The sequence below is a fragment of the Pongo abelii genome, chromosome 1 (genome assembly GCF_028885655.2).
Source record: "Pongo abelii isolate AG06213 chromosome 1, NHGRI_mPonAbe1-v2.0_pri, whole genome shotgun sequence".
Lineage (NCBI taxonomy): Eukaryota > Metazoa > Chordata > Mammalia > Primates > Hominidae > Pongo > Pongo abelii.
This window is the reverse complement of record NC_071985.2, coordinates 172,903,960-173,192,317: the sequence shown is the minus strand read 5'-3', so window position 1 is coordinate 173,192,317 and position 288,358 is coordinate 172,903,960. Positions and strand designations below refer to the sequence as shown.

Sequence of the window (288,358 nt, the reverse complement as noted above, 5' to 3'; positions counted from 1 at the left end):
CTTGATTGTGGTATGCTGAAGAAATGGGAGTTGAAGTGGAGATAGCAACTAAAGGTAATTCCTTCAAAATGTAGCTTCATATATACATATATGCATTTGTATACTTAGTGGCCCCTTTAGTGTATAAATTGTTGCTTGCTTGCTAGAGATACGATCGTAAACCTTGCAATTTTAGTTTAATAAAATATCTTAGCCATTTTTTAAGTATGTATAGATTTCTAGTTTAAAAAATGACTACATATAATATCTAATACAATGAGCATTGGTATTGTGTCTAGCTGTCTAAAGTTATAAACAGTGTTTCAGAGAAGGTGTTTGTAGTCATATTTATTTATTTATTTATTTTGAGACAGGGTCTCACTTTGTCTCCCAGGCTGCAGTACAATAGTGTGATCTCGGCTTACTGCAGCCTCAACTTCCCAGGCTCAAGAGATCCTCCCACCTCAGCTCGCCAAGTAGCTGGGACTACAGGCACGGGCCACCACGGCTGGTTCATTTTTGTATTTTTAGTAGAGCCGGGGTTTCACCATGTTGGACAGGCTGGTCTTGAACTGCTGTACTCAAGTGATCTGCCCACCTTGGCCTCCCAAATTACTGGGATTACAAGCATGAGCCACCGTGCCTGGCCTGAAAATTCTTGAGTATGTCTGTAGGACAAATTCATAAAAGGAGAACTATTGGGCAAAAGGGTATTTTCATTTAAATACCGATAAATATGACTGGATTTCCTTGCCAAGAGTCTCTATTTCCTACGTACAAGAACATCTGTTTCTTCCCTGCTGGCCAATTCAGAGCTTGTGGTTATTTGCCAGTTGGATTAGTAAAAATGACTACATTTAGTTTCAATTTTATTATTATTTTTAATTACATTATTTTAAAGCTCAAAAAACTTTAAATTTCAAAAAATGCATTATTTTAATTGCATTATTTTAAATGCCACTTCAAAAAAAGCCATTTGCATTTTTTTTTTTTTTTTTTTCTGAAATCATGACCTTCATCCGATTTCTTCTACTGGGTAGTTGATCCTTTTCTTGTTGGCTTGTATATACCATAATACACTAAGAGAACTAGATATTTATCTATTATTTATGTTGCTAGTATTTTCTTTACATTTTCTCTGGTCTTTGACCTTGACTATAGTACTTTTACCATGTAGAAATTTTGTTTTTAAAATGTAGCCAGAATTATCAAACTTCTTTGGGGAGTGGGGCTTCACAGCTTTGTGTCATGCTTGGAAATACCATTTTTACTGCAATAATATTATGTCGCCAAATTTTCTTTGAATTCTTTTGTGGTTTAATTTTTTGCTGTAGTATTTTTGACCCATCTGACACTTATTTTGTTATGAGACGAAGACAGAGATCTAACTTCATTTTTTTTTTCTACCATGGCTATTCAATTTGCTAACTAATCTATCTTCTTCCTACTGATTTAAAATGCTATCTTAATCAGAAAGTAAAATTCTCTCTATCTCTTTCTGTCATCTATCTATCTATCTATCTATCTATCTATCTATCTATCAATCAATCATCTATCTATCTATCTATCTACTTATCTATCCAGTTAAAACTACTTGGGGCCTCCATTGGCTCTATTGAGTTTTCTATCTACTTATATGCTAACATGAGCCTTTTTTAAATCATAGAAGCTTAATTATTATCTTCCATAAATTTCAGACTTAGTCCCCATACTTCCCAATTTCCTTTTCTTCAGAATTTACTGGCTATTCTTTAAATTTTGATTTTCATTATAAACTTGAGAATCAGCTGCTCTAGCCAATTACGAGAAAAGTCCTGTTGGCAACTTGAATAGGTTCCTATCAAACCTGCTCCTCTCTCAGTCTTCTACATCTTGGGCGAAGGACATGAACAGACACTTCTCAAAAGAAGACATTTATGCAGCCAAAAAACACATGAAAAAATGCTCACCATCACTGGCCATCAGAGAAATGCAAATCAAAACCACAATGAGATACCATCTCACACCAGTTAGAATGGCAATCATTAAAAAGTCAGGAAACAACAGGTGCTGGAGAGGATGTGGAGAAATAGGAACACTTTTACACCGTTGGTGGGACTGTAAACTAGTTCAACAATTGTGGAAGTCAGTGTGGTGATTCCTTAGGGATCTAGAACTAGAAATACCATTTGACCCAGCCATCCCATTACTGGGTATATACCTAAAGGACTATAAATCATGCTGCTATAAAGACACATGCACACGTATGTTTATTGCGGCACTATTCACAATAGCAAAGACTTGGAACCAAGCCAAATGTCCAACAATGATAGACTGAATTAAGAAAATGTGGCACATACACACCATGGAATACTATGCAGCCATAAAAAATGATGAGTTCACGTCCTTTGTAGGGACATGGATGAAATTGGAAATCATCATTCTTAGTAAACTATCGCAAGAACAAAAAACCAAACACCGCATATTCTCACTCATAGGTGGGAATTGAACAATGAGAACACATGGACACAGGAAGGGGAACATCACACTCTGGGGACTGTTGTGGGGTGGGGGGAGGGGGGAGGGATAGCATTAGGAGATATACCTAATGCTAAATGACGAGTTAATGGGTGCAGCACACCAGCATGGCACATGTATACATATGTAACTAAGCTGCACATTGTGCACAGTACCCTAAAACTTAAAGTATAATAATCAAAATAAAAAAAAGAAATGAAAACTCCATCCTTCTGGCTCCTCAGGCTAAGAATTTTGGAATCATCCTATTTTTTCTCATTCTTATACTTCAAGTGTTAATTGGCAAATCTACTTCAGTCTACCTTGTGTATCTATCCAGAAGTCTATCATTTTTCACTGCCTCCACTGCTAGCATCTTTTCACATATCATTCTTATCTCTCATCTCCATTATTGCAAAAGCTTGCTTTAACAGTCTTCCTGCTTTTATGGCTGCCCTGTGAACATTCATGCACAATCGTGCCAGAGTTTAAAAACAGAATCAGATCATGTCATTCCATTGCTAAAGTACCTGTCTAATGCCTTCCCATCTTACTCAAAGTAAAAGCCACCGTCCTCATGATGTTCTGAAAGGCTCTATATGGCCTGGCTTTTGTGATCTCTCTGACTTGATCTAGGATTCTCACCCTCTTTTAGTCTACTGCTGGCACACTGCCCTTCTTAAATGTGCCAGGTACCCTCCTGACTCAGAGCCTCTGCCCCTGTTCTTTCCTCTGCCTGCAAAGCTGTTTCCCAAGATAGCTGTATGTCCTTTTTCCTAATCTCTTTCTGGTCTTTGCTCAGAAATTATCACCTCAATAAGAATTTTTTCTGACTACTCTATGTAAAACTGCAACTCCTTTCTTTCCTACTTTATTTTTTTCTTACACCATTAATTCTCATTTAGCATATGACATGCACCGATAGTTTATTCTTCCTCTGCTCCCCACACTAGAATGTGAGCTCCATGAGGGGAAAGGTTTTTGTCTGTTTTGTTCACTGCTATGTCGCCAATGATCAGTACACAGTAAATATTCAGCAAACATTTGTTGACTGAGTCAAGAGATACAAAATGAAAGGGAAAAATTCACACTCTAAGAAGTACAGAAAATAAAGCAATCTGAAAGAGACATTAAGGAATGTCAAATGTTTTAAAAGATGATGAAGAGATTAGATTTCGTAAGGTAAAAATGGAAGAGTTTACACATAACAAAATAACTTTTATATTTACAATAGCACCAATACAATTTCTAAATATGAAAATATAATCTTTGAAATTATAATAATACCTAATGCATATAGTTCTTATTAATTCCTGGAAACTTTTGAAGCATTTTAAAAGCATTTTGTAAAAAAAAACTAATTTAATTTGAGGAAGATAAGATGGGAAAATGAAGACATAGGGGTGAAGTGAAGGATAGCCCCAAACTATTCATCCATTAAGTGATGAAGACAGGATTCAGACTCATGCAGTTTCCTGACCACTATGCTGTTCTCTCTAGCTACTTTTATTTCTCCACTGTACAATGCTCCTCCTTGAGACTTATTTATTTATTTATTTTTGTCTACAACATAGAGGTATGAGGTTAGGCTACACGATGTGCTACATTTTGTAAAGCAAAACAGTGCATGGTCTGTCAGTGGCTGCACTGCCAATGTCATCTGTGTAGTTTGAAAACTAAAACACCAAAAGAACAGATTAGAATTTGACCTGGAGAATCCCAAAGACTATTTGGCGAAAATCCATAAAGCATCAATCATTAACTGCAGAAAAAGTGCATTCCCCTGAAGACAGGCAATATAGAACAGCACCCAAGAGTGCAGTTAATTGGAGAGCTTAGGTGAAATCTGAAGTTCTCAGCTGAGCCAGAGAGCTTCTGGGATGCGATGGGTTGAGTCCGCCCCCATGTGGTCTTAAGGTGCAACTACAGAAGTAAGCCAACTCCCAGAGTTGCTGGGAGAGTTTGGCTGTTTTCGTGTTTCTTTCCAACCACTATGTCTCCAGATCTAAGGCCATCGATGAGAGTGATCACGCCAGTAAACTTCTAGAGAATATTCACTGTCTAAACTGACTGTATGATAAGGTGTGAATTCCTGAGAAAGCACAGAATTCCTAGCCGTTCATAATCTGGGCCAGCTTAACTTCCCATCCTTGGCTCCATCTAAGGGCATCTTTATTTCCTCCATATGGGAGGCACACTCATTGCTCTGTGCTTCTGCATGTATAATCCTGTGGGCTGGAATGCCCTATGCATCCCTTTCTACTGGAAGAAGTATCCATAATATTTGAAAACGTAGCTTAAAAATTATCTGTAACCCTTGTGTCTCTGCTACCAAGAGCCTGAGTTATTTTGGGAAGAATGCAATGGTTCTTTTGGCTTTGCATCTCCCAGACCCCTAAGATTAGGTGGATTTGCATTTGCACCAGGGGTTGCACAGGATTCTCTGTCAGGATGAAAATGGAGAATCTTCATTTTTCTAGTGAAAGTTGGTGCCCTTTGCTTTCACATAGTCTTAATTGCATTTTATTTCAAGAGGTTTAAATAATCAAAACCACCTAATCTGGCACCCTTATTTCCCACCTTGACTACTCTTAAGTGGTCTCCTTGCATCCATTCTCTTCTCCCTCAATTATTCTCTAAACAGTTTTGAGAATGGTATGTCCAAAAACTCACAGTAAGAGGCCACTGTTTTATATGAAATCCCCTGATGGCTGTCCATCACTTGCCAGAGTGGCCTTCAGATGTTTTGATTATACACATCTATTAGTAAAATACTTTGCAGCATGCACCCACAACATAAACTTATTTAGGCATTTATAAATCATATAACTGTACTACTATGGTCATAAATTATTTATGTTATAAAACATACAAAAATAAAAATTAAAAATTAAGATAGAAAAATATTAACACTCATATTGTTATTAGATTGGTGCAAAAGGTTTTGCCATAATGGCAAAAACCACAATTACTTTTGCACCAACCTAATATTAACAGTATACACTACCTTATTGCACTAATAATAATATTTTTGATGACAGCAATGCAATTGGATGCATTTGACTATTTTTGAAAACCTCAGTTAAACCCTGTGTTGTTCTACTTCAGTTTATTTGGGTAGTTCATTTAAAGGACTGCTGTAGCAATATTATCAAAAATTTTTTCAGCATCCTGATGGAGAATGCAGTGCAACCCTTGGTGCAAATGCAAACCCACTTTGGAAAATACTGACTTAAAGAAGAAAATCCAAGCTGGGTGAAGTGACTCACACCTGTAGTCCCAGCTACTCAGGAGGCTGAAGCAGGAGGATGGCTTGAGCCTAGCAGTTAGAGGCTGTAGTGTGCCATGATTGTGCCTGTGAATGGTCACTGCACTGCAGCTTGGGCAACATAGTGAGACCACGTCTCTGAAAAAAAAAAAATGAAAGAAAAAGAACAGAATTCAAACTCTCCTGATGGCATTCAGAAGTCTTTACAGGCTGGTCCAACTCCTCCTTCTACCCTGTCTCTGTTGTTGCCTATATTCCTGACATACTTGATCTCAGACCTATTGCGCAACTTATGGGTCTATAGAGCACCGCACAATTTCCTATTTCTATGTTTTTGCGTGTGCATGGAATGTCCTTGATCCTCTTTTTCTGCTATGGATTTCTAGTCATTTTTCAAAAGTATGGATATAAAAGCTATTTGTCTTTGAGTTTTTCCAAATCCCACCCCTGACTCCTAGAATCGACTGCTTCCTCATTTGGTGTTTGGATAACATTCTTATGTTCCCTTTGACTAAATATACACATTTTTTAGTGTATTGTATATTTTTGGCTTATTTGTATCAATTTACTGTTAGATTTGAGGGAAGAAACTGTATATCCTTGACAACTTTCCAAGTTCATGGAGTTCAAAAAATGTTTGTGGAGTAAATAAGTGAACGCCAATATCTTCCATAAAGTCTGCAGGCTAAGTACATCTCTCAGACAATTCCATCATGAGTAAACCCTGGTGACTCCCACTCACTAGAGGGAGCAGGTCCTAATTTATCTAGTGGGATATCTTGATCTGTGTCTGGAAGCTTTTTTTTTTTTTTTTTTTTAGAACAAGTGCAAGGTTTTATTGAGTGGTAGTGGCTCTCAGGAGATATTTATTTTTCCCTTCCTTTACAGAAGTCTTCTTGCCAGGGATTTTTTTTTTTAATGGCTCCAGTCACCTGGAGTATTCTGCTCCACCCTCTCAGTTCCACCCCAGGACTGCTGCTATTGTTTGCCTTACTACTTTCAAGGGAGAAGGAGGGGAATATTCTGTTGGCATTTTTGGATACTCAGTTCTGTTTGCTCCTGTTGTTGTTCTGTATCATCTGACCTGATAAAACTTTTGGGAATGGGGAAGAAGCTAGTCCAATTCAAAGACCTGAACAAGTCAAGACTCTCTAACAATGAATTGCACTTTGAGCTGAATGGTCCGTTGTCAACTCGGTATTATTAGCACTCCAGCTAAAGACTCTAAGAAGCCATGGACTCCATTTCCCAGAATCTCCTTCCCATACAGTTTGGGTTAGAGCTTACCAATGAGTAGCAGAAACAGGAGATTTGGTAGGTAGAAGGGAAGGAGACACTGCTCTTCTCCAGTCAGTTGAAGCCCTAAGTAGGTACAGGTACAGAATTCAGAGAGGTTCTTTTGTGAGCTGTCGAGACCATTTGCTCTGCTGCAACAGGACGGCACAATCAAGAGCTTCCCAGAGCTCTTCATATTTCATTGACTTGATGGCAAGCTCTTTAGAGCCCATTTCAGATCCTCAGGCTGAATCTTCAGTGTTGGCCTCCCTGACATTTGCTTCCCAGCTTTCCAAGTGGATGGGTAAGTTCTTTACACCTGGAATACTTGGAGATTTTTCTGCGTTGCTAACAAAACTCTGCCATCTCTTGTGGTAATGAGGTAGTGAACAAAGGAGATAGTTGGGCTGTTACAATGAAGCGGGTAATTTAAATCACCCCCGACCATAGTGGCTTGACCAAAAGACATTTCTTTGCTCCCAATTCTATGGGCCAGGACTTTGGACAGAGCTCAGCAGGACTGTTCATCTCAGTCCTGTGTGCACTGCCTGCTGTGGCTCAACTAAGATGGGGAGGTCTAAGACGGTCTCATTTGACATCTGAGACATTGATGCTGGCTGTCTGCTGGGCACCTCATTTCTCCTCCACATGTCCCTTCTGTCCACATGGTCTCTGACTGTTCAGTGGTCTAGCTGGAATTTTTTTCCATGTTGGCTGGCTTCCAAGAGGGTGAAAGCAGAAGCTGCCAGGCTTCTTAAGGCCTGAGCCTGGACCAGCACAGCACCACTTCTGCCAGATTCTATTCCTCAAAGCAAATAACCAGCCCAAATGGAAGGGAGGGGAACTAGATTCCCCTCTTGAAGGAAAGAATGGCAACGTACCTTTGTAAGGAGCATGGGAGGAATTGTGGTCACTTTTGAAAACAATTTCCACACTAGCTAAGGAAACTGAGACATAGAAATGGTTAAGTTACTTGTCCAAGGTCACTCAGCAGCTAAGTAGCTGGGCCAAGGTTTGACCTTGATCACTTCAATACCAATGTTCATGTTCTTTATCTCTACATTCTGTTGCTTTACAACTTCCTTTTTATTTATCTCTGATCCTTCTCCTGACTATATGGTTTTATGTCCAATTCCCACATGGCTTTCAAGGCCCAGAAAAATGTCACTTTCCCTATTTTTCTAAGCTTGAAATAAATAGTCCTACAGCTTAAACTTTCACAGCATTTCTTCTAAGGTTCTTCACATTTAAAAAAAATAATAAAGCAAAAAATCAGATAACTGAAGCAGAACCTTCTTTGAGTGTTTTAATATTTTAATCAATATATGTGGTCCTTATCTTCCCCGTAAGCCTGTTAAGAACCCTGTAACTAGGCTTGGGTCTTATTTACCTCTCTATCTCTTGGATCATATAGTGTAAGACTAGTACATAGTAGTAATTAACAAATACTAAATGACTGGTCATGGAATGAGCCTGCCTTATTTCTGAAAACCCCTTCTGACCTCTCAGTGCACCAAGAAATGTATGGTGACTGAAAGTAAGCTCTGAGGGTCTTAATCCCATCCTTATTAGTCACCAAGGACCCTCCTGTCTTCTCTCCCGACCTTGCTCTTTCCACATGCCATGTCCAGCTAGCTTCTGGCCCTTGGTGTAATACCGTATCTTTGGCTCAGCTTTTAACTCTTGGTTTTGACATTATTGTTTTTGACCCTACTGCCCTCTGATCAGCGCTTTTGACCAAATCTCCTACCCCACTTCCCATCTCTGTCATCTAAACTATGGCTTTGACCACTCTACTGTCTTCTTCATAAGATCAGGGGTAGGGTCTGTTTTGTTCATTGTTGACTACCCAATACAAAGTTCACTAAATACTGTAAGGCTAGCACCAAACCTATGCACTTAACCAGGCCCACCCTGGTCCCAAATGAGACTGTTTCAGATAGAGTGAATGACAGAAGCATCTAATGAAGTGCTGGGGGCTGCCTTTGTGATAGGGAGAAGCATGAGGGCAGGCTTCATCAGAAGGGCTTCCCAAGAGCCAGTAAGCTGAGTAATCCTGAGGGATGCATGCCTAACATAGCCACAATGAACCTTGTGTCACAGGGGTCAACCAGTTGCCAATTCCCTATGTGTATGCTCTTCTTTTTTTTTTTTTTTTCTAAACTTCCCTGGAGCATCTTTGCTTATTTAACTTTCCTTAATAACCAGCAGATGGCTTCTGTCTGGGCAATCATCAGCTGGTGCTTAGCAATGGCAGATTCAAGAGGAGGCATGGGACTTGTTAGGGGTGGGGAATCCAGATGCCAGGTGAAGTTATCAGGCATTGTCTAATTGGTGTTGGAGGCAGTGAGGGCAGCTGAAAGGGGTATTAGAAAGAACCCTTCCCAGAAGGGGGAGACTGCTGCTCAGCGAGCCAGGCAGAACCAGAGAAGACAAGGACAACTATAGAATAAAGACTAGTTATTTTCTGAGTCCTCAGTAGCTGCCACAGTATATCAGAAATACAAGTACTCAATCAATGTATAGCAAATATTAACTGGGACTCATCATTTATTCATGTGTTCATCCAACAAATATGTGTTGAGTCCTACTGTGCACCAGGATACATCCAACGCAAAGAGGCACTGGAGGTATAGCAGTCAGCAAGACGTGGTCCCTCCTGTACCTATCTTTTGTTTGCATGAAAATGATTAAGTGCATTCATGCAGTAGAATAAGCAAAATGAATGGTTTGCTTTGCTTTAGGGAAACAGGATCAGGTACACAGTAAGGCATGGAAAGGATATTCAGCAACTGGAAGAGAGTGAAATGCAAACATATGTAGTCAGAGAAATAAGTAAGACTACAGAGTTAGAGAAAACCTAGGAAGGTCAAGGAAAAGCTCTCCTCTGGCCTGCCTAGTAGCTCTTCCAAGTGTGGGGATACACATGATGCAAAAGGTCATAGGCCAGGAAGGTCAAACCAGTTATGACAATGAGTGGCTGCCCTTTGTGTCAGAGTCCAGGGAAGTTCTCTACTTAAATGCTCACTAAGCCCTCAGCACCTGTCTAAATAAGGCTTGTGATGGGGCTTAGTCTAATGATTAGTGTGGGAAGCATTTAATTATGCATTCAACAAATATTTATTGGGCACCCCTTCTGTGCTAGATACTGTTCTAGGTCCTAGGACTATGGTGATAATGTATATAAACACCATGAAAATGGCCTGCCTTTATTCTAGAGAAAAAGAGCAAATGAAAAAAGAAAAAATGAATATATGATAATATATTGGGCAGTGATAATTGGTATGAAGGAAGTTAAGTAGCATAAGTGGATAGAGACACCAGTGTGTGTGTGTGTGTGTGTGTGTGCGTGCGTGCTTATAGAGGGTGATTACACTTTTCCTACATGCTTTTAAGTTAGACATGGCCAAGAAGATGTGAGCAGTAACATATGTCATAAAGGGCCTCTGTGGGGAAGTGGCATTTGAATGGAGATCTAAATGGAGGCAGTAGGCCACGTGAGGGTCTTAGAGAAAGTGATCCAGAGAGGGGAAGCATTGCAAAGTGTTTTCGATGTGGCAAAAATTTGGTAACTCTGAAAAATAGCAAGGAGACTAGTGTGGAGTACAGTCCAAAGGGGAGAGTAGTGGAAGATGAGCCTGTGGTAGTAGTGAGAGTCATATCATGGAGAGATTTTAGGCCATAGTAAGGAGTGTGGATTTTATTTTAGGAGTGACAGAAAGACACTGGAGAACTTGGGACCAGAAATATTGCTGCAGTTGATAGCTCTGTGCACAAATGTTCTCTCTTCCTATGGTCACATGGTAGGATTACACCTTCCAGCCCACTTTTAAGTTAGACATGGCCAATAAAATGTGAGAAGTAACATATGTCATGCTTCAGTAAAATCTTTGAGTCAGTGTCTTATTTATCACTTTCTACTTCCCCCATCCTGATATTCAAGGAAGTGTGTCACATCCACTCCTCCATCAGCCTGGGTCTCTGGGTGACTGCAATTACACAGCTCATCTATGCATTATACGTAGAATGAATGAGAAAAAGGAAGACTATGTTAAGTGCTGAAATTTTGTGATTGCTTTGCTGCACAACTAAGTCTATTGTGACAAATACACATTTAACTTGTTTTACATGTTTAAAAATCACTTTGGTTCAGTTAATATTGTGAGTAATGTACCTATCTGTCTACATCTCCTCCAAACTCCACTAATATGAGAGCAAAGATATAACATTGAACATGAGTGGAAGTGGAGAAAACAGCAGATAATAGATGACAAGACATACAAATGAATGAAGAGTAAACAAAGGAACCTATTTTATTTCAAATGAATTAAATAACCATTTTGAAGGGGAGAAATCATCTAAGGAATACAAGAACATAATACTTAATAATATATCCTCAGTCTTGGTTGGGGTGGGGGATGCAAACCAAGCCTAAACTCTTATTAGTAGTTTAATTTGTTGCAGAGATATGGGCAAAACAATTTTTGAAATATTTTAAATATATTATAGGATCAAGCCCATGAGTAAATGTGTTAATGTTTTGGGGAACCAAGATTCTCATTGTGAAGGAGGAGACAAAAAGCTATGGAATGCAGGAAGGCATGAAGAAATCAAGTGAAGCTGGGTTACATTTAGAGGTATGTTTGGCCTCATAATTTCTTATATATTTAAAATGTAGCCAGGCATGGTGGCTCATGCCTATAATTTCAGCACTTTGGGAGGATGAGGTGGGCGGATCACTTGAGTCCAGGAGTTTAATACCAGCCTAGGCAACATGGCACAACCCCTTCTCTACAAAAAAATACAAAAATTAGTTGGGTGTGGTCACACGCACCTGTAGTCCCAGCTACTTGGGAGGCTGAGATGGGAGGATTGCTTGAGCCCAGGAGGCGGATGTTGCAGTGAGCCAAGATTATGCCACTGCATTTCAGCCTGGCGATAGAGTGAGACCATCCCCAAAATTAAAATAAATAAATAATTAAAAAAATAAAAAATATGTGCATATGCATGTGTGTATGTATGCATATATATATATATATATATATATATGGATAAGGAAGGGTTCCTGCTTACAAGAGAATGCTGAGTGCCAACTGGTAGATAGGAGGGAGGGATGGCCCTGGAAATTAATCATTTAATAATATCATCATAATGAAGACTGGTTCAGGCAAGAATCATCAACGGATGCTTAATCTAAGGGGACATTTTGATGAGGAGCAGGATATTTTCATGATCTTAAAGTTTCTGCCCACTGATTGCTTTTTACTTGCAAAGAAAAAATAGCGACCATACAGTGAAGATACTGGGCAACACTAAGACCAGATATTTAAAATAAACATCACCAATGAGGGACACATCCTATGCCTCTGATTTTGGTACCCAGACAACAATACAACATCATGTATGTAGTATTCTGGGCTAGAACACATAAACTTAATGTATGCATGAGGAAACATTAGATAAAATGAGGAAGATTCTATTTAAAAAGTGAAGAAGGAGGTTGGCTGTATTCTTCAAAAGGTCGATGCTTTGGACTTCAGCGTCTGGCTCTAATTCACAGTGCTCTTTTCTCCTCACTGTATCCAGGTTCCCTCCCAGAGAAGCCACCAGTTCTCATGGGTGGCACTCAGTCTCTCTTCTCTCCAGCTGACTAAACTTTTTTTCTGTACCAATTAATTTTTCCAACTGCTAATAGAATAAAGGCAGTTTTCTAAAAAAAAAAAAAAAAAAAAAAAAAAAAAAGACATCGTGTGTGTGTGTGTGTGTTTATTTTTTCTGACCCATTTGAGGGTAAAGTTGCATGCATCATGACCTCATGCAACTTTATTCTCACTTGGCTTGTAAAGCTATTACGCATTTATATATACAGAGATGTATACATATGCATATGTTATATGCGTATGCCTACCTATGTACACACACATATGGGGAGAAAGTGAATGGGAAAGAGAAAGAGAGGAGGCACTCAAATTATAGAACAAATGGCAAATAGATCAAAATGTTAATAGTAAGTGAAAATGGGTAAAGAGTATCTGGGTGTTCAACATACTATCTTTATTCTTACAACTGTTCTACAACTTTGAAATTATTTTCAAATAAAAGGTAAAGAGAAAAAAAATTTCTGTAGAGCCATTGTGTTGGTCAGTGCTAGAGATGGTCATAAGGAAGTGTGTATTGGATGTTCCATCGGAATGTGAAATTATAGTGTGCTCCTGAGTGCAATAAACTCAGACGTGTTTTTCATCTGATGATACCTTTGAACTTATGAACATGAGTACAGTATTTTAGAAGGAGAAGAGGACTCTTCTCTTTTTTCAATGTTTCAACTTCTGGCTATGTTTTTGTCTTTCTATCCAAACTAATTTTAATAGATGAAGTAATTTGCAAGAAACAACAGGCATTTCCTTGCACTGGTGTGATACAGTGCACAGGTTTTCTAAATGCTAATTAATTCCAACTTACTTCACCTGCTGTTTCAAAGGCTGGCAACTGATATTCATGATCTAAATGGCAGCTGCTTCTAACCTCATATTCTTGAAAAGAAATAAGAAAAAAATAATTTTAAAAGGAATGCATTGGTTTAAAACATGCTGGAAATTATCTGTTTTTCATTGAGTGGTGGAATTTCTATGTCCCTCCCCTTGAATTTGCTAACTGGTGGAACAATAGGAAAGCTGAAGTAGCATTTGGTGACTTCTGATGCTGGGTCATAACACACTTGTAGCTTCTGCTTATCTTAGCCATAAGCCACCATGTAAGAGGCCCTATTACCTTCAGGCCTCTAAAGTGACCCATGTGGAAGGATCACATGGAAAAGCCCTTAGACTGCATGGAGCACGATGCTGGCCTATCCCCATCATGCCTGTTCCAGTACAGTTTGACTAAAACTGCATAACAGAGCCCCCCACTTGGGTGCTTCCAGAATTCTTGGCCCACAGAAACTGTGAGAGGAAAGAAAATAATTGTTTTTGTTTTAAACCATTAAGTTTTAGGATGGTTTGTTCAACACAATGATAGGTAACCAGCTCATAGAGGGAAAGGAGATGGAGGTATTGAAAGACAGGAGACAGCTGAATGGTAGGATCTGCAGAAGGGAAATGGCAGCAAAAACAAATTCTATTAACATAGCAGAATCTTAGAAAGATCTAGAAGTTGGAGGACCAACTACCAAGGAAGGTAGGGGTGGGGCATGAGGCTATTTCTATATTGTAAACAAGTCATCCTATTTCCTTTGAGCCAGGCAGTTACCTCTTCTTTATCCCAGCAAACAATAGGACAGATGCTCTGTGGATAAATTGAACCACAAGAGCTCTGAACTTGACAACACCAGGCATCGCAGACCCTGATGGAGAGCTCCTACACTAAAACCAGGAGGATTCAGTAAAGGCCTGTAGTGAAACCCTCAGTTCCCTTCTACCCATTCACTCATATCCTCCAATCCATTTTCAAGTGCATCCTTCTTAGCCATGATAAACAAGTAAGGAAAGTTCCATTATGAGAAATATTCACAGACACACACCACCCCCCCCACACATGAACATTAATTTCCAGACTAAAAAGGCAAAAGGCTTACCAAGTATCAAACTCAATGAATAATAAAGACCCACACAATGACACACGGTCTTAAAATTTCAGAGCATTGGGGTAAACAGATTACTCTAAGAGACACCATAGGATGGGAATGAGATGCTACTCGAAGAATAAAATAGAATAATGGCATTAGCCTTCTGGAAGCGATACTAGGAAATTACGGAGCAATACCATGAATACTGTCTTGGCACACTCCTTAGCAGGATTTAAATTGATGGTAAGGAACACAGATCTCTGTGCTCTTGACAAGACAATATGGTCTCTGAATATTTCTCTCTTTACTGCTAAAAACTGCCTAAAATAACAGTTCTATGAAGGAAGCTAAAATTAGAACTGATTACCCAATTTCTCCTAACAGACCACATCAGGACACGTTCATTCTGCTTTACTACTCTGAACACTGTCCCCAGAAGCCCTGCATTCTTAGATCTTCCCACATTATCCAGACCTGTATCCCTATACATTCTGTACATCCAGATTTGCCAAACATTTCACCTTACCCAATGCCCCAATCCTTCCACTGTGCCCTTTGGAATTCACAGTTTATTATCAACAAAATTTCCATATCCTTAACCTCTTGTCCAAAGGAAGCCTTCAATTTCTTGCTCTAACTGAAACTAGGTTCTCCTCTGGGAATACTGCCTCCCCCATAGTCATTTGATTACAGTTCTGTTAACTGGTTTTGTCCTCCCAGGCCCTGGTATCACTGGAACTGGAAGTGGGCAGGGATCCTTCTCATTGCCACTTGCCCTTTCCTTCCTAGAACATCCCAATTCTCTGGAAGCCCCAGTCCCCTCCACCCCAGAGTGCTGCAGTTAGTCACCATCGAGCTAGCTGTCTGCTGCTCTTGTTCATTGACTTGGCATGTAACTTACTCTCTTTTTTTCCACATGTCTTCTTTTCATCATTCTTAACCACCACATTACAGATACGATTCATTCTCCATCCAACACCCTAATCACTTAGGTCCTTAACCTCCTTACCGTCAAGAATCTGATCTTCTATTCATGTTAGCCACACTTTCCCATGCTTATACCCTAGACCATGCAATTGTCTCTATGTGAACAACCTCCAAAAATCTGTTTTTAGTATCTCATTCTCCTGTCTTTCTAGTTTCTGATATATTTTCTTCCAAACTTCACTCCTTGGTTGCCTCAACACTTTATGCTCCCGCAATTCATTCACTTACCTTATCTGCCCACTTTTTAACTAGCTTAGATTCTATGACCTGTAATTTTAATATATTTTTTGCTTTCCTCCTGTTCATCTGGCCCTGCTCCTAAAGCCATTGCTTTTAGGTATGCTCAGATCCCGCTCACCTTCTCAAAGATTTCCGTCCTGCAATTAGGCCCCTTGTCCTTTGCATGATTAATTTCTCCCTGTATGTTGGATGATTTCCTTAAGTGTACAAGCATGCCTTAATATTATGAAACATGAAAAAGAACATCTCTTAACTCCATGTCTCTAACTGCTATTTTCTTCCTATGCTCTTTGTATAGTAAAATTCTTCAAAGAAATCCGTTACGTACTACAGTCCCACTTTCTCCACTAGAATGTAAGCCCTCATTATGGAAAACAGTGTGTAGATTCCTTACATAACTAAAAGTAGATCTGCTATTTGATCCAGCAATCCCAATACTGGGTAACTACCCAGAAAAAAAGAAGTCATTATGTGAGAAAGACACTTGCACACACATGCTTATAGCAGCACAATTCACAATTGCAAAAATATGGAGCCAGCCCAAATGCCCATCAATCAATGAGTGGATAAAGAAAATGTGAGATATATATATGTATGTATGTATGTGTATATATGTGATATATATGTGTGTGATATATGTATATACATATATACACATATACATATATATGTATATGTATACACACCATGGACTACTACTCAACCATAAAAAGGAATAAAATAATGGCATTCACAGCAACCTGGATGGAGTTGGAGACCATTATGCTAAGTGAAGTAATTCAGGAATGGAAAACCAGACATTGTGTGTTCTCACAAGTGGGAGCTAAGCTATGAGGACACAAAGGCATAAGAATGACACAATGGACTTTGGGCACTCTGGGGGAAGAGTGGGAGTGGGGCGAGGGATAAAAGACTACACAGTGGGTACAGTGTACACTGCTCGGGTGATGGGTGTATCAAAATCTCAGAAATCACCACTGAAGAACTTATCCATGTAGCCAAATGCCACTTGTTCCCCCAAAACCTATTGAAATAATAATAAAAAGAATGCAAGCTCCTGGAAGTAAGGAATGCCTTAATTTGGGCTTTTCCCAAAGCAAACCCCAAGATAAGCACTTGAGTGCAGAGTTTATTTGAAAATTGTAGGGAAAAATGGCAGGAAAGTGCAAAAGTGATATAGGGAAGGGAAACAGCCAATAAGGATGCATTATTAGGTTAACTATCATAGTGAATGACTAGAGCTAATTCTCATGGAGAAATTCTGGGAAATGGAATAAAACCAATGCTATAGAATTACCCCATCTGAGTGAAGAGAGAGCTGGGGAAAGTATACAAATTAACTTTTCTCAGCCATTGGTTGGGAGATGCTGCAGGAAGGTGTTAATTCCACAGCACTTTCAGATGTAGATACACAGGGGAAAGTACACTGAATGGTCCAAGGCACTGATTGTGCCTGCTGTACAGGAGGCTTATCAGTCTTTGACCACTACATACCCAGAGACTAGGGCAAGACTGGAAATTAATAGGGGCTTAATACATATTTTTGGAATGAATACTCAGCCAAACTATCAACCAAGAATAAAGGATTTAGGCTGAGGCGGGTGGATCACTTGAGGTCAGGAGTTAGAAACTAGCCTGGCCAACATGGTGAAATCCCAACTCTAGTAAAAATACAAAAATTAGCTGGGCATGGTGGTAGGGGCCTGTAATCCCAGCTACTCGGGAGGCTGAAGCAGGAGAATTACTTGAACCTGGGAAGCGGAGGTTGAAGTGAGCCGATATTGTGCCACTGCACTCCAGCCTGGGTGGAGCAAGACTCCATCATCTTAAAAAAATAAGTAAAATAAAGGATTTGACCAAAGTGCCAAGACAATTCAATGAGGGAAGAATAGGTTTTTCAACAAATGGTGGAACTGGATATCCATAAGAAAAAGGATGACTTTTGACCTCCACTTCATGCTATACACAAAAATTAAATAAGTGAATCATATCCCTAAATATAGTTACTAAAATGATAAAACTCTTTGAAGAAAACATGGAAGTAAGTCTGCATAATTTTGGGTTAGGCAATAATTCCTTAGAGACAATATCTAAAGCTCAAGCAATAAAATAAAACATGATAAATTGGGCTTCATCCAAATTAAAAACTTTCGTTTCAGTGATACCAATAAGAAAGTGCCAAGACAACATACAAAATAAAAGAAAATATTTGCAAATCATACCTGATCAGGACTTCATATCCACAAAATCATATAACTCAATAATTAAAAGGCAAATAACACAATTAAAAATGAGGAAAGGATTTAAATAAATATTTTTCCAAAGATGTATGAGTGCCCAAGAAGCATTAAAGATGTTCAACATCGTTAGTCATTAGGAAAATGCAAATCAAAACCACAGTGAGATATTACTTCACACCCACTAGAGTGGCTATAATAAAAAAGACATATAACTAAGGTATTGGTGAGAATGTGTACAGAATGAAATCTTCATACATTGCTGGTAGGAATGAAAAATGATGAAGCCATTTTGGAAAACATTCTGGCAGTTCCTTAAAATCTTAAACATAGAGTTACCATATAACCCAGAAATTCCACAGCTATATATAATGAAAAATGAAAACACATGTCCACATAAAAATTTATACATGGATGCTCATAGAGGCATTATTCAGAGTAACCAAAGAGTAGAAACAACCCAATTATCCATCCACTAATGTGGATATTAAAAATGTGTCATATCCATACAATATTATAATTATATAATAAAAATCTGTCACATCCAAACAACAGAGTAAAAAGAAATGAAGTACTGATAAATGCTGCAAAATAAATAAACCTCAAAAATATTATGCTTACCAAAGGAAGCCAGGCACAAAAGGCCACATATAGTATGATTGCTTTTATATGAAACTTCCAGAATAGGGAAATCCGTACAGACTAGGGTGAGGTAGATAATAAGGAGTGATGCTATGATAAAGGATTTTTTTTTGCAGTGATAAAACGTTCTAAAAATAGATTATGGTGATGGATGTACAACTTTGGAAATACACCAAAAACATTTAATTGTATATTTTAAATGGGTAAATTTTATGGTATGTAGATGATATCTCAATAAAGCTGTGGTTATATAAAAAATGAAGGCAGAATGGAAACATTTTAGAAATTCATGTTTCCCAAAAATTTATCATACAAAAATTGCTGCCTAGGAAGTTACTGAAGGATATGTTGCATTGAGTCAATGGGATAAACCTAAAAGTATGTAAACCTAAAACCTAAATAACTCATAATTCTGGGTCCCTAATGTAAGACAGCAGCAAAGGGAAGCCCAGGATGGCAGCCATGTAGCCAGCCTGAGAAGAAACATTGCTAAAAAGGAACCAGAGGAGAAGAGCTCCAATAGGGGTGACTCCAGGGGGGAAAAAAATCTTTTGGTTTATATATTTTGTCTTGGGAAAAATACCACTTAGAGTCGAATCTTGGAGAGCTAGCAAAGAATTAGAGCTGGTAAGATTGAAAATCAAACAAACAGAGAAATAGTCAATTATCAATGCAAGAAAGACAAAAAATCTGTAAAAATGGAAATGTAATCAGAGTAAACTACTAGGCTCAGCAGTGAACAACATTGACAGTCATAATGTTATAATTGAACAGGGATACAATTGGTGTTGCTGAATTGACCAGTGACAATGCAACACACCAACTAAATGGCAGAAGTGAGATTAAAATCTGGGTATCCTTGAGATTAACATCCACCAGAACAATACGCTGCCACTGTAATTCACAAGTTTAAAAGTGCATGACACTGGCTCCACTATAGAGTAAACAAACCAATTATCCCATCAATCTTTGAGAAAAGTCCATTCCAGCTTTGCAACCATCCAGTTTCTGAATGCTTTTCTGTTTTTCTCAACAAGCTGACTCCATTGAGTGAATATGGATGAGACACCATCTTTTTGAATATTTTAATGCTTATGTATTATAAAAGTATTATGTATTATAAAAATTGTTCCCATTTTCACAAGAACATTTTGTTTTTAAATAGCTCTATTGAGATATAATTCAAATACCTATGTATGTATCATCTCACATTGAGATATGTAATTCACCCAATTAAAGGGCACAGTTCTGTGGCGTTTGGAATTACATTCTTAATTTTACTTTCTTAATTTATTCTTAATATTTTACATGGGAAAATATATACATGAAAAATTTGCCATTTTAACCATTTTTAAGTGTACAATTCAGAGACATTAATTATATTCACGAGGTTGTACAACCATCAGCACTATGTAATCCCAAAACTTTTTCATCACCCCAACAGAAACTCTGTACTCATTAAGCCATAACTCCTCCATCTCTCCTCTCGCATCTTTGGGTAACCTCTAATCAACTTTCTGTGGTTGAAAATTTGCCTATTTTAGATATTTCATAAAAGAAGAATCATACATTTGTCATTTTGTGGCTTACTACGCTTAGCATAATGTTGATGACATTCATCCATGTTACAGCTTATATCAGAACCTCATTCCTGGGCTGAATAATATTCCATTGTATGTATATACTACATTGTGTTGGTCCATTTATCTATTGATGGACATTTGAGTAGTTTTGACCCTTTGGCTATTGTAATTCATGCTTCTATGAACATAGATGTACAGGTATCTGTTCAACCCCTGTTTTCAATTGAGACACCATCTTGAAATAAAAAATACATGAAATTGGGAGTCAGGCGGCCTCAGGTGTAGCCTTGGATATGTCTATGAATAGCTATTAGGTCCTGGAAAAACAACTCTCTAAGCTGTTTTCTCATCTGCAAACAAGACAGCTTTAACATTTTTTATTAGAACACTTCTAGACACTGGGGTTTAACAAAAACAGTTCATATGAAAAATAAAATTATCTGTTATATTCTGTGAGTAAAAATATATTTTATAAATTCAAATTTATAATAGGAATTTATAAAGCAAGACAATGACCATAGTTTATCATGTTTCAATACCTAAAAAAAATGAAATCAGAGACTATTGATGACAGTCTGTGTCTATTTAGCCCATTGATGTGTCTCTTTTTGAAAACACAAGACCAGCCTCTTAATTTTTTTGACTTACTGAGAGGCTTAGTGTCTGATCAATCATGGCCAAAACTTATTTAAACTGGTTCAAGTAAAATTTATGAGAAGATATTGGGTAGGTCAAAGAACCTCCAATTTGGATAGAGAATAGGGTCAAATAAGATGCAATCACCTTTCTGGAATGTGTTTAGCTGCAATCTCACCTCTGCCTGGCACTGACAGTGTGGGAACCAAGCGTGTGAATACTACCACAGTACTGGGATGTCAGGCACTAATGTCCATAGAAGCTCACCATCACCACTTTCTGCTACTTACGTACTCCAGGAATGGATTCAGTCTTTGCCTGCTTTTTCGCATTTTATGTCGTGAATGAAAATCTCAAAAGGCTGCAACTATGGCCAGAGCACAGGTCACATGTCTATATCCTAGTTGCAAGAGAGACTGGAAAATTGAGTCCCAGCTTCTATTTTGCAGAGACGGCATGCATAAGATGAGAAGCTCCTTCAATATAGAAAATGTACTCAAAGCTCATTGTTGGCCACCAATTGGACAAATGTCCATTGCAGTCCTGAGTTTTTTCCTCCTGAAAATAAAGGTAAATTCCATATGGTAAGCTTGCATTTTAAAAGTTCACAGTCCGATTAATTTAGCAAAATTTCAGTTACAGTTTCATTACAACCTTTCAGATTATAAACTTTTTATTTTTTTTCTGAATGCCATGGGAAACCAATGGAGAGTTTTGAGCAGAGAAATAACATGATCTGGCTTAGCTTTTAAAGAATATCTCTTCATACTATGTGGAGAAATTTATATTGGGAGGAGGCAGGAGTAGTACATGGGGCCAGTTAAGAGTCTATTGTAATAATCTAGGTGAGAGATGATGGAAGCTTAGGCCAGAATGACATATGAAAGATCACAAGAATAGGTCAGATTGAGGATATATCCTGAGATGAGAGTTTATAGAATCTACTGATAACATAATTATGAGTATATGAAAAATAGAGGAGTAAAGAGTAATTATAATGTGTTAGATGAGCTGAATTGTCATTTTCTGAAAAAGGGTGAAGCAAGTTTAACAGTAGCGATGTTGGTGGAGAGTTAGAAGTTCATTTTTGGTACTGTTAGGTTTGAGATATCTCTTAGACAACCAAGTAAAGATATTAAACAGGGAGCTGGATGCCTGCAATTGACAGGAGAGGGTGAGGCTGGAAATATAAACCAGAGGACACTGACTATAGCTAGTATATAAAGCCCTGGGTTAGATGAACTCAACTAGAGAGTGAATGTAGATAAAGAACAGAGTTCAGAGGGCTGAGCCCTGGGCTACTCCAACTCCATGACACAAATACAAGACATTTGTCACATCTGGGAAAAGAAACACACAGCATAAGAGATACAGTGTGTTGTCATGTACTGTCAGAGTGGCCCAGCTTCGGCAAAGTTGACAACATGGACTTTCCTAAGTACCCCTTTTCTGTATTTGCTGTGTGGTTGTCCTGGGATGAGCGCTCAGTGGATTGACAGCCCTGACCAGTGGTGTACTTGGTGCTGTGGCATTAGTAGGGTGTACCCCTATTCTGTTTTTTTTTGTTTTTGAGACAGAGTCTCACTCTGTTGCCCAGGCTGGAGGGCAGTGGTGCGATCTTGGCTCACTGCAATCTCTACCTCCCAAGTTCAAGCTATTCTCATGTCTCAGGCTCCCGAGTAGCTGGGATTACAGGCACCCCCCACCATGACCAGCTAATTTTTGTATTTCTAGCAGAGGCAGGGTTTCGTCATGTTGGTCAGGTTGGTCTCAAACTCCTGACCTCAGGTGATCCACCTGCCTCAGCCTCCCAAAGTGCTGGGATCACAAGTGTAAGTCACCATGCCCAGCCTGAGTGTACCCAAATTCTGATGATCATGAAGCTTTGTGATTTTATGTTAGTTGAGTAAACTGTGAAACCACTGGTAAGCTCTCTTGTCCTTAGTGTGTAGCAGGGTTAATTTATTTCGGAAGGCTTGTAATGTTTAAGATCTGATGCTACCTTCACATTTATTATATATCCCACTTGTCCTGTCATTAGTTGGTCCAGGAGCAAGATGGTGGCAGAGAGAAATAATAGTGGTTAAGCTTGATTCTCAGTCTGGTGGTAACATAAGCTCAGCCCAGACTTTTCATCATGTTGATTAAACTTTTCATTAGAGCACTCCTCTCCTTCCTCAACTTTATCTCTTTCCAAAGGCCTTCCTGGCATTCTCTACTTATATCCTTTCATGGAGACATTAATGAAAGACTTGGTATGTCCTGGGTACCATAAAATATTTAAAGTTTTTTATGGAATTGTCAAGCAATCCCATGATGTAGATATTTCTTCTTCCTACCATTTCCAGTTTACAGATGAGGAAACTGAAGGTCACGTAGATTACACAGCTGATAACGGCAGAACTGAGACCCAAACACAGGTCTTTGACTCCAAAGCTGGTGTTCTTTCCACTTTATGACACTGTTTTTGCCTAATGCAATATGAAATGTGCTATGAACAAACATGAAACAAAACTGCTGGGTGGTTGTTGGTGAGGACTAAGTAGGTTTTATGAGAAAAAATACAGGTGGGGCCAATTAAAAAAACAAAAAGCAGCCGAATTTCTTTAGTAGCAACACCTTTGCCAAAAGGCAGGCGTTAGCAGAGGAAGATGAACGTTATCTGTGACTGTCTTCACACACCAGCTAGTTTGGTTGAATTCACTTTGGCCAAGCAGAAAAGGTAAGTGACATAAATTTTCATCCATATCACTAAACCGAACACATTTGACTGAATTTGTTACTTTCTGGATGGTTGTTTATTCTGAAGTCCTGGCCTTTCTAAGTATTGGTAGTGGGTGGTTGAAAGGCACAAGTTCTTTAGATTAAGGAAATCCAAGCTCTTCAGGAAAAACTACTCCTCAAACCAATCATTTTGCTTTTACAATGTATATCCAACCTTCCCTGTTTTTCTCCCCTGAAATATGACCTTGGCCTTCATCTCTGAACCAGCCAGCCTTTGAGCAGATGTAGTTTTATGGTTTAGGCTGAGAACTCCAGACACAAAAGCTTACACGAGTTTTAAGAATGAACTGAGATAACCACTAAAGAAAGCTCTTGCTCGAGGAGCCACAAAGCCAGGAACAAATCTCCAGGCCGTGTAATCACAAGGGGTTTATGCAAACCTCTTAAAAGAGGTTTACACAAATATACATCCAATTTCCTCTTTGGAAAGGCTGTTCCTTTCCAATGAGTCAGTGTTTAACAGAGCTTGGCAAAGCATGAGCCTGTCGGCTGGAAGAAGATGGGGTTTTAAAACTCGACCTATTCTTTAAAGGAGAAAATAACCCTTAAGCTGCATTAACATGGCCTACCACAAGCAGCAGGGACAGGAATTCTATTATCAAGGCGTGCTGTGGGCTGCGTTTCCTTTCCAGACTGCCGGGGCCTCTGCTTGCCTGCACCTGCCTTGTTATCTGCCTTCTGCAGACCAGACTTGCCTTTGTGTGTGCCGTCTTTCTGAGCATGTATCCGCGAGCAAGGCTGGGCTTTCTAGGCTCTAATTTTGAATAAGATGGAAAACACACTCAGCAAAGCCTCTGCCTCCTGTGTCTCAGTCATGGGAGCACAGCTCATTTCATGTCCCTGTCTCATGAGAAGAAATAGGCTGCACTGGGTGTGGACATGGGGGGATTACACTGTAACATGCTATTTGTAAGTACTGAAATACTGGCCTTTTAATTGTTTTATTTATATTTCCATAAATCTGAAATCAGAATCATTTGCATTTTAAGATCAAAAATCAAAGACTCAACTTTTTCACCGTATATAAACAGACAAATAGCTGCACGGTCTACCAACCTGGCCAGGTGTGTGCGTCTCACATTTTTCCAGTAAGTCCCCAGGTTTGCAGGTTGTGATATCACAAAGCTTTTATTGCAAGAATTCTGTTCTTCCAGACAAGAGGAAGGTAAACTGAAAGTGACGCAGGTAATTGTGCACGGGGATCTCCAGCTGTGGATGATACCATTAAAGGAAACAGAGATAAATCAGAAATGGCTTATTTGAAACCATTCTACAGCTCTCATGAAAAAGTTGGTAGTGCCTGACTCTTTCCTTTCCCAGAAAAGTTTCTTTAAAACAGATCTTCAAAGCACCCAAACAAGAGATGAGATTATTTGATTGGAGTCAGATGAAAATATTTGGACTTATTTTATAGCACTGACCTTTCCACATTATTCCCTTTTCCTCTCCCTTGTCACTCTCCTCAATCCCTTGCTTTTTCTGCCTTGCCTCCCCAACAGCCCACCTTTCCCCTCTTGGTCCCAGTCTTCCCACATACATAAGTACCTGGACTGTCATGGCTGAGGCCTGCTGTCAGGATGCTTGGAGGGCCTGGAGTCCCAGGGAGAAGAGATGAGGGAGTGGGCACACAGCCTGAACAGGGCAGCTAATTGCTGGCTCACACTCCAGAGGATTTCTCCCTCCAGGGAGTTCCTTGCAGAGCATGGGGCATCCCAGTTCCATTAATCACCATTGGCTGCAAGAGCATGAGAAGTTTTTGTGACTCCATGGACAGTGACACCAGAGGATGGAGCTGTGGGAGGGGGGCCCAACCAGCACATGCAGGTCACTGAGACAGCAATTCTGTGCCAGCTTTGTGATGAGCATGTGCCTCTCCCAGCTGCTCCAACCAAGGTCGTAACTCAATGGTTCATGATGTGTCCGGAATTGGTGGGTTCTTGGTCTCACTGACTTCAAGAACGAAGCTGCGGACCCTCGCGGTGAGTGTTAACAGCTCTTAAGGTGGCGCGAGTGGAGTTTGCTCCTTCTGATGTTCGGTTATGTTCAGAGTTTCTTCCTTCTGGTGGGTTCGTGGTCTCGCTGGCTCAGGAGTGAAGCTGCAGACCTTCGTGGTGAGTGTTACAGCTCTTAAGGCAACGCGTCTGGAGTTGTTCGGTCCTCCTGGTGGGCTCGTGGTGTCGCTGGCTTCAGAAGTGAAGCTGCAGACCTTCGTGGTGAGTGTTACAGCTCATAAAAGCAGTGTGGACCCAAAGAGTGAGCGGTAGCAAGATTTATCACAAAGAGCGAAAGAACAAAGCTTCCACAGTGTGGAAAGAGACCCGAGCGGGTTGCCACTGCTGCCTTGGTGGGGGGGCGCCTGCTTTTATTCTCTTATCTGGCCCCACCCACATCCTGCTGATTGGTAGAGCCCAGTGGTCTGTTTTGAGAGGGTGCTGATTGGTGCGTTTACAATCCCTGAGCTAGACACAAAGGTTCTCCACGTTTCCACCAGATTAGCTAGATAGAGTGTAGACACAAAGGTTCTCCAAGGCCCCACCAGAGTAGCTAGATACAGAGTGTCCATTGGTGCATTCACAAACTCTGAGCTAGACACAGGGTGCTGATTGGTGTGTTTACAAACCTTGAGCTAGATACAGAGTGCCTATTGGTGTATTTACAATCCCTGAGCTAGACATAAAGGTTCTCCACGTCCCCACCAGACTCAGGAACTCAGCTGGTTTCACCTAGTGGATCCCTCACCGGGGCTGCAGGTGGAGCTGCTTGCCAGTCCCGCGCCGTGCGCCCGCACTTCTCAGCCCTTGGGTGGTCGATGGGACTGGGCGCCGTGGAGCAGGGGGCGGCGCTCATCAGGGAGGCTCCGGCCGCACAGGAGCCCATGGAGGGGGTGGGAGGCTCAGGTATGGCCGGCTGCAGGTCCCGACCCCTGCCCCGCGGGAAGGCAGCTAAGACCCGGTGAGAAATCGAGTGCAGCACCGGTGGGCTGGCACTGCTGGGGGACCCAGTACACCCTCCGCAGCCGCTGGCCCGGGTGCTAAGCCCCTCGTTGCCCGGGGCCGGCAGGGCCGGCCGGCTGCTCCGAGTGCGGGGCCCGCCAAGCCCACGCCCACCCGGAACTCCAGCTGGCCCGCAAGCGCCGCGCGCAGCCCCGGTTCCCGCTCGCGCCTCTCCCTCCACATCTCCCTGCAAACTGAGGTAGCTGGCTCTGGCCTTGGCCAGCCCAGAAAGGGGCTCCCACAGTGCAGCGGTGGGCTGAAGGGCTCCTCAAGTGCCGCCAAAGTGGGAGCCCAGGCAGAGGAGGCGCCAAGAGCGATCGAGGGCTGTGAGGACTGCCAGCACGCTGTCACCTCTCAATGATATGCTTATGAAATTTTGAAACCATTGAAGAATTTTAATCTGGGAAAGCTGTTATTATATAACACTGCGTATGAGGGATAAGACAGTGTAATTTCTGAGTCTGATTCCTGCACGTAAACTCCTTTGATTGTAAAGATACTAAATGAAGGCAATAAAAAAAAAAAAAAACTCCATGTTTTTGTTCATTTTTGGCTTGTTGAAGACCGCCCTGTTTCCATGAAGGAAGAAAACCATGGCGTCAATGCTACATCAGATATTTGATGATAGTTCTAGTTCTAAGTTTTCCTAGCACTTTGGGAGGCCGAGGCGAGTGATCACCTGAGGTCAGGAGTTCGAGACCAGCCTGGCCAACATCGCGAAACCCCGTCTCTACTAAAAAATACAAAAATTAGCTGGGCCCGGTGGCAGGCACCTGTAATCCCAGCTACTTGGGAGGCTGAGGCAGGAGAATCATTTGAACCTGGGAGGTGGAGGTTGCACTCCAGCCTGGGAGACAGAGCAAGTCTCTGTCTAAACAAACAAACAAAAAACAAAACAAAACAAAAAACAGCGCAGTAGACCTGTGGCCCAGTCTGGCAGCAGTCTGCTAGATGGCTGAAATTGATTTGGTGACCATGTGATGTTAGAGGTCATTGAATATTCACTGAATATTACAACTGAACGGAGGACCTCTGACACTACCTTGCCCAGGAAGTGAAACGACTTGCCCAATGACCCCCAGAAAGTTATCGGTAGAGAAAGAAGCCACTTATTTGCATAAGGCAGGAGGATGGGGCCAGTGGTGGGTATTTCAGTAACCCTGAGCGTCACCTCAAGTTGCTATCTGACCTCATGTTGTTCCCAATAATCCCCCACCACTGCCTCGGGTGTTCTCTTCCTGCTCGTCATACCCCTTCCTGCCATCCCCTCCAAGAGCCTATGGGGCAGCGGTGCCAAGCGGGATCACTCTACTTTTGATGCTTGGGCCCAGATATGTTCAAATATGCCTTCTCCTTGCATTCTTAGCATAGCTGAAGGAACGCTGGTGGGGAGGTGGATAATGAGGTTTAATTAAAAGCATGGGAGGTGATGACACCCTTGCCTCTTTCCTGACTGACTTTAGAAATAGCAGTCCTCTGGGAAGTCACCCATCTCACACTAACCTGGTGAGACTGACATTCAATCCAGACACAAACAAACGGCAGCTACGGGGGTGGATTGGGTGGGCATTTCTAATAATTATGATTTTCACGCAGACAATCAGCCACTTTCTCTCTTCTTCCCTCTTCCCACGCTGATCCTGAGCTCCTTGACCGCAGATTTCCTTCGCATTCCACTAGAGGGCGCCGGAGCCCATGTTACCGCGCTCTCGGCTGGGAGGCGGCGTCCAGGGACAGGCGGAAAAACGATGGGGTGTGTGCCGGATGAAGGCACCAGCCCTGACAGCTCCAGGCCCGGGTCCTCCGTGTGCGTCCCGAAATGCAGTGACTCCTAGGGCTGGAAGGAAAGACACAAAGGCCACCTAGGCATCATCTCTGAGAGAGACACTGGCCAGCATGGAGGGTGCCCTGCGGGGAGTGGCTGTGTGAGAACCAGGCTGCATGAACCCTGCTCAGGGACTCAGGACCCTTTTCCTGGGGAAAAGAGGATTCGAGGGCTATGGGAGCCCGCCCTGCTTTTCTGAAGGGCTTTGGTTTGGAAGAGGAAACAGGCTTATTTTATTATATGCGGCTCTAGCAGCAGAACTGGACTTATATATAATATTTATCAACAGGGAGATTTCCGCTCAACACGGGAAGAACCTTGCAGATGTGGAGGAGCGCATGGTTTAAGCAGTAAGCAGTGGGCTGTGGAGGCAGCCCCGAGTGCAGGTCTGGCCTGCCACGATGACCTCCAGGCCTTGGAAAAGTCACTTAACCTCTCTTAGCCTCAGTCCTGTAAAATGGCAATAATAATGTCTACCTTACAAAGTTTTTGTGGAGATTCAATAATTTGAATAAAGATCTCAGCATTGTGCCTAGCATTTTTTTGAGAGCTCAATTTAAAAAATATCATACTAGCTAACCTTGAACTCTGATTCTGTGAGAGGTGCTGTGCCATCTCCCATTCATTATCTCTAAGCCCCCGAACGGTCCTGAGGTAAGTGTTCCTCCCCTTATTTCACAAATGAGGCAAGTAGGGTTGAGAGAGGGTGAGAGTTTTGCCCAAGGTCTCAAGGCTGTGAAGTTGCGCAGCTGAAATCCTAAGCCAGGTCTGTCTGCCTTCAGAGCTGCACCTCTGCCAGGGCACCATGCTGCCTGCCTGTGTCAATGCGGGGTCTTCACCCAGAGGCCCCCTGGGTCTGGTGAGCTGTTGGCGGGTTTATCTATCACACACAATGACGCAGGGGCACATATGTTATTCTGGCAAAGGCACGGCACATTTTCCAATGTCGGTGGAAGCAGTGGATGAATAATACAGGGAAAGGGATCAACAGAAGGGGCAAGAGGAGGCCAGAGCCACATCAATTCCCCTGCCCCCAACAGGGGCAGCAGAAGGTGCAGCTGGCGGGGGCCCTGGAGTGGAGCTGCCAGCCCAATCATCTTGCCGCTGGATTTTGCACAGCTTTCCTTCTCCATTCTTTCTCGTTTTTGACACTTGTGATTATTACCAATCCTGGTGGCGCTGACGCACGGGAGTGCAATGGTTACCATGGCATGCTTAATAGCGAGAGCAGATGTTTGGCAGGCTAACTCCATGCATTCTAAATACACAAGGCGAAAGTCGGTGGAGGGCGTAATTGATTTGCTGACTGCAGTGGGAAGCCAGCCCATGCTTGCACTGGGCCAGGGCACCTTACCACATACTCTCTTTAACATGGCACACAGTCTCATCATGAGCTGACCCCGTGTAGGCCCCCTGGCCTCACATGTTATCAGTTCCCACCTGCTCTCTCCTTTTCCGCTGTGCTTAACACCTGCAGCCCTCACAAACAAGCGATGTATGGTCTGACTCCAGTCTGAGCCTTCCCACAAGCTGTTCCCTCTACCTAGTAACCCGCGTCCTTCATTGTGTGAACAACACCCACATGTCCCTCAGTTCTCGGCTTGGTCATCACTCTGTAACATGCCTCTGTTAAGTCTGAGTTAGAAGGACTACTCTGTGCCTAACCTTTCATAGAACTTACTGCTGTGCTGTAATTACTTGTTTAGTTGTTTATCTTCCCAACAGAGTGCAAGTTTCTTGAGTTCAGGAACCATGATATTTACAAGAATAATCTTGACTTTAATTTACATGGAAAATTACATAAAGTCAGACTTCCATTCTTTACCCTTAGTGTCACATTTCTTGCAAAACACTTCATAGCTGGTCCTCCCTTCAAACAGGATTATTATGATCTGCATACAAAGTACACTTTTCTACCCCTGAGCCTCTGTTTGTGGCATTGCCCCATCTAGAAACCTGCTCTTCTTCTCTCGCTCAGGTCTACTTTTTCAAATCTGGTTCATCTATCAAGATACCTGTCAACTGCCAAATAATCTTATTTGGTATACCCTTCCCCAAGCATATGAGGTCACTTCTCAACCATAAACTGCCTCCTTAACACCCCCACTCCCACTGCATACTTGCCCCCACAACATGCTGTTTGCATCTCTTTCAGGACCCCTGACTTTGCAAGATGCAGCCGCTTCCTGGTTATGTATAACTTTGTCCAAGTTAAATTACCCCTCTCAGCTTCAGTTCCTCCTTTAGTGAAATGGGGATAATCACACCTCCTCCATGGGGTGGCTATGTGGATTAACTGAGCTACTGAAGAAAAAACATGTAGCTCAGTGCATGGAACACAGTAAGAACCCATTAAATAGTTGCTATGATTAAGTCACTATTTATATATTTGCCCAGTGTTGCCCATGAGATGTCCCTCCTTGGGTTGGATGCCATAATACCTCTATATCCAGCAGCATGACCCAAGCACCTGGCTCCTATTGTATCCGACTGAGCAGGTGGAGGAAACTTACTTCACCCTGTTGTGCTCGTTTCCTTGTCTGTAAATTCGGGATACTAGATAATTGGGAGCAATAAGTATTGAAATACCTTCTAAATGATAAAGCTCCAAAACAAATCGAGCTGACTTAAAAGGACTAGTTTAAGAGGAAACACACAGAGAAGAAGTATATCCAGTTTCCACTTCACTTTAAAGATTCTGGAGCTGAGGCTAGTTGGCCATTGATTATTGCCCCAGAAACAAAAGTGAATTTGTATACACCTTACCCAAGAGTTCCAAACCAAGAAAAGAAAGCGGCAGAGAAGGGACAGAAGTGTGTGTGCATGTGTGTATGTTAGTGTATCTCTCTCTCTCTCTGTGTATGTAATTTTGGTGTGGGAAGGGATAAAAAGACATTTTGACTTTGACATTATTTTCCAAGAGTCACAACTAAGAATAAATAAACTACCAGTTTTGTCATTGTGACCAAGATATCAAGTTACTAAAGAGGAGTAAAAAAATGGACATCAAATGGTTTAATGTAAGGTATTGACAAGAGTGAACATTTGTGAAGGTCACAGAGCTGAAACCCACCTGGTTGGAGATGGTTAGATTGAGGAGTCCCTATCATTTTAGTTATACTTAAGTATTTGTAGCTTTTCCTTGTGTCTTGATGAAAATCCCAAAATTTTTGAAAACTCTGTTTAAAAAGAAATAACTATGGCTTGTATTTCTCAAATTATGAAGTGCATTTCTTTTCTTTTTTGTTTTTTGAGAGATTGGATTTCACTACGTTGCCAGGCTGCAGTGCAGTGGCTATCCACAGGCACAGTCCCACTACTGATCAGCACTGGGGTTTTGGCCTGCTTTGTTTCCAAACTGCACCGGTTCACCCCGCCTTAGGCAATCTGGTAATCCCTGGTTTCTAGAAGGTCACCATATTGATGCTGAACTTAGTGGGGGCACCCTATGAGCATAGCTTACTGCAGCCTGAAACTCCTGGACTCAAGCAATCCTTCAGTCTCAGCCTCCAGAATAGCTGGTACTACAGGCATGTGCCGCCATGCCTGGCTAATTTTTTTTGTTGTTGTTTTAGAAATGGGGATCTTGCAATGTGATCCAGGCTGGTCTCCAACTCCTGGCCTTAAGTGATCCTCCCATCTCAGCCTCCTGAGTAGCTGGGACTACAGGCACGTGCCACCATATGTAAAAGTGAATTCCTTATATCATATTTTCAGCAGTTATAATTTGCACCTCTTTTGGGAATTTGCAGGGAAAAAATAACCCCTACCACCAACCTCACGCTCCCTTGATGCTCATGTCTGTGAACCTCAGATATTTTCTAGCTGGTGTGGGCTGGATCCAGCTGCTTCCCACTCCCTCCCTTCGGTTACAGCTATGTAGAGCTGTGAATGAAGCCTCTTGGCGACTGCTCCTTCATACTTAAGGACTTCCCTGCACCCGGCATGGGCAGCAGCTTCACGTGGCTCTGTGGTCTGGAGAGCTGCATTCTACATACAGATTTTTCAGTAATTTGTGACACTGGGACATCTCATCTCACTTCTGGTCCTTGGGCTTCTCATCTGAAGATTATCAGAGTTGGACTCCATTGTTTCCTGTCTATTCATGTAATTTTTCATCTTTAGTCTGCTGATACGGTGAATTACATTGATTGGCTTCAGGATGTTGAATCAGCCTTGCATTTCCAGGAGAGGCCCCACTTGGTATTATGTATCTTACGAATTGTTGGATTTGATTTGCTGGTATTGTGTGAAGGATTTGGGGTCTATATTCACGAGGGCTGTTGGTGTGTAGATTTCTTCACATTGTCTTTGGTTTTGGTATCTGGGTAAAACATGAGTTGGGCTGTGCTCCTTCTTCCTCTTCTATATTCTGGAAGGGTTCGTGTGGAATTGATGTTATTTCTTCCTTAAATATTGGTAGAATTTGCCAGTAAACTGCATTCCTTTGAAGGTTTTTCACGTTCTAGGCAGCCCTGGATGACCCAGAGTCCTTCTTGATGACTGCAGGTCTTTATTGGGGAAGGGTTGGAGGGGTGTCCCACCTCAGACCCTTTACAAGCTCCCTGTGAATAGGGGAATAGAGGATCCCTTTTTCTCTGAACCACACATGAAACACTCCTCCTCTCTGATCATTTCTAGTGTTATCTCTCCAATCTGCAGGCCACCGTTTTCCCAGTGTGACTTTGAGTCCCTAGGAGACATTGAGGTATGGTGAACTTTGGAGTCAGCAAGAGCCAAACCAAAATCCTTGGCCCTGGCATCTATCAGTTGTTTGGCTTTAGGCCACATTCTTGAACCTCTCAGAGCCTCAGTTCCTGCATTATTACTGGGCATGATGAATTTTAGCTCACAAGACCGTTGTAAGGATGAAATGAGATAATACTCATAAAATGTCTGGTGTGGTAGGTTTTGAATGAATGCTGGCCTTCTTTCTAAGGAAATAGAGACAGTCCACTTTACTCAAGCTATCGCGCTCATCTCAGTCAAAAGCCCGTTCGCCCACTTCTGAATCTGGGATAGAGTTTTCTGGAGGGAGTCACATATGCAAAGACGGAATTTATTTATTTATTTATTTTTGCCATCTGTTCAAAAAGACGAATGAGTTTACCTTGAAAACAGCCACATTACAAAGTGATTGGTGGATGGGAATAATTTGTTATAATGCTCCATTTCCGCAGCTTCTTTGCAGGTGGAGAGGACGCCTCCCTCAGTTCCCGGGGCTCCAGAGCCTTGCTTCCTATTGGGAACTGGAGAACAGGCAGCTCTTCCCATTCTAACTAGAGCCTAGAAAGATGGTTCCTTTTGATTGAAAAAAAAGTCATGAGTCAGCTGCTTAGGAAAATGCCTCGCTGATGATATTATTACATACAAGCAATTTCATCTGTCTGGGAAGCGCATTTTCAGGAGGCAAGATTGGCAGAGCAGAAAGGACAGGAGTAACGAAGCCGGCACAGGAGCTGAACGTGCTGTTTCAGTTCTGGGCAGCAGAGGGCGATGTTGCCTCCTAATACTAAAATAGGATTTGGCAGGAAGGTGAGCGTGGCAGAATTTGGGAGAAGAAACTTGCCTTTTTACTAGCCATTGTAGAGTTCCACAATTTACTTTAAAAATGCCTTTGGTTGGCTTTTTGGCTTTAGTAGGAAGAACAAGGACAAAGGATGGTTAGTTACAATAACAGCTAATACTCTGCATAAAACTTGGTAGGAGCCTGGCATTGTTCTATATGCATTTTAGGTATACTAACTCACTAAATTCTCAAAATATCAGCACGAAGCAGGTAATGATATTACTGTGCCCAGTTTGGAGATGAGGAAATAGGCACAGTGTGGTTAAGTGACTTCCCCAGGGTCACAGAGCTAGTAATTGGCAGAGCCAGGATTTGAATTCAGGCTGTGTGGTTCCAAAGTCTGTACTTTTAAGCATTAGTAAAAACTTGCATTGCACTTTTAGTCCCATTTGATCTTCCAAACAGTTCTATGAGGTAAGTACATTCATGACCCTTTTTTTTTTAAAGGAGAGAGAGATACAGAGATAGAAATATATATATATATATAAAATAGATAGATCAATAGATGAATAGATAGGTAGAGATAGAATGAACTTTGCTAACCTTGCACGTGAAGTGTTCTAAAGACACTTCAGTGCCAACATTCTAGGGCTCTTTGCCTTATATTACTGGCCAATAACACAGAGAAAGTGTCAGAGAGAGGGTACACAGTTCCAAGCCTTCTGACATCAAGTCTAGTGCTTTTTACTACTATACTATTTTATGGACACCTCCCTCCACTGTGCCTGATTCTGTGGGGTGAGGGGTCAAGAGATGTGGAGGCTTGGTCTCTGCACTACAGTTGCCCTGGGCTATCCTACCTTCCCTCTTCTTTAGCCTCAGCCACAGGATCCAGAAACATGGGATGCAATTGTAGCTCTCTCACTTGGTAGCTGGATGGCCTTGACCTTGGGTCTCTCTAATCCATCTGGGGAAGTGTGCTTTTAGGAAGGATGATTGAAAGAAGGTAAGTTCTCATTCTTCTAAAGTTTATTTTCAGTAAAACAGATTGGGGCCATATAACATCAAAGGTCTCTTTTAGGGCTAATACTCTATGAAAGCATAAGTTTGGTATGCCTGAAAATCTGTTATTGAATCTTGATCTGATTTCCAGGGACCTCACTCAACCCAAAGGAATGACTCATATTCTCAACCTCAGCACTATTGACATTTTGGGTTGGGTAATTCCGTGTTGTGAGGGGCTGTCCTGGATATTGCAGGATGTTTTGAATCATCCCTGGCCTCTACTGACTAAGTGTCAGTGGCACAACCTCCTTGATGTTTGACAAACAGCTGGGATATACCTGAATTATGGGAATCCACAAACTGTGGTAGACCAGGAGGACAGATGCTTTGGGTGGATGATGATGGTGGGGATGATAATAATAAGTAACGTTTTCCCCCGCTGGCTATTATGTCCTAGGCCCTATTCTAAGGGTCCAAATGTATTCTTATTTCATCTTCATAACTACTCTACTAATTTGGCCTTGTTAACTGCATTCTAAAGAAGAAACTGAGATTTAGCAAGATGATCAAGGTCATACAAAGTTCGTAAGAAATGATCTGAGACTCTATTCCCAGGCATTCTGTCATCAATGCTCACACGCTGCTTTCTTCAAGGTGGTCTATACAGCAAGACTCAACATGGAGATCACAGGCTGGCATTGGTCCATGGACTATTTGCTTAGTCTGTGATGAAGTAAATCAATTACATCACTAAGTACACCATTAAGTTCAGCTACTATTTTTTTGTTGCCAGACTTTCTCAATGAAGGAAGCATTGCCTAGATTTACACTCGGATACAAGCTCCTTATTTTCTTGCAGGCAGGGACAGAAATAAAAATGTTACCTAATATTTGCATGAAATGTTATCATTGACAAATTGTACTACTCTCTGTAGTCCTACATACTTCCTATAGGTGTGCCTTTCTAGGCCTTGTGAGGTACAGAAGAGGCAACATAATGTGAACAATCTCTTTCCAGTTGTGGAAACCAAAGCCCAGACAGTTAAGTGGTTTGCCCTTGCTGTTAAGACAATAAGCTGAGGATCCTAGAATATGAGTTTGAGTTTCCCAATTCATAGTCCACTGCTTTTTCTAAGATGAGACTCTATGTATATTCTGATTATCAGGAAGTGACTCTCTTCCTTTGTCTAGCTCCACATCATCATAAAGATGTGAAATAAATTGCTCTTATTTCGTGGGATCATCTATTATATTACATGGTTACCAAAAAAAACATAATCACAATTCTATGGCCAATATACTTTCCATTCTTAAAGCACGAGGCTCTTTTGAATCTCTTGTGTTGTGGACTGAGCCTGGGTTTTACGATCAGCCCTAGCTCCCTTATTTGCAAATTATGAGACCTTAGGCAGATTTTTAGGCCCCTCTCATCCTTACTTCTTTCATGTGTCAGATAGACATAATCACATATACCTGTTGTGTTGTTGCAGTTATGAAATGATGTATGCATTGTGTGTATGGTGCCTAGAAGAATGTCAAGCTCATCGTGGGAGCTAAGACAACACAACTCTTCTTTCTTCTATCTGTCATGTACTTTTCGATTGTTTTCCGGATCCTTAAAACTGTCTCATAACATAGTAACTGATAACAGTGGAAACTAATCTTTATCACTAACGCGCAATCCATCTGGGAAAAAGCCATTTCTTCTTAAATCAAGACCAATCAACAGGGCCTCATGACCCAGCTCTGTCCTGCCATGAGCTTGTAGGAACAGATGGAAAATGGGCTGGGCAGATGGAAAAACTCCATTTTCCAACAGGAATTATTTATTTGTGAAGTTGGAACCACTTGGAATGAATATTTTGAATTAGGGGGATGAAATATTGTAAGATTCACAACAGGGCCATGAAATTAACTAATGCACTGTGAATACCAGCGTCACTGTGAGGCAGGGAGTAGGAATAATAATAGGGCTTTTAAAAAATGGTCCAAACACATAAATTATTTACTGGTGTGTGTTAATAACTCCCTTGAAGCTGTTCTCCTGATGGCATTATCCCACATGCCCTTCCTAAGAAAGGCCCATCTCGCTGAAAGTTCCTTTGTCTTTATGATCAGATTATTACAGAACATGAACATTATAAATTACACAGCTACCATTATGAGACCTGTTCAGTGTTAGACATTGTGTGTAAGGCTTTCTATATGTTGTATCCAACCCTTATAGTGCTCCTGCAAAAGAGCTCCTGCAAGGGCCTACTTTACAGATGAAGAGACTGAAATTCAATATGATTAAATATTTTAACCAAATTACACAAGTGGTATGTAGTAGGTTTTCCTGCTTTCACTTTTCAGTCTCTGACCTATCTCCTCAAATGGCCCTCAAGTAATCAAAACATTCATCTCACCACATCACACTCCTTTGCCCCCTGTTTTGAGTCTTAGAAGAGCATCAAGGGTCTTTAAGATCTGCTCCTATTTTCTCTGGTTTTGCCTCCTTCACTTTCACCTGGCATCTCATGTGTGTAGGTAACCATAGTTTACAACTGTCAGAACACAGAGCAAATTCATGTCTCAGAGTCACTCTTATCTTGCTCGTTCTACCTAGAAAATTGATCCCTGCCACCCAAATACCCCACCCGATCCCCACCCTGGCCAATTGCTTTTTCTTTCCCAGGACTCTTCTTAGTCCTAAATACTCCAGGAAGCCTTCCCTGACAACAACTGCCTTTCTCTTACTGTGCTAAGCCATGTGCCTCTCTGCTGTGGCTAAGCACTCCTGGTTTTCCTCACACACAACACTTGCACACCATCGTACTCAACAGCGTTAGTGTCTGCCTTCTCTCATAGATTGTGATGTTGCCTTACTCATCCATGTGTGCCCAGTACCCAGCACAGCACCGAGCAGAGTGACGGGTTTGTGTGTGTTGAACTGACAAGTGGATGGATGGATAAGAATGACAAATGCTTTGTTCTAAAGTGTCCATGTGGTATGTCTGCAGTATTTGTGATGGCCTCATGTCAACGAACAGCTAAGCTATCTATATAGGAATAAGTAACAATGCCTCATCAGGATCCCAGAGACAGCTGAGGGAATCCAAGGTGTTGACTGATTGGCATTCTCAGGATGAGAGAGATTGAGGCCTTAGAGAGGTAGATGAAAATGGACATGTATTTTCTGATCCCCTAAGTACTAGGGAGAAAAGCTACCAACAGACCAATTCCAGGTAAGCATTAGTATTGGAAGGAAGTCTAGTGGTGTTTGGATAGGAACATTACCAAGGAAGTCTGGACATGTCTTTGGAAATCCACTCAAACTATTCACTGAGGCCTAACACATAGTAGGTGCTCAGTAAATGCTTGTTGAATAAAAAAGACAGAAATAGGCAGGGCTGAGCTCCTCTTTTGCTTCCTGAGATGGAGAGGCCCACAGTAACTAGAAGTTCCAGAAGGAAGCTACACCCAAGCCATTACATGTTGCTCCAGGTAGCCCAGGGTGGGGGTCATCACAGGCCTTGGGGCTGGGAAGATCTGTGATTAAGCCATGGCTATACCACCCTTTTGCCAAGCCTCACCTCTTCATTCATAAAGTAGAAAGAATTCCCACCTCTCAGGGCTGTCACGAGTATTAGATTAGACCACAGAACCTGGCCCACAGCGTGCGTTCAATATTCAGAATTCCCTTCCCCTTGCCTTAGGTTCAGTGAACCTTGGCACAAGGCAGCAGGAAACAAATCCTAAACTGCACTGAATGGGAACAAAGTTTCTTGCACCCTCTGCCAACCTGGCTGTTGGAACAGGGCAAACCTGCTGCTGGAAGCTGGATAATAAGACAGGATGCTGTAGGACTGGCAGGTCTAGCAAATAATGGGCAACAAGAGCTGTGCAGAAGGAAGGCAGGTCTTCACTTCTGTTTCCAGTTCCTCCTGTAACTTTAGCAAAGTCACAGAACTTCTCTGAGTCTCAGCATCCTCATCTGCAGATGGTCACCATTCTTCTTTTTTTCCTCTCCACCCCTGGCTGTTCTGTGTTGTTCTGAGGATAGAGGGCATGCTTGGAAACATGCCCTAGATAACGCATAGGTCATCACAGTTGACCTGGTCAGAAATTCATCCCTCCGGGAGGGAGGAGGAATAATGAGTGGGAGTTCAAAGAGCCTGAGATCCAGCTTACACTCTGACTTTGAAGGAGCATCTAACCCAAATGCTCCTTCAAAAGTCAGAGTGTAAGTTGGATCCCACTGTGCACTGTACTTTGATGTATGGCAGATAAATAGCAGGGGTTTAGTTAGACAGGGCCTTCTGGACTGCAAATCAGCTGGAGAAGATGTTTATGTGGTTACTATTGTGATTATGGATATAAAAGAGCAGAGACCACGAATTTAGCCTAGGTGTAGTGGTACCTTCTCCCTCCCCTTCTGCCATTGGATTCATGTGGCCAAGACCTGGCAAATTCTCAGATCCTTCACAACCCAACTTGAAAGGGACCACTATTTCCCATTGTGAATAGATTTTCATCCATCCTGAGTCCTTCTCAGGAAGCTACCAACCTTATAGAGTAGCCTACTTCATTGTTCATCAGTTCTGACTGTTAGTATGTTTTTTCAGATTAATTCAAAATCAATCTCTCTATAACTTCTTCCATTCCTACCTCCACTCCTGGCACCTAAAGAGTGGAATACCTTCCTACCTGCTTTTCTTTTCCTTTAATCTCTCTCCCACATGCTGAATTTAAGGGCATGTGGTGCCACGGCTGAGTAAGGAGTAGAAAGTGTTGTTAAGTAAGGTCAGCCCTGGTGGGAATAGATGATATGACTTAATTGGGATGGGCTGTTTTTTCAGAGGTTCACAGATATGAAGTTCAAAGAGGAAGGTGTAGGTCAGGGTTTGAGATATGGAAAGTTTTATACAACAGGGGACCTTTGATCTTGTTCTTGCAGAATAAAAAGGAATTTAACAGTTAAAAGTAAGAGAAAAGGTATTGCAAGAAGAGAAAATTGCATGTGCAAAGGCAAAAAGTCAGGAACATGCATAATGTCTTTAGGAAGCAAAGAGTTGTCCATGTGGCTGAAATAAAGATGAGAAAACAGTGGCAGATGAGGCAGGAGGGATGGGCAGTGGTGAGTCAAAGGATGCAATGAGCTGCTTGTTTCTAGCAAGATGTTAGCCAAGCTGCAGTTGGTCTTATTTGGTGGGTGATGGCAGCCATGCAATCAGTATACAGTTTATTTAACAATATTTATTTGATATTCCATATAGGCTATGCCCTATTTGAGGCCTTGACACTTCGGGAGCACAGGGCCTGGGATATAGTGAATACTTTAAATGTGCTGCTGAATCAGTAAGTGTGGTAGGTGACTTAAAAGACTTAAGGTATTGAAACTTCACCTAGGAAAGCATTTTCTATAGTGTCTTGCATAGAGCACTAGTTCTGAGAACTGCCAAAATGTTATAGTTGAAAATAAAAACTACTTTGGTCAAATTAATTTGGATTAAACAAGAAGAAGATGAATTTTTTTTTGGTTTTGTTTTCATTGTGTTAGTCCTTGGGCATTGAGACTTACCAAGGAGGAAAGGATATAGGCTATCGTGTTTCCCAAACTTGAACATTGAACACCTGTCTGGAAAAGCATCACCTGGTTTTAATATTCCAGGGAACACACTCTGAGAGACAGCTATAGGTATCTGAAAGTAAATAAAGAAGCAGAATTGTGTTTGTCATTAAGAGCATGGTGGAAAGACAAAGAGTGGAGAAGGTCCTGCTACTTCTTAAAATATCTAGCACAGAAGGAACATGTATTACTCCAGTTCACATTCCACTGGTGAGACCTAGCCAAGAAGCCATGTCTGTTTGCAAGATGGGCTGTAAATGAAGCCCCTGCTCTACAGCTACTTTCCACTTTCAGCCACCCATTATGAAAGAAGGAGCACACATTTTGGTGGACAGCTAGCTACCTCTGCCAATTTTGCTGAAGAAATAAAGACTCCATGAATGAGTTGGAGAGGGAAAGCCAGAAGATTCCAAATGGGCATTTCAAGCTGCAGCGTTTAAAAGGCTCTTGTTGGGAATTATGTTCATTTTCCTCCTACTTGCTAGGGTGTATCAGTGAGCTTCTGCCATGGCAACAATCTCGATTCTTAGTGGCTTATTTTTTGTTTATGTTCAAAGACTTGTTTTTGTTTATGTATAGGTTCATGTTGATGTCTATGATGTTGACTCCTACTCTGCTCCATATTGTCTTTACTTTGGGTCCTAGGCTGCTATCACAGGCTTATCAGTGAAGAAAAAGAGAACATGGGAGAACCACACAATATCCTTTAAAACTACCATTAGGAATGACATGTTACTTCTACCCAACTTCACTGACAAAAGGCAGTGATCAGGCTCAACAGGGTGGAGTTAATTCTCTCACTGGGTGGCAAGTCATAAGTCATAAGTTATGGGCCAAGCCTGATTGACATCAATGAGGTTGGAAAGTATCATTCCCTAAGTGGACGAAGCAAACTTTGAACAATAGTTATTTTGCAATAGACCATACAGGGGACTCAGAATTCTTACCTTATGGGGTTAGGGCACTGAAAGATCTTATGGAAATGCCCATCGACCTCAGACAATAGTCACCCCTTCAGTTGTTGGCAGTCACTCATCATGAAGTAGAAGATTTATATTTCAATCATGTGAATCTCAGAAGTCAAGTCCTACTAGCCTGGGGCTGCCCTTAGCATTTCTGCAGTCCTGTGTTCAATACTCTCTGGAGGAGTGCACCCAGGGTGAGGAAAGGATCCCAGTCCTGGCTTGTCGAGGAAGGGGGGGCATAGTGTATACAACCTAGGGGGATTGTGTGTGTTGTGGGAGGGGGGGACAAGAAATCATAAAAAAGCATCAGGTGGAAAAGGGATAATATGTGGCTTGCATATGCTCTTCCCTTTCCAGGAAAGGTCATCTGCCTTCATTCACCTGGCAGAATCCAGTTCAACATTCCAGGCTGAGCACAAGCATCTTGTTCCCCAGTAAGCTCCCATTGATTCACTCAATTTGAGACATTTATTCCTTCTGTTGTGCACTCATTACTCCCAGGGTAAGTTTAAGAAAATGCTTATCACACTAGTACAGTTATTTACCTACTTGCTGTCATAGGTAAATATGCATCCCTGCATGAAAGTTCTGCTGGAGTCCTAACCTCCAGTGCCTCAGAACATGATCTTATTTGGAATAGCCTTTTCAGAGGTGATCAAGTTAAAATGAGGTCCTTCATCATTCTGGTGGGCCCTAATTCTATATGACTGGTGTCATATTGAAAAGGGGAAATCTGGACATAGAGAGAGACACATACTGAAGGAGAATGTAACGTGAAGGTGAAGGCATAGATCAAGGTCATGCCTCAACGAGTCAAGGAATACTGAAGACATTAAGCCAAGGAAGGGGCATGAAACAGATTCTCCCTTGTGGCCTTCAGAAAGAATCAACCCTACTGATACTTTGATTTTGGGCTTCTAGCCTCCAGAACTGTGAGGTAATACAGTTTTGTTGTTTAAGCTGCCCAGTTTGCAGTACTTGGTTATGGCAGCCCTAGCAAACTAATACACTTGCCTACACATCTGTTCCCCTAAATCCACCCCCACCAAATCCCTCCCAAATTAAGTCAGTTCTGGAGGATAGAAATACGGTTTTCTTTCCTTCTTTCTTTCTTTTTAATTATCCCTGATGCCTAGAAGGGCCAGGCACAGAGTTAGTTGTTGTTACAATTATCCATCACGTTTTGCATTCTCTTTGGCCACAAGGGAGAGAAAAAAGGGACTAGAAGAGGAACTTGTTTTAGAAGAACAAGTTGGAGCTGTCTGGAGAGCAAAAGATGACAAGTAGTGAGATCCATGTCCCTGAAGGTGTCCAAGAATACGCAGGCTGAAGGAAACTCTGCTTAGGGTTGGTTCTATGAGAATGTTGAGAAATAGCTTTGCTGGTTGTAATCTTCCAGAGATTGGTCTATTGATCAGTATTTTGGAATCTGGGTGAGTCAGAACCAGGCTAGGTGTCGCCCTTGTGTAGCTGTTGAAGATAGTGTGGGAGAGTGGGGTGTGTGTTTTAAGCAAGAGCTTGGTTCAAAGTGCCAATTTATCTTCATCAGCTAAGTCTCGATCAGCCTTTGTCAGAGCTCAATCTGCCTGTGAATTTGCCTGGAATCCATTCCCAGCAGCACCATCTGTTTGCGATTGTCCTACCATCTGACCATTTACCCTTTGTCAACTTCCTTCTCCGGGTACTCCCACTGCCAGTTGGAATCCACCCATGGATTCCACCCATTGTCCATCCTGGATAAACTGAGTCTGGAGAAAGACAGGACAGGAGAGAAGGGAAGAGGTGGGAGATGTTCCAATGTGCTAGCGTTGTTGGCCAAGAGGTGTCTGGGAAGCCCCATTAAGCCTTCACACAGAACCTGGAGAGAGAGCATGTGGCCCAGCCAGAGCCATATTGTGCCCCAGGCAGTCTGATGGCTCTACAAATAATATTGATGCCTTTTGTTTGAAAACTCTTTGTGGAGGTTTCCCATTTCCCAACAAACCACGCTTGATGCTGGGCTTCCCGCAAGCCACTTTGCCTTTTGCACAGTCCCGTGGCCAACTGTGCAGGCAGATGAGGGCCCCTGAATGTTAATGAGGGAAATGGCTGGCATTCCTAAGGCACACTCGACTCTGGGAACCCCGCCTTTGTTGCTAAGGAACATTGGAACTGTAGCTGAAAGGCTCTTAGAAGAGAGGGGAGTGAAGAGAGGGAGAGAAGAAAGGAGAGCATTTGTTTTCAGAGCTTCATAGTTCTCTGGCCAGCTCCAAAGCTGTCCAATTTCTGATCCCAATTAGAATATCAAACCCCCTGTTATTGTTTCTCTTAATGATCTTGGGAAATTCCTCAGAAGAGTCAGCAAGCACTTAGCAAACTTTTTGGACTGCGCCATCTCTACAGTTGTGCTTCTGATACTGTGAACATACCATGCCAGAGTCCTGAAAACCATCTTTGTTCCAGTTCCCAGAAGGCAGTGATGAAGCTGGAGGATGGGAAGAGGGCAAAAAGCTGTTGGGTTTTCAAAATGTACCTGTGGGGGCTCCACATAGCAGATGATTGCCAGGTGCCCACTCGGCGGTGCGTCTGAGTTCTGCGCTGGTCACAAAGACAGGAAGATCTTGTTCCTGGCTTGCAGTCACCTCCAGACTTGCTGGGAGTGACACACCACACATGCTAAAGAGAATTGTATGGGTTATTTGCTCTAACTGTGGCCAACAGCATTGAGGAACTTGGAGTTATGCAAGACTGGGTTCTAATCCTGGCTCAGTCACTCACAGCTATAAGTCCTTAGGCAGGTACATACACTACCCCGAGCCTCTGTTTCTCCCCTGTACAATGGGCATGGTAATGCCAACCTTGTGGTTTACTTTGAGGAGTAAGTACAGGACAGAGAATGAGAGACAGGAATGTGGAACACATATTCTGTGCCCTCCAGGACCACACAGTCGGTGAACCATCTGTGGGCTTGGAAAATGTCTGTACCTGGAAAAGGCATTCAACCATTTGGCCCATTGGATGGGGTAAAATGAAATCCTGTATAAGACTAAAATAAGCTAGTTTCCCTTATGGAGCATGTCTATGTGCCAGGCATAGTGCTGGGCAATTTGTATGCATTATCTTATCTCATTTAATATGAATGATGCTCTCGGGTAAGTAGTGACTTGTTCAGGGCCACACAGCTGGAAGAGTCTGGCCAGCTGATGAGAACCTGCCTCTGTCATTCTGTGCCCTTTCCATCCTTAAAGCCTGAGGTTTTTGGGGGAGTTGGGACATACTCAATTGACACCAAGCATCTCCAGAGCACACTGAAGGATAACCAGTCCACTGTCCACAGACATCCATTTAGGAAGGTTTTTTTTGGAGGGCACTGGTCAAGACTGACACCAGACTTTCCCAACACAGTGGTTATTAGAAGTTCACAATGACACAGTGCTGAGAAAAAAGGGAGAAAAGTAACAGACTTTCTATAAGTAAACCATGAAGTTCCAGCATAGAGATCATAATGATATTCTGAACCATAATGACTTCCTGGCACTTCTTAGTAATTTTCCATCCACCAACACCCCTCCCCAATGTTCCTTGTCTATAAATTCCCACTTTTTCTTGTTGAATTTAGAGTTGAGCCCAATATCTCTCCCCTACTGCAAAACTCCATTGCAGTGGTTCCTATAACTATTGTGATAGTTTTGAGTAAAACCTGCCTTACGATTTTAACAAGAGTCAGAATAATTTTTTCTTTAAGACAGACAGACAGACAGACACACACACACACAGACACACACACACACACACACACACACACACACACACACCCCTTGGGGTAAAGCAGTGGAGAATTCCAGGTAGGAGATGATGCAAAAGCAATTGATACTTGACTCTAGAAGGCAGATACATCTCAAAATTTGTTCTTGCTGTAGTAGTGGCCTGACCTCCCTATACCATTTCACATAGACCATTGTTCAAAGTTCTTTGGAAGCTTGAATGTTCAGCAGATAAGGGAAGGGACATAAAAAGGGTATATCTTTATTACATGCAAAGAACTGTCCAAATGGCATTGCTTTCAATGTTTATAACAATCCTTCAAACAGATGTAATTGCTTCTGTTTTATAGATGAAGGAACTGAACTCCAGGGGGATTAAGTAACTTGTCAAGTCTACCACCCGCTAAGTGCAAGAGCCAGATTTTGGCTATTTTGGAAGCCTATTTATTCTTTTTCTACTCCCTGTGGAAATATGGGGGGTGGGGTAGTAGGGTGACTGTGGATCTAGATCTGGTGAAGGTTACCCTACTTATAGAAGTATTCATTCAGCCAAGACTATAGTACAGGTTATGCTTAACCTGTGGTCACACAGCTCTGGTGGCACCTTTCATGCTGCATTCTATGTAAATGCAGCCCTCTGCATTTGTGTAGCTTGGGGATGCTGAGGCTACTTATCAGAAACTATACTAGATATTAGAAATTAAGAACTGGGCAAGGTAAAAATCATTGCTCTTCAGGGCCTTATGATTTTTTCTAATAACCCCAACTTCAGGTTTAGGATCTTCTTTTACCCAAACTGCCTCTCCAACCCACTTACTCCCAGAGATGAAGGGTAAAGTGAGACTTTCTCAGTATCATTTGACCAGTCCTTCACAGGAAGCACGAACCTTCTGGCAGATATTAACTGGCACAACCGAACAGCTTTCTTGTCCTCACATCTCCGAGCCTATTTCCTCATCTGTGAAACAGAGCTGTGAAACCTATCTTATTGAATTGTCAGAGATAGACCAAACAAAATACGTCAGGTTCCTCAAACACAATAGTTGCTCAAGGCGTATTAAATTTTTGACCTACTATTCTAATTGTCCTTACTTGGCATTTTGTTAGAATGAGAAAGCCGTGTCTATTTGCTTGCTCTTTTGACCTAAAAGGCAGCTAGAAAGTCCAAGGGTTCTAGAAAGGGTGGTCAGTCGGTTTCAAGAGTCATTTTTCTGGACAACTCAAGGATTATAAAAACCAAAGCAGGTCAGACTAGAAGACCCTTAGAGAGCATTTATTTTAGTGGATCCAAATAGATTTGTTCTTAAGGCCTTGTCTGTAAGAGTACATGAAGCACCTCATTTTATAAAATGGATAGAAAGGGATGCTCAGAGGCCTTTCTGTTTGATTTTCCCTTTGACCTAACTTGTTCATTTTGTCTGGCACACAGATTGGAAACTCAGTACCCTGATCACCCAGTATTAGTGATGGTGCTGGGAGCATATTATCTCTGAAGCTCCAGGCCAGTGTTTCTTCAATGAGCTCATGCTACGTGTATGGTGTGATACATGTGTAACTGTGTGCTATGTGAGTGGTGCAAAGTCAGGGGGCATGTTAAGAACAGAAGAACTATGGGAACCGATGGAAAGTTCCACCTGGTTTTCCTGTCCAGGCAGAGCAGAGGATGTTACCTATTCCCAAAACCCTTTGTCCCAAGGAGTCCTTCCTCAAAACTTCTATCTGGGACTTTTGGAAAATACCCCTGGAGACAGTGTAATGTTGTTTAGTTTTGTACTGCAGAAAATATTGGACTTGTTCAGAAAACCTCACTTGAAATGGTTCTTCTACGCTTAAGATTAAGATAGTGTATTGGTAATACTTTTATTTTTCTTATGGTGTGGAAATCCTTCCTAGAATAATGACCAGGAGAAGGGATGATTTACCTATCCAAAAACGATGTTCATAGGTCTACTAGGTTCCAGGCACTGTGGGGAAGTGGCAACATGTAATGTGTTTTTTACTATGTGGAATTGTGGGGTTTGAAACAACATAGTTTGATTAGCAATGTAGGAAAAAATCAAACATGTAATATTAATAATACGTTTTATTAAAACAGAAGGAGATTCTAAATAGCTGGGTTCTTGCCACATCAAAAGTTAAAACTAGGTTTCCTCTGATCACTTTGAGCTGCTTATGAGCGAGCATCATAGCCAGAAACTAAGTCCAAATCAAAAGCATCTACAATAGCTGCATCGGCCTCCACTCTGACAATGCCTCCGCCACGACACTCAGGCTGGGGAGAAACATGTGTCTGGGTAAAAAGGGAGATAAGGGAAACATCTGTTCTCACAATATGGGCTTGTTATCATAGCTCCTTTAAGTACCGCAGTGCTGGCTCCAAGAGCATATTTTCTCCCGAACGGAATCTGCGCAAGGCCTGGTCGATTTTCTGAGGGCTCAGGGACAGGTTGTAAATGAGATTGTAGTTGTGAATGAGGCGTCTGGCTCGTTCCTTCTCCAGAACTCCTGTGATTGGATTGGGTAGGTGGAAGGTTTTTTAAAGAGGATGGAGGGAAAACAGAGAAAACTATATATTAGCTTGAATGACTTCCAGGTAAAGACTAAATGCTAATATTTTGCAATTTTAAGCTTCTTAAAAATCAAGTGGCATCTTAAAAAATATTTATAGTCGTGGGTATGCATCACAGATTTCAGGAAGAATCTGGGGGCGATTTCAGAGGAGAGAGAACAAGATGGGATCCAATAAGATCCATAGATAAATTCTAAAGCAATTTAGGCTTTTCTTTGTAACTTTAAAACTTGTAAGGCCAATTTTTGAAACACTGGGAGTGCCTAGCAAAAGTAATTTCTAATTGTCCTGAGTTCTTTTTATCTTGTTAAAGTCTCCAAACACATTCCTAAACATGCAAGGATTAAACAGCTTATTTTTAAAATGCATTTCTCTAAATGTATTTATAGATGTTCTTTGGTATCCGCAGGGATTAGGTCCATAATATACCCCTCCCCAACAGTGATACCTACACCCATGGATGCTCAAGCCCCAATATAAAATGGAGTAGTATTTGCATGTAACCTATACACATTCTCCCATGTACTTTAAACCATCTCTAGATTACTTGTAACACCTAATACAATGCAAATGCAATGCAAATAGTTGTTATACTGTGTTTTAAAATTTGTACTTTTTTTGTTGTTGTCATGTCATTATATTTTATTTCTATTTTTTAAAATATTTTTGATATGCAGTTGGTTGAATCTGTAGTTGCGGAATACAAAGATGCAGAGGATTGACTGTCCCTGAGCCCTCAGAAATCACAGGTGAAGCATCTAACTTCTCATAGCTCAGAGTTTGAATCTGCATAATAGAGGTGGTAATGTGTATGACTGCAGGATATGCTCTGGTACCCACACATTATATATGCCAATACCAATGTCAGTATGCTTTCCATGTTAAGATTGGGTAGATTTTGATGGCTGTTGGGAGGAGTCGCAGTGTAGACCACGGCATCACTGAAGATCAATAACTCACTCATAAGCCCCTAATTGCAAGTATCTATGTGTCAGATAACTGTGCTTGGGAATACAGAAGATTTAGAGAATTGTTCTGCTACCTCTGGAAGTTCTCTGTCCTGTGGGGGAGAGAAGTTATTCAGAAAATTAACTGGGATGCAACAATAATAACTATAATAACCAATATTTAAATATAAAATTTACTATGTTCCAGGAACTGCTCCAAGCATTTCACCAATATTAACTAATTGAATCCTTACAATAACCCATTTCACAGAGGGAGAAACTAAAGCCTAGAGACTGCAAGTCTCTTGATTGCCTAAGGTTAACCACTACAGTACGTTATGGAATGAGGGGAAAGAGATTGCTTCAAGTAGGGGTCATTTTATTTATTTATTTATTTATTTATTTATTTATTTATTTATTTATTATTTTGAGACAGGGTCTTACTCTGTTGCCTAGGCTGGAGTACAGAGGCACGATCATGGCTCACTGTAGCCTCAATCTCCTGGGCTCAAGGGAGCCTCCCACCTAACACATGAGTAGCTGGGATTGCAGGTATGTGCCACCACTCTCAGCTAATATTTTTATTTTTTGTAGCAATGAAGTTTCACTATGATGCCCAGACTGGTCTGGAACTCCTGAGCTCAAGCAATCCTCCCCCTAATGCCTCTCAAAGTGCTGGGATTATAGGCATGTGCCACTGTGCCCGGCCTCTTTTACTCTCCTTCATGTGTGTGAACTGTAAGAGTGATGGTGAAATTCCTTCTTAAAGAATCCAGAGGCAGTGCCTTGTCATTTTGCGGAAAGCCACTACTAGTCCATTAGAGTTGGGCAATGGTAGATACTTATCATCTCAGTTTAAGATACCAAATATTACTCATTTTTAAATGTGCAAGTACTATTCTGCATGGTGCCACCTTCTCAACTACTCTCTAATGGCTATTCTTAACAGTAGGCCACAATAGGTGGGGTCCTAATTTATTCTGTTCTATTCCAGTGTGTTCATTTTCTATTCTGTTCTGGTTTGTTCATTGCCTATTTATTGTCTGTCTCTCTCATTAGAACAGTGGTCCTTGCATTTATGTAAACCTCATTCTTTGAGTTGGTCAATTGCATCTTCGAAGTTTTCTGGATAGGATGGCTGCTCTCAGTCCTGTCCAGGTTTGCTTCCTCTCGCCATTTCTCCACACCTTACCTCTGGAAATATAAGACATGGATTTGGAATAAGTTTATGACTGTAAGAAAAAAAAATAAGTGAGGTGTGGTGGCATGCACCAACTAAGGTGGGAGGATCCTTTGAGCCTGGGAGGTTGAGGCTGCTGTGAGTTGTGATCATGCCACTGCATTCTAGCCCAGGCAACAGAGTGAGGCCCCTGTCTCAAATAAATAAATAAATAAATAAATAAATAAATAAATAAATAAATGTCAAAAGAAGAAAGAAAGAGGGAAAGAAGGAAAAGAAAATAGGGGTAATTAAATTGTGTGAAAATCAATAAAATATTAAGTTCACACAGTATCCAGTACTAGTAAGCACTCAATAATGTGAAATTTTACTATAGGATAATTATAATAATTATGTCATCAACATTATTTTAAAAATATATAGACATTATATATGTAATTGCTTATTAAAATAGATAGCATTTAGTTTATATTTTAATTAAAAATTAAAAGTTATGTCAAAAAATACATCTAGGAATCACAGTAGTATTTTCTATCTTCTAAGCTTTACCATTGACAGAAGATTCCTAGAGTCAAACAAAAAGTCCACTGAATGAAATTTGTATCTGTCTAATTTACTCTGTCATTAGGGGATGCCCAGAACAGCTGCATAAAATAGCCCTTACAATCCATCTTAGTGTTGGAAAGCCTGTCTTTTCTAACCAGAACCAAAATAAAAAAAATAATAAGAATTCTTTTTTTTTTTGGAGATGGAGTTTCTCTCTTGTTGCCCGGGCAGGAGTGCAGTGGTGTGATCCTGGCTCACTGCAACCTCCACTTCCTGGGTTCAAGCGATTTTCCTGCCTCAGCCTCCCGAGTAGCTGGGACTACAGGCACCCGCCACCACGGCCGGCTCATTTTTGTATTTTTAATAGAGATGGGGTTTCACCATGTTGGCCAGGCTGGTCTCGAACTCAGGTGATCCACCTGCCTTGGCCTCCCAAAGTGCTGGGATTACAGGCGTGAGCCACTGCACCCCACCATAAGAACCTTTTCAACATCAACTTCATTGTACAGTATATAAAGAACTTTCAATCTTTTATCTCATTTGATCCTTTCTCAAATCTGGGAAGTATGTTTTATTATTATCAGTTTTACTTTGTAGATGAGGAAACAGGTGAAAAGAACGTAAGTGACTGGCTTTTACGGATCAGCAACTGGTGGAGTCTGGATTTGAATCTAAATCTTCTGATAAAAAAAAAAGCAAAATCGTGTGCTCTTTCTAGTATGTCATGGGACTGGGTGTAGTGGGGATTCACGGAGAGCGAGGCTTGAATTATGGCTTACCATCCTACTGGCTATTATTTTATCACTTTGAGCTTGGCTTTCTTCTCTGTAAATAAGGATACTAATCCCTTCAGCATGTTGTTGATGTGAGGATTTAGTGATGTAGTATATGTAAAGTCCAGGCTCATGCAGAGGAATTTCTTTAAGGCTCTCATTGCATTCTCCCTCCTTGTACTCTAAAACATTTTCTATTTAGCTTTCACTTCACTGGGAAAATTCCAAATGCAACATTCACCCAGACATTTATCTTAACCACTGTTTTTTTTTCTTTAGAAAACATGACCAGTTATTCATAGTCATTCCTTATCCCTTCTCCTCAAGGCTATTTTGTTGACAACCCCCATTAGAGAATAAGCACAGTAGGTTCCCAGAAGCACTGATGTGATGATGGATGGCCTGTCCTCATCCTGGATGAAGAACATGCTGGCCTACATATTTCTTTGCACATAATAAAGAATAGTGATTCATCCATGGGCAAAGCGGATATCATCTGCTCAGCATCTAGAATGGGGCTATGGTGGTCTGCTAAGTACTGTGGGTTAATAAACCAACAAAGTGACCTCAGTTAATCCTCTTTCCTCATTAAAGACAGTTGTAGATTTTCCCAGATCTGGCTGACACATTCCTTGGCTGTTGAGGAACTAATGAATTTCATGGAAACAGAGAAAACAGGCATAAATAGTGAAGAGGCCATGAGAAAGGCATTTCAAATCTGTCGGAATCTGACTCCAAAGTCAACAAACTCCGTTTTTCCTCAGAATGGTTCAGAAGCATGAGAAAGCTCCCAGTCTTTGGAGAGTGTCTTAGCCACTAAGTTTATGATCCATTATCCACTATCACAAGTAAGCATTTGTTTCTTTAGAAATATCATTTTTTTAAAAAATGTTTTGTTATTGCTTATAACCTCATCACCACTCTCATAGCCCTGTTGTGAATAACCAGACTCAGGGTTATTTCAATAACCTTTTCATCTCCTTCTCTCCAGTACCTTCCCTAAATCATCCATCTCAGCTTTCATTATGCCTTCCTCTGCATGTACGTTTGGATACTGGGTAAAGAATGAAGTCTCATCCTATCCCTCAGGGTTCATAATAGGTTCTCAACTTTACTGTATGTCCAACATCCACCTCCAGTCCTGTCTTGGTACTCACTTCTCCATCATACTCATTCTCACCTTCTAACTTTTGCAGGAGATGACTTCAAACTCGGGATGACCTGTCCAACTATCCAAATTCTACCTGAAGTCTCAGCTCAAGTTCTCTCTCTCCCCTGGAGTCCTCTCTCGGTCCCAAGCCTCACATTAGATGGTGAGCCTCATTTCATACCTTCACTTTCCTTTTGACTCTTGAACTCTCATTTGTGCCTTTATTTGTCTCAAACTCTTGGGCTCAAGAGATCTTCCCACCTCAGCCTCCCAAAGTGCTGGGATTACAGGCATGAGGCACCATGCCAAGCCATGTACCTTCATTTGTAATACTTAATGCTGTGTTTTAATTTTGTTTGTTTACTGGCACCGAACTATTGCTAGTCTCTGTGTCTTACCTAAAGGTAAGCTCCTTGAGGCCAGAGACCATGTCTCATCCTTTCCAGTTTTCCTCTTGGTTCAGCCTCTAACACAGCTCTAGGCTCATAACAGATTTTTAATAAATAACTTTATAATTCAACCAGATGAATCTTTCAATTAAAAATTTCAGGTTTTTTTTCTCTTTGGTATAATTATTAAGAGTCCTTGGATTTTGTATGGCAATTATACTTCCTGTAGTCTAGAATTAAGTTGCTCTGGAAATTCAAAGCGAAACAAAAACATACAAAGAGAATGAAAAGACAGACATTGCTATTGTCATATGATTACTTCTAGATGGTACTAATGTGTATACCAACTCCTCATGAACCACAGTATGTAAGTAAATAAGACAGTTTGGGACCATGTGCTTTTCTACCTGCTCCCTCTTTTCCCAGCACTCTGGCGTGGTTTTAGACTTCATTCTCTCTCTCCTTTCCACTTTCCCTTATTTCACTTTCTCCTGAATTCTGCACGTAGTCATCAAGGATCCTTCTGAAGTATAACTTCATTACACCACTCCTCTACTTAGAAACTCTCCGTGCTCTCATTATCTTTGAATTGACTCCAAATTCCTTGGTCTGGCATTTAAAATCTTTCAATATCTGGCCCCATTCTTTATTTCCACCTTTATCATTTAATATTCTTTTTAATAGCCCCTATATTGAGCACCCTGCGCTGAGCTTCACACACAGCATTTGCACCTTTGCCAGAAAAGGCTACTTCATTCCTTTGTGACCAAACTGCATTTTAAGTTTAATGATCAATTTAACATTAACAAAGCCTTCCATGATGACCCCACCAGGAAGAAATTCACTTTTCTCTGAATGCCCACAGAGCATACTCTAACAACATTTATCGCCATCTATCTTGGATTTGGTTATTTACGCACATTGGCTCATGTATTTGTTTCCTCAAAACAAAACTGTGCAAGGTGCCAGGGATAAAAAAGGAAGATAGTCTATTGGTGAGATAGTAATAAGCCCCCCCCAAAAAATATACAATATGTTGCATATGATGATGGATGTTAAAGAATCCTAAGAAGCCATAGGAAAGTTGGCCTAGATCTGTCTGGGAGTCTCAGGGGAATCGTGTTTGAATTCAAACATAAAAGATGTTTAGGTATTGATTAGCCAGGGGACAAGATGGGGAGTTAGTGGGGGGTGGGGTAGGTAGAGAGGAAACAAAGAGCTCAGATGAAAGGCTGGGAGTTAGAAATGGCACAGGCATGTGCAAGACAAGGCCTGCTTGAGGCAAGGCAAGTTATTCATTATTACTGGGCAGGGCGTGCTGAGAGAATATCAATAGTAGGAGAAGAGATTGGCCAGGTGGATAGGGACCAGATTTTGCCTTGCTAAGGAGTTTGGAGTTCATCCTCTTATCAGTGGGGTGTCTCTGAGGTATTTTAATTGGAGGAATTATAAAATTGGATTGTGGGTTTACTTTTTGGCAGTAGGGTACAGGAAGTATTGGGAATACAAAGAAATTATAAGCAATCTGGTATGGGATTCCTGTCTGATTCGTCTTCATATTTCTGGATTGTGCTCAGCACAGTGCAGGGCGCATGATTTATATATTAATTGTATCATTTGTTCAAGAGGCAAAAGAAAATGAGGTGCCTACTTTTAGACTAGAACACAAATAGAAAGCTATGCCAGCTTTACAATTCATACTTCACCTGTGTTACTCAGATCACACAGGTAGAGGGCATTTTCCAGCTTCCTGAACCTGTCTATCCACCTCTCACATTCCTCAGCCTCATTCTTCACAGCTGGATTCATGAAGGGCTGGGAGACTGGCCTGATCTTTAAAGGTTTCAGAGGATCTTTGCAGGCTGAAGTTTCAGCAGGAGAGCTTTCTGGCTGCAGCTCCTCTTCTGGAGTTTTCTACCAAAACAACAAAAGCATTGGCAACACATTCACCACCCAGAGCTTCTCCAATCTCTTGGCCAAAGATGAGGCCACACAACTAGCAAGATTTATAGCAAGGTTTGAGTTTGGAAAGCTAGGAGGACGAGCTTCAAATCTTCAGTGCCATAAGATCATATCTGCCAAATCTTGCTGGATACAAACATGTTAAGTGTGTGTGTCTAAAGAGAAGGGTGACATCATGATTTTTATTGTTTTAATTTTTGACTTGCATGAAGCAAAGAACTTTGTAACTGACTGAGGCTTTTCATGATGTTCTACTCTGTTTTGTACTAGTGGGGTCTGCAGGGGGTAGACTTCAGACAATGCTCATACTTCTTGAAAGAAATACCTCTGGGTCATGAGTGTGAGGTTTTTGACAAAAGATGATCGAAACAATAATGATATTATCTTAGGCTTGTGGGTCCATTTCAAAAGATGTTAAAGCACTCTTAGTCTGCCAGTCTTGTTCATTTAGCAAAGGAGGCTGGGGCCCAGTAAGTACAAGTGGTTTACTAAGATCACACACATCTTAGAGTAAACCTAAGACTAGAAGCAGGGCATAAAGGCTAGCTCATCTTAGTGTCCTAAACTCATTGCCAGTATAAAATAGAGGTGTTTCAGAATTAAATAGACACATCAGTCCCAGCAGTGCCATATAAGGCATTCTGACCTTTACTATGTGCAGCGAGTAGGCATCTATTATTTGATCTGCCCAGCCCACCTTTTGCAGAAATTGCCCTTCCTGCTGATCCACACGGCTGTAGAAAGAACTGCCATGTTCTATCTGCATAGTTTAGGACTGGGCATCTAATACAAAATGAACCAAAAACCCATTGTCCAGGAATTTTGGTACTATTTGTCAGAGAAAAATGGAGGTGATTATGTGTGAGATATTGGAACTCTAGCAGGTTTTCCATTTTGTGTACTGCAAATGAGAAAAAGCTGGTCTACTGAGAAAGAAAGAGAGAGAATATGAAGCTGACAACAGAGAGAAGAAAAAAGATATAGGAAGTCTTGATGGTGTTAGAGTCTCTGGTTTTAGTTCATTGTTGCATTTCTGTCCTTTGAGAGCATAATATGCTTCTCTATTCTTCCAATAAATTAAGCTAGTAGAGTTGGTTTTGTTCATTGAAATCTAAATATTCCTAATTAATTCACCATAAAATTATGCCTCTAATTTTTGTATACCATCTGTGTTCCCCCAACTTTCAAATGTCTGAATTTTTCCAATTTTGTACCTTTGTCTCAAACTTCTCATATATAAGCTGTGAGAATCCCAAAGCCCTAAAGAATTGTAAGTGCAATAAGAAGCCAAATTCTGAGCTGGTTAACAAACATGAATTAAGTTGCTGCTGGGGAATGTAAAGAATTCTTTTGTTTGAGATCATGGAATGCTATATGAAATTGTACCCACATGGATGACAAACAACCAGTACGTCTTAACGGATTCCTATAAAAAGAATTCTACTTTGATAAAATCAATTTTACGAAAAGCAGAAAGTTTTTATATAGTAAATTAGAATAGTGATTCTTATACTTTGTTTAGAGCATTGGACTACTTTAGAAATCAGATGAAAGCTTTAGAAAATCTGACCAGATTAATGCACATTTGCATACATTTTGATGCATAATTTTAGAGAGATCACAGGTGCCCTTGGATCTGAGAAATTAATTTTAGTAGTTTTATATTTCTTTAGATAGTTCAACACTCTCTCTTTGACCACTGAAGACAAGGAAAAGGGGAGATTTGTAGGGACCTGAATCAGACTTAAGCAAGTAACTAACAATGTAACGAATACATCCTTCACTGTTTTGATCCCACTGTATCTGGATGAAGTTCACATTCCTTGGGTGGCACACAAAATCATTTATATTCTAGTTCTTGCTTATCTACCCAGCTAATCTTCTCTTAGTCCTATATACATATCTTCTTCTTTGGCCACAAAAACCTGAAAAATGGAAGCTGTTTTATACCTTTTTGCCTTTATAATGCTGTTACTTCTGTTCTAAAAACCCTTCTTGCCATATATGCCTTGATTGTTTGGGTTCTTACTCATTCTTCAAGACTTGGCTAATTGTTTACTTCCGGTGGGACGCCTTCCCCAACAGCCCCAGGCTGGGCAAGAGGTGATTCTTTGTAGCTCCCCATCACAGCACTCCTACTGGATGTTGTCTATGTCTGTTTCAAGTATTACCTCTACCAGAGAACCAGAGATTGGGCCTGAGAGATAGTTTTTAATGTATCCTTGAGGTCTGGCTAGTGGCTGGCACACAGTAGGTTGTCAAGACATGTTTAATGAATGAATAAGTGAATGAATGAATGCTTTTCTCAAGGACAATACGAAACTTGCTTTACCAGACCCCTGCTTCAATTTGCCTTTCTAAAAAGTGGGACAATCAATTCCGTTTGTACAGGAATGTGAGAAGAATCAATTATCGCAGAGATGCAATAAATTCTTTAAACAAGAGGCAAAATAAAAGAGCAAAGTATATTTTTTATAATCTTATTCACAACAGACTTAACACTCAAGGAGAAAAGCATTTGCTGTTGTTTCTTGCATGGCAAGAGGCTTGCCAAAATGGGTACTATTTTCTAAAATATTTCAACGTGTGAAGTGCATGAGGAGGCCTCCCATCATTTTAAGATGAATTATGTTCTAATCCGGGCATTTAAAAAACAACAACAGAAAAACTCAGGCTGTTTTTAAATTCTGTCTACAACTTCTCCTGGCTAAATGCTGGGAATATTAAAATGGGTTTTAACTGCTTGCCAGATTTTTTTCTTTCTTTCTTCTTTTTAATCAGAGAGGCTATTACATTTTAAAATGTGGTGTCTGGGGAAAAGGTCACCCTCAGTTTCTGGAAGTTGGAATTAAGATGTTAAAATAGATCTCATAACCACTCTTTATTTTGATGGCAGTTTGTGAATCGGTCACAAGCTTTGGAAGGACACCCAGATGTATGCTACAACTCCAATTTCTTGGGGTAGGTGGCAAGCCAATCACCAAGTGATGGCAATAGGTTTCTGCAAACCAGCAAGGACAGAAACTAATCCACACTTAAGTAGTTCTTTTGCCTCCTTCTTTGCCCAAGGAGAGTCGTGAAGTCAAAGACAGTCTGACATCAAGGGTTTGGGAGAAAATCAAAACCCACAGGAGAGAGCCCCATCCAGCATCAGAGAAAAGGCCAAGTATCCATGAAAACCTTCCCCCAAACTCTATATACCCCAGGTGCATACCATATGTTCAGTTTTGCTTTGAGACATCTCGGGGACTTCAGGCTCCATTGGAGGGGCAGGGGCTTTCTTTTCATTCTTTCCTGAACAGGAATAAAAAAAAACAAGGAAGAGTTTAGCTTGGTCTCTTCATTTAACACACACATATACACAAGGCAACAACAACAACAAAAAAATGGAGGCTTTGCTCTGTGGTTGGCACTGTGTTAGGTAATGGGAACACTCTGATGAGTGAGAAAAACCTGATTCCCACCCTGGTGGACCTCAGATTTGGAAGTAGATGTTAAACAATGACTCTAAATTATTATTTAGTTACAAGTTACTATAAATAAAACTAAAGAAAAATATGAGAAAATAGGAAAGTATTTAAACTTCTTTGGGGGCAGGAGTAGCAGTGGTGGGGGTTTTGGAGGAAGTGAAACAAATTCGCAACCTGAAGGATTGGTTTTAGTTGTGTTTGTAGCACTTATCACTACTGAAGAGGAGTTATCCAGGCAAAGATGATGGTGGTGATGCACACAGAGCAGAGAGTTCCAGAAAAGCAGAGACAACAACCTGTAGCAAGGCCCTAAGAAAGGCTTTTGTAACTTAGGGAGTTGAAGGGACGTCTTCCTGTGGTCCTGCCTCTTAAGAACCTCTGCCCCTCCTTTTACACACACGTGCACCCAAAGGACCAGGCACAACCTTTCTCATCTTCCTTCCTTGCTCCTTTCAATGGTCAGTGGTACTGGACAGGAAGAGGTTGAACAGTCTCATCCCTAATCCAGTGGATTCTGTTTTCCAGGTACTACTTGCTGCAGGCTGCTGCCTTCATGAATACAAGAGATTTCCACAGGATGCAGGAAAAACACAAACAAATATTAAGACCTGTGGAAATCCTCTGAGCCTTATTGTAGGTATCCTTCATTGATCACTCAGTACCTTCCATCTGACTTGGTGACTTATTTATTTTGCAAGTCTGTGTGATGACTGTACAGCACAGGTTTCTGGGAGCCTCAGCTTTATTATTAAGTGCATAATTCAGATATGCCATTAACAAATGTATATTATTTCTAAATTGAGTCTCACTATTTTTTAATAAAAATGATTTAATCAATAAATTTTAAACAAAGGAGGTAGTGTACCATAGTGGTTGAGAGTATAATCTCTGGACCTAGATGCCTTGGCATTGATTCCTGGCTTTGTTCCTTGCTAGCTGCATGACCTTGAGCAAGTTACTTGTCCTCTCTGTGCCTCAGTTTCCTCTTCTGTATAAAGGGGATAATGACACCTATAGGCTATTGTAAGGATTAAATGGACTAGAAAGTGTAAAGCAAGTACCTGAAACACAGCAAGTGTTCAGTGAATGTTAACTAATAGTGTTATCTAGGTAAGGATATTTTTACAAATAAATGCACATATCAATTTAAAAGCAATTTGTTATATGGACTGTTAGCATCACACTTAGGAATCATTGTGAAAGTTCTCCCTCAGTTTCTTGATGAAGAAGACACGTGATTTCATAACCTTCTTTGAAGCCCCAGCACCCCTCATTAGAATTAAATACTCAATGAATGCATGTTGAATAAATGATCATGTGTCCTAATACGTAGTTTGAAAAATAAAGTCACTAGACATTTAGTGCCATTTTTCCAAATTCTTTTCCAGTCCTGGGAGAGGAGTGATTTTTCTCTGTATTTCTTTATCCTGTCATATCTACCCCAGATGCTATATAGAACAAACCTTAATAGTGGCTAAATGAAGAGTGTGATGGCATCCAGTTAGGGCGGCCTTTTAAGGCAGATCTTATTTGATCTGTTGAACGTTTAAGTTGTCATGAGAACCCATCCTTAACTAGTAGCATTGGCTACTGCTTATTTCAACCAATATGTGAAAGAAAAGCTTTCTGTTTATTATAAAAGGTTCAAAATACTCTGAATCATACAGCTCTCCTGTTAAAGGGATTCTTGAAGCAGTATGTGGGGAAAGGGGAGGAGGATGAACAGACAGACCTAACATCTAACCCTGATTCTTCTCTTTACCAGCTTCAAGCTTTTGGGTCTTTATTCTTTCATTTGTGAAATTACAGAAATTTGCAATAATACTGGGGAGATTAAAGAAAAAAACCTATGTAAAATACCTAACACAGGGAAGATGCTCAATTCAAAGTATTATTATCTGTTGTTGTGTTATTATTATTATGTGCCCTTAAGCAAATCGAGCTTCCCCAGAGAAGAGAAACTAACATTAATTATGATGTGCCAGACATTTTTTGGGACACTGTTCAATGCATTATCCTTTTAAAAATAAGATCTAGAACCTAAACTTTGTCCTAGCCCCATTCCTCTCTACTGTCTGCACTTCTAAAACTTCCATTAGGAAAAAATACATACTAGTCTACTTGGTCTCTTTTAAGCTTCCCTTTCTCCTTCCTAATACCTAACAGCATATAAAAAGGTAATGGCTTGCACATGTAAAAATTGTTTGAAAAACCTGAGGCAGATCTATTTTTTTTCCTTTCTAACACAGCAAGAAGGATAAATAATAACCATCTGTCTAGTCTGCCAGTTGAAGATTTGTACCAGAGGAAATAAGCCAAGCTGGCTTCTAGAGATTTCCAGGTGTTGGAGGGCCAGGTTTTACAGGGTTTCCAGTGGGTTCTGATAGTTACATAGCCAGCGCTCCTGTCTGCCCTCACTAATGACTTGAAATCAGTAGCCTTTAGCACTGGCTGCATGTTAGACCCACCTGGGCAGCTTTAAAAATTACCAGTGCTCAGGCTTCACACCAGCCCAATTAAGTCAGAATCTCAGAAGGTGAGAACCCAACTCAATACTTTTTAAAAAATTCCCTTTCAAAAAACCAGCTCCTGGATTCATTTATTTTTTGAAGGGTTTTTTGTGTCTCTATTTCCTTCAGTTCTGCTCTGATTTTTGTTATTTCTTGCCTTCTGCTAGCTTTTGAATGTGTTTGCTCTTGCTTTTCTAGTTCTTTTAATTGTGATGTTAGGGTGTCAATTTTGGATCTTTCCTGCTTTCTCTTGTGGGCATTTAGTGCTATAAATTTCCCTCTACACACTGCTTTGAATGCATCCCAGAGATTCTGGTATGTTGTGTCTTGGTTCTCGTTGGTTTCAAAGAACATCTTTATTTCTGCCTTCATTTCGTTATGTACCCAGTAGTCATTCAGGAGCAGGTTGTTCAGTTTCCACGTAGTTGAGCGGTTTTGAGTGAGATTCTTAATCCTGAGTTCTAGCTTGATTGCACTGTGATCTGAGAGACAGTTTGTTACAATTTCTGTTCTTTTACATTTATTGAGGAGAGCTTTACTTCCGAGTATATGGTCAATTTTGGAATAGGTGTGGTGTGGTGCTGAAAAAAATGTATATTCTGTTGATTTGGGGTGGAGAGTTCTGTAGATGTCTATTAGGTCCGCTTGGTGCAGAGCTGAGTTCAATTCCTGGGTATCCTTGTTGACTTTCTGTCTCGTTGATCTGTCTAATGTTGATAGTGGGGTGTTAAAGTAGACCGCTAGCAAGATTAATAAAGAAAAAAAGAGAGAAGAATCAAATAGATGCAATAAAAAATGATAAAGGGGATATCACCACTGATCCCACAGAAATACAAACTACCATCAGAGAATATTACAAACACCTCTATGCAAATAAACTAGAAAATCTAGAAGAAATGGATAAATTCCTGAACACATACACCCTCCCAAGACTAAACCAGGAAGAAGTTGAATCTCTGAATAGACCAATAACAGGAGCTGAAATTGTGGCAATAATCAATAGCTTACCAACCAAAAAAAGTCCAGGACCAGATGGGTTCACAGCCGAATTCTACCAGAGGTACAAGGAGGAGCTGGTACCATTCCTTCTGAAACTATTCCAATCAATAGAAAAAGAGGGAATCCTCCCTAACTCATTTTATGAGGCCAGCATCATCCTGATACCAAAGCCTGGCAGAGACACAACAAAAAAAGAGAATTTTAGACCAATATCCTTGATGAACATTGATGCAAAAATCCTCAATAAAATACTGGCAAACAGAATCCAGCAGCACATCAAAAAGCTTATCCACCATGATCAAGTGGGCTTCATCCCTGGGATGCAAGGCTGGTTCAACATACGCAAATCAATAAATGTAATCCAGCATATAAACAGAACGAAGGACAAAAACCACATGATTATCTCAATAGATGCAGAAAAGGCCTTTGACAAAATTCAACAACCCTTCATGCTAAAAACTCTCAATAAATTAGGAATTGATGGGACGTATCTCAAAATAATAAGAGCTATTTATGACAAACCCACAGCCAATATCATACTGAATGGGCAAAAACTGGAAGCATTCCCTTTGAAAACTGGCACAAGACAGGGATGCCCTCTCTCACCACTTCTATTCAACATAGTGTTGGAAGTTCTGGCCAGGGCAATTAGGCAGGAGAAGGAAATCAAGGGTATTCAATTAGGAAAAGAGGAAGTCAAATTGTCCATGTTTGCAGATGACATGATAGTATATCTAGAAAACCCCATTGTCTCAGCCCAAAATCTCCTTAAGCTGATAAGCAACTTCAGCAAAGTCTCAGGATACAAAATCAATGTGCAAAAATCACAAGCATTCTTATACATCAATAACAGACAAACAGAGAGCCAAATCATGAGTGAACTCCCATTCACAATTGCTTCAAAGAGAATAAAATACCTAGGAATCCAACTTACAAGGGACGTGAAGGACCTCTTCAAGGAGAACTACAAACCACTGCTCAAGGAAATAAAAAAGGATACAAACAAATGGAAGAACATTCCATGCTCATGGGTAGGAAGAATCAATATCATGAAAATGGCCATCCTTCCCAAGGTAATTTACAGATTCAATGCCATCCCCATCAAGCTACCAATGACTTTCTTCACAGAATTGGAAAAAACTACTTTAAAGTTCATATGGAACCAAAAAACAGCCCGTATCGCCAAGTCAATCCTAAGCCAAAAGAACAAAGCTGGAGGCATCACACTACCTGACTTCAAACTATACTACAAGGCTACAGTAACCAAAACAGCATGGTACTGGTACCAAAACAGAGATATAGATCAATGGAACAGAACAGAGCCGTCAGAAATAATGCCACATATCTACAAGTATCTGATCTTTGACAAATCTGACAAAAACAAAAAATGGGGAAACGATTCCCTATTTAATAAATGGTGCTGGGAAAACTGGCTAGCCATATGTAGAAAGCTGAAACTGGATCCCTTCCTTACACCTTATACAAAAATCAATTCAAGATGGATTAAAGACTTAAATGTTAGACCTAAAACCATAAAAACCCTAGAAGAAAACCTAGGCATTACCATTCAGGACATAGGCATGGGCAAGGACTTCATGTCTAAAACACCAAAAGCAATGGCAACAAAAGCCAAAATTGACAAATGGGATCTAATTAAACTAAAGAGCTTCTGCACAGCAAAAGAAACTACCATCAGAGTGAACAGGCAACCTACAAAATGGGAGAAAATTTTTGCAACCTACTCATCTGACAAAGGGCTAATATCCAGAATCTACAATGAACTCCAGCAAATTTACAAGAAAAAAACAAACAACCCCATCAAAAAGTGGGCGAAGGACATGAACAGACACTTCTCAAAAGAAGACATTTATGCAGCCAAAAAACACATGAAAAAATGCTCACCATCACTGGCCATCAGAGAAATGCAAATCAAAACCACAATGAGATACCATCTCATACCAGTTAGAATGGCAATCATTAAAAAGTCAGGAAACAACAGGTGCTGGAGAGGATGTGGAGAAATAGGAACACTTTTACACTGTTGGTGGGACTGTAAACTAGTTCAACCCTTGTGGAAGTCAGTGTGGCGATTCCTCAGGGATCTAGAACTAGAAATTCCATTCGACCCAGCCATCCCATTACTGGGTATATACCCAAAGGACTATAAATCATGCTGCTATAAAGACACATGCACACGTATGTTTATTGCGGCATTATTCACAATAGCAAAGACTTGGAACCAACCCAAATGTCCAACAATGATAGACTGGATTAAGAAAATGTGGCACATATACACCATGGAATACTATGCAGCCATAAAAAATGATGAGTTCACGTCCTTTGTAGGGACATGGATGAAATTGGAAATCATCATTCTCAGTAAACTATCGCAAGAACAAAAAACCAAACACCGCATATTCTCACTCATAGGTGGGAATTGAACAATGAGAACACATGGACACAGGAAGGGGAACATCACACTCTGGGGACTGTGTGGGGTGGGGGGAGGGGGGAGGGATAGCACTGGGAGATATACCTAATGCTAGATGACGAGTTGGTGGGTGCAGCACACCAGCATGGCACATGTATACATATGTAACTTACCTGCACATTGCGCACATGTACCATAAAACGTAAAGTATAATAATAATAATAATAATAAAAGAAAAAAATAAAAAAATAAATAAAATAAAATAAAATAAAAAATAAAAATCCGTAACTCCGAAAAAAAAAAAAAAAAAGAAATTCATAGACATGCCTAATGAAGGAAATTAAAATCTGACTTTAATATCATTTAGTAATTAAATACCAGCCTGTTTAAACTAAAATAAACAAACTAGAGATTACGATCTATGGAATTCTTAAGTTTGTATCTCATGATTGTAATTATCAAAAATTACTCGTTTTAGGTCCAACAATTAGCGTCTACTTTCTTACCTTTTCTTGATAGTGAGTTTCTATTGCAAGTTAGCTTCTTACTCTAGGCAACACCACTGATGAAAATAAGGAACATGTCTGCTTTGTTCACGACAGAGCTTAGCGTGGTGTCCAGTACACAGTAAACATTTAATAAATACGAACTTGTTAAATGGATAAAAAATGTAATATGGTGGATATCCCAATTACCCTGAGTTGATCTTTATACATTATATAAATGAATTAAATTGTCACTTGTATCCCAGAAACATGTACATCTATTATGTATCAATTAAAAAATTTAATAAATTAAGTTTAATAAATTAAAAAAAATAAAAAAATAAATAAAAAATTCCCTAGGTGATTCTAAAGTAAAACCAGGATAGAGAACAACTGACTTTAATAAAAGTTTCTGGCTTCAGTGGGCCTACTGAATGAAGCTTTTGTTAGAAGGAAACTCATATATGTCAAATATCTATAAATGACAGACATTTCCACATAATCTAAAGAATTAACCCTGTGAGGTAGAAATCATCTCTATTTGACAGATGAGGAAACTGAGGCAATGAACATGTTAGTTTCCTTTTCAAGACAGCAGAGGTAGGGTTACGCCTGTGGCTTGAACTAATTCATTCATGTAACAAACATTTAAGTGCTTACTATATGCTGGGCACTATAGGACAGAATCTTTCCTTCATGGAGTGTGCATTCTGATAGAGAGAACAAAGAGATGCGTCAAAGAATGTCAGGTAGTGATAAGTGCTATAAACACAGCTAAAACCAATGATTAGGGGATGGAAGGTAATGATAGTTGCCATTTTAGATAGAGAATTCATCAATGACCTCTTTCAAGAAGTGACATTTAAATAAAACCCTGAACGGAGGAGAAACAAGAGAGCAAGCTGTGAAAATATATGGGTAAAGAGCATTGGAGGAAAATGTTACAGCAAAGGCAAAGGCCATGAGGCAGGAGTGACTGGTGCATCAAGCAATAACTGAGAGCAGAGCCTGGGTGAGGCAGAATGAAAAGGGAAGAGAAATGGGTGAAGTGTTCACAGGGCTAAAAGGCCCCATGGGCCACACCATGTGACTGAAGCTGATTTGTGTGTATGCGTGTGTGTGTGCGCTTCTCAGCATTCTTTTTTTTTTCCCCCCTCTGGTGATTCTCTCCTTCATTGTCCCCTTCTGAAGATAGCAAATGTGTTTTGCTTTGTGGTGACTACACCTACCCCATCCTAGTGCACTATGGTTTGGTTGGATTGACTCCCCAGTTCCAAGTCCAAGCTTGGTCTTTGATTAGTTTAAGCCTATCATGGTATCCCAGTCACAGTCTTGGTTCAATGATGGACATAAAACTCAATCTGAGCCTCTATAAGAAAAGAAATACTTGCTACAGTTTCTTAGGTAGTAAAGTTCTGTCCTTCTTGGGAGAACACCTATCCAAAGAGCGTGCTGTGAGGATGCGATGGCCATAGCTACCATAGCTATTTTGCATTGTAGAATGTCCAAGTAGTTGAGGGACTACCATATAGAGCCTGAAGATGATGCCAACAGCAGGTAAGGCATATCAGAGATCCAGAAAGAAGACAGATCCTTGATTTTGATATTTGAATGGCTAGATCAAACCATTCCTGCAGCCTTTGCTGCTGCCAGAATTTTCAACTAAATAAACCAAAATCTCTGTATTGTCTAAACCAATTGAGTTTGCTTTTTTTCCCAAGTAGTTCTAATTAGTAACTAGTATGAGTATATTTTTTCCTTAGTAAAAGGGAGGCCAAGGCTTCACCATTTTTCTGTTTTCTTGAGTGATAGGTCTTCAAGAAATGTTTGAGGGGTGTCAATGAGCCTCTTCTGTGACTCCTTTGAATTTTCCCTTGTCAGCAGTCATACTGGAACTCTGCTCTTTGCTTTCTGCACCATCTTCTTCCTCTCTCTTGTTCACAGGCTCCACAGTGAAGAGATTCAAATTTGAGATCATACTTCATTTTTGTGAAATACTATTTCAGACTTTAGACCTTACCATGTTTAGAGGGGCCTAAGCTCTTTTTATATGTGTCTTAATGGGAGTTCATCATATTTCTTAGATCTATGGTTTAAGGTCTTTTACTACGTTTGGAAGCTTCTCAATCATAATTGCTTCAACTTCATCTTTATTCTCTTTCTCCTATTTTTCTTTGACTTCAGTTACATGTATGTTAGATGTTGTCACCATTTCCTATGTGTCTCTTGCATACTTTTTTTTTTTTTTTCTGACAGGGTCTCACTCTTTTGCACAAGCTGGAGTGTAGTGGCATAACCAGAGCTCACTGCAGCCTTGACCTCATGGGCACAAGTGATTTTCCCACCTCTGCCTCCCAGGTAGCTGGGACTATAGGCATGCACCTCTATGCCTGGCTAATTTCTTATTTGTAGAGACAAAGTTTCACCTTGTCGCCCAGGCTGGTCTCAAACTCCAGGGCTCAAGTGATCCTCCCACTTAGGCCTCTCAAATTGTTAGGACTACGGGTGTGAGCCACAGCACCCAGACTCTTACATACTTTTAAATGTATTACATCCTAATTTTTCATCCATGCTTCAATCTGGATATTTTCTATTGAACTGTATTACAGTTCACTGGTCCTCTCATCAGCGATGTCTAATCTGTTAAACCCATCTATTGAGCTTTTAAATTTTAATTTTTATAAATTTAAGTGTAGATATTCCATTTGATTTCCTTTTACAGATTCAAATTCTTTGCTGAAAATTCCCCATCTTGTCATTGATTTTCTTGAATATATTAATTACAGTTATTTTAAAATCTATGTCCTGCTTTACATCATCCATGGCAATTTTTAATTGAAGCTGGACATATTGTATGAAAAACTTAAGAGATTTTGCATGATACCTCCTTTCACAGAGAGCTTTTCTCCCCCTTCTGTCTGGTAGTTCAGTTGGAATTCCAAGTAAGAGTCTTCGAACAAATTTTCTTTTGTATTTTATCTAATCTTCTAGTTATTCTTACCAGGAAGTTTGACTTGCTGGAAAGTAGTCTCTCCTTGTCATTAGTGTAAGTCACAGATATTAAGTATTTATGTGAAAATTATATGTACATTGAAAAACAAGTTCCCAGGATTTTTATGATTCTTAATGATATAAATTTTCTAATAAAGGCAGTATATATAAAATGAGTTATTTTAATTAGGTTAGCATAGCATCTTTGAGTGCAGAGAGGTCCTAGGAAAGAGAAAATTCACAGTTCTACACACCCATAAGGAGTATCTTTCTTTAGTTTCTGTATAATGCCGCTGCTTCACTTTCATAACATTTACCCGTGGAGCTAAAGAATAGACAGGAAAAAAATGGCTCACTCAGTGCTTAAGAGCATTTAGTCATCATAGATCCAGCAGTACAGAAACGAGAAGAGACCAAGACATTGACTAAGTAAATAAGCAGTGAGCTATAACAACAACAATGCAATAGCAACACTACCCCAACTCTGTAGTTCTGGAGAGTGACACGTTGCCTATAAAAATTAGTGATGTGTTGCCTATTTTGTTTGTCAGACTCACAATCACCCTATAAGATCAATAGGGCAGGTTTGCGTTTTTCTTTTATATTTTGCCCATTTTAGATATGAGAAAAATGAGTAAGAGAGAAACAAAAAAAGTGTCCCAATATAAGGTAGTTATTTAGTTGTGTGAGACTTCAATTTATCTTTTTACATATTTTTCTGCTATTCCATATGCTATGGTCTTAACTGTGTACCCCCCTGCCCCAAATTTATATGTTGAATCCCTAATCTCAAAATCTGACTGTATTTGGAGGTAGGGCCTTTAAAGAGGTGATTAAGTAAAAATGAAGCTGTTAGGGTGGGCTCTAACCCAATCTGACTGGTGTCCTTATAAGAAGAGGAAATTCAGACCTGTAGAGACACCAGGGATGCACACACACACAGGAAAGCCATGTGAGGACACATCAAGTACCCACCTAGCATCAGAAGAGCTACTGCTATAATGTTTTTCAGCATTCTCAGCCCTAGCCACATGTGAAACCTCAGGTCAGATGAACAGCCACATGACATCACTTCAATGGTCTCCTCATTGAAAATATGATGCTTTGTAAGAGACCCAAGTGCAGCCACCTTCTTAGAGCCTTAAATTATGTCGCAGTCCAAGAATCAGCTGTATGGAATCCCCTCTGAAATCCTTCCTCCAGCTGCTTGGCATTTCCGTGGAGACCCTAGAACCATCTGTGTGGTGACACTAGCTACTAGATTCTGATAGTAATACTCCTTCCTCTATGTTCCCTTAAGGTGCAGAATAAGGTGATAGCTGCTTTCTACAGTTACTAATGTCTGGATTACCTCCCTGTAGTGGACTGAATTGTGTCCTCCTCAAAAATATGTTCAAGTCCTAATCACTGGCACCTGTGAATCTGAGCGTATTTGGAAACAAGATCTTTTCAGATGTAATCAAGTTAAGATGAAGTCATTCTAGATTAGGGCAAGCCCTGCTTAGAATGACTGGTGTCTTTATAAGATAAAGAAGAGGAACACTTGGATACAGAGATATATAGAAGACAGAAAGAAGAAGGCCTTGTGAAAACAAAGGCAGAGATTGGAGTTATGCAATAACAAGCCAAAGGAGGCCTGTGGCTACTAGAAGCTGACACCGGCAAGAAAGAACTCTTCTGTAGAGTGTTCAGAGAGAGTCTGGCCATGCGTACACCTTGATTTTATATTTCCAGCCTCCAGAACTGTGAGAGAATAAACTTCTATTGTTTTAAGCCACCAAGATTGTGGTATTTTGTATGGCAGCCCTGGGAAATGAATATACTCACCATATTCTTTTTTATCCTTCAGCCTTTGGATACTTACATAACCAATCCCCTGTAGTAAATTCCCTCTGCTTGAAATACCTAGTAAGGTTTCTTAGGTTTTTCCACTTGGATACAGACTGATATATTTAATCCCGGACACACACACACACACACACACGCATGCACATTCAGTACTTTATATTTTGATCCAAAGGGCAATCAGTAAATGGTTGATGGATGTAGTAAATAAAAAAACTACAACAGCAGATTAATATCAATGCATATTTTTTCACCTGTCATATTTAAAACTTGCTAATTGCTAAATATTTCCCCAATGCATCATTACAATTTTCACTTAATAATATGTCTTGGAAATCTTCCTGTAGCAACCCAGCCATGTTATTTTACAACTGCATCATTTTATCAATTGGTTATATTGTAATTTAATTAAATAGCCCACGAAGGATCTTTCTGTTATTTCTGTTTTTAAAAATGTTTACCAAAAAAACCTACACTAAACATATATATACATCTCACAGGTTTTTTTGTTGTTGTTGAGACATCAGTGGAATAAATACCTAGCTATGAGCTTCTTTGATCTAAGCGACTGTGCACCTGAAATTCTGCTAAATAATACTAACTTCTGTAAATGTACTGCATTCATCTATAAGGGCTGCCACTAGAGAATGTCTCATGATAAAATAAAACTTGGAGAATTGTGCTTTATTATCCAACTGGCCTAAAAGAATAGCCATTAAGGTGATTCTCACTCCCATTTTTCCTTCACTGGGGAGCTGTTCACATTTCTGAGAGAAATGAGATGAAACCCAATAAGCAAACCACTCAAGCTAGGCAGCATAGTCAACAATAGCTGTGAAAAATGGAAGGTCTCTCTGGAGCAAAAAAATAATGGAACTCACCTGTAGGCAAATCAGATAACAAATCAGAAGCAGCTCTGGTCAGCATCTCAACAAAATTCTGCCATCTGTGCAAGAAAAGGAAACATAAATTGGTGATCAATATGATTGCCCTGAAAGAATGTCCAGTGAAGCTCTGTTTATATTGGTAGTGATATTGAATAAGCTTTTTGATACTTCTATCATTTCAGGTCCAATGCAGTAAACAGAAACTACTTTGTATATCTTTATTAAAAAGGGCTTTGATATAGGGAATTATTGCAAAGCCATTAGAACAGAAAGTTCTAAGTTTAGGGTCAGGCCTCAGCAGATGTGGTCCAGAGATCAGGGAACAGCAAGAAAATCTGGCTGATGTCTCAGTTGCCCCTAGCTATGAAGTTGTCATCAGGCAGTACAAATTGCTTTCTGGCCACTGGAAAAAAAAAACAAAACAAAAAAAACAAACAACAACAACAAAAAAAACACTTGCCAGTTTCTGCAGTTGCTACTGCTGTTGATATAAATAAATAAATAAATAAATAAATAATATAAACTGTCTCCGTGCCACTGGCCTCTCACCACTGCTTCTGCCTTTCAAATCTCATGAAATTGCATCTCACTGACAGAACTTAAAGCAGTTCTAGAACTTTGTGTCAAGAGGGTTTCAGAAAGGTTCTTTCTAGCCTTCACAAGTATGGAAAGCATTACAACACGAAAAAAACATAGAAGGGGAAAAATATGAGTGCTGAGTGCAAGAACACAATATTCAGTGAATTCCCAAGTGGGAAATTACATTAAGTAATATGTCTGCAAGAGACAACCAGGTAATCATTTAAAGCTTAAAAAGTACTTTAGCAAAACTTTGACATTGAAAATCACTTATATTTGTTTGCCCAGCATCCACCTTCCATTTATATATAAATATGTTCTTCTCTGGGGTGACAGCTATTGGTTTCCTTTTGGATACAGTATGGATGGGTCTACGGTATGGTCAAAGTCCAATACCTTGCCCTAGCCAATGTTGTGACCCACCCCCTCTAGTTAATCTCAATCTATTTATCCCTTCCTCCCTTCTTCCCTCCTTCACTTCTCTCTCTCCCACTGTCTCTGCCTTAATGTTTGGTTCTATTCCTTCCTGAAGTTTATTTTTCTCCAATTTTGTGTTAATTCATATCCTTTGAAAATATTTCTTTTTACTTGTGTTAGCAAAAGACAGTTTCTGTTGCTAGCAACCAAACCTCAACTAAGTATCTTTATCTTTCTCCATCTTGTCCAACAGAAGAAGTCAAGTGAAAATGAAGAGCAAGTTGGGAACTATATATGCTGGGTTTTTAAAGAAAAGTTCTAATGTCATATGACTTTATTATCTTTAAATAAAATGAGTTAAATATGTAACTAGTTTATTTTGCTTATACTTCATGAAGGCTTTCCTATATATGACATAACATTTAGAGAAATTATTTGGTCAGGATAAGTATCATGATATTGGGCCTTGAACATGTGACCTCCAGAGTTTCATGCCACTTTGGGCACATGATTAGATAGATAAGTGATGGATAAGTGATGGATTAGATAGATATGTGATGGATATTAGATAAGTGATGGATATTAGATAAGTGTGGATATGCAGGACTGCCAGTCAGATAAGCTGATGACTATATCAGTGGTAGGTCTAGGCAAGTAAGAGAAAGTTGAACAAGAAGTAGCAAGCACTTTTGAGAAATATTAATAATTATATAAAGATCTGATATTAGCACAGATCTGCAAATAAACTACAATAGAAGCATCTCCTGTCTTCTACACTTCCTGCAATTTCTTTCAAGGCTATTTTAAGAAGTCCAGGTTTATGGCTACAGCACCTTCTGACCCTTTGATGAAAAAAAAAACACAAAACAACAACAACAACAACAAAAACCTAGATCCATTAATATTTACACATTACACAACATTTATTTTTTCAGAGATGTTAGGAATTATCAGGTAGTGTTCTCTTAGATATCAGGTATGACATGAGATAAGGCCTCTGGATAAAATGACACCAGAAAATTTTCTGCCCATTCTTGATTATATGCTGACAGCAGGGGAAGCAGATTGAGGGAAAATTTTTTTAACTATATTGCCTGATTTGAATGGTATAGGACTTACATGACCAATACAATTTTTAAGATCCTTCTAACCAAATATTTCTTTTCTCCCACGTTCTTTACATTACCCCCAAGACCTTCAAAGTACTATTCACAACTTAAATTTGGGAGTGGGTTCTAGTTGCCATAGCAGGCACTATAATTCTAATAACAAAAGTAGGTACCAAACCTCCAATGTCAAGCCAGACAGATCAGGACTGGAGGACAAGTTCTGTGAGCCTGATTCTAGATTCAGGCAGACCTTATTTCAAATCCCACTTTAACTGAGTTTTTCAAGTTAAAATGGCATGGAGTGAACATTCTGAGTACTTTTTGTGCATTATCTCATTTAATTGAGACAACCATCTTATGGGGCATGTAACTGACTTGTCCAAGGGCACATGGATCAATAGGACAGCCAGGATTTATGCCCTGACTCCAAATCTATTCGAACATAATGTAACTTGACTTCGTTTACATTTTTGTGGTCTTTGCAGTTCCATGGACACAGCTGTAGTGTTTTCTGACATTTATTTTTGCAGAAGTCTGATGTCAGTCTGATTTTTGGTCATTTGTAATTAATTTTCTCTTTATTTGCTTTGGTTTAGTTTTATTGGGTTTTTGGCCTGGATCCCTGAATAATTGCCTTTGTCTTTATAATATAAAAGTTTTGTTGGAATGATGTGAATACATTTTTTCTTAATTTAGCTTACATCACACCGAGTCCCTTCAATCTGTACAGCTGTACCAGCTCTGCAAAGTTTCTTTAGTTGGGACTTCCGTTTTTATTTCGTTTTCCATTTTTTCTAGTTTTCTTTTTCACAATACCAAGGCCTCTTAGGTTGAACCTCTATTCTTATTCTTTTATATCTACTATCCTCATTTTCTTCTTTGTTATTTTTCTCTAGATTTTGTAAAAGCCTCTTAAGTTTGACATTACATATTGATTCCTCGTTACCTCTTAATTCTGCTATGAAAGTTGTAGTTTTCTTGAAACCATCCATATTTACCAAAATTCTTTCTAGTTTCTTCTGTTCATGTTTTGTGCTTTTTAAGTTTCATTTTTGTGTCCTTTAAATCTCATTATGTTGATTACTTTCCAATTCATTTCAGTAGAGGACATGGCTTCTTATACTCTACAAAAAAATCAATGGTTTTCTAAATTTTTCTTAGAGTAGATTAATTTAAAAGGTCTGGTGAGATTTGGAGCCTGTAGAATTTTGGCTCCCTTTCCATGTTTTGTAGTGTGTATTTGTTTTTTTTTTTAATTAGGTATTTTGCTTCAAATGAGTATCTATTCACATTCAGTACAACCCAGCAGATGAGTTGCACTGATTTCCTTTGGCCTTGCTCACTGCTCACTAGACCTGAAGTCAAGGGCAGATGACAACTTCCGTCCATTCCTGGTGCCTCTCAGGCATACACCTGGTGCACCTTGGTAGGGCAGAGATAGGATTTTCTCACCACATTTGTTGTATATCACATACCCCATATTGGTATAGTATGCCATAAGCTATATGCTCCTCATCATATACAACTGACAGTGATCTTCCTCTCTGTACTAACCTCTACAACTTTATTATCAGATATTACCTTCATCAGATGCAAGCACCATAGTCATATTTTCCCCTTCCCACCTTGCTTACTTCAACTTTCTGCCATCATTCTTGATAGTTGAGCTCTCCAAATAGGCACAGAAGAGTTGTGTGTGGTTAAGTGTGTATCCTTGGGCAGGGGAGGGAAGGAAAGGAGATGTGGGGAACCATAGTGCTCAGGCTGCACAATAAAACAACACTTGTGTAATTTTCTGGTTGGTCAAGACTTGGGTCCCCAAATCAAGGGGAAGATTGTGGTGAAGGGATAAAGTATTTTCTGTTTTCTGCACTTCTTATAGGTGGGTAGGGCACAGCTTGGGGCAAGCAACTAATTGATTTTCCCACATTACGTTTATTTATATTTAGTGAAGATTTCTTTTGTACATTCTGACACTAGAGTTAGTCAGTTTTTGCTACTCATGTGTTGTTTGTCTCTTTCCTTCTTCATAGAAATTTTAGTTGGGAGTTGGTAGGCTGATGTCATTTTATACAAAAAGCCTTAAATATTAAAAAAACAAACAAACCTAAAGCACTAAACACACAAAATGTAGGCTATTTTATTGAAACATCCTTGTAATACTGATGAAGGTAATTTCAGCTGGTATGCTCTTCTATGAGGGTTATGAAGGCTTAAGTCAAAAGGTTTGCTGGTGTTCACCTCCCAAGCCCATTACCTTTCTTTGCCTCCTGAAATGTGTGTTCCAGCCATAATGAAGTTTGTAGTTCTCCAAACTTATTTTTTCTTGGCTTTTGTCTCAGCACATACTGCTCCTTATCTCTGAAATACTCTTCCCCGTTTCTTACCTGGTTAGCTCCTACAAATCCCACCAAGCTCAGCTGAGACATAGTATAGAATATTGATAAAGAGTTAGCTCTGTTCAGACTGCCAGGATCAGAAATTAAGTCCCATGATTTGAAGAATTGCCTTCAGAATCCTGTAATCCTCTACTTCAGTCAAGGGAAACAAAATATGCCAGAAGGAGGAGCCAGACAGGAAGATTACCAAAGAGGCCTTTAGCCTTTAGGGACTATATTAGTTTGCTGGGGCTGTGTTACAGTCTAAATGTTTATATCTCCCTCACATTCATGTGCTGAAATCCTCAATTCCATGGTATTAGGAGCTATGGTCTTAAGGAAGTGATTAGGCAGTGGGGGCAGAACCTTCATGCATGGGATTAGTGTTCTTATAAAGGAGGCCTAAGAGAGACCCTTTTCTGCTTTCACCATAGGAGGTCACAGTGAAAAAAAATCTGTCTCTAAGGAAGTGGATCCTCACCAAACACTAAATCTGCTTCTGTCTTGATCTTGGACTTCCTGGCCTCCAGAAACCTGAGAAATAAATTTATGTTGTTTATAAACCACCCAGTCAATAGCATCTTGTTATAGCAGTCCAAATGATCTAAGACAGGCTGCCATAACAAAATACCGCAGATCACATGGCTTAAACAACAGAAATTTATCTTCTCACAGTTCTGGAGGCTACAAGTCCAAGATCAAGGTGTCAGTAGGTTTAGTTTCTTCTGAGGCCTATCTCCTTGGCTTGCAGATGGCCTCTTTCTTGCTGTGTTCTCTGTGCATGGTCTTTCCTCTGTGCACCTACATCCCTGGTGTCTCTTTGTGTGTCCAAATGTCCACTTCCTATAAGGACACCCTTCAGATTGGATTAGAACCCACCCTAACAGTCTCATTTTAACTCAGTTATTACTTCTTTATTTTTATTTTTTGGTGGACAGAGTCTCATTCTGTCACCCAGGCTGCAGTGCAGTGGCACGATCTCAGCTCACTACAAACTCTGCCTCCTAGGTTCAAGCGATTCTCGTGCTTCAGCCTCCAGAGTATCTGGGACCGCAGGCACGTGCCACCACACCAGCTAATTTTTGTATTTTTAGTAGAGGCAAGTTTTCCCAGGTTGGCCAGGCTGGTGTTGAACTCCTGACCTCAAGTAATCCTCCCACCTCAGCCTCCCAAAGTGTTGGGATTACAGGCAAACGCCACCATAACCAGCCTATCACTTCTTTAAAAGGCCCTCCAAATATAGTCATATTCTGAAGTACTGGAGATTAAAACATCAATATGTGAACTTTGGAGGGATACAATTCAGCCTGAACAGCCTTAACAGAAGTAAGAGTCAAAGAAGCCTAACTTTTGAGAGTAATTTATTTAATGTCTCTAAACCTTAGTTTACTCATCTGTGAAGTGGTTCTAAAAGGAAAACCAACTCATGGGGTTGCTGGGACTATGCTGTGTAGCCATGTAGAGCATCTAGCCCCATACCTGGATGTATTAGGTGCATATGCATTAATTCTTTATCCAATCAGGTCAGGGAGTTATTTTGATCATGTCATTTAACCTTGCTACTGAGACGCTCATTCACTTGCATTGTTTTTCTATGCTTTGACCTTCTTGTTCATGTACTAACTTATATTCTTTCCACCTTTCAGTTAACTGGGAGAAGTACAGCCCTTCCCTGATATAGAGGCAATAAACTCTGAAACCTAAACAAATGAATTCTTATTTTTCCCTTTTGACAGATGAGAAAATTAAGGTTAAGAGAAATTTATTACTTATCCAGGCTCCCAAAACTAGTGTGTTTCAGATCCAGGTCGCCAGCTAGGACTCATGCTGGGTTTCTCCATAGATGGGGGCTGAAGAGGTGGTTGAAGGGCTGCACTGGTAAGGAAAGGTTGCTTCCAAGCTCTGGGCTTATTTGGATCATACCTGCCCCTGGAGCTTAAATGTTTCCCTCTTTGGTGTTCATATCTTACATGCCTCCTGGGTCCTGGAGGAGAGGGCAAGAGATACTAAACTCAAATCCAGAACTCTGTTCAGCATCAAGCCCAAGGGTGAAGCCAGCTCTGGAACTTAGGCAGTTTGGCCAAAGCCTCTGTGCCTAGTCATTATCTTATAAACTGAGTTTCATAGGACTTGTAGGAGAATCAGTGTAGTGTAGTGACCAAGAGCCAAGACTGAAGATAGAGAACCTACGTTTGACTTAGCCTTATTGATGAATTCATTTATTAGTTGTGTATTGGTTTTAGCCTCTCTGTGCTGCTGTGCCTCAGTTTCCTCACTTGAAAAATAATATGCCTACTTCATGGGAAAGTTGCAATAATTAAAAGAGTTAATATTTATAAAGCACTTATTATTATTTTCTGGAAGAGAAAAGGCAGCAGGTCTGATTTCTAAGGCACAGCCAATGGGCAGATCTATACCATATTTCTAATAGCTTGCTACCTAACACTTTTCCTATTCTCTTTAGAAGTAATTGCTGAATCAGACACCTCATGTTTCCTTCATCTTCTAAAATCCTCTGGTTGTTCCTGGGATTAGCAAAACCAGTCTTTTTCAACTTAATTGCACTCTCAGTAATGGGCCAGATGTGTATGATAAGTCCTACTTGTGGCTGTGTCAATTGCTCCCCTCTATTCATGAAGCTTCCATAGCAGCTTTATTATTTATCCCTTCCCCCAACACAATTTGGCTTGTGTGCATGTGTTTTAAACTGGTTTGAAGCATTTAATTTTGCCAATACAATTTTAGAGTATTAGTTTGCCTCCTGTTCTCTCTCTGCCCTCCTTAATTACCATTTATTGCAAAGTCACACAGAAACATTAAATGCTAATTCTGATTTACATGTTCCTGGCCAAGAACACGGATAATAATTTCCATCCAACAAAACCTGAACTCATTTTACATAAGGGTGATTCAGAGTAGAGATTTGAAATCGTAATCAAGTCTTTCTCAAAATCGCCTTATCCTGGCAGTCATTCACTAATGTCTCTGCTAATTGGTAGGCAAATGGCAAAAAAACAAATCTCAATGTTAAAAAAACAACAACAACAACTTTGTAACAGGGTTTGTGAAATTGCTCGTCTCGTCAACTCTTACAACATGACAGTTTAAGGAGGAAACACAACTCATTTTATTTGGTTAGATGGGGCTAATCCCACATCACCATAATCCCTCCTGATGTTTTATTGATTCTAAAGGACATTTAGTCAGGAACCAGCTCAGCACTAGAATCCTGCTAATTAGCAAGCAGCCACATTCCAAATGGGTTCCCAATTGAACAGCAGATTAATGGACAATATGTACTAAAATAATGATTCGTGCATTCAGCTTCTAAAATGTGTCTAAATTGCATCTTTAATCTCTTAAGGATATAGGTTTGCATACAAAGCCCATAACAAAATGGATTTAATTCAACAAAAGAAGCTTTAGCCAATGACTGTTTAGGGATGAAACAGGTTTTTTCTTATAAATGCAATTCTTTTTTAGTTCTTATGGTTTTGATATCCTTGAACATTAAAAGTCAAAGACAGGTGAATAAAGAAATCTGTGTGCTTCTCTGATCTGCACAAAAACAGTGAGAAATTGAGAGTGTTGATAGGATATTAAGTAGCCTAACATTATTTGCTCCCCATTTTCTCTTGGTCTCATATTCCCAATTCTCGGAATCTTGGTTCTGGATCTCAATTTTTAATCAACAAATATCTATTGAGTCTCTACTATGTATAGGTATAATGTGAGCTTTGATACTTGCTTTTTCTTTCTTCAGATTGGTGCCTTTTTGGTAGTCTTAATTTTGGCCTTTCGATTTTCTACTCAGCTCTTAGCTCAGTTTTCTGCATTTCCAGCTTAACCACACCTCTCTCCTTCATCCAACCACCCCCAAGGTTTTAAAGAAGGCAGACTCTCATGTCCAAAGCTGGCACAGTGGAAAGTCATTGACTAAGCTCAATATCATAACCTCATTATTCATATGTTCATTGATTGATGTGGCTCATAACCTTTACCCTTTATTTTTCTGTATTGCTCTTATCACCATGTGATACGCCATATATTCTAACTTATGTATTATTTATCTTTTCCATTAGAATATAAGTTTCATGAGGAAAGGGGCTTTGTTTTATTCATATCTATATTCCTAGTGTGTAAGAGTAGTGCTTGGTATGTAGTAGGTACCCAGTAAATGCTTGCTAAATAAATGAATAAGTAAATTCCTTAAACATTTACTGTGTACCTATCATGTGCCAATGATATGGTTTGGCTCTGTGTCCCCACCCAAATCTAATGTCAAATTGTATTCTCCATGTGTTGAAGGAGGGGCCTGGTGGCAGGTGATTGGATCAGGGGGGCAGATTTCCCCCATGCTGTTCTCATGATAGTTTTCATGAGATCTGATAGTTTAAAAGTGTGGCACGTCCCCCTTCACTGTCTCTCTCTCTCTCTCCTGCTTCGCCGTGGTAAGATATGCTTGCTTTCTCTTTGCCTTTTGCCATGATCGTAAGTTTCCTGTGGCCACTCAGCCATCCTTCCTGTTAAGCCTATAAATCTGTAAGTCGATGAAACCTCTTTTCTTCGTAAATTACCCAGTCTCAGGTTGTTCCTTACAGCAATGTAAAAACAGACTGATACAGAAAATTGGTACCAGGAGAGTGGGGCACTGCTATGAAGATACATGAAAATGTGGAAGTGACTTTGGAACTGGGTAATGGGTAAAGGCTGAAACATTTCAGAAGGCTCAGAAGAAGACAGGAAGATGTGGGAAAAATTTTGAAACTTCCTAGAGACTTGTTGAATGGTTTTAATCAGAATGCTGACGGTGATATGGACAATGACGTCCAGGCTGAGGTAGTTTCAAATGAGAATGAGGAACTTTTTGGGAAATGGAGTAAAGGTCACTCTTTCTGTGCTTCAGCAAAGAGAATGGCAGCATTTTGCCCTTGCCTTAGAGATCTGTGGAACTTTGAACTTGAGAGAGATGATTTAGGGTATCTGGCAGAAAAAATTTCTAAGTAGCAAAGCATTCAAGATGTGACCTGGCTGTTTCTAAAAGTGTGCAGTCATAAGCATTTACAAAGAGATGGACTAAAATTGCAATTTATGTTTAAAAGGGAAGCAGAGCAAAAAAGTTTGGAAAATTTGTAGCCTGACCATGAGGTAGAAAGGAAAATCACATTTTCTGGGGAGAAAGTCAAGCTGGCTGCAGAAATTTGCATAAGCGATGAGGAGCTATATATTAATAGCTAAGACAATGGGGAAAATGTCTCTAGGTCATTTCAGAGTTCCTGGCAGCTCCTCCCATCACAGGCCTGGAGGTCTAGGAGGGAAAAATAGTTTTGGGGGCTGGGCCCAGAGCCCCACTGCTCTGTGCAGCCTCAAGACGTGGTGCCCTGCATCCCAGTTGTTCCAGCTCCAGCTGTGGCAAAAACAGCTGTGGCAAAAACAGGACTCCGTGCCTGTACAGAGTCCCCACTAGGGCACTGCTTAGTGGAGTTTGAGAAGAGGGCTACAGTCCTCCAGACCCCAGAGTGGTAAATACACTGACAGCTTGCAACCGTGTGCCTGGAAAAGCCACAGGCATTCAATGCAAGCCTGTGAAAGCAGCCAAAGGAGCTGTACCCTGAAGAACCACAGGGGCAGAGCTGCCCAAACCCTTAGGAGCCCACCCCTTGCATCAGTGTGCTCTGGATGTGAGACATAGAGCCAAAAGAAATTATTCTGAAGCTTTAAGATTTAATGATTGCTCTGCTGGGTTTTCGACTTGCATGGGGTCTGTAGCTACTTTTTTTTGGCCCATTTCTTCCTTTTGGAATGGGAGCATTTACCCAATGCCTGTACTCCCACTGTATCTTGGAAGTAACTGACTTGTTTTTGATTTTACAGGCTCATAGGTAAAAGGGATTTGCCTTGTCTCAGATGAGACTTTGGACTTGGACTTTTGCATTAATGCTGGAATGACTTAAGACTTTGAGGGACTGTTGGGAAGGCATGATTGGTTTAGAAATGTAAAAAGAACATGAGATTTGGGAGGACCTGGGGGCAGAATGATATTGTTTGGCTCTGTGTTCCCACCCAAATCTCATGTCAAATTGTAATCCCCATGTATTGAAGGAAGGTCCTGGTGGGAGGTGATTGGATCATGAGGGCGGATTTCCCCCAGTGCTGTTCTTGTGATGGTGAGTGAATTCTCATGAGGTTTGATGGTTTAAAACTGTGGCACTTCCCCCCTCGCTCTCTCTCTCTCTCTCCTGCCATGCCATGGTAAGACATGTTTGCTTCCCCTTTGCTTTTCACCGTGATTGTGTTTCCTGAGGCCTCCCAGCCATGCTTACTGTACAGCCTACAGAACTGTGAGTCAATTAAACTACTTTTCTTTGGAAATTACTCAGTCTCAGGTAGTTCCTGTAGTTTCTTATAGCACTGTGAGAACAGACTAATACAGCCAAGTACTAGGCTAGATGTTGGAAATATAGTGTGAGGAAAATAGTCATGCCCCTTGCTAGCATGGAGATCACTATGTAGATATTAAACTAACGAATCACACAAATACACAGATAATTACAAATACTGATAAGTGTTAGCAAATAAAATGACTGGGTGCCATGACAGAGTATAGCACAAGGAACCTGATTTTGGTGGGGTGGGTAAGGAAGGCCTTCTTCAAGTTGCTCATGAGATAGGGACTGGGAAGAATTTATGTATCTGCATCCCTGAGAATATTTTGAGGGATTACCTCTCTAATTCAGTTCAAGTCAATGTATCCCCAACCCCCAATTCAGTTCAAGTCAATAAATATTTATTGAGAACCTACTATGTGCCAGGCACTGCTCTAGACACTTTGGATACATCAATGAATAAAACAAAGACCCTGACTTCCCCATGGCACTATCATCTACTGTCTGTCAGGGAGATACAGATAATAGCTATACAGATGATAAATCAGCAAATTACCTAATTCATTAGAGGTTGATAAGTGTATAAAAGAAAACAAAAAGAGATTAGCTTAAGGGGAACAAAGGATGGGGACCACAGCTTTAAATAGGGTGGTTAGTGTAGGTCTCATTGACAAGGAGATATTTGAGCAAAAACTTGAAGAAAGTGAGGGAGTTAGCATAAGGATATCTGTGGGAAGAGCTTTCAAGGTAGAGGGAACATTCAAAAGATAGGTGCTAAGGTGAAGTCTGCATGGTGTGTTTGAGGAAGAAAAGAGGCATGATGTAACTGGAACAGATTAGGGGAAGGAAATTTTAGATACAGCCAAAGTGATGGGGGAGCAACTCGTATAGAGGACTTTGATTTTTTTTTTTTTTTTGCCTTCTACATGTAATAACATACTCTTGCAGTGTTTTGAGCAGAGTAATGATGTGAACACTTATAGGTTTTTTAATAGATAACAATAGCTGTGGGAGTGAGATAAACTAGGTATAAGAGTAGAAACAGAGTTCAGTTAGGAGGTTATTACAGAAATCCATGAGAAAGATAACGGTAGTGTGGATGGGTGTTGTTAAGTAACAATAGAGGGGGTGACAGGGAACCAGATTCTGGATATGAGTTGGTTTGCTAATTAAATAAATTAAATCAATAATTAACAATCTTTCAAAACAGAAAGTACCAGGCCCAGTTGGGTTCACTGGTGAATTCTACCAAAAATTTGAGAAAGAAATTACAGTAGTTTCCCCTTATCCACAGCGTATATATTCCAAGACCCATCGTGGATGCCTGAAACCACAGCTAGTACTGAACCCTATATATCCTATGCACAAATTTCTTTTTCTTCTTCACAATTGTACAAATAGAAGATTTGTCCTTTCTGTAGATCTTAGCAACCTCAGCATACATTTTTTTTTCCTCATTAAGTTGAGAGCCTTCATCTTTTTACATAAGAAAGTACTTTACAGTTTATCTTTGGCATATCCAAGTTGTCAGCATTACTACTTTTTTTTGCTTTGAGGCCATTAATAAGCAAATAAGCAAAATAAGAATTACTTGAACACAAGCACTGTGATACCATGACAGTCAATCTGATAACCAAGACAGCTACTAAGTGACTAACACAGGGGTAACATATACAGCACGGATATGTTGGATGAAGGGATGATTCATGTCCCAGGCAGAACCAAGCAGGACAGAATAAGATTTCTTCATACTACTCAGAACGGTGCACAACTTAAAACTTATAAATTGCTTATTTCTGGAATTTTCCATTTAATATTTTCAGATCATAGATAACTGAAGTCATAGAAAGTGAAACCACAGAAAGGGGAAGCCTACTATAATTTGTCTTTTTCTCTGTGTGCTTTTAAGGTTTTTTCTTTACCACTGGGTTAAGCAATTTGATTAAAATGAACTTTTGCATGGTTTATTTCAAATTTCTTGTGTCTGAAGTTCATTGAGCTCCTTGCGTCCATGTCTTTATAGTTTTCTCCAAATTTGAAAAAAATTGCAGCTATTATTTGTTCAACATTCTTTTCTTCCCTTCATCCCTCTCTTCCTTTTCTGAGACTCCAATTTCCCATGTATTAGGCTGCTGGTGTCACAAGGCCCAATGATGCTCTGTCAGTTTTTCCTTAATTTTTTTCACACTGAGTTTTATTTTACATAGTGTCTATATCTATGTTGTCAAGCTCATTTATTTGTTATTGTGTTTTATCTTCTGTTGCTTCCATAACAAACATTTTTCTTTCAGGTATTGTATTTTTAAAATAAACCTTATTTTTTTAAAGTAGTTTTAGATTTTACAGAAAAAAATTTAAGATAGTACAGAGAATTTTCACATACTTCATACTTGTTTTCCCTTTTTGTCAATATCTTACAATCATATGATACTGTTGCTACGATTAATGGACCAATATTGATACGTTATGATTAACTAAAGTCCATAATTTCAATATCCTTAATTTTTACCTAATATTTCTTTTCTGTTCCAGATTCCCTCTAGGCTATCCCATTACATTTAGTCTGCATGCCTTCTTACGTTCTTGTTGGCTGGGAAAGTTACTCAGATCTTCCTCATTTTTAATGGCCTTCACAATTTTGTGGAGCACTGGCTAGGCATTGTGTAGAACGTCCCTCTGTTGTGAATTGTTTAGTGTTTCTCACATTATTACACTGGGGTTACATGTTGTAGGGGAGAAGACATTGTATTTTTTATCTCTAGAAGTTCTATTTGGATCTTTTTAAATCTTCTTTATCTTTCATTATTGCATGCCTTCTTGAACAGGTGAAGTGTATTTATAAGTGCTCTTTTAATATGCTTGTTTACTAATGTATTATCTGTGTTGTTTAGGAATCTGCTTTTATTAACTGGTTTTTCTCTGAATAATAAGTCCTCCTTTTCCTGCTTCTTTTTCTGCTTAGCAATTTTTGTATACATTTTAGAAATTCTGATTTTTGCATTGTTGATTGAGATTTTCTGTTCCTTTGAAACTGGGGGACTTTGTTCTTAGATATAATTAAGTTGCTCAAAAACATTTTGATCATTTTCAAGCCTTGTTAAAGTTTTAAGATTTGTTGAGTTTGTCTGGGGTAATTTGGCACCATTATTACAATGCTGTACTTTTTTAAGGTTTCTACTCAATGCCGTATGTGTTACGAGGTCTGCCTCACTAGCTGGTGGAAACATGAAGTATTCCTAGTCCTATGTGAGATCTAATAATGTTTCTACCTCTTTCTTTTGGTGTTACTTTCCCTGGCCTTGGGTAGTTTCCTCAAATGGATATATTAGCCAGCACTCACTTGAAGATTTAAGGGTAACTCTTGGAAATCTCCAGAGAGGGCTCCCTGGGGATTCTCACTTCTCTACTCCTCTGTACTGTGCATTTTAGTCATTTTGGCGTTCTTGAACTCGAAACTCTGTCCCTTTAACTCAGGGAGAATGCTGGGCTCTGCTTGAATTCCCCATTCCTATGCGATAAGCTAGGCTCACTTGCTTTGTTTTTCTTCTCCCAGGAGTCATTGTTCTGTGCTGCTTGCCGTTGGATGTCTGAGAATCACTGCTTCATATATTTTGTCCTATTTTTAGTTGTTTCAGGTAGAATGGTAAGTCTAGTCCCTGATAGTCTGTAATGGTTGTAAGTGGAAGTTTCCTGCTTTGTTTTTCTATGGCCAAGAAGACCCTTTGGTCGCAATAAAAGCAAACATTCTTAACTCTATCAAGTGATGAAATCGATTGCTTCACACATAGAACTCCTACTCTAAAGACAGACCTATGTGATTGGTATCCTAACAGAAGACAGAGTGAATAAAAAATTCGGGCTGCAATCACAAAATGTCATCCACTAGGTAGGAGTCTAGAAAATCAAGATCAAGGTGCTGGCAGGTTAAGTTCTTGCTGAGGACCCTCTTCCTGACTTACAGATGGCTACCTTTTGTATCCTCACATGGCAGAGACAGGAAACTCTCATGTCTGTTCCTCTCATTACAACGACAATAATTTCATCATGGGGGTTTTACCTTTATGACGTCATCTAAACCTAATCACCTCCCAAAGCCAGTCTCCAAAAACCATCATATTTGAAGTTAAGGCTTCACCATATCATTTGGGGAAGGGATGGTGGATACAAACATTCAGTTCTTAGTAAAAGTTGACTTACTTTATTTCATTTTGGTAACCCAGATCTTGATGGTTAAGCAATGTTTCCAGCAGGCTCAGGGTCAGATATAATCCATGCTTCCCACATACAGCCCTGACCTACAAGTTAAAAAAAACATAAAAAAGATTTGATGTTTCACTAGGATACAAAATGTTTCAATAGGATACAATTAATATTTGTTTTTTCTCATAATTAGAAGCTGCATTATTTTGACAAAGAATTAATACCCAGGAGTACATTCTACCATTGAGGTATCCTTCAGGATATCATTTAGGACAAGAATGTGCAACTGAATGCTTACCAGCAAGTTTTTATTCAGTTGACACAGAGGTATACTTCATTACTCAGAAGTCACTGGGTTTGAAATACTGATCTTACATTTTTATCAGCCATGGAATGGGTAGTCAATGCCTATGTATTATACATACTTGATTATATAGGTAAGTTGCTAAATGTTTTTGTATCATCCATTTTGATTAGCCAAACAAGCTTGTTGTATCAGCAGGGTTAATATTACTATCTACATTTTATATATGAGGAAACAAAGACTTGGAGGGATTAAGTATTTCCTTAATGTCACATAGCTAATAAGTTATGGAACTTAGTCTAGAAACCAGATGCTCAAAGAAATATTTGTTGAATGAATGAATGAGGTGTCATTGAAGTTTCCCAAGTTCATAATATGTTCTAAATCTTGTTCTGAACTAGTACAAACTAATTCAGTTCTCAGGTTGGTGGGTAAGTGACACTTAGATTCAAATATTTCAAACTTTTAGGGTGTAGTAACTTTTGTTGTATATTTAGAATAATGGCTAAAAATATAAATTATAGAACCAAACAGACCTTATTTGAGCACAGATCTACTGCCTGTGATCTCTCTGATCTTGGGAAGTTACTTAACCTTTTTTGTGTCCTACAACTTAATTTACTAAACAAGACTAGTACTTTCTACTTCCCAGGATTCTGTGAGGATTGCATGATAAAATCAGAATTTAGGATAGTGCCTGGTTCTTAGTAGGCATTTGATTAATATTTGATGAAATAAAAGACAGAGGGAGGAGAGAGGAAGCAGAGAGAGAGAGAGGAAAGAAGAGAGAAGAGGGGAGAGTACGGAAGAAGGAAAATAGAGAAATGGAAGAAGGAAGAAGAGAGGAAACGAGGGAGAGAGAGAGAGGTAGTGGGGTATCAAGGAAGGAAGGAAGGGGAGAAGGAAGGAAAAAAGAAATGTCAAGTTTAATGTGTGGACTATTTACACTAAATTAGACATTTCTAATAGTAACTACGTAAAAAAATGAATATATAAGTAAATAATAGCAGCTACTAAAAATAGCTATTTAGTCCAAACATAACTACAGTTGAGTATCCCTAATCTAAAAGTCCAAAATCTGAAACTTTTTGAGTGCTGACAGGTCACCACAAGTGCAGAATTCTACATATTTGTATTTAACATAAACCTCGTTTCATGCACAAAATTATTACAATTATTGTATAAAATTACTTCCAGGCTATGTGTATAAGTGATATAAAAACATAAATGAATTTCATGTTCAGATTTGAAGTTCTGTCCCCAAGATAGCTCATTATGTATGTGTAACTATCCAAAATCCAACAAAACATTCAAAATCCAAAACATTTCTGGTCCCAAATATTTCAGACAAGAGATATTTGACCTGTATTTTTAGTCACTGTTACTGTTTTTAGAGGAAGCTCAGTCTAGTGCCTGTATTAAGCCTGTCTTTTTATATTGATACTTCAGCCTTTGTAGGGCTTTGTTGACCCTGGAGAGACTGCCCTTTCTGAAGTCTGCCTTTTATCAGCGAACCAACTTCTCCAAAGCCCGTACTCCAACCATCTCTTTTATTGACGTGCTCAGAGCCACTACTTCCCTGCTCTAACCACCCTGGGGCCAAGTACAGAGCCTGCTGGTTATGCAAGCCAGCCAATCCTAAGCCTGCTTACCCTGCTCTGCCCATTCTCCACAAAAAAATCTCATGCCCATATTCTCCTCACTCTCTCTGCCTCCTGACAGAACCTAGCGCTTCCTCTGGCCCTGCGTGGTGTGGCCTGGCCCCGCATGGTGTGGCATGCCTGCTCCTCTTAGCAACCATGATAAACAAACTATCTTTTCAGTAGCAATCATCTCATCTCCTGATCTGTTGGTTTCACCATACCTGAATAATCATAAAACCAACATTTTAAAATGATAACAAAAAGCTCAACTTCGTTTGTCTTTATGAAAGGAAAGACAACCAATCTGGGTTTGAAACTTGCATGTACAGAGGAGAAATGTCAGGGAAGCTTAAAAGAGGAAAAAAAAAGATTGATTTGAAACATGAAAAAATGAATAGAGTTTGCTAGAAGAATAAGGAGTTGGGGGGCATTCCAGGCTGAGGAAAAGCATGTGTAATTATGGGTGAGAAAGAGCACGGTGCTTTTTAGAAGCAGCATACATTTTGACATTATCTGTTCTGCTATCATACCCCTTTCCAGGCTGGGCGGTAATTATCTGTTATTTGTTGAGCATTTCTACAAGGTGGTGGCTTACTCAGGGCTGGGATTGGGTATCATTCATTTTCTTATCACCATTGGCTGGCAGACTATTGAAAAATAAAGGATCAATAATTATTGAATAAATGTATATATGGGTGAAAGAGGCCATGAATGCATGAGTTGAATTCACTGAAGAGTGGAATGTGCATGAGTGGAGGTTGGCAAAAAAATAAAGTTCAAGAGTCAGAGATTGGTCACTCTAGGCCATTTTACTCCATAAATAAGAACTGAACTATCTTCATGATTAGAACATATTGATGTATTTTTAAATATCAATATTAAGAGATTATTCTAAAAACAGATCACTTACTTCTGGCAACACTGAGTTTTGCTTTAGGCTAAAATGAACAGCATATTAGAAATAGTACATCAGGGTTCCTAGAAGCAGACTGATTGATAGCTGCTAAGAACTGACTGCTGCCAGTTAGAGAGGCACAACAGAAACATCTACCAGAAAATCACAGCAATTCCATGTTATTCACGATTATTATTAAAATCCTTTAAAATATCAATATTCATAATGATGACCCTTGGTACGAAAATGTTTCTATGTAGTTTCTTCTGTTTAATAAGGAAATGTTTTTAAACAGAAGTAAATAAAATATCTGTTATTAAAAATAACATGTGAAATAAACATTCATTTTCCCAAAATGCTCCTTGAAAGATCAGTGCACACTGTCTCAGCTCCCTCTTTTCCCACAGATAGCTCCATTTGCATTTTACCCCTTCATTCTGCTTAAACTCTGTTTACCAAGTTACTAGGAGCCTCCATGGTTTTAAATTTAATGAATACTTTTCAATCCTATTTATAGATGATCTTGTTGCAGCATGAGACATGGCCGATCATGCCATCCTTCTCCAAACTCTGTTTTTTGCTTTTTTTTTTTTCCCACTCCCATGTCTCCTTTGATCGTTTTGAATTTCTTTTGTTGGCTTCTCTTTGTTTACTCCTTAACAATGAGTGCTCTCCTCAGCCTTCTTCCATTCTCACTTGCTATTACATCCTTGGGTAATCTTAACTACTATGAATTCCACTCCATATTGAAAAGTCTTAAATCACTATTCAGTTTTCACCTCTCTACCCAGATCAACATGTTCAAAACTGAACTCATCACTCCTTCCTCTACCCCTCTCAATTACTCTTTTTCTGTTTCCTATCTCAGAGAATGGCACCACTATCCATCAAGTTGCCAAAGCCAGAACCTTGGGAGTCATTCTTGATTTCTCCTAAGTCAGGGCCCATATCCAATTAGTCATCAAGATTTGCTTTTCTACCTCCTTGATGTCTCCATCCCTCCTGTTACTGCCTTGGCTTAAACCCTCATAATTTCTTGCCTGGATTATTGAAACAGCCTTCTAAAAGGCCTTTCTGCCCCTAGTTTTGCCTGCTTCTAATCAATTCTCCAAATTCGATTGGAATGCTATTTTTTCCCATTTGAATCTGATCATATCATTCACTTGTTTAATATCCTTCCATGATTCCTTTGGACCTTCAGTATAAAATTCACACTCCTTAGAAAGACCCTTCATAAACTGGCTCCTACTTTCCATTCTAAAGTTGACTTGAGCAGGACTTACAGTTTCCTGAATTAGCCATGATCTCATGTCAGTGCTTTCACATTGTGACTTTTACCGAGAACACTTTTCCCATCTCTTCCCCTGTCCCCAAGTTATTTTTATTTTTATCTTTATTTTTTTAGATGGAGTCTTGCTTTGTCACCCAGGCTGGAGTGCAGTGTCAGGATCTCTGCTCGCTGCAACCTTCGCCTCCTGGGTTCAAGTGATTCTCCTGCCTCAGCCTCCCGAGTAGCTGGGATTACAGGCGTGTGCCACCATGCCTGGCTAATTTTTTTATTTTTAGCAGAGACAGGGTTTCACCATGTTGGCCAGGATGGTCTCCATCTCTTGACTTTGTGATCTGCCCACCTCAGCCTCCCAACATGCTGGGATTACAGGGGTGAGCCACCATGCCTGGCGCCCCCGTCCCCCCATTCTTTGCCAAACTTGCCTATCCTCTAAGATTCAGTGTTTACATCATCTCCTCTGGAGAGCTTTCAGGTGAGGGCACACTGGTGTTCCTTCTCTGTGTTCAAAGTTACTGCTGTCATTGCACTGTCACGCAGAATTGTGATGATGTATTTAAAACATTGCCTTTCCCCTGAGCTCCTGGAGAACTTAGGAGCCCAAAGCATAAAAGTCTGCTGTCCTCAGTGCCTACCACAATGCCCAGAACACATTGAGTGATTATTATGTCAAATGCAAGAATGGATTAAATATGCCATATTGATCAGAAAGGTGGCTGTTGCATTGGAAGAGGAGAAAGATTCAACGTTAGTAAAAATCTTTTTTATACTTTTAAGGCAGAGCTTACAGTTATAGAAAACACTAAATATGAAAATAGAACCTGACAAACTACAGAAGGAGGTCTTAAAGTCCTGGTCCACTTAAACTATGTCCTAGCTAGAGTCTTGCCACAAGAATGAACTTCACATTCACAAACCCAGGCTATCAAGGGGACTCCCTCCCGATGATGAGGAAGCTATATGTAAACGAAGCAAAGATCAATTAAAACAACCTATGTTCTAGTTAGCTCTTCCTGGGAGGCAGGTTTGGGAGCAATTTGGGAGGGGTTTGTGCTGTGAAGCAGAAAGGGGATGAGTTCAAATGTTGAAGAATATGGATTGTGTAAAAGGGTTAAACTGAGCCTGCATGCATAGAATGTCTTAGGTTCTACAACCCTATTGAATCTACACCTGACTTGGGTAATGGTCAGGGAAGTTAATAAATCAATGAATGTGTATCCACATTGCCTTGGCAATCCTGACAGAAACCATCATTGCATTGAAGGCATGCTAGAGGAACAGGATGAGTCCACAGAATGAAGATGACAGATACTTTATATGCTTCTATACTGATCTTTGTGGATGGTCAGATTCCACTGATTTTAGTGACAAGACCCATAGAATATCCTTTAAGACTGCATTTATTTGTCTTGGAAGTTACAGATGATCTGTGAACCCTCTGAAATGGTGGCTGTGTGGATGTGCTTTTAAATTTTTTTTTTAAATCTTTCTGGAGAGAGAGTGCATAGCTTTCATAGTCTGTGATTCTCTCTCCTGCACCCAAAGGAAATTCAGAGCTACTGGTCAAAACAACCCCCCCAAAAAAACCCTTTTAACCCAGTCATAACCTTTCCTTGTCCACTCTGAAGTCCCGTGTTCAGGAGTAAGGGAGTTGAGGTGTGATAGTGGCTGCTTCTTGTTTCCAATGTCCCTTGGGCCTCAATTTGCCTCATGTTCTGGGGAAATAGAATTCTATTTTACATGCCTCCCAGAACTGTATTATGCTCTGAGTGAGTTCCAGATGTCTTAAGAGATGCCAGATGGCTCACAAAAGGCAGACCAGCTTCAAGGAAAATGTACCCCATTTCCTTGGATCTGAACCATAAAGTTAAGCTTTCAGGGACGGCTGTGGGGAGAAGAACATTCAAGATTCAAGGTCTGCCCTGATAACCAGACCTCAATGTGGCCATCACTTGACTGTGGGAAGATTCTCCTTTCTTAGGCTGTTTTGAAGTGAGACCCTTACCAAACACTGATCTCTTTTTTATAAGAAGGAAAGGAAGCATATTTAGTGAGGGCCTTATAAATCAGATAGTATGCTAAATGCCTTCACATATTTATTTTATTTAATCTTCACATAGACACAGGAGGTAGATATTTGGGACCCAGATTTGCGAGTGGAAAATCTGAGACTCAAAGAGGTTTAGTAAATATATTTTGATTTTCAAGTTGTTTATGTTTCATTCTATGAGTATCATCTGAGAATATTCAAGCTTCACCATTGGGTTATGTGGTTTCTAATCTAAGAAAAAATTGCTGCTAAGAATTTTTAGACTAAGAGTCTATTTCTGTAGATCTTCTCACAAACAAGTAAAGGCCACATGTGCTGTGTGGACTTTCCTGCAATGCTCTATCTCTCTTTCTCATGAAATATGCTTGCATGTATAATATTCAAACATACACACACACACACATACACACACACACACACACACACAGAGTTTTGCCTTTGCACAGTTGATTTTACATATAGAAGTTAAGAGAAAAATGCTTTTGTCCTAGAATAAGAACTCATTTTCAGCATATCATGTCCTTGCTCCTTAGTAAACATCACCGTTCTTTTAAATTCTCTGACTCCCTCAATTCTAACCTCTGTATACCTAGATGAAAGGCATTTTCCAATATTTCTAACAGGGATTTTTTGGCCTATAATTTCCAAATCTTTCTAATCTTCTGGAATTCTAACTCTTGTATATTGAACTCAATGGAATCATCCAGATATCTTCTACCTAATGAAGTGCCAATTCTGCCTCTCAGTTTCCATAACTCTTCTGGACTTTGAATCCTGGCCTTGCCACTTGTTAGCTATGACTCTTGGGTGATTCAGTTGGCCTCTTTGAGACTCAGGTTTTTTTTTGTTTTTTTTTTTTGAGACTGAGTCTCGCTCTGTCACCCAGGCTGGAGTGCAGTGGCGTGATCTTGGCTCACTGCAACCTCCACCTCCCGGGTTCAAGCAATTCTCCTGCCTCAGCCTCCCGAGTGGCTGGGATTACAGGCATGCGCCACCGTACCCGGCTAATTTTTTTTGTATTTTTAGTAGAGATGGGGTTTCACTATATTGGCCAGGCTGGTCTTGAACTCCTGACCTTGTGATCCATCTGCCTCAGCGTCCCAAAGTGCTGGGATTACAGGCGTGAGCCACCACACCTGGTGAGACTCAGTTTTAAAAATTTATTAAACGGGTATTATAAGGACTACCTAGATTTTGTAGCATTTTTTACAGAGTTAACTTTGTAAGTGTTACATGAGATAATGTAAGCAAAGCATTTAGCACAGTGCTTGGCACTTAGTAAAAGTTTAGTGATGATGAGGTGTTGCCAACAGTTATAGTAGTAGTGGTAATTATTATTTTACCTGTATCCAAAGTAGCCTTATGATGGGGTTTATTTGGCTGCAGAAGTTCCATGAATTATTATGGTTCTGGATTATCTTCCATGAAGCACATCTGCACTATTAATTAATGCTCCAAAACAGCATGGTAGCCTCTATTGGCAGTAAATTACATTGGTCCCTAAAATTTGGTTTTGCTAAGGGATGGGACACCACATGCTGTTCTCATTGGAAGTCAGGAAAGAGTGTGAGAAATAAACATTTGGCCTTGAAAAAATAGTTGTTTTCCATTATGAAATATTATTTGGGTGTTGTCATATTCTCTATTATTAACATAAAACAGCCCAATATAAGTAATTCCTGGATCAATTTCACAATTCCTGTACATTTCACAATTCCTTTTCTGCCTTGTTTTTCACTTCTCAGGCAAAGAAAACAAACAATTGTGTAATGTAATCCACAGGCAGAATATGGATCAGCCCTGTGCCTTATTACTATAGACCCAATGCCCTGAAGTGGCCTTTACAGAGGAACAAATCTGAAATTGAATTTTAGTTACCTTAGGTGGAGGGAGGCAGCCAGAGAACGAGCGATCTTCTTTTCGAAAACTCAGATTGAGATTGTCTATGTTGAGTCTGCCATTGGTTGTCCTTAGTGCCATCTTCAAAATCTCCAGCAGACTCCTGTTCACTTCTGGCTGTGAGCTGGAGTGCTGAGGTGGAGTGCTGATTGTAGGGGAAATGGGGAAGGCTATGAAAAGATTATCCACTCAAGGCAGCTGCATGCTTTCCTACTACATTTCCCAACTTTGCTACACACTGTGGAACCAGAGAGCCCATCTACGAAGGCCCTCTCAGTCTTGGGAACCTGGTCATGAGGCTGCATGCAGACATTTCATAGCTTAACTTATACCTGCTCCATCTGAGTGAACTCTACCTAATCTCTTTTCCAAGAGGCACCAACCAATCTGACTACAACAAAGGCCAAAATTCTTAATCTATCTTTGTAACTCTTTTTTTTCTAGGTTGAGACAAAAAATAAGCAATCATAGTAGTTTACTTTACCTGCTTGATTTTAGTTTTCTTCAACTCAGATAATAACTGATGACAAATGAAATTTCTAAACTGCTCACTGCCACAAGCAAAGCAAAGCAGATTCCACCAGATCCCCATACCGAGAGAGCCTAGTTCCTTGGGAGGAAATCCTGAACCAGCTGAATTTCCTGCATTAACCTTGACTCTGCTCCTTATATCTGAAAAACCCAGAAATGTTTGGGAGTAATTATTTACTTACAGTCTGGCATGCAAATGTACATAAGTATTAAGGTGGTCTGTCTAACTGACTATCGTTATTTTAAATAATAGGTGAAAAGCAACAGGGTGAGATGTTACAGTCACTGATTTTATGAAACTGGTTTGATATGTTTACTTATCTAACAGCCAAATGTATTTGTTCCTCCAGATCCAGGTGTACTATTGCTTCCTCTGTGAAGCTTTTCCTGTTTTCCATTGTCTCAAGTTAAACACCAAGTTCCCTAGAGGGACAGTCCATGACACTGCTCAACTTCTACCCATCTAAATTGGGTTTCTTTCAGTGGTATACTGGTAAATCTTTAACAATCAGCTTTGCAAGATAAAGCCCTAATTTGCTGCATTACTGATTTCCCTGGTGTAAATACTCCCCCTATGGTTGATTTCAGGCTACCACTGTGACATTGCTGAATGAGGAGTTGGGAAGAGGTGTGCATCATTGGCCCTCATGTCTGGCTCCTGCACACCCCTGATTTATATACTTATTCATAGTGCTTTGTTCTTTTCCTTAATAGGTCTCCTCCAACTTGCAGTCACATCTCTATTTCCTTATTTTTTCAAGTCTCACTTCCTCCCTAGTAGTCTGCTCTAAGAGGTCAAGTCTGTTTTGTTCCTTACTGTTTCCCAGGGATCTTGTACAGTACCTGGAATTGATTCATTTCAGATGTATATAACTTTGTCCAAAGGTCATATTATTTCCTTTTTTTTTTTGGCTCTGGGACTCTCACACAAGTTTTGGCTCCAAATTATACTATTCTGAACTACTTAATAATACCTAATAGTTTCCAAAAGTTTGGTACAGAGAAGGAATAGTGGGCATGTGCATTTATTTTGGTCACCAACTTTTGCATGTGCCTTCACCTGTCCAGGGAGTTCCGCAGCTCATGAGACAGTCCACCTCTCACTGTGGCATAGGAGAATGCCAACTATTTGCTTTACCAGCCTCTCTTTGCTGCAAGGGCACATGACCCAAACACTGTCAATCGGATATCTCTGTTCCAGATCTGAATCATAAGTCTTCCTTCCTCTTTTCTTGCAAGGACAGTTTCTGGGGATAAGAATTCATGAAGCTTTGGTCCCTGGCTCTGTACACTGAGTCCTGGATGGGCAGGTGTTGTATGGAACCCATTTACTGCAGCTGGTAGGGATTCTTAGAAGGCCTGTTGCAGAAATTTATTTCATCTGGTCCAATTTAGGAGATGAGAGCTGTTGCCACCCCCTACTGCCACTGGCAATGCTGGAACCTTTTAAAATATCACAGAGCTACCCTATTAGAGGCTCTACCTGACAGAGCATGAGAAGAGGATTTTCCTGATCCATACCTTAATTAACAAATAGCCTGGCTTTATTACAGGCTATCGGTCCTGTATTTCTACAAACATACTGTCTGGTTTTTATAAAGCAGCACCTTCTCTGATGAGCTCAAAATGATTTCTTCATGTGCCTTTTCTATAGAACAGATATTCAGGTATCCCTGAAAGTAAATTGATGTGAGCTCTTTAGAAAATTGGAGGTGCCAATTACATTCAACAAATATTATTGAGCATCTTCTGTATGCCAGGAACTATGTTAGAACTATGCTAGACACAGAGTTGGCCAGGACAGCCACGATTCCTAACCTCAAATGTCAAATAAATAACAGAAAATGCCATAACTGCTGTGAAGGGGAAGGACTATGGGACTAACAACACAGAGATCTAACCTTACCTAGGTATCAGCAAAAGCTTTCTGTCTAGGACTCATAAGACCTTATATGCCAGGGATTGGCCATGTATTCTACCCCATGGTCTATGACCTCTCAGGGCCAAAATTTTACAGTATGTATTATGTGAAGGATAGTTGCTGTTGGTTAAAAATTTCTAGGGCTTTATGGCTCTCAGTAAGACAGTTGCTCCCTGAGTGATATTTGACTGGAGTGCCTAGATGGCAGTATTGTTTCCTTTGGACCATGAGCCCTAAAGGAAGAGACTAGGCTTTGTCAGTCCTGGAATTCACTGTGCCCAGCAAAGTAAGCCTGGCAAACAGCTCACATTCAATAAGTGTTGAAGTTATCACAGTGAAACAGGGCACACTGTAGGAAGGCATCAAGTCCAACTGTTGGTCCAAGGACATTTTCAAACAAACAAACAAACAAACAAAGAAACAAACAAACAAAGCTACCTTCTTCCTAGAGTAAAACACTTAACTCTAATGCCATAGCTCTTAACCACCATGCCACATTATTTGCAGCTGAAAAGAGTGTCTTCTAGAAGAATAGTTAAAAATAATAAAAACACTTACATAGTACTTACTATGTACCAGGCACTGATTTTTGGAACTTTGCATTTATTAACTCAGTTACTATTACAAATCAATGAAGTGAAGTGTATTATGCCCATTTTACAGTTGGAGAATGGAACCACAGAGAAGTTAAGTGAAACGCCAAGGTCACATAGCCCCAGAGTGGCAAAGACAATAGTTGAGGCCAGGCTTTTGCAATGGAGGCTATGCTCCTAACCACTGCAATTTGTCACCTTTTTTGGCAAACATGAAAATATTATACTTTATTGCATTTCATTTCTGATTATATTCCTCATATCTTATTTTTATTTTGAGTAATTTCTTTCCCTTGAGATTATATGAAGTGACTATGGATGCCTGAATCTCAAACCTTTTTTTGCTAGTGCCTGCAACCCAGGAGCTGACTGACTGAACATCTTTTTGGAATCACACTTTATAGATGAGCTCTGCACCCGTACACAATCATTTCTTATTTCATAATAAGGTTTTTCATTTTCACACAGCAACCTCTTAAAAAGACACATGCTTGATGTTAAAAAACATATGCAATTGCTGCAAATAACTTTGTATGTTGGCCTGCGCACAAAAAAGAGAGAGAGAGAAAACTCTGAGCACAAGCCAAGTGCTGGTGAAGAGCAAAGTGATTCTGTATCGGGTGAGGTGTTTGAGTGAATGCCTTCAAGATCCCTGCCAGCTCTAGGAGTCTAGTGCCATGGACTGACTGCATCCCCTCAAAGTTCCTGTGTTGAAACCCTAATGCCAATGTGATAACATCAGAAGGCTGGGCCTGTGGGATTTGGTCATGAGAGTGGAGTCCTCATGAGTGAGATTAGTGCCTGTCTTAGTCTATTTTGGGCTGCTATAACAGAATATCTGAGATTGGGTCATTTATAAAGAACAGATATTTTATTTCTTCAGTTCACAGGGGTGAGACGTGCAAGGTCAGTGGCAGGCATCTTGAAAGGGCCTTCTTGCTGCATCATTCTGTGGTGGAAGGCAGAAGGGCAAGAGGAGGCAAGGGTGAGAGATAAACCCGCTTTTTACAACAAATCCACTCTCTTGGTAACGAACTCACTCCTGAGATAATGACATTAATGCGTTCAAGAAGGCAGAGCCCTGTGACCTAATTGCCTCTTATTTGGTCCCATCTCCCAGGACTGTTGTTGCATTAGGGATTAAGCTTCCAACACATGAACTTTGGAAAACACATTCAAACCATAGCAATACGTTTGTAAGGAGAGGCCAGCAAGCCAGCTTGCTCTCTTTCTGCCATGTGGGGATACAGGGAGAAGTCAGCAGTGTGCATCCTGGAAGAGCCCTCCCAGAACCCAACCATGCTGGTGCCCTGATCTTAGACTTTCAGCTTTCGCTTCAGAACTGCGATTCATACATTTATATTCTTTATAAGCCACCCGGTTTATGGTACTTTTTTATAGCAGCCCACACAGACTAAGACACCTAGGAACAATACCCTCACAAAAAAGGAGAAGAGTACCTTTGGCTATGAGTGCCATGACTCTCAGTTTTTCTCAGGTCTGCAGCTGCTTTATTTTGCTGTGGATAATCTGATGCTGCACAGTTTAAAAACCAGAGTAGCTTTTCATAATTCACCTGAAAATTAAATGTAAAATAGAATATCCTCATTTAATTTATATGTAAGGAAAGAGGCCTGTTGAGATAAAATGTATTTGGCAAATTTTTACCATCAAACATTTAAAAAAAACACTTAAAAATATAGTATCATAATTATTGGTGCTTTTTAGCAAGTATTCTTATTATTTTCCCTTTTGGACAAATGGTAAAATTGTACTTCCTGGTTGTCTTGTGGTTGGGTAAGGCCATGTGACTAGTTCTGGCCAATGAGTTATAAGCAGAACTGAGACCCTGTGAGCTAACATGAGACCCTCCAGGACTCTTTTTCCCCTTCTGCTGTCCTGTCCAAAAATATCCTAAAGTGGCTGTTTCATCATCCTGGGTCCCAGAGCTAAAATGACAACAGTGTTGAGAAGAACTATGGCTGGCTCTATGGAAATAAAAATGAAAAAAATAACCTTTTGTGGCTTTAAGCCACAAAGATTTTGGGGTTATTACTACAGTACAACCTAACCTCTAGCCTCTCTCTCTCTCCCCACCCCTGCCCCCACTCTCTCTCTTGTTCCTTCTCACATATCTTATACATTTATTATATATGATGTATTCAGCAGATATATTTAGATATATTGAGCAGATATATTCAGATAATCTGAAGACAAAAATTTATTAGGCTAACTGAAAAATCTGAAGACCTTTATTCTGCATAGGAAAGGACTGAAGGAATGTCATCCATTTCCACTGCTAAGCTGGATGCCATCCTAGGGACTCTGGTGGAGAGACAGCTCCAGGGTAGCAGAGGGGTGAGCAGTGGGAGAGGGAAGCTAGATAAGGTCCCTGATAGAAACTAGGTCTCAGGCCAGAAAATTTGGTTGAACTGAATATTCTTATGGGTTGCACTAATAAATCAATATTGTATTGCTAAATACTTCTCATAAATATTTAACTAATTCTATTAGTTTGCATTTATCACATTACTAAATCCTGAGACTAAACTTGCAAGGTTGGTTTTGGCCTGGTTTTCTGGATGAGATCCTTGAGGCATGGGAGGACTTAAGTAGAGTATGCTCCATGTCACAGAGCTAAGATGGTGGGATTAAGATTAAAGTCCAGACCTTCTTTTTTAAGGTTTGTGCTGTCTATTGCTTTGCTATTGATACATGCTCACTAATGATTTTCTTATTGCTATTATTTCTTCCTATTTCAGGGTATTTTCCTCTGGCTCCCTGAATTTAGTGACACTTGGACTACTCTTTATATTCAGACATAGGTATGAGCTTGGAAAATATAATGCCCAAAGAACTCTGGCCCTGTCATTGGGAAACTTGTGTCTTAGCATGGGGTCTGCCATTAATTCTCTGAGTCTCCTAAACGAGTTCTTGGACAACCTCTGGGCCTCAATTCCCTAATCAGTAAATTTCAAAGATGCTTCCCACTTCTAACTCTCTAGGAAGTTGTGATGACACAAAGGAGATCTTAGCTCAGTCTCAATTCTTACCTTGGGTCCTGCAGACTAAGCTAGCTCATGAATGGACTCGAGTGGGCCCATTTTCTTGAATCTGTAACTACCCTAACATTGTTAAAAGCTGACAGTGCAAGTTGGGGCAGGGAGGACCTTTAAAGAGAAATGAAACAGAGCGAAGAGACCTAACTCTATTCTCTATTTGAACTAGAAATTTCTACACATGAATATAAATAAGCTTTTTATCTCAGTAGTCAGGGATAAAAGTCATTTGCAAGAAAGTAGCTAACTTCTTAGTCTTTTACCCTGGTGGGTACAAGTTAAAGAAACAAAAGGAACCCACACTTCCAATAATACGATTGCCATACCATTTCAGGAGAACCCCTCTTAGAAAATCTCTGACAAAGGATTTTAACTGTTGGTAACTGTAGAGGGACTTCGTGCTTCAAAAAGAGGCGGCTCAGCTGAGAGTGGAGAAGAAATCCTGAAGAGATTGGGTCCAGGATCTTCAGCTGTTTCTGAAGCTTTTCTAATAAGTTGGAGCTCAAAGGACGTGACTTGAGTTCTCTTCTGACCAGGGCAAGAAGAAAAGCATCTTCATTTGTTGTCCCACTTGGGCTCTGGCCAATATCCTAACACAACAATGAAAAACAAAGAGCAAGACTCTTCAATCAGCCGGCTAAAGACCAAAGCAAGGAAGCAGAGGCACACTGGGGCTGGTATCTGAGTGTCCACTCGCAGTCCTGGCCTGGAGCAGGACAAGTCGGTGGCACTGAAGGTGAGCATTCAATCTGGCGTATTCATTATTTACAATGCATCGGCTCTCTTCCTTCAGGAGAAGAAAGCAAATCCTAGAGTACATGGTCTGGTAGAAGATGCTTTAACATACATCATTTGCCTTTTACAAAATAACTGCTTTGATGGTATAAGAATTTAGAATAACACATTTTGGAGACCCATTGCAGCTGGGAGTTTAGCATGGGGGATGCAAATCAAGGATGGTGTCTAGACCCTGACTGAGTTAACTGGGAGCATAATGGCCCTTCCTGAGCTCAGCAATCCTAGAAAAGGAGGAAGGTGGGAGGAACATGAGGAGTTCAGTTGAAAATTTTAAGGTTTGTCTGTGAACTCCTCAGGACACTTTCTGGAAAGCTGACTGGATAAACGAAGTCTGGTGTCCATTTGTCCATTCTCAGACTGTCTTCAATTTTTTTTTTTTTTTGTAGAGGTGGGGTCTCACTATGTTGTCCAGGCTGGTCTCAAACTCCTGGCTTCAAGTGATCCTCCCAGCTTGGCTTCTTAAAGTGCTGGCATTACAGGTGTGAGCCACTATGACCAGCCCTCAGACCAACTTATCATCTGCTCCACATCAAGAAACTGAGTCAACAAATAACACTCCTTCATCTACAACAGACACAACTCACAACTCTTAGTATACACACCTCAGGTTGGTCAGAGCTGCCTCTCACCATCTGTTCCAAGGACCAGTCTCTAAGCTTTCTTCTGGGAACGCCATGCACATAGGATAGGGACTGGTCTCCGGTTGGTACAGAGCTGCAGTGGACGTTTGCCTGTCTGGGAATCTTAACAGAACAAGGACAAAGGGAAGCAAGGAGCAGAAGAGGAGGTAGGGAAGAGAAAGAGGAAAGAATGAAGAAAATGAGTAAACCAACCAATTTATTTAAGCATATTCCCAGTTCTAAATGAACTTTTTAGCCCATGTATCATTGAGTCATTGGATCATTGTGAAGAAATGTTGCCTTCACACCAATTTCAGCATTATATGCTTGACACATGTTAGGCAAATATATTCACACTTAGGTATGTCTCATTTGGGCAAGAAAGTGTCTGTGACAGGCAAAAAGTAATAGGTAGAACATAGGGTGTTTATAGGCAAATGTGGGGTTCTTATTAGAGATAAGGATATCATTAGGCTGTTTTAATTAGCAGGTTCAGGAAGGGCAGCAAAGGTAATTGTTAACTTTGACAAGAGATTAAAAAGCTCAGAATATTATACTCTAGGAGTAATGTCACTAAAAGTTACAATAGCATAAATGATAGAATTAGGATCGATAATAAAACCCTGTTCTCTCTTGCCATGGAGCATGGTATATTAATTGTGTTTTAACATTATTCATATTTTATGGTGTTTTGACATCTTAAGAAGGTAGGCCTTGCTGGCTGGGGGGACTGCCCCTCCCAGGACTAGCTAATTCCTAGAGATGGTAAACAACTGGCCTGCTAATACATCTTTCATATGCAAACCAGTCCTGAGTTCAAACCCCCAGATACCTCCTTTATTTAACTCTCACACAGCAAGCCTTTTTTTCTCCTGCCTTAAATAAATCCAAGACTAGGCTCCAGACAACTAGGGATAGTCACTATGCCCCAAAGCCTGGGGGAATTATTCCAACTAGCTAGTCCTAAGCTGTTTGTTCTGCCCTGCCTTGCCTTTCCCATCTAAACCCCAGAGAAAGGCTGTGGCTTGCGCTTTTCTCTCCTTGCTCCTCCTCCTGCCTCCTTGAGGTCCTCAAGTAGCCCGATGTGGTGTGGAATCCCTGCTTCTCTTGGGAAATGAAAGCAATTAACTCTTTTTGCAAAGGCAATTGTCTCCAAGTATGGTATCTTACCATATCTGATTAAAACAAAAACTTGGTACAAATTAAGACACACGGTTATTTTATTTATTTTATTTATTTATTTATTTTTGAGACAGAGTCTTGTTTTTTCACCCGGGCTGGAGTGCAGTGGCAAGATCTCGGCTCACTGCAACCTCTGCCTCCCGGGTTCAAGTGATTCTCCTGCCTCAGCCTCTGGACACATGGTTATTTTTAATACCAGGTAATAGAAGGGCGACATGATCAGAAGGATTCTCTATAAACTACTAAATTGACAGTCATGTTGAATAACCTATCAGTATGAATAGCAACCTACAGATGTTTTATAGTCATGAACATTTTAAGGAAAAACCAAGAGGCTCTCTAGAGTGAGCAGAGTGGGCAAGAATGACAGAGAGTTCTGAATAGGCATAAAAATCACAAGAGTTATTTATTTGGCTCATACTGTGTACAAGGCACCACATGGGTGTCCTGCTCATGTCATTATTTAAATCCTTACAACAACAATACAAGGTAGGTAGTACTAGCATCCTTTTACATTTGGAAAGCCAAGGCTTGCAGAAGTTAAATAACTTTATTCCTTCATTTAAAAAACATTTATGGTTGTCTAGTTTGGGCCAGGCACTGTCATAAGCCCTACAGTGAAAAAAACAGACTCAGCCCCTGCTCTCACAGAGTTTGCTGATGGTGGGAGGCATAGCACGTAACCATGACAATAGAAAAGGGATTCTAAGGGCCACTCTCAGAATTGTCCATGGTCCACCTGATCTGGACTTGGTGGTCCAGGTCTGAAGGGAATGGCATCTAAATCTACGCTTGCAAGATAAGTCAGATTTGTATTTGGATAGGCTAACAAGTGGAGAGGGAGGAGGAGAGGACAAGAGGATTACAGGAAGAGTGAACTGGATATAGAAAACACAAAGGTGCATGCATGCATGTAACAGACAGATGATGCTTTCAGAACATAGTTTAACTTTTGGAAAAGGCAAAAGATAAGCCTGGAGATAGAGAGGCAGGAGAAAGGCAATGAATTACCTTTAGCCTTGTTAGCATCTATGCTTTATTCTGAGGGCAATGGGAGCCATAAAAATGTTATTGGTGGAGCAATGACTAGAGCAGACTTGTCCAAAACTTACTCCCTAGTAAACTGTGCAGATATTTGAATCCTGCTTTTCACAATTACACTAGGATGAGGGAGATTCAGTGTTCAGTCCACAGAGCAATTTCACTCTTTTTTTTTTGAGACTGAGTCTCACTCTGTTGCCAGGCTGGAGTACAGTGGCGCGATCTCGGCTCACTGCAACCTCCTGCTCCCGGGTTCAGGAGATTTTCCTGCTTCTGCCTCCAGAGTAGCTGGAACTACAGGTGGATGCCACCATGCCCAGCTAATTTTTTTTTTGTATTTTTAGTAGAGATGGGATTTCACCACGTTGGCCAGGATGGTCTCGATCTCTTGACCTCGTGATCCGCCCGCCTTGGCCTCCCAAAGTGCTGGGATTATAGGCCTGGCCAATTTCACTCTTTAAAATATTTGGCTAGGTATTTCAGACATATTGTTCACAGAACAATATGTTTCTTTGCAAATTATTTGCAATATAAAATATTTCCATTTTCAGCCACATACAATTTTTTTTTTTTGCCTCTGAGAATTTATGGGTTTCTCTGATAGTGTTTAAAGAAATGTTATCAATACTTCATCATTCCATGAGTCAAGGTATCTTTCAGTTGCTTTTGTTTTCATTTAAACATGAAAATGTATTAAGTGCCTTTATCCTTGACAATACAGATACAAATGAACAAGGCAGGTGTGACTCCTGCCCTCATAGTTCTTTGGGCCTAGACATCACAGGCTGAGTCTTTTTGTTTGTTTGTTTGAGACGGAGTCTCGCTCTGTCGTCCAGGCTGGAGTGCAGTGGCGCGATCTTGGCTCACTGCAACCTCCACCTCCCAGGTTCACACCATTCTCCTGCCTCAGTCTCCCGGGTAGCTGGGACTACAGGCACCCGCCACCATGCTGGGCTAATTTTTTTGTATTTTTAGTAGAGACGGGGTTTCACCGTGTTAGCCAGGATGGTCTCGATCTCCTGACCTCACAATCCGCCCACCTCGGCCTCCCAAAGTGCTGGGATTACAGGCGTCAGCCACCGCACCCGGCCACAGACTAAGTTTTCTGGCTTCGCCTATGGGAAGAGGAAAATATACTGTACTCCCTGGAATGCTGTGAAGAATGAGTGTTATGTATTTTAAATATTTTATACATTCTAAAACCTTATGATATATTTATTTGTTGTATTTTGTGTATCTCCCTCCAATAATATGATCTCCATGTGGGCCAGGACTCTGTCTTGTGCCTGGCTGACACCCCCCCATACCAAGAACAGCCCTGAATCTGCTGAAAAACTAGAGCAACAGCATGGGAGAATGGGGAGGAGCTCTTGGTGCCTGGGTTCAGGCCAGCTGCAGGCTGGGCTTCAGATTTCTCCCTTGCTGATTTAAGTCACCTGGGGCTGTCGTTTTTCCAAAGTGAAGAGTGTTCCTCACGTGTCAAAAAAGATAAAATGCAAAATTTTATCAAAATTCCCCAGGTTTCTGACCTTGGGATTTGTCAGAGCACCTATGAAGTCTCTAATACCATAGGTTTCTCTCATTTAGTTTACTTTGAATAACAAAATACAGCTTGGGGACCAACACCATAGCCTGAAGTGACTTTAATCAGTCCTAGTTGTGTGATGTTTGCCTGAAAGAACTGGTACAAATGAAGCACAGAAATCTAACACAGATTTACTAACTCTTCTGGGGGCATTGGAACTTGCAAGAGTTGGAAATGTAAACAAGTCTTTTAAAGGTTGCTTATAAATAAAACTATTTTTGAGTGTGTGTGGAGTCATCCACACTCTCTTTCAAGACAAGTGAACACAACAAATCATCTTAACATTATGCAATGGATAGCTGCGGTTTGGGAGAAAATTTCCAGAGATAGCATTAAATGCAGATGTGAAAAGTTCTGTTTCTTAAACAATTTAGACCAAGGTACTGGGGTGTTCTAGAAAGCTGTTAAATGGCTCAAAAATGGGCAGTAGTGATAATGAGGACAGCCATGAGAAACATTAAGTAAAAAGTTGTATACTTTTTTTTAAGAAATGTAGACTTAGAAAAAAATGTATTTCCAAATTAATATATGTATATGTGATTTTAAATGTGCTTTAAACAAATTAATACAATACATATTGATATTAATCATTTGACTATTTTACTCATATTTGTAACAATGTATACTTTGTTTACATTTTAACTTTTAATTTTGGAAACTTCAAAAACAGGCACATGTAGAGATAATAGCGTGATGAAACTCCCTGTGATCATCACCAGGCTTCAGTGATCAACTGACAATCTTATTTTTTTTATCCCCACATTACCCTCCACCAGAGATGAAGTGAGCCCAGACAGTGTGTTATTTCATCCACATTATTTCAGCATATGTCTATAAGGCAGTGGTTCTTAAAGTGCAGTCTTTGGGCCAGAAGCCTCAGCTTCCTCTGGGAGTCTGTGAGAAATGAGAATTATTGAGACCCACCGCAGACCCACTAAATAGAAATTTGTGGGATGGGGCCCAGAAATCTGTGTTTGAATAAGTCCTTCAGTAATTCTGATGCACACTGAAGTTTGAGAACCACTGCCCCAAGAATGAGGACTCTTTTTAAATACACAATAATATTATAACACTTAAAAATTCCTTATTATTAACAGTAATTCCTCAATATCTCCAAATGTCTCATCAGTGTTTAAAAATCCCCCAGTTGTCTGGTAAATCTTATTTTCATAGTTTGTACATTCAAAATATGAACCATATATTGCAATAGGTTAATATCTCTTATACCTTCTAAAATTCCTTCCTTCCTTCCTTCCTGCCTTTCTCTCTTTTTTCCTCCTTTCCTCTTTTCCTTACACCTTTTAAAATTCCTTCCTTCCTTCTTTCCTTCCTCTCCTTCCTTCTTTCCTTCCTTCCTTCCTTCTTTCCTTCCTCCCTCCCCCTCTCTCCTTCCTTCCTTCTTTCCTTCTCCTCCTTCTCCTCCTCTTCCTCCCCCTCCCCTTCCTTCCTTCCTTCCCTTCCTTTCTTTCTTTCTCTTTCTCTCCTTCTTTCTTTCTCTCCCTCCCTCCCCTACCCTCCCTCCCTCGCTCCCTCCTTCCTTCCTTTCTTCCTTTCCTTTCTTTCTCTCTCTTTCTCTTTCTTTCTTTCTCTCTCTCCCTCCCTCCCTCCCCTCCATCCCTCCCTCCCCTCCATCCCTTCCTCCTTCTTTCCTTCTTTCCTTCCTTTTTTTTTTTTTAATTTTTTCTGTTACCCAGGCTAGAGTGCAGTAGCACAGCCATTATTCACCGCAGCCTGGCCTGAACTCCTAGACTCAAGCAATCCCCTGTCTCAGCCTCCCAAGTAGTTAGGACTAGAGGTGCACACCACCACACCCAGCTAACTTTTTGTTTTTTGTAGAGATAGGTTCTTCCTAGGTTGCCCAGAGTGGCCTTGAACTCCTGACCTGAAGCAGTCCTCCTACCTTGACCCCCACAAAGCGTTGGGACTATAGGCATGAGCCACTGCATCCAGGCTTACATATTTTTAAAATGTCTAGTCTTCCCACTCTGCCCCTTTCATCATTATTTTTTCTTGCAATTGTTGAAGAAGCTGTGTTGTCTGCACTGTAGAGTTTTACACAGTCTGCATTTTCTGGCATCCCTATGCTGTTTTTAAAAAGTATCATTTATTTCCTGTAAAATAGTAGTTAAATCTAAAGTCTTATTCATGTTCAAGATCAATTTTATTTGACAAGACATTTTTGTAGGTGGTATATTTTCCCATGGAAGCAAATGCTATCTAATTGTCTTTTTTCGGATCATAATTACAGGCACTCATATGCATTGCTTAATTCTTTTTGTTTTCATTAGGGCTTTGCAAAATGGTGAAATTCTTATCCCACCATTCTTCATTTATTAACAGAAATAGTTCTTTAAAGGGAAACGTCCCTTCATCAACTATTACTTCGGATATAGTTTGCATAGAAAATGGCCAAGTGAATAAATGCTTGGTTCTTTTATTTACTGTTTTTTCAAATAAATAGTTTGTTCCCTAGCATTCTTCAGAGATGACCAATGAGTTTTTGTTTTTTAAAATAATCATTATGAATATATACATTTAAACATATTTAATGTGTTTCAATGTATTGCAATTATTATTTTTATTGATGCCAAAATTATGTCGCTTTCAACTGTGGGAACCTCTTTAAGTCAGATCCTGAGTCTTTTTTGACCAGTCTTAGGAAGTCTTTGGTATCTTCATTGCTTGTGGTATAAGTGGATATTCCAGGCTCAAAGGTGGAATCAGCTCTTGGAATTTTACTGAACATAATGCAGATGCAAGGCTACTCATTGCTTTGGGCCTAGTCATTGTTTCTAAATTTTTCCAATGGACAGAACTGGGAAATGCATTTTTAAAAAGAGTTCATACTGATTTTTCATTTCAAGTGTAGGACTATAGGGGTTTTATGTAATTTTATTAATATTCTATCTATATTTTATTTCTTCTATACCCCAAATAGCAAGTCCAAAAAAAAAAAAAAAGGAAAAAACCACCAGGATAATGACTCACTTGCTTTGTTACATAAAATATTTTCTTTACAGTAAATATTCCACTAGGGATATGCAATGAAGTCACTGTGTTTTAAAATCATTTACAGTTGTTTCATTCTGTTTAATTTTACTGCCAATTAATATATAGTTAAGTTCATGTGGTCACTCATTTTCAAGGTGGCCCCAGTGATCCCTGCTTCCTGGTTTCATGGCCTTACATAGTCTCCTTCATCCCCTCAACATTTAATCAAGATTGGTCTATGTGACCAGTGGAATACTGTGGAAGTGATGGTACGTCACTTCTGAGATTAGGTTATAAAAGATATTGCAGCTTCCAATTTGATTGTGTACAATCAGTCTCTCTCAGATCACTCATTTTGTGGGAAGCCAGCCATGTCGTGCACACCCCTAGAGAGAAGCCCAAATGAGAAAAACTGAGACCTGTGGACACAGCCAGGAGGCCTCTGTCAATAGCCACATGAATGAGCTTGGAAGTAGATCCTTTAGTTCTGATCAAGCTTTCAGATGACTGCATCCCTGGGTGAAATTTGGGGTGAAATTTTGCAAGACTTTGAATCAAAATCTCTCATCTAAGCCACTCCTAGATTCCTTTCCCTGAGAAACAGTAGCAGGTAATACATGTTTATTGATTTGAGTGGCTAAGTTTTAGGGCAATTTGTTGTATACCAAAAGATAACAAAATCAGATTTATTTTATTTTGTTTTTGATTTTTACAAATTGATTTTCTTAACATGTAATTTTACTTTATAATTCTGTAGTGTAAAACATTTATGTGGTTGCAAAGCCAAGCCTACAAAACAAGACATTCAGAGAAGTATTGTTTCTATTTTTTATCCATTCATCATGTTCCATCTATCCCCAAGAGATAACCACTTTTTAATAATGTTCTTAATTAATTCCTTCATTTTAAAAAACATAAGGGATATGCACATAATAGATATATAGATAGATAGATACTGGTAGAATAATCTATATGTATTTTTCTACCTCACTTTTATTCAATTAATAATGTATCTTGTTATATTACTCCACATAATAATATATAATAATACTCATATATACACAAATTCTACATTTCTTTTTATAATTTCATAGTACTCCATGTATGGATGTAACTTAGTTTATTCAAACAGTCCATTGTCTATGGAAATTTAGGTTGTTTATAATTTTTTGGTGTAACAGGTAAATGTTGGAATGTATATCTTCTGCATAAATCTTTTAATATTATATTTTTCAAGTATACCTTTGGGATAGATTTCTCAAAGTGAGATTTTCTTATAAAAAATAAATGTAGATGTAGTTCTGCTAATTATTGTCAATTTTTCTTCCAAAACAGTTTTGCCATTTAAATTTTTTTCTATCATTGTAAGAATGTATCTGTTTTCCCGTAGCCTTCCAACAAAGTGTATTATCAATATTATGGATTTTGCCAAATTATGTTATCAATTTCCTGGATTTTGCTAATGATAAATTATATCTCAGGGCAGAATTAATTTACATTCTACTTATTAAAAGCAAGTCCACATCTTTTGATATATTTAAGGAACATTTACATTTGTTTTTCTGTGAACTGCCTGTTCATGTATTTTGCCCATTTTTCTAATAGTTTATGGCCCTGTTTCGTCTCTATTTTAAGTAGAATATTCTATAGATAAGAGATATATTTGTCAATGATGCAAGTTGCAGATTTTCCTCCCACTTTGTCAGGTGTTTATGTGCTTTGCTTACAGGGGTTCTGGCCATATGATGAAAATAATCACTCCTTCAGTGAAAAGGATCATTGTTTTCCTCATTGTATCTGCATTTTGAGTCACAGTTAAGAAAGTTTCCCCTTATCCCAGACGATAGAAGAAATCACTCATGTTTACTTGTACTATTTGTATATGTTTATTGCTTTATACTTAAACCTTTGATGTATTTGGAATATATCCTAATATACATCCTATATATGTATGGTATATGAGGAATAGACCCAACTTAAAACTTCTCTATAGCTATCCAATAATGTGTCACTGATTAAAATGTCCATCTGTTTCTTATTAATTTTCAATGTCACCTTTATCATATACAAAATAACAATATGCCAGTGGGTTTATTTCTGAATTTTTCTTTTAAATTTCATTGGTCTTTCATGTATTCATGTGCCAAAACCACACTATTTTAAATATAGAGACTTTTTGTTTTAATATCTGGTAATGGTATCTTACCCATTACTCATAGTGCTGCTCTCCTTTTCAGGGTTTTATTGACTATTCATGCTTGTTTGTTATTCCAAATTAACTTTGCTAATCAATTTGGTTAGTTGTAAAACAAAACAAAATAAAAACCTAATACTATTTTTTTGTTGGAATCCCAACAAATTTATAAATTACCCTAGGGAGGATTGATGTTTTGATGATGTTAACATTTTATGTACAAGAAAACAGCATGCCTTTCCATTTGTTCAAATCTACTCTTGTGTCTTTCTGGAGTGCTTTATATTTTGTTCTCATACAGGTTTGGACAATTCTTGTTAAGTTTGTATCTTGGCATTTGATTTATTTATTTAGTTAATTTACTTCTACATTTATTTGCTATTGTAAATGGTGCCTTTCCTCCATTTTATCTTCTAACTCATTTTTGTTGACATATATGAAGGCCATTGATTTGTGTTATTGATTTTATAACTTTCTAGTTTGCCAAATTCTCTTGATTGCTGGTAGTTTTTTCATTAACTGTCTTGAGATTTTAGATGTACAATCTTATACTCTGAAAATAGTTTTACCTCTTCCTTTCTAAGTAATATGCCTATACTTTCTTTCTCTTGTGTAATTGCATTGGCAAATACCTCCAGGATAATATTAAAAGCAGTGGAGACAGTGGGCACTCTTAACTTCTTCCAAACTGAAATGAGAAAGTCTCTAGTGTTTTCCCATTAAATTAGATGTTGGCTTCGAGCCAATATACAGAGAAAGACATTTGGAAATGAAAATGAACAAGCAACAATTCTTACTCTCAGTGGTCTTATAGACTTGTGGAAGGAGACAGATAAGGAAACAGTTTATTTTAATAGCATGGCAACATCTACTGTAGAAGTATGCACAGATTCACTTGGAAATACATTAGGAAAGGCATTTACCTCAGTCTTGGAAGTCAGACGATAATGCTTCTTGATAGAGCTGCTATCTAAGTTGGGACACTTACACGATTAGAAGTTAATCAAATAAAGATGGAGGGAAGAGAATTTTACCCATAAAGAATAGCACGGGCAAAGGATTTGAGGTGAAAGGGAAAAGAACTCTATTTATGGAATAGAATTTCAGTTTAGTGAGATGTGGGGATGAAAGTGAAATAGAGAATAGACAGAGTTGAGCTAGAATGCTAAGTCAAGGAGTTTAAATTTTATACCAGGGCAATTGGGATTTAACAAGGGAATTTAAGTGTTTTAAGCAGAGGCTGTGTCTGATCAAGTGGTTCCTCCTAAAAGAGATAGCATATATATCCCTGCCCCATTCATGTTGTGCTTGGCCATGTGATTTGCTTTGGCTAATGGGATGCTTTGGCTAATGGGATGTTAGTGGATATGACACAAGCAAAAAACAAAGACTTAAAATGTACTTGTGTAATTGAGTTTGTTCTCTTAAAATGTTTCCATCACTCTGAGAAGGACATGCCTTGAAGAGCTCGCTGGATTTAGAACAAGAGAACACAGAGCAGACCAGAATCAAATCCAGTTTAGAGCCAAGCCCAGCCCAACCCAACTGAGATAAATAAAAGCTGCCTAAGCTCATATCTGTAGATGCGAGCGTAAATGATTATTGTTATAAACCACTGAGTTGTGGGGTGATTTGTTATGCAGCAGTATTTATCACAATAGCTGACCAATACAGAGACAGAGCTTTAAAGTCAGAAAAGTCAGTTTGAAGATAATTAAAATCTCCCTCGTGAGACAAAATGGTGGTCTGATTATGGTGATGACAAGGAAAATAAAAGAAAGAGAAGGTTTTGAGAGACACGAAGGAAGTAGAATTTAAAGGAATCTGTGATTGGTTGGATGTCAGGGTTAGGGAGAGAGAGGAGGAAAGTATGTTCAGGTTTCTTGCTGGTGCAATTGAGAGAGGGGTGAGACCATTCTGTGAGACCCAGACCACCAGAAGTACAAGATCAAAGACTCTGCTTTGAACTTGCTGAATCTGAGTTGCAAATGCACAGCCAAGTAGAAATGTCCTTGACATCTGTCTATTCATCTATAAAATAAAGATAACATCATGTGCCTTTACCTACCTTGCAGGGCTATTGTTGAGAATGAACAAGGAAAAACACACAAAAGGGCTTTGAAAAGAAACCTTCCCAGTAAACTGATAATTATTAAAATTAAAGCACTAACATTTTCATTTTCATGCTGCCAGATGCAAAAAGCACACTACAATTTTATTTTTGAAACTGTGCTACTGAGTTTGTTGCTAGTCACACATTCTTTTTTATTCTTCTGAGAGAAGGCAGAGCTGATAATTCTGAGAAATGATATAAACAATATGTATTTTTTTAAAAACATACCCATATAAAGCAGAATTTGGAGGCAAAAAGATCCTAGGACTAGGAATCAGAAGAGCCAAGCTCTTTTCCTGTGAGACCTTGGAGCATTTAAGCTCTCTGGTCCTCTCATTCTTCCTTTGTGAAAGAAAGGTTTGTACTTGTTTATTTGTAAGATATCTCACTGTTCTTATATACACAAAACGAGGGATTCTCTTAACATCTTCAGTTTTACTTACTTCCTACCAATGAGACTCTTCGAACTTACTCTGTGATTTGGAAAAGAGTTTCACACTTGCTCGTCCTCACGCATGTTAGCTCAGTCTTTATCAGCAACTTCTCTTTTGGAGCAAATTCAGCTGGTCCAGATTGCCTGTTACGTCCCAGGCAGGAAAGCTTATTTTCATCTATGTGTGAGTGATAAGGATCTAGAAAGAGTTCTGATTGGTGTGCTTTTGTAACTGCGGCAGGATTCCATTTACCACTTAGTCAAGCTGGTAATGAGGGTCTCTGTACCAGGCAACTGTGGCTGCCATCTGGCAGGCCAGCACCACACGCCCGCCCGGCAGACAGAACCAATTAGTCGGTCCCCACACCTCCCACAAGGCCTTCCTTGTTTGGTGGCAGGGTGTTAGCCCCCGCTGAGCCTCCCACTAGAAACCCTGTTGAGTTCTGGGAGGGGAGGGGCAAATTTTCTCCTTGTACTGCAGAGCTAGCAAATAATCCAGATCATAGAGGTCAAGAACAGCCTACCTAATGAACATGCTACCTATGGTAATGGCGAATGCAGAGTCCATGACAGGAATGAGCAGCTTGATGTATTAGGAGGAGTGTCAAGAAACAGATGTCTATATGTAAGAGAAAAACTAGAAATGGCTTAAGTGCCCATAAGGCGTTTGTTAAGTGAACTGTGTTATATCTCTATAAAGGAATGTATACAGTTTGGTGACTAAGGACCTAGAACCTGGGCTTGAATTGTGGGTCTGCCACTTCTCAGCTCTATGACTTTAGTAAGGCACTTGACCTCTCTGTTTCTCAGCTCCCTTAACAATGAACCAAAGATAATAAGAGTTCCTACCTCGCCGGGTGCTTGGGAATAGTAAATTAGTTAATATCTGTAAAGAGCTCAGAATACTGCCTGGCACATAGTAAATGCTATCCATCTAAGTGTTAGTTCTGAGTACAACTCTCACAGAACCATTAAAGATGATGCGTAGGATTATTTTTTTCATGCCAAGGGGAGAATTTTTGATATGATATGAAGTGAATCAAGCAGGACAATAAAGAGTATATATAATGATTCTCATTCTATATCTATGCATGAAGCAAAAAAGAGGAAGAAAGGAAAAGAAAACCACTAGTTTTCTTTAGTTGATATTTTTCTTCTTATTTATATTCTCCTGTTTTTCAAAAATTGCTACATCATTATGCTATGTTTTATAATTAGAAAGATCAATAAAAATTTAAGTAAAGAAAAAAAAGAAAACCGAGACAAACATCTTATCTACACACTTATGAGTCACTTTATCCTTTCTGAATGTTAGTTTTATCATCTATGCCATGGTGGCAGAAATAACAATGGCATCTACCTCACAGGGTTAATTTCAAAGAGTAAGTAATTTACCTCGAAGCAATCAGTCAATAATAAAGTCTTTATAACCATAATATTATTACCAAGGCCATTCTTTGGGAGCAAAAACAACAAATATATTAATGCCAGAATCTAAGTTAGGTTAAAACATTCAGAGAAAAATTCAGATTTGATCATTCAAATGGATTATATCACCTCTGCAGATTCACTATCTTTTGCTGTAACCAAGGCCTAAATTCAAGGACTCAGCCAAACTGGAGACTAAGAGGCTTGAGTGACAGCTCAGTCTGTGTCACTCATGTTTTGGGAAAGTCACTTTCATTTCTGGTCTTCAGTGTTCAACTAGACCTTGCAGAGTATAGCCTGAGGTCCATAGATAGGCTGTTAACCACTCCAAAATTTGATCCTTTGCATGGTTCTTATGAGCAGAAGATCACAAATCCATAGGCATTCATTTTCTCATATGACTAAAGACTAGTTAGTAGCTCAGTGATTTAGAAAGGGCTATTCAAATTACAAACTAAAAATAGTTATGTTAGAGTGTACTGCAGACTCTAATTCAGTATTTTACTAAAATATCTGGCTGTCACTTAATGCTTGGCAGCACTGCAAAACTCCTACTCTATGTATCTGTTTAATTGCAATTTCAGCAATTTTGGAAATGGTACTTTGTTATCAGTGAATCATTAGTTTTGTCTTGATTTAGATCCAGTTTTCAATTGCTGCTTTACTTGCTTTTTAATTACAAATTACTAATCATATAGATTCATCATCATCAAGTTAGTTTGTTATGAATTGTTTGGTTGATTGTTAACAGAGTTCAGTGATATATATTTCTATCAACAGAGTTTGGGGCCTATAATTTTTTTTTGTAATTAGACATGGTTGCATTGGATTCATTGGATTTTTAAAATAAATTATTTCTTTTTGTGATGTAAAAGCAGACAGACTCTTACCCTCCAACACGCCCCAACTTTGTATGTATAGTAACAACACTGAGTATCACTGAGCTAACCACAGGCAGAATAGGTTGACCAACTCCATTGGTTGTCATGACCAACTTCATTGGTGATCATGACCAACTCCGTTGGTGGTCAGCAAAGATACAATATACAAAATGACCCTGAAATTCATTTTCACATTGAATAATATTGATTCTTACTTCTATCTCGTGCAAAATATATTAATGAACATTTGTACAGTGTGTTTTTGTGTGAACCTATGTTTTTATCTATATTTTCCTAATAAATTATCAAGATAAACTTGGGTATTTTTTGTCACTCACTTTGCCATCCAGGAATCTGCTACTGTTTGCTCCTGTTAGTAGTTGCTGGTTGTTTTCTGATTTCTGGTTGTTCTCTGGGTGCTTGTTCTCTTTCACATCATCTGGATTGTCATTGGTTTGCTGATCAGTGAAGTTAATGGGAACTGGGGTGTCTCTGCTCATCTGCCTTGCATTATTGGTCATTGGTTTCTGGTGCATTGTTTGGGTTTCTGTTTTCAAGTTCTCATTCTCCTTGCTGTGAAGAAAGAATTTTATACTTTGTTACTTACAGGCAGACTCCTTATATACTAGGCTGGCATAAGAACAGAAGGTGTGTTTGGTGTTGTGAAGAGTGGTAACTCAGCACAGTGGGAATGTGGAAGCATAAACATTGGTTATTTGTCTATGCATCATTGACCATAGAGAGAACATGTTATTAATATTATCTTTGCCAGTTTTATCTTTTTCCTTACCCTCTTCCTCATACTCATAATCTGTCCATCTGCCCCCAAACCCTTACTGAAAGCAATGGCCAGTATCAAAAATGAACCCTAAAGGTTATCACATTTCTTACTTGTAAATGTAACAGGTATTTTTCAGCCTTAGAAAAGAAAGTCAAAACAGTTTGTCAGCTCCAGTTCTGCTCTATGCCTCTCCCCTTGAGACTTCCTTTTCTCCTGGGAGCCTTTCATTTAAGTTTAATATTAGAGAAAAAAAAACTGTAGGATGGTTCAAGGAAATTCAAATAACAAACAAAATTAAAGGTTCAACTTTGTTTAATAATTAAAAGTCCTCACACCTGTAATCTCAGCACTTTGGGAGGCTGAGGCGAGTGGATCATGAGGTCAGGAGTTTGAGACCAACCTGGTCAATATGGTGAAACTCCATATTTTAGTCTCTACTGAAAATACAAAAATCAGCCAGGTGTGGTGGCGCACACCTGTAGTCCCAGCTACTTGGGAGGCTGAGGCAGAAGAATCGCTTGAACCCAAGAGGCAGAGGTTGCAGTGAGCCGAGATCGCACCACTGGACTCCAGCCTAGGTGACACGTCTCTAAAAAAAATAAAAAATAAAAAAATAACAGAAAGTCTTACAAATCAAAACAGTAACAAGGTACCATTTTAAATATAGAAGACAGATATAATTCTTACAGTGGGTGACCTGACAAAACATTAGGAGTCAAGAAGCTGAAACTCTGACATTGTAGAACAATGTTAAAGCATGTGTATTAAGGGGAAAAATGCAAAAAAAAGAAAACTCTAAATATTTAGTAATAGGTGGATGCATTGAGTATTTCATTCTTTGCTCATGATAAAGTGTATGAAGTCATTAAATAGTTATGAATAATTTAATGATACAAGTAAATGTCCACTTATAAAAGTAAGTGAACATATGATTGTCTTAACTGTGTAAAATGCACGTATATAACGTGTGTGCCTATTCCATCTAGCAAACAATGTGCCAGAAGTTAACAGTATCTCTGGACGGTAGAACTCAGCATATTACATTACACTCTATTACACTATATCATGTCATATTATACTTTATAGTATTATTGTTCTAAATTTTCTACATAAGAAAATACTATTCTATAATCAGAAAAAATAAGTTTCAAAGTAACTATGCCTTGTACCTACATGGCATTCTATAAATTCTAGCTGTTATTTATAGATACAGTGGAAAAGATCCATTTACAAGCATATCACGTTATCTAAATATAACATTCATTGATTTAAATAATACTTGTTGAACTCCAATACTTGATGATTTGAATAAGACCAAACCATGGGCAACAATTTGAATATATGTATATTTTTATAGTCATCCTCTTGGTGGTGGTAGCACAAGAAGAAAAGAAGGCCTAGGAAAGAACTCTGATGGATACTACGATTAAAGAGGAAAGATGAGCCTTAAAAAAAGCTTTAAAAAAATTCCCGGTAAAGTAGAAGGGAAATCAGGAGACTAGAAGGAAGACTTGGTAGAAAAGCAAGAGGATGTCTCCAGAGAGAGGACAACAGTATTAAATGCTGCTGAGAAAGGAAATTTCTGAAAAGGGTCCATTGGGTTAGCTATAAGGATGTAGTCAGGAATCTTGGTATGAGGAGTTTCAATGAGGTAATGTAGGTGGATGCTAGACTGAAGTGGATTGAAGAAAGAGGGCGGACAAGCAATGTAAACAGGAAGTATAAAGACCTCTCTGAAGAAGTCTGCCTGCAAGAAGGGAGAAAGATGGGGTGATGATTGATGTGGAATATAGGGTTTCAGATAAGACTTTGTTATCATGTTCAAAGATGTTAGGGAGTTTAGCCTGTTGAAATGTGAATGGTGAATAGCCAGTTGAACTGCAGAAAAGGAGAGGATATCATTGATGATATAAGATGAACCTTGACAAAGGGAAATGGAAGTCATTGAGAGGACAGACACAGAAGGGAAACCTCAGGGTTAAGGCTGTAGAAAAATAGGTAAGGATGTAGGCAGATTAGTACATTTGATGACAAGATGTTGATCAAATTGCTGACAGCTTGAATTTTCTCTGATAACAAGGTATGGTTACCTTGGGTCTCATTGGGGAAATGATGGGGTAGAAAGTCTGAATTAAGGGCAGATGGTTTGGGACAGCTGCTATGAAGAGTGGAAGAGGGATGATCAGAAAAATAAGACAGGTTGGCTGGGCCAACTGAGTGGCCAGTTAAGGTTAAAGACCATTGATTTTTGTGAAATCAATTTGAGAGGGTGAATGGCACTTCACCCAGTAGTCCTCACGGACATGCAGAGAAGGCAGACAGTGAGGCTCACACAGAACTAGGGCTTTGCCAGACAAACACACTCGAATGATAATAGTGCAAGACGGGAGTATGAGAAGGAGAGCGTATATTTGACAAATGGTTTTTTGCAATGAGAGAAGACATATATGTTCCCTGCCTTCAAGAAATTTAAATTTCATTTGGTTGTCCAAAAATAATGCAAACAGTAAAGCTAACAACTGGTAAAACTATATTGTAGAAATCAGGGTAGTGATTATCTTTTACGGGAGATGCATAGCCCAGAAGAAAGCATAACGGGGTTTCTGGGATGCTGGTACTATTTTGTTTCTTGATCTGGGTGTTTGTTGCATGAGTATATCACATTTGTGAGAATTCAGTGAGTGGTAGACTTATGACGTATACTTTTATGTAAATATAGGTATGTTGTATTTCTATAAAGTATTAAATTGGTATAAAATTTACATAAGTAATATGAAACATACCCAGTTAGCATATAAATAAGTGCCAAATGAACATTACAAAGATTCAGTACTATTTGAAGTTCATAAGAAACAGAAATAACTATGGTTTGCAACGGTTACAAAAATAATATTATTGGTGAACATTTAACATGACAGCCATGCTATACTTATTTATATACACTAGATTATATATTTCTTAAATCAACCATATAGTCAGGTGTTCCTATGATTATTATTTTAGAATGAAGAAATTAAGGCCAAGAAAGTGGATGTGATTGGCCTAATTCTATTTACACGGCTTTTCAGTAGAGGAGCCAGGATTTAAACCTGTCTACTTCATTGCACAGACTCAGGTCCTATTGGCAGCAGAGTCAGAGGAAGGTCCATGGAAGTTTGGGATTATGTGAGGAGCTGAAAGTACAGGAGCAGGTAACCAAAGTAGGAAATGCAGGATTTGAAGGCAAAAATGGTCATTTGGCAGGGAGTTAACTCTTTCGGATAAAGGCAGGGACAATGGATTATCTTTGCTTTAATCACCTTCGAAATCCTTTTGTGGGCAGTGTCAGGACAGAATTGCTTGAGAAATGTAAAATGTGTCTGCTTGTCTTTTAAAACAGTCCCTGTAGATGTAAAACCAAAAATAACCTGTTAAGTCTGTTTCAAGTAAAAGCTGTATTTAAAAAAAAATACATAGCGCTTTGAAAATTATCAAGAAAATGACTCTCTAGCTGAGAAACGGCATGTGTCTGTGGTTAGCACAATTTGCCAACATGCACTGGTTGTTATGTTGTTCACAAACTCACAGTTCTTTCTCCTAGGCCTGTGTACCATCTACCTACATTACTGAAAATAGACATTTGCCATTTCAAAAGAAGGGGGGAAAAAACGCCATCAATACTGTCTTGGAAGCAAGACACAGCTAGCTTCCCCATATATACTTCTGACCTCAGCTGCTGCTCTGGGGGTGCCGTGAAGAGTTTAGTGTCATCCAGGAATGAGAGCAATTAGAGAGGATTACTGTGTTGCTGGATGATAAATAAATGAGGAGAAAACTGTCCAATCGTTCCCTCTCTCACCGGGCTCTTTCTGCAAACCAGCCCATTAGAGTCGCCCTCCATTAGAGCACAGAGTCTCAGGGTTAGAAAGAAACATTGCAAAGGCGTCTAGTAGCATCCTCTGCCCAAAGCAAGGTAGGGATCCCCCACTGGCCCCACCTCCCATGTAACTCCAGCTCACCAGATCTCACATTTGATTTGGATTACACCCCTGCCGAGAACATAAAATCTCAAATGAAGGACCCAGGGGGCTCAGCAAAAGGTCACCAGATGCCATCTTAAAGGTCTGCCAGCCTTGGCAGCGACTCAATGCCACCAATTTCCAACTGTGCACCATCTAACAGGCCCTAAACCCTCTGGAGAAGACAGCCTAGAGTGTGCCAACACAGTGAATGGGGATCTAATTTCAGTAAATGAAAGCATGTTCTTATTTGTAAGTAATAAGAGATAATCAAGACAACCAGACTTTTCTCTTTTTAAAAAGACAATAAAAAATAAAATCGGAAATGGGAGGGGAGTACAGCTGAAAAAGCTCACCAAACTCCACAGGGAAGCTGAAATGTGAAGCCTGTGCTAATGTAGCTAATGTTACTGTGTCGAAGTATGAAGGTTTTTTGTTTCTTTTTCTTTTTTTTTAATGTCATGGAGCCATACCATGTACTATAATCATAGAAATTTAGTCTTTGAAAAGATCATAAAAATACGTTCATTCAACTCCTGAACGTATACTTGAATAATTTCTTTATCAATGCAATTATTTTAGCTAATATGTTCTATCTAAATGCTTATGTGTGTCAGCCACCACACATAAATTCTTTCATGTTGTGTGACTTTGGGAATATCTGATTTTCAGGTTCTCAGCTATGATATGAGAAAAAATAATCCTTATCAAGATAAAATGTATGAAATATTGAGCACCAAGCCTGGTGTTCCTCCACCAGCCCTCGACAAATAGTAATTTTATGTTAGTCATAACTTAAAGTGCTAGCTCCTTTATACACACTCCTCATCACTCAGATACAAAGGGATGCTTCTTTCTCTGGAATCCCAAAACTTCCTTTATTGACAGACAAAACTAAAGTTCAAAAAGTAAAGGTTTTGTAGTAGATAGGAACTCAAGAAAATCTATTTAAATAGATAAAAAGAGAGATAATTAATGCAATCTATCTGGCCACCTTGTTATTTACCAATCACAGTAAATACAAACTTTAGAAATCACCCCCCCTTTAAAAAACAAAGATTAGTTAGTATTAAAAATCTGTTCTGATAAAGCAATCACATCCCTTAATTGTGATTAAAAAAAAAACAACCCAAACAATTGTTGCATCACGATGTCCTCAGGTGGATTACACCCAAAAGCTTTACAGACAGTGCAGCTTTGCCAGTCTGGAGCCAATGTTTATCGGCTAAAATGTAAATCTGGGAACCAATCTTTAATGGCTTGGAATGTAATGTCTTTTGCACTTGCATTCTCTCCTGTTTCGCTTTTGCAAGTCTAAGCAAAATGACTGTGCAACTGCCTGGCCTCTTCACCAATGATCTCTGTGCTGTAGGGCACAGTTTCTGAGCCAGGTCTTCTATCCATACTCTGAGAGGATGCAGCATAAACAGTTCTCTCTCTGCATCACGTCTGGATGCATCCACATGGTCTATGGGAATGAGGAGTAATCATTATTGCTATGTTATTTTGTTTAATCAGGTTGAACTAAATCAGGAACATATAAAAAGATGATGGATTTAAAAAATACTCTATCAATATAAATTTGTTATCTCAAAATCTTAGCTGGCAAAACTAAAGGTGGCCAAATATCATTTTATCTCTTTATACAAAGCTTCCATATACACACACAAGAAGTTTTATTTTGTTTTTAAAACAAAGATTGATTGTAATCAACCTTTCTAATCTCTTAAAAAATTTCCAGTTGACAAAATAACACAGATACCTTTACAGGCCAATACTTCTATCTCTACACCAACATTTTAAATGTCTAATGGTATTTCATTATATAGATATAAAATAGCTTATTTAATTTGTCCTATATTGTTGAACATTAATTTGGTTTCAAAATTTTTGTTAATTTCAATGTTGCTGCTCTGCTGGAGATGTTTCTTTTGCACCTATATCCTCATCATCCTTCTCAACCCCAGAAAATTGACCTCTGTGGAGTTACTCTATCAATGGTGCCCATGAGGCCAGGCATAGTGGCTCACACTTACAGTCTCATACTTTGGGAGGCCTAGGTAAGAAGATCACTTGAAGCCAGGAGCTCCAGACCAGCCTGGACAACATGGCCAGACCCCATCTCTACCAAAAAAAAAAAAAAAAAAAAAAAAAAAAAAAATTAGCTGGGCATTGTGGTGCACACCTGTAGTTCCAGCTACTTGGGAAGCTGAGGCAGGAGTATTGCTTGAGCCCAGGAGTTCCAGGCTGCAATGAGCTACGATCCCTCCATTGTATTCCAGCCTGGGTGATGGACACAGATCCTGTCTCTAAGAAAAGCCGTGCCTATGTCTTATGATTCTAGGTGGTTTGGGCCAATGGGTAGCCCTGGCAGGAGGAGGCTCCCTCCCTGCAAGGTTGACTCAGGCTACCTGTGTCTCTTGACCAAAGGTCACTACTTTTCTCAAGATGGCCCGAGCTGCAGAATGCTTCCTTTATTTAGTTTCGGTAATATTCCCCTCCTCTCCTCTCTTCAGACCTAGTGCTCCTACCAACCTTGCAGCTGCTAGCCCATGATTCCTGCACCATACCTTGCAGTTCTCTTAATCTCAGCATACATCTTTGTAATTAGTCCTTTTTAACTAAAGCCATCCTGGTTTGAGTGTATAATCTGTTTCCTATTGGGACCCAGACACAACGCACATTTTTGTGTAAATCTTCGAAACCAAATCATTATACCCATCCATAATCATTTCCACAGAACTGATTCATAGATACAGCTCTTATGCCAAAGTATATATACTTTTAAGGTTTTCAATAAGTATACTTTAAAAAACACAGTATCATATAAGTATTTTCTCTAAACACCTGCCAGCACTGGGTATCTCCATTATAAAACATTCCTAATTTGATTTGTAAAAAATAATGTCTCATTACTGTTTACATTTCTTTTATTATCCTGCAGGTTGAATATACCCCCACATATGTGTTGTTCCTTTTTATTTCTTCTATTTCTTGTCTAGGTCTATTGCCAGTTATTGAAATGAGGCTGTTCATCTTTTTCCCATTGATTTGGAAAAGCTCTTTTTGTGTTTAGGAGTTAATTATTTTTCTGTCACTTATGTTGTAAACAGTATTTTGTTTTTGACTTTGGCTTTGTATTATATTTTTTAAACTATATAGAATTCAAATGGCAAAGATAACTGTTACCTCATAGTCTCAATATTTGGGATCAATGGACACTTATAAGTTTTCTAAAACATCTATTTAACATTTGCTCTCATAATGCCCTGTATTCTTATTTACAGACTTATGACCAGAACAACAGTATATTATGCTTCTTTATACTTCTCACAGTGCCTAAAACAAACAGAGAAACAAACAAAAACAAACAAAAATTATTCCAGGATATTAATACAGAAGCAGTTTAATGCAGTGGAAAGGGCTTAATAGAAGTATGATTTTAGCATACTACTTTATTATTTTGAACTTGTAAAAATGAAGATAAGTATCTTCTGTGATATTATTGTTCAGTTTTAATGAGAGATTGAGTTCATAGATATTCAGCTATTGTGTAGATTGTATAGTGAGAAAAGTAATAAACAAAGATAAGGCTTATTGATCAGTTGTTTCTAAAAAATAATAAATGGGATACTTGAATTTTTCAATCACAAAATTTATCCATACTTTATGTATGGACTATAATTGTTCAGTGCTTCCATCTCCTGCCTGGATTATCATAATAACTCTCTAAATGTTTTCTCTCTTTTTATTTGTGTCACTCCCAAGTTACTCACCACTTAACAGACAGAAGCAGCCTTTAGAAAACATAAATACAATGTGAGCAGCATTGCTCTCAATTTTCCAATGGTTTCCCATTCTACATGGAACAAAATCCAAAGTTCCTACTATGGCCCTACTGGCTTCTCTGACCTTATTTCCTGCTCCTCTCCCCATTCCCCACCATGCTCCACAAAAAATGGCTTTCCTGCTCTTTCTTAAACATACCAAGAGGCTTTGTTCTGACTATTCTGTCTCCTTAGAATGCTCTTTCATCAGATATTTACATGATTTACTTTCTCTGTAGGTCTGTGGAGTCACTAGGATGGAGGCGAGTACCTGTGGTATCACTTGGTGCAACCTGGACCTCAGCGGCAGAAAAGCAGCAGGTATATGGGTTCCCTGATCCTGAGCACTGTGCTCCTGGTGAGGGATGGTGTTCTAGTTTTTATGAGTGTGATGGCCAGTACTGAGTGTCAACTCGATAGGATTGAAGGATGCAAATTGTTGATCCTGGGTGTGTCTGTGAGGGTATTGCCAAAGGAGATTAACATTTGAGTCAGTGGGCTGGGAAAGGCAGACCCACCCTCAATCTGGGTGGGCACCATCTAATCAGCTGCCAGCGCAGCTAGAATATGAAGCAGGCAGAGAAACGTGAAAGGGCTAGACTGGCCTAGCCTCTCAGCCTACATCTTTCTCCTGTGCTGGATGCTTCCTGACCTCCAACATTGAACTGCAAGTTGTTCAGTTTTGGGACTCAGACTGACTCTCCTTGCTCTTCAGCTTGTGATGGCCTATTATGGGACTTTGTGATTGTGTGAGTTAATACTTAATAAACTCCCCTTTATATATAATATATAATATATATATTATATATGTATATGTATGTATATATGTATATATGCATATGTATATTATATATACATATATAATGTGTATATAATATATAATAATATGTATATTATAATAATGTATAATATATATTTATATATAATATATGTAATATACACACACACAATATCACAATAAAGTGATTCACATACTTTTTTTTGTTTCATGGTGCACATAAAAGTTATGTTTACACTATACTGTAGTCTATTATGTGTGCAATAGCATTGTCTAAAAAACAATGCACATACCTTAATTAAAAATACTTTGTTGTTAAAATATGCTAATAATCATCTGTGAGCCTTTAGCAAGTCATCATCTTTTTGCTAGTAGAGGGGCTTGCCTCGATGATACCTGCTGACTAATGAGGATGGTAGTTGCTGTAGGTTGCAGTGGTTGTGCAATTTCTTAAGACAACAATAAAGTTTGCTGCATCCATTGACTCATCATTCTACAAAAGATTTCTCTGTAATATATGATGCTGTTTGATAGCATTTTACCCACAGGGAAACTTCTTTCACAATTGTAATCAATCCTCTCAATTACTGCCACTGCTTTATCAACTAAGTTTATATAATATTCTAAATCCTTTGTTGTCAATTCAACAATGTTCACAGCATCTTCACCAGGAGAATTGATTCTATCTCAAAAAACCACTTTCTTTGCTCATCTATAAGAAGCAACTCCTCATCTATTCAAGTTTTATCATGAGATTGCAGAAATTCAGTCACATCTTCAGGCTTCACTTCTTTTTTTTTTTTTTTTTTTTTTAGGGATCTGTAAGAATTTATTTTGTGACTGGATAATGAATGACTCTAATAAGTAATTCATATACATTAGTCTCAACCCACATTCTAATACAACTGTATGTGTGTTCTATACCTGGACATTTTACACTGAAAAGTAGTGGCAAAAGCTGCTTACTTGTTCTTGTGGCCTAAAGCTTAACCTGCACGTGTAGACTCTACACATACCACCTGTGTGCACAAAAGCTGAGTGCCCCAAGTAAAACAAGGGCAAAGGAAAGTCAGTGTTACAAAATGTGGTCCTGCAACTGTTGCTGAATGCCAGGGGTTCTGCCTAGGTCTGGTGGCTTGCCACACAGAAAGCCAATCTAATTCTAGTTATCTTATCATTTTCACCACACCTGCGGTGATTCCTCCACTGAAGTCTTGGAACCCTCAAAGTCATCCATGAGGGTTGGAATCAACTTATTCCAAACTCTTGTTAATGTTGCTATTTTGACATCCTCCCATGAATCACAAATGTTCTTTTTTTTTAAATTTAAGTTCTGGGATACATGTGCAGAATGTGCAGGTTTGTTATATAGGTATACACGTGCCATGGTGGTTTGCTGCACCCATCAACCTGTCACCTACATTAGGTATTTCTCCTAATGCTAACCCTCCCCTTCCCCCAAGCCCCCACTGACAAGCCCTGGTGTGTGATGTTCCCCTCCCTGTGTCCATGTGTTTTCACTGTTCACCTCCCACTTATGAGTGAGAACATGTGGTGTTTGGTTTTCTGTTCCTGTGTTAGTTTGCTGAGAATGATGGTTTCCAGCTTCATCCACATCCCTGCAAAGGACATGAACTCATCCCTTTTAATGGCTGCATAATATTTCATGGTGTATATGTGCCACATGTTCTTTATCCAGTCTACTATTGATTGGCATTTGAGTTGGTTCCAAGTCTTTGCTATTGTGAACAGTGCTGCGATAAACATACGTGTGCATGTGCCTTTATAGTAGAATGATTTATAATCCTTTGGGTATATACCCAGGAATGGGATTGCTGGGTCAAATGGTATTTCTGGTTCTAAATCCTTGAGGAATCACCACACTGTCTTCCACAATGGTTGAACTAATTTACACTCCCACCAACAGTGTAAAAGCGTTCCTATTTCTCCACATCTTCACCAGCATCTGTTGTTTCCTGACATTTCAATGATTGCCATTCTAACTGGTGTGATATAGTATCTCATTGCAGTTTTGATTTGCATTCCTCTAATGACCGGAGATGGTGAGTTTTTTTTCACGTTTGTTGGCCACATAAGTGTTCTCTTTTGAGAAGTGTCTGTTCATATCCTTTGCCCACTTTTTGATGGGGTTATTTTTTTTTTTGTAAATTTATTTAAGTCCCTTGTAGATTCTGGACATTAGCCCTCTGTCAGATGGATAGATTGCAAAAATTTTCTCCCATTCTGTAGGTTGCCTGTTCACTCTGATGGTAGTTTCTTTTGCTGTGCAGAAGTTCTTTAATTTAATTATATCCCATTTGTCAATTTTGGCTTTTGTTGTAATTGCTTTTGGTGGTTTAGTCATGAAGTCTTTGCCTATGCCTATGTTCTGAAGGGTATTGCCTAGGTTTTCTTCCAGGGTTTTTTTGGTTTTATGTTTTACATTTAAGTCTTTAATCCACCTTGAGTTAATTTTTGTATAAGGTATAAGGAAGGGGCCCAGTTTCTGTTTTCAGCACATGGCTAGCCAGTTTTCCCAGCACCATCTATTAAATAGGAAATCTTTTCCTCATTGCTTGTTTTTGTCAGGTTTGTTGAAGATTGGATGGTTGTAGATGTGTGGTGTTATTTCTGAGGCCTCTGTTCTGGTCAATGGATATTTCATAATGCCCTCTACTGCCCCCACCTTTAGCATGCCAGGGCCCCTCCTAAAATGTGGCATCCAGAATGAAGTGTGCAGTACTCCACTGAGTTCTGTGTAGAGTGTATCACCTATCTCAATACTATCCAGTCTAGAGTTCTCTGCCTTGTTTCATGTGTTTGTGAAAAAGTTGTGCCCAATGACTCACCAAAATCAACACATACTGTCTTTATCATTCTCTTCATTTGGGCTGCAGTAATCTTGTCAATGATGAGAATGGAACAGTTTGGCATAATCTGTTTTTAGTCAATGCATACTTACTCTTGGTGATCATCACTTTCATGTTTTATTTTCACAACTAATATATTTAATTCTTTGGCCTACAGTTTTGGCAGGGATTGTCCACAAGCCTCTGACTCGGTGATATTATTACTAGCTCCTATCTCCTTTTTGAAAATGAGAATATTTGTCTCCTGTCACATGGCATGTTACTCATCAGGGTTGCATAGTAACATCTGGATGTTATTTTAACAGCATGGGCCTTTAGATTTGGATTTATTTAAAGCAACTAAGTATTATCTTTCTAGATTTTTATTTTTCTTGGCAGCCATGTTACTCTAATTTATTTAATAGGCTTTTACCATGTACAATATTTTATCCTCTGTGCTGGGGATATAGCTGTGCATATATAATTTACAGTAAATTGGGGAGACAGAAATGCTTAGGAAGTTGTAAGCATTCCTTATGGGTGTTACAGGAGCCCCCAGGTGGGGCAGGCAAATGTGGGTCTGGTGGTGGCGGCACGTCATTAGATTTTTATTTTAGAAGGATCACGCTGGACATACTGGAGAATGGGGCTTCTCAAACTGGAATGTGTGGAGGAGTCACCTGAAAATTCAGGTTTAAAGTAAGATTCTGACTCAATATATCAGGAAGGGAGCTGAGGTTCTGTTTCTAACAAGTTCCCAGCTAAGACTGATACTGGAGATCTATGTACTACACATTCAGGAGCAAAACTGCAGAGAGTCAAGTAGAGTGTGTGAAGATTAGAGACAGGGAACTATGTTGGAAGGCGGTTATAGTGACCTAGGAGGAAGATGATGATGGCACAAATAAGGGGAAACCTGCTTCACTCCTTGAAGCCTACACATTAGTCTCTTTTGCTCTTTTGTGAAATATATGTATACTAAATATAAGTATTTTTCTTTGATCTGTGAGCAATTATACAGGTTAACTTAAGGAAAGAGGGAAGGAGAGCTCCATTCCAGTCTTAGTTCTTAATAACCAACCTGGAACTTCAGGGGCTTGCTTTAAGACCACTGAGGCCTTAGTTATCTCACCTCATCTGTAAAACGGGAGGCTGGTTGTTATGGGTTGAACTGTGGCCCTGCCAAGATTCCTGTGTTGATATTCTAACCCCCATACCTCAGTATATGACCTTATTTGGAAATAGGGTTATTACAGTTGTAATGAGCTGAGATTAGGTCATACTGGATTAGGGTGGGCCCCTAATGTAATTGACTGATGTCTTTATAAAAAGGGGCAATTTGGACACAGATGCAGATGCAGGGAGAAAGCCATGTAAAGCTTGGAGATATGCTGCCACAAGCCAAGGAACTGCGAGAAGCAAGGGGAGGCCCAGAACACATAGGTCCTTCCCTGGCACCTTTGTAGGGATCACAGCTCTATGGACACTTTGACTTCAGACCTCTGGCCTCCAGACCTTGAGACCATGAACTTCTGTTGTTCTAAGCCACCCAGTTTGTGGTACACTATTACAGCAGCCCTAGCAAGCTAATATAGTGGGCTTCATCTAAAAGGCCACCTTCAAGTCTGTCATACTATCCCATCATCAACACATGTCTTGAAGGAAATCTGAGCTAAATGTGGTTATACAGAAGATTTCTGTTTTTTCTATCCATTGTTGATCCATGATTTTCTTTTAATTAAAATTTTCATTTTGGAGAAGCCTTTATTTTTTGATGTTTACTTATGCTTCTTAAGTGGATTTTTATTAATGGATTCAACTTATTCAACCCAAAGAAAACACCCTTTTGAGGCCCTGGTTTATGAGTATAAACACTTTCGGGAAGACAGATTCTGCGGCATGAATGACATGATAGTGGCGGCACTTTCCTTACCTGAGCAACAAGAAGTCTTTAAGAATTATTTATTTTTAAACATACAAGAATATTTTAGCAATGCACATTAATTATCCTATGTCATGCCAGCAAGAGTAACTTGAAGTCTATAGGAAACACAACAAACAAACAAAATACCCATCTTACTACCTAAAAAAATACCAATTGTTATAATAGGAGAGATAGAACTGCATATTTTATTTTACAATTAATTTAGCTGACTTAATGTACTCTTTCATTTCTTGGTTCCTGAAGTTTAGAAAACAAAATGGGGAAAGGCACCTTCCTATAAGATAAAGCTAACTTTTCACTATTTTAAAAATTAAATATTACTCCTTGCTTTCTGTTTAAAAACATATTAAACTCCATACCCTTGGAAAAAGCAAGGGGTTTGGGAGAGAATAAGGCTAAACAAATAACCTAAAGAAGGAATGGAATTAGCAATAATATAGTCTTCCAGGTAGGAGATCTGAGCCAGGTGTCCAAACTAATTCTATTTACTTTTCTTGACAGTGACAGGGATTTGACATATCTCAAAATAATCACTTACCATATCACAGTGTCTTAGTTTCCTCATCTACAAAACAGACATAAACTGTGTCCTAGGCATAGAATATAAAAGGGACATCAAGCATTTCACAGAAAGAGGTTTGATTTTTTGTTACATGTTTTATATCTATAGAAAGACTTCTATAATAATAGCAGAATTATTTACTAAGCATGCTATTTATAATAGACACTGGAAAGGTGCTTTGCATACTTTTTCTCATTTAATCCTCACAATAACCCTATTACTAGATAGGTGTTATTTTATCCCCACTTCATATACGTAGAATCTAAGGCCAAAGATGTAATTCATTTTCCCAATGTCAAAAGGCAAGAAAGAATCAGACCTAAGATTCAATTTCACACCTCTCAGCTCTGTAGGGATCCTAAATGTATGAATCACGTGTTGGAAACCTCAGTTCCTGTGCAGTGGCAGACATTACTAACTGATTATAGCAGTCACTTTGGAATCCCTCTAGACCTTACAATACTGATAGTGGGGAGGTAGAACTAATGTGCCTTTCTAAAGCCTTATTCAACCCTGTACTTCATAACAGTAGTCTTGGTGACCTACATTCAGGGATTTTGATTCAGCAGACCTTGAGCTGGTTCCTGAATCTTTATTTTTGAGGTCTCTCCCGGTGATTCTGATGATAGCCTGGTTTAGTAAAAATTTCTTCTTGCACCTATGTTCAATGATACCATATCTTTGTATATTTGTTCAGTCTATGAGTTTCTGAAATAGAAGACAGGGCTAAGGAAATAATCTTAGGTAGGAAAAGTAATTTTTGACTAGCTATTACTTATGGAATGTCTACTATATGAAAGACAGATCTAGTACCTTCCCTTCTTTTCTGAGCCACTGAAACTCTGTAAGAAAGAGCTAGTCATACTCTTCTGTGCTGAAACATCTAGTGAATATTAGAAATATATGAGTGTCATCTCTTAAATGTGACTGTGATGGGTTTGGAAGAGAAGAAAGACTTCTTAGCCGTGATCTGAGAAGCTCAAGCTTAGAGAAGTATCAAATACAAACAGGAATAAGTGAAAACCTTACAATTTATGATTCTGTATTAATCCTACTCCTTTAATTCACAACAAATTGACTAATAAACCTCCCCCACTCTCCCCAAAATTACTACATGTGGTAGATTACAAGCCCGATGAGAAAAGGCAGCAATGCTCCATTAATATTTATAAATGTCTCAATGCTCATATTTCCCATCTATTTGGAAAATCAGCCCAAGTAATTAAGGAGTATGGGGAATTATAAAGATGAAAAATATCAGGAAAACAGTGCACATGGAAGTTATCAACACGATTTTACCTCTACTGTTGCATCTTAATGATTTCGTTTTCCATGGATGGCATTTTTTAAGTTTAAATTTCTGGGTGAAAACAAAACAATAAAACTTCGTTATCATCCAAGCAACATAGATATTTTTCAAATATGGACTTACATCTTTGGCTTCTCCACGAGGTATTGAAAGTGTTTACTTCCAATGATTTTCACCACGATCTCAGGCATTGCATCTGATCCACGGGGAGTCTTCCAGGCTGAAGACATGATTCCTTTCAAAATCCCTTCAGATCCCTAGGGGTGAAAATAAGTAAATTGTTCCTCTTGATTTTCCATTAGGGAACTGCATCATCCTTGTCAATAACAACAAGCAATAATAATAGCAGGACAAAGTGTTTCACCAATATTACCTCACTTAACACTCCTAACAAAGGCATGAGAAAGATATTTTTAATTACTATTATCATTTTTGTTTTACTGTTGAGGAAACAAGCAAAATGTAGCTATATGACTTACTCACATCACATCACATCACCAGTAATTAGCCGACTTGGGAATCTCACCTAAGAGGTCTGCATAGCAGATCTACTGAGTCATTAGGTGACTCTACCTTCCTGTACTACAAGACATAGGATGGAATTCCAGTGAGGGCAGAGCGGAAACAAGGGCATTAGTGGGACATATGAAGAATTCATATTCAGTTCTGATGTTTAGTTTCCCCATTTATGAGATCAGGGTAATTCCGGGTCTGTTCTCAGGGACTTGAGGGTGAATCCAAGGAGATAATGCATCTGAAGGGAGACTGTACACAAGAGAGACAGACTTTTGTTGTGATCACTGATCTCTTTCTACAACAATACAATGAATCTGAAATTGAACTCCTGCACAAGGTGTTTAAACAGTGATGCCAAGGGCAAATCAGAAGTTCAGTAAATCTGGCCACAGCTGAACACTCCCTTTTAGAACCACCCAGAGACTGAAAGGCCTTTAGAAATCATTCTACTCCAAAGGCTCCTTCACAGATTGGAAAACTAAGGCCCAGAGAGGGTGTGTTATTTGACAAGGATCACAGAGGAATGAAGGACGGGACTGTTTCCAGTACTTGGGTCTGATGTCTAGGCCAGGGTTCTTCCCAAAAGTCCAATACTAAAGACCTTCAGTGCTAGGGCAGCCCCTCATCCCGGGGACCTGCAACCTCTTTGCATCTGTCTGGAATCTTCCGGACCAGGAATTCGTGATCCTCAAATCCCCTCCCTGCCCAGCAGCTGCGTGTCGGCCCTGATTCCCCGGAGAGAACAGAGCCGGGGGGCTTACCGCTAGGGCAGCGTCCCCACCCTGGCAGCTCAGAGGTACGCGGTCCGTGCTTCTCCCCAGGAAGCTGACACTCTCAGACCCGGGGACTGGACGGGGCCTGGGGCCCGAGCCCAGGAATCCGGCCAATCACAGGGCCCGCGTTGCGGGCGGCGCCTGTTCCGCCCTGGTCGCTAAGGACGCTGAAGGCTGTTTCTGGGCGGGGACCAGGTTTTTCTCCACTGCCTAGGCAATGGACCCAGGCTCTGGCTGCCGACGGGTGAAGAGCCTAGGTGTTTTTGATCTGTGCCTTCTCTGTTCCTCAGAGATATGCGGGCGTCCTTCTAGAAGCCCATTTCTCTCACCTGTGTGGTCACCCTTGTCCCGCCCTTCCTCCGAAGGCTTCATTTCCCTTTGTGAGTTTGCACATAGTTGAGATTCCAACACAGTAGGTTCAAATCCAGACGTCTCCACTGTATGGCTTGAGTAAATCCATTCTTTTCCCTGAGATTGTTTCCGCCTCTGTAAAACGGGGCAAAATAATAACACTGTCCTAACTGGGATTTGGTGACTAAATTAAATAAGAATATCTGCCGGGCTCAGTGGTTCACGCCTGTAATCCCAGCACTTTGTTAGGCCAAGGTGGGCAGATCACGAGGTCAGGGAGATCGAGACCATCCTGGCTAACATGATGAAACCCCGTCTCTACTAAAAATACAAAAAATTAGCCAGGTGTGGTGGTGGCGCGCCTGTAATCCCAGCTACTCTGGAGGCTGAGGCAGGAGAATTGCTTGAACTTGGGAGGTGGACCTTGCAGTGAGCCAAGATCGTACTACTGCACTCCAGCCTGGGCAACAGAGAGAGACTCCGTATCAAACAAACAAAAAAAACAAAAAAACCCAGAATATCATAGATTGATAATAATAACGTTGAGTACTATCTCTATGCCAGATCCCTTATGTGACAAGCTGGATAACTCTCACCTCCCAAGTTAATAGTTATAAATAAAATAGTTTTACTTTATTTTAAAGAGAAAAGAAATAAGTTGGGGTATTGATAAACTACTCCAAATCCTGCAAAAGCAAGTACAGAGCTAAGATTAGAATATAGATCTGCATATCCTACATTTCCAGACAGTTGTTATTATGCTAAAAGAAACTTCAGCTGATGTAGGCAAAGACACTTTAGATTGATTCCCAAACGGTATTGTTATTTGCGTCAACATAGGCAGCAGCAGCTCCAGCATCCGTACCCCTGCCTCCTAACCACTAGCTGTACTGTGCTTTGCAGGTAAATGTATCACCCACTGGCACATGCAGCCAGAGGTGGACAGCACACTCAGCTCACCTCCAGGGATTCACTCTCTAGTGGGTGAGACATACAGCCACATTCTATGGTATAGAAAGTGCTAAGGGAGCAAAGAAGCGGTGACAGCTCCCTTCTCACTCCTCCCTCCTAGCCTTCACGTTGCTTCCAGATCAGTCTTCCCAAGGCCCAACTCTGACAAGCCCCCTCCTCTACTCAAATGTCTGAAAGATCTCATCAGCCACAGCAGGTGTTTGTGGTTTCAAGACCTTCCACTATCCGACTTCAAGCTAGATCTCTAGCTTGATCTCCCACTACTTCTCCCAGTCTACTCACTGGCCTGAATCTGCCTTTCATATCTCTGCCTCGGTGCCTTTGTTCACTTTGTTTCCTCTGCCTATAATGCCCTTCCATTTCTCATTGTGTCAGCCTGCCTATCCATTCTTTAAGTTGGATCTCAAATGATACCTGAACTTGGGAATCAGACACCTTGAGTTCAAATCCTTGCCCTGCTAGTTCAATGTAATCTTGGGCAAATCACTTAACATCTTTGTGCTTTAGTTTCCTCTTCTATACAATGAGGATGACTTTTTGTGGAGTTTAAGCGAGTTATATAAGAAAGGAACTTAGAACAATGCCTGACACATAACGAACAATATAAATGTTTGCTCTTATTTTGGAAGAAGCCAAACTGGATTCCAGAGCTGAAAGTGGCTTCTTCATCTTATATATAACTTGTGGTTTCTCTCTTAGGAAATATGTCTGTCTTTGTCTGAGAGTGTGGTATTTATTTGCTTTGGTTGTCCGGGCTTCTCGTGCTATGCTGTAGAGGGCTGAATAATGCCCCTCCCTCAAGATGTCCACCTTTTAATCCCCAGAACCTGTGAATATTACCTTCCATGGCAAAAAGAACTTTACAGATGTGATTAGGTGAAGGAACTTGAGAGGGGAAGATTATCTAAATTTTTCAGATGAGCCCTAAATGTAATCACAAGTGTCTTTATAGGAGGGAGGTGAGAGAGATTTGATTACAGAAGAGGAAGTAAATGTGACAATGGAGGCAAGAGGGTACAGGGATTTGGGGAAGGGATCATGAGCCAATGAATGCAGATGGCCTCTGGAAGCTAGAAAAGGCAAGGAAACTCATTCTACTCAAGACCCCCAGAAGGAATCTATTCTGCTGACCCCTTGACGTTAGCCCAGTGAGACTGATTTTGGATTTCAAACCTTCAAAAATGTAAGACAATCCATTTGTGTGTGGTAATTTATTATATTATCCATGGGAAAATTTAATGTCATGCTATTGAAGGACTCTTCTTTTCTTTTTCTTCTCTGTGTTTGTTAAATATCCAGAACAGTGTCTAGATTATAGTATGCTCTACAAAATTTTTTGACTGAATGAATGAAGGAGAATAGAACCAAAATTAAATATTAAAATTTATCTCTAAAAATACTCTAATGAAAATGGTACAGGTGGGAGTTTTGTCTACCTAAAACGCTTGCCTATTCTTTCTTTCTGTGAAATGAATGCTTTCTTTGGGAATCTCTTTTCCTATTTCAAGGAGTCCTTGTGGGTATTTTCAATCAAAGTGCTGCTTGATTATACTCTATGGCTTAAGAAGGCCAGAGTTCTTATCAATGACCAATGCAGCTGACCCTTGAACAACACAGAGGTTAGGGGTGATGACTCCTCATGCAGTTGAAAATTTGCATGTAACTTTAGACTCTCCCAAAACTTAACTGCTTATAGTCTGCTGTTGACTGGAATCCTTACTGATAACATTATAAATTAACACATATTTTGTATGTTATATGTAATATATAATGTATTCTTATAATAAAGTAAGCTAGAGAAAAGAAAATCTTATTAAGAAAATCATAAGGAAGAGAAAATGTACTTACTAAGTGAAAGTTATCATCATAAAGGTCTTTATCCTCAACATCTTCACATGGAGTACGCTGAAGAGGAGGAGGAAGAGGAGGTATTGATCTTGCTGTCTTGGAGGTAGTAGAGCTGGAAGAAAATCTGCCTATAAGTGCACCTGCACAGTTCAAACCTGTGTTGTTCAAGGATCATTTGTATACACATACAGGGGGAAAAAAGTTTATGTCTGTTAAGATTACTAGACTGTGAGGATAAGGTGTTGATATCTGTATCAACACATACTGCAATTTTTCAGAGAGGAGGAAGAAGTCAGCCAACAGAGAAAAACAGAGCTGAAAATGGAGCCAGCGTGGGGAAGGAGAGGAAAGCAAAGAGCCTGGATCCAGCTATGCCTGAAATTAGAGATTCCAAAACTCTCAAACACGCGAGTAATAAACGTCGCTTTTGTTTATAGTATTTTGAGATGACCGTCATTGATCTTTACCCAAAGAGACCTAACATAGAGACTCTTAAACTTCAGGTTATTAAATTTTATCTATAGGATACAGTTAATTGATTGGATGGCATTTTGAGTTTTCCTATAAATTCTGTGATAAAGCTTGAAGGAGCAAATTGGTTTCAACCAAATTAGTTACTCTACTAAAGACTATCCTTTGACCTTATCTTGACTCTGTAGGTTTTACAAATGCCAACTTGAAACATAGTGGCATTGGTGAGAGGTTTTCTGTTGGGCAGCTCTTCTACCAGTTTGATGGTATTCAGGTGAAATCTGATCTATTTTTCAGGCCTGAGGGAACCTCTGCTGAGTGACCTTGAACAAGTAATTTAACTGTTTTATCTGTAAGGTGGAGAAAATAATAATTACCCTCTAAGGTTGTTATCAGGATTAGAGATAATGTACCTGGAGGTCCCTGACATGCAACAGGCTTATAATAAATTATATTATTGTTTATAACAATAGCAGCTAATATTTAGTGAATATTTAGTATGGCCAGACACTGAGTTAAGAGCTTTTCATTCAACATTCCATTTCATCTTCATAACAACCTTATGAAAAAAGACTATTAATATTCTCATATCAGAGATTAGGAACCTGAGGCTTAGAGAAGATAAAAAACTTGCTGAAGGGAATGTAGCTAGGAAAAGTCTGAAGCACAATAAAATATCCAGGTGTGCCTGACTCAGGAAGTAGCCTCTATAGCCCCTGCAGCCCCTCCTCCTTACTTCCTCTGTGGATGTTAGCCATTGTTACTATAAATATGTATTAATGATAATATTTTTATTGCTGCTGTTTTAAGGCTTTTCATTCCTTACAGAATGCAGATTCTGTGACAGAATTCCTAAGGAGTGGTCTTTTCTTATCTGCTATTTTCTACTTTACACTCTGCTTCATGAAATGACACAACCACGAAACATCTCTCCAGTGGTTTATATTAAACAAGGCAAAACAAAAAGCTGTGCAATTAATGTCTCCATAAGATTAAATACTGTGGTTAAAACTACCTTCCTTGAATTCAACAGCTTTAGATTACGAGTCACCAGGGAAAGATTCCACAGAAACATCTCCATCCGAGTCAGTGCTCTCTCCTTTCTTCCCAAAGAAAGACGAATAGCTGTAATAAGGGGACCAAAGAATGCCCCCTCCTAAAACTTCAGGATTTTACATTTACCATCTAACAGAGTAAGGAAGAGGAAAAAAAATGGTCTCCAATGTTTTGTTCTTGCCCTTGTAAGTCAAAGTAGAATGAGTTTATAAACAGGAAGCAATAAAGAACTGCTCTTTTGAACAGTCTAATCACAGATCTATAAAAATGAGGCATTTTGTAGTGAAGTCTCTTGTCCAAATAGAGGAGAGGCAAATACTGATGTTAAACTGAGATGTATTACAAAGATATGGAGGTGTTACATTTGTTTTTTCTCCAAGAGACATGCAGGACCCAAGCTACTAATCTTTATGACTAATGGGGGACTTCAGGTAAAAAGACAAGCAAAGGCAGGCCGACTTTAAATTGAATGCAAATATGGTCAAGTTTCTTTTCTCCTTAAAATGCTCTCTTGGCTCTGGAAAAACAAGACTGTGTAGCATACTGATTAGATGGGCCAACTTTGGGCCCTGTGGTAGTTTTCTAGGGCTGCTATAACGAAGTACCACAAAGTGAGATTGAAGAGCAGAAATGCATTGTCTCACAGTTATTGGAGGCTAGAAGTCTGAGGTCAAGGTATTGGCAGGGTTGGTTCTTTCAGATGATGGTGAAGGAGGATCTGTTCCATGCCTCTCTCCTAGTTTCTGGGGGTTTGCAGGAAGTCTGTGATGTTGCTTGGCTTGTAGATCTCCGTCTTTATGTTCACATGGTGTTCTCCCTGTGTGTGTGTCTGTGTCCAAATTTCCCCTTGTGTATAAGGACACAAGTGATATTGGGCTAATTACCTCTGCAACCACCCTACATATATATAAGGTCACACTGTGAGATCTGATGGTCAGAGCTAGGACTCCAACAAATAAATTGGGAGGCAGGGACACCATTCAACCCTTAACAGGGTTCAATACCTGGTTTCCATTTAATATGATGTTATTTCAGGCAACTACTTTGCCTTTCTGTGACTTTATTTCTTCATGAATAATACCAATATGTACCATAATGTGAAGATAAAATGAGTTTACATGTTTAGAATAGTGTTTGGTACTGCAAGAGTTTACTGCTATTAGTGTTCTTTCCTTATACATATTTTATGGGGTAAAAGTAATATTTCAATACTTGTGTACAAGAAAACATCCCAAAACTTCTCTTCTAGCTGTTTTAAAATACATATCAATTATTATTAACCTTAGTCACCTTACAGTGCTGAAGAACGCTAGAGTTCACGTTCTTCATTATGGCCTCTTTGGTTTGGCTTTGCTCACCTCCCCAAACTCATGTCCCACGTTCTCTCCCAACCCAATGAACTTCAGCTGCAGTTAACTGGTGTTCTGCAACCTTCCCTGGAGTTTTATCCCCACGTGACTCTGCTGAGTGTTTTTGTCATTGTTCTGCCTGAAAGGTCTTTTTTGTGACTCGGTTTCTGACTTTTAAGATCATGTCCGTGTTACTGACCCTGCAAAGGCATTTATCCTCAACGCCCCCTGTCAGATGGTTCACTCTTTTCAGTAAACCAGCAGTTTTATTGAATCTACTATTTCGATAGTAATTATGGCTTTAGAATCTTTCTCACCTGCTCAATTGTTGATGATGAATAAATACTATGTCTTACTCCGCACATAGCCCATTCTGAGCACAGTGATAGTACATAGTATGTGATCACAAGTGTATATTACATACACAAGAGAAAATAAACATGATAGATGTCTTTTAATAGTATAATGTGATTTTGATAAGCATATTATCATAGCAGATACTATTTAAGGTTTACTATGTGCTAGTCATTGGATGAGGCACTTTATATGTGGCACTTCATTTAATTTCAGTAATGATCCTATAAGGGATGCAGGGTATTATTTTCTCCGTTCTACTGATGAGGAATCCGATCTCAGAGTGTTGGATTGTCCAGGACCTTGGTTGTACATAGCTGAAACTCCACTAGAGCCGACTGTAGCAAAAAAGGAATTTCTCATGAAACTAAGTACAGAAATGAACCCAGGCCTCTGGAACAGTCAGGGACTATGGCAGGGAATTTTTTTAGGACTCTTTTCTCTGCTACTGTATGTATCAGCTTCATTTATTCTTCTCTGTAGCACACATTAGCGTTTTCTCATCCCCCAGGCCACATGCTGGGGGATAAAACATGCTAATAAATAATCACCAGAAAGAAAGTCACTAATCATAATTCACAAGTTTCATTTCATTGAAATGAAACTTCATTCAAGTGTTTTCCATTTGCTACAGGAGAAATTATGGTCAGCCCAGCTTGGTCAGGAAATATCTGAACCAATGAATTGTATTGGGGGATGGAGCTGGTGGGTGGTAGAATCATGTACAAAATTGTTAGTAGGAGCTATTGGAAGAGGTAGTACCCAGGCAGTTATAAGGTACAGGAACCCAACAGAGGTTAACCTGATAGGAGGTTGAATAACTTGCCCAAGATCTTACCACAAATAAATGGGAGTGCAATGATTCAAATTCACATTCGCCTGACTCTAAAGCATCTCCTTGGAGCATTATGTTTTAAAATTCTATAGTATAATAATAGTGGCCTGGAAAATGTGGTTGTAATAAAGTTCAAGAGAATGACCACAGAGCAGAAGTTCTAAACCACATAAAGACCATCTGGCCACCTCTGCCATTAGCTTACCCTGCTCTAGATTATTAAGAACTTTACCTGCCTTTAAGTTTTAACATCTGTGAATAGAACTACAGTGCTATATACTGAATGTGTTTCCCCAAATTTATGTGTTGAAATCCTAACCCCCAAGGTGATGGTATTAGGAGATGGGACCTTTGGGAGGAGATTAGTTCATGAGGGCAGAGCCCTCATGAATGGGTTTAGAGTCCTTATAGAAGACACTTCAGAGTGTTCTCTTGCCTGTTCCACCATGGGAAAATACAGCAAGAAGAAGACTGTCTATGAACCAGGAAACAGGCCTTCTTCAGACACTGAATCTGCTGCACTTTGATCTTGCACTTCCCAGTCTCCAGAACCATAAGAAATAAATTTCCGTTGTTTATAACCCACCCAGTATATGGTATATTTATTATAGTAGTCTGAGCAGATTAAGACAGAGAATCTCAAGGTTGAAATACACCTCACAAGTTATCGGGTCTGGCCATTCTTCCACCCAGCCAGGTGGAGCATTAATATTCCTTGTAACATTCTATCCCAGTGATACCGAAGGCCTGTGGCTGTATGGTAGAAGAATTAAGAATGCTGATTCTGAGGCTAGAAGGTTTGGATTCAAATCTTGGCTCTGCTAATTATTACCTTAATGTCCTTGGGCAATGAGCTTAGCATTTATGCTTTAGTACCTTAATCTATAAACCGAGTATAATAGCAATATCATTCTTTTTTAAAGCAATATTTATTGTGCACTTATCATGTACAGGCCTTCTTCTAAGTGTTTTTTATTTATCAACACATTTATTATCATAATAGGTAGGGAGTATTATTTTCAATTAAGGAAACTGAGTCAGAAACAAGTCAAGTGCCTTGTCCAAGATTTCAGGTAGTGATGGGGCTGGAATTAAAACATATGAAGTCTGGCTACAGAGCTTATGCATTATCCACCACGTGATACCATCTCCCTGCTGCTCTTGGAAATAGCAAGTGATATAATATACATAAAGCAGTTAGCACAGTTCCTGGTACACTCTACATTCCCAATAACTGTTAGTGCTGCTGATACTCTTCTTTCAGTTCCAGTTTTCTTACCACCAGCCCCTAAGCCCAAGGGCCATAAAATCCCCATTTCCTAAATGCTTGAGGGGAAAGAAGAAAGCCTGCTCTATTTCCTGATACTGCTTCATGGCCTAGAAGATGGGCCTTGTGTATATGCAGGACTTTTCAATGCCTAATATCCCCACCCACTAATAAACATGGCCTGGTTAGGATAATGCTCTCCTTTTTTTAAAAGGGGAAGAAAAAATGATTGAGTAAAGGAATGCTTCTTGACTCCTTTAGACACTCCCAAGTGGCCCAAATTGATTTTATGATAAAACTTACTAAATTCATAATACTGGTACCTCTACATCTATCAAATATTTATTGAATGTAATTTTAAGGCACCATGGTGAGTTGTTGAGGATACAATGATGAATCAGATTCAAATGCCCCTCTAAAGATTACCGGCAGGAGGGATAAAACATGCTCATAAATAATCATTAGATACGATATAAAGTAAGGAAGAGTAACAAAAAATAAATGTGAAAATCCAAAGGAAAGATAAATTACTTCATAATTGTAGGATTAGGAAAGACTTCTTTGAAGAGTTAACAGATGAGTTGAATCTTTAAAAGACAGGTAGTAATTGACATATGAGAAGGGAAGATAATACACTAATCAGGGGAATAACATAAGTGGAGACACAGAAAAGCAAGAAATGGGATTTGGCCAAGGAATCACATCTAGGTTCATTTGGAGAATTCAGAAGACAAAATTGCTAAAGTAGGTTTGGGCCAGATTGTAGAGTTTGAGTATCAGATGACAATGCATATGTTACTTTTGACTACAACAGAGAGATGTATGTGTTAACTTACAATATGAATGAAATAACTTCACCCATAGTGTTAATCAGGAGAGGCCAAGTTACACTGTGTTAACAGACAACACCTACAGCTCCGTGGCTTAAGAAATCAAAAATGTAATTTTCATTCACACAAATTCTGCTGTGGATTTGGGCAATTCTCCAGGATGATTATCCTCCATGTGTTGGCTCAACAATCTGGTCTCTGTGGACCCTACAGCACCTCCCTCTCAACACATGCTATCATGATGCCTGTGGCAAGACAAGAAAGTGCTGGAAGGTTACCCACCTGGAATGAAATGCTTTGCCTTAGGAGAGACACACACATTGTTGCTGCATGCAGTCCATTGGCCTGAATCAATGACAGCCTTATACCTTAAAAAGAGCACAGTCTCCCTGTGCCTGAAAAGAGAGAAGTGGATAATAATGAGCCCTAGTAATGTTAACCACACCCACACTTGCAGAAAATTCACTATGATTCAGAACAAGTTTATATTTACAAACAAAATATAGATATGCGTGATTGCTGATATGTTATTAACAGAAATTTTCCCATCTGTTGCATTTACCACTTTCAAATAAAGAAAATGTTGTTTACAGTTGATCCACCCACAATACATGTGGAAGAAAGATACCTATTTATTTCCATAATCTGCCTGTTATTATCTCTAGAATAGCATAAATTGGTGTATGTCAAGTGTGACGTAGGCTTTGTTGACATGCAGCTGACATGACATTTGGCTTCAGCTGCACTGCAGTCCAACAATGACAGTTTACCCTCCTTGTCAGAATGTGATGAGAGAGGAACCCATGCTTACAGAATGAAGCACAAATACATAATGGGTATACATACAGTCTTCCATATATGATACATTGTTCCATGGTCTCAAAATAGCTGAGTTTTGGGATGTAGAGCTCGTAGAATTTAATCAAAAGTGCCTGAACTTTGGAGTCAGCAATGAGTTAGACTCCTAAAGTTACAGACTAATTGCCTGTGACATTGAGCCTCAGTTTCTGCATTTTTAAAATGACATTGATAGCAGAGTTGTTGCAACATGTATTAATGATAATAGCTAAAGTTAATTGGGAGTCTGGTGTCTGCCAAGCACCCATCCACTTTCTTTCCTCCCTCCCTCCCTGCCTGCCTGCCTGCCTGCCTGCCTTCCTTCCTTCCTTCCTTCCTTCCTTCCTTCCTTCCTTCCTTCCTTCCTTCCTCCCTCTCTCTGTCAGTGGATCTGTCCTCTATTTATCTAATCTATGTAAATCATCAACAGGTATAAGAAAGTGTAGTTAATTAAATTCATATGTAGTAGGAGGGGGCATTCCAGTTTGATCCTAAACTAGGATTTACATGTATCTGATAAATTGAACTGGTAAGTAAAGCCTTAGGGAGCGGATTTATATGAGGGATTTTTTTTTTCCAGGGGTGGAAAAGGGATGTTGAAGGAGAAAAATAATGTGGTTTTATGTGGTATCTGGGACAGAGTCTGAAAAAAGTTGGACATTAGAGTGTTTATCTGAAATTTAGGTATCCTGCTCATGTACCCCAGTCTATTCTATACACAGCTAGAAGTGGATGATAAAGGAGTGATGTGGGGAGACTCTGAGACACAAGAACACAAGCAGCACTTGTTTGGTGAACAGGTGACAGAATTACATAAAAGGGAAAAGCAAAGGTGTCTCCCATTCTTTGGCATAAAGCCCAGTGTGGCCTCAACACTGTGAGAATCATAAGGAGTGCAGTTCTGTTGTAGTCTCTTGAGGGTTTGATGCTTTGAACACTTTGGACCATAGCATCCTTGGCAGGTAATTATAATAACATCCTACTGGAGAACACCCTCAAAGTGCTATTCTCAAGTGGCTTCCATGATATTCCCAAGGGAGAAAAAAAATTCAACCAAAGTACAGTGTTGGTGTGTTGGTGAGAATGCATGGAATATCCACTGGTATGCTTTGAAATTTATGGGTGACTATGTTGTTAATATCAGATCCATCGATTTTCACTCAGGGCCTGTTATGAAGGAGCTCAGAAAATGTTATATTAAAGAACGAAATAGAATGAATAATTGCCCCAATCCTCAAGTTACAGTGGTGCTTCTTGGTGGAGGTAGTACTGGCATTCTAGGTGGGACATGCTTCATTTTGCAGGACTGTCAAGAACATTGCAGGACATTTGGCAACCCCAGCCCTTGAAAATGAATGCCAAGAGTGCACTCCATTCATTCATTGTGGCTATCAAAACACATCTCCTTATTTCAAATACTCCTTGTCAGGATGCTACTCTGTTGAGATGAAAAATTATTAATCTGATGGGACTAAACATTTCTGTGCTGCCTTGGAACCAGTATTTCTATAGGAAACCGTAAAGCCTCCATAGAATGGGATCTTTCTCCCACTTTATATGCTGAGCACAATGCGGCTGTGGTTTTCTCTTTTTGCCTTTGCTTACTGCTCTTAAAATCTCATAAAAAGAAGTTCCATTTCCTAAATGCCCATCAACCAATGAGTGGATAAATAAATTGTGATATATATATATATATATATCTCTACCAGATATATATATACCTGGATGGAGTTGAAGACCAGTATTCTAGGTGAAGTAACTCAGGAATGGAAAAACCTTACATCGTATGTTCTCACTTGCAAGTGGGAGCTAAGCTATGAGGACTCAAAGGCATAAGAATGATATAATAAACTTGGGGACTTGGGGGGAAGGGTGGGAGGGGGTGAGGGATGAAAGATTACACATTGGGTACAGTGTACACTGCTCAGATGATGGATGCACCAAAATCCCAGAAATCACCACTAAAGAACTCATCTGTGTGACCAAAAACTACCTGTTCCCCAAAAACTATTGAATTAAAAAATAAATAAATAATGAAAATTTAAAAAATAATAATAAAAATAAGTTCCACTGGATATCCCAGTGTGCTGGTCCAGGGCAATGATTCTCTGCCAAGATCAATTCAGTGTTTTCCTGAGGAACCCATATTTACTCCTTGACACCACTGATTTCTTGGTACCTGTTTTCAGAAGACCAGAAGCTTCATTCCACTGGATTCCAACTAGTAGAGACTTTGAAACACGGAGTCAAACTGGAGCTAAATTGTCATCTTTATTTGTAGCCCAGTAGATATTAAAGATCAGGGCTCTTTGACAAAAATAGATTTGGGATCTTTTCTCCTTCCTCCAAGTTAAGATTAGGTCCTGCCTGTGGGTCTAGCTGATTCTGCAGAGCAGATGCTGGGTACGTGTACTTAGCCGGGGGCTTGTTGGGTTACAGGCTAAGTCATCAGCAGAAAATAATGGGGAAAGAGAGGCTGTTTCCCTTTAATGTTGGGCCATTCTCCTTGTGAAAACAGGTCCAAATCTACATCAGTTTTCAGGGTTAGCATTAACTGCACCTCCCCATGGGGAGACCTGAGTAAGGGGTGGAAAGAAGTGGAAATTATTTTCTTCATGATCTGAGGTGTGATGGTTAATATTGAGTGTCAACTCAATTGGATTGAGGATGCAAAGTATTGATCCCCGGTGTGTCTATGAGGGTGTTGCCAAAAGAGATTAACATTTGAGTCAATGGACTGGGAGAGCCAGACCCACTCTCAATCTGGGTGGGCACCATTTAATTAGCTGCCAGTGCAGCTAGAATAAAAGCAGGCAGAAGAATATAGAAAGACTAGACTGGCTGAGGCTTCCGGCCTTCATCTTTCTTCCATGCTGAATGCTTCCTGCCCTCGAACATCAGACTCCAAGTTCTTCAGCTTTTGGACCCTTGGACTTACAGCAGTGGTTTGCCAGGGGCTCTCAGGCCTTTGGCCACAGGCTGAAGGCTGCACTGTTGGCTTCCCTGAGGTGTTGGGACTCGCACTGGCTTCCTTGCACCTCAGCTTGCAGATGGCCTATTGTGGGACTTCACCTTGTGGTTATGTGAGTCAATACTCCTTAATAAACTCCCTTTCATATATACATCTATCCTATTAGTCCTGTCCCTATAGAGAACACTGACTAATAAATACATGAGGTATAAGTATGGATTATGAAGAAGAAAGATTACTCCCTTTAATACATATGTATTACCATTACACTTTGTTATTTTCCAATTTTGTCATATAAAACAAAGTCATAAATCTTAGAGAAGTATTTTGCCTAGGCCACCCAGCTAATAAGTGACAGAGCCTGGATTTGAACCTAAGTTTGTCTCACTCTCAAAGCTGTGTGTGTGTATATATAGCATATATGCATGTGTATGTACATATATACTTACATATATAAATATATATCCATATATGTAAATATACATATTTACATATATAAATATACATGTCTATGTAGGTATATATAGTTACACAGATGGAGCTTTTAGTTTTCAATCATCCTGAGACCTCTTAGGATTGGAGATTCAGACAATTTCATGCCACAGACTCTTTAACAAGACACCAGTTGCTTGCTTCAAAGTCTATACATTATGTATTATTTGGTATCTTTGCTTCAGATGGCATATTAGTTTGCTAGGGCTGCCATAATGATGTACCACAGACTGGGTGGCTTAAACAACAGACATTTATTTTCTCACAGTTCTGGAGGCCAGAGCCCAAGATCAAGGTGTTGGCAGGTTTGGTTTCTTCTGAGGCCTCTCTCCTTGGCTTGCAGATGGCTGCCTTCTTGCTGTATCCTCATATAGTCTTTCTTCTGTGTGCCTGCATCTCTGTAATCTATGTGTACAAATTTCCTCTTTTTATAAGGACACCAGTCAGATTGGATTACAGCCCATTCTAACGGCTTCATGTTAACTTAATTACCTCTCTTAAGACCGTATCTCCAAATATAGTCAAATTTTGAGGTACTTGGAGATTAGGGCTTCAACATACAAATTTTTGGAGGTCATAATCCATCTTATAGCAAATGGGATAAAACATCAGAAATACCACCTAGGGATTGGATGGGGAAGAAGAGCTGAAAAAAAAAAAACCTTATAGTGTTTCACCAAATCTCTGTTGTAGAAAAGAAAAGTAGAATGGATTATTCAAGATCACACAGGTAGAATAGCCCATTGATACTATAGGCCATCATCCATACTAGGGTCTTCTAGATTTTGGCTGGAATAATGTGTGTGGGATGTGTGTGTGTACTGGGGGAGGTATTTAGATGATTTAGATAGAGAAAATAGAATGGGGTGTGTATGTGTGTGTGTGCGCATGTGGGTGTGTGTATACTAGGGGAGATATTTAGATGATTTAGATGAAGAAAATAGAATGAATCAGGCAGGAGAGAAAGATGCCTTTCTGGATCATTTATTTGTATCTTATACTTAAAAATAAAAATACTCTTCTTTCTTTCTTTTGCTTCTTGAAACTCCGAGCAACAAAACTGCCAATTTTAATCTAGACCACTTGGTGGCAGTAAAACAGAAATGTCTGCAAAGAAAGCAGAAATCCCTTCAGAATTATAATAAGTTTTATAGACCAAGACAACTGCAGTTGTAAAACATGGTGTATCAATTGGCATATTTGCTGATCAAATCTTTACAAGGTTCGAATAGGCTCACAAATACTGGGTTCTCTAGTTTGGCCTACTCTTGCTTCATGCTTCTGTTTAGCATGAATTGGATGCTGGATATCTTGGAGGGATGGAAATCCAGCAAATGGTTGAAATATCAAAGCAATATGCCACTGCCAATTTGTTTTCCTGTGATTGAGGGAAAATATACGTACATGCTTCGATTAGAAGTACTACCCAAACAAGCAGAATCTGCTGCATTCAAAGCTGAGCTCATTTCCCATGCACAGCATAGCCCAGGCTGGAGTTAACCAACAGCTAAATCATTTTGCTACTTGATTTTTATAAGTGAGTTCCAACTCCCTTACTATTCCCACAAGAGTCTTATTATGCAGGGATATTTTCATTTTTTATAAGTGGTTATTGGCTGCTGATAAAATCAGGCTTCATGATAAATATGTAAAATTGTAGGGCAGGAGGTGACATCCAAACACACCTTTCATCAAAATGTTGGTCTCATGTGGTTGGTTGAAAAGAAGGCTGAAATGGGTTATGACTGTCAACATTGAACAATGGGGAAACTGAGGTCTAGGTCTTCAGTGACTTGCCCAAGGACATCTGACTAGTAAGTGGCCTAGCTGGACTGTGAAACCCCGTTGTCCACAAGGTGTTGGATGGACTATGGAAGTGGTTACCTTTAGAGACTCATGAGAATGTTTGGCTATCAAAGCATGTTTAGCAGCTAAGCTCCTCTCTGCTTTGTTTTTGTAGATGGGCACACTGATTGTTTTGGAAACAAGGATGGAAGTCCTTGGAAAGATCGGCATTCATCATGTGGTAGCTGCTTATATTATTAGACAAGGATCTTATCTCTTGTCAGTTAAGAGATTCATTCGTGCTTTTCCCCCTAAGATTTCTATAGACTCTTTCTTTCTTAGCAAATGTCTTTCATCTTCTTCCTCAAAGCTGGTTCACTGATGCTCTTTGCTCAACCTAGAATTCTCTACCTTTTTGTTTTCACCTAGCTAAATTCTGTTGAGACTGAGTTTGACAGCACTTTTATATATTCCTCAAACACTCTTTCTAAGTACTTTCCCCAGGGAAGAACAGTCCTTTATTATTATTGGTTGAATGTCCTTTCTATACAAGGAAGACACCGTATGATTTGTTAGTAGCGTGTGCATGAAAGTGCTTGGCACATAGGAGATCCTTAGATAATTACTGTATGAAAGAAGAGAGTGATCCTACCCTTTGCTTTTATACAATATTACTTTGTTTTTTGAAGAGCAATTATTTATTCAGGAATTCTAAATAATATAAAACATTTTATGTATACTATGCATGATGTATCATATTCCTTTATTAATCATTTAAAATGACTGATTTTATTTTTAAGAAATACCTCTGTAATTATAAATGTATATGTCATCTGTATATCTTTCAATAAAGTTATGTAAACTTTATTGCTTATTTTGTTCTACTAATAACTCTTAATCCTCTGCTATATGCCCAACACTATATGAGGTGTTTTTACAGATTGGTGTTAATCTTCAAATCTAAGCAATTCAAATGTAACTAGAGCTCAGAAAATTAAATAACTTGTCATGCAGTCAAAATGTAGAAAATCTAGATTCACACCCAGACCTTCTTCCTCAGAAGTTCATGTATTTCCACTCTCTAGAAGTGAATGAGACTCAGAGAGTGGCTTTGACTTGCCTAAAGTAAGGCCATGGCAGAGCTGAGTGGTAGAATCTGGGATTTCTGGCTTTTACCTAGATGAGAATTATCTTTTCTTCATCATACCTTCTTCTCTGTATGATGAGAAAAGAAGATAAGAACTCATTTTCATGCAGCTGGAATAATTTGGCAGATTTCAAGATTTCGTGAGGCCCAGACTTTCCACTGGTTCTGTTTATGTTGAGAGATGCATTCGTTTGGCAACTGCCTGGGATCCACGTGAACAGCTGCTAACTTGTGGTGTCATATCAGCTCATAGATCTCTTGGTCCTCCTGACTTGAGATGCTGCAGAAATTCAAGAATGGGAATTACAGATTTTGTAATCCATTTTTTTTTTGTACATAAAAATGCATTTTCCTGCTCTTCCATCCCTTAGTGATTCTCTTCCTAAGCCATTTTGCTGTGCATTTGTCAAGGAAATTTGCCGTGTTTCAATTTGAAGACAACTTGAGTAAGACAAAGCTAAACCACAGAATGTATTGAAAAAATATACTAGAAACAGTTTAAAAATGGGAATGGCTGTATTTGCTCTGTAACAAGCAGAGCATTTTAAAAATCGATAATAAGAACAACAACTAATGGCAATAATGTCTTTCCTGACTCATAGGGATATTTAAGAGTAAAATGATGTAATTGATGGCAAACACTTTGTGAAATAAAAGCACCATGCAGCACAAGATATTATGATTATTATACGATTATCCTTAAGCACAGCTAACTGTGAGCCTCTGTCTCCCTCAGGACCAAACGTCACCATTGATCAGTCATTTGTACAATTCCCAGAGTGTAAAGGATGTGTGCAGGGCTCCAGGCTCTTCCACGTGTTCTGATCTCTCCATTGGGGTGTTCAGTGGATGTGGCCAAGAGTAAGTCACAACCTCTTTGGGCTTTTGTTCCTATGCCTTTGAGATGAAAATTAGTATTATTAATAATGGCTACTCACAGAGCAGTTCTATGTCCAAGGCACAAAGCATCCTTGGTTTATTATTTCATTTAATGTTTACAATGGCTCTGCAAAGTGAGTTATTTTATAGATGAGGAAAATGAAGCCCAGAGCAGTGAAATATCTAGGCCAAATCACACAGCTATAATTTAATGAGGTGTCTGTAGAAATCCACAATTCTTAACTTTAGGCACACTCAGTGTAGTGGATTGTGTAGTCATAGATTTGACTCTCCAGTATGATTGTTTCTGTCCTGTCTTCTTTGGAGAATTGCTCCTCCCCTGGAACACATACCACAGTATTCTGATAGGGATGCCAATTTCATGTACGGTACATGTGACCACATGGGAGAAATGTGACCAGGCTTAGTCAGTTACACTAATTCTCTTATTCTAGTTCTATTAATTGACTTGAAGGTTATTGATAGGATGAAAGTCTGGCCAATGAGAATCTGTGGGATTTATGGATGCAGAAGTGGAGACAAAGACTTGCTGTCTCCTATAGGGTTGCTAGCTAGGATTAGGTAAACCTCAAGGAGACTGTTTACAAAAGAAAGGATAAAGCCAAACGCAAGAGATGGAGCGCACTCAGATTGCATCCTTTAAGCCCTAGCAACTTGTGAGGAGAGATCTGCTCCATCCTTCCTAGTTACTGGAGTCAGTAAATACTGTTTTTGAAGCTAATTTGAGTTGAGTTTTTGGCATTTGCAACCAAAAAGCGTCTGATTAATAAAATATATAACAAAGTACATTTATCTATGTTATCTTCCTCGGTTCTCACAACAATCTTATGCCCAATATTCTTGTGAATAGCTCTTTCTAATAGAAATAAAATAAACAACTAGCCAGTCTTGGGACACATTTGATATTCATACTCAGCGCCTGTGCCTCCAGAGATCTTGCATTTTACACAATACCTTGCTAGATATGGAAATACAGCCAGACCTAAAAGCTCATGTGGATGAGCTTTGATCTTACTGCCAAACAGAGGCAGATAATCACTTGGAATAATTTCTTATTTATTTTGTATCATCCAAAAAAGTATATTCTTGTTATATAGTTTTCTGATTATTAAGGCACATACATGTAAAATTCCAAACTTATTTTAATATTATCTTGATTTAAATCTAAAATATATTTTCCACTTTCATGCCTTCTTGACAACATAACTCTAATCATGATTGTACTTTTATTTTGATGACCCAGCTCATAATTTCCTGTTATAACAGATAACACATTTACTGTGTTGCTAATTTAATTGGTTATCTTTCCATTAGATTATAAAGTACATGAAAGTAGGCAGCATGCTGTCATCATCGTTGTAATAATAACAATAATAATAACATTAATAATAGTCCCTTTTGAATTCCTAGTTCTTAGACCAGTATGTGGTAACTGATAGATATTAACTAAAGGTCTGATTAATAAATGCATGTATAAGTGGACCTGAGTAATTATAAAACAAACTTCAATAATTATAATGTAATTCAATTACTAAGGTTTTAGAGGCTATGGAATTATGAAAGATTGGCCATTTAGCCTCAGGGTGCTAAGCTTTTTGTGTTTTAGTCTGCTTTTTAGAGTTGCTCATATTCCTCTCTCTTTTTTCAGATTCCAGATGTTCATACCAGTTTGCAATATGCAATGTGGGCATGATTTACGCAGTGTGTGGAAAGGGAAGACAGGTCTCAGTATCCAACAGATTCTGGCTCTGCCCCTTAATATCTGTATGACCTTGAACACACCCCTTAACATCTCTCTACATCACTGTCCTCCTCTGAAACATGAGAACCAATAAGCTACCCCATAGACATGTGATGAGGATTCGTTGAGATAGGCCATAAAAATCACCCAGTACGTGAGCAACAAACATGTTTTTAATAAGAATTTTCAGAAGGGCAGGAAACTGAACACCTGAAAAGAGGTACGTGAAATCTTGAATACTGGCTTCATGAAAGATGTGCATGGGGGGATAAAGATGTCACACAGAAGGGTCTTCAGTGTGATCTTGGATACTACAGGTGTCAGAATAGGGAGATCTTTCTCAATGGTGGAAAGAAACTTTTAAGGTTTGCTTTGAAAGCAAAGGGACATTTTTCTTTAGTTACTAGCACTCAGCACACAGACAAACATGATTTTAGAGCCCCATTGTCTTCACCTGCAAGTTCAAACCCTGAAAACATTTCTCCTAGTGACCCATTTCCAGACTGCTGTGTAGGAAACCACGTTGTTGTGTTATGTTTTACTGCTTTTCCTTTATCAAGTGACAACTTCACTGTTCATCAGAGATAAAGGAAGATAAATAGTAAGAAACAAATTTGAGAAGTGGAAGAGCCTTAGGTCTTGTTATTTATTTAGCCTTGCATATGTCTACGTAGATAACAACTGACAATTGTGTTAGCAGTAGAGGATGGAAGTTAAAAATATGGTCTGGAAGTCTAACTGAAGAAAAACCCAGAGCCTGATACTTACGAGTTATTGGACTGCTGAAATTGTATATTTTGTGTGCAAGTACAGGTTATGTCAGTGAATCTGATAGCTGGCATAGCAGAGACTGCTCAAGGTGTATACATCCTTGGCTGTATTGGCAGTTTCTGTTTCTATTTCCCTCTCTTCTTTCCTTTCGACCTGTCTTTCAGTCCTCCTTGTATATTTCTTTTTCTCTTTCCTTCTTTACCAAACATATTTTGAGAATCAATCACGTCCCTACACTTGAGCAATCAAAACTTGTTTACAAAGTACTGTCACATACATTCATTTTGTTTCTACACAGTTTTCATTTTACCAAACATATTAATATACACTTATTTTGTTTTATTTTAAGACATGGCATTACATATAATACATACAGAGAAACATGCACACATCACAAGTGAAGAATAATTTTTAAAATGTACAATGCGCCTGTGTAACTAGCAGCAGGACCAAGAACGAGGAGCATTTCCTGTATACTCCTTGTGCTGCATCCTAGTCAAAGGTCACTGCTCTTCTGAGTTCCAACAGTTTGAATTGGTTTTGCCTGTTTTTGAACTTGAATAAGTGGAATTGCCTATTGTATACTTTTAGGTAAGGTTTATTTTACTCAGTTATGTTTGTAAGATTACTTGGGTTGTTGCGTGTGGTATGGTTTGTTCTTTATTGTTGCTGTATTGAATTTTTTATCCATTCTCCTATTAAAAAGCATTTGGGTTATTTCCAGTTTTTTTGGGATCTATAAATTATTGTGTTTGTTTTTTGATATACAGATAAAACAGAAACACATTTCTGTTGGCTGTATACTTAGGAGCTGAATTGCTGTGTCATAGAGTACCTATTTTGTTGGCTTTGTTAGATACTGCCTATGGGTTTTTCAGAGTAGTTCAAATAATTTACTCTCTCCCAAGCAGGTAGAAGGTAGCTCCACATACTCAACAAAGTTTGGTGAGGTCAGAAATTTTATACCTAGTCTATTGGATGTGTAATGTACTGTTTTTGTTATTTTAATTTGCATTTTTTTAATGTTTAATGAAGTTGAGTACCTTTTCATATGCTTATTGACCATTTGGACATCTTCTTTTGTGAAATGCCTATTTTGGTTGTGCCTCTTTCTTCTTGATTTGTAGTTTATTATTATTATTTTTTAATCTGGATATGGATTCTTTGCTATATGTATGTCAAATATATTCTCCTACTCTGTAACTTGACTTTTTCTTTTTTAAATTAATTATTTATTTTATTTTTTCCTTTCCCACAGCCCCCTGATTTGACTTTCCACTCTTGAAATACTCTTTTGGTATATAAGAGTTATTAATTTTTATATAATTTATAATTTCTAATGTTATTGATTTTTTGTTCTGTTTAATAAATCTGTGTTTCTTACCCTAAGATCATAAACGTATATTCTTTTGTTTTCTTCTAGAAGCTTTAATGTTCTACATTTTCATATTTAGATCTGTATTTCACTGATAATTAGTTTTTGTTGCTTCTTGTTGGGAAACAATTGAGATTTACATTTTTCAATAATAATTTCCAATTGAGCCAGTAGCGTTTATTGCAAAGATCATTATTTTTAAACTACACTTCAGAGAAATAACTGTCAAAATCAATTGACCATATATTATATCTTTGAACTCTCTCTTCTGTTCTAATTATGTATCTATCAACACACCAATACTTAAATGTCTTAATTAATGTAGACATAAACGAGTTTTGAAAACTCATGGGTAAATCTCCCAGTATTGTACTTTTTCACAATTGTCTTTGCTATTCTTAACCTTTTGCATTTCACGACAAATTTTAGAATCAGATGGTCTTTTTTTCACAAAACAAATTAATAATTTTGCTGGGGATGTTGAGTGAGATAGTATGAAATCAATAGATCAATTTTGAGGGAAATTAACATTTTTATAGTATGAGTTGTTAAATCCATGAACATGGTATATCCCTCCATTTATTTTGATTTTCTTTAATTTCTCTCAGTAACATTTCATAGTTGTGACTGTGAAAGTCTTGCCTCTTTCATTAATTTTTTTCCTAAGTATTTTGTGTCTTTGATGTTATTGTAAATGATAGTATTTTCTAAAATTTTACTTTCCATTTACTACTGTTACATGAAAACTATTATAATTAATTAATATCAATCTCACTTGTTTCACTTGCTAGTTCTATTTGTATATTGTTTTAGATTGCCTATTGCATACAATCATGTTATATGTAAGGGCATTTTAATTTCCTCTATAGCAATTCTTACTTCTAATTTTTTTCTTGCATTATTATACCAGCCAAGTCAACAAGTACAATGTTAAATACAAATGGTAATATCAGGTATCCTTGTTTCATTCACAATTTTAGGGAGAAAGTTTTCAGTATTTCACTCTTAAGTATGATATTTGATATAAGTATTTAAAAAATATTATTTGTCCAATTAAGAAAGTGCACCCTATTCCAAGTTTGCTAGGAGTTTTTAGAATAAAGTGTTGAATTTTATCAAATGCTTTCCTCTGTTGAGATTACCATATGATTTTATTTTTTATTTCATTAATGTGCTGACTTAAATTGATTGAACTAAAAAAACCCTACTTGGCTTTGATGTATTATCATTTTTGCATAACATTGGATTGGGCTTGTTAATATTTTATTTATGATTTTTATATGGTCTTCAGAGAGATTACTCTGACAGTGATACCTTTGCCAAGTTGTTGGATCAGGGTTATTCTGGCCTTATAAAGTTAACTCACCTTTTCTGTGTCTGGAAAAATTTGTGGAAGATTGATAATATTTAATTCTTAAATATGTGGAAGAACTAACCAGTGAAGCTATCTGAGCCCAGAGATTAATGGAATGTTTTAAATTAGAGATTTAACCTTTTAAAATAAATATAGATTATTTTCTACTTATTCTTTTGTCAAAAGAGTGTAGGAGTTTTTAGAAAATAATTTTGGCAATTTCATTTAAACTTTAACATTTATTGCCATAAAACTATTCATAATATCCTCTCATTATCTATCTTTTCAAAAAGTATGCTTTTTAAAAAAGGGTAAAAAATGTATGTTGTAATATACTCTTTTTTATACCAGTGATCCTCTTTCTCTCTCTCTTTGATCAGTCTTGCTAGATGTTTATTCATTTTTAATCTAATCATTTTTGCTTTATTTTTCTCTATTGTATTTTTTCGCTTCATTATTTTCTGCTCTTTTTTTTATCTCCTTCCTTTTACTTCTTGAATTAATTACTTAGATCACTGAGTTTGGGCCTTTTAAAATTTCTTTTCTAATATGTGCATTTAACCCATTTTCCATTTGCCCCAAGAATACTCACTAGTGGCACTTGCGGCTGCAGCATTTACCCCCTGAGATAAAATAGTGTGACAAGAAGGAGGTGACAATGTTGTCATCATTCCACAATAATACTGTGATTGAAGTAGACAACAGAAATGGAAAGAAAACTAAGAAGCCATGTGTCATTGTGGATTATAATGAGAATATGGGAGCAGTGGACTTGGCTGATCAGATGCTCACTTCTTATCCAATGGAGCACAAAAGGCACAAGGTTTGATATAAGAAATTCTTTCGCCACCTTCTAAACATTGCAGTGCTGAACTCCTACATCAGGAAGGACAATCCTGAACACACGATGAGCCATGCAAACTTCAGAATGACCTTGATGGAAAGAATGCTGGAAAAGCATCACAAGCCAAGGCAACAACATCTCTGAGGTCCTCCGTGTTCTGCTGGTGTCACATCTCTTCGCCTGTCTGGAAGACATTTCCCCAACAGCATGCCACCAACATCAGAGAAACCGAATCCAGCTGGTGGCTGCAAAGTTTGCTGCTGGCACAATGACGAGAATGCCAGATCACCTTTTGTGCAGAATGTGATGTTCTGATTTGTGGTGTTATGTGCTTTGAAATTTACCAAGTAGTGATCATCGTATACATTTCTGTTACATGAGGATTAGTGACCAGTTCTGTTTAGAAATAATTCTAAGAACAGTTTTTATATTTTATTTTCACATTGAAAATCAGTCAGACTTCCTTCCCTCGAAGAGCATATTTACGTAAAATGAAATGAGCACTGGCAGCAAGCTGCCCTTTTTTTTTTTTTTTTTTTTCTGAATGGGAAGGATACACATTTTCATCTAAGCCTAATTTAGCAGCATCCTGCAAATTTTGTATATTATGTTTTATTGTAATTCAATACAAAATATTTTATAATTTCATTTGTGACTTATTCTTTGACACAATGGCCATTTAGAAATATTTTGCATCATTTCTAGTTTTAGGGGTTTTCTATTTAGTCTTTTTGTTATTGATTTCTAGGTATAAACAGTGACATCAGAGGAGATATTCTGTACTACTCTAATTGCTTGGAAGTTGTTGAGATGTGTTTATGGTCTAACATATTGCCAAGTTTGATAAATGTTCTATGTACACTTAAAAAGAAGGTGTATTCTGTCATTGCTTTCACTTGCAGTGAACTAATTTGTCAATTAGTTCCAATGTGTTATTTGTGTTATTCAAATCTTCTCTTTTCTTACTGATATTTTTGTCAGGCAATATGTCAATTATTAGGAGAGTTCTGTTAATATTTCTATGATTGTAGATTTATTTCTCCTTTTACTTGTGTCAATTTATATTTTGTACATTGTGAAGCTATACAGTTGAGTTCATTTTAGTAAGCGCAAATTATTTCCTTATTTCATGAAATAGACTTTTTAAATTTTTATCAATGTGTTTGCCTTAAAGCCTACATTGTCTGATTTTGGCATGACTACATAAATTTTTTTTTAATGTTTGCATCATATATTTTTAAAAATTGTGGCAGTAGCTACTTAGCACTTACTCTTCTAGAGTGCCAAAGCAATCTACTGAGTGCTTATGAAGGCACCTTCTATAGTTTTCTTTTAATTGATTTGTGGAGCAGGCAGGAAGTGTGGGGAAGTTAGTAGTTCTCCAGGTGCAGTCTTCCACCACTGAGGTATGGGAGTTTCGAGATAAATAACCCAGCTTCCTAATGTCTCAGTTGAGATAACTGTGTTATACATTTTATATCACCTCTCAGTCGTCTATAGCAGAATTCAGTTACAGTAGCCTGAAGAATTGAACTGTTCATTAGTGCATCCTGTATTCCTTCCTTTCTCTGTCTGATTTTTCCACTCCCCTGCATATGATCCTGGCATAACCTAATCCTTAACTATAATATTTGCACTCAAATTCTTGTGTCAGAGTCTGCATCTCTGGAATTCCAGCATAAGAAGCCATCCTTTTACTCATCATCTGTCTATGTCTTTACATTTAAAGAGTGTTTCTTACAAGGAGCGCATTGTTACATTTTGTTTCATCCAATTTAACAATCTTTGTTTTTAATTGAAATGTTTAGTCCAATTATATTTAATGCATTTACTAGTATATTTGTTTGTTCCACTTTCTCTATCACGTTTATTATTTTACTATTTTGACTCAATTAACTGATTAGTTATTCATTATTTTATCAGGCTTTTAGTGGATATCCTAGAAATTACAACAAAAATTCTAGACTATATAATTCTAATTATAGTCTAACATAAATTAGTCTTTTACTAGTTTCTGGACATTGCTAACATTTAGAACATTTGTATCATGTTTGCTGTCTTTCTGATGTTTTTGGTGTGAAGCAATATAACATATACATTTTAGATTTCACATAACATTATTACTGTTTTGTAAAGATAATATTTATTTAGGTTTATCTACTTATATAACGTTTTTCATCACCCTTCTTTCCTACATTTTCATTTCATTGTTCAAGATGATTTTCCTGCTGTCTGAAGAACTATTTTTAGCATTTTTTACAGGGGTTCTGCTGACAGCAAATTTTCTGAAGGTTTGTTTCTTTGCTTGTATTTTTGCTTTGCTTTTTTCTTATGTAAGTAATATTGAGGATTAACTTACATTCAAGAGCACAAATTTTAAGTGTTCAACTTGAATTTTTACATGTGTGTTACTGAAGACAAGGTTTCAAACATACATAGCACTCCAGTAAGCCCCCTCATACTTCCCACAGAAGTAGCTACTATTCTGTATTCTCCTACCATGAGTTAGTTTTGTCTATTCTTGAACTTCTTATAAGTGGAGTCATGTAATACGTACTTTTGTTTCTGGCTAGGACTGTGATATCCATCTATATTTTATAAATAGTAGTAGTTTATTTTTCTTTATTGCAGTAGGTATCTTACCATATAAATATAAAACAATTTACTTATTCATTCTATTATTGATAGATGCTGGTTGTTTTTTAATTTTGGCTCTTCAAAAGAAACTTGTGATAGCCATTCTTGTACATATTTTTTGGTAGGAAATAAATAGTTATTTCTGTGGGTGCCAAGGATAGCTTTCATCTTAAGTGGATATTTTTACTGATTTTACATTTGGGGATTGATAGCTATTTCCCTTCAGTACCTTAACAATAACATCTCTATAGTCCTAAAACTTCTACAGTTTCTGAAAAACCAGCCATCAGACTTACTGATCCTTGGAAAGTAAACGTGTTTTTTCTTCTTGCTGATTTCAAAATGTTTTTGGTTTTAGATTTTAGTAGTTTTACTATGATATGCCTAGGTGTGGTTTTCTTTGTATAAATACTGGTTTAATCTGAGGCTTAATGTCTTTTGTAAATTTTTGGGAATTTTCAGCTGTAACTTTCAAATATTGCCTTTGACTCTTTCTCTGCTCCCTTTATATAACTCTAATTATATATACATATATAGAGAGAACTATATATAATTTATATTACAATATGAATTAGACCTTTTAATTATCTCTCATATATCTCTCATATTTTCTGAATTTTCCAGCTACTTTGCTCTTCTGTCTTTGGCTTGAATTAGTTTCTGTTGACCTAATTCCTGGTTAACTGTCGAGTCCATATTGAATTCTTAATTTATATTATTATATTTCTTAGCCATAGAATTTAATTTTATTTTTATAGGTTCCTGTTCTCTGATTGCATTCTCTATCTTGTCATCTATTTGTCTGAAACATATTACTCACAGTTATTTTCAAGTTTATGTCTTATAAATCCTCAAACTAGGTTATCTCTGGTTCTTTTCTATTATTTTTATTTTTCTCTGAGTCTTGCCTGTTGATTTGTCTGGCATGTTTAATTGAATGCCAGACACTGTGTATGGGAATTTATAGAATCTCTGAGTGATGTCATTTTCCTCCAGAGTGAGTTCCCCATATCCCCTAGACTGCAAATAGAGGACAGATCACTTTAATACAGTCTAGGACTGGGGGATGACTAGAAGCTAGGTCGTGACTTCGGAAAGCTACCATTTGCCTCTGGTTCATCCCATATGTAGAGTGTAACCTCCCAGGACATCATTTATTTGATTTTTACATTAGAGGACCGATCACTTTAATACAGTCTAGGACTGGGATGACTAGAAGCTAGGTTGCGACTTTGGAAAGCTACCTTTTGCCTCTGATTCATCCCATATCTAGAGCGTAGCCTCCCAGGACATTATTTATTTGATTTTTACATTATATCAGATAGGATTTCTTTGTTGCAAGTAAAAAAAAAAAAGTAGCTTAAACACAGTAAGTTTATCGTAGAGAGATAGGGTGGTTCTTGAGCTATTAACTCATAGACTCATCCTGTCATTGAGCAACTGATCTACCCTGACTTCTCTGAAATTATCTTGGCTTTATTTTCATGACTCTTACTTGGCTGCTGTAGTTTCAGGTGTCCCATGTGGCTGACTATATCCCGAGGAAGGAAAGGGAAGTTTATCTTCAGGGGGCTCTATGTGAGAGTGAATAATCCATTTGTTAGATACTTCCTTCCCCCAAAGCCTTGCTTTATGCCTCTTTGTCCAGGAGTTTGTCACATACCAATGCCTAGACCAGATTCTATCAGAGGAAGTGGAATGACCATGTTTGGCTTAGACCGATCATGATTTTCCACTTAGGCTTGGGGAGGATTCATTTCTCTGAACACATAGCTAGGGCACATATGAATACCTAGGCAAAATTGGGGCTTGATGAACTAAGAAAGAGAGAATAATAGGTATCTGTCACAAAGTGAAATAGCTGTTTGTCACATACAGCCGTCCTATGTAAGACATATTGCCATCTATCTAGTTTTAATTAGGAGGATTCTATGAGTAAGAGGGTTTAAAAACCCATCACAAGGTTAAGTATATAGTGGCAAAATCTGTATTCAAACAAATTTTTTTTTTTTTTTTTTTTACTTGTTGCAATACTTTTATTATTACTTCATTCCTGTATATTATTTAGTAGTAAATCTCAATTCCCTAACTCAATGTAAACTCCTTTATGTCAGAGACTTAATGGAATAATATATATATATTTTTTCTTTATTATTATTATCATTATTATTATTATTATTATTATTATACTTTAGGCTCTATGGTACATGTGCGCAACGTGCAGGTAAGTTACATATGTACACATGTACCATGCTGGTGTGCTGCACCCACCAACTCGTCATCTAGCATTAGGTATATCTCCCAGTGCTATCCCTCCCTCCTCCCCCCACCCCACAACAGTCCCCGAAGTGTGATGTTCCCCTTCCTGTGTCCATGTGTTCTCATTGTTCAATTCCCACCTATGAGTGAGAATATGCGGTGCCAAACAAATATTTTCTAATTCCAAATTTGGGGCTCTTAATTATGCCCTACAGTCTTCTGACTGGGATGTATGTTTCATTTTTTATAACTATTCCTACAAGATGTTCACATATACAAATTGAAGTAGACAACACAGTTTTTTTTCTGGCTTTGCAAGACCTCAACAAATGCATTACAAATAGTCAATCAGGGTGAGAATGTTGTGTGGAGAATGTTACTTACCTATAGATTTAGGATTGCCTAAGACCTTAATTTATATGTATGCATGGCCATTCCTCAATAAGTAATGGACATAAGCCACCTAAGGCCTAGGCATTATAAGGTGTTGCTATGAAGCTGAAACCACAAGGGACCTATTAGATTTTTCACTTCCATTAGCAAATATGATTTGTGTCCACTCCCCATTGCCATTCATAATTCTGAGTTCCACTCTACTTAAAATTTTTACTCTCAGCTTCAGCTGAATGGTTTTAGCAAGAATCTGTTTCTTTGAGGAGTACCCTTAGAGTGATGGATTAGCAGCCCCGACAGCATTTACTAAGTTGGGAGCACATTAGCCATTTCCATTTCTCTCCTCCAGAATGGAGGTGGAGAGCTCTGCCTTTAGAATTGGAGAGCAGGCAGCTCTATGACAAAGCAGCTGCAACCACCACAAGTGCCGCCCTTGAGAGCAGCTCATGCCATGAGGTCAGAGGAACAGCATTTTATGTTCCTTTGTAGAATAAACAGAATATTTTTATGAGAAACAAATCTTCCATCTATGATCCGGTTCCCATTAGTGGGTCAAGGCAAGAGCAAACCAGAGAGACTTAATTTACTTAGGAGACATTCAGTATAAATACTATATTCCCTTGTGTGGTGTTCTTGTTCTGTTAGCCTTAATACATGCAAACAAAGATGACTTACTCAAAGTTTTGATATGCCTAAAGACCATTCTTCTTATAACATGGTGTTCCTTTTAGGCTGGGTGTCAAGAAGATCCAGAAAGTCTGCATCAACACAGCATGTATTTTCACTCCATTAAACTACTATACAATCTGTAATTGCTAACCCCACAAGTTTTAAAGTTTACCTTAACATTTGTAGGAAGCAGATGGTTTCCATACACTGCCAACCTGTTGTTACCAAAGCATTTTCCAAGAATTGTTTTCCAACCACAGTCACTAGCATAATTAACCTTTCTATGGATTGAATAAACAAGAAAATGGTCACGAATCTGTAAGAAAGACAAATGTACCATTCAAGACTTAGCCTCAGAACAAGCTCCAGGACACATATGAAAAACCACACACGGTGTGATGCATGATCCACTTCTGGTATTTTTTTTTCCAGTGACCTCTATTCTTTCCCTGTTTCTTCCCCCATTTCATAGCATACCCTCCCTTTCTAGCCATGTGGTCACATTTACCTATTTTATCTGCAGCCATGGATTTGGCTAGGTCCTAAGTTTTTTTTTTTTTTTTTTTCCTGTCTGTGGATTTCCTCTTCCTTCACTACAATGTTCCTGGCCTTTCAACTCTCTTCTTTGCCTTGTTTTCTGATATTAATGTCTTACTAATTTATCTTTCTCATTTACATTCCATTGTTTCTTCTGACTTTTCTTTTTAAACTTTTGTTGTTGTTGTTGGAAACAATTACAGATTCATAGGAAGTCACACACACACAAAAATACAGAGAGGACTCATGCTTGCCTTTCATCTAGTTTATTTCCCAATGGTTACGTCTTGCATAAGTATACTACTGCTATATAGAAACCAGGAAGTTGGCATTGGTACAATCCACAAAACTTTTCAGGTTTTATCAGTTTACTGTACTCATTTGTGGGGTGTGTGTGTGTGTGTGTGTGTGTGTGTGTGTGTGTGTGTGTATTCTCCTGAGTTTCAAAGGGGCAAAATTTGTAGTCTTCTGCTTGACTTTAGAATGGCTCAGAGTCAGATTCAATAAACATTCATTAAGAGTATGTATGAGACAGTCTCATACAATTAACATGAGCTTGTTGAGTGGATCTGAATATTAACCCTTTCAAGAGGAGATTATATTATTCATAATACCTGTGATGAATTAAACAAGCTTCAGAGAAGTGATATTCCCAAGGTCATCTAAATAATGGCCAGAATTTAAGTCTAGGGCCCACCATGCTGCTCACCTATTCCTGCAGCCTCTGTACAGATCGTAACTTCTGTTTTCATGTGCTTTATTGCTACACTTTGAATGTTTGTCCTCTCCAAAACTCATGTTGAAATTTAATTGCCATTGTAACAGTATTAAGAGGTGGGACCTTTAAGAGGTGATTAGGTCATAAGTGCTCCTTTCTCATAGGTGGTGTTGATAACATTATAAAAGGGCAAATTTGGTGTCATCTTACCCTGTCTTTGCTCTTCTGCCGTCTATTATGTGATGCCACAGCAAGAAGACCCTCCCCTTATGCTGCTGTCTTAATCTTGGACTTCCCAGCCTCTGGAACTGTGAGCCGATAAATGTCTGCTAATTATAAATTACCCAGTCTCAGGTATTCTGCTAGAGCAGCACAAAATGGACTAACACATCCATTCACAGCCTGAAGTAGACTGTGCTCTTGTAGGGGCCCCCTACCTTTTAGCCTCCCTGATTGCTGATTCATAGCTTAGACTCATCTCTGACCAGTGTGCTCTCTGCTTCTCTGATGCTGATATCCAATGAAGGTCAAGATGTCTAATGGCCCATGGTGGTATTTTAAGTGTGGCTTAAATATTGGGAGCAACTTAGGAGGCTCTTCCACACAGGTAGTTTGTTGATCCCCCAGCATCTAGAGGTAAGTAGCGTTGATATTACCATACCAATTCTATAGATGATGTAATTGAGACTGAACTGATAAAAATCAGAATGTTATCCAGAAATGGAGCCTAGAATAAAACTCAGGTCTTTTGATTTCTGGTCAACGTTCTTCATAGTGTTTCATATTATAGTGTGGTAGGATAGTTTTCTCTCCATAATCATAAGTACGATTTACTGAACATCTTCTGCGTATCATGATCTATACTAGGCTTTTTACATGCATTGCCTCAGTTTATTCTCATGGCAGTTCTATAGGGTTATTATTATTATTATCCCTATTTTACATACGAGGATGCATGCTCAGAGAGCATAAGTGACTTAGTGTAAGGCTCAGAGTTAGCAATTAACAAAACCAGAATTAGAATCTGAGGCTGTCTGACTCCCCATCTGACCTTGTATTATTTTCTATTTTTTGAGACAGAATCTGGATCTGTCAACCAGGCTGGAGTGCGGTGGTGCGATCTTGGCTCATGACAGCCTCCACTACCAGGCTCAAGGAATCCTCCCACCTCAGCCTCCCAAGTAGCTTGGACTACAGGCAAGTGACACCACACCCAGCTAATTTGTTTTTAATTTTTTGTAGAGATAGGGTTTCACTATGTTGGCCAGGCTGGTCTCGTACTCCTGGACTCAAGCAATCCATCCACCTCAGTCTCCCAAAGAGCTGAGATTACAGGCATGAGCCACCATGCCCGGCCTCTTCTTGCTTTAAAGGAAACAACTAATTGTGTAATTTTCCTCTCGACAAAAAACAAAACAGAAAAGCTCAAATTGTGTGATATAGGGGAAAGATTTCAAACTGTGCATTAAAATTTGCATTATTTATCAATATTTAAAAATTGGGGGATTTCATATAAAAATCTGGATTTTTATCTTTTTATGATAAGTCAACACAACTGGCCACAGAGTCTTGGTCTGCCCTTGAGTCTATGCTTCCTGGTTTGCCACAGTTCCCTGCCAGCCTCTTCCCTCATGTCTCTACATCCTACAGGCATGTGGGTTATTGGTGACTCTTCATATAGTGGATCAAAGGAATGGAATTTGGAGTCAAAGTCCTGGATTTAAATCACAGTTCCAGCATTTCCTGTGAGCCTATGATTCTTAAAACATAATCACAGTTTCCTTAACATTTCTTCCCATCTAATGATAGACAAATTTTTTTCTCCCAACAATATAAAATCAAGAAAAATGTAATAGAGTTTTTGCTTTCTCTCCTTGAATTTGTGTGAGATTTTGACTTCTCTGATTAATAGAATATGAGAGAATTATTATATGACTCTCAAGGTTAGATCACAAATGCCATGCTGTAGTACTATCTTTGGGAACTAAGCAGAATACTACCCAGTTCATTGGAACACTGTCTTCTGGAACTAACTTGGAACCACTCTTCTTAAGAGGCCATGTGGTGATACTCTGGTCTAAAGTTCCAGCTGAGTCTAGCCTTCCAGACGTCCTAGCCAAGGCACTAGACATATGAGTGAGGCCATCCTTGGTCCTCTAAACCAGACCATCTGCCAGGTGAATACCACTGAGAGATCACAATGCTACTTGGAGAAAAGTCACACAGCTGAACCCTGCTCAAATACTTAACTTCAAAATCATGAGATATAATAAGATAGTTTTTGTTTGAAGCTACTAAGTTTTGAGATAGTTTTTTTTTCAGCAATAAATTAGACAAAATCCTTAAAACTCTGTGCACCAGTATGAGAATGTATAAAATAGAATGAAGAATAGTAGCTGTCTTGCCCCCTTCATACAGTTAAAAGTAGGAGGAGTAAATAAAAGAATGAATTTAACAACATATTGTATACTACCAAGTGCTATCTAGGTAATGTTATTATGGTAATTGTAAAAGCCCCATAACTTCGTGACAATCTTTAAGACTTCTTTCAAAGGGGATACAAAACTATTACTCAAAAGGGAAGAGTGAACAGGTTATAGATTTGAATTAGTCACGTGTCTTAGTGATACACTCCTGTAGCAGCAGGGCCTCATGATCTTCTTTCACCATGACCTTTTCAGTATGCGGTGTCCCCACCAAATGGCCCTTTTGTGTCGGCAGAAATGGAGGACGTACAGACAGGACTCAAATGAAACTTTGCGACTTCCAGCTATGTTGGAACATTAAAATAACCAGAATGAGGGTTGGATGGAAAATCAGCCAACCTGTTGATTTTACTGATCAGTGAGTTAGTGTTGGGAAGAGAAATCAGGTCACTCTGTAGGACTAAGTGTAGGGAAAATTGGGCAGAGAGCTTTTAACCAATTGGCTGATTAAAAGTCCAGAGATGGCTGAGCATGGTGGCTCACGCTTGTAATCCCAGCACTTTGGGAGGCCAAGGTGGGTGGATTACTTGAGGTTAGGAGTTCAAGACCAGCCTGGCCAACATGGTGAAATCCTGTCTCTACTAAAAATACAAAAATTAGCTGGGCATTGTGGTGGGTGCCTGTAATCCCAGCTACTCAGGAGGCTGAGGCAGGAGAATTTCTTGAGCACAGGAGGCAGAGGTTGCAGTGAGCCGAGGTCACGCCACTGCACTCCAGCCTGGGAGAGACAGCGAGACCCCATCTCAAAAAGAAAAAAAAAAAGTCCAGAGACAATTTTATTTTATTTTTATTCAGCAATTTTTCTTTTTCTTGAGACAGAGTCTTGCTTGTTGTCCAAGCTGGAGTGCAGTGGTAGAATCATAGCTCACTGCAGCCTTGACCTCCCAGGCTTAAGCAATCCTCCTGCCTTAGCCTCCCAAGTAGCTGGGACTATAGCCATGTGCCACCACACCCAGCTAATTTTTTAAATTTTTTGTAGAAACAGGGTCTTTCCATGTTTCCCAGGCTGGTCTGGAACTCCTGGGCTCAAGCCATCCTCCTGCCCCAGCCTCCCAAAGTTCTGGGGTTACAGACGTGAGCCACCATGCTGGACCCAGCAAATTTCCTTAGAGCACTTTTGGTTGTGACAGGTGGCTGTAGATGGTGGTAAGTTTTGGCTCAGGCCTTCCTCTGCTTCTTTCTACCTCTGGTGGCTGTTGCACATAAGCTGTTATTTTGTCTGGGGTGCTCCCTTAATTCAGTTACTGAGTTATCTCCTACTCTTTCTAATTTCTGCTCACACATCACCTCCACACCATTACCTGAGCCCACAAATTAGTTGAAGTTTCTCTGTCATAGCTTGTGTGGGTCCCTGTGTATTTACGTAACTATATTTATCATAGTGCCGTTCATATTTAGTAAGGAGGTGTATCCTCACACTACATTCAGATATACAAGAAAATGTAGTCACTACATTTTCAGTAATGAATCTGATCCTTCCACGGAGTGGCCACTTCGCTGGCTTAGCAGGGAAACTCCACTTTAATCTGTCTCATCACAGTAAGTCAGTAGCTGCCAGTGTGGAGTCTCCTGCATTACACAGCCACTACTGGTTTAAAGGCCCAATCATTCCAAATGTCTCCTTCACTTCACACTCACATCAGTGTCCAGGTAGTTTCAGGGGCAGGGTTGAGTGACTTTATGACTTTGGAGGGAAAGTGATCTCTGCCTGGGGGCTCATTCTTGGCTGTGGGCCAGTTTCTATATACTGTGTAGTGCACATTGCATACTCTGAAATATACTGTATAAACAATTTAGTGTTTTTTTTTTTTTTTTCAAATAGAAGAGTGGTTAAGAGCATTTGCTTTGGAGTCAAGATGATTTAAATTCCAATCTATACTCTGCTCCTTATTAATAGTATTCTTTAACTAAACATTTCACTACCCTAAGCTTCAGTTTGTTTATCTTTATTTTATTTTATTTTATTTTTTTGAGAAGGAGTCACACTCTGTCTCCCAAGCTGGAGTGCAGTGGCGCGATCTTGGCTCACTGCAAGTTCTGCCTCCCGGGTTCATGCCATTCTCCTGCCTCAGCCTCCTAAGTAGCTGGGACTACAGGCACCTGCCACCATGCCTGGCTAATTTTTTTGTATTTTTAGTAGAGACAGGGTTTCACCGTGTTAGCCAGGATGGTCTCGATCTCCTGACCTTGTGATCTGCCCGCCTCAGCCTCCAAAAGTGCTGGGATTACAGGCATGAGCCACCACGCCCAGCCTGTTTATCTTTATAATGGATATATTAATAGCTATCACTGGATTTAATTAAATAATTAGCACAGTACCAAACACATAATTAGTTCTCTTTCCTTTGCTTCTTTTTAGCTCTTTGTAATTGTTAGGTTTCTTTTTTGTAGAAAGTTTCTTCATTGCATATCCTGGAGCCATGTACCTAATCTCCAATCTCTTTCCTTTTCCCAGCAAAATTTAGCAGTCCTGGGTTCCATATACTCAGGGTTCCCTGATAAGATGTATGGTGGGGACTGGGGAGAAGGGCATGCTCATTCTCTCAGAAGCAGCATGTTGCAGCGGAATGAGCACAAGTTTCCAAATGAAGAATCTGGTACTTGTAGGATTTCAGGGATGTATCTCGTGTCCAGGCAACTTCAAATCAAACCACCATATTACAATAGTCTTCAAGAATGGAGATGCATGAGGTGGCAATGGAGATGAAGCAGTTTGTTATTTATGGCTCCAAATCACATTAACTTGTCTAGCTCAGGAGGATACTCTCTTGATCTATTCAATATATACCTTCTGATATGTATTCAAAAAATTTCTAGTTCCAGATGTTTCTGATTTTCTGGTTGGGGTGTGATTACGTGATACCTTTGTCTAAGGTGCTCAGCAATCTCCCTGGAGGAAGATAATTTGTTTCATTCACTCTGAAGATTGTTCAGGAAAAATAACATTCAGACTTCCATCCATATCTGACAGGCCCGAGGGGCCTGCAACTTCTTTAATGATGCCTTTAAATGATTTTAATGTTGTGATAAACACAAACTCAGTACGGAACTTGTCCTTCCATGGGATAACCTTTCTTTAGTCTTAGATTGTTGAGCATCTGAGCCTCTTCTGAGAGCCCAGGCAAGATCAAGGAGGTTAAAATCATATAGAATGATCAGGCCTCTCTAAATGGACCAGGGAGTTTTGGGGCAGATTGCTAAGCTCAGGGAGGCCCTGAAGTTGTTTTCAGTGCATGTGGATTCAGAATTATATCATGAAGTATGAGCTACAAAAAGCACTTTGTTAGTAATAGTTATGAATGCAATGTACAGCTTTTGTTTTTTTCAGTTTGGAATCCACAATTAAATCCACATAAATGTGGTTAACTCTCACGCATCTTTCAAGACCTGCTTTTTGCTCCTTCTCTAAAAAGCCTTGCCTGAGACAGCTAAGCAAAACTAGTCGCTCTACCTGTGTGGTTCTACTCTTTCTAGCACTGCCTTTGACTGTAGAATGGCGATATAGCATTTGTTTATATATTTTTTTCCTTACCAGACCGTGAGCTCCTCCTAGGTAAAAGCCATGCCTGATTCTTCCGTGATATCCACTGCCTGGCACTGGAGTTGATAGAAAGAACATACTTAATAAGTAGTTGGATAAATAACTATTTATAAGGCTTTTAAGAGACAGAAAAGCAGAAAAGACTTGGGTCAAAGAAAGGGGAATTTATTCAGTATTTATTGAATGCCTCATATATATATAAAGCATGTAACATAGAATAATTTATTTGTTATTCACAGCACCCTTTAGAAAAAAAAAAGTATTTTTGTTGTCATTTCACAGAGCAGGAAGTGAAGCTCAGAAAGTATAATAGAAACAAGAATTGGTGCATTTATAATTTGATTTCAAATCTGTCTTCGTCTTTTTTTGCTTTAGTAATATACTTTCCTACTTATCAGTGAGATTGGATCCTATAGTTTTTCTCTGCTCCCAGTGAACAGACTTTCTGGAAGTCTGATTTGTTCTGTTCTATTTGTCAGGAGTGAATATTTAGCTATATCTCAATTACCAGGTCTACCTCTACCCAGTGACTTCCTGGCTACTTCCAATAAAAATAGACAGACTATGAAGACTCTAAGAGCTTGATTAGCACTGATCACGAAGGAAATGCAAATCAAAACCACAATGAGATACCATCTCACACCAGTCAGAATGGCAATTATTAAAAAGTCAAATAATAACAGATACTAGTGAGGTTGCGGAGAAAAGAGAACACTTATACACTGTTGGTTGGGAGTGTAAATTAATTCAACCATTGTGGAAAGCAGTATGGCAATTTCTCTAGGAGCTAAAAAGCAGAACTACCATTCAACCCAGCAATGGTAGTTCTAGTTCTACCACCAATCTCTGGTATATACCCAGAGAAATATAAATATTCTATCAGACAGACGCATGCATGTGAATGTTCATTGCATCACTATTCTCAATAGCAAAGACATGCAATCAAATTAAATGCCCATCAATGACGGATTGTATAAAGAAAATGTGGTACATATATACCATGGAATACTATGCAGGCATGAAAAAGAATGAGATCATGTCTTTTGTGGGGACATGGATGGATCTAGAGGGAATGATCCTTAGCAAACTGATGCAGGAACAGAAAACCAAATACCACACATTCTCACTTATAAGTGAGAGCTAAATGATAAGAACTTATGAATGTGAAGAAGGAAACAATAGACACTAGGGCCTACTTGAGCAGGCAGGATGGGAGGAGGGAGAGGAGCAGAAAATGTAACTATTGGGAACTGAGCTTAGTACCTGGGTGATGAAATAACCTGTACAACAAACCCCCATGACATCTGTTTACCTATGTAACAAACCTTCACATGTACCCCTGAACCTAAAATAAAAGTTAAAAAAAAAAGAACTTGATTAGGCTTTGCTTACTATCAGGTGGAGGGACTGCACTTAAATGGCATTTTTTAAAAAGCTTTATTAATGTATAACTGGCATAAAATAAACTACACACATTGAAGGCTATGACCTGATAAGTTTTGATGTGTATATACATTCATGAAAAAAATCATTACAATCAAGATAATGAACTATCTGTCACTCCCCAAAATTTCCTGTGTCCCTGGCTAGAAGCAGAAAGTTGAATGGAAGTGGGGAGAACAGACATTGTCATCTTGTTCCTCATTTTAAAGGAAAGCATTCAATTTATAACCATTATGTATAATGCTAGCTTTAGGTTTTATGTAGATACCTGTCATCAGGTTAAGGGTATGCCCTTTTATACCTAGTTTTTTTTTTTTTTTTTTTTTTTTTTCTAAAATCAGAGTTGAATGTCAGATAGTTAATTTTCCTAATCTATTGAGTTGATTATATGGTTTTCCTTTTTAATCTGTTAATATGATAAATTACTCTCAAGAACCCTTTTAATTATTTGATTCTGTGATTATATGTTACTTAAATAGTTGAATCTACCTTAGCAAAATTCTAGTATTGCCTTTGACATTGTAATCCAAAGGCTAATAACTAAAGATGGTGTAAATACATGGTATCTTAAGTAGTGTAGCAAATCCATAATTATTAGATACCTAACCAAAGTTCTTCCCATTTTATACCATACAAAAAATCACATGGCCTTTAACATTTTTTATTATTTTACATAGAATAAAATTTATTCCTGGTTGTATACAATTCAGTGTTTTTAAATTAAAAACATGGGTCCATACAAACACTCCTAAAATGGTTATACCTAATGACGAGCCCTCCCCCACCAAAAGTTTCTCACTCTGTTTCTTTCTGTGCAAGCCTGTTCTTCCTCCTCCAACCCTGGCAGCCATTGATTTGTTCTCCACTCTTCAGTTTTGCCTTTTCCTAAATATTCTATATATGAATTCACACAGTATACCATCTTTTGAGACTGGCTTTTTTGATCTAGTAAATGCATTTGCAATATGTTGATGTATTATCAGAAGCTTGGGAGCACATTTTCCTACCAATTATCTGAAAGGAAAAGTAAATGATCTATTAAGAAGGTGGTATATTTAATAAAAGAAAATACAAGCAGATACTTAATTTGCTGTGGTACAAAAACCACATTTTTCCATCAATATGTAAGAAACGAAACAAATATAAACTAAACTCTTTGGTCCAAAAGGTGAAAACATCTTTCAATTACACAGTCAGGTGTGACCTAGAAACAGATCTAAGTCTTTACCACTGTTTTTATCTACATTATATCTTGACTTTCTGTGTGTTTTGCATACCCAGTAACAATACATTAAATTTTTGCTTCGTGAATTAGGCGGGATTAGATAGCATTGTTGTATGTGTAACCTATATGGTAATGACAGTGAAATAGATAAACAGAGATGGAGTAGGTGGGGTCAGATTTCATGAATGGATTTTCACTTCTCTCCATAGTGAGAGATAATTTTCAGCTCAGGCCTCCATTGGTGGATACTTTGAGAGAACATGCAGTGTTGGGCAAGAGCAGCAGGGGGCCTGGATGAAGATAGGAGCTTGGACCAAAAAAGGGATGAGGATAGATAGAATCGATCTCATTCACTTACCCATTTCACACTCAAGGTTTTCGCTAACCCTTTGGAGAAGTTAACTAGGGCATAAACATCAGGTTCCTACTGTATTGTACATATAATTGATATATATGTTATGTTTCTGTGAACCATATCACAAACTGTATATTCTCAGTCCATGAAGCAGGTTCAACTCTCAACTTAAGTTTTGCTGTCTCTATGAGGTCCTGAATAAATAAAAAGCTATTTGGATCTTTTTGAAGACTGACAAGTGCATCTCAGGAGAAGCGCTCACAATCACAGCACAAGTCATATCTGACCCATAGCCAGGAAACCCCCAGAATAGTATTAGGTGTGGAAGGTGAGCCCTGGGATGGGTTGGGAGACTGACATTCACAGCGTAAGGTGCCTTGGAGAGTAAAGTTCCCTCCTTCTAGACAACAAGGAACACATTACTAAGCAAAAGCATCCCAAACTTACAACAAAAGCTGCCAGGCACTCATTCACAGCAAATGTCAGACTCCAGACATCAACTGCTAATGTGTTATAAAATGCTGATTAGGGATTACTGAAGCTGCCTACCAACTTTCTATTACCATTATTTAAGAAAGTCAGAAATAAGTTGATTCTAATTCCAACAGCATTTTATGTTTTTCTTACAAATTTCACGTCTGTGAAAGTCAGCATTTATAAAATTTAGTTGAGAGATATATTTAAAATGAATGCACTTAGGAAGAAGGAATCAGGTATTTAATAGATAAAAGCATCAACTTTAGATCATATATACTGCATTAATTCTGGAATTGATTTGTATAAAGTACATAAAAATTATACCTCCAAACTGGGTATGTTCTATAAGGATAGAATTTTATTCCTGTTTGGTTTAATTGATTTATACCAAGCCTCCAGAACAGTCTATGCATAAAATAAGATCTCAATAAATATTGGTTGCATTAAATTAGACCAGAAAATAAAGTAAAAATATAAACCATGCGAATCAGGAGGTTTATATAGTTGCTATGGTTGGACGAGAAATTTGACTCTGAATTTCCTAGAAGCTAAAGTGAAAATGAAGTTACACTCAATTATATAGCTTACAGTGTCAAGTAAGAGAAAGGATACCAATTTATTATGGGAAATTAAGCTTTCCTAGGGCTAAACTCTACAAGAAATTCCTAGTGTGGGAATTGATAAGAAGCAATAGTGAGTTTTTAGAGTAATTTTTAATAGTATTTGTGAAAGTTGACAGCATAACTTTAACATATCAGAGATAATCATGGAATGGATTCAGATAATATTCTTTTTGTTATAAGATGGGAGAAGCGACCAGCAGGGAGCAATACATGGAATTATACAGGTAGGGAAAACTCTACTGTGGCTGAAAAAGTTGGGCTTCTCAGGAATAAAAATTGTTTCCTTTTTTTTTAAAAAAATCACTTCCTGATTGTTCTCGTCTTAATCATTTACTCATTCAGAATCATTTATCAATGTCTTTTTTTGTGCTTCAGTTACTGTGACAGATGCTGAAGATACAAGTTAAATTAAACATATCCCTGTCCTTAGGGAGCTCTGAATTTGGTAAAGAAGCAAAACAAGTCAATCAGCCATCACGAAGTGCTGCTGTCAGCAAGGTCTCCATGGCATGCGGGAGGACACAAAGGAGAGGCAACTAAATTAAGCTGGAGTCAAGGTAGGCTTCCCAGAAGAGGACACCGTGGAGCTGACTTTTAAATTTACATTTGAGTTAACTGAATGAATGAAGGGAGACAGTTTTCTAGGAAGGGGAGTGGCATGTGTACTGGAAAATTGCAATTACTGGCTTGGGTAGGGGGCAGTGCTGCGGAGACACACTCTTGTGGATTAAGGAAAAAGGAAGGCAGAGGAGAGGAAGAAAGTAAGGAATGAAGGGCCTTACCGGTTAAAGTAAGAAGTCTGAGCTTTATCCTGAAAGCTATGGGCAGCCATGGTCATTGGAAAATTCGGATCTTCCTGGGTGCAAGGTACTTTTCACTTAATGATTAGTGATTTTGATCTTTGTTAAAGAGTAATTTGAATACTTTTCTTTAGTTCTGACAATTCTTTTAGTAACAATTAGTTATGATTAGTAACAATTCTTTTCATGCCAGATTGGCAGGGAGCTCTTCCTCTTTGGTGCGTCGTGGACAAGAGCAGTCCTCAGCTCCATCCTCATCATTTTATAGAAAAGTCTCAGAGACAGTAGGTGACTTCACCAAAGCCACACAGCTACTGAGTAGCAGATCCAGGATTTTAATCTTATTTGGGAAACACTATAATATGGTAAAAAGAACAGAAACCTGTATCGGCTGATATAAATTCAAATTTCAACTCTGAAACACTTTTGTGACCTTAAGAAAGTCATGCAACCTTTCTAAGATTCACTCTCTTCATTATAAAATAGTCATACTAATGATGGTCTTAATATACCGATTTGGTTTTGAAATAATGTGAAACACCTCCAGACTACAGTAGGTACTCAGTAAGTACTTGCTTCTGATACTCAAGCACACTGATTTCTAGATTGAGGTTGTTTTCCAAAAACCTTTTTGGAAGGATGGTGTCCCGATGATAGTCCTCTCTTTGTCTTCTTTTGGCTCACAGTATTCCTGTGCCTTCTGAACTGACGCTCCAGTGGTATCCAAAGGGATACTTTGAGCTGGAGGTCATTTATGTCTGTATAGGGTCCGTAAGACGTGTCAGTGTAGCAGACCCTGGGAGAGACTGCAGTGGCAGAAACATGTATTTCTCATTGAAATCTCTGGGTAAGAACATTTTAAAGCTTCATACAACCAGGATCTGTCAGTGTGCCCACAGATTGAGGCCTGAAATCATCTGGAACCCGAACACTACTCATTAATGATGAAAGTGCTATGGGAAAGTGCTATGGGGGTGGAGGGAGAGAAGTTGTAACTTAAATATGGACATACGTGGAGGCAAAGGCATATTTTCAAAATCATTTTTTTCTTAAGATCAACCCATCCAAGAGAAGTCATTATAAAGCTAACCAAGGATAACAGCTCTATCAATCAATCAAATCTTTTGCCTTCACAGTTGAGTGATATCTTTTTCTTCCCTTCATAACCAAAACCGAGAGGCCAGTTTAATTTCCCAGTTGGAGGCAAAAGAGTCTTTTCTTGACCCTGGCTCTTCATCTCCACTGAATAGCTCACCCTGCTTTAATGTTATGCTTTCTTATTCATATTATTAGTATTGAAAATTATTCCCAGGGGGAGAAGAATATAATGATAAGGTATCAGGCTCTTTATTCAAAGAACTAATCAGATTTTAGAAAGACACAACAATGCACTGTAGGGTTTCTGGACAGGCTATAATGACCTGTTCCCCACAATGGTTAAGGAAGTATATGTTTAGCAGAGAATGAGTTTTCTGGGTTTTTGAGGGAGGGCTCAGAGAAGGAGGTGGGAAACCCCATTGTGCAGCAGCAGGAGAGATACCAGGCCTATAGTAAGAATATTCTCTTTCGAAAAATTGAACGATAATCCTAATAGTTGCAATGTATTAATTCTTCAGTCTCATTCTAGGAAAAAAAAATGAAGTTATTGTAAAAGAGATCTGCCTCAGAGAAGCTACCTTGCAAGACAGGTTGATTATGGCTAATGAATTACACATGGTTTATTGCATTTCACAAAGACCAAACCACATAATAATATTCTCATGAGACCACGTCAGAATCAGCCGCATCCTGGGCTCCTGCCTATTGCGGTTAGAAAACCCGATAGGGACATGCAGGTTTTCCTATCTAATATTACTCTTAGTATTTAAGGAGTGCTAAAATGTAGGTGAATTGAGCTTCCTGAAGAAATACCGTATCCTCAGGGCTTGAAGGGGTCTAAGGAAGTATTTAATCTAGGGCCTTAATGTTATAGCTGAAGAATAAGAGGCTGATGATGGCATGTGGCTTGCTGAAAATCACGAAGGTGGTTAGGGCTAGTGACAAACTGAGAGACCAGGTCTTCCAAACTGCAGTACCAGCCTCTTTCTTGCATTACATTTTTGAAAATTTCTCAAGTATTCTAGCTTTTTTGACAAGAGCATGATTTTGAGGTGTGGAGATAGAGAAGAAATTTAATACTTGTTGAACAGTTCATAAATACTTAGAGTGGTGCTGGGGGTCTCTTATATTTATTATCTCATTTAATCTACAATAATCCTGTAAAGTCAGTATTATGTTCCCTCTACAGATGCAGAAACTGAAGCTAACGTGGTAAAGGTACCAAATCTGGTACAGTGGAACTGGATTCAGCTCCAAGGTCAATTAGGTACCCAAACTGCTACAAACCACTACTTAGCAGGCAGTAAGAATTTATGAATTTATTCTCAGAGTTGAAATTAAAATGAAAGGTAACCAACTCCAACCTTTGATTTGACACGGGAAGTTTCTTTATAGAATTCCTGACAGATGTTCACCAGTTTCTACTTTAGTACCTTCAGTCATAAAGAACTCACTGCCTCACAAATATTTAACCCTTGTAGTTACATGGTGTAAAACATTTCCTGTATTTGATTTCTTATTTTATCTTAAACCCATATCCTCCAGATCATTCTCTGATGTTACATTTTGCATGCTGTACTCAATCATTCATTTATTATTTCAGCAATATTTATTGTCTCTTACATGTCAGGTACAACAATGCTCTATTCTGAGAGCACAATGATGAATAAGGCAAATATTCCTATCTTCATGAAGTTTGCATTGTTTAAGCAAGGATTTGGGTGTAATTCATATTTGAGTAACTGGAAGAGGAAACATTAATAACAGCACATAGAATTTTAAAAAAATCCAGGCTCTAAAATATGGCTTACTCAACTCTATAATAAAATGTTTATGTAGAACGCCACTGGCATGTCTTTGAGGATCACTTAGAAAATGAAATATGGGGAGACTTTTTCCTCTGAGAAAGCAATCAAAAAATTTGCTTGAGGCATCTGAATGGTGCCTCAGAGATTGGGCTGAGTTATGGCTGATGACATAAAGGAATCCCGGGCAAACAGGGCTGGGTGTTTGGCAGCAGGCAAACTGCTAAATGCTGGACTTTCCATTGTGCAAATACTGGCTCCAGGACTTGATGTGAACAGGGCCCTGGCCTCATCCTAAAGTAGCAGCTTCTTAGGCTGGTTTTTAGAGGACTCACCAGGGAAATCATAGGAAGCAGGCCTGGGGAAGTCTGGAAGGGAGGCTTCTTGCCTTCACCATGGTAAGATTGAACAATCTCAAGCACCTATTAAAGACTGGACCCTTTCTATAATTACCTCAAGTAATCCTCACAGCAGTGCCCTGAGGGAAGACTTTTTATTCCTGTATTATAGAGGAAGTAGACCAAGGCTCTTGAAGGTTAAGTTCCCTATCCAAGTTCATGGCTAATAAGTAAAGGAGTATAATTCCCACCTGTGTGTATCTGACTTCCAATCCTATGCTTTTTGGATTATAATTCTGTGAAGGCAACTGAGAGAGTCCTTGCAACTTTGAGTGAAGATTTCAAAAAGGAGTTTGAAGACAGAGAATTGTAGTTTTAGGACACTTTATTTGCATGGGACCCATTTTAGGTCTAGGGAGGAGCCTTAGAAATAAGGCCATATATTTTTAAGCATTGCAACAGTAAGATATTTGTATATTCCTTTTTTAAAAGAAAACCTAAAATTTTGAAAGCCTTTGGATCCATAAAACCTGTGCTAAACCATATTTAGAAAACAGTTGTTGTTCACTCAATAATTATTATTTTTTTTTGGATACAAAGTCTTGCCCTGTTGCCCAGGCTGCACTGGAGGGAGACTGTCATGGCTTACTGCAGCCTCAGCCTCCTGGGTTCAAGAGATTTTCCTTTCTTAGCCTCCTGAGTAGCTAGAACTATAGCCATGTGCCAACAAATCCAGCCAATTTTTTATTTTTTGGGAGGTGAGTTGCTATGTTGCCCAAGATAGTCTTGTACTCCTGAACTCAAGTGATCCTCCTGTCTTGGCCTCTCAAAGCATTGGGATTACAGGAGTAAGCCACCACACCTGGCCTCAACAAATATTTCTTAAATGCCTAATATATGCCAGGCCTTGTCTTAGGTGCTGAGGATTCAGCAACAAAGAACACAGAACAGAGAGTACTGTTCTTATGGAGTTAATAGTCTAGAGACAACGTGTGTTGGCAGAGTCCTGGCATGAAATGCATGCCACACTAAAACTGGAGACAGGGCTAGTTGTGTAAGATAACTACCTGATGGAGGATGAGACCTTTGGTTGATAGCAACTAACCAACCCTCAATCCTACCAGTAGACAGAAGAGCAATAAACACTCAGCCTCACCTTGCTCTTGCTCTCTAACTTCCTGCTGGTGGTCCTTTTTGGCCAAATTGAATTGGAAGTTAGAGGCAGGCTAGCCCACCAACAGTTTGTGCAGGTCAGGCTTCTGGACTACATAGTGCAAAAGGGTGAAGAGTGACTATGGAGGAGAAACAAATGGCATCCAACACATATGTGTGAAGTTCAACCTTCAGAACTCAGTAAGAATGTGGTCTGGGGAAAACAGTTGCATAAAGCAGAATGCCAATTCTGGCATTGATATTTCTCCTGAAAATAATAATAATAACAGCAAGAGAAAACATTCATTGAAAACATACTCTGTTGTTGACATGAGCTGAGAGTCTGTAGCATATGATATCACATAAGCTCTCTCCTTCAAGCATTATTCTAAAGGGCTCTAGAAGTTGGCCATTTGCCAAATTTGAAACATTTTTAAACCAATATATGAAGAGTTAAACTGCCTGAGGGACCCTTTCATATCTTTCTATGTTTTATATATTAGAGTCTGTGAACAAAAAGAAGAAGAAAAGCCACTGGGTAACTATACATGAAACATTCACATTCAACCAGCCATAGTGAGCACAATAAAAGATTGAGAAGCACTAATTACTAAATCAAAATGTATTCTTGTTGGCAAAATGCCTGAGTAACTCCCTGATTTTCTCTCAGATTGGGCACTTGCTAAAGGTCCATTGGACCTGGGAGGCAGAGGGTGAAAGACACAGGGCATTGAATAGCTCCCATTTCCTTCTTAAAATATTCTTAAGTAGAAAGGCTATTCCCAAAGAGGTGCCACAGGGACTAACCCATTTATGAGAATGAAGTGATTTGTCCACCTGAGAGATATGTTTCCAGTCACTCAGGCCAATATCAGATTGGATATGCGAATGAGTTCTTTCAGAGTTTCTCAAACGTACCCAGATTCAATTTGGAAGAGTTCACAAATTTCAACAGTTAACAATTTTTTCCCACCCATGGCTTTACCTATACTTAATAACCAGAAAGTCTAATTTTTGTTGAAGTAAATGAAGTACCTGAAAGTACCAGGGAAATCTAGACCCCAAATTACTCTTGTATTAAAGGACTTTTAAGCTGTAAGTTGAGCTTACAAATTCTTCATTAAACCTCTTCCTTTGACAAATTAGAAAACTGTGACCTACAAAAAGAAAGTGGTTGGTTCAAGGTCACACCATGAGCTATTGGCAGAGCTGAGATTAGTACTCTTTGTGTCCTTGTCTCCTGCCCTGTGGTCCTTGTAGTTACATCATACTAGCTCTCAGAGACATAGACTAAGAGACCAGCAGCCTGAGGGCCCCTGAAAGCTACTCATTCCATGGGAGAAAGAATATTGATCACTTCTGTAATAATAGGGAAAAATCCAGTGTTAAATAATTCAATTGGAGGAAACATGTGGGAGAAAGGAATGCTACTAAAATATTCCTGTCTGTCGACACTAAAAACAAAAGTTTAGCCTGGGCAATCCTCTTTGATATCCCCAGGTCCTTACCTTCATGGAATGTGGGAAGGAGCAGTATTTGCTTCTGAGACTGGCTATCATAGGGCAAATGCTCTTACTTTACAGCTGTGTTAAGAAGTTTAGTCAGGAGATCATACTTTACAACTCTAGATTAAATGAGAAATATATGAATGTAATTTGGGCTCTGATAATTGCTGGACAACTTCAATCATTAAGAGCTAGTCAACTAATTCAAACAATTGATGCTTTAGTCCTTTTCCTGAGCAGGCATGGAAGACTCAAGGGACATCTGGGTTCAGATTCCCAGCTTTCCCAAGACTTCACTGCGTGCATTTAGCTTTGGGTAATGCAACAAGAAAATTCACCTGTGTCCCATTTTAACTACCATCTTCCCACTTAACCAGGCCTGGTTCCACTGAGATTACCCAAGCTGTGATCCTGTCATACCTTGCTTACCAAGAAGCCATCAACCCCACTAGCTGTTATCTGCTTAGCATTACTTCCCACCTGAGGCACAAATATTATGGGCTTCTTGTCTGATATCACCAAGGATGAAAACACTTAATTTCTTTTGTTGATGGCTAATATGTTGTTTCTCTTTACATCTTTATTGTTTTTATTGGCCAGAGAGCCATTTTCATTCCCATGGAGTTCTCTAAGGACTTCCCTGACACTCATTCTTCCAGCAATCAACTCTAAAAATCTACTCATTTGGTTGGTGTAGCAAAGTCGACTTATATTGAACATGTTGAATCTGGATAAAGAATTCTTAGTATGCTTTCATTATTTTGAGCCCATGCCAGTTATCTGTTCATTTTCAATTCTGTCCCATGATGTACAGAATCATTCCGATTTATGCTCTGGACTGAGAGCCTTGATGGCTTTCAAAGCGCAGGTTTACTTTTCTATGGCTATTAACCATGAACTAAAACATATTATATAGGATGGTGGCAAGAAAAAAATGCTGTTTATAGGGAAATTTGGCCCATGCTAGGTAGAATATGAATCCAGTGTGATTGATTTGTTAAATAAGCCCCCCAAAAAAAAGCAATCTGGTATTTGTCCCTTTACTTATAAAGAAAACAAATCTCCCTTGGAAATCTACGAACAGTGACATGATACAATATTACAGACCCTTCAAAGACACTCTGAATACAATTCAGCTATGCCCAACCCATGTCTTAAACTCATAACATTTAGAAGTCTCATTCTTTAGCCATGGATGTATACAATTTTCAATGTTTATATTTATTACAGTGAAGAAGAGCTATGAGAAAGATTGGGAAGGCCTATTAAAACATCATTTAATAAATGAACATAATTTGTACTGGATGTACAATTAAGACTTCAAGAGGGGTGAACCAAGAAAAATTAGATTTTCCTAATTCCTAAGATATGGAAAAATGTCTCAGGGTTTTTTGAATTGATCAATTGACTAATTGTGTCATTTAATAAATAGCAATTGAAAGCTTACCAAGTTTGATATAGTATATCCATTGATGACTAAAACACACAGTTCATGCTGTTACAGAATATACTACGCATTGGCTTTTGTATAATATTGTAGTAATAGCATAGATGTACATATCCACGATAGAACTATATGAGTTTTTGGCCATGTTTTAGGTAAAAATATAACAATCTTCTTATGGGCCCAAAGGCCACTCAAGATTGGGTAGCCCCCACGTTGTCCCTTTGTCTCAGCCTTATATCAAGTGCCTGCTTTGCTTTAAAAGAATAAACAAAATTTAAAAACTATTTAAGTAAATGATATTTTAAAATTTTTGTAAATTGAGTTTCATGCCATTGCCACTCATTTGTTTTTACAATTCTGTAAAATATGCTATGATTTTTCTTTCTTTTTTATTTTTTGAGATGGAATCTTGCTCTGTCACCCAGGCTGGAGTGCAGTGGCATGATCTCGCCTCACTGCAAGCTCTGCCTCCTGGGTTCACGCCATTCTCCCGCCTCAGCCTCCCGAGTAGCTGGGACTACAGGAGCCCGCCACCACGCCCGGCTAATTTTTTGTATTTTTAGTAGAGACAGGGTTTCACCGTGTTAGCCAGGATGGTCTTGATCTCCTGACCTCGTGATCCGCCTGCCTCAGCCTCCCAAAGTGCTGCGATTACAGGCGTGAGCCACTGTGCCTGGCCTATGATTTTTCTTTTTTGATTTTAAAAATAATCATGGATAGCTAAACATATTTTCATGATAATCAAATGAAAACTCCCAAGAGTTCTCTATGAATTTCTGGTGACATTGTTTCTTTCTTCCCCAGTCTTTTCCCTAGATTATAAATCATCTACAATAAAAGTTAGTTGCTATATCTGTCTATTTTATATTATGCTTTCTTATTGATGTATATGACTTCTCAACATTTGGTCACTTTCCAGGTTAGATACATTTACAAAGAGGATGCTGTAGTTGTATTGATTATAGGAGTTCATCTAGTGCAATAGGGCAAAACAATAGCAATGACAAATGAAAGATAAAAGGGAGCTAGTCAGCTTTCTTCTCGTTTTTTTTTTTGTGGATTTCTCTGAGGTGAAGATTTTCTTTATTAATCTTTGAAAGAAGTCCCAAAGGCCAAGGAAACTCATCTGACTATAAGCTACTGTGTGTTTGCCTACCACGTTGAGAAAGGGTGGCTGGTTGATCTAATGCATTACATTGCTTCAGCATATTTTTTAAATTTATTTGATCCTTTCTTTCTCATCATCATATCTGTAGGCTTGCTTTTTAAAAATAAAGTATCATCTCTTCAAATAAAAAAGAAAAATGCTTGAGGCATCACATTACCTGACTTCAAATTTTACTACAAGGCTATAGTAACCAAAACACCATGGTCCTGCTATAAAAATTGTCACATATATAAATGGAACAGAATAGAGAACCCAGAAATAAGGGGACATACCAATAATCAATTTTTGACAAAATCAACAAAAATATACATTGGGAAAAGGACACCCAATTCAATAAGTGGTGATGGAAAAATTGAACTACCTCGTGCAGAAGAATAAAACTGGATCCATACCCGTTACCATATACAAAAACTAACCAAGATAGATTAAAGACCTAAATGTAAGACCTGGAAGCTACAAAAATCCTACAAGAAAATCTAGGGAAAACTCTTCTGGACATTGGCCTAGGGAAGGTATTTATGACCAAGTCCTCCAAAGCAAACCCAGTGAAACCAAAAGTAGACAAATGGGACTTCATTAAATGAAAGCTTCTGCACAGCAAAAAAAATCATCAATTGAGTAAATTGACAACCTACAGAATGGGGAAAAGTATTCGCAAATCATATACATGACAAAGGGCTAATATCCAGAATGTACAAAAAACTCAAACAACTCAACAACAACAACAACAACAAAATAACCTCATTAAAAAGTAGGCAAAGAACATGACAGACATTTTTCAAAAGAAGACATACAAGCAACCAACAAATATACGAAAAATGCTCAACATCACTAATCATTAGAGAAATGCAAGTTAAAAACACAATGAGATACCCTCCTATATCAGTCAAAATGGCTATTATTAAAAAATAAAAAAAAAAAAAACCACACAAAAAACAGATGTTGGTGAGATTAGGGAGAAAAGGAAACCCTTATACACTGTTGGTGGGACTGTAAATTACTACAACCTCTATGGAAAATGGTATGGAGATCTCTCAAATAATGAAAAATAGAACTACTATTTATCCAGCAATCCGACTACTTAGTATGTACTCAAAGGGAAATAAATCATTATATCAAAAGGATATCGGTGCTCATGTTTATCAAAGCACCTATAAACAATAGCAAATATATGAACTCAATCTGTGTCCATTAGTGGGGGATTGGATAAAGAAAAGGTTTTATATATATATGTAGTGGAGAATTGGATAAAGAAAAGGTTTTATATATATATATATATGCATATACATATGTATATTATATATATGTATATACATGTGTGCATATATGTCTGTATATATACATACCATGGCCTACTATGTAGCCATAAAAAATAATGAAATCATGTATTTTGCAGTGACGTGGATGGAAATGAAAGTCGTTATCTTAAGTGAAATAACTCAGAGACAGAAAGTGAAATACCACATGTTCTCATTTATGAGTAGGAGCTAAACAATAGGTACACATGGTCATGCAGAGTGGAATAATAGACTTTGGAGAGTGTGAAGGTGGGAAGGTGGTTGAGGGTGAAAGTTGAAAAATTATCTATTGGATACAATGTTCCCCATTTGGGTAATGGATACACCAATAGCCCAGACTTTACCACTATGCAATATGTGCATTAAGAAATCTGCACTTATAACCAATAAATATATAAAAATAAAAAGTAAATACATTTGATTGAGTATAAACCATAAAAATTAAATAAAATAAAGTATTATCACTTGTCTCAGCCTCTGTTTTATAGAGATTTAGCTAAATCTAGAAATTAGTCTAGAAAACAAGATTTTAAAACTATATTGCCTTCTTGTCTAAAAGCAGTAAGAACCCATTGCTGATAGTAAGATATTGTGCCTTGAAATTATTCAAGTTTTTACTTGTAGAAAATTGGGGTAGTACAGTTTAAGAGTAAGACATTGGAAGACAAAGAAGTTGTAGTCCTTATTTGGTATGAGAACAAAATTTTTTATAAAGGTTGTACACTGGTGTGACTGCTTTTCATAGCACCAGAGACCTACTTTAAAAAAATTAAAGACACAGGAGAGTTCATTTAAACTCAAGGAATAATCTGAAAACTAGAATGATTCTGTGACAACTTTAAAAAAGCAGTCATAGGGCACAACTGTGATGAAAATCAGGCACAGGAACTGATTTTAAAAGCGACTGAGCTACAAAGCAGATAACTCCATGATCTCAGGAGGTTTCCAACACCAAAGTCAGGGTATCTTCTAAAAAGTAGCACCATGAGACCTGAGATTGTAAGAGTTGAATCGGCAAATGTGAGAATTTTGAGTCCCCAAATTCTCTTGACACTTCTGGCCAGTAAAATCAGCACCTTCATTTTCTCCAGAAGAGACCAGCCTCCGTTTCCCTAGAGACGATGTAATAATTTCACCTGAAGCATGTGCTTCATCAGATCATCCTTTTTTTTATTTTTTTTGAGATGGAGTCTCGCTGTTTCACTCTGCCTCCTGGGTTTACTTATGCCATTCTCCTGCCTCAGCCTCCTGAGTAGCTGGGACTACAGGCACCCGCCACCATGCCTGGCTACTTTTTGGATTTTTAGTAGAGATGGGGTTTCACCATGTTAGCCAGGATGGTCTCGATCTCCTGACCTCGTGATCCCCTCATCTTTGGCCTCTCAAAGTGCTGGATTACAGGCGTGAGCCACTGCACCCGGGCCCTCCTTTTTTTTTCTCTTTATTTCAAGACTCAGGCTTACTACCTCTCATTATCTCTTGGTTGATAGAGTCAGGTGTCAGTCGATGCTGAAAGAAAAGCACAAGTCTAGATCTGAAAAAAAATCCTTAAACCAAAGGAATTCTATGATTTGTCTAATGTGTATCATTAAGAACAGGATGGTAGTATAATTGTCAGAATGTACAAAACTCTATGTCTCACATTTAATGCCACCAGAGAATATCCAATGCAAGGGGACAGTATTATCTGTGCTGAGGATGTCAATCATATTCTTTTCTTGGCACCGGTATTTGTGCAATAGAGTGGCCATGGTGGCAGGTACATAGATTATATATGGACTTAACAACATAAGCTCTCCCTCACCGAGACTGTTTTAGTCATTGTCACTGCTAAATGCAAATCCAGTAGCAGCAAATACCAGGGCACAATCACTTAGGAAGACCAGGCAGCCATCTGGTGGCAGATCACAACATGAAGACACATTTTACTTTGAAATAGGAAGTCATTCAAGCCATGTATCTTTCCTGGAATTGACACATACTCCAAATATAGGTTTGACTGCTTTCTTATGAAGTCTTTTCCATCACTACCATCTGAAAGGTCACAGAAAGTCTTATCCATTCATGTGGGTCTCACACAAAATTGCCTCTGATCGAGAGGCCCACTTTAAAGCAAAGGAGGCCCGACAATGGGCTCATGATTACGCGTTTAGTGTTCTTACTCCCTATCACCTAGAAATAGTCAGCCTCATAGAAGGGTGGGATGGCCTTTGAAGGATCTGTTTAGATACAGGCTGTGGGACAATGCTTATGGGGTGGAATGCTGCCCTTCAGGATAAGGCATATATTTGAAACTGATAGTTCTTTGTCTTGTTTAGTTAGAATCCATGGCTCTGGGAAACAAGGGATGAAATTGAGAGTTACCGCTTGGATTTATGCTCAGAGACCTAGTTGTGGAATCTGTGTTTTCATTTCCTTCATCTTCGGTTCTGCTAGGATTCAGATCCTAGTTCTGTGATGAGGGCAAACTCATTTCCAGGAATACAGTAAGTTCTACTAAACTGGGTGCTGTGACTACCATCTAATCACTTTTAGCTTGTTGTGTATTGGTAGAGCAATAGGCCAGGGAGAGCATTACTATAGTGGCTGTGGTAACTTACTCTGTCACTATGAGGAGAAAAGGTGACCACCATACTATGCAGGCCAATCTGGAATCCGTGGAAATCATTGGGGTGTCTCTTCATACTTGCATGTCTGGTAATGACTATCTATGAGCAACTTCAGCAAACATACTTGAAAAAGAGTATAGCAACTAAGCACTCAGGCCTTTGGGATTAAGGTCGAGGTCACCTCACCAGGCAAGCAGCTCAGACCAGTTAACATGCTAGACAAGGATGAGCGGAAACTAGAATGGATAGCGGAGTAGCAGTGGAGAAATATCAGCTGTGCCCTCTAGACAAACTATACTGTAGTGTGGTATTGTAGCTTGTTCTACAAACTCCCTTGCTTTAGTCTTCCAGGAGATCACAACTGGCCACCACATTGAGTGTGCATTATTGGACTTCCACCTCTCCTCCAAGAGAAAGAGTGAGAACGCCTTTATTTTAAAAAATGGAATTATTATGTATACATGGAGCTTCATATTAATAAGAAGGACAAATAGATCTGAGTAGTGCAAGAGGTTGGTGGTACCCATACTGAACCCTTCTTTGGAGCTCATTATTTCTCCGGATTTATCAGTCTCTGTTTGAACTTTGTCAATTCATCCCTGTGATTTTGTTTCTTTCACTAGATCTTTGTGAATCCATCTCAGGTGCACTTCACAAGCTCACACTGTGGCTGCAAGGAGAGACAGAAGCTAAATCTCTGGTTAGTGCACCCTAATAATCAGTACCTAAATATAACCCATTAACTCGTAACTATGTAACCTTGGTATTTTTCTCTTGGTTATAAAACAAATCTTTTTTTTCTTTATCAATTTTTATTTTAAGTTCATAGGTATGTGTGCAGGTTTGTAACCTGGGTATATTGTGTGATGCTGAGGTTTGAGATCTGTATGATCCCATCACCCGGATACTGGACATAGAACCCAACAGTTAGTTTTTCAACCCTTGTACCCCTCCCTCCCTTCCCTCTCTAGTAGTCCTTAATGCCTATTGTTGCCATCTTTATGTCCATGAGTACCAGATGTTTAGCTCCCACTGATAAATAAGAATGCGTGGTATTTGGTTTTCTGTTCCTGCGTTAATTCGCTTAGGAGTTACTTTGGTCTTAAAGGATATTTAGAAATAAAACAGCACAACAGGAAAAATGACACAGAACACATTGATTTGACTAGTGGTGGGTTACTAAATATTTTGTTAATCTATTATTATCTACCAGGCATTGAGTTATATAAAAATATACAATTAGGCACAGTTTCCACACCCAGGAAGGTAACAATAGATTTGCAGAGGTGATAAGAAAAATGATGGCAATACAGGATAAGCTGAAAAGATTCACAGTCTCTTAAACAGTTGAGAACAAGATACTTTGGAAGTTTTCAGGGTCTCAGAAAAGGATACAGAGGAGAGCTATTTAGAAAACTAGCAGCTGTAAATTTCCATTTAATTGTTGGATATTTGACAGATGACAAGAAATCCTGAGGTAGACAGAAAGTTCCTACTGGCTAAAGTATTCCACCAGGATGTGCCCTTCCACTTTGGAGTGTTATGGAATCTTTCTGTTCTTTCAAGTTAGAATGCCCACTTTCTGTGTGCTCCTGCAGGGACGCTTATTAAAATCTGAGGCCGATGTGTCGCCTCAAGTTGTGTGCAGTGGTGGGCAGGGGACAGCAGAGGCCAGCAGCTCTGTAGATAGCAGTGCCCTTTGTTTCAGTTGAAGAGACCTCTTTATCCTTAGTTTTGAATCACAATTAGCACCAGTTGTTGGTAGCCATTTCATTTTAAGTTTCATTTTGTGGGCACCAATGTGGAGCTTTCATTCTGGCAGTCTGAAGTTTACATGACACTCAACAAGTCTACAAAAATTATAGGAGGAAGTGTGGTAAGGAATGTATCTTTTAACTTTTATTTCTCTTCCACCACTTTCTCATCATCATATGTATTAGATAATATTTGTTACTGGCATCATGCCCTGTCTAGCCCAGCCAACTCGTGGAGAGAATGAACGCACCTCATGAAACTGGAAAAGATAGAAACAATAAAAGATAGAAATCTACTCTTGGCTGTTTTAGGAACCTTGTGGATTGTAGGAAAGCTACTAGGATATTGATGCCTGCTTTGAGGCCATGTGGCTGCCAGTGAAATACCAGGCTTCAGTTTCAGGTTTAGAACATCTGTGAAAGGCACAATTCTAAGAATGATTTCCAATGAGCTGCATCCTGATCTACCCTTCCCACTGAGTGTTGATGGAACCTGTGGATATGATGAGATATCACTCCTGTAATTATGATGTATTATATGACAAAAGGGAGATTACGTGGGTGGCTCCAATGTAATCACATGAACCCTTTAAAAGCAAATAATTTTTTTTCTGGCTTCTATTAGAAGGAGAAGTTAGAAGATTAGAAAAGTATGAAAAAGATTCGATGCATTGTTACCAGCTTAAAGCTAGAGGGGGCCATGTGGCAAAGAATGTGAATAATTTCTAGAAGCTGAGCAACCCCAGCTGACAGCCAGCAAGGAAACAGGACTCAGTCCTACAAACATGAGGAACTGACTTCTGCTAATAATGGGAATTAGTTTGGAAGAAGTCCCTGAGCCCTAGGTGAGAACACAGGCAGCTGACACCTTAATTTCAGCCTAAGCAGGGAACCCTCAGTACCAGACTTCAGCCCTACAAAGTTGAGAGATTAAAAAATGGGTACTGTATTAAGCTGCTAAATTTGAGGTTTGTTTGTTTGTTTTCAGCAATAGAAAATGAATGAAATATCCAAGGGCGGAAATGGTTTTAACTGCACATTTACAGTCCAACATGGGTTCATTCTGAACATCATTTCTTACTTGCTAGGTGACTTTGGGATTAACTTCTCTGAATATTTATTTCATCATCTATAAAAGGGATAAAATAATACCTACCTGACTCCTAAGATTGTTGCCACAGTTAAGTGATATACAGCTTATATGACACCTGACATAAAATAGATGTTATTTCCTATTCTCTAATAAGACTGAGCATGGCAAGTCACTCAGAAAAGATAGAAATAGTCCATAATAGATACTATGACTTGCAGGAATTAGAACCATAGACGTCTTTGGAAGGGGAGCAGGATGGAGCTCGGGGGAGAAGCATCTGGGTACAAGTTAAGGAAGTACACCATGCTTCTGATGGTTTGGAACCAGAATAGATCCCAAGAGGTCCAGGATCACTGGTAAGACTTAGTGGCGAAAGCCATGAGTCATAGAGTCCCACACATTCTGCTCTAGATGTAATTGACAAATCTACAGACTGGCAGGGGTGCCAGTCTGCCTTTAGTGTTGATTAAAGGCTGAGAGACTTTGCCTACTATGCTTTCCAAAGTGGAGTTTTGGTAGGCTTGATTCCAAAGGCATGATGGGGATGCTTAGTGAATGAGAGATAATTCACATTTTCTTATAGAACAGAGACAATTGAGACTAATACCTATAATAACATTTCTCATGTATTTTGTTTCCTCTAACAGTTTGTTGGAGGAGGAATTGCAGTATACTTAAAAGAGAAAGGATTTTTACATTAGAAAAATCTGGCATTAACTATATCTTTGTAATTGGTTAACTGACCTTCAGTAAGCCCTTAGCTTCCTGTTGAACAAGAGTGTCTATTTCTCAATGGGTAATAGGATGAAATGAGATAAACATAGGTAAGATGTCTAGAATCATGGTTTAGAATTGTTGAGTCCCAAGGCTACCATCCAATTCATATGTGCTTCAGTTTCCTTAGCTATAAAATGGACATAATAATAGTTCCTAGATCATTCTCTTTTTGTGAGAATAAAGTATGTGAAGTACTTTGCATAGATCCTGGCCTGTTGTAACCAAGAATTAGAAGGGAACTATTATTTGTGGTAGTATGTGTGCCTAGCTTGCAGTACCTTTTAAATTGATAGCTATTTTTCATTTGTTAAACTCTGTCTGGATTTCTGTATTTACTCAAGTAAATCCTTAAAAAATAAGCTCAAAAGATGTTTGTATATTTCCTTTATGGACAGTTGGATGGGAAAAAAAAACATTTGGTTCTAGTGCACACCTACACTGTAGGAAAACAAGTTAGTGGGAGAGGGCAGTGGTCTGAAATTTGGAATTAACAAAATTCTTATAATCGTCAGAGATAAAACATGGCAGATCTGATTACTCCTCTGCAAAAAAAAAAAAAAAGCAACAACAAAAAAACTTTCAAAGATTCACATTTCTCCATTGCCCCTAAGAAAAAAGTCTTTTCAGTCATTTATTTATTCATTCATCTACGAAGTATTAATTGAACGCTTGGTATGCACAGTAATTGTTCAAGGTACTGAATTACAACAGTGAACAAAGAAGATACAAAATTTCTGCCCTCTTAGACTACATTTTAGTAAGGAGAGGCAGGAAATAGACAAGATAGTCAGATCGTGATAAGTGCAAAAAAGAAAAACAAGTTAAAAAGAAGGGCAAGAAATTTAAAGAAAGAGAATCATCTCCCATTTTAAATAGGATTGTTAATGCATGTCTCGTAAAGGAAGGGCCATGGAAGCAAAGACTGGAAGGAGAAGAGGCAGTGAGCCAGATGAATACCTGGGGAAAGGACCTTCTATGAACAGGGGATCTGGCTTAAAAGGCTCTGTGTGCTCTGGCTCTGGCTACACCAATCAGAACCATGCTCATTACAATACCAGGGACAGCCTTTAGCAATCTACTGAAGTCAGTATTTAAGCTACACCATATTTAATTCTCCAAGTTTAAATAGATCCCAGCAAGAAATCTGGTCTGATAACATCTCAAAAGCCCATTTTGTTCAATATTACAATTAGTAGGTATTTATTAAATAGTTACTATTTGACAGGCAGTGTCATTAGTGCTGAGAACAACTCAGTGAATTAAATAGGTGAGGTCTTCTGTTCATAAAGAGCTGACATTCCAGTAGTAGGGACATATATTTAAACAAAATTATGAAAACTAGTTATGTTATGTATATTTTATCACAATACAAATATATTAAATACCTGACCTCAAAGGCAGACCTGTCTCTAACAACTTGAATTCTTCTGTTTACCTGAATACTTTTTCCTTCTTCTCCTTCTCCTTCTTCTTCTTTTTCTTCTTTTTCTCTTCTTTATCTTCTTCTTTTTTTTTCTTTTTTTGATACAGTGTCTCACTCTGTCTCCCAAGCTGGAGTGAAGTGGCGTGATCATAGTGAGCTCACTGCAGCCTCAAACTCCTTGGTGCAATTGACCCTCCCGCCTCAGGTAATTTTTTGAAAAATTTTTTGGTAGAGACAGGATCTCTCTATGTTATCCAGGCTGGTCTTGAACTCCTGGCCGCAAGTGACCCTCCTGCCTCGGCTTCCCAATGTGTTGGGATTATAGGCCTGGTGTCTTAAATGTCGCGTCACACACTGAGGAGGCAGCAACAGTAGACTGCCCACTTTTTCTGCCCCTCCTGAAACCACTTCCTATTTCTCATGCCTTTGAAACTACAAAAATGGCATGGTTTCCTCCCTTCTCTCATTAAAAACATGTGTGCAGGACAAAACTGCACCACCCTGGCGCTGCACCATAAATAGTGAAAGCCAGAGGAACTATATCATTTAGTGGCTGCTTATGCTTCACGTCTCCTGTGGGCGCCCAGAAGCCTCTCCCCAGCCTCGCTGGTTTTGTTCTTATTGAACTGATTTCTTTTACGGAATGTGTGCTTCTAATTCTTAATTTTAAGGTCAACATCTTTCTTGACTGGCACTGTAAATGTTTAACAAGTATGACTGAACCATTCCTGGTTTCCTACTTTTATTTTCCAGCATGTGTCAGAAAAGCAGGCCAGTAGATCAAACGCCCAGGTCGAATGCTTTGAAGTTAATGTCATGATAGATGTTATAGCACAAAGATCCAACACCTTCTTCCAAGAAGCTGGAACAGGAGCAGGCAAGAATATTAACTATTTAGAGACTGGACAGCAATGCCTCATTGATTCACATGTTCTAGAGCACCAGCTCCACCTGTTTATGCACCAGAACGGGGATGGTAAGAAACGCAGGCTTTGGATGTTTGCAAATCCCAGTTTATCCACTCTTCTAATTGTTGGACAATGAGCAAAAAACTACATTTCACTGAACTACAATTTTCTGATCGTGAATATGGGGAGGGTTATTAAAAGAAGTAAAAAGTGTATATAAAAATCAACTAGCATAGCATAATAGCTCAATGAAATAATAAGCATGATAGCACAAAAAAGTTCAAGAAAAGAAAATTAATATAAGCTACAACAATAATCAGAAACTGCTCTTCAGAAAAGAAGGTGAAGCAGATGGCTGAGGTGGTGATTCAGCAATGTAGATCAGGCAAGGGATAGTGCTGGCCAAACACTTTAGAGCCTGCATCTTCCTTCTGTTGGCCACAGGGCTTGTTGCCAAAGTACTTAGAGAAAGTGGCCTCCCAAGTCAGGCTCCTTCTGGACTTATTTTCTGGTAAAGTTCTAGCTTTGGGATTTCATGTCACCTTTCTGCTAGCTGCCAATGGACTTCTCAGACTCAAGTAGGTGAACTCCCAAGGGCAGAAAATATTATGGACAAACACTGGTGGCTTACTAGTATCCTAGAATTTTTAAATCTGGGAAATATTATGCAATCTTTTTGTTCGATTCTCTGATTTATAGTTTAGAGTGGAAAGAACTCCTTTTATTCCTGTGATAAAAATGCTGCATGTTTAGTCATAAAAAATCTAACAAGAAAAAGCAGCATGATGAAGAAAATAAAAATCACTAAGAATTACATGAGAAAATAAGTGTTAATATTTTTGTAAAGATTATTTGAAATATTTAATGTCTATAACTATCACCCTTTTTTTTGGAAAAGGGAGTTATTGAATGGAATCAGAGACCATCTTTATTTTTTAAAACTTTATTCACTGAGGGATATTCTTCTGTTCTCAAGAAACTTTAGATGAACCGTGACCCTTCCGATCAAAAGCACTGCAGATTTAAGATGAAAGTTAAGTCTCCCTCCTTGTCCCAGATTTGAGTATGTCTACTTGCAGTGGGAAAACCATGGGTTATGCTGAGAGTCCCTGTTCCCCTGTTGCTAGGGATTTCTTGATCAGGCCTCAGTCCCTAGGAATCAGGGTGTCTATTGTGGCTTCTGAGTGGTGCAGACCTTTGCTTCTCTGTGCAATAGGAAGTCCTATTATACAGAACCTAACACTATCTGTCCATGGACTTTCTCTCACATTCCATGGGAAATATTTTCATATTTTTTGCCTGAACAATTCTGGGAATGCAGGCCAATCCTGATGCAGCAGCAATGGTACATTCTCTAGATTTTTGAGAAAGAGCCAGACATATGTCTACTAAGTATTCCTAATTTTCAGAGACATATTCCAAGTTCTAGGAGCATATACATTAAAGGAAAACCCTTTCTTTTTACCAGAAGTGAGGGGACAATACCCCACTTCCTCCTTGGGGGTAAATGGGGTAGAGAGATACTCATTGCACTGCTTGTTCATTTATTTAACACTGCATACCAAAGCAGCACAAAACCCAGAGGTTTGAGATCACAATTAATGATCTCATATGGCTCTGGAGCATTGATTGGGTTCAGGTGGTCATTTCTTATTTGAGGTGTCTTATGGGATCTTAGTCAAATAGTCATTAAAACTAGAGTCACCTGAAGCCTTCTTCAACCACGTAAAGAATTTGGAGTTGGGGGAGGATGGGCATTTTTCTCTCTCCACGTTGCCTTTCCAACTGGCTAGCTTAGCCTTCTGCATTACCTAATGGTCTCAGGGTAGTTGGACTTTCTTACATGGCAGCTGGCTTCCCCCAGAGGGAGTGTTTCAAGATACTCAGGTATGTGTTTTGTTAAAACAGGTGTTTTTTTTGTTGTTGTTGTTTTGTTTTGTTTTGTTTTTGTTTTTCTTATGGCTCAGTACCAGCCTATGGTCAATTAAAAAAAATTCCAGTTGCACTAGAGAAGATTGTATCATCTGCAGTTGTTGGCTGTTAATATGGTTTGGCTGTGTCCCCACCCAAATCTCATGTCAAATTGTGATTCCCAATGTTGGGGGAGGGACCTGGTGGGAGGTGATTGGATCATGAGGGTGGATTTCCTCCATGCTGTTCTCATGATAGTGAGTGAGTTCTCATGAAATCTGGTTGTTTAAAAGCCTGTAACACTTCCCCCTTCACTCTCTGTCTCCTGCTCCGCCATTGTAAGACGTGCTTGCTTCCCTTTCACCTTCCACTATGAGTGTAACTTTCCTGAGGCCTCCCAGCCATGCTTCCTTTACAGCATGCAGAACTGTGAGTCAATTCAACATCTTTTCTTCAAAAATTACTCTCAGGTAGTTCTTTATAGCAGTGTGAAAACAGACTAAAACAGATATAGTATACTATAATTACTTTAATTGTGTTATTTATATTTTCTATAGCCTTACTGATTTTTTTGTATCTTTGTTCTATACTTACTGAGAGATATGTTAAACTCTTCAACTACAATTGAGGATTTGTCTTTTTCTGTGTTCCATTTTGTCATATTTTGCTTTATATAGTTTGAATCTATATTATTACATATTTACAAATTCAAGATGGTTATATCTTTCTGTGTACTGACCCCTTTATCATTATAAAAATCTTTTTAGCTCTAGAAATCATTATCGTCTGATAGGTTGCTTTCTCTGACATAAGTATACCAGTTTCTTGTCTGTTATTGTTTATATATGTTTTTCCATTCTTTCAGTTTCCTTTTTTTTATATTTTATTTGAACAGTGTCTTTTGGAGACAGAATATATTTGGGCAATTTTTTTTAGTTCAATCTGACAATATCTGCATTCTAACTGGAATGTTTTGTCCATTTACATTTAAAATAATGTTAATGTAATTGGATTTGACTTTACTAGCTTGCTATTTGTTTTCATTTTGGACCATCTGTTCCATGTTACTTTATTTTTCCTTCTTTTTTTGGAACACTCACTTTTGAATTATTCAATATTTCCTCTTGTACTCATTTTTATTTAAGTATATTTATTTTTTAGGTGGTTACCCTAGAGACTACAGCATTAATTCTTAAGTTATTACAATAATCTTAAATAAGAACTTTTACCACTCTAAAGACAATACACAGATCTTAAAACAGTGTAACCTCATTTACCTCCTTCCCACCCATTTTACTATTATTCTCATGTAATTTACTTCTATGTATGTCATAAATTTCTAAAGATATTATCGTTTCAATGAGCCCATATGCTTTATTTTTAACTACATGCTTACCCTTTCTAGTTCTTCATTTTTCTCTTACAGTTTTGTTCTTCCATATGGGTTCATTTTCTTTCAGACAGAATTTTCTTTAAGGTTTCTTTAATTTTCGGTCTGTTGCTGATTAATACCTCTGGCATTTTTTTGGTCTAAAATGATCGCTATATGGGCTTCCTTTTTGGAAAATATGTTTGCTAGGTACAAATTAAAGGTTGACCAATCTTTCTTTCAGCACTTTAAAAGCATCACCCATTTTCTTCTGGCTTCCATAGGTTCTATTAAAGAAGCTACTGTCAGTTTTATTGTTATTCCTTGCTAGGCAATGTGTCTTTTTTTTCTGGCTCCTTTTAGCATTCTCTTTGTCTCTCTACCTCTTCTTATACACACACACGTATGTATATGTGTGCATGTGTGTGTGTAAATATATTTTTATATACATACATATATACTCTATGTCTATATCTATATTTATCTATATATAGCTATATATCATGTCTTTGGTTTTCAGAAATTCGATTAGATAAGTTTTTAACCTGCTTGGAGTTTATGGAGATTCTTGAATTGGTTGCGGGGTTTTCTGTGATGCATTTTGAAAACTCTCTTCTAGTAGATCTTCGAATATTTCATTTGTGTCTTTTGCTCTCTGCTCCTCTTTTGGTACTCTAAAGACACAAATAAGACGTGTTTATATTTCCTATCTTGATGTATCCCATGTGTCCTTTATGCTTTGTGTATTTTTTCCTTTCTTTTTCTTCTGTCTATGCTTCAGTTTTCTAAGTAGGATAATGGCTAATCTCCTTAATCTAAACATGCATTGAACTGGATTCAGGCTGTTACAGCTTAGTGAAATGACCTTCATTTATTTCATTTCCTCAGGTGCTGCCCTCCTGGATTTTGACTGAGCAGTCAATGGCTATCTGTCTGCTCATTCTTGAAAGATTTCTGGAGATTTAGCTCTGCTCTTTGGAGGTTTTAATTTTCAATTTTTAGCCTTCCACCCTTGAAACCTCCAAATCTGGCAATTATCTTGAGGGAAGCCCAGCTGTGGGTTTTATGCATGCCTTCGTCTTTTAGTAAGATTTTGTCTCCAAAGACGGAAAGGTATGGGAGAATTTACTCTACCCTTGGAGTTTATCAACCCCAGCCTCCCATGTGCAACAAATATGTTGTGGGCAAAAAAATGTAGAATATTATGGCTCTTCATATTTCAATCTGCCATGCCTTCCATGTGTTACTACCAAAAACCTCACTTTTGGTGAGAAACCTTTGCATGAGCCACACCCCAAGGAGAGAAAATGTCAGTGACATCACCTCATTTTATAAAGGTTCTTGTGTCCCTGGAATTCCAATTTCTTTAGTCTTTGTTGCTTCCAAAGCATTTATATAGTCTTTAGCAATATAATTTTATAAATATTTATGGCTATTTTTGGTTGTTGCAGTGGGAGTTTTGGTTTGCTATGATCTCATAATTTTTTCTTCACATATTTATTTCTGTATATATTTACTAATATATACAGCGATACAATGATTTGGAGATCTCAGCTCTTTTTGGGGTCTCTATTTATACTTCTCAAATTGCACTGGCCTAACCTCACACTGGGCAGATTGTAGGTTATAATAAATATTTGTGTCTGTAATTATACATAGGGCATCTGCCTTTTTTAGTGTTTGCTTACCTGTCCAAATTTAGGCCTATGCTTTTTATCTCTTTATTAAAGATTTTAATTACAGTCTTGTAAGCTCAGTTCTGCTTTCATGTATACCCTTTTCTTATTTTATTTATTGTTTCTAAATGTTTTACAGTGAGAGGATTCACAGGATTTCTAGTATACCATATTCACAGAACAAAATCACAAATTTTGTTTCTTGAATCTACTTTTAAATCCATATGTTTTCCTAGATAATAATCAATTTTATTCAGAATTTCAAAAATTATTACAATAGAGTTTTACAAATATTATTTGAAATAACTTCCCCTGTAGGTCTGGTATATTTTTCTTTATTTAATTCTCGATTTCATGGTTTATTTTTGTTAGGCAAACTAATGGCTGATTTGTTTTATTTATTTTTTCAAGGGAACTCTTGTTGGCTTTGTTTAGCAATTATGCCATCTGACTTATTTTATCTTACTTAAGTACATAATTAATATATTTTAATTTACTAAAATTCAGTGACTTTTCTTCTTGGTACATCTTGGCAAAGTTAAGTAGATTTCCACAATAGTATTTCATTTTGTAGTTTTTCAGATATGTCTATATATTTTCTAGATATTCTCTTCTATGGCATATAAATTAAGACCGTGTCTGTATTTCTGATTCAATATTTTTAAATTTGCTTTGTTATTAGTTTTTACCATTATTGCATTTTTGTATGAAAATGTAGTATGTAATAGTTTCATTTCCCAAGTTTCATAGAGGTTTAAAAAATTTTAATACATGTTCATTAATAAACATATCCTATAAGCCCTTAAAAAGATGTATATTTTATATTTACAGATGGTAAGGTTTGATTTAGCTCTATTTTTATTTAGATATCTATGTATTTCTCTAGCTTTACTTCCATTATGTCAAATGACTTATTGTATTGGTTAAGGTCTCTGTTCCTACAATTTTTAAACTACCTAACCTGCATTTTTCAATGAGTTTTGCTTCATACATTTTGATGCTATTTATTTCAATGTTTAAAAAGTTATTAAGAGTTACAGTCTATTATATACTGTATTTTCAGTAATTCTCCTTGTTTAGGGTATTTAATTCATTTTACTTTAATTTCATGTTTGTTTGGTAATAATAATAATAATGTATTCTGTGTTTTTTTATTAGTCTGGTTTTCCCCCATCCTTCCTTTATATCAATGTTTTCTGAAATGTTTTTAGGCATATCAGTTTTTATTTTGATTTAGTATAAGCATTTAAAATGGTATTTAATCATTTATCCTATTTTAATTATTAATTATTATTTTCACAAAATGACTGCGGTCTTACATCTGTTTTTTTTTTTTGTTTTCTGTTTTTTAAAAAAATTTGTCCTTGCTTTCATCTTCCCTTTAAAACAATTTAGCTATACCATGAGATTTTGTCTTTGATCTTCTCACCTAGTAATCTGAAAGGTGTATACTTTGGTTTTAGCTCAATTCATAGTTATATTTATAATTGTAAGTAATGTTCCCACATTTACATTTCATAGGATAGCATCTTCAGCAACAGAATGCTATCTACTAGGTCTCTTCTGTGACAAAGTAGGGCAATCATGTAGTTTCATTTTCATCCATTTTTACTCTTTTACTCTATTTTTTTGTTTGCTTATGTAACCTGGAAAGTTTGTACCTATTTATTATAGTTAATTTATTGTTATTTTCACATTATTTATGTTAATTTTTTTCAAGAGACTGTTTTGTAACAGTCTCACTTTGTAACTATCATTATTGAGCCTAATTCCTAAGTTGCATAGATTAGTATTCATTGCCATCCTTCTTCATATCAAATTTTCCTGTTTTTGATCATTGAATTTTGCTGTCTCTCTATTTTGGATTAAGTATATCTTCAGGTAGGTTTTTAAGGAAATGTTATATGAGTAATATAGCTCCAGAGACTTTATTAATATGTTAAATTTCAGCTGACTGTGATAAACAACAACAAAACCCTACAAAATACCAGTCATTTAAATAAGACTGAAAGTTAAAAAAATTTTCTGTAAATCATAACAGGCATATGATAGAGCATAAGATGAACTAAAATATTTTAAGAATTTCCTGCAGCCATGCTTGTCACATATAATCTCATTTAATCTTCACAAATGTCCCTGATATGGGGATTAACGTTCTGTATTCTAGAGACAGGAAACTGCAGCTCAAAGGGCAAAAGTACCTAGTCCAAAGTGACAGATGCGAGTTGAAGCCAGTGTTATCTATCTCCCATGTTATCTTCACTGCAGTTGTACTGCCCCTGAAGATATAAGGGGCAAATAGAAGTAAGGATAAAGTATTCCAGGGACAGAGCTGAGCCATTGATGAATTCCTTCTGGGATTAAAGGGTGGAAACTCCGAGAAGCATCAGAGAGCAGGTAATGTTTGAGAGAAATCTTAAATGATTAATTGAAGTTTTCCAGGTGAGCAAGGAAGGAGAACGCATTCCAGGCTAAGAAGACAACATGAGCAATAAGCTTTTGTTCCTTAAAGGGATTAATCAAAACTTTCTATTATTTCATTTCTAGGCACAAAACCGGTGCTTAATAGAGGCTTTATTGGTTTAATTTATTTAGTCATTCTCTTTGTTCCATGTAGCAGATATGCCATTTGCCACTCTAATATTGTCCTACCCTTTCTCCTAGTAAGAAAACTCTAATTTACTGGAGCCAGCAATGGGCCCAGCTAAAAAGATGATGTTTCCTAGCCTCCCCTGCAGCTTGAAGATGTAGACAGAAATTGTTGGGAAGTCTTCTAGGAAAGCCCATAAGAGAAGGACAGACAGCTGATCTATCCCTTTTTGCCCTTCACCCTCATGTTCTGATTCCTGCTTAGAATCACTTGTGTCTTAGACTGTGGGCCATCCGTGAGAATGGAAACCACATGATAGTGACAGTAAAATGGAAAGGCAGAAGGAAGCTGGGTCCATGATGACAATGTGAGGTCACATACGAATCCTGAATGCCTATTTAAAGATTTTTTTAATGTGAAAAATAAATTTCTCTCTTCTTTAGGCCACTGCTATTTCTGTGCTCTGCTACTAGCCGCAGAATGCAATTCCTAACTGATATACACCACATTTACCCTATGCTCCAGAAATCTACATGCAGATGACTGGGGGCAACTACAAATACTTATGGCTAGAAATTACTATTTGGAAAATGCATAGAAATAACTGAGAGAATTTTCCCGCATGGACCTCATTTCCAAGGTGCATCTCAAAGACAGTCTTATACCAGCCATGCAGCATGGAGGAATTCCAGAAGCCTTTCAGGAAGAAAAAGTGGCTGCTATTGCTGCTGACACTGCTGCAGTTTAGTGGAAACTAAAAGGCTGGAATGATGACCTTTCAAGAAGAACAAATGTTATTAAATAATGGATTTTTGTCCCACCTCCTGCAACAGTCAAGAGCAAAAGGATGAAAAGGGAATCCTATTCTTCTATTAATAACTCCTCAGTCAGTCTCATGCTGACAAAGCAGAAAGCAGCTGTAAAATTAGCAATTTTGCCTGAAAATTAGCCCCTTGCAAAGCCATAAAAAGAGAAAAGGAATTAAGAAGAATTCTTTTAATGCAGTCAAGGATGGAAAAACCAAGAGTGATAGAGCATAAACGCCCAGAAAACTGATACTTATTTTAAGGACGATATTACCCAGGTTTTAAAGAGCTGCTTATAGCTGTGTATGAGGAAAGTGTTAATTTATAGCCCTTGGACCAGTGGCTTTTCTTAATGGCTCCTTGGAGCGAATCTATCAGATAACTTGGAAGAGCACAAGGTTTAGGTTGATGTTTATAAATATTACTCCATTCACCCCTATCTGAGAAATTCCTATTCCATTTCAGAAAGGCAATGCAGTAAATGAAAAGAGATTAAACTTTAGAGGCAAACAGACAGGTTTGAACCCTGGCTCCGCTCCTTCACTAGCCCTGGGAAAGTCTGGGCACCACTCTGGGCCTCTATTTTGTCTTCTATCAAAACAGAGGGTAATTATGCTTCAGTGTGTTAGTATCATTAAATTTAGTAACATGCATAGAACTTGGTCCCTAGTAGGTTCTTAGTGAATGTTAGTCCTTTTCTACTCTCCCTTCCTCATCTGATAGCCAGGAACACTAAACTTTCTTGCAAACCTATGCAAAGCAATTATATTTAGCTCTGTGAAATTCTTCCCATAAGAAGATGAATCCCTACAGAGAAAATGAGCGCATTTCCATAATTTACAAATGGTCTCAGTTATTAGGCTCCCATTTACAGTTTTGTATAAATGATAAGTCAATATTCAATAGTGGGAATAATCCAAAAAAATAAACTGATACTCCCTTAACAATAAAAAGAAAGAGCTCTCTATTTCCAGCAAGGAACATATACAAGAGCAGGAATTTTAAATTTATACAGTTTGCTTCATTTGCAGCTTTGGTGGTTTCCACATTCATAGTCATTTAATACTCCTTACGTTCCAAGAGGAAGTGAGGAACTTGGGGCTCTGTTGAAGGCTTGGCAAGTCTCAATCATTCCTTTCTTAGTTCAAGAGGGTATTTTATACCTGAAACACACATTTTCCTTTCCAGGTCTAAAAAATTGCAAGATATAGACAAAGCAGTTAAAGCCATAATGCACATGGAGTACAAACACTGTTTGAAGATGAATAAATCAGTTAGAAATACCTGAACAGCATTAAAAAAAAACTTTTTCTTATTGATGGCTGTAGATCACAAGATTGGATACATTTATAGAAATCTAACTGTGCTAGAAACACTAGGCAGAGTTACCTCTCCAAATGTAGTAATATAGCCCCAGAATAATTCTCCTTCAAGTTTTCAGATCTCAAGTTCATAGGATCTGGTTTAGGTGGGTCCTTAGAAATGATTCAAATCCCCTAATAACATAACCATATAATAGTCTTGCCACTTGTGCTTGCACATCTCCAGCAACAGAGAAGAGCATTCTTCCCAGGGCAGTTGAGTTGAAATTAAGTCAATACATATGCATTGAGCTCCTCTAATATGATAGTCAATTGTTTGTACAGAGGTATGTATTAGCTTCCTGTGGCTGCCATAACAGAGTACCACAAATCAGGTGGCTTAAAACAACAGAAATTTATTGTCTCACTGTTCTAGAGGTTAGAAATGTGAAATAATGGTGTCTGTAGGGCTATGATCCCTCTGAAACCTATAGGGGAGAACCCTGCCTTACATCTTCCAGCTTGTGTTGTTTGCTGACCATCCTTGGCATTCCTTGGCTTGTAGATACATTACTCCAATCTCTGCCTCCTTCATCACATGGTCATCTTCTTCCTGCGTGTCTCTCTTTTTCTCTTAAGGACACCAGTCATAGTGGATTATCTCATCTTAACTATTAGATCTGCAATGATCCTATTTACAAATAAGGCCCCATTCTGAGGTACTAGGGGTCAGGACTTCATTATATATTTTGGGGGTATGTAATTTAACTGATAACAGGAATTAAAGATGGTTAAGAATTGGTCTCTGTTTTGGGTAGTTCCTAGTCCCATGACTTCCCATAGCAGGCATAGAAAGTAGACAAACTTGGTTTTCTAGCCCAGCTAAACCTCCTAGTGGCCAAATGACCTTAGTTAAGTTAATTAAGCTGTGGTTTCATCTTCTGAAAATGGAATAAAAATTGAGAAAATTGAATAGATCAGTGACTGGAGAGTGTATATCAAGATGATTAGCACAGGATAAGCACTGAATAAATGTTATCTTTCCCTTTCCCAATACCAGGACTTTATTGTATGATCAAATTATTCATTCATATAATCATATATTCAATTATTTCTGCAAAGATTTCTCAAGCATCTAATACACGGCAAGCACCAAGGTAATATATTAGAGAAAAAGACAAGACATGATCCCTTCCCTCATGGAGGCTATTATCCTGCTCTGTGCTGGATTTTAATTAAAGAGTTTATTTAGCAAAATGCCAAAAGGCCTTCAAAATAAGAGGAATGCTCAGTAGTGCACAGTCTGACTATTGAAGAGTGATAAAGGGAAAAACATCTAACATTTATTGAGTGCTTAGCATATAACAGATACTGTGCTAGATAAGTTATCTATCATCTCACTGAATCTTGAAACAACCTGAGGAAGTAGTTGTTTAATTTAATAGGCTAGAGTTCAGAGAAGTGATGAAACCTACCCAAGAACACTCAGCTGGTAATTTCTAGAACCTCTTTCTCCTCTGCCACAGTTAGGAGTCTATTTACTATTGGTCAAGAATTTGGTCATCAGATTGAAGATACATGAGATGGAGATGAATGAGAAAGGACAGTGGCCCAGTCTTCTTTTGACAAAACACTTTATCCCTTATGTGGAACGGCAGTTTATGTCAAGGTAAGCCTCCAGGCCAATTTCTACCCAGTTCTATTTTTTGTATCCACATGACAGCAGTTCACACAAAGCTTACTTGTGCCAAATCCTGCTTACTTTATGCTGAATGGGTTTAGGGAGACTCACTAGCACCCTTCTTTCATGATCCATTGAAATCAGAAGGGCAAGAGATGCAGTCAGTAGCCACATACGAGGACCCATTATAAGATTTTGATTCTCTTGATTCTGTGTTCTAAGAAGCCAGACCCTGTGCATGAGCTGAAGGCGATTCCTCCAGCTTTACAGTCTTCTCTACTGATTGCCAGAGTCTTCCCAAGGCCTCACATCACTACCCAAGGAATCATAAACACTCTTGCAAGGTAGATGAGCTCTCCATATGGTTTGTCGTTTGAGAGAAATCCTAGGAGATCAGCAGCTTGGAAGACCATAACAGCCATGGATTTGATGTCTGTTTCCATGTTCTTTTCCTTCCTTTTATTGTCTGCATGGATCATATATTCTCTTGGACACCAGCTTGAATCCTAAAAGCCTTCCAGAATAATGTATTTCCTCTTGTTCTTTAGGGAAGCTTAGCTTCAAGGCTTTTATAGTTATTTTATCCTGAATTTGCTGAGGTTTCACAGGTAAGTTACACTTTCTTCACTTGTCTACATATGGTTGTGAAACAAAATCTATTCAATAGAGAAAAGGATGACTTCTTAATGGCATTGCTGTCAATGAGGGTCATCGTCACAGCTTTCAAAATCTATGCAGCAGGGATCCCCTAGAGCAGTGTCTCTCAATGGGGAGAAAATTGGCTATCCCTCGGGGGTGTCTGGCAATATCTGTGAATAGTTTTTGTTGTCATAACTGGTGTGTATGTGGGATGCTATTGGCAAAGGATGCTGCTAAACATCTTACAAACACAAGGCCCTCTCCCACAAGAAAGAATTATCTAGCCCAAATATCAACAGTACTAAGACTGAAAAACCCTGACCTAGAGGGTAGTCTTTAGACATCACCCTGAAAACTGAATGCTCTGCATTCCAGGCTTGGATCAACTCCTAATTGATTATTTTAACATGGTCAAACAACTTAATGCCTTTGAACACCAGCTTGCGTGTATATAAAATGCAGGAAATGGCTGTCGGGAAAGAAAATTGAGCCACTAATTGTATTTTAAGGCCAAAGGAAAGAGGAAAATAATGTGTAATATTCAAAGATGTTCATTTGAGTTATTTATGAGTGAATATCACAAAACAGCTGAAAGTTTTGTTTAAATAAAGAATAGTTTGACAGAACAGTATGAGGATCTTACAAAACAGTTCTCATTAAATGGAAAATGACTTTGTTATAATATTTTTTAAAAGGATAATAGGATTTAAATTAGTATGTACAGTAGACCAGAGAGGAATTTCTTACTGTGTTTCCTGAGCTGTCTCTATCAGTATTTCCTGTTGCACTCATCAGTGTCTAAGACTCAATTGTTTAAGTGTGTGTCTTTATGACCAGATCATGTGCATGATGGTAGGCCATAATTATCTCTGTATCTTCAATGTCTTGCACGTGGAATGTAATCAACAAATGTTAGTTGAGTTTGTTGATTTATGTATGAGAATAAAAAAATAACTGCAAGAAGCCTAACTATGTAAAAGATCAGACAAATGCAGCCAAATGTTAACAATGGTAATACTGTTTTTGAAGTTCAATTTCTCTGCATTTTCTATTCTACTATTTCTATATAAAGAGTAGGTTTTAATTTTACCACAGGCATAAAAAAATAACTGGAGAGATTTTTGAACAAAGACTCTCATATAAGTATGTGGAAACCAGAAGTGTTTCCCTCCTGTTTTTTTTTTTTTTTTTTTTCTCACTCCAGCCCGACCTCTTACCCAGGGAGAATTAGGTACTATTTTTTGCTGCTGTCAACATTAGGTACTGACCTCTGTAAAAGCATTGATAATGTCACATTGAATTTTACATTTTCACCTGCCACACTACTGTGAGCAAATTTGATACAAGGCCAGTTTTTACTTATTTATCTCTGTATTCCTGCCACCTACCTCAGTGCCTTTTATACCAGTGGTGATCAGTATATGCCAAATAACAAAACTCCTCTATGTAGTATTTACTATATCATGCTGTGATTCACTGTAAGGAGGCAGGGACTGCAAATCACATATTAACATGTAGTAGATGCTCAGTAAATAGAGTTTGTTGAACAAATGGATGACAATAAAGCCTGTACTTTCTGCACTAAACCAATTAAACCAACTTGCCTCCAACAGCACCTGCTTGACTATGGATACATTAGCATAGCAGAGTTGAACAAAATCGAAATCCTTCACTTCCAGTTTGGAGATAAGAGCAGGCTTGGATCCTGGCTTATTTTGCTTAAGGCTTAATCATTTGGCTCCCAGGTAAATTCAAATTCTTTAGAAATGAGTGAAAAATGCTCTTTTCAAATTTAGCATCTCTAGTCCAAGGTTGTAATTCCTTGATATTCCTCTAATGGTGTGAAACGTTGGACATTTTCTTTCAAATGTATGACTTTGTAAAATTCTTTTATTCTCTCGGTGACTTTAAAATAACAAGGATGGTTATGTCTTAGGTATTGATAGGAAAGTGCTCTACTGTTTTGGAGGGAGGTTGAGTAGCAAAAATACTGAATAGTTTGGGGTAATGGTTAAAACACAAGTGGGTTTAAATCTTATCAGCTCTGCCACCCATTGACTCACTGTACAACCTCTTGTAAGATAAGTCAGTGTTCCATGCCTTTGTTTCCTTGTTGAAAAATGCAGACAACATTGTACATATCTCACTGAGTTTTGAGAGTGATAAATAAGAAAATGATTGTAAAAATCACAGCACACTACATCTGGTACATTATAACCATTCGGTAAAATCAGATATCATTATGCCAGTAACAAGATGTGTAACCTGTGGAAAGTAAATTCAGGGCTTTGTTTTCATCTCCTGTTTTTCCTTCTGTAACTAAAGATTTGTACTAGGCTATCTGAATTCTCCTTGCCAGATTGTAGATTTTTATACCCATTGATGGTAACGATTAAAGGCTTTAGGAGCCTTGTTGGATGTCTAATTCCTGTGCATATTCTGTTGAACTAAAAATGGGTCCACTGACTGTGATCTAATGAGGCTTGGAGGCTGGGGGAAACCATCAGGAGAAAGAGTAGCAGTGAGCAGGCAAAGAACAATGAAGTATGGGAGAAAGAGCACTGGGTCAGGTGTCAGAGAATTATAATCTAACTCAGGTATGGAATGGCTGTACATATCATTTCTCCATGGCAGTGCTCAACTTTCTCACCAATAATATTAGAATTAATTCACTAGTGAATTCAAAGCCTCTTCCAGTTCTACCTGATATGATTTTGGTCTATTTACTGGGCATACTATCCTGAATTTATTCTCTTCAGTGTTTGTTCCCCAGCTTGCCACAAGGCCGCTCTCCTCCTTCAATCTTTCTGACTTCTTTCTGTGAGTTCTGAACTTCACTTCCCATTTAGATGCTAGCTTATTAACCACTCTTATACACTGCCTAGAAATCCCAGAATAATACAAGATATTTGTCTGAAGGTCTTAGGGGTTCTTTCTGCATCTACTGCTTTCAGAATGACCATAATGAGGCTCCTGGGACCAACCATAGGTTAAAGAAAAACCATCTGGTGCTGAGAATCCAAAGGCAGTGGGAAAATCCTCAACAGGAACTGGAGAGGTTGGAGAAATAATAGAGCAGAAGCCACCTGGAAGCAGGTGAATAACACTGAATAAATGATTACATCTTAGACTAATCCAGTCTTGCTCTAGAAAGAATAACAGATAAATGAAGGCAAATTTAGACTCAGTATTAGAATCAACTGTATAAAAAATGAAGTTTGCCAAATAGTGACACTAAAATGGCTTCAAGGTAGAGAGCTGGAGAGTAAAAAATTTTAAGCTGAAGAATGGAGAAAATTCTTGCTTCTGATAGGAGAAAGGATTTAATAATCTCCAAATTCTTCTGAATTTGAGCTCTGAAACTGATTCTGTCCATAAATGTAGCAATGCTCAGAAAGGATGAATATCCGTAGAGCAACTTTCATATGCAGGAGCCAGGCACTATACTAGAATCCTTTTACATTCTCTCAATAATCCCAAAAAGAGGATCATAACACCTCCATTTTGCAGAAAGAAAAATTGTGACTCAGGCAAGGAAACTAAATGACTTCTCCAAGCTTGTACTGGAGTATTGTATTGTATTGTATTGTATTGTATTGCTTGTATACTCCAAGCAATAGTATTTTATTTTAGAGCTGGTGAAGAATTCTTAGGAAGCCAGAAATCAGCTGGTTCTTGCTGTTTTGACTGCACGGATTTGAGCTCCTGAATTTCTCCACAGGGGCCCAAACGACAGGGCAGGTTGTTAGCTGCATTGCACATAGAAGGGTAGAAGAGGAAGAATGATTTTACTTCTTGACAAAGAAGAAGAAGGAAAGACGTCTGCAGGGTAAGCATGTCTGAGAGTCCCTGCCACCTGCTGCCATTCATTTAATCATCCCTGGGAGCTGGACTGCAGGCCCTGTGCCAGGCTGTCAGCAGCAAAAACTGGCAAGGAGAGAGCTCACTCAGCAGCTGTTAGATACCAGGGCCTGCCCACAAGTTACAGTGTGAACTGGGGACTGGAGGAACAGGAAGCAATGGCTGATCTCAGCAGTCAGCAGGAGGAAAAGTAAGGGAGAACTGAAATGTATGATATGTTTACTTTGTTATCAGCACTGTGTCATGCTAAGTACCTTTGAAATGTCTCTTCTTCTCATTCGTCGAAATAGTCCTACTAAGTAGGTATTACTTTCTTCATTATTGCCAAAGTAGAAACTAAGACCAAAACAGTTTAAGTAAATTGTTCAGTAGACCTCGGACATTAAACCAATTTTGTCTGACTCAAAATTCCACATTAACAAACTATGATTTTCCAGACTCAATTCACTGGTGTTCCCTTTCATATTTCACCATGTCTGCAAAGCACTTCTTTTATTTAACCATTTTTCTACAAGTCAACACCCCCCCTTCTTAAATTTTACTTTTGTAAATGCATTTTAAAAGGAAGATGTATAATGCTACCATAAATGGAAAAGCAATTTCACTTGCCATAAGTAGATGGTAATAACAAAAATAAATAAATGAAAACAAAATAGTGTGATTAAATTCTTGCTATAGAGTCTAGTGCCTGGAAGGCTTTGTGCCTGAGGTATACTTTCTTTTTTAAAACTGAAGATTAGGAAGTGTTATAGAGGTGCTAAAGATATAGAGGACCAAAATGATTTTTTTCTCTCTAGAAGAAAACAAATCAAAAGAATTGAAGGATAATTGGAATTCATATTATGTGTTTCAAAACTGTTTCATGCCCTTTCTCCATCCTCCCCCAAACCATCTCCAGGAGATCCAGTCTCCATGCCCACACGTGGAGGGCTCTTTTCATGATAGTAGTGAAAATGGGAACTTCTGTTCTGACATCAAGCAAGTACTCACTTTGCATGCCATCTCTCCTCAAGTAAGACAACACAGTTCACTAGGTAGAAAGTGAAGGGAAAATAAATGGGTCTGGACTGTTACGGTAACCTCCTAAATGGCCTTTCTGCCACAAGTTTTCATCCAATATATCATCATTTAAAGTCATGATAATTTTCTGCTAAGACATATGAAGTGGTTTCTTTTTTTTTGTTTGTTTGTTTGTTTGAGACGGAGTCTCACCCTGTCGCCCAGGCTCGAGTGCTCAGTGCTCACTGCAAGCTCCACCTCCCGGGTTCACGCCATTCTCCTGCCCCAGCCTCCCGAGTAACTGGGACTACAGGCACCTGCTACCACGCCCTCCTAATTATTTGTATTTTTAGTAGAGATGGGGTTTCACTGTGTTAGCCAGGATGGGCTCGATCTCCTGACTTCGTGATCTGCCCGCCTCGGCCTCACAAAGTGCTGGGGATTACAGGCGTGAGCCACTACGCCCGGCCTGAAGTGGTTTCTTTTTATAGATATGATTAATTCTCAATACTTTAGCCTAGAATTTAAGCCCTTGCAAAATTTTATTATGCCCCACCACCAACATTATACTTAAGCCAAAGTGAACCAAAATGAACCATTCGCCATTTCTATTAAATATTCTCAAAATGTCCTGCCTGTATGCTAATGATAATCTGTTCTCTCTGTTTGGATAATCTCTCTCTATCCCTCCAGCATATTTAAATGTGTAATGAAGGTGAGCAGAAAGATACAAGCCTGTGAAGATGAGGATAAGGGAAGTACAATATGCAAAGGTCTAGAAGATATCTACTAGACTTGGCATAGAAAAGGTCTGAGTGACCTTTGCCAGGATTGTTCCAGTCAAGTGTTGGGAATGTTGGTGGATTGAGGAGTAAATGGGAGTTGAGTAACTGGAGGCAACAGAAACACATCATTGATCAAGATAGAACATGAAAAATGAAGTGGAAGATAGAGGGAAACAGGAGAGCTCGGAGCATGATTTTAGGTAACGGGGCAAAAAAAATAGACAGGAAGAAATTTAAGATCTAAACTTAGAGAACATGGGAAATAACATAATCAAGAAGAAATGTGAAGAAGTTGGCCTTGTACACGAGGAAGGACACTTAGAGAAGCCTGCGGTAAAGTGATGACTTTCTAAAAATGGAATGGAATTAGCAGAATGAATTTGTAGCACACATTTACCACTAAGTAGCTGGAGAGTCAGGATGTCCCTGGATTTTTGCCATCCAATATATAATATTAGGACAGTCAGACCTCTAATACTTACGAGGAGTCACACAATATTTCAGGTTGAAGAAAATCCCATCTTCTACCTTATGCTTGCATCCATGTCACAGAAAAGATGTTTACTCTCTTAACTTTAGTGATTGGGGATTAATTTCTACATGAAACAGAAAATTCAATTTTCAGAAAGCCTTAAGTATCAGAAACTTCTCTTCTAAATAGAAGTGTCTACCTCCCTGCCATATGGTGCCTGTTTTGCCCTTAAAAGTTCCTTAAGACTTGAATTCGTCTTCAAATATGTCTATAGTGACGGGTTTTTTTCTTAAACCAAATTATTCCGTCATTTCACCATTTTTATCATATGACATAATTTCCAAACATTTCATTTTCTCAGAGATTACCTTTTGGATGTACCAACATCTGTTTAAATTGTGACATCCAAGAATAAAAATATTATTCCAGATATGATTTGAGCAGGGAAAAGTAGTGAAGAGTTCATTCTAGGCACTTGGTTTTATTAAGTACAGCCAAGATACTGACTAAAATTTATTGAGTACTTATTATATGCAGGCAATTTCTTAAGAGCTTTAAATGCATCATTTTATTTAATCTTTATAGTAGTCCTATAAAGTAGGAACTATTCTTATTACATTTCACTGACTGACAATTGGAAGCCAAGATGGGTTAAATAATTTTCACAAGGTCACTGAGCTAGTAAGTGGCAGAGCTGGAATTTGACCTAAGGTTTGCTTGACTTCAGAATTCAAGCTTTGAAGGGATACGTGATAACTTCATGTGTCTTGATATGTGTCACTCATTTCCCTTCCATCCTATAGGTTTCTAGAACCAAGTGCTGAGCACGGAGTACAGCACGCAGAGGCTCTCATGGGATGGGGGTTGAATCCCTATGGTGTAGATATTACTAGCTCCCACTTTGCAGCTGAGAAAACCGAGGCTCAGTTTAACAACAAATATTTACTAAGAGCCCTACTAAGTCCCAGGCATAGCACTGTTGCCAACAGTGAAACAATAGTAAGCACAGAGTTTTATGAAAATAGAGAGTCCTATCTCTGGACTCATAGGTCAATGCTATTTCACAACATTACAGCTTTTCATCCAACAAAATTACTCAGAATCAATGTGGAAGAATGAAATTTGCCATCTCTAGCAATTAAAAAAAAAAACTGTTCAGGCAAATGAAGATGTCCCTTTTCGATAGTTTCTGGAGAGAAAGATGTGGTTCTGATGAGGAAAACATAATAATTTTCAGTCAAGGAGTAGAAAGAGGCTTTCTTTAACCTCTCTCCACAAATCTAAAGTTTTTTTAAATGCCCGTTCCCCCCACCTGACAGATGTAGCATTCTTTTAAATATGTACTAAAAGTGTAAATCAGAACAAAGACCATATTTCACGCCAAGAGGCTTGTATATCCATCAGGTATTTATGGTGCTGCTGTGAGCCAACTCTTCCATCTGGAATGTCTTTAGTCATCTTTCATCTGGTACACCTACTAGAGGAATGCCAGAGCCATCCATAACAAAGGGGCTCATCTTTTAGAACCCCTTTGGCAGGAGGGAGAAATCCAAAGGTTTCCCATAAAGCCTGTGTTTCACATTGCGTTTAATGCAGTTGTTTGATATGATAATGTCTTTGGGGGAAACTTGGCCCTGCCCCTCAAGGATAATAGAGGACAATTATTTTATTCTGTTGTGCTGTCTAATGAGGAACCATCTATTAAAAGCACAAGGGTTTGTATAATCTAGACTATAGAGGGAAGAGATTGTAGATCCTTTTCCTCCCTCCACCAAAACTAAAAGACTTGGCCAAAAAAAGAGACCTTATTATTCTTTCTAAATTGGGTAGTGAGTACCTGTTATCATCTAAAACCAGTTAAAAAACAAAAACAAATCAGGAAAAGTTTAATGGACTGTCCCATTAAATATAATCGAATATTCTTGAAACAAAGTTGTTTCACAGATATTTTCCAGTTTGTTCAAGTAAAGGTAAAATCTAAAATCTAAACATGAACTTTTAAAAATTATCATTTCTGAAGGATGAATACATCGCTGGGAAAAAAACAACAGCTTTAACTGTCACTTTGAACACTGCAATTCTATTTCATTAATTCCTCAGCAGAATGTCTCATTATGAAAATAATATATGTGGAGTTCTTAGTTCAAGAAAGCCAGGAGACAAATTCATTGCTAAAATGTTCCAGAATGTCTCAGAAGGAAATAAAACTACCAGAACTTTCATCCTATTCCAACCACAGACACAATGTCCATGAGGAACTGTCATTCTTTTTGACGTGACTGCTCAGTATAGGGTTGGGAAATGCCTCCAAGCAGAGGAACCCATTCTGGAAGCCACTCTAACTGCTCTCATCCTCAGCATAGATGTAGAAACACAGGGCTGCAAGTGTCTCCTATCAATTAGACATTCAGAACGGAGAAGGGCTGTCTAAATGCATGGGGGTGAGGAAGCTGCAAGGCTTTATGCCTTATTAATTGGACATCGCTATTTAAATTCTTGAAGACTCCAAATGGTTCTGGCATGTGGTCAGAACCATAAAATAAATGGACTCAATAAGTGAAAAGGAATACTCTGAGCTAGGCCATTTCCTGTTCCTCCCTAGAATCCTAAACTGTGTCTGGTACCAGAATTTCAAGCTCAAATCTCAGCTGAATACTCAGCAAGCCATTAAGTGCTGCTGCAACTGTAATTGAGACTTTTCTTCTTTTCCTTTTAGTTCTGGCCTCTTCAAGAGGTGATGGCGTGAATAAATAACCACCTTTATTTTAAATTGGCCAATGAGTCTACTTCCGTCAAAAGAAGTTGCCCAGCAAAATAAAGCCTCACTTGATTTGTACGTGTGTGGGTGGTGGGGGTTGGTGGAGGGAGTGTTTCATTAAGTCATAGTGCCTCTTCTTCCATTTGAATGAGTTCTTCCATGCAAATCATCCTGAAAAGAAGTCTACTTCTGGCACTAAGCATGGAAGAGGGTCTATTTCCAGAAAAGAAGGTGGCAGGACAGACCAGAGTAGGTTCCCATCTGTCTTTGCTTCTTTAAGAATCAAGACGGTCTTCTGAAAACAGACTGCTTTATCCCATGAAAATGAGCAGAGAGTCTGGTGATAAAGCAGACACCCTGTCATCAGCATCATCTTGATGAACACTGCATTGCTATTTCATTAATCCCTCACTTCCATGCTTGTCTACCTGTTTTCAGGGCTGTTCATGCCTCCTCACGGTGTGTCAACACAGTGAAAGGAAAGAGTGTTGGAGCCATCAACACTCTCACTTTCCCTTCTTATCCTTGTCTAGCAGATTATGCTTTTGTAACTGGTCACAGGTAGCAGGCCAAGGGAGACCTTCTTGAGGGACTGCTGTTTAGAGTGTTAAGAGATAAGCCAACTCAGTCTATTGGGAAAAGCTGGGGATAGGAGCACTCCGCTACCAAGTCCAGTACAGGAATTCCTTCAAAGAGGCTCTTCCAAGGGAGCGTAAAAGAGGGGAGAAAGGAGCCATCCTTTTTGGCCACGGACTCTGTACAAGATGTTCCCTTTTAAGAGCTTCACATACATTATCACGCTTAAACCTCACAGCAGCACTTTGAGGGAGATGTGACTGCTCCCATTTTATACATAAGGACACTGAGGCTTAGAATCTTAAATGATGTGCTTAAGGTACATGCTATGGACTCGAAAGTTGAAAACTATGCCTGTATATGCCCAAAGTTCTTGGCAGTTTCTGCCAAAGGCTCTTTGTGCCACTTCACGTGAATAATAAAACACTCTGACACACCCCTGTACCCCCAACCCATGCCTCCTATCTGCCTTGGTGTTTATGCCCATCAGCTCTCATCTCAGCATTTTGCACCGGGTGCTGCTTGGTGTCTCAGTTCTTACCCTGCAACTCTACTCATTGCCTTGGCTTTGGTAACCAATATTCATTTTCTTCCAAGTAAAACCTAATCTTGGCTCCAAAACTCTATTTCCTTACACTGTTGGCACACTTTGAGGAGGCATGAGCAGCCCTGAAAACAGGTAGGGAAGCATGCTGCAGAATTTCAAGCCTCTCTCTCTATTATTTTATTAATTTAAGATATAATTCAGTGTTAAGAGCATGGGCTTTCAGTTCACTCAGAAGTGGGTTCCAAGCCAGACATTTTCATTAGATGGGTCACTTTGAACAAGTTACTCATGCACATCAGCCTCAGTATTCTCTTCTACAAAATGGGGATAGAGATGTGCTCCAACCAGATTTACTGTTAGGGTTATGTGACAATAATGTATGAAAGCACTAAGCATAGAATAGTGCTTAGTGAGCACTTAATAAATGGAAGCTATTATTTACGGTAAATGTTTGAAATTAAATGGTCACCATATTTATTGTAGAGTTGATAAATGAAGCTCATATCCCAGGGAAGAAATGAAACAGTATTATCATAGCATACTTACTCACCTTCCCCCAGAATGCTGAGGTCCTTTCCTACCTCTTCGTGGAAATATTCCTTGCTGTGCAATTTTTCATGTCTTGCAAGCTTCAATCAATACAATTGATTTAATGATTAATTTATTGTGTTTCTCAGTAAAAGCCCAGCATCGACTTCTTAAAATGGAATCTTATTGCATTTTAGACAAACAAAACAAATTGGCAGCAATCATTTAAAGGGGAAGCACAAAACATTCTATACACACACACACAAAATCAAAACAAATAATGAGAAAAAAAGCTTGTATTATTTTAAGAGTGCAAAAGTAGACGATGAGTTGAAGTGTTCAGGCTTTCTGATTTGCTGAGCTCAAAAGATCATTTGGGCCAGTTATGCTTATCTGTGAGCTGACGTTGTTCATGACCTTTACATCCTGCCCTCTCTAAAACGACTTCAGGACTTTTTTTCTGCTAGTAGTATGAGGAACAGTTGTGTTCTTCATTGCCTCATGGTTTGTTTTTATCTCAGACTAACCATGAGGCCTCCATCCTTTCCACTGGCATATAGAAGAGGTAGAGACAATCCTTGTATTGCATTTCTAGTTATGCATGTTTTAGATTGTTTCATTTCAAATGTGTGGGGTTTTTTTTATTTCTACCATTTTGTTTCTCCTTGCTTCATCTTGCCAACCAAATTATAAAATAGATTACCTAGTGGAATTTCAATGCATCTTTTCAGTTGCCTGTGTATATTTGGAACAAGGTAAGGGATAAATAAATACAGAAATTAGAAAAAAAAAAAAAGTCTAGTTTCTTGTTCTCCTGTGCCACAGCCTAGTTTTGTAGTTGGCTACTTGCAGTAGTATTTGCCTTCTGTAGAGAGCTAATAGACTCTACCAGCAGCTCCCCACCCTGGTGGTTGGTTCTTTCTTTGCTGTTCTATCCTCTCAGGTGGCTTCCTTAGAAAGTCTGAGAAGGCTGGTGAGCCTCCAATCTGTGGGAGGTGGTTCAGGGAGGACCTCGGGAGGCTGACTTGGCCACATGGTGTCAGTCTTGCAGCACTGATGTGAGAATTCTGGGACTTGTCTTTGGCAGCAAGAAATGTTCCACGCTTCCCCCATACAACTCTCAGGTGAACCAGGATGAAATAGCATTTGTTAGAGGTTTTGTCTGCTCCAGGGAGAAGGGATAGGAGCTCTCTTTGATATAGAGATATATGCTTTCCTAGCTGAGCTGTGTGTATGGTAAGTTTTACACAATGGAAGGAACAGTGATTTTCAAAAATAATTTTCTTCACCAGGAGCCCTCTTGGCAAGATTGTCCACCCAGCACCACGCTGAGTGAGCCTGCTGAGGCAGCCAAGTGTCCTGGTGAAATCCTGGGCTTTGGAGCCTGATAGACCTGTGTTTGCATTCTCATTCTCCTAGCCCTGCACCCTGGCTAGCTGTGTGACCTCAAGCAATTTTGAAACTTTCTGTGCCTCAGTTTCTTCGTCTCCAAAATACCATTTATAATACCCATTTCAGAGGAATGCCATGAGAATTAGTTTGGGTTGGCTTATAGAGCACAAGCTTACCATAGGTGCTCAATAAATGAGAGTTATCAATAAAATGTGAGCTGCTCTCTATTTTAAGTTTAAAATATATCTTGTACATTTTTTCCACAGAAACCAGTCAGAGAGGGAGAGAGAGAGAGAAAGCACTACAGTGGGGAGTGTGTGTGTATGTGTTTGTGTGTGTGTTGCTCAAGTGATGTGTACAGGAAGTAAAATCCTCCTAATATATTACATGTGACAGCTGCTGAACCTGTATCCTAACATCTCTTTCCCTGCCCAATAGTTCTATGACCCTTTCCTAGTGACAATGAACACTTCTACAATTCTTAGTCATGACAGACAGCACAACACAGAGCATGAAACAGCCTCTCCCCAGGAACAGAGCTCAGCAACCCTGTGCTCTAGCATCATCTCCACCAATTCTTCGATGTTCTCAGGGCTGTAGACAGCCTAGTCAAAGGAATTCAGGGTTTGGAGTCAAGGAGTCAAGTGTAGGTAGGAATTTCAGCTCCCAGACTTAACTAGCTGTGTAAACTTGAGTAACCATTTACTCCATCAAAGTTTCACTTTTATAATTTGTAAAAATAAGAATAATGACACCTAATTATTAATTTTTTTTTATTAGCAGTTAAATAAGACAGCACAAGTGAAAAAGCCCTGAAGACGAAGGAAATGCCAAGTCCCTGGTAAATATTTCCTGTTCACTTTTAGATGAAGGCTACCAGGACTGCCCAATCTGATGGAAGAAATTGCCTTCCTAGACTGCCAGCATCTCTGGGAACTGTCTTGAACTCCATATCAGAGATATGTAGAGGAGGAAACACACAAGTTCTCTTTTAAACACATTAAGTTGGAGGTGTTTGTTGAATCGGTAGGTGGAGATGTCTTCTGGGTTGGATATACAGGTCTATAGCTTTGGAAGAACTCTGGGTGGAGATTAGGAAGTCACCTGAATTGAATGAATTTCACTCAAGCAAATAACTTTCTTCCAGGTATTCCCAGTTCCACTTCCCTTCATCAACTCAATTTAACACATGCCGACTGTTAGGCCCTATTTTCTTTCAGAGAATCTTAGGCTAGCTGGAAATACTGTTCTTCCACTTGGCTCATCCACTCTTGCTTGGACTCCTTCCATTCCTGCCCAGGTATTACAGAATATAGAATCCACGTGGAACTATGAAATTCTGTTTTCTAAGCCATGGCTTCCTACCTTATTAAATTCAGTGTTTCAGATTGATAGTCTCTAGGTTAACCTATGATATGACACTGTTGTAGAATCCTAGAGGGGTGCTGATTACCAATAACAAACATCCTCTTTTAAGTTTTGGAAACTGAGGCCCAGAAGAGCATCTAAGTGATTTTCTCCATCACTGTGAAATTCAGAGCCATCACATCGGTCTGCCTCCTTACTTATAAGGTGGTAGGTTATGATCTAGGTGGTAGTTCAATTACTTAAGAGGTCAAGGATTAAAGTGTAGCCCTTCTCATGAAACAGCTGTTTAAAGGATTGAAAGGGAACTCTCCAATGACCTCAACACATAGAACCCTTCATTAATATGAATTATTGTTGACATAGACTTAGACTTGTCATGGGATAGAAAAAACTCTGGCCATCAAATAAAATGATGAACTGATATGAACCGATAAAATAGTATTCCTCTAAAGGTAAGAGTCAGATGGACCGAAGCTATGAAAGGCATCCTATATGCTGGTCCAGTCTTGGCCAATATTTCCCAGTGTGATTATGGAACATGAGTCCCTTGGGGTGCTCAGTTAGAGAAAAAAAAAAAAAAGCTTTGGAAGAGCTAAATATTCTCTCTCATGTCCTTAAAGGTTCACGGTGAAACAGTATATTAAAAGCTTTAGTTCTAAAGAAATCTGCTCAGAGTTTGTACTCAGTTCAACTCCATTCTCCCAAATCATAACTAACCATAGAACCTAAAATAAAGCATACATTAGCATCCCGTAGAGCAAGTGTTTTTGTGAAATATCTTACCCACTTTGAAATTTCTGATATAAGCACAATTTTGGGTACTTGTTTGGCTTTTAATCTTTCATTTTTGCAAAAATCCAATGACACGGACATTGTTTATAATGTTAAATGTTACATTGTTTAAAATGTTAAATGTTATAATCATTTTGTGATGAGGAAATGGGGCTCAAAAAGGTGTGGGAACTTTGTGAGGCTCACATCATCAATATGCCCTGCTTTTCATTTTATGTTGTTTATAATTTTTCATACATCTATGATGTATCCTTCTTCTGTGTCTTTTTTCGTAATAATCTTTATGCCTGGAATTTGAGACTCACCATTCCTGGCTGATCTGTCTTCCTTACCTTTTAAGATGTAGGTCAGCAACCATCTCGGCTGCGTTAAGTGTTCCTTCTCCATGACCCCAGAGAAAGCTCTTTATCACTATGTTAATATTGCTCCGTTTATTTTGAAAGTGTCCATTTATGTCCCATCTTTTCCCAATAACTTATAGGGTCCTTAAGAGCAGATACTGTGTCTTCATTCTTCTTTGTGTACCTTCTCACATGCACAGTACTTATCTTATAATAAATACATGTATATTAAAATTCCTGTAGTAGTGGCTCAGAGTCTCTCTTTTATACTGAATTGAACTGAACTGAACCGCAGCCAGTTCTCCATAACTTCAAAACCCCAAACACTTATCATTATACCACACTGCATCCCATTCCAGCCATAAAAGTTCTATTACATTTTGGCCCAAATAACCAATGGACCTATTTTTGGTCTCATGGTAGTTGGAAATTCTGTGGAGAATTGTAGCAAACAAATTTGGGAGGAGAATGGGCACCTAAACTCAAATTTATATTACAGCAAAGATGGCATCAGCAATCTATACATAAATCCCTTAGCACAGGGCGAGGAACAAAGGAAGCTCTCAGTAAATATTAGCTATTATACAAGCTGTTAGAATTTCAAAGAATGAGTTCACTCATTGTCAGCAATACTTTTGTTTTCATAATGTCTTGAGTTAAAGATGAGATTCCAGCATTTTTGTAATTGAGTACTTTTGCTGGGTAGATCCAACCTGAAAGTTAAGATTCTGGTATAGAGCAGGTGTAGGTAAGTCAGAAGCCACTGGCAAGGCATTCTGGCAGAACAGGTTTATTTCTCTCAGAGTGAGCTATCTATCCACAATGAACACTATTATCTACAATGGGGGTGTCACCAGGACTCAGACAGAAGAGTTCTGCCTGGAAGTCAAGTTAAATCTTCCTCCCTTGGCCAGGTGCGATGGCTTACACTTGTAATTCCAGCTCTTTGGGAGGCCGAGGCTGGCAGATCATGAGGTCAGGAGATCGAGACCATCCTGGTTAACATGATGAAACCCTGTCTCTACTAAAAATACAAAAAATTTGCCGGGTGTGGTGGCATGCACCTGTAGTCCCACCTACTCGGGAGGCTGAGGCAGGAGAATCTCTTGAACCCAGGAGGTGGAGGTTGTAGTGAGCCGAGACTGCACCACTGCACTCCAGCCTCGGTAACCGACTGAGACTCTGTCTCAAAAAAAAAAAAGAAAAAAAAAATTTTCCTTCCTTCCCCACTGCCACCCACATTTAGCACCACCTACTCATTGAACAGGGCTCCGAAGCTTAAGTGTGCCTGTATTTTTTGAAATTTTGTCATTTTAATTCTTTAAGAATAGATTTATAGGGTTTTACTGTTTGTTTTACTATGTGTTACTTTCTCTTTCTCTCCTATTGAAGTTTTCGAGGCATCTCTTCTTTCCCCGTCTCCTCTCTCCCCATATCTGACACTAAACCCTGAAGGTTATTATTTATAAATAGCCCCCATGTTCAGTCTCTGGCCTATTCACAACCTCATATGCTCTGAAACATTTGAATAGGCTCTTGACTTGTCTTCCTATCCCTGGTCTCTATCGGAGAACCTGCCCATGATAGTCACGTAGGTTCTTTTCTATTTTCCCTAAGCATCGGCTGGGTTGAGAAATAAAGGGACAAAGTACAAAAGAGAGAAATTTTAAAGCTGGGTGTCCGGGGGAGACATCACATGTCGGTAGGTTCCGTGATGCCCCCTGAGCCGTAAAACCAGCAAGTTTTTATTAGTGATTTCAAAAGGGGAGGGAGTGTACAAAAAGGGTGTGGGTCACAGAGATCATGTACTTCACAAGGTAATAGAATATCACAAGGCAAATGGAGGCAGGGCGAGATCACAAGACCACAGGACCGGGGCAAATTAAAATTGCTAATGAAGTTTCGGGCACCATTGTCATTGATAACATCTTAACAGGAGACAGGGTTTGAGAGCAATCGGTCTCACCAACATTTATTAGGCAGGAATTTCCTCATCCTAAGAAGCCTGGGAGTGCTATGGGAGACTGGGGCTTATTTCATCCCTACAGTCTCGACCATAGAATATGGCCACACCCAAGGGGGCCATTTTAGAGGCCTACTCTCAGGGGCGCATTCTCTTTCTCAGGGATGTTCCTTGCTGAGAAAAAGAATTCAGCAATATTTCTCCCATTTGCTTTTGAAAGAAGAGAAATATGGCTCTGTTCTGCCTGGCTCACCAGCAGTCAGAGTTTAAGGTTATCTTTCTTGTTCCCTGAGCATTGCTGTTATCCTGTTCTTTTTTCAAGGTGCCCAGATTTCATATTGTTCAAACACACATGCTCTACAATTTGTGCAGTTAACACAATCATCACAGGGTCCTGAGGCGACATACGTCCTCCTTGGTTTACGAGATGACAGGATTAAGAGATTAAAGTAAAGACAGGCATAGGAAATCACAAGGGTATTGACTGGGGAAGTGATAAGTGTCCATGAAATCTTCACAATTTATGTTTAGAGATTGCAGTAAAGACAGGCATAAGAAATTATAAAAGTATTAATTTGGGGAATGAATAAAAGTCCATGAAATCTTCACAATCCACATTCTTCTGCCATAGCTTCAGCCAATCCTTCCGTTCGGGGTCCCTGACTTCCCGCAAGAGGTCTCATTAAAATAAATTGTGCCAGTTCCACGTCTCAAGATCTCCCATAAATCCCAGGAAAAATTAGAACTACTCAATCGACAAGGAAAATTCTTTATAATCTATTTCAGTCACTTCTATGGCCTTATCTCATCATTTGCCTCTCCCTGTCCAGGTACACAGGTGCACACTGAACCTTTTACCATTCTCCATTCTGTGTCTCTGTATATTCTCACTGTCAGTAATTCTCTACTTTCCCATGTGTTTGGCAATTCCTATTCATCCTTCAAAACTTGACTCAGACATTTCCTGCTCTGGAGGCTGCTCTTTCTCCTGAAAAGCCATGCATGTAGCTATGCCTCTGGGCTTCCACTGCACTTTTCCAGGCTTCTGTTGTGTTGGTGCACATCGTTGCTCTTCTTTCTTTAACTAGAAGGAGAGCTGTGGCAATGTCTGAGGATCTTTTATGAAAGGAATGAAAAGGTCATAATGCTATTGCCATGGGGCACTCTATCCTTCCCTGTGGCTAGTGTATAAATTTTAGCCTAGGTATACCTTTTGCTAGGTAATCATCAAGACTGAGACGGCCACATTGGACCAGATGGGTAGGATGAGAGAATGAATTAGGGGTTACTAGTTATTTGTGACTAATTTCAAGCTCAATATTACCATTCTCCTCTGTTTCCTTTTTTTTTTTTTTTTTTTTTGAGACAGAATCTTGCTCTGTGGCCCAGGCTAGAGTGCAGTGGCACGATCTTGGCTCACTGCAAGCTCCGCCTCCTGGGTTCACACCATTCTCCTGCCTCAGCCTCCCGAGTAGCTGGGACTACAGGCACCCGCCACCATGCCTGGCTATTTCTTTTTTGTATTTTTAGTAGAGATGGGGTTTCACCATGCTAGCCAGGATGTTCTCAGTCTCCTGGCTCAGCCTCCCAAAGTGCTGGGATTACAGGCGTGAGCCACCGAGCCTGGCCTTCTTTTTCTTTTTTTAATTTAATTAATTAATTTTTTTTTTTTTTTGAGACAGGATCTTGCTCTGTCACCCAGGTTGGAGTGCAGTGGTGAGGTCTCGGCTCACTACAACCTCCACTTCCCAGGCTCAAGCAATCCTCATGCCTCAGTCTCCCAAGTAGCTGCAATTACAGGTGTGTGCCACCACACCCAGCTAATTTGTGTATTTTTAGTAGAGATGGGGTTTTGCCATGTTGGCCAGGCTGGTCATGAACTCCTGGTCTCAAGTAATCCACCCACCTTGGCCTCCCAAAGTGCTGGGATTATAGGTGCGAACCCCTGCGCCCAGCCTGAAGTACACTTCTGATTCACTTATTTCACATGGGGTTTATTCCAGCTCCCCAGAGTAGGCAGAGATCAGACAAAAACCCTGGCAAGGAATAACCAGGGCACATGTGGTTGGTGCCTTTTATATTTTCTCAGGGACCTTCAGTAACTAGCAGGGATTTGTGGGATGCTGGCTCTATCACAACCACACATCATAACACCCAGCATACTGAATGGTATTTGTTTCTGTGTCTTTCTTTTCCTGTTAGACTGTGAGCTCTTGTTCTAGTCCTGTGCCGAGCCTTGTAGCAAAACAGAGCAGAGTGAACTTGGCGGCTAACTGTGTGGACTTTGGAGAGAGTCAGCTTAGATTCAAATCTCATTTGTGCCACGCAAGAAGGTATGACCTCAGGCAAGTTATATTAGATTTCTGTGCCTTGGTTCTTCATGTATACATACAGTGAGAACGACAATAGCACCTTTCCTACATTGTCGTTAAGATGATCCAATGAGTATAGGAAATTTGTACTTGTTACATAGCAAACATTGAGTAAATTCTACTTTTAACCATTTTTATTCATCCAGGGCTTAATATTTTATCATGATACAGTAGGCACTTAATAAGTATAAACAAATAATTCAGCATTAGATGGCAAGTTTTTCATGGCACTGTGTAAATTAGCTTGAGGCAGAGTGGTGTTGTATAAAGAGCATGGGTTGAGAGTCTGAATGATGAGTTTGAATTATAGCTCTGCCACCTCCTACTAACATTAACATGGACAAGTCATTTAATCTGTCTCAGCCTCAATAATATGGTATTTCATCCCGGAAGTAGGTGTTAATATTATCATCTATTTTCAGGTATTTTGGGTGCCATTTAGCCAAATCTGTTAATTGCAATATATTTTGAAAAATGCCCAACTGATCTAGTTAATAATCTGAATTTTGAGACTTAAAACAGGCAGTTATTTTAATTTAAACCATATCTAGAAATGTTAACAATCCCAAGTAGAGGTTATTCCAGGATCTGTTTTGGTGAGAGGGTGAAACAATTAAGGCTAATTGGATCTGAGGATGAGAGCAAGCAGTGGTTAGGTAAGATTCATTAAGCATTAATTTTATGCCAAGGTTTTTCCTTAGCTATCATCCTAAGAACCACACTGTTAGCCACAGTTAAGTCCATTTATAGATTAGGAAACTTGCAAAAAATCACAGACCTGAAGAGTAGCAATTCCAGATTTCAAAACCAGATTTGTACTCTTACTGGTATACTACACTGCTTTATGAAGCAGCAGCAGTGATTCCACATAGGGTCCGACACATAGTTGGGACTCAATGAATATTTGTGATGTGATGGATGGATGGACGGATAGATGGATAGATGGGTGGATGGATGGATACTACCAAAATTCTCAGCAAGGTTAAATGTTTTAAAAAGTCACAAGAAGTCCAAAGAGCTCTAAGGAGCTTAGGGAGACAGAAAGTGTTTCATCCTCCATGTCAAGTACTCAGTGACTGAAAGGAGAATGATACCAAGTTCAACAAGTGCTGACTGAACCCACAGACATCTGTGAGAAAAGGAACACACGTTTCAGACGCCTCCCCTCCAGCTCTGTTTGCCGAGTTGACAAGTTAATTACTCAGCTATCAGGAGATAACTTGGTAGTAGTAACACGTGTAACTGTGTAATTATCAGGGGTTCCAGTAGTCGCTGTGTAATTATCAAGTAGTTTTCATGAAACAACATGTGTTTGCTTGTAAATATACAATTAAGCGGTGTCGCCACCATTAACTATGAAACAAAACCAGCATCTGGCACTTAAGGTACCAGCTGTGGGTCCCTGCAATTAAACTTTTCTTCAAATAGGACTAACTTTCCAAAAGGCACAAAGTCACAAAAACCTACAGAAACACATGTGATACCATTGATAACTCTATTCTTTTGCCTAAAATAACACTTTCTATTTTTCCTATCATACTTTAAAAATTTTGTCTATTCTTTAAGGTCAAGCTCATATGCCAGGCTTTTCCTTGTATTTTGTAGATTCCTTTAAACAAGATGTAAATTCTGGATCCCTAAACTCCCCAAATCTCTTTGCAACTCTTATGACTTTGAACACATTCTACCTTGCTGGGAATCTGGGGCATATCTACCCATCAGTCATGCCACAAATATATATCGAGCCCCTATTATATGTCAGGTCCTGTGCTAGGCAATGGGAACACAGTCAGCAACAGAATAGTTAATGGTCTTTGCAACCACAAACTTTACAATACAGGAGTAAAAATACGTATATACAAATAATTACAGATGTGATAGACCTTTTAAAAGAAGAAGCAAAAGTCTAGCATTATGAGTGTTAATTCTCTTATTAAAGTTACTGAAGGTAATAGCTCCAAGTCTTATTTCTTTATTCACCCAGTAATTATTTATTTCACACAAACTTTGTGATATTACTGTGTTTTGTGCTAAGGATTTCACAATAAACAAGATAGACATCATCCCTGTTTGCAGAAATCCTCAAGGTGTCTACTTCAGAGCCTGGCACTCACCAAGTACTCATGCCTATTTGTTCTTGCCAGTGACATCAGTTAACACCCTGATATAAATTTATCGATATATTTGTCTTTATGTTGTCCAGGAGACTCTAGTGATGTATATTACCACAATCCCTTTGATGTTCATTCCAACAGTATTTAGAATGCAGAAGAATGGGAAACAAATTTGGTCCCCCACCACAGACTAGAATCTTGATAATTTCATTCCATTAAAACTTCCCTGAGATATGTTTGATTTATAGTTGAATCACACACATGAATATTAATTATATTGTCTCTCAAATTGTTCTATAATCCCTGCATCTATACCAGGTCTGTCTTCCCAGTCAGTCCCATCTCATCCATATGATGGTACCTCCCTGGAGCAAGTTGACCACTTAATACCTGTCTAGATCTGCCAAACCTCCATTTGGAAATTGACCTGTGGCTGCTGGTTCCTCTTATTGCTACTGAAATATTATCCAGGTGGCAGATAATCTCTTGTCAGAATTAAAGTAGACAGTCTTTGGGTGTTGGGCCTCCACCTAAGCATGAATATGTGAATCTTTCTTATCTCTAAGCCCTGAGGATCTAGAATTCCAATGTTCCTAATTTTGCATGGATGAAACCACCATCCATCTAGTCAGACAAGCCAGAAATCTTGATACCTCTGCACACCCCTCCCCCAGCTAATCCATCAACAATTCTCAGTGATATTATCTCCTAAAATTTATCCATTCTGTCTAATTCTCTTTACCACTACCTGACTCTGCTCTATCACTGTTTCATTTCTAGATTACTTTTTAAGTGAGTTAGTCTACCTCTATCAAAGCATCTGTTTGTTCTGTATACTGTGTCTGGAAAAAGCTTTAAAATGCAAATCCAAGTGTGTTGATCCCTTGCTCAGAACTGTTCAGTGGCCCCCCCATTGCTTTGGATAAAAGTCATGGTCTTAACGTGCGACCTGTCTTCAACTCCTTCTCCAGCCCACCCCATACCAATCTACCTTGTAGACTTGGTTGGCTCTAACAATTCTACATTTCTTTCAGCACCCCCTATTGGCAAGGCTCTGGTCAGCTATAGGAGTTTTGCATTTATTGAACACTTACACCAATCTACTCTAAAGCACAATGCTACGGCTCTCCTTGATAACCTGGGAAGCTTTTCATCAACTCTTTGCAGTTTCTTCTTCTGTGGGCTTTCACTACACCCACCACTGTCAGCTCCTTTGTGGAGGCCTGTCTTCTGGTTACTGCAGGGACTTTGCTGACAGGAGGTATCTAAGATTTTTAAGGCAGCCTCCCATGGAGGCCTCTAACCAAAGACTCTAAGTCAAAGAATTTGAAAGACCAGCAACCTTGCGGCAAGTCAGGACAGCTCTGAGCAAGGCATACGATCCAGAATTTCCCTGAAGGATCTGGCTGAAGATACTCTCTGCACCACTTTGCCTGAGATCACACTGTTGTTTGCTTCCTTTCCTTCTCTGTTCTCCTCTAGCCCTTACCCATCCCTCCATCATAAATCGCTAGCGCAGGAATTGGTGTTTCAGGGCCCCCCTTTAGGAAACCCTATCTTAGATACCTACACAGGTTGTCATAATTGTTTAGATCTCAGGTTAAAAATCACTTCTTAGGAATTCCTGACTAGTTAAAATTTTTTCTCTGCCCCAAATCATGAGAATTTCTCCTTTGTAGCACATTTCAATAAAAATTGTACATGTGTTGGTAAGAACCTTTGACCATAAGCCGCGTAAGGCAAAGGCCATGTATTTTTTTACTTATCATTGTGCTGCCAGTGCTTTGCATAATAGCACGAGAACCATCGATAAAGATTTATTAAATGAATGAACAAAAGTTAATATACTGTAAGTATGATAAACCTGAGTAGGAAGTCAGATGAAAAATTGCATTATTCAAGCCATTTTTACGGAGTGTCTTGTACACAGCAGACACTGAAGTGGTAAATGTAAATAAGTTTTCATATTGTCTTATACATAGTAGGCATTCTATAAATGTTTGTGGAATAAATGAATACATGATGTATGAATTATTTGTAAAGTGGAAAGTTACAATCTAGTTGGAGGAAATTAAAACACAGTTTTGGGAAAATTAAAAAAGCAACAACAACTCAAGATTTGTGGACTTATACCTCAGAGGTTGTCTAATTGATCTCAAAGTTACCTCAACAAAGATAAGAGTTTATTCCTTTTGAACTTCAAACAGCTGGACCAGTGTTATTTGAATATATTTAGCTAAAACTAAGGTAGCTGTAAGAAGCTAAGATTCATTACAACCTGTTTTCTTTGCCTTCACCATTACTTCTGAGATTTTCCTTGGCACAATCACCTTTTACAACTGCTTAGAACGAAAACAGTGGAGTTGCATAATTTTGCAGTCAGTTTATTTTTAAACGAGATAGGGAGGTCCTCAGTTTGACAAACCTTAGGTTGTGAGATCACATACCCACGTTTTAGGATATTCTGATTGCTGAGACTTCATAAACTACAATCAGCATCTTAAGCTAGAAGGTGAAGTTGTTTTCAAGTACAGCCTACTTTTGAATTTAAAGGTCGTTACTCCAAACCCTGCCCCTTCCCCCAGAGTTTCAAGAATCAGCTCTTGCCCTGTATCAATAACAATATTAAAGAGTGAATTCCCCTCTTAAAGGTTCCATTTCCAAGGAATGTTGGTTGGTTTTTAGATGAAAGGATTAACCCCTTTACTGTACTGATATCAAACCAGACTTAACTGAAGATGTTGAGGATAAATTTGAATTCAACTCTTGTTAAAACTCTTATTTTGGAATATCGTATATTATGCTAAGAAAACAGACCATTTTTCCAGCTGAATAATTAGTAATTGCTTTGATTTATGCTTAATTTTGAATTTATTGATATGACATATTAGGTTTGACATTGTATTCTTCATTCATAATATCAACAAAAAATTATTGAGCATGTACCAAGTGCAGTGCATCATTGTGTTATCTTAGACATAAAAACAGAAAAACCTCAAACAATTTCATAAACCACATACGTGGATCATTTCCGCTATGCTTTAGTTTTTAGCCACCTCGTCACTGACTCAGCTGGCCCCAACCAAAAGAAGCATGGCAGCATTTTTTATTTCCTTGGGAGTTGTGTACAGATTTCTGTGAAGTACCATAACATAATGACTGAGAGAATAAACTCTGGAGTCAGAATACCTGGGTTCAAATCACCTCTCCACTATTCATTGCCTGAGTTCCAAGGCAAATTGCTTAACCTCCATTAATTTGTGTGTCCTTGGGAAAGTCATACCTTTGTCCTTCTTCTGAAAGCTGATGATAATAACAGTAACCACCTCAAAGTCTTTTTTGTAAGGATTAAGTTAACATATGTAAAATACTTAACTATGTAAAAATATCATTAAGTTTAAAGATTTTTTTTTTTTTTTTTGAGACGGAGTTTTGCTCTTGTTACCCAGGCTGGAGTACAATGCTGCGATCCGGGCTCACTGAAACCTCCTCCTCCCAGGTTCAAACGATTCTCCTGCCTCAGCCTCCCTCGTAGCTGGGATTACAGGCATGCACCACTATGTCTGGCTAATTTTGTATTTTTTTTAGTAGAGACGTGGTTTCTCCATGTTGGTCAGGCTGGTCTTGAACTTCCGACCTCAGGTGATCCACCTGTCTCAGCCTCCCAAAGTGCTGGGATTACAGGCATGAGCCACCACGCCCAGCCTAGTTTAAAGATATTTTATTAGCTCACATTTTCATTGACATTTGTGTGACTGTGGAGAAATTTTTTAATGTCTTTGAGTTTTACTTTCCTTATATGGAAAATGGGCAATTGCAAAGTCTCCCCACAGTGTTTTATGAAGACTGAATAAGATAATCTCAGAGAAAATTGCCTTGCTAACCACAAAGCACATGATTTTGCACATATTAAACATTAAAAATATGTATTATATGAATGATTAAAGTAGTTGAGTGAAATAACAATTAATTTATGTGCCACCTCCATGTCATATTCACTGATTAATTCCACAAAAGTTATCTGCTAGGTGCTGGGTACTACATTTAATCCTAGGGGATGCTGGGATGAACAAAATAGTCTCTCATTGAGATTTGCAACCTAATGTAAAAGACAGACATTAGTCAAATAAGCAGTCAATCTATTATAATTGTGACTTGTGCTGCAAACCCTATAAAAGCAAGAAGTGTCATTATCAGATTCATTAGGTACATTTCTCTTACTTTACTGATAAAGAAAGATAGGGCCAGAGAGTTGGAACTGGGCCAAAGACAAAGCATTAAGTTTTTACATTGACCTCCATGTTGGATGAAATTGACTGAAGACAACTCATTGTCTCCTACGGGATAGAGTTAAATTCCCTTTTTCAGGTTAAATGTAGAGTTTAGTAATAAATAAAAGGATGGGAAAAAATAGCCTCAAGTAGAAATAACCATGGTTCTCAATTGCTGATCACCTTCCACATACCAAGCACTTTATTTTCATCATTTTATTCATTCCTCAAAACAATCTATAAATGTTATTGCAAACTGAAGCTCTAGAGGGAATTTGAGGTACTTGCTTTGAGATCACATGGCCAGAAAGTAAAGCAAGTGCTGTCTGCTTGATAATAAAATTCGTACTTTTTCTAACACAACAAGATATTCCTAATCGGGCACAATTTGAGTTCAAATCTTAGCCTTAGAACATTCAATCTTGTACATCTTTAGGTTTCAGGATCAGCTTCTGAATTTCTGGCTGATGACCATGTATATTTAAATATATATCTGATTGCTTTCTCCCCTTGCACATTACTTACTTTCATTCCCTCATGTGAAACACATGCTTGACATTGTGGAATAAAGGGAAAAGGAAAAAAATAGAAGGCGAAGAAAGATTAGGATACCAGAGTGCATCCCAGAGAATTGGTATGTGAATTCAAGAACTTTTCGTGTTCTAAAGTCCCTTCATTTTTCCAGCCAGCTCCAAATTAGTAGGCAATGGGGGCTATATTTGAAGGAAATTCCCAGTACAGTGATTGTTATATAAAAATATCCTCTTGGGGAGGCCATTCTCTTTTAATTTTCAGAGTCTCTATTTCCAGAGGGGTACCCAGTAATATGAGAGAATATGTTCAGGGAGAAGATTGTGATGGTCACACACCCTTAGAATTCTCTAAAGAAGAGCATAAGATAATCTTTATTCTGAAGAGAACCATGGTTCAATCATGTAAAAGGGGCAGAGACAGAAAAAATATATAGTACTGAATCATGGGTCAAGCACTATACTAAGATTTTTACATGCGTATTCATTCACCTTATTTTCTCAATAACCTATTTTTCCCCATTTTACAAAAGAAGAAACTGAAGCACAGAGAAAGTAAATGAATATCCAGACAAGCTGACATTTGGATCATAAGAGGTAGAGCTGGGAATCATACCTAGGTCTGAGTGACACCAAATTCAGCCTCTTTCCAATGGACTACATTCCATAAATACTTGGTTAATTCGGAGGGCAGGAAGGAGAAGAACCACATTTGACTCACTGTCAAGTTGTATTTATTTGTCCTTAGGTCTGTGGTTTTCATTTTGCCCTACATTTCATATTAATCAGCTGTTCCACTAACAAACACAGATTTAAAATGCTCCTGGAATGTTTGACTTATTCAGTGACTTCATCATTAAAAGGACGCTGGGGAGGGAGGCAAGAAAGTAGTTTTCCAATATCCATTACCATGTGCACACTGCTCTCTCCCACATCCCTCTTTTGACATATCACTCTCCATTCAGTTTTATGCTATCACAGTAGCAATAACACAGCTTTCTGCAAGATACATGAAAAATCCATCACTCTTTACCATGGTAGAGGACTTTAAAGTACAAGGCTGAAATGAAGAGACATCACTGTTGTAACTTTAAGCTCAGAGAAAAAATACATATGTGGTGATAATACTTACACACATTTTCTTTTCTTTTTTTTATTTATTATACTTTAAGTTCTAGGGTACATGTGCACAACGTGCAGGTTTGTTACATGTGTATACATGTGCCATGTTGGTGTGCTGCACCCATTAACTTGTCATTTACATTAGGTGCACTTACACACATTTTCACACATGAACATTTAAAGTGACCGTGCCAGCTCTTAGATAGGAGAATATAGTAGAATTTAGTGTCTCTATTAACTGGACTAGTTTGAGAATAGAACAGAGAGCGAGAGAGAAAACAAAGCTAGAAGCAATGCTCACTGTAACTGAAATAATGAAAGACATTCAGATTCTGAGGAGACTATACATAAATGAGAAAGAAATAAGGTTGAAATGAAATAATTAAAAGCTTTTATAATCCTGTGTGTGATTATAATTGTGTGTTATAATAATGAGGCATACATTATAAGTCATTTGCAATAAGAAAATAATTACTATCATTTGTATTTGCCAATTCCAGCATTCCTGGAGTCAGCTGGGGAAAGAAACAGTCCTAAGGAGAGGGGCCAAGGCAAGGGAGGGGAGGAAGTGGTTTCTCTCTTCTTGTTGCTTTTCTTGCTGGCAGGTGGTGTCGAAGTTAAATTTGGCCTGAGGCTGCATCCACACCTTGATTCCCTACATAGTGATCTGCAGTATTAGTACTAACTAAAACCTAATTTAGGAGTATTAAAAAAAGCCCAGTTTCAGCCAATTGCAAGCAGCTGGGTAAGCAATCACAAGCAGCTGGGTAAGCAATCACAGGCAGCCAGATCATTATGCCATGCCAAAACAATGCAGATGCCTACCTGCTGCAAATCTGTTGATTTATCTACTTTGCTTTTGTATATGGCCTATAAACACTTGCTATTCATGCTGCTGGTCAGAGCTTTCTGAACCTCCATTAGTTCAGAGTGCTGCCCAATTCATGATTCACTATTTAATTCATTTCTATTTAATTAAATAAATTCTATTTAATTCATTTAAGCTTTTCCTTTTAACATTGACATCAATCCCTTTTCCACTGAACCTGTTTCCTAACAGGTCTTATCTGCTCTACCTGAAGCTGAATCTAGGGCCTCAATGCATGCCCTGTCTAATTGCTTAGGAAATATCACACAGAGTCTCCATATGACACTGAGACTAAAAATCTCTTCAGTGCCATGGAGAAGGAGATTGTTGTTTCAGTGAGTGGATGGTATAAGGTAGACTGGTGGTTCTCAAAAGATAACATGCATCAGAATCGTGTTGAGGGTTTGTTAAAACACAGACTGATGTCCAAACCCCAGAATTTCTGATTCAGCAAGTGTGGCGTGGGGTTCAAGATTTTATGTTCCTAATAATTTTTCACATGTTACTGATACTGGTGACCCTGGGCGGGGGTGGGGAGGTGGGGGGAGGGTGGTCCCACTTTGAAAACAGCTGTCAAAACTTAGACAGATTGGGTTCCTATCCAAGTTCTTTCACTTGAATGACTACAGGAAAATTACTTTACTCCTCTAAACATCAGTCTCCTGTGCTATAAAATGGGCCCAATTCACAGCATTATTGCATGGATTCAATAAAACAATGCACACAAATTTCTCATCCCTACTGTTGGTGTTTGGTAAGCATTTTGTAAAACTTAGTTAATTTTTAACAGTATTTTGTTACTTTCTATGGCAAGGTAATGCATATAAACTATGTTGAGCAGCTAGCAGCTGGGGAGGAAGGACAAAGAGTAGGAAGCACCAGTTTTCAGAAACAGATACCAATTTATATTTTGGTCACAGTAAGTAATCAGATTTCCTTGTACTTTGGTGCTGTGCTGGCTGTATAAAAATTATCTGAGAGACATGCAAAAATATATTCTATGTGCTACACTCAGAAATTTGGATTTATTAGGTCTGAGACATGCTCTGGTATTGGTGTTTCTAAAAAAGCTCCCAAGACTATTCTGTTGTACTTTTATGTGTGAAAACCACTGGCATTAGCCATCAGATTGCTTTCCTGACATCAACTTCTAAGGCAGTGTTCTCAATTTGAGTTGAACATTAGAATCATCTGGGAGCTTTCAAAAATCCCAATGGCTACACCCAGACGAATTACATCAGAAGCTCTGTGGGTTGAATCCTGGCATTGGGTTTGTTTTGTTTTTTGAAAGATCCCCAGTTAGTTACTATATGTAGCCAAATTTGAGAACCATTGTTCTAAGAGAAGGAGAGTTTTACTGGTTGAAGATGAATTGTCAAGAAGTAATTTTGAAATACAGTATTGTATTAGGTAAATATTATCTTGGTGATAAAGAAGGATTGATCATCAGAGAGAATTATAAGGACACTAACAGTTTTTATAAGTGCATTAGTCATTAGAAGGTGGGAGAAGGACATAGTAGTCCCTAAATTATGTCTGTCTCTTTGAATTCTTTTGGGGGCAGCATTTACCTCCTCTATATCTCAATGAGATGCTGTTTTATATTTGTTAATTACATTTCTCTCATTACAAAATGTGAGCAAACTTTCTGTTCTTGTTGTTTTGCCTGAGGTGGGCTAAGTACTGTGCTAAGTGTAATCCAATTAGAACCTTAGATTATCCGTGTGAAATAAATATTATCTTCCCCACTTACAAATGAAACATGAGCTCTGACAAGATGATAGCTTGCCTATAGTTACAGATGTAGTAAGTTGCATCATTATAAACAGGCCCCACAGGCTTAACTCAGCAGTAACAACTTCTTTAGCACATCCTCAGTTTTTGTTCCCGAAATTTCTCTTAAATATTTGTAAAATGTTTTCCAGTGGGATGGGATTAAAACTGAATGTTCATAGAATAGATAAAAGGACTTATTATTGACCATAGACAGGAGATTGAGTCTCTTCTCTTTTCCCAGGAAAAGATTAAGAAGCATCAGCATAAATGCCCTTTGGTGGCTCTGCTCACTGTGTGTCTGAGATATAGTTCTGAAAAGAATATAGCTTTTATTAAATTGATTTGCTTACTTCCTTAGATATTTGATTGCCCTCAAAGTTTTCCATCATCTCCTCACCATTTACAATATTGAACATAAAAGTAAAAAATTTTATTGAACAATAAAAACGCTCTAATAAAATAAAGGTGGTAAATCTTTCCAAGTGGCAGCACAGAAGGTATTCTATGCAAGCCAAGAGAATGGGCCTGAGTCGGGAAATACATAGGATAATATTGAATCTTATTTGTAACACATGCAGCAAATAGAAACCCCTTGAATATTTAGACCTACAGAAGAGACAGAAAATGCTGTCTGTGAGAGACAAATCAAGGCCCCGGCATGTACAAAACAAGCCCCAACATTTCCACTTATGTGTGTTCTGCATTGACACTGGACAGTCAAAGCTATCCCAAGCCACTTTGGTGGAAGGATTTATGATGTATTGTTTGGCAAGCTGATTTAAACGAGCCTCTGCAAATACACTTAGTGTAAACTTACCCATCATGGACAATGGAACTGTTTTAAGATGGTTTTCAGATTTATCACAGCCTCTATGGTATTTTCCTTTAATAATGCATCTTGAAAAATAAGATGTTTAGCTAAGGCTGCTAATTCTTTGAAACTCTAATAATTTAAGGTGTCTAGCCTTGTTCAGGGTAATTATTTCTATCCATTATCCATCATGCTAAGAAATGACAGCTCAGGGACAAGGAGACTTTTCAAGCAAATGCTTTAAGACAGTGTTTTAGTTTGCCAGCACTAGCCAATGTTAATTAAATTATATAAACAATGACTCATGGTATAAATACAGAAGCTTGAAAGAAAAAGAAGACAGTTCAATCAGTTCAATAACTTTAAAACTATATATTGTCTCTAAAATAAAATAAAAGTGGAATTTTATTATTTTGACTTCATATTTATCTTTCTTTAAAATTCAGTTGTTAAAATACATTGTCTCTGAAAGTCTTATATCTAAGATTAGCAGGAGATGAGAACATGCATTTCTTTATTTTGGATTGAAGACACATTTTTTAAAAATGTAAGCTCCTTTAGGAGTCACAGGATCATGAGTCTAGCTGCTAGCCATTCCCAAAGTGGGAAACCAATGTCAGTGGATGGAATTTACACTAATATTAGTGTAACTGCCAATATTTCTCTAACACACAGTGTTGAGTGTAACCACTAATATTTCTCTAACACATACCACTCTCTTATAATAAGTGTCTGAAAAGCTTTAGAAGGTTACTAGTTTTGAAATTTTTATTCTCTAAGATGGATAACATCTCAGAACCAATGGCAAATATAAAAATGTGTAACCATCATCCTCTACCCATTGCTCACCTACTCTGCACTGAGAAAAAAAATATCCGATAGGGTGCCCATGTTCTTTAATTTATAACAAAATCAACAGAGTAGCCTCCTAGAAATTCAGAATTTTGAAGTGCTGAATTAACACATAAAAAGGAAAGAAACCCTGGATCACCCTTGCTTTCTAGTGATTTCCACTTTTTTTTTTTTTACCATGCACAGTAGAGTCATAGGAAGAATTAATGCTCCACAAACAAATCAGTGGCCTTCATAATATGAACATATCCTGATAATTTAGGGGACTTAGGTAAAGTAATCTGCAAGCTCCTTAATGTCAGAGGTTATGCGTTATTTACCTTTGTGTGGCTCACACAGCCGGAAAGGATGCTTCACAGGTCCTCAATGGGAGTAATATGTGTAATAGCTATTGCAGCCTGAGCCTAAGCAGATCACCATAGGATTCAAGCATGTCTAGATGTGATGAGGAAATGTCCACAGAATAGATCATTTAAGGACATGATAGACGTGATAAATTTGTTATTTGGTAAGAACACATTATAAAAGAAGATAAAATGGCATTGAATAATGTGATTATGGAAATCGAGAAGTCCTACAACCTGCCATCTGCAAACTAGAGACCCAGGAAAGATGGTGAAGAAGAAGCCAGGGCATGGGAAGATTAATGTCTCAGCTCTATTAGCCAGGCAGAGAGCAAATTTGAACTTTCTTTGCCTTTTTGTGTTATTCAGACCCTCAATGGACTGGATGATGCCCACCCACAGTGGGGAGGGTCATCTGCTTTACTCAGTCCACCAATTCAAATGCTCATCTCTTCTGGAAACACCACAGACACATTCCAAAGTAATGTTTAATCAGGTATCTGGGCATCTCATGACCCAGTTAAATTGACACATAAAATCAACCGTTACAAGCCCACTCCTTGTCAACTTGGCACCCATAGATATCTCCTTAAGTGATACTTATTCTCCAAATAAACACAATAACAAGGCCCATAATCCTGCCTAACATGACACTACTATCCTGTATATAACCAAAAGTACACTAAACTCTTCTTCAGAAGAGGAGGTAAAGTCCTTGAATGATGTTTACTCTTCTCCTTGATATCCCATAACTTAACTACTATAGTGTAAAATTAATACTTAAACACTATGAAATAAAGTCAATAGTCAATATATGTATATACATATACACATTATATATACACATTATATACATTATATATATACATATTATATATAAATTTTATAAATATTACATATGTTATGTACTATAAAGAAATTACATAAATATATAATATGATATATATAAATTATATAAATATATAACATAATATATTATATATAAATATAATATTGTATATACTCTGTGGCCTAGTCAAGTTGATATATTGTATTTATATATATATATATATGTATATGGAGACAGAGATGTATTTTAAGGCATTGGTGTACGTGATAAGGAAATAAGAGAAGAAAGAAAACAAACACATTTGAAACATACACAGGCGTATCCATAACAAACTAAGGAGAAAATGCTTGAGGGTGATTACAGTCCTTGTAGCTATATATATAACTACCCTCTTCCCCTGCCTTGTCTTTTTTGCCTTCAGCAAGCACCTCAGTTAATCATCATTCTTTATCAGGTTGGGTGACCTAAACTTTCATTCCTGAAGGGTATGGGCCATCAGTAGTCCCGCCTAGATTAGGGTATTGTAGTTTTCCATAGAACTTAATCACAGGACATAGTACTACTCAGAGACAACCTAAGGGATCTCTTGTATCCCAGACATACTTTTTCTTTGTTCGATTGTGGAATAGTACTCCAATTTCCCCCTGTTATTCAGGATCAATCACCCTAGCCAGCACAGTAACTCCCTTATTTACCTGTTGATTCAGAGGCACGAGGAGCCCAAAGTGGCTGAGTGACAGTCTTTTTTTTCTTTTTTCAATAGTCAAAAAAACCTTTACTAAGCAGCCATTGTGTGCCAGGAATAGAAGAAGAAATAAAATTTTCTAAAGTTACTAGTACTTTAAAGTACTCCAAATTTACAAGTACTTCACACATGTTATATAAAACAAATTAATTCTTTATTGGTGTGTATTTCAGTTGATGATTCTTTTGGGTGGCAGTCTTAACTACCAGTTCAATCAGATAATTGTGTGGGTGGAAGCCTCTCTCCCTCTGGATCCAAGAGCTCTAGGCCAGAATAGCATAAGGTCAGGAGAACAGGAAGCAAAAATTTTGCTCATGGGTCACTAGGAGTAATAGTGGTGCCATTCTCATTTCCACCCTTGATTCCTGAAACCTGGAATCCTGGCTTGTAGTTTACAGGCCTGAGAGTTGGGGTATAATCCAGTCTGAGTCTAAAGGCTTGAGAACCAGAAATGCCAAGAGCAGGAAAAGATCGAAGTCTCGGCCAGGCGCGGTGGCTCACGCCTGTAATCCCAGCACTTCGGGAGGCTGAGGCGGGTGGATCCTGAGGTCAGGAGATTGAGACCATCCTGGCTAACACGGTGAAAACCCGTCTCTACCAAAAATGCAAAAAATTAGCCAGGCATGGTGGCATGCGCCTGTAGTCCCAGCTAATCGGCTGAGGCAGGACAATTGCTTGAACCCAGGAGGTGGAGGTTGCAGTGGGCCAAGATTGCACCACTGCACTCCAGCCTGGGTGACAGAGGGAGACTGTGTCTTAAAAAAATAAACAAATAAATGAAATCAAAGTCCCAGCTCGCATAGGCAGGCAGAGGGAAAACTCAATTTTCCTCTGTCTTTTTGTGCTATTCAGACCCTCAATGGATTGGATGATGCCTATCTACATTGGGAAGGGCCATCTGCCTTCCTCAGTCCACCAACTTAATGCTAATTTCTTCTGGAAATACCCACACAGGCAACCCAGAAATGTTTAACCTGATATCTGGGCATCCTGTGGTGTGTATTTCAGTTGATGATTCTTTTGGGTGGCAGTCTTAACTACCAGTTCAGTCGGATAATTGTGTGAGTGGAAGCCTCTCTCCCTCTGGATCCAAGAGCTCTAGGCCAGAATAGCATAAGGTCAGGAGAACAGGAAGCAAAAATTTTGCTTCCTGTAAAATTAACCATCAGACCTCAAATTGGGTTCAAACTTGGCGCTGAAGTAGAGGAATGATTAAGTATAATTTCACATCTCTCATTTAGATTTTCCATTGGCCCAATCCTTATTAAGTCATGATTGAATCTTGCCTTTCTAGAGGTCCTATGAAACAATGAGTGATAAGTAAACAAAACAAACAAACAAATAGCTGTAGGATACAGTGTAAGCAGTAACTCCTGCTGTGAAAGATCATAAGAGTGCCTACAACAATTATAGAGGGCAGAAACTTCAATGCAAAATTCAGCACCCTCAGTAGTCAGTATCCTTGTCACAGAGAAGAGTGGGCAGAGGCAGAAGTGGAGGCACTTCTTTAGACAGTAGCAGAATGCATGCTTGTGTGATCATCAAACACCCAATTTGAGAAATGTTCTTGATTAAACACAGTGTGGGGTCAGCTCACCAAGGACATGACATACTGAAACCATCACCTTTCTATCTCCATCAGCCCCTCCCTTGACCTAAGGAGAACAGTATCTGAAAGGACAGCCATACCATTTTTTCTACTAGTGGTAGCATTATTAAATGAGAGAAATGCCATAGACTGGTATATCAGGATTTTGGCTAGGAATTGGTTGACTATCAAGATTATCTCTGTACAACATGGGGGAAATATACCTTTGTGATTTTAAAGTGTTTGAACTATTTACTTAATATTAAAGGCCTCTAGTGTCGTAACTATTCCCCCAGTGGACTGAGGAGGCTCATGGGAAAGAGCCTACCCCAAGGGAAGAGGGTCAGGTTGTACAAATCTGTTTTAATGACAGGAGAGCAGAATCAAAGTATGCATGATTTCTAAAAGATGTTTTTCAAATGAGAAGGTGGCCCAGAGTAGAAAATAATAGACAATTTGATAGTCAAATTAGATATAAAAAGTTCCCATAGGCTAGAACATTGGGATGAATCTAACTAACATGATGAATGAGGTGGGAAGAAAAGAGTGCTTTTTAAAAAATGTACAGGATGAGATAGTAAGATTTATATGATTTATTTAAAATACAGTGAGCTGCACAAACATTTTTGTTATATTCTTAACATTAAATTGAACTCATTTCTCAAATAAAATCATATCCAGCTGCCTTTCAAATTCTTGGGAAACTAGTATTTACTGGTACAATAATGGGGGTGGATACAGTTTTTGAGTTCTCTACACATAGAAATCAGTTGTTTTATGATAAGTAACAGTGAAGAGGAGATATAGTACTAGTTGGGAATTATTAGGCTATTAAATGTGAAATTACCTTAACTATCTCTGACATCTTAGGCTTATTTCACAGACATTCACCTTAGACAAATTTTCAAATGTTTAGGGATTTTTCAGATAATGTTCTGATGTTGGTTTCTAATTTAATTATGTTGTGAGCAGAGAAGACATTCTGAGTGATTTCAGTGTGTTTAAATGTATTGGGACTTGCTTTATGGCCAAGCATATTGTCTGTTATGATGAACGCTTCATGTGCACTTGAAAACTATGTGTATTCTGCATTATTGGGTATAATGTTCCACAAATGACAATTAGGTCAAGTTGGTTGATAGTGTTGTTCAAGACCTCTATATCCTTATTGATTTTCTGTCTACTTGTTTTATCAATTATTTAGAGAAAAGGTCATGAAATTTCCAGCTATAATTGTGGATATGTTTATTTATCTCTTTAGATGTCAGTATTTGCTGCATGTATTTTAAAGCCCTGTTATTAGGTACATATGCATTAAGACTATTACATCATATTAATGAGTTGGTGGACCATTTATAACTATGAAATGCCATTTATTTCTGGTCATATTCTTATCTTAAAGTCTACTCTTTTTGATAATAATATAGCTATTCCAGCTTCCTTACTTTTACTCTATTTTGATAATACAGCTACTCCTGTTTGCTTACAATTACTCTAAGTCTGTGTCTTTGTACTTATATGAGTTTCTTGTAGACAATATCGTGTCTTGCTTTATTATCCAGTCTGACTTTCTCTGCCTTTCAATTGGAGTTTTTAGATCATTTTCATTTTATATAAGTATTGGCATGATTTGATTTAAGTCTACCATCTTGCTATTTATTTTCCATTTGTCTAATTTGTTCTGTATTCCTTTTACCTCTATTTTGAAGAAAAGTTACAAAATGTTCTTTATTTGTTTTTATGTAAGTGATGTGTCTTCCCCCACCCCCATTCCCAGCTGCTTTTAAGGTTATTTTCAATTACTGATTTTTAGTAGTTTGATTATGATGTGCCTCGGTGTGATTTTTTTGTTTGTTTGGGGTTTTTTTAAATCTTGCTTTTTTTTTAGCTTCAAAAAAGGATATGGGATTTTATGAAATTGATTTAAAAATGTAACCATTATTTTTCAAATGAATTTTCTGACCATCCCCTTTCTTTTTCTGGGACTTCAGTTAAATGTACATTAGCATACTTAATATTGTCTCATGTTACTGTGATTTTGATTATTTTTTCATCCTTTTTTCTTTGTGCTTCAGTTTGGATGAGTTCCATTACTATGTCTCCAAGTTCACTGTTCATTGTTATGTCTTCAAGTTCTTTTGCAGTGTCTACTCTGCTATTAATACCATCCACTGATTAAAAAAAAATTTTAGATATTGCATTTTTAAATTTTAGTTTTTAAATGTTTCATTTTTCTGTATATTTTATTCATGATTTATTTTGAAACCTTGGTCGTATTTCTAATAGCTGTCTTAAGGTCCTTATCAGTCAACTTTATCAGTTTTTACACTTCTGTGTCTGTTTCTGTTGACTGTTTTTTCCCTCTATGGGTCAACTTTTTATGCTTCTTCATATATATTATAATTTTTCATTAGATGCTGAATCTGTGGACATAACATTGTTTTGTTGTCATGTTTTCTCTTTTTTTTTTTTTTTGAGATGGAGTCTTGCTCTGTCACCCAGACTGGAGTGTAGTGACGCGATCTCAGCTGACTGCAAACTCTGCCGCCTGGGTTCACACCATTCTCCTGCCTCAGCCTCCTGAGTAGCTGGGACTACAGGCGCCCGCACCATGCCTGGCTAATTTTTTGTATTATATAGTAGAGATGAGGTTTCACCATGTTAACCAGGATGGTCTCGATCTCCTGACCTCGTGATCCACCCACCTCAGCCTCCCAAAGTGCTTGGATTACAGGCATGAGCCACTATGCCCAGCTGTCATCTTTTAAAGATTGTTGAACTTGGTTTAGGCAGGTTATAAAGTTTCTTGTAGATTAGTTTGATTATGTTGAGGTTTAATTTTAAGGATTTTAAAAGGCAACCTAAATTAACCTTTATTCTAGGCCTAGTTTATGTTTAGTACAGAGGTATCATGCTTCTGGGGTTCTTACTGAATTCCCCAGGTATTAAACAAGATTTCTTTACTCTGGCTATTTAGAAAAACTCACAGCCCTGTGTGAGCTCTGGGAATTGTTCACCTTACAGCTTTATGGTAATCGTTCTTTCTATGACAGTTATTCTCTGGCCTCATTCTATTACTTTACTTTGAAAATTACATGTGCTTCAGTCTCCCAAAGCCCGATTTCTGTCGACTTGTTTCAGAGTCTGGTGTTTTGTTTGGGCTCCCCATCTTCCTCCATAATGATCCAGAAAATTCCTGCAGGCAGAAAGTTGGGACAGTTGTAGGACCTATTTTGCTTGTTCTCTTATATCAAGGATCACACTTCTGGCCTGCCTCCTGTTCAATGTGAGAAAAGAGTTGTTTACATAGATTGTGCAGTTTTCTAGTTATATGCCAGAGGAAAACAAGTCTCGTGCTATAGTACTATACACTCCATTATGAGTGTAAGCAAAGTTTATAGTGGAAGTTTTAATCTCTTACCTTGAAGCAAATTTTTTAATTTTTACATTTCTCCAAAATATTTTATATTTCATAAAATAATACATGGAACTTTTGGTTTTCAGTCCAGCATATAGCAGCTGGAAGTTGCCACTCTGTCCTAACAAATAAAAAGCTGAACAAACTGAAGGGTCAACAATTATTCTTAGACACATCAGTGGGTTGTGGTCACAGGGCAAACCACTGCTCCTAAATTGGAGAGCCCAACATTGAAATTCAGAGAATTGTGGCTTGCTGGAACAGAAACCCATAAGCACAAACTTCCACTGAAATCAGTGCCAAGGTGGAGAAACCTGAACTATAAGTGATAAATTGCTGGAGGCTTAGCATGGACAAGTCTGACAGATAAAAAATTCCAGGGGTACCCAGGCATCAGAGTCTCCTCACACTTTCATAAGTTTTACCTCCAGGAGCTCAATCAGTGTATTAGTCCATTTTCACACTGCTGATAAAGACATACCCGAGACTGGGCAGTTTACAAAAGAAAGAGTTTTACTGGACTCACAGTTCCACGTGGCTGGGGAGGCCTCACAATCATGGCAGAAGGTGAAGGTCACATCTCACATGGCAGCAGACAAGAGAAGAGAGCTTGTGCATGGAAACTCTCCTTTTTAAAACCAACAGATTTCATGAGACTTATTCAGTATCATGAGATAGTGAATGGGAAAGGCCTTCAGTATGGGAAAGGCCTGCCCCCGTGATTCAATCACCTGCCACCAGGTCCCTCCCACAAAACGTGGGAATTATGGGAGCTACAATTCAAGATGATATTTGGGTGAGGACACAGCCAAACCATATCATTCTACTCCTGGCCCCTCCCAAATCTCATGTCCTCACATTTAAAAACCAATCATGCCTTCCCAACCATCCCTCAAAGTCTTAATTCATTTCAGCATTAACTCAAAAGCCCACAGTCCAAAGTCTCATCTGAGACAAGGCAAGTCTTTCCTGCCTATGAGCCTGTAAAATCAAAACCAAGTTAGTTACGTCTTAGATACAATGAGGGTACAGGCATAGAGTAAATACAGCCATTACAAATGGGAGAAATTAGCAAAAACAAAGGGGCTATGTCCCCATGCAAGTCTAAAATCCAGCAGGGCAGTCAAATCTTAAAGCTCCAAAATGATATTAACTCTGTGTCTCCCATCCAGGTCACATTGATGCAAGAGGTGGGTTCCTATGGTCTTGTGCAGCTCCACCCCTGTGGTTTTTCAGGATGTAGCGTCCTTCCCAGCTGCTTTCATGGGCTAGCATTGAGTGTCTGCAGCTTTTCTAGGTGCATGGTGTAAGCTGTTGGTGGATCTACCAACCTGCGGCCTGGAGGATGGTGGCCCTCTTCTCACACCTCCACTAGGTAGTGTCCCAGTAGGGACTCTGTGTGGGAGCACCTACCCCAAATTTCCCTTCCGCACTGCCTTAGCAGAGGTTATTCATGAGGGCCCTGTCCCAGCAGCAAACTTCTTCCTGGACATCCAGGAATTTCCATACATCCTCTGAAATCTAGGCAGAGCTTCCCAAACCCCAATTCTTGACTCTGTGCACTCACAGGCTCAACACCACATGGAAGCTTCCAAGGCTTGGGGCTTATACCCTCTGAAGCCATGGCCTGAGCTCTATGTTGGCCCCTTTTAGCCATGGCTGGAGAAAGCTGAGATGCAGGGCATCAAGTCCCTAGGCTGCAAACAGCATGGAGACCCTGGGCCCAGCACACGAAACCATTTTTTCCTTCTAGGCCTCCAGGCCTGTGATGAGAGGGGCACCATGAAGACCTCTGACATGCCCTGGAGACATTTTCCCCATTGTCTTGGGGATTAGCATTCAGCTTCTCATTACTTATGCAAATTTATTCAGTTGGCTTGAATTTCTCCTTGGAAAATTGAATTTTCTTTTCTATCTCATTGTCAGGCTGCAAATTTTCCAAACTTATATGCTCTGTTTCCATTTTAAAACTGAATGCCTTTAACAGCACCCAAGTCACCCCTAGAATGCTTTGCTGCTTAGAAATGTCTTCCACCAGATACCCTAAATCATCTCTCTCAAGTTCAAAGTTTCACAAATCTCTAGGGCAGGGGCAAAATACTGCCAGTCTCTTTGCTAAAACATAACAAGAGTCACCTTTGCTCCAGTTCCCAATAAGTTCCTCATTTCCATCTGAGACCACCTCAGCCTGGACCTTATTGTCCATATTGCTATTAGCATTTTTGTCAAAGCCATTCAACAAGCCTCTAGAAAGTTCCAAACTTTCCCACATTTTCCTGTCTTCTTTTGAGCCCTCCAAACTCTTCCAACCTCTGTCTGTTACCCAGTTCCAAAGTTGCTTCCACATTTTTGTGTGTCTTCATCAGTGCCACGATCTCAGTAACAATTTACTATATTTGTCCATTTTCACACAGCTGATAAAGACATACTTGAAACTGGGCAATTTACAAAAGAAATAAGTTTATTGGACTCACAGTTCCATGTGGCTGGGGAGGCCTCACAATCATGGTAGAAGGCGAAAGGCAGATCTCACATGACCACAGACATAAGAAGAGAGCTTATGCAGGGAAACTCCCCTTTTTTAAACCATCAGATCTGGTGAGACTTATTCACTGACATGAGAATATCATGGGAGAAGCCTGCCACCATGATTCAATCACCTCTCACCAGGTCACTCCCACAACACATGGGAATTCAACATGAGATTTGGGTGGGGACACAACCAAACCATATCAACCAGGTTCTTACTGTAAATAGAGAAAAATCTCCTTGTGCTTCTGGCAAGGACCATGGAAATATAAATCATTTAAAAATATGCCAGAGCATTCTGTTCTCCTTAACAAGGCCTGTCCTCAGGAGAAACTAACCTTCTGGAGTTTTGTCAGAGCCTAACTGCCCTAGAATGAGGAAAATACCCAAGTCCAGCACCCTCTAGCTATCCTGTTCCACCAAAGCAGGGGTGGGAGGACACTGAGAAGCATATATGACGTTCACAGTCCAGAGGTACAGGCTCACTGGAAGACTGGAACCTCCTCACAGGACTAGAGAATGCTTCCCTTCCCTCCACAGCCTAGCACCACATTACTAAAAGCCTATTTACTGCAATCTCTTTATTCTAATATATCATGTCTAGCTATCAATAAAAAATTACAAAAAATACTAAAAGGGAAAAACAGAGATTGAAGAGAAAGCTTCAGAATGAGATGCAGATATGGCAAGAATGTTGGAATTATCAGACTGAGAATGTAAAACAACTATGATTAAGATGCTAAGGGTTGTAATGAATAAAGTGGACAGCATGCAAGAACTGATGGACAATGTAAGTGGAGAGATAGAATTTCTAAGAAAGAACCAAAAAATAAGTTCTAGCAATAAAACAAAACTGTAACAAAAATGAATTTCTCTAATGGAATTATTGGTAGACTAGATATGGCTGAGGACAGAATCTCAGAGCTTGAGAGTATCTCAATTGAAATCAACAAAATTGGAAATTGAAGAAAAGAAAAGACTGATAAAATAAAGCAGAATATCCAAGAACTGTGGGACAACTAACAAAGGTGTAACATATGTGTAAGGTGAATACCAGAAGCAGATGAGACAAAGAAAATATTTAGAATATGTTAATATAAAATAAATATTTGAAAGAGTAATGACAGAATTTCCTCAAATTAATGTCAGACACCAAACCACACATTGAGGAAGTTCAGAGAATGCTGAGCAGGAGAAATGTCAAAAATATTACACTTGGCCATATTATTTTCAAACTATAGACAATTAAAAATAAGGAAAAGATCCTGGAAGAAGTCAGAAAGGAAAAAACGCCTTACCTATTGAGGAGCAAAGATAATAATTCCAACCTCCCCTCAGAAATTATGCTAGCAAGATGAAATTGGAGTACAATATTTAAAGTGTTGAGAGAAGAAACCACCAACATAAAGTTCTGTACCTTGTGAAACTATCCTTCAAAAGTGACAAATAAATAAAGACTTTCTCAGACAAACAAAAACTGAAGGGATTTGTTGCTAGTAGACCTGCCTTGAAAGAAATGTTAAAAGAAATTATTTAATAAAATGGAAAATGATAAAGGTCAGAAACTCAGGTCTACATAAAATAAGGAAAGATATCTGAGAAGGAATAAGGGAAGGTAAAATAAAGGCATATATTTTTTATTATTTTTTTAACTATTATTATACTTTAAGTTTTAGGGTACATGTGCACAATGTGCAGGTTTGTTACATATGTATACATGTGCCATGTTGGTGTGCTGCACCCATTAACTTGTCATTTACATTAGGTGTATCTCCTAATGCTATCCCTCCCTCCTCCCCCCATCCCACAACAGGCCTTGGTGTGTGATGTTCCCCTTCCTGTGTCCATGTGTTCTCACTGTTCAATTCCCACCTGTGAGTGAGAACATGTGGTGTTTGGTTTTTTGTCCTTGTGATAGTTTGCTGAGAATGACTGTCCTGCACCCACTGTCCGACAATCCCCAGTGAGATGAACCTGGTACCTCAGTTGGAAATGCAGAAATCATCCATCTTCTGTGTCGCTCACGCTGGGAGCTGTAGACTGGAGCTGTTCCTATTCGGCCATCTTGGAACCACCCATATTTTTTATTCTTAATGCAAGAGATTGAACAGCTTTTTCAAAAAATAATAGCAGCAATGTATTAGATTATATATGTGTGTATATATATGTTTATGTATAAGCAAGATAAATTATAGCAATGATAATATAAATGTGATGGGGGAATTATTTATTTATTATGAGGTACTTGCATTACTTGTGAAGTGTTATAGCATTATTTGAAACTAAATTTGGATTAGTTGTAAATGTACATTGCAAACTCCAGGGTAAGCACTAAAAAAAAAGATTAAAAATAGTTTAATATGGTAATAAAAGAGAGGAAATGGAATAATAAAATGCTCAATTAAACCCACAAAAGGCAGAAAAAAGTAGAAGACAAAAATAAGAACAAAGAACAAGGGCAACAAATAAAAAATAGTAATGGATACAGTAGATATTAACCCAACTATATCAATCCAACTATATACAGTAGATATTAAACCAACTATATTATTTATATCAAGAAATAAACAATCTGAACAGACCATTGATGGTCAATGGTCTAAATGCACCAATTAGAAGATACAGAGTGTTCCAGTGAATCATGAAACAAGATCCAACTATATATTGTATACCAGAAGGCCACTTTAAATATAAAGACACATATAAATTAAATGTAAATGAATGGAGAAATACATACTGTATTAAGACAAATCAAAAGAAAGCAGAAGTAGCTATATTAATTTCAGGCAGAGCAGAGTTTAAACCATTGAAGGTTATCAGGGAAAAAAGAGGAGCATTATATGATAATAAAGTGTCAATTCCACAAGAAGACATAACAATTCTTAATGAATGTTTATGTGCCTAACAACAGAATGTTGAAATATATGAGGCAAAAAAATGATAGAACTACAAGGAGAAATAGACAAATCCACTATTATGGTTGGAGACTTTGACACTCCTCTCTCAGATATAGACAGATTCAGCAGGCAGAAAATCAGTAAGGACATAGTTGAAATATATGAGGCCAAAAAATAGTGATAGAACTACAAGGAGAAATAGACAAATCCACTATTACGGTTGGAGACTTCGACACTCCTCTCTCAGATATAAACAGATTCAGCAGGCAGAAAATCAGTAAGGACATAGTTGAACTGAACAGCATCATCAATCAACTAGGTATAACTGACATGTGTAGAGTACGTTATAGTACTTTTCTTCTCAAGCTCACATGAAATGTTTATCAAGATAGAGCACATGCTGAACTGTAAAATACACCTTAACAAATAAAATATGAACGAAAATTATACAAATTACCTTGTTAGAGCAGAGTGGAACTAAACTAAAAATAAGTAATAGAAAAGCCCAAAAAGTCTCAAAATGCTTGAAGATCAAACAACCTACTTCTAAATAACACATGGCTCAAAGAACGAATCTTCAGAGACATTAAAAATACTTTGAACTAAAGAAAAATAGAAACAAAACGTATCAAAATTTGTGAAATGTAATAAAAAGGAGTGCAATTTTGCAATTAAATACATATATTGGAAAAGAAGAAATATCTAAAATCAATCACTTCTGCCTTAGGAGGTCAGAAAAAGAAGAGCAAACTAAATCCAAAGTGAGAAGAAGCAAAGAAATAATAACAATTAGAGCAGAAATCAATAAAATTGAAAACATGAAATGAATAGAGAAAATTCTTGAAGCCAAAAGAAGGTTTTATGAAAAGAAAATCAGTAAAATTGATGAGTCTTTCATGAGCTAACTAAAAAAAAAAAAAAGTAGAGAGAACACAGGTTATTCCATCAGAAACGAAAGTGGGGACATCACTACAAATCCCATAGATGTTAAAAGAATGATAAAGGAATACTATGAACAATTCTATGTCCATACATTTGTTAACCTAGATGAAATAGACCCTTCCTTGAAAGACACCATCGGCCAAAACTCATACAAGAAGAAATAAACAATCTGAATAGGCCTACATCTATTGAAGAAATTGAATAAACAATTAATAACCTTCCAAAACAGAAAGCACCAGGCCCAGATGTGTTCACTGGTGAATTCTACCAAAAACATTAAGTAAGAAGGTTCACTAATTCTGTACCTTCTCTTTCAGAAGACGGATGCAGGTGGAATACTTCCTAACCCATTCTATGAGGCCAGCATGTCCCTAATACCAAAGCCAGACAAAGACAGTACAAGGAAAGAAAACTACAGGTCAGTACCTCTCATGAGTATAGATGCAAAAACATCAATAAAATAATGGCAAATTGAATTCAGCAATGTATAAAAAGAACTGTAAACCACAACCAAGTGAGATTTATCTTCAGTATGCAGGCCTGGTTCAATGTTCAAAAATCAATTAATGTAACCCATTACATCAAAAGAATTGATATAGTTTGGATGTTTGTCCCCTCCAAATATCATGTGGAAATGTGATCCTCAATGTGGAAGGTGGGGCCTGGTAGGTGGTGTTTAGGTCATGGGGGCAGTCATGAGGGCAGATCTCTCATGAATGGGTTGGTGCCCTCCCCACAATAATGAGTAAGTTCTCACTCCATTAATTCACATAAGAGCTGGTTAAAAAAGCCTGGCATATTTCTTGCTGCCTGTCTCACCATGTGACATGCCTGCTCCCCCTTCACCTTCTGCCATGACTGTAAGCTTCCTGAGGTCTTCACCAGAAGCAGATGCCAGCACTATGCTTCTTGTACAGTCAGAACTGTGAGCCAAAATAAACCTCTTTTCTTTGTAAATTACCCAGCCTCAGGTATTCCTTTATAGCAACACAAAATGAACTAATACAAGGGTAATGAAGAAAAATCATATACTCTTTCCAACAAATACAGAAAAACTATTTGCAAAAATCCAACACCTATTCATGATAAAAACTCTCAGTAAACCAGGAATAGAGGGAAACTTGTTCAACTTGATAAAGAATATCTGTAATAAACCTAAGCTAAGATTATATTTAAAAGTAAGAAACTCAAAGCTTTCCCACTAGTATCAGTAACAAATCAAGGATATCTTCTCTCATGACTGCTTTTCCATACTGGAAGTCCTAGCTGATGCAATAAAACAAAAGGAAGTAAATGGTGATAGATTGGAATGAAAAAACAAAACTGCTTTTGTTCACAGATTGCATGTTTTTTTATGTAGAAAATCCAAAAGAATTGACAAAAACTTCTAAAATTAATAAGCAATTATAGCAAGGTGGCAGGATATAAGGTTAAGACAAAAAAGCCCATCACTTTCCTATATACCGGCAATGAGCAAGTGAAGTTTGAAATTAAGAACACAATACCATTTACATTGGCAACCCAAAAATGGAATACTTAGGTATAAATCTAACAAAGTATGTATAAGGTCTATATGAGGAAAACTTTAAAACTCTGATGAAAGAAATCAATGAAGAATTAAATAAATGGAGAGATATTCCATATTCATGCATAGAAAGACTCAATACTGTCAAGATGTCAGTTCTTCCCAATTTGATTCAATGGAATCTCAATCAAAATTCCAGCAAGTTTCTTTGTGGATAATGACAAACTCATTCTGAAGTTTATATGAATGGGCAAAAGACACAGAATAGCCAACACAATACTGAAAAGAAAGAATAAAGTTGGAGGGCTGACACTACTTGACTTCAAGACACTATAAATTACAGCAATCAAGACAGTATAGTATTGGTGAAAGAACTGACAAATAGATCAATGAAACAGAATAGAGAGCCCTGAAATAGACCCAAATATAGTCAACTGATCTTTGACAAAGGAGTTAAGGAAATACAATGGAGAAAGTTTTTTTTTTTCAACAAATGCCACTGAAACAACTGAACTTCCACATGCAAAAAAAGAGAACAGATACAGATTTTACACCCTTCACAAAAATTAATTCAAAATATGTGGCAGCTCTAAAGTAAAATTAAAAACCATAAGACTCTGAGAAGATAACAAAAAAGAAAATCTAAATAATTTGGGGTTTGGCAATGACATTTTAGATGCAATACTGCTATGGTTTAAATGCACTTCCCCAAACAAGTATGCGTTGTAAATTTAATACCCAATCCAACAGTGTTAAGAGATGGGACCTGTAAAAGGTGATTAGGCCATTAGGTCCCCACCCTTACGGATGGATTAATGCTGTTATGATGGAAGTGTTATGATGGAAGTTGAGTTTGGGTGTCCTCTTGCTCTCTCTCTCACCCATGTGATCCCTTTTACCATGTTATGGTGAAGCAAGAAGGCCGTCACCTGATGCTAATACCTTGATTTTTGGACTTCCTAGCCTACAGAATTGTGAGGAAATAAATTTGTGTTTTTTATAAACTAGGCAGTCTCAGATATTCTGTTATAGCAGCACAAAACAAAATAAAACATACACCAAAGTCATGGTCTATGAAAGAAATAATTGATAAACTGGACTTTATTAAAATGAAAAATTTCTTCTCTGTGAATGACACTGTCAAGAACATAAAATGACAAGCGACAAGCCACAGATTTGGATAAATTGGCAAAACACATAGGAGATAAAGAGTTGTTATCCAAGATACACTAAGAACTCTTAAACTCAACAATAATAACACGAACAACCTAATTGAAAAATAGGCCAAAGACCTTGACAGCTCATCTAAGAAGATACATAGATGGTACATAAGCATATGAAAAGATGCTCCACATCATATGTCATCAGAAAGTTCAAATTAAAACAACAGTGAGATACAACTATAACCTATCAGAATGACCAAAATCCAGAACATCAAATGCTGGCAAAGCAGTAGAAAGTCTCATACATTGCTGGTGGAAATGCAAAATGATACTGCCACTATGAAATACAATTTGGAGGCGTTTTACAAAACTAATCATACTCTTACCATACAATTCAACACTTGCTTGCATTGGTATTTTTCCAAAGAAGCTGAAAGCCTATGTGTGCACAAACACTTGGACATGAATGTTTATAGCAGCTTTATTTGTAATTGTCAAAACTTGAAAGCAACCAAGATGTCCTTCAGGTGAATGGATAAATAAATTTTGGTATAGCCAGAAAATAGAAAATTATTATTCAATCATAAAAGGAAACGAGCTATGAAGCCATGAAAATACATGAAAGAAACTTAAATGAAAGTGAAGCCAATCTGAAAAGACTACATAATGTTTCATCTACCTATATGACATTCTGGAAAGGACAAAACTATGGAGTCAGAAAAAAGATCAGTGGTTGCCAGGAGTTGGGGAAGGGAGGCAGAGTGCAGAGGATTTTTGGGGCAGTGAAACTACTCTCTATGATGTTATAATGGTGAATACATGTCATTATATGTTTGTCCAAACCCACAGGATGCACAATATCAAGAACAAACTCTAGTGTAAAATGTGGACTCTGGGAGATAATGATGTGTTAATAGAGGTTCATCAGTTGCAGTAAGTATACCATCCTGGGTGGGGATTTTTATAATAGGTGGTGCTAAGCATGTGGGGGAAGAGGATAAACAGGAAATCTCTCTACTTTCCTCTCAATTTTGTGTGAACCTGAAATTGCTCTACAAAAAAATCTATTAAAAATAATATATGGTTTATTCCATGTACTATTGGCAGTTCTATTATGTATTCCACCTTCAGAAGCCATGTGAACTACAGTAAGTTCTTAAACATCTCTAGGATTCGTTTCCTTATTTATAACATGGGCATAATAGTACTAATCTCATGAGGCTAGCAGTAGTAATCTCTTATGTAATCAATTAGAAGGATTCAGATATATAAAACCTGGTCCTCAGAAGAAGACTGATAAATGATGCTATTCCTATAATTAGCAGTCATAAAAATTATAGCTTAAAATGATGCAGATTCTACAGTTACTTATATTTGTCTCCTGTAAATTTTAAACTAATCTTTTCTGTCCTATGAACCAAACAACCAACCAGATGCAAGTTAAAAACAATGATCTCATATTACTGTATTTTAATTATTCCATCATATCACAAAAGAAATAACACTGGTGTTCTCTCTGTGCCAACATTTAATTGACTACTTAGGTCAATAATAAATTTATCTAGCACCTTTCACAAACCACAAGGAATTAAAAACTATGCATATAGAAACACTGAAATTTCTTCTATTCCTGGCTCTTAGCCACCATTATGTGCCTTGATTCCACACAGGATTCTAAAATGTGGCTCCAATTTCAAAGCCAAGATATATGTGCCATTATTTTTCTTCATTAATAAGACAGAATACAGATCCCTATAAACCAGCCAACAAACATTCTGGATGCGAAAACTAAGCATATTGACTTCCAGAATAACATGACTTCTATACTCTATTACTGGAGTTTACAAAACTAAAACCAAATGAGGGTGTAGATGTACCTGAGAACCTGGAAAAGGAAACATCCATGAGGATGGGTTCTGTTCAATTCGCTGTGTAAATTATCTGAAAGTGCTGGCCTGACTGGAACCTTAAAGATCACCTAGATCTGCGGTTTTCAAACTCTGCTCCAAGCATAAGAGAGGGTGGAAGTGGGACAATGGGAAAAGGGAGGTTAAATGGGCCGGGCTCTAGACGGTTTTATTTGGGCTTTACAGGATGATTTTGTTGAAAAAACGAGTGTTGCTTCTAATAAAAAATATTGACTAGTCATTATCCAGTTAAATAATCTCACTTTCCAGATGAAGAATGACACCCAAAGAGTGACTTTGAAAGTTGACACAGTAAGTTAGTGGCATTGCTGTGACTAAAATTCAGGTTCCTTACAAAAAAAAGTATGTGGCTAAAAGACTTGCTTTCTAGCTTTTGCTTGTTTTTCCAACTTTGTTCCAAGTCATGTGCTAGGTTCTAGGGCAACAAAAATAAGGTTAGCATCTAATGTGAAAATCAGATGAGCAAATCAATAATTACAATACATTATTGTAAGGACTTCTTGGACTTAAGCACAGGGTGCTACCAGAATACCGAGGAGGAGCATGTAAATATGATAGCGGGGAAGAGGGTAGGTGATAGCAGAATAGAATCTTAAAGAATATTTAGATGTCTGACACAAAAAGAGTAGAGTGTTTCCTTTCTCTCACAGAGAATACTAGGTGCAAAGGCACTGAGGTGAGAGAAAAAATTATATTCCAGAAGTGGAAGCAGCATGGTGTAGCAGGAAAATAAACTATGCGGGAGGGAGCAGCACAGCAGATGAGAGAGGAGAGGTAAACAGAGGCCAGGTCACAGAGGCCTTGGATCTCTCAGCTCAAAGAAGATGAGGAAGGAGCCACAGTCACCACCACTGTGCCATTTAGGCCCTCTGGGCAGACTGAATCAGTCAGATCAATCATCTGACTGGATCATTTGCCTCCTAAGAGATACACCCTATTGGATCTGATTGGATCATTTACCTCCTAAGAAATACACCCTATTTCCAAGCCACTGTCTGCCTAACTATCTGCAACACTTCCTCTGCTCTTAAAGGGCATTTCTACAGCTGACCCTTATGATAACTGGATGGTAAACTGAGGAATAAGAATTAAGAGATGTGTAAATCAGATATTTGTTTCTATTGACTTTTCCTCTGACCAATCTATAAAAATATTTCAACAAAGAGAGAAGTAGTCAAGGCATTGTCTTGGAGATGGTTTATATCAGCTGAGCATGGTTTCAGATCTTTAGCCAGATAAGCAATGAAGGAAATATTCTGAATCAGAGCTCTGATTTTACATTGTTCTTGAAGTGCAAAAACAAAGTAAAACAAAACAGGTGGTGAGGATAATCGTATTAATATAAAGAATTAGAAATATGAGTGTGTTACCACAAAAAGTATACCATAGCGGTGATATTATTGCTTCCAATGGAAAAACATGTACCTGCATATCTACACTCACACACAATGTAGTGCCAAAGGCATTTCATGATGAATTAAAGAGTTTTATTTCTCTTTTATTTCTGCCTTGCCATAATTCTGGAATTCAATAGATTTCCAGAGATGTGTACTTTGAGTTAGACATACCTGGGTTCGAATTTTAGCTTTGCTTCTTTTTAACATTGTGTTCAGATACAGGTTATGTAACCCTGTGAACATCAGTGTTCACATCTATGTAATGAAAATGGTAGTTAATCATTTCTTTTGTGAGAAGTAAATTAAATTCAATTCAGTTAATTTAGAATATACACTAGTCTTATTTTGACTTTTATTTGAATCTAGGCTACATATCAGAAGGTGTGGGGTTAAGATTTGGCTGTGTTTCCTCTGAGACTAGTAACTGAAAGCTGATCAAAACCAATCTCTCCACATCAGCTCTTGAACTGGGACCTCAGCCCCTCTCTGTGGTGATTGTGGCATTGATTAAACCTGGCAGATCAGAGGAAGTAGAGGAAGAAATACTACATGAATCAGTATCATTACAGGTTAGGCACTGTACAGTCAACCCTTGAACAATGTGAGAGTTAGGAGGCATACATAAGTTTTGACTGTCCCAAGACTTAACTACTAATAGCCTACTGTTGACCAGAAGCCTCATCAATAACATAGTTGACACATATTTTGTGTGTTATATGTATTATATACTGAATTCTTACAATAAAGTAAGTCAGAGAAAAGACAATGTTATTTAAAAAATCATAAGGAAGAGAAAATATATTTATAATGCATTAAGTAGATGTGGGTCATCAAAGGTCTTCATACTCATTGTCTTCACATTAAGTAGGCTGAGAAAGAGGAGAAAGAGGAGAGACTAGTCTTGCTGTATCAGAAGTGGTGGAGGTGGAAGAATATTTGTGTGTAACTGAACCTGTGCAGTTCAGACCTGTGTTGTTCAAAGATCAGCTGCAATTTAAGGAAGAACTCCAGGACTTGGGTTAGCACCAGAGGCAAGCGTTGGATATATTACTGAATATGAATCATCTGCCTTAAAAAATAGACTAATTAGCTGTTCACTGCCATATAAACCTTAGGTAATTATAGACCCTGGAATTCTGAGAAATTAAAATAACATCATTTTAAAATGGAGAAAAGTAATGAGAGCTATTTGTAGGGCTCCTGAAGTGCTTTTCAGCAGAGCGGTCTAGCAGGACTGTCAAGATCATATCTCAAATCTTGTTACTGTGAACATTTATCATTTAAATCTCGTCACTACATTAGCTAATTGAAACCATTTAAACCAAGCAACAGGACAATTTAGGCTAGAAATAGGGCTTAAGATTTCTCTACTCAGTGAAAATCAAAATAACTCAGCCCATTCCTTGCTCCCTTAAGATCACAGAATCTGTTGGAAGGGATCTTAGGGTATCAGCTAGCTCAATCTCCCACTCATACAGGGAGCCCCACTATAATATCTCTGTGCTTTTCCAGAATTTTCTCAAGTACTTTTGCAGATACAAGACTCACTAATTCATAAAAAAAGTTTTTGTCAGCTCTAATTGTTAGAAAAATTTTTCCGTATTTATAGGAAATAGCTTTCTTTTTCACTTACAGTCACTTGTTTTAGTATGGATGCCGGAACACAAAACACTTCCCTTCTACTCAAGCACCTTTCTGTTGTCTGAGGACATCTCTCATGCCTTCCTTGGATATCCTGTTTTTTAAATTCAGTATCTGTTTCCTTTAATGTACTCCATGAGATATAAGTCACAAACTACCCTCCTGGTTGTCTCTCAGCTCAATGTAATTCAGTTGGTCGGTGTTTCTCTTAAAAATTATCCTGCATAATGGAACAAATTTTTGATATATAAAGTCATCCTTTTTTGTCTTTAAGTTTTTGTTCTGTTTAGTTTGGTTTGTTTTTAGTTTTTATATTGACCTTTGGAATATCTAAATTTGTGGGAGATAAAAACCTAACTCTTGGATAGGTGAGCAATTATGTAACACATCACAGATAAAGGCCCTTCTAAAACCAATATAGAAGTCTTCCAGATTAAAAAAACTAGTAACTAGAAAACAGATAAACAGACAAACAAAGAAACCCCAAATTCAACATCAGAAGAAATTAGAATAGTTTAGTATAACTTATTTTTGAGAATTGAACCAGCTTTGAATCCCTGCAACATGCCTATTTGATCATGGTGTATAGTTTTTAAAAATATTGATAGCTGATTTCCATTTTATGAGTAAAGATTTTTGTGTCTATGTTCATGTGGAATATCATTCTGTAGTTTCCTTTATCGTATTGCCTTTGTTTTGTCTTGGTATCGGGAAAATAGCAGCTGCATAAAATGAATTTGAGAGTGTCCCCACTTGTTTAATTTTATGAAAGAGATTGTGTAGAATTGAACTCTTTAAAAGTTTGACAGGATTTTCTAGTAAAACCATATAAGCCTGAAGATTTTTGGAGGGGGTAGAGGGAGTTTTTAAATTATGCATACAATTTTCTTAACAGTGAAATGGCTATTCAAATTACCTAGCTTATGTAAGGTAGTTTGTAATAGTTTGTGACTTTTGAGGAACTGGTTTATTTCATTTAGATTGTCACATTTACCTGTAAATTGTTCACAGTGTTTCCTTATTATCCTTTTGATCTGCTCAGAGTCTGTAGTGATAACACCTGTTTCATTCCTGATGTTAGTAATTTGCGTCCTCTATCTTTTTGTCAGTCTTGCTAGAGGCTTGTCTATTTTATTGATATTTGCAATGTACCAGCTTTTTCTTTTATTGATTTTCTGTTTCAATTTCATTGATTTCTACTCTTACCTTTATTATTCCCTTTCTTCTTGCTTTGGGTTTTGTTCTTTTTATAGGTTCTCAGTCTGAAATCATAGAATTTTGACTTTTTTGTCTTTTCTAACATAAAACACTTTCTTCTCAGAATTGCTTTAACCATGTCACACAAGTTTTCAAATGTTGTGTTTTTATTTTCATTCAGTTCAGTGTATTTTTTAATTTCTTTTGAGACATCGTTTTTAATCTTTGGATTATTTAGAAATGTATTGTTTAAGTATGAGGTGTTTGGAGATTTTCTGTTGTCTATCTGCTGCTGTTTTCCAACTTGATTCCATTGTGGTTTAAGAACAAACTCTGCATCATTTCAATTCTGTTAAATTTCCCTAGGTTTGTTTTAGGGCCCAGGATATGGTCTGTTTTGTTATATATTCTATGGGCACTTAAAAAAAAAAGTGTATTCTGCTATTGTTAGGTAGAATGTTTCGTAAATGTTTGCAGATTCACTTGGTTGATGATGCCAAGTTCTATATTTTTTCTCTTTTTCTGTCTAGTTCCAGCAGTTGCTGAGAGAGGGGCGAAGTCTCCAACTGTAATTGTGGATTTGTCTGTTTCTCCTTTCAGTTTTATCAGTTTCGCTTCACATATTTTACAGCTCTATTGCTTGTGCATTGGTGCATACAAATTTAAGATTACTATGCCTTCTTGGTGGATTGACCCTTTCTATCATTATGTGGTGCCTTACTTTGTCTCTACTAATTTTCTTTGCTTCTGAAGGCTGCTTTATTTGTCATTAATATAGCCATTCCTATTTTATTTTGATTAATGTTTGGATGAATATATTTTTTCATGCAAAACTACTTAAGTTGTTAATTTTGAAGTGAATTTCTGTAGACATATATAATTGGTTTTTTATTTGTTATTTTATTTTATTTATTTACTTTTTCTCAACTTTTAGGTTCAGGGTACATGTGCAGGTTTGTTACATGGATAAATTGTGTGTTGCTGAGGTTTTGTGTGTGAATAATCCCATCACCCAGGTAGTGAGCATTGTACATGATAGGTAGTTTTCAACCCTCACCCTCCTCACAGCCTCCCTGCTCTAGTAGTCCTCAGTGCTCAGTGTCTATTGTTCCCATCTTTATGTCCATGTGCATGCAATGTTTACCTCTCACTTATAAAGTCAGAACATGTGGTATTTGTATTTGGTTTTCTGTTCCTGCATTAATTCGCTTAGGATAATGGCCTCCAGCTGCATCCATGTGGCTGCAAACAACATGATTTTGTTCTTTTTTAATGACTGCATAGTATTCCATGATATATATGTACAACATTTTCTTTATCCAGTCCACTGTTGATGGGCATCTAGATTGAGTTAATGTCTTTACTATTGTGAATAGTGCTGCAATGAACATTGCAGTGCATTCACAATGCCAATTTTTGTCTTTTAATTAGTGTGTTTAGACAATTCACACTTAATTTAATTATTAATACATAATCAGGCTTAGGTCTGCCATGTTATTTTATTTTATTTTTCTGTTGGTTCTCTTTCTCTTATTTGTTTTGTTTTGCACTTTTCTTTTTCCTGACTTCCTATAGGTTATTTAAACTATTTTTATAATTCTATTTTTCTAAATTTTGATAGGGGTTTTGAGTGTATCCTTCTCTATAGGTTCTTAAACTACAGCTCTATAGACATTACATTATATCATATACATACATAATACATCACTGTTTACTGTTTTTTACATTTCATCAGTTCAAGAGAAGTGCAAAAATCCTTACCTCCCTTTACATCTCTACCATTCCCAAGTTATAATTACTTGAAATATTTCTCCTACATACATTTAGAACCACATTAATGTTATCATTTTTGCTTCCGATGTCAAACATAGTTTAGAAAACTCAACAGGAGAAATAAAACATACTGTATTTACCAATATTTTTACTCTTTCTGTTGTTCTTTCTTCCTGATTTTCTAATATTTATTATTTTATCATTTTCTTTCTGTTTAAGAAATTTCTCTAGCCATTTTTAAAGTTAGGTCTGATGGAAACAAATTCTCTTAGTTTTCCTTAATCTGCAGATACATTGACTTCTTTCCTGAGGGATATCTTTGCTGGGTACAGAATTGTGAGTTTGCAGTTCTTTTCATTCAGCGCTTGAAAAATGCGTGCCACTTCTATCTGGCATCCATGATTTCTGATGACAAATCCATTTTCATTCAAGTCGTTTTTACAAACACTTTTCTTTCTTATTGCTTTCCAGATTTTTTCTTTCTTTTCAGTTCTTAGATGTTTGAGCACAAAGTGTCCTGCTATATCTTTCTTTGTTTCTTTTTTTCTTTTCCTGTTCACTCAACTCTTGATTATCTAGGTTTATGTCTTTTGTCAAATTTAGGAACATTTATGTTATTATTTCTTCAAATATTTTTTCAGCTCGGCCTCCTTTTTTTGTGACTCTGGATGACACAACCATTAGATTTTTGTTGTTATTGTTAGAGTTACACCAGTTTCCCAGGATCTGGCTTTGTTTTTCTGTTAAGATGGAGTAATTTACATTTTCTGTCTTTAAATTCACTGATTCTTTCCTCTGTCCTCTTGATTCTTCTTTTGAGTTTATCCATTGAGCTTTAACATTTCAGATACTGTGTTTCTCAGTTCTAAAATTTCCATTTGGTTATTATTTACATCACCTATTTTCTTGTTGACACATTTTACCTTTAAAATTTTTTTCAAACATGCTCTTACATGCTCATTTAAGCATTTTTATTATGGTTGCTTTAAATCTTTGTTAGATAATTCTAACGTACCTGTCCCTCAATTTTGACACTTATTATCTTTTTCCAGTCAAGTTGACATTTTTCTTTATTTTGGTTTGATGAGCGATTTTTGCATGAAACCTGGCCATTTTTGATATTATACTATGGAATTCTGGATCTTATTTAAAAGTTCTATTTTACCTGACTTCTTCTGACACTGCTCTGTCAGGGGCAAAAAAGATGCTACTTCACCACTACCAGATGGAGGAGAAATATGAGTTCTCCACTCAGCCCTCATTAACTACCAAGGTGGGGTTAGTGGGTATGGGTGGGAATTTTGGCTCCCCACTAAGATTTCACTGATTCCATGATGCATATGAGGGAGAGAAGTGTCATATTGCTTTCCAAGTGGTCACCATTAACACTGAGTGTGTGTGTGTGTGTGTGTGTGTTTGTGTGCGTGTCTGTGTTTGGTCATGTTTGTTACCTCTGAGAGGTGATAAAAATCCTGACTTTCCACTAGTCATTCTCTGATACACCCCAGTATGTATGAGGAGGGTTGCCTTGTTACTGACAAGTAGAGTTTAAGTCCAGGCCTTCCAGATTATATCCACTAAAACTGTAGGATGGGGAGAGCCCTTTTCTGCCCAGCATGATGAAAGTATCAACTCCCTACTCAGACTTCTCTGACACCAACCCAGTGGAGGGATTGGGGCCTCTCTTTATATCCTGTTAAGAATGAAAATCTAGGTTCCCTACGTGGTCTTTGTTTGTGTGAGAAAAAGTGGTCACACAGTTTTCTCCAGTGTTTGAGTAAGTAGTGCAATTATTGTCTAAGAGTTTTCTGTCTCACTGTGTGGCACCTTTTCTAGACCCTATCTATAGAAAGAAAGCTTTTGCTGAAGATATTTTTTTTGTCTGCATCCACTGGCATTTGTAGCTTTCTAGCTTCTTCAGTTTCCAGTCTGGAATATGTGATGCTGAAAAAAACTCAAGGAACTCACCATTGTCCCATTCCTTGGATCCTGAGGTCCCTAGCCAGTCTGTCTTCTTCTTTTCAGCTTTTAGTTTTCTTATGTTTGCTTCATAGATTATGTTCAGGGATTTAGTTGAACTTCATCTAATTTTCTTTTATTTTTCCCCTCTATTCACATGGAATTCAATACAAAATATACAAAATATATCTAACATAATGTAAGCATGTATATAGAAAACCCTCAATAATCTGCAAAAAGTTACTAGAACTAATAAATGAATTTAGTATGGTTATAAGATATAAGGTCAATATACACAATTAATTATACTTATATATCCTGGCAACAAACAATTACAAAATAAAAATTTTAAATTCAGTTTACAAGTGGCATACAAAATTATTAAGTACTTGGAAATAAGCTTCACAAAATATAACAAAGTATGCTTTATACTATATAAGACATGCACACTGAAGCTATAAAACATAAATTAGAGAAAATAAAAAAGAACTAAATAATACACAGATATATTCCATGTTCCTAGATTGAAAACATTTAATATTATTAAGATCTCAACTCTCATCAACTTATTACTTAGCTACAATTCAATATTAATCAAACCCCAGAATGTTTTTGGTAGAAATTGACAAAATAATTTTAAAATATATTTGGAAATGTCTACAATCCAGAATAGCCATAACCATTTTTGAAGACTGGTTGCAAGAATTACACTATGTAATTTCAAGACTTACTACCAGAAAGCTACAATAATCAAGACAGTATAGTATTGGCAAATAAATATATATATATGAATCAATGGAATACAAAATAGAGTCCAGAAACAGACTTATACAAACACACAAACATACACATACACACACACACACACACACACATATATGACCAACTGACGTTAATAAAGACATATGTGATCATTTTGTTTTTAAGGCAATTCAATAGGGAAGTGACAGTAATTTCAACAAACCGTGCTGGAACAACTAGATATCCATATGGAAAAATAATGTGCCATGATCTTTACCTCATACTGTATTTATAAATTAACTCAAAATGAATCATAGACCTAAATGTTAAAGTGATTAACCTCTAAATGAAGACATTTATAAAATCTTTGTGACCTTGGGTTAGGCAAAATTCCAAAAAGTACAATTTATACTCTCTTGGATACAAGATGGGAAGGGGTATTACACTTGTGTGTGTCTGACAGCTATCACTAATTGTAGGCCGAACCAATTCAAATTGGAACCTTTGATTAATAAACTGACCAATCAATTACCTGGAGTACTTAAAATAAGTATCATCATTTTGGTGAAGGCTTAGGTCTAATTTAAGGACTGATCATCAGAGAAACCAAGGAAATAAAAATATAATTTAACTATTAACTCTAAGAAAAAGTTTTGATTTGTACAACATAGAAAAAGTAATTTTAATTTTATACATGGTTCAGATATGAACAATAATTGTATGGCCATGTAAAATTGGCTATTTACTTAAAACTGTTCAAAACTATGCATCATAGGAGAATGCAAATAGAATAAATGTAGGATAGGTGGGACAGGTAAAAGAGTTAAAATGTTATCTTCAGTAGTAAAGTCAAAAAATAATGTCTAAAGTGAAAAAAAGATAAAAAAGCAATATAAGCATGTTATTAGAAGTAAGAAGCTGAATATAAAATAGAGAATAAAACTGCAAAATAAATTAAAATTTAGGTAAGGAGTTAATCTGGGGAATAAATTGAGGGTAAAAGTAGCCTGAGGGTGGTATTGAAGACCAAAGGGACATGAAGCATGAGCTTCTGCTTTAAAATATTCATTCAAAATATTTACCTTTAGATGCAATACATAGGTCTTCTTTGGTAAAAATGAAAATTGCATTTAGAAAAATGGAAAGGAAATATGGTAGAGAGGGAGGAAGGAAGATAGAAAAGAGACAGAGCACTACAGTAAGTTGCCTTATTGTACAGATAATGACTGTAACCTTGCAGGATAAATAAACTAAAACTAGCTAAATGTTATGCAAATGAGTATTTATTGCCTGAGATAAAAATTGCACTGACAGCATCTTAAAGTTGTGAAATAATCTCAAATGATTTAGGCAAAAATGAAGACGCTTGTTACCTGATTTCATATGTCACTATTGATAATCTGTCTATAGTTCAACTAATTTTTAATTTCAATTATTTTAATTTTTATTTCTAGAATTTTAATTTTGCTTTTCTAGCCTACTTGTGCTTTTGTTTCATTGACTTATTCTTGTCTGTGGGACTTGCCTCATTCTTTTTTCAGATAACATTTTTAATTGTCCAATAGTTTTAAGCTTATGGAAAAATTGTAAAGATAGTACAAAGAGGTCCTCTATATCCCTAAGCCAGTTTCCTCTATTGATCACATCTTTCCTTCTTAATATATTTGAACATAATTGAAATATTTACTTTAAGGTCCCTTTCTATGTATTTTATTATTTCCAGATACGTGGGTTAAAGTTCTTTCCACATATTTGATTTGCTAATTCTCATTTATGGCAGTATGTTTCCTCATATTCTTTACCATTTTTATAAACCATAAACTATTTTTCACTGATAATTTTCTTGCTCAGTTTTCACAAATGTGCTTTGGGTTATGGAAATATAATTATGGATGGATTTTTACTTGATTCTACCTGGTGTAATGGGTTTTCTAGGTTTTATGTGTTTCTTCAGTGATTTCTCAGATGGGATTTTATCTAGTATGAATAGTATAAATTCGGACTTTTCATTCATACACTGCATAGGTTTGGGGTTCTGAAATTTAATAGGTGATTCATTTTTCATTCACAGGTTAAGTTTCCAGACATCTGAACAGGTAAGTGGAATTTTTCTAGATATAAACACTCACATGGGACAATTCATTACTAGCACACAGAAGAAAGGCAGCCTTAACTTCACATTGTGCATGAGAGCCTATAAGTTTATAAAGATATTGAAATCACAGCTCCTAGTTTTAGATACCCAATATCATTCATATATTTTGAATTTATTATTTATAGTCTATCTATACTTTCTACTTTTCATATGGAGTTGGAAAGTAGTTGAAAAGGGTTAGCCCACCTTTGTCTGCTCAATTCATCATATTAACTGGATTTTGAATCTGTTTATTAGCTTAGAGATGACTCTTATTAACATCAGAGTATAATTTGGACAACATGCTAAAAGAGAAAATCAGAGTTCATCTGGATTCCAGAATATTGAAAACATAAATGAAAATAAATGAAGTGTGATTCAACATTGCAAATTCAGAGCATGGAAATAGAGTGGTTGATTAGCATGTGACTAAAAAGATTCTGAGATTTAGCAGCTAATTTAGCCATTAGGAATAGATGTCTATTGCAGACTGTTAGTTCACAGAAATAATGATGGACTTTGCGTTTTTCCCTGCTTTATCCCCAGCGCCTAGTATGCTGTTCAATACGTGCTCAGTAAGCATCTTTCGACATTTCTAAGCAATTGTCTTAATTCACGCCCCATTCATCATCTCATTTAGAATTCAACTATCCCATCCACCAGTTTTGGCCCTCATTTCCTCCTCATCTCTATACTTTATTCTATAGATCAGCTCCAAGCTGTTATCTTCCTGGCTATAGCATTAACTCTTCTCTACAAATAATTTCTGACTTTCTACTAGCAATGCTGCTAGATTTAGCCATATCTGATAATTCCAGGTCTTCAATATGGCCTCAGGGATCCTTCTTCCTGGTGCTGCCTTTTTAGACAATCCTTTAATCATCTACATTATATTGACTCAAAACTACAGAAATCAAGAGTAAATATTCCTTTCATATTCAAATCAAATGAGAGCCAAAGCATAAAACAATATTCTAGTTTCACTACTGTGGGAAGGTGAAAGCATTTTGGAGGCCGTGCCCAAGTGTACAAGTAAAAATAGTATTAGATATGTTAACAATTAGAGCTCAGTTGCAAATAACAGAGACCACTCTATTTTAAACAATACTAGGAGCTTAAGACATTGTTGAAAAGGCAGGACTACAGGAATGATTCTCCAAAATCACTATAAAATTTGCCTTCCATGAGAACTGTTACCTCTTCTATTATCAGGAATCTGGAACATCAGGAATCCACTAGGCCAACTGCTGGTACCATGATCTCACTACATTATCCTTCATGCAGGCACCTGAGAGCTTCCATAGCAATGTCGACACTAAAAACACATCACTTAAGCTGTAATTTCGTGTTAAGGGAGATGCTGCCAGAACTGCTGGCTCCTAAGTCACACTGTACCTGCTGGTTCCATACCTTGGAGTCAGACAGACCTAGGTTTGACTGCTGGTTCTCTTATACATTAGCTATGTAAACATGAAAATATTGTTTTACATCTCTAAGCCTCCATTTCTCAATTTGTAAAAATGTAGATAATAATAATTCATAGATTTTTTTGTGAAAATGAATGAGCTCCTGAGCACACTATGTGATATACAATAGACACACCAAAAATACTAGTGACTTTTCTAAATTTGACTATGCCTTTAGCTTGTTCTGTGACCCTGAGTGAATTAGTCTACATGTGCTCATATTAACCTCCTCATCCACAAAATGCATTTGATATTTTCTTGCTGTTTTCTCTGAATTATTGTGAGAATCGGGCAAGATGGTGTATAGAAAAAGTACAAAGAACTATGGAGTATTTGGTAATATTATTTTTTATAGGCTGTGGCAATGGAGTTGACCAACCAGGCCAGTCAGGATATAGTCATATCCTTTATAAAATCATTTCCTATTTTTTCTCTCATTGATAATATATAAAGTCAGTCAAAATTGTTAATGAATTTATTATATATATGGGTTTGCACCTAGAAAAACAGATGACAAAGTAGTAAGAAAATGATATCTATGAAGAAAGCTTAAAGAAACAAGAATTATTTATCCTGTAAAGATGATTTGCAATGAGTTTTCAAGCATAGAAACAGGGCTTTGCTTTCAGAATACCCAATATATGAAAACTGATGTTTACAAACTCAAATAAGGGGATAATCAATCACTCCACAAGAAGATTCCTCACCTCTCAGATTCTCTTTTATGCAGAGAAGATTCCAAATAGAAATCAATTAAATTTATAAAATTTAATTTGTCCAAAACGTTTCAGAAAAAGGAGATCCATCTGTCTAAATGTCTCTTACACTATGGATGATCACCATCTGCTTTCTAATCCCCACTGGGCAGCAAAGAAGAGATTGAATTCTAAAATGTGAGACTTAAATTGATCAAAGGAAGAATTTCATATGTATGTAGGCTTTTTAATCATAAGCATCCATTAATAAAGGCAAGTTACGTACCTTACCATATGTCTTCCAAACAAGATGACCTCGATTTTCTCCAGGATGGTGGATTAAGAGCATGCCTATCTGAAGACTGAGATGGATGAGATGACCTTTAAGGCCTTGCAAGCCCTAAGAGGCCATGACTTTTTGGAGTGCAGATAATATTCAGAGCTGTTTGTGAAAAGCATTAGGAGAGATCTTGCCATATGGAATAGATTCACAATTTGAGATTGCATGTAGAAGACAGAGTAAATATAGAGGCAGCTGAAGGGCTGGAAGACATCTCTTCAGCAATATGCTTTCTGAAATCCAGGACACCTGTTTTGCCAAGTTGGGTCAGAAACCTCAAAAGAATATACTTTCTTGTGAAGATTTTCCTGGAGATTTTCATGACTTCTTGTCTTCATGTTTAGCACAGCCTAACAAGCATACAAAGGTATAGAGCCACAAGAGCAGAAATGAAAAGCCTAAAGAATATTTTATAAGGGTCTCAAGTTAGTAGTTCAACTAAAATTCGACTTGGTTCATTTATTCGTTTGGTCATTTGGTTTAGCTTGATGAGATGATATGTTTAAGATAATTGATCTTTCCCTCCTGAAAACATGCTCTTAGCATTATATTTATACCTCTAGTAGCATGCTGGTAAATATTTAGCGTCTGGCTCGCTGAAAGAAAACAAACTTTTTAAAGCTCTGATTTGTAGCATTTGCCAATTTCTATGTTGTAAATTCTTCAACCATGGGCAATTTCAGACTAGCAAAGGATTGCAGTTAGGGCAAAAGTGTGAAGATTTAGACATTAGTCTTCATGATCCAACTCCAGCACACATATTCATCTTCCTTAAGACATTTGCCACTCTCGTTATTGGATTGTAGACTCATACATCCCTTACCTTGTCTGTTTCATTGTAAACATAAGTCCCTGGTTCTTAGGTGCTTTGTTTGATTCCTCCAGTACTCCTACCACTCCTGGCACTTGTCTAGTGCTTAACTAATGTCTATGGAGAGAATGACTGACTGACTGAATGAGCTTTTAAATTCTTAATTAGACTGAAGTCCAATGACAAGGAGTAAAAACTTATTTTATTAGCATTTTTTGAATTTTGGTTGTGTTGAACTATGGCTAAGGGGTCTTAGCCAATTCTTCTCTTCTTTCTTGTTATCCAAACCCCAATATTTTGTAGGAATTGCACAGCAGTATAACCCAGAAATGTGGCTCCTCTCCAGGTCAATAGCTAATAACAATATTTTTGAATTTTTTTTTTGTTTTCTTTTGTTTGTTTTTTTTACAGAGGGCATGCGATCCAATTTTGTCTACAATATGCAAGGAAGAATCTGTTGGAAGGCTTCTGCACAGGTTCTCTTCCACAATATAAAGAGATGCACTACCAGAAAGCCTCATCTTTTCATAGCACCATGTTGGCATGTGATGCTTGGATCTGAGCAGACTGTTGGTATTCTTTAGTAAAATCTAAGAGAGTCACAAAGAACCTGACCCAGATCCTTGACACTGTTGATCTGCTGAATTACCCAACCCCAGCTGCCTTCCCTCTGACTTCTTGTTATATAAGATAATAAATTCATATCGTTTAAGCCATTTTTGGTTGGGTATTCCATTACACATGATCTGAAAGCCTCCTAACTAGTCCACTGTATTATAAATTCTGCAGACTCCTCTAATGTTCTCATCATAAACAAGTTCTTCACTGGCTGATTTTTACCCAGTATTGCTTCTCTCCACTTTATCATACTCCAGACCACTTATAGTCCTTTAAATATGGATGCAGCTTCGTGTCTTTGCTCAAGCATTTTCTTGTTTTTGAACATATACCCTATCTTATATCAAACCTCTACTCCCTCAATTACACTTTGATTCCTCAGAAAATTCTGGTCACTCTTTAAGACACATATTCTCAATCTACTTTATCAAAAAGACTTCCTTTATCTATAGTAATTATTTACATAATAATCTGTGTTCCATACTATACCCTGTATGTACTGCTGTCATATTTAAGTTATTCTTTTTTTGTTTACTACTTTACTATTCTCTCTCTCTTTCTCTCTCTCTCTCTCTCTGTGTGTGTATGTGTGTGTGTGGATACGTGTACAAGCTTATTTTCTTGACTTTATTAGTTTGGTGCCTGGCACATAGAAAATACCCTATCAATGTATTTAACAATATTAGGAATTTTAATATCTCACATCCCAATTCTTGACTTTAAGAACATTTTTAAGGGCTTCATGTCGTATTTCATTTTGTGACACTTAAAAGGCCATCTTTGCAATACATATAAAGAGCTTCTCCCAAATCTTGCCACCATCCATATGAAGCTGGGTAGTTATTACATTTCACATTTTTGTTATTTTCTACCTTCTGTAGAAGCATCAGAAAGACTCAGCAATGAGCCACTGCCATTCCTCCCAGCCTGATCCAGCAGGGTTTTGATTCCTGAAGAGCTAGCCCTTTACCAGCCTTCAGCATTAAGACACTTTATTATTATTATTATTATTATTATTATTATTATTATTATTTTAACTAAAGCCTGGGATCTTGAGTTTAAAAACATGGTTGGTGCAAAGTGAGGAGGTGCAAAGTTTTGGAGTTCCAAAGGCCAAAGCTGTTGTATGAGGACAAGTTTAGTTTTGGGTTCTCCAGGTAGCAATGAACCAGGATTCTGCCTTACTGTCTCATGACACCCTGGGAAGGTGGTAGATCTCCAAAGGAAAATAGGCACTAGATACCTTGGCACCTACTGCCAGCCAAGAATCCCTAGGACCAACTTTGAGATGGGAACAACAGAGATCCAAGACTGGAAGCGACCATGCTATCTCAGGCAATTAGCGTTTCAAGGTGAATAGCGTGGACTAAAGACCAGGATGCTTGTCCTGAATATTCCAGATGGTGTCAGGCTCTCAAGTCCTGGGTACCACCTTGGGTAAGAAGAGACCTCCAATAATGACTGTAATTGAGGCAGGATAAAGGACTAAAGTAGATTAAATGATTATACAGAAATTTAAAATGTGGCATTTTTTAATACCCCAAGTTACTTAGTACGCCAGTTGTGCAGGAGAAAAATCGAGTTGATTGCAATATATACAAGCTCATATTGTCTTTCTGCTGCAAGTTTGCTTCAACTTACTGGTTTAATTGCAGTCCTGAAGGTATATACCTATGAGGTCATGATTCTCACCTTGAAGAGGTGAAGGATGAGTTCCCTTTTCCTGGAAAGTTTGTTATTCCTATTTGTATTTTCTGATCCTCCAGAAAATGTAAGCACAAAAACACAAAATTGTGTAAAAGCATCAGTAAAATGTGAGTGATGGGATAGAGGAAATTTGTATTTACGGTACAGCCACTATATACCTGACACTTGAAATGCATTATCTTACTTAATTCTCAAAAAATTCTGCAATGTAGCTATTCATCATCACACCCACAGATGAAAAACCTGGGGCTAAGATTAAAGAGCTTGTCAAAGGTCATTCACCTAGGAGGTGGTAGCAACAAATTTCTATCAAAGGCTGATGGATATATTCTTCTTTCAATACAAAAAGAAAAATGGAAACAAAAACAAAAAGAAGAAAAAAACTCTCTTGTGTGTAGAGAGTCTGAAATTCAGAGAAACGGCTTAGCAGTATGTCCTTTGGAATGAAAGGAGGGAAGTTTGCAGTTTGTTGAACTTGACTCAGTATACTAAATCTTACATCATTCCTGAGATGCCATTTCTGATGGATTCACCATACACAGGTCATATAATCCTCCAAATCTATTGTGTGTTGATTCTTCAAAAAAGATGTTACTAATTTCTTTTCCTGCAAATTGTGATGCATGCACTTCTCATATGTAGTGTTAAGAGAGAAGATAAAAATCAGTTTGTGGGCTGGGCGCGGTGGCTCATGCCTGTAATCCTAGCACTTTGGGAGGCCGAGGCGGGTGGATCATGAGGTCAGGAGCTTGAGACCAGCCTGGCCAACATGGTGAAACCCCGTCTCTGCTAAAAATACAAAAAAAAAAAAAAAATTATCCGGGCATGGTAGCGGGCACCTGTAATCCCAGCTACTCGGAAGGCTGAGGCAGGAGAATCACTTGAAACCAGAAGACAGAGGTTGTAGTGGGCCAAGATTGCGCCACTGCACTCCAGCCTGGGCAAGAAGAGCAAAACTCCATCTAAAAAAAAAAAAAAAAAAAAAAAAAATCAGTTTGCCTCAAACATTTAATCCTAACTAACTCAGCCTAGGTGTAAACCAATTCAATGGAATTAAAACTAATTCAACAATCTATCTAAAAGATGCCCTTAAAGACACAATACAATAACCTACTTAAAAACAATTTGAAAAAATTAAGGAAACCTACATGTAGGATAGTGATAACCTTCCTTGCCAAGCCATTTCAATAATTTTTAAAAAGCAGACAGCTCTCAACTCAATAGGCCCATATATAAAATGGTGAACCCTTCCCAAGTGTCTAGCAAATGTACAAGTAAAAGAATTTTATGCAATTATGTTCAGGAAATATTAAACCTTAATTAATGTATTGGTGATTTCAATAATAAAATGCCTCTGTTGTCTAAGAACAAATGGAAAGCATTAAACCAATGGCTAGATTTATGGCTAAATAAATTAAGCACATTGTCAAATTTGTCAGAGAAATCTTTCCACCTATATGTGCCCTTGGTTCTAGAGACCTCCCTCCCCGAACGCCAGACATTCTGTCAATAATGCTCTGCACTCGTGCATTGTGACGATTGCAATACATTTAAATTATACATGGGGCATTTTCCGGTGAGTTGTGCGTCTGTAAAGTGACCAGAGGTACAGAATCCCCTAGTTTGCCTAATCTACTCACTTGTGTACATCTGTGCATGTACTTCAGGGGTATTAGATTGGAGATGGGGTGGGAATACGGATGCCGGGGATGCTGAGTTTAATGGAGGAGAGAAGCAGCTGCATTGAAACGTAGGAATAACAAAGAGCCAAAAAAAAAAAAAGATTTTTTTTTCTTATGAATATATTTAACGTGTTAAACAGATTCTGGCAATTTCCTGATGGCTCCAAAAGAAGCCTGAGCTGAGATTTTCACAGACAGTGTTCCAGGCCCTGAATACTGTACCTCGTGTATTGAATCACATCTGCTACAGAGAGGAAGCAATGAATAATTAACTCGGCCTCCACATTACTGCCATAGATTACAGTCATCTTGACTGCTGGACTACCCTGCACAACATAAACCATTTAGAAAACTCGGTTACTCTCTTTCCTTTTAAATTTGTCTTGCTAACACTTACTGCTTAAAAGGGTAAATCTTTCTCTAGTTTTAATTAAAGCATTTAAAATAATTTACATTGAAATCATATGTGCTCGGGTCTGTCAGAATTGATGCTTTAATAACATGCCATCCCTTTCTCCATTGCCCTGAAATCTGTTAAAATTACCACTAATCTAATTGGGAACAAAGTTGTCAAATGCATGCAGCTCTGACAGTTTGTCTTTCTGCAAACTGCCGACAGATTGCAAGTTACGCATGTGTTGAGCAGATGGGTAAGTTAAAAGGAACACCAAAAAAAAAAAAAAAGCAATTTATTAAATCACCTGGAACCAGCAGCTTCGGTCCAAAAATAGTGAGAATGAAATATAGCAGGAGCCGGGAGTGCTGGCACTAGAATATACCAGAAGGTACCAGTTACAAAACAAGATAAACATTTGGAGATGCCTCAGCTGTGTTACAGAATAATGAGGAGTTATTTAACCCGATATAGATTACCAGCCAAAATTAATTTAGGGTGCAGCTTTTTTGGAAATGGTTTGCAAAGTGATTGCCTTAACCCTTTCCTGTCTTCTCATTATCACAGGAAGACAGGCATATTTTTCTCCTTCTTTCATTCTCAAAGGCATCAATACATATTCGCATACATATATGAACCCACACCTTTGCACACACAACACACTGGCATACATATGCACACATATTCATACTCATATACACATGAACACATGCACATCTGTAACACTAATATGTATGTGCACACATGTATGTAAATACATATTATCTCATATATATGTAAACAACCATGAGATATATATGTACATAAATATTCATATCTATTTATCCATCTACCTATTTACCTTTCTATGATTATATTCATGAGAGATTGTTTTGTTTTCCATCATCTGAAGCAAGGTTCTGAGTAAGCCATGCATGCATGGGTTACCCAGCCTATAGCTGCTGTTATCATAATTGCTCTCTCGTGTTCCATTAGTAAACTGTCCAGGCAGGAGGTAGGGAAAAGCCAAGGTAAGCATGGGGTAGGAGGAGAGTGAGAAGAACAGGAGCTGAAGCCTGACAGCCTCTCTCATGGGTCTCCACTGCTACGCCATGTGATCAGAACGTTTTATTTTATTTTCCTTTTATTTTTGAGACAAAATCTCTCTGTCAACCACAATGGAGTGCAGTGGCACGATCATAGCTCACAGCAGCCTCTAACCCCTGGGCTCAAGCTGATCGGAACTTTTGAGAGGTGTTCTTTAAAAACTTACTTGCAAGGAGCCAATAAACCTTAAGACCCAGGAAATAACAAAGAAGACATGTTTTAACTAATATTTGTCTCACTTAGGTGACTTGGGTCTGTAAGAAATCATCAATTTAAGTTTTAAAGTGCAATAAGTCTGAAATAAAGATATTTTCTGTCTCTACTAGGAGCCAGAGGCCCAGCAATTTAACTCTCTTTCTCTTCCTGGAACAGGCCAACACAATTACTTCAAGGAGAATCTCTTGCTGGAAATTTAAGTGATCAGTGATGAAGAGCCAAGAACTGAGTGTGTTCCCAGGTCCCCAAGAGGAATGCAGTGGAATTCAGATATTAAATATTGGTGTTTTTGGCTCGCTCCACTTATCGCTTTACTTGCATCTCCTGGGGATGTCATCCACTATCATAGTTTTGGCTGCCTTATAGTCTAATGGCTTGCAAATCTGTGTCTCTTGCCTTGGTTTTTCTCACTTGGAGTCAGATTCTGATATTCAAATACCTGTGACAAATCACCACCTAAACATTCCTCAGGCCTCTCAAGTTCCATGAGTTCAAAACAGAATTCCTCAATTCTTTCACAGACTTGCTTCTATTCCTGTGTTCACCATGTTACTTGTTCATATTGCTTGGCACTTTATCATTCACACTAGAAAAATAATCTATGAAATCAGAGAATAATCCTTAAATCACCTCTGTTATCCACTAGCCATAGCCACTCGCCAAATTCCACCAGTTTTGACATCCAAATGTTCCCATAAATCTGTTCTTTCCACTCTTTCTCTAATAGAACATCTCTGGCTTAGGCTTTCTTCATCTCTTGTGTGGCTATCAGGTTAGGTCTTCCTTTCCAGAGTTTCATATCTCCTATGATCAATTTCCACATAGCTGCAAGCGTGGCTCATATAAATTCAAATCAGACCATGTTCCTTTCCTGCTGGCTCTGCTGGACTTTCTATGTTGCCCCAGCCTATCTGCTTTCTACCTTTCTCTTCTGTCACCCGAGGCTGAGAGAGAGGTAAACTCTATTTCTCCCATCCTGTCCTTGTCAGGCCACAAATGGACACTGACTGCATTTTTCTCCTGAAGGCCACGGCTCCTGTTGTGTTACTTTCTTCATCTATAGCTTTGGCTGGAGCTGGATCCAGATTCTAGAAAGTTCTTTATCCCTTTGTCCTTTAAAGCCCAGGGAGGTATTATCTCTCCTCTGTTGCTAGCCCTAGGATGCTTTCCTAGGTCTTGTTAGTTTCCCTTTAGCCCTGCCCATTCCTTTGTAAACAGTCCCTTCATTACAATTTCCTCAATTACATTTTTGTAGGTGCCATCTGTTTCCTCCCAAGGTCCCAACTGATGCATCCCGCCATTGCCAAAAGGATGAAAATTTCAAATTCATTACATGGCAAAAACGGCTCTTTAAAATCTAGCCCTTGCCAACTTCTCCAGTCTCTCGGCCCCTGCCCTCACAGGCTCATGTGTTTAGGCTCCCCACATACACCATTAGTGTTTCACACCTCTCTGGTTTTCCCCCTGCCCTTTGCTTGAAATGTCCTCTCAGCCCCAGGTCCTTGCCCCACTCTCAGCTTCATACTCTCTCTGGCTCTTACATCTTTTCCCTTAATTAAAGATGCAACTTAGGCATCACTTTCTCCAGAAAGTCTTCCCTGAACCTCTAGTATTCCCATCTTCATCCACAGTCAAAGTTTTAATAGACTCACAATGAATATTACATATTCAAGGCTCTGGGAATTTGCTTGGTAAGGTATCTGACCTCTTAAATTAATTTTCAGGCTCTTTCTTTTGTTCTTTCATTCATTCTTTCGTTCTTTCTTTCTTTCTTCTTTCTTTTTCTTTCTTTCTTTCTTCTTTTCTTTCTTCCTTCATTTCTTTCCTTTCTCCTTCCTTCCTTCCTTGTTTCCTTTCTTCCTCTTTTTCTTTCCTCCCATTCTTCTTTCCTTTCTTCCTTTCTGCCTCCCTACCTTCTTTTCTTTCTTTGTTAAATTTACTGATTATCTCATTTAATCCTGACGGCAATCTTATAAGTTAAATCCTATTATTATGCTGTTTTTAATTAAAGAAAGATAAGCTTAAGAAATTCAAATGTCCTATTGAATGGCAAACAGCTAGCAAGTTAAGGAGCTAAGACTTCAATGCAAAGTTTTACTCTGGAGTCTGTACCCTTAATGATAATATTAAAGGCAAGATTTGGTTATGTCTTGGTGTTACTTACAGCATATGTGTGAATAAGTATATACAATCCTTGCTTATAAATAGTAAGAACTATATAAGGTTTATCAAAGACAGAGAGCCAGCCAATATATGTTAATTTAATAGATAAATGTAGCATTCTGCTTGCAAGCTAGGGATAATTTTAGGAGCCCTCGGTGTGGTATTTAAGATATCACAAGTTAATAATATTTGCTCAGTTTTTCATTTTCAAGATGGCAGTTTCTCACACACAACTTGGGAGTAAAATAAATATGAAGGTCCCCAAAATAAGTATTAGAGAAAGATAGAAATAGTAACTACATATTTTTTTAACAAAACTCAAAATATTTTGAACAGTATATTCCTAGCCAGGGAGTTTCAGTTGTCCAAAGAGAGAAAGGCAAATTCACAGGCAAAATATGCAACTATTCTGAGACCTTTGTAGAACAAAGATCTCCCATTACTGTGACGATTATCATCATCAACTAAGCAGACAAGTTTTGACAGAATGCACAGCAGCTACTGAGGAAAGAAGGGGACCAACTTGGCAAGTCAGATTTGTGGTTCAAATCCTCAACACATTGATAGATGTCATGGCCATACATTATAATTTACTAATATTTTAACTACCAAATAAGAGGAGCAGTACAAAAGTACTTATGTAAGCTGAAACGCAAAACGCAATTGGAAGGCTTCATTATATTTGCCCATTAGGGTAATATGCAGTTAAAAGACTATATTAAAGCTATCTTATCACTCATGTATCCACTCACAAATGCAATCTCCAGTGGTTCCCGAGCAAAGTATACATCAGGATCACCAGAGAGACTCTTTAAAAACACATACATTTGTAACTCAAACCAGAAGATTCTGATTCAAGAGTTCTGAATGAGCACTGGCTTTTATATACTGGAAAATCTCTCTAGATGAATCTAGTATCTACCCATTTATTACATACAGTAGGCTAGGTTGTGCTGCAGTAACAAAAACAAACCCACCAAAATATGGATGACTTAACACAAGTTTATTTTTCGTTCATGCCACATGGATTTTCATCAAGTTACATCCTACTATGACCATAACAGCAGTGGGAAGAAGATGGATCAAACACCGCACTGGATCTTATAGCTTCTGCCTGGAAGTGCCACTTCTCTCATTCCATTGGCTAAAGCAAGCCACATGGCACATTTAACTTCAAAGTGGTAGGGAATTGTTAATTCCACCATCTGCCTGGAATGAGGGAGACCTGGAAATATTTGTGAGCAACACTAATGGAGGCCAAAATCTCTGATTAAGAACCATGAGTTATGATCAGTTTCTCAAAGTATTTCAAGTAATTTAACCTACTTCTGCTGCCACACATTCTTCTCTTCTTTTTACCCTTTTCTCAGAAATTTTCAAAATACAAAAATGTCTTTCTTTAATAATAACTTAGGGTTTGTGATTTATTTGATGGCAGTTTTTAAAAAGATGTTTTTAACTCTACTTAGAAACAGTCCACTTTCATGATTTATTGCAATTTTCTTTCCCTGGTTAATTAAACTCATTTCTTAGGAAATGACTCATGGCTAATCACACTAAGAATAAAATTAGTCACATTGCCCTCTTTGTTATGAGTGTAAATAATCTTTAAGGAAATTTTTCTTAAATCAAAAAAGCATGTAATAGTCTCCAATTCAGCAACATTATGTAAAATAGCAGACTCAGAGAGTAGTAAATCCAGATGCTGTCCTATTATTGCATGAAACAAGGCAGAAATTTATGTTCCTTTATTATTAAACCAGGCTCTATCCATTGAATTTCTTTATGTAAATACTCTTTTGGAGGGTTAAAGTACCATTACAAAAATTCCTAGACTAAAACCTGTTGTATGGTTTCTTTGCCCACTGGAGAGATATAAAACCATTACATTTAAGTATCATAATAGCTAGCATATGCTATTTCTTAGAAATGACACCACCATCTGGGTTAAGGTCTACTGATGATTTCATACAATACTCCAGCTTTCTTCGGGTAGAGAGAGGCCAAACTCTTTTGACTTTAACTACCCTGTTGTTCTAATGAAAATAATAAAAGGTTACACTTATGTCTGACCTACTTGCTGGAGATCACATACTGCCTTATTAATAAATAATATAATTATTATAGTAGCTGAAAATGCAGAAGGCAAGCCAGATGGTTGTGTTAATAATGTGAGTTGGGGCCCAAATCCATCGTCCAATATTATTCATTTCTAACCAAACAGATCATGCGATTTCCCTGGTTGCCAGAAGCACGTTCTGTAGTGAAAAGTCCACCCGCCTTGTGTTCAAATCTTGCCTCTGCTGTGTGCTAATTGTCAGACATTGGGCATGTTTCTGAATCTCTGAAACTCAATTTCCTCAGCTACAAAATGAGAATAATTATATCTATGGTAAGTTTGTTAAGAAGCTTAAGGATTATGACTATAAAAATCTCTAGTAAATTACCTCTTTCTCAATGTAACAGGTTAGAAAAATCAGAGTCACTATTATTCCTAAGTTTTTTTTATCTGCATAGTCATCTTTATTTCCTTCAACCTGGGCAAAGAGAAGCAGGACAAGATTAAAAGCAAAAGTACGGTCAGAATGTGAAAGAAGTCAAATTGGAAGTATGATAAGCAAAGATGGTATTACACATTGTGTATCTATTCCTGGAATAGCTTTCTAATGTGATGGAATCAGTAGACAATAAAAATACACTCCTGTGTATAATGTGATAGCAGTATTTGTTCATTTGCATGTCAGCCACCCTCATGGCTGGCTATCTTTAAAGGTCATTTGGTGAACTCTCACTAAAAAAAAAAAGTGTAATCTCTTTGACTCACTGAAGTCGTGAAATACATAAGTGAGTGAAATACATACACTGAAGTCATGAAATACATGGGAGGTTGTGGTAGAAAACGTAGAAGAGTGGAGGAAGGGGACCCTCTCACCTGACTGCCTCCTCACTGGCCCCTTGGCTACTGTCACGCACACAGCAAACCCTCTGGGCCAATCCATCTGACTGGCTGTGCAGGGAATGGGGCGGCCTGGATAATTGATGGGCTCAATCTGACCAGGCACAGGTGGCACAGAGACGGCGTACAGCAGCTTCTCGGGTTTGCCAGTGCCATCTGTTGCCATAAAAACATCTGTCGTCAAGGTCACCCTGTCACCCTCTGTTAAAGTTACAGGTTTGGTGAGTAGGATAATGTCACCTAAGAAGAAGGGGTATGTATGCTGGGGGCTGGGAGAAAAGAGAAAGAGACCAAGATACACAAAGACAACAGGAAATCTTTCTTTTATTTTAATTTTGAAAGATAACAATAATAGAATTACTGAGTTGAAAAATTAGAAAAAGTGCACATGCTTTTAAAGGAGAACCTTATAAAAAGCTTGCAAGACTATTGTCATTGTTCACTCTAGCCAAAACATTAGCTCATTTTAAAGAATAATAGCATTTTTATCAAAGACATGACACGTATTTGTAAAGGAAATATGATATTTACTTGTAAAGACAAGCAACTTCCTTTCTGCTTGCTAACTTTAAAAACCATTTTTTGGTATGATCCTTTTGTATAAGTACATTTGACTAAGCATCTGTGTGTGTGTGTGTGTGTGTGTGTGTGTGTGTGTGTGTGCATTCACGGCATGTTCAGGGAGGGAGCAGAATGGAAGGGATGGAAGGGGGCGTCGCATTTATCAAAGTATTTAACTGGCATTTGAGCTTTGCTCTGCTGCCAGAAAGAATGACCCATTTGTTAATAAAGAACAATTAAGTTAATAGACTCAAATGATCTGGTGGACAAAGTACTGTAATGAAGCAAATGCAATATTGGATTTTTAAGCAGCAAGTATTACATGTGGCCGGACTTCCAGCAGCAATGGCTCATCTTTCCCCGTCTGTGTTTGTTGCTGACGCGTTTTAAAGCAATTTCACCCAGTGGCAAAGAAACATCATTCCCATCTGTTTAGGAAGTGCGGCTTTACTTATCGGACCAATATTGCTGGCACCAAGGGCTTTCAGGGACTTACTGATTATCATTGAATGGTGAGACGAGAAGGGGAAGATAATCTGCTGGATTTTATAAAACACACTCACATCTGCCCCCATCAAACCTAAAGAGTACTACATTAGGACAATACAGTTTCTCAGCAGAAGGGAGGGTCAGGGAAGGAGTAGACAAAACAGCAGATGAATATGCTTTGTTTCATCTGTACCTGTAGCCTGGTCACCAAACCCCATGCAGAACATTAAAGTGGAGTTCTTGGGAAAATAAAGCAAAATATTTATGGCCAAATGTAACTTTAATATTGTTAAATGTGTGGAGGGTATATAGAATTTAGTTTGTTCCCTGATTCAGTAGTTTAATGTTTTGGTAGCAGAAATATGATGATTATCTGACAGCGATTTCCTCTAATTTGGGCCACTATGAGGATCACCTTTTCCTGAACCTCTGGTCCCAGTCTGATAAGAAAAGTAATGTAAGTATAGACCAAAAACTTAATTCAAGTAAAGGGTTATAAACATTGGTTTCTATGCTCTGGATTTCAAATTATTTAGTGACATACATTTAAATCCACATTCCAAAAGGAACAAAGGATTATTTCAATTATTTGGCTTCATATGGTTCACAAAAATTAACTTTCCTTGTAGTCATTTCTTTTTTATTCCAAAGCATATTAATATTATCACATTAATTTCAAGAGGACTTTCGTAACTATAATGCAATTGATAAACAACTGGACTTGGACTGCTGACTGGGTATGTGGCCCTAAGAAAGTCACTTAATATCTCAAAAGTTCTGCCACAAACTTCCCATCCAATTCTGGATTCCTTAAGTACAACTTATTTGCATGTGTCTTCCTCCTTCTAGTTCATAAAATTAAGTCACTCTCCTAGTTTTCTCATTTGTTTCCAAAATCTTAGCTCATTCTTGTCTTGCCAGCTTTATGCCCTAGTTCTGTATCCTATGTTTGACATTTGTCTCTGGTCCCTCCAGATTTGTCAGTCTTAGCAATTGACAGACTTTGCACCTTGTTAATATAGCTCATAGGGGAAACAATTGAGCATCTTCTTTTGGGACATGGGCTTTGAAGTCACTGTGAGCAGTTGGCCACTTAACCTGAGTGACCTTAGGGAAGTTTTTTTAACCTTCTCAAGACTCAGATTGCTCATCTGTAAAACAGAATTTAAAATGGTAATTATCATATAGAATTCTTGAGGATTAAATGCCCGACATACAGCAAGTGACATATCAATGATTTATATTAATATTACCAATCATTAGCTTAAAATGTTATCCAAAACTGAATGTTGTTATTTCTTGAATATAAATATTTTCAACTCCTGGCTTAATCCTGGAAACTTCACCTCCTGTGGTTCCTTACCCCAGCTGAAAGTCAGGCTAAGCTTGGGTCCCTAATACATTGTGGTTGATTTAAATAAATATCTCCTCTGATCTCTAAGCCTGGAAAATGTGGGGAGAATTTTCTATGGGTGTTTCTGGGCCTGTACTAGAGTGCCCAAAGGCTTTCACAGAAGTAACATGCTTCTGTGAAAGGATAAGACTACAAAACAGAAACACTTTTCCCACCAAAGCTGCCTTCTCTTAACTGCTTGGCTTCTGTGTAATAAATAGGCTATTTGAAATATTGTCCTATAGCTAACACATTTGAAACCTGCTGGATATGATGGTCCCCAAGATCAGCATTAATACTGTGACTCCTAGACTATGATTAAATATATTCACACTTACCTATCAGAGGAAGCAATAGAATTAAAACATAATTTATTATTTTCCTTGATGATTTAAGGAGTTCATTATGAACACAGGAGTTTTGAAGTGCTATGAGAAGATAACTTTAGGGTACTCCGGGCTCTTTTTTTTTTTTTCCCTATAGCAAACAACCTCAGACTGTATATGTCTTTGAATGCTCATGTCATTTAGATGTGTGTTTCTCTTTTGCCAATGTCCTGGCCTCTTTTAATTTGCTGCTTCTAGTGTGCTGTTAGAAAGACACTAAGTAATAAAACGTGTTAGTTCTATGTGAAAACTGAGAGTAATAATACCATGAGTGAGAACATCAAGAACTATCCTTAGTAAGACACTTACATGGATTTTGTCAATTGGCTTCTCAGTGGCTTTACTTAATGGTCTCATTTTCTGGATTTGGGCTTTGTTCTCTATAGGAAAGATGAATTGATAAATGTTTAAAACCAGGGGAGTGGACAAATCTCAAATTTGTAGCATTTGCTAATTTCCTTGGTGTCAATAATCTCACCAGGTGTGATTTCAAACTACCATTGTGGTGTCACTAAACACAGACTCTGTTAAACACAGAATTAGGAAGAGACAAGCATAAATGGCCTGCTCCAGCACACTACTTACTGTATTGAAGATACTGTCTAGTAAGAGACTTGTGTAAAGTAACCTGCTACCCTGGTAACATTAGCATTCACCTGAATACTTAAAACGACTAGAAATGTGAGACCTCAGACAGGGCCCATTGTAGAATCTTAACTACTGGTTATTACTTGTACAGGGATTGAGTTCTTTGTTAATTTAACGTTTATTGATAGCTTATGTGTCCTACATACTGTGCTAAGCACTTGTGATTCAGCTCATCCAATCCCTATAATAACCCCCTGAAACAAGAACTGGGATTAACTACATTTTTAAAATGATGAAACTGAAGCTTAGAATCATTAAGTAACTTACTCAAGGTCTCACAATTTGTATGTATAGAATAGGAATATAATTTAGGAAGTCTTGTTGAAAACCCCACATCTTTAACCACTGTGAACCAACTTTGTAAATAACATAGCACATTTGACTTGTAAGTATTTTCTAGCAGATAAACATGTGTCTAGTTGACGATCATCCATTCGTTTCCTGACATGGTTTTAGCACATACCTTGTAATGATCCTGTTAGTATAGGGCCATGAAAAAGGTTATATGTAAATTTGTTATTTAGCAAAGAAAAAAGAGAGAGATATAAAAAAATCAAAACTTATAAATTGTATTTTGATTCTTTCATCTGTATCCTCTTTCCATATTTCTTTTTCAGTTTTTTATTAAATTTGAAATCTTAGTTACTATGTAAGTTATATAGCATGCCTAGCCTAAGCTAATGGCTATAAAAATAAAAATAAAAACAAAAACAAAAGAGCAAATGAAAGTCTGGTTATTTCTATCAGTGCCCATTAATTCAAAAACACCATAATAGAATATTGGTTTGCAAATAATATGCCAGTGACCATCACATAGCCACATAATTTAAGCAACTATAAGTGCAATGTCACATTATAGAGGACTTCTAATTTAATTGAGTTTAAAGTAGGCCAAAGTCAGTCATTTATACTTCTCTGAATAGATTATACTTATAATTACTTCCCAGAAAATAAAAACAAAACATTCAGAAGGATGACCAATCTTTTCTAGAGACGAAAATATTTCCTTCAATGACCTATTTCAATGTGAATCCACTGGCATTAAAAAAACTGTGCAACTGAGCATTATTTTTTAATCAGTGGTTATGGATGAGTCTAAGTTAATATTCAATAAATCATCTCCCTTTAAAGGTGGTCCAGCAAAACATTTAGCTTTTGCTTGATGCAGCTCTTCTCCCTGACAATGATTCTCAATTACCTAGTTTTCCTGTGTATCAAGGAAACAATGAAAAACTGGATTAAATAGGACCTTACCCTCATGCACTATAGTCATTTTCGAATAAATGAACTGTGTGTGTGTACTGGCATCCACTTTGCCAAAATGGTATAACTCTAACCTCAGAAGCACACACTAGTTAGCAGGGTCTGCAAAAGTTCAGCTGGTGAGGGAGCACACATTTTCCTTCTTATCCCACATCCGTTCACCGCCAGTTAAAAACAGGTAACCCTGTAATCTGCTTCTGGCAGTACCAAGCTAATTAGACTTTGACAAGAATGCAGCAACACCCAATTGCAGAAAATTAACATGCATGTTTCTCTACAGGTACTTGGGGAAAAGGGAGAAATAAAGCCACATGCAAAATCTTTCCAAAATCTCAGCCAGACCTCATTTGTGTCAACATACTTCATGTCACGTTAACTCACCCACCCTGATGCCCAGAACTACACCCTCCAGCTGACTGGCAAGGTTAGGCTTTAGCTTTTTAATAACCATCTTATACATATAGACCTATATATCTAGGATCTATAAAGCACACAGATGATTATTTAGGATTAATGGATCATTCAAAGTGCCAGTTGGCACGTTTTGAGTAAAAAGTGTAACAAATGCAGCTGTTTACTAATAAATTAAGCCTCAGCTGTAAGAGAAATAAATTAGATGCGTTTAATTGGTAGGCTGCAAACCTTCCCTTTATTACAATGCAGCTTCTTGTTATTTTATGATGTCAGGGTAGATGGCAGACTGACAGAGTGTTTATGAATCACAGTTTGCAGATGGCACTCTTGGTTTTCAGCCGCTATGAGCACAAGTAGCATGAGGCCTCAATAGTGGATTTTGCCAAAGACGACCCCCTGAGAATTAGCTGTCTTCATTTCTCTTGTGCCAATCTCTCCCTGGCAGAACCCTTACTTCACAAACCCACCTTTAATAAATTGTGGCTGCCTGGCAGGGAATCAAAGAGAGCTCACACCCACAGAATGCCCTTATCTCGAGGTGATCTCTTTATTATTGCTGAGGAGGCCTGTGCAATGATCCTCAGAGCAGACTTCCTGCAACTTCATATGAAGATGACCAAGGATCAGGCAAGAAACCCTCCCCCTTTCGACTTCTTGGCTTTCTTTGCCCACTCTCTTTGCAGCTGACAGAAGTGATTTCCTATCTCTAGAGCACTGCATAAGGTCCTTGCACTTGGGATTCAGAGCTCCCCTAACTAATGACAGCTTTGTCATCATACAGCTGGGGAGGGGTCACCCCAGCCCATGGAGCTGAGGCTTCACAGCGTCAGCACTCCTGCATTCCCCTGGTCACCATTCACTTCTATGGCTGGGAACAGCACACAGGAGACATGCAGTCATAATTGTCAACAGATTTGTACATTTTCATCACTAGTTATACTCCTAATGGATTTTTATTCTAATGGGCCGTTTTTACTTTGTTAGAAAAGTGAGAGGATCAAGCCCCTTTTCAGGGAACAGAGTTTAGTCTGAATGTGTAATAATAGTAATGATAAGGTTAATGATACTAGTAGTAGTAATACTAATATCAGAAGCTACCATTCAAGTACTCAGTATGTGATAAAATAGAATAACTTCCCATGGGATGATATAAGTTATCTTATGCTAGTTTAAAACACATAAGCACCATTCCCTTTCTCTGCTTGTTTCCTTTTCCTGCGTTGCTTTGGTCAGACACTTGAGTTCTGGTTATGTGTCCAGAAGGACCTGAGAGAATTCCTGAGATTGCTTCCTCTTTTTCTACTGTGTCTGCTGGAGGCCTGATGGAAGGAATATATCTCTTCAGCTGTCTTATGAAGCTGAAATTAAAATGGCTGCTGGTGGTCAAGCTAGACTAGGTAGAGAAAACATACAAACAAAAATGAACTTTGTTGGTTGGTATTAAAAACAGTTCTGAAAACTTTAAGGGGAAAAGGAATTAAACTCAGATTTTTTGCTTTAGATGAGGACTCCTGTCTCATAATAATAAAATAGGTTTTTTAAATCCTTTTAATTAAATGTCATCTGTGTTATGTAAAATATGCATGCACTTTTCCAGAAATCAAGCAGAAGGCAAAGATGTCCACTCTCATTACTTTGACATAGTTCTAGAGTTCCTAGGTGGCATAAGGCAATGTATGGATACATACAAACATAATACATAAATAAATATATAAAATTGAAGGCATCCAGATTGGAAGGGAAGTCATAAAACTATCTTCATTTTCAAATGACATAGTCCTGTAACCAGGAAGTCCTAAGGAATCTACAAAAGAATAACAAATGAATTCAGCACAATCAGGATATAAGATCATACACTCACAAAATTGTGTTTCTATATTCTGGCAATAACAATCCAAAAATGAAATTAAAAAACAATTTCATTCACAATGGTATCACCAAAAACAAAGTATTGGAAATACAGTTTTAAGAAGTTGTGTCAGGCTTGTACACTGTAAACTGTAAAGCATTACTGAGAAAAATTAAAGATCTAAATAAAATGAGAGATAGTCTATGTTCATGGATTGGCAGGCTCCATATTGTTAAGATAGCAATTCTTCTCAAATTTGTCTACAGACTCAGTGAAATTTCTAGCAAAATTCTGGATTTTTTTTAACAGAAATTGACAAGCTGATTCTAAAATTTATATAAAAATTGAGATGACTCAGAATAATAACAATAAGCAAAGTTGAAGGACTCACATTTTCCAATTACAAAATACTATAAAGCTACAATAATTAAGAGAGTGTGATACCAAAGTATGGTTAGACATACATATGGATGGAACACAACTTAGAATTCAGAACTTTACTCTTACATTTGAGGTTAATTAATATTTGACAAAGATGACAAGGCACTTTTATATTTTCAGCAAACAATGCTGAGATGATTAGATTTCCACATGCAGAAAGATGAATTTAGATGCTAACCTCATATCATATAAGAACATTAACGCAAAGCAGATCATCAACACACCTTTAAGAATTAAACCATAAAACTTGTGGGGTGGGGGGAGGGGGGAGGGATAGCATTGGGAGATATACCTAATGCTAGATGACGAGTTGGTGGGTGCAGCGCACCAGCATGGCACATGTATACATATGTAAGTTACCTGCACATTGCGCACATGTACCATAAAACCTAAAGTATAATAATAATAATAATAATAATAATAAAAGAAAAAAAAAAAAGAAATACCAAAAAAAAAAAAAAAAACTTTTAGAAGTGGACATAGAAAAACAGTAGAATAACTTGGGAGGAATAGAGTTTTTCTGAGAAGGTGATATTGAGCAGAAAGCTGATTGAATTGAACTCTAATTGATTGAAAGCAAAAATCTGGAGAAAAAGTATTCCGTAATCCAGGCAGATTGAATAGCAGTTGCAGTACCCAAAGCTGAGGGTAAGATATGCAATTTTTCAAGAAGCACAACGACCAGTGTGGTTGGTTTCATTATGACATTCGGCTAGACAAAGATCTCTTAGACATAAAAAGAATTATCTATTTTAAAAAAGAATAATAAGTTGGACTTAATCAAAACTTAAAGTTTTCATCTTAGAAAGATATCATTAAGAAAATAAAGTGTTGCATATCATTCTAAATTTTGTGAAAAAGAATTTTTTAAAAAAGAAAAAGAAGTGTTAAGCTGCAGACCAGAAAAAAAATTTACAAATCATATTGACAAGCACCTTGTATCAAGAATAGAAAAAGAACTCCTACAAATTAATGATCAAAAGACAAATAGCTCAATTCAAAAATGGGCAGAAGGTCTAAACAGACACATTACAAAGAAGATGGTGACCAATGGAAACATGTAAGATGCTCAAGGTCATTAGTTATCAGGGAAATGTAAGTTACATGCACAAGGAGCTATCACTACCCATTCACTAAAATGGCCAAAATTAAAAGGAATGACAAAAACTAAGCCTTGTCAAAAAGTGAGAGCATCTGGAACATTCATGGATTTATGTTGAGAGTATGAAATACGATATCTATTTTGCGAAAACGTCAGTAGTTTTTAAATAAATTAACCATACACTACTACTTGTCCCAGTAATTCTAGCACTAATTAGCTTCTAAACAGAAATAAAAACATATTGTGCATGAAATACTTGTACACAAATGTTCATTGTAGTTTTGTACGTAATAGCTCAAAATTGAAACTATCCCAAATATCATCACCAGGTGAATGGCTAAAAATAATTGTGGTCTATTTATACGTTGGGTTATTGCTCATTAATTAAATAGAACACACTACTGATTCATGCAACAGCATAAATGATTTTTCCAAAACAGAATGATTCTCTAAGGCATTATACTGATTAGAAGAATACAGAATAAATACAGTGTGCTTCCATTTATATGAAATTTTAAAATAAGCAAAACTAAAGGGCCAAAAAGCAAAACAGTGGTTGTCTCGGGCTGAAGGTGGAGAAATTGACTGAAAAGTATCTTGAGGACACTTTTTGGAATGATGTAAATGTTCTGTATCTTGATGGGCAAGTGGTTACATGGGGTTATTTTCATTTGTCATATCTTGTTAACAGTACACTTAAAATAATTATAATTTGTTGCACTTAAATTATACCTCAATAAAGATGAAATAAAAGTAAAATTAAAAATTACCAACATTGGCATAAAAAGTGATAAACTGGAAATGACAAGAAATCTTAAAATAACCTTACTTCTAAGACAAGCACTGTCTTAGTTTTTTGGGGTTGCTATGACAAAATATCATAAATTGGGTAGCATATAAAAAACAAACTTTTTTCTCACACTCCTAGAAACTAGGAAGTCCAAGATCAAATCTCTGGCAAGTTCAGGGTCTAGTTAGGGCCTGTTTCCTTGTTCATGAATGGTGCCTTCTTACTGTATTCTCACATGGTAGAAGAGAAGAATGAGCTCTCTGGTTCTCTTTTATAAAGACACTAATTCCATTTTTGAGGACTCTGCCCTTGTGACCTAATCACCTCCACAAAGACCTCACCATCATCTTGGGGGTTAAAATTTCAACATATAAATTTTAGAGATCCACAAACATGCAGACTGTAGTATTTCACCTTGGCCCTCCATAATTCATGTCCTTCTTACATGCAAAATGCATGTATTCCATCCCTATAGCTCCAAAATCTTAATTCAGTTCATCATCATTTTATTAGTCTAATGTCCAGAGTCTCTTCTAAATATCTAAATCAATATGAGTGAATTTCAAAGTACAATTCATTCTAAGGCAAATTGCTCTTCAGCTGTGAACCTGTGAAATCAAACATGTTTTGTGCTTCCGAAATACTAT

The 288,358-nt window shown here is 38.3% G+C and overlaps 1 protein-coding gene and 2 long non-coding RNA genes across 7 annotated transcripts; 2 read left to right on the top strand and 1 right to left on the bottom strand.

The window, feature by feature from the left end:
- Window positions 1–47,410: 47,410 nt before the first annotated feature.
- C1H1orf87 (chromosome 1 C1orf87 homolog) lies at window positions 47,411–191,895 on the bottom strand. Of its 5 annotated transcripts, none has more exons than XM_054533833.2 (18): window positions 191,525–191,895; window positions 169,114–169,178; window positions 162,013–162,156; window positions 148,958–149,177; window positions 141,948–142,060; window positions 135,504–135,615; window positions 132,662–132,818; window positions 131,167–131,300; window positions 115,333–115,567; window positions 101,129–101,269; window positions 100,055–100,318; window positions 98,130–98,245; window positions 93,604–93,769; window positions 85,543–85,640; window positions 70,471–70,535; window positions 58,073–58,152; window positions 54,603–54,810; window positions 47,411–47,847 (listed from the first exon to the last, which is right to left on the bottom strand). In XM_054533833.2, the coding sequence occupies exons 8-18, from the start codon at window positions 131,271–131,273 to the stop codon at window positions 47,687–47,689; spliced, it is 1,641 nt and encodes a 546-aa protein (XP_054389808.1). In that variant the 5' UTR covers window positions 131,274–131,300; window positions 132,662–132,818; window positions 135,504–135,615; window positions 141,948–142,060; window positions 148,958–149,177; window positions 162,013–162,156; window positions 169,114–169,178; window positions 191,525–191,895; the 3' UTR covers window positions 47,411–47,686. The 5 variants fall into 5 exon arrangements, 4 of the variants coding, with proteins under 4 accessions (XP_054389808.1, XP_063568180.1, XP_063568179.1 ...); XM_063712110.1 differs by having other exon boundaries at window positions 162,013–162,121; XM_063712109.1 differs by lacking the exons at window positions 162,013–162,156; window positions 169,114–169,178 and having other exon boundaries at window positions 191,525–191,868.
- Window positions 191,896–193,821: 1,926 nt separating this feature from the next.
- On the top strand, window positions 193,822–208,907 carry LOC103892468 (uncharacterized). Its single transcript, XR_656680.3, has 6 exons — window positions 193,822–194,307; window positions 203,600–203,742; window positions 204,303–204,362; window positions 206,007–206,138; window positions 207,348–207,489; window positions 208,115–208,907. It is a non-coding gene; the product is annotated as an uncharacterized LOC103892468 (long non-coding RNA).
- A 43,458-nt stretch (window positions 208,908–252,365) lies between these two features.
- LOC129060365 (uncharacterized) lies at window positions 252,366–268,201 on the top strand. The gene is made up of 3 exons (XR_008526992.2): window positions 252,366–252,404; window positions 264,179–264,203; window positions 267,965–268,201. It is a non-coding gene; the product is annotated as an uncharacterized LOC129060365 (long non-coding RNA).
- The last annotated feature ends 20,157 nt before the right edge of the window (window positions 268,202–288,358 follow it).

Coding starts and splice junctions, on each gene's coding strand:
- C1H1orf87 (XM_054533833.2), bottom strand. CDS start 131,273: ATGTCTTCAGCCTGGAAGACTCCCCGTGGATCAGATGCAATGCCTGAG. Junction 101,270..115,332: donor GCAGATTCCTGGATGGCAAA/GTGAGTGACAAA, acceptor TGTTCTGTTAAG/ATTCCCAGACAGGCAAACGT. Junction 85,641..93,603: donor GCTGCCTCCCTCCACCTAAG/GTAACTAAAATT, acceptor TTTAACTTGTAG/GTCAGGGCTGTATGTGGGAA.